Source organism: Erythrolamprus reginae, chromosome Z (assembly GCF_031021105.1).
Source record: "Erythrolamprus reginae isolate rEryReg1 chromosome Z, rEryReg1.hap1, whole genome shotgun sequence".
NCBI lineage: Eukaryota > Metazoa > Chordata > Lepidosauria > Squamata > Dipsadidae > Erythrolamprus > Erythrolamprus reginae.
Window position 1 is genome coordinate 44624191 of NC_091963.1, and position 288358 is coordinate 44912548.

A 288358-nucleotide genomic window follows, 5' to 3' on the forward strand; every position below is an offset into this window, starting at 1 on the left:
TCACTGAAATTTTGGGCTCAATTGTGATTGTACGTAGAGGACTACCTATACTTTTATATAAAAAGACTACCTGTTTGCTTACCTGATTGTAGTCTTCAACAATATAACTAAATTGATTGGGGAGGAATAATAATTCAATCAGTTACATAGTCTAAGATGTAAACTATAATTTTATCTAAAGCCTTTAGCTATAAATCTACTTGAAGACAATTCTCACTAATCACAATATGATTGTTTTGAGCTTAGTGTAACATAAACCATGGATAAGAGATTTACCCATGGCTGCTGTAATTGCTGTCTTGTAGTTGTTCAGATATAAAAGCAGCTATAGATTGCCATTCCTGTAAACCACTATGGTTCCAACTTGTGACTACTTCGGTAACACTTTCTGGATTTCTTTTTCCAAATTTAAAGAAAATCTCCTCATACTGGCCCAGTTGGTCACAATTACTGAATAAGAAAAATCTGATCCTCTCAAGAGCCTTAAAGCTTCTACATTAATACCTGTTATATACTGTGTCTAGAACACTCTTTTTATAACTCTTTGGAGTTATAACTCTCTCTACATTTTCCAACAACTGAACTTAAAATAAATCATTCTTCACTAAAAGCAAAATTTAAATGATAAGTTTGAATGTTATGATAGACCTAACAAAATACCAGGTTAATGGATAATAAATGAATTAAAGGGAATCCTCTTAATTTTTTTAAAAATCAAGAGTGAAAAGAGTAAACAGCCTCAATCCAGTTTTATCTCTTTTATGCCTCTCTAATTTCATTAATTTGTGCAATCCATAAAATCAGATTATACTTTGTACTTGTTGTGTATCCTTTTAAAGTAAAAAAATATGTTGTAATACCTTGAATCATATTCTTCAGTTTGAGTTTCAACTGTTCTGCGGGGTGGAATGAAACGTAGTTATTTCTGACTACAACTATTATCCATTTATGATCAGAATACTGTATCACCTATGGCAGGGGTCACCAACCTAAATTTCCACTACCGCAGTGTGGGTATGGCTTATGCAGGACACCCTGCATTTTCTTTCAACATATTTTAGTGCAAATTGGGTGCTCTGGGGTAGAGTTCCATTTTTGCTACCCCACTGCGTCCCTCCCTTCTGGGCAGCAGCCCACCCCTGCGTATGTGGCTCTTTCATCCTTCCGCTGTGACTCCCTCTCACTCAAAATATGCATCACAACTGCCAATGCGCAGCATCCACTGATGCGCAATTTGTGAAGCTTTTTGACATGGTAGGCTAACCATAGATAAATAAAAAAAAAGAAAAGTTTCAGAAGAAAACAATCTTTAATTCAACTAGGTTTGTGGCCATGCAGGAAATAGGCAGGCAGGCACAGGAAGAGTTTTGGAGCTCCCAGTGTTTTCTATGGAAAAATGGTCCAAATGACTCTCTGAATGTTTAAGGTTGCCGACCCATGACTTATACTCTGGGCTACACATTTCGATTGCAACAGTCTGTATGATCATTAGATGGCAGCAAAAAGATATAGAAAATTGTTACTGCTGTACTTGTTAGGATTGTGCAATCCAGATTTCCTAGAGCAGTGGTGGCAAATCTATGGCAGGTGGCTCATGAAGCCGTATCTGAAAGCACACGAGGCTTTGCCCTATGTCAGCTCCAGTGCACAGGTGCATGCTGGCCAGTTGGGTTTTTGCCTTCTTTTTTGCCTGTTTTTTGCCATTCCCAGGGTTCAGAAAAGCCTCCTGAAGCCTGGAGACAGTGAAAAATGGCACAATATGACCCAACCGGAAGTTCATTTCTAAACGTCCGGTTGGCCCATTTGGTCATTTTTTCCTCTCTCAGGCTTCAGGCGGCTTTCCTGGGGAATTATGTCCATGCAGGGAGGCAGCACACATGCACATGGGGAGGGCATTGCATTATGGGTATGAGCACACGTGCACATGCTATCTCGCATGTGTGCACCCTTTTGGCACCTGAGCAAAAAAAGGTTTGCCATCACTGTCCTAGGGGCTTACTATACATCCTGGTCTTAGGTAGGAAAGGGCGTGGGCATAACTCTGTAACACAATTATTGTAAAGTCAATGTGCAGTCCACATTCAATACAATAATGGTTTGGAATATGATATTGGAGTTTAATATGCTGTGAATAATATCCAAATATTTGTTTGTTTGTTTGTTTGTTTGTTTGTGTGTGTGTGTGTGTATGTATTTATTTATTTATTAGATTTGTATGCCACCCCTCTCCGCAAAGTAATTCTATTTAACTCTCCCTTCAGTCTTCTCTATATTTACATAAGAGAAAAGTACTGTATAAAGCAGGAGTGTCAAACTCAAGGCCTGTGGGCCACATCTTGTCCCATGGGCTGCTTAGATCTGGCCTGTGGGACTGGCCAGGAAATAGCAAAGGGCCAGCCCATATGCAACTGTTTTCAGCCACCATGGCCTCCTGCACCATTCTGCTGGAACAAAAACAGGCTGTGGACTCGCATAATATGATGAATGATTATTTGGTCAGATGTATGATTTACCTTTGGAATTGTATCACCAACCATTGGTGTTTACTGTTTCCCTAAAATAAAGTCATTATTCTTCATTGCTCCAGTGAGTTGTGAGAAGACAGCCCATGCACTCAAAACCTTAAGAAAGGTTGAGTTAGAAGGACTAACTGAAGCTATAAGGAGGTTTTTAAAAAGTAAACATTAATTTACTACAGTAATACCCTACCATTCTCCCCATGAAGCTTTATTACTTCCCTTAAGGAAAGGAATCTGATAATTTTTTAATAAATGAACAATATTTGAGAATGAAATGTAGCAGTTACTATCCCAAACAGAAAACTCTCTTTGGAATTTTTAAAAGATTTAGTTGGAAAATCTATTTAAGCATTTCATTCATTTTCACCTGAAAATGTCTCTAAACAGCTGTGTGAGTCAAAGGATAATGAGTGTATGTTAGAACTCAAAAATAATGGGAGTCCCTGACTTACAACCATTGGTTTAATGTCTATTCGAGCCCATCATGGCCATGGCCACCTCCGAGATGCTAGCGAACTTTAAATTTAAAAACAATTATTACACAGCAGAGCATTATGTGAATGGGATTTTCTACAATGTGAAAATTATTTTGAATAATGTTTAGACAGAAGCAGGTAATTTACAATTTTTAAAAAGTTTAGTATTTTTATTTCTTCAAGCATTTTTAATTTAATAATTTCATATACCGTATATACTCGAGTATAAGCCGAGTTTTTCAGCCCAAAAAATGGGCTGAAAAACACAGCCTCGGCTTATACTCGGGTCATTGACAAAGTCACCACACGAGGGCGCCATTGCTTGAGCCAGAGCGAGGAGGCACCAGCTTTTGTCCCCTCTCGCACGCCGTAGTTCCTCTCCCTAGCTCAAGCAGAGGCAGCCATTTGCTCCAACCAAGAGGGGAAAAAAGCAATGGTGAGTAACTATTCCTTGCTCTCTCTGCATTGGTATTTTGTGGTAGTTGCTGTCCTTGCTTGGATAGGATCTAATAATGTGTTATGAGGCAGAGCTAGACAGGAATTCTTTTTCTATCTGTCTATCTTTCTATCTATCTGTTTTTCTATCTAACTATTTTTCTATCTATCTATCTATCTATCTATCTATCTATCTATCTATCTGTATCTATTTCTATCTATCTATCTATCTATCTATTTTTCTATCTGTCTGTCTGTCTATCTATCTTTCTATCTATATCTATCTGTATCTATCTATCTATCTATCTATCATCTATCTATCTATCTGTATCTATTTCTATCTATCTATTTTTCTATCTTTCTATCTATCTATTTTTCTATCTATCTATTTTTCTTTCTATCTATCTATCTGTATCTATTTCTATCTATCTATCTATCTATCTATTTTTCTGTCTGTCTGTCTGTCTGTCTATCTATCTTTCTATCTATATCTATCTAGCTATATAGCTATCTAGCTATCTATCTATTTGGTTTTTTATGCTGATAATCTCACAGCAGCTAATGCTGAAGCTCTTCTTTGGATACACTTATTTATTTGTTTGTTTGTTTGTTTATTTATTTAATTGGATTTGTATGCAATCCCTCTCCAAGGACTCAGGGTGGCTCACAGCATATATAAAAACAGAACAATAATGTAAATCCAATTAATGATGAGAAGGAATCCAGTTTTGAAGGATTTTAACTCTTAGGTTTTAGCTTTGTTCCTGATCGAGCTACTTTTTTTACTTTTTAATTTATTGTTAATATTGTTAATTTGTTTACCCTCTTTTAAATTTACAGAGCTAGTTTACTGGTTTTCTTTAAAATAAATATTCTAAAACATGTCTCAATTAATGTAATTTTATTGTTTTCCATTTTTATAAGTTACCAGTAGCCACTGCATTTTCTAACCTCGGCTTATACTCGGGTCAATACGTTTTCCCAGGTTTTTGTGGCAAAAATTGGTGCCTCGGCTTATACTCGGGTCGGCTTATACTCGAGTATATACGGTACTTCAATTGGATATAAAAGTGTTTTTGTTCAAATATAATCTCTTTGTGGCACATACATATCAAATTTAATTTATTTAATTTATTTAAAATTATTTTTTTTAAAATACTTTTAAGCATAAAAGCAATTTCAAAACAAAAAATGATATAAAGTTGTCCTTACCTCTTCTCCAGTTCATCTGTTTGAGTGCTGTGGATTTTGAAATGGAAGCTTATCATTTTAGAAGTAAAAGCTATTGATTGATATACATACCTTTTATTAAATGTATAACTAAAAGATTTTGAGACACGATTTTTAGAATTGTATTCATACTTTTAAATAAACCAAGTAAAATGCAACAATGTTATCGATCTGGAATGTTAACTATAAACTAACTTACTACAAATACCCAGGGGTGGACTGCTCCCGGGTTGGACCAGTTCGCCTGGACCGGGAGCGACCTGCTGGTGACATCATGATGACATCAGCAAACCAGATCTGTCGGTGCCAACCCGTGGGCACCACCATCTCCGAGACCGCCTGCTGCCGCACGAATCCCAGCGACCGATTAGGTCCCACAGAGTGGGCCTTCTCCGGGTCCCGTCAACTAAACAATGTCGGTTGGCGGGCCCCAGGGGAAGAGCCTTCTCTGTGGCGGCCCCGGCCCTCTGGAACCAACTCCCCCGGAGATTAGAACTGCCCCTACTCTCCTTGCCTTTCGTAAACTTCTTAAGACCCACCTGTGTCGTCAGGCATGGGGGAACTGAGATATCTCCCCCGGGCATATACAATTTATGAATGGTATGTGTGTATGTATGTGTGTTTAGAAAATGGGGTTTTTAAAATGTTTTTAGTAGAAATTTAAATTTGTTATAAACTGTTTTTCCACTTTGTTGTGAGCCGCCCCGAGTCTGCGGAGAGGGGCGGCATACAAATCTAAATAAAGATAAAGATCATTCTTTTTTAATAGTTTTTTTCTTTCTTTCTGAGCATGCCCAGAAGCTGAGTTCTGGCACTGTACCTGTTTTTCAGCTTTGGGGTTTTTTTGCCATGGAGTGCAGGAGGAAACGAACTGTCAGCAAGGTAAATTAGAACCCACCTCTGCTTCCAGGGTTCCCTGCATCTCTTTTGGATCCTAGGGGGGTGTAGGAAGGCTCTAAGAGCAATGTGCAAGCTAAGGAAGCTAAGGAAGAACTTCTGAAGGCATGTGTAATGTTCTAATGTATAGAAGTTGTTGTGGTTAGCTCTGGCCCAGCTCCTGCCCCAAGGAATGTGGAGGTGGATGAGGGGGAAACATCCACAAGTCACAGGCCTGTTTTGCTCCCGACAGAGTCAGCTAGTGAATTATCCGATGACGAAGGAAGTGTGGGTGAGATGGAAGAGGGGGGCTTGGCTGACAGCCCAGGAGGAGATCAATCTTCCTTATCTTCGTTGGATTCCGAAGGGGAACTTATGGCAGACCCACACATGCGTAGAGCTATGCATAGGAGAGAACAACTTAAGACATATTATAGGAGATAAGAGAGGCCACCTGTGGTTGGGCCTGCTGATAAAAGAGCAGCATGCTGGCTTAGCCATTGTGGAAGATTATCTGATCGTAGTTCGTCAAGACCGTGTCTTGCTGTACTCAAGACTTTGTTAGGATTTCCAGACTCTGGACTAAAATTCATTGTGAGTGTTTATCAGCGTTTGGACAACAGTAGCTGTGAGCCAATTCCCAGTTACTGGGTTAGTAATTGGATTTATTACGGGACATCATTCTTGGATTGTATTCCAAGTGTGCCTGGTTTGTACAAGAAATCCCTTTGAAGTTTAAAAGGGAGTTTTTTCTTCTCTTCTGTTGATAAAGAACATTTATTTGCATTATATTCTCTGTGTGTGTCTGCTTGGATTAATTAACCTGTAATTAAAGGCATGTGGCACACGCCGGCAGAACAGAAGTTGTGGTTAAATGTGTGGCAGAAAGCGGACTCTAGGTGTGTTTTTCCAAATGTAGTATGTGACATCAAATGTGTAGTTTTAGAAGAGCTCTATGTGTGATTGTGTGTTTGTGTGTGTATGTGGGCATGCACACATACAATATATGTATTACATAATCAGCTGTCTGGTGCTACCGATGTGCCATCCGAGACTGTTGCAGGGATGAGCGCATCCGCCAGGCGCCTGTGCACCCGTCAGCATGAGATTTGTCTTCAGCGCATGTGCAGCAAACAAATTCTCATGTGAAGACATGCACGCAAAGGAGATTTTGGCAATTTTCACTGATATTTTTGTTTCCGCGCATGCACAGAAGCAAAAAATCAGCAAAAATCAATGAAATCTCGCTCCGCAAGCATCTTCACACAAGATTGCACTTGCAGCACATGCACAGAAGCCAAATCTCATGCATGCGCACTTGTGTGTGCATCAGGGATGCCGGGATGCAGGCGCATCCTGAAAATCGCTACCGGAACGTAGCACCTTGCTGTTCTAGTAGCAGGCCATCACTGTATCTTTTTGTCTGCATGTGTGCAATATGTATGTATACACGTGGCATATATACACAGAATTAAATAGTATATTTTGAATGTTCAGTAGTAGTAAATAGAGAGGGAAATTCTATCTTGTTGAGGCCTTTGAGGTGAGGAGAGGCCAGGTACCCTAACCTTAACCCTAGACATGAATGGCCATGCCCACTCAACCACATGACCACCCTGCAACCCCCACCCAGTCACATGACTGCAAAACCACTCCTACTTTATTATTATTATTATTATTATTATTATTATTATTATTATTATTATTTATTAGATTTGTATGCCGCCCCTCTCCGTAGACTCGGGGCGGCTCACAACAGTGATAAAGAACAATATGTATTGACAAATATAATAATTTAAAATCTAAAATAGCAATTACCCAGTCACATGACTACCAAACCACTCCCACCAAATCACATGACCATGAAGGCACACCCATCATTACATAACCATCAAAACCTGGAACCCACTCCTGAAACTATCTATAGAAGAAAAACACATTCTATTAAGACAATCATGCATAAGAATGGAATGTAAGGATGTAAGAATTTAACTTCAAGTGCATCCTGAAGTTTGAAATGATATATAAATAAAAATTGTAGCACGAATCTTAAATAGGTATAAAAGAGTTTTTGAAATGTGAAAACATGGATTTTTGGATTCCAAACTGGAAGTTACTGACTGATCCATGCAAAAATGGTGGCACCCACCTTTTGTCATTGTTGCCACTTTAGGTACTGAATCCAAAACAGTGGGTGCCAACCATCAAATATCTGCACAGCCCTCATACAGGGCACACCTTTAAATGGAAACATCTATGATTTTATAAATATATCTAGTTAATTACTCTGAGTATCTCTGCATTAACTATTGACTGGAACAAAATCTACCCTTACCTGACATGCTTCTTTGGTTCACTTAATATTCTTTTTGCTGTAAAATTAAAATTGACATCACATTCATTTATATTTGGATTTTTTATATATATATATACTCTTTGAGCTACCATATTTTTTGTAGTATAAGACACACTGGAGTATAAGATGCACCTAGATTTTAGAGATGGAAAACAAGGACAAAAGTATTCTGAACCAAATGGTGTAGTAATATGTACACTTTACAAACTTCATACTTGACAGTTTTAAGACTACTGGACTTCAACTCCCAGAATTCCTTCTCTAGTCATGCTAGTTCAGGAATGGGAATTGAAGTTCACAAGTCTTAAACTTGCCAAGTTTTAAGACCCTTGCATTTCTAACTACTAACCCCGGGAGCTTCAAACTTGACAGTTTAAGACTAGTGTAATTCGACTCTCAGAATTCCTCCTCCAGTCATGCTAGATGGGATTATTAAAAGACAAAAACAGCCCAATTTTTTGCAAAAAAATGGGATGTTTTTTTTTCATTTTTTCGCAAACATTGGATGGACAAAGGGTCTGGGAAGCCTGCAGGGAGCTCCTGGGCGCTGGGGGATGGCAAAAATGCTCCCATTTTTGTGAAAAATGGGCCATTTTTTGTCTGTTTTTTCCCCACAAAAATTGGGGCATTTTTGCCTCCCCCCAGGCACTCTCTGCAGGCTCCCCAGACCCTTTGTCCAAAAATGGGATGTTGGGGCAGGGTTTCTGGACAGCAAAAATGGCTGAATTCGGTATATAAGATGCACTGACATTTCCAGCCTCTTTTAGGGGGGGAAAGGTGTGTTTTATACTCTGAAAAATATGGTAATCACTTTAACAAAAAATGTTTCATATACTCAGCATTCAGGTTTAAGGCAGAATTTTCTAACGTTAGAAAATAAAATTTTAAATATGTTTATTTAAACTATGGAATTAATATATCAAATAATAACTTATGAAAATATACTGTTGCTATTCATAGTAAAATTACTGTGACATACAAACTGATATGAAACTAGCATTAAAAAATTGAATCTTTTAAACTATTTAAATATTAGTAACATACCTTGGCCACTGAGAAGTTCAGACTCTTCATACTGAAAGAGAAACCCAATCTAACATTAATTTAATTATATCAAACCAAAAGTCTTTAGAAGTTCAAAAGCTATGATAGATAGATAGAGCCTCAATGGCACAGTGGTCAGAGTGCAGTACTGCAAGCTACTGCTGATCATCGGCTGCCATCAGTATGGCAGATCGAATCTCAGTAGGCTCAAGGTTGACTCAGCCTTCCATCCTTCCAAAGTTGGTAAAATGAAGACCCAAATTGTTGGGGGCAATATGCTTATTCTCTGTAACGACTTAGAGAGGACTGTACAGCACTGGGAAGCAATATATACAGTGATACCTCTACTTACGAATGCCTCTACTGGCGAACTTTTCGCATACGAGCCTGATGTTTAAGATTTTTTTGCTTCTACTTGTGAACCATTTTCCACTTACGAACCTGAGCCCAGGTACGTGTGCTCTCTTATTGCGCATGTGCTCTCTTACTTCCGCAGGGATTCCCCTGCCTTGTAACTGCTACCGCCAGGATTTTCCCTTTGCTTGCCACCCCCCTGGGATTTCCCGCCTCCGGACTGCCAACACCGACTGCCTTTTCACTTTTTTTCACCTCTTGTTTGTTCCGTGGGGAGCGGGATCAATGGGAAAAGGAGGAGGAGGGCATGCGTCTCTCCTCCTCGCTTCCGCTTCTCCTTCCACCGCCCCTTCCAATTAAGACAGATCTCGAGCTTGCGGGGGTAGTGGGGAGTTAAAGCCAGCTGCTTTGGCTGCCTTGAAGGGACTCCCCCGAAGGAAGCGGGTGCCAGACTTGGAGTGAGAGCCAGGGAACCTTCTCTGAGGCCGAAACACTGGTCCTTGCCACCGCTGGGATTCCCCTTTGCCTGACACTGCCACCGAAAACACTTTCAAGGAAGGTGGAAGCCCCATCGGCTGACAAGCCGCCACGCAGCTTCCTGTATATGTTAATCCACCCACAAGGCTCCCTCTGGGCAGCCTCCGCTATCTTTCCTCCCCCACCCACCTCCTCCACCCGCCCTCGAATAAGGATCTGAATGCCGACAGTAATAAGGCAAAAGGGGTGAGTTTTGGGTTGGGTTTGCATGCATTATTCACTTTTAACATTGATTCCTATGGGAAAAATTGCTTCTACTTACGAACATTTCTACTTACAAACCTCATCATGGAACGAATTAAATTCATAAGTAGAGGTACCACTGTAATTCTAAATACAGTGGTACCTCGGTACTCGAACGCTTCCTTTCTCGTACATTTCGGATACAGAACAAAATTTTCGGCAAAAATTTGCTTCGGTATCTGAACAAAAATTCGGATACCGAACAGCCACAGAAAATTTTGTTTATTATCAGAAATGAGGGGACGGGGTGAGAAGGAATGGGAGTCGGAATCCAACACGCCCATTCTGGCCACCCACTAAATAGCCTCCCAGTCATGCTCCAAGCTGTAGGGAGTGGGGGGGGGCGGCTGCAATACCGGCAGTTTCGGGGGAGCTCCTTTCCTTTAAGCAGTTACACCAACTTTCTCTTTCCCGAGAGTAGCGATGGCAGCAGAGGCTTTCCTTAGAGCAGCAGCAGCGCCGGGAACGTGAGATGAGAAAGGGAAGCCTCTGATGTTCCCGGCGCTGCTGCTGCTCTAAGGAAAGCCTCTGCTGCCGTCGCTACTCTCGGGAAAGAGAAAGTTGGTGTAACTGCTTAAAGGAAAGGAACCCCCCCGAAACTGCCGGCATTGCAGCGCCCCCCCCCCCACTCCCTACCGCTTGGAGCGGAAGGGTGTAGGAAGGGTGGGGCGGCTGCAATTCCGGCAGTTTCGGGGGGGCTCCTTTCCTTTAAGCAGTTACACCAACTTTCTCTTTCCCGAGAGTAGCGACGGCAGCAGAGGCTTTCCTTAGAGCAGCAGCAGCGCCGGGAACGTTAGAGGCTTCCCTTTCTCATCTCACGTTCCCGGCGCTGCTGCTGCTCTAAGGAAAGCCTCTGCTGCCGTCGCTACTCTCGGGAAAGAGAAAGTTGGTGTAACTGCTTAAAGGGAAGACTGAGGAAAGGAGCCCCCCCCCCCGAAACTGCCCCAACCCTAACTACAGCTTGGAGTGCTTAGACCTCATATCTTTATCCCATAGGAAATAAAGGAAATAGGGGCTGGAAACCAATTAAACCCATTTCCATTATTTCCTATGGGATAAATTAATTCGGTACTCGACCAAATCGGTTCTCGACCACACTTTTGGAATGGATTATGGTCGAATACCGAGGTACCACTGTACTATTACTATTGCTATGATATTGTTTACATATAAAGGACTGCCTTTGAATCAATATTCTGGTGATATACTGTATATCTGGGCTGCAAAAATCTGTAAGAGCTAAAATTTGCTAATAAAAGAGTATTGATGTTTGGATTTGCATATCACATGCTGCGACTCTTTAATACAGTTCCTCATGTTGTGGTGATCCCCAACCAAAAAATTATTTTCATTGCTTCTTCATAACTGTAATCGCATTTTAGTTTGTTCGGCTTCATAGATTCAGCTGATAGAACTTCACAACAAATAACACATTGAGGCTACTCAATTCCTGCTGTAATTATTGAGGTAAAACTATGCTGTAAAAAATTCTCACTATATTTTCTTTTCTTAACATTTTTCTCTATGCGATCCATTGTCATGGAATGGTTTGCTAATGAAAATAATATATAACAATAGGTTCAGTTAATACAGTTCATTAACGTTCCCTATAATTTACCATTCTCTGTGTTGTTTTTTTACATACCTGTTACTATCACAAGTGGGCAGTATTCACATCAACCACAGATGAATATAAAAAGACCGATCAGCATCTAGATCAAGTTCCCATGGTACAGATATTTTTGTGTGTGCAATAGTTAATGATTTTACTGTACATGATTTTACATTTATTCAGTAATTATAATTCATGAAGTGTAATTTTACCTCCAATACTACTGCTTTCAACACAGTAGCTGCTCTCTACACATGTGTGACTGGTCCGCATAAGTTCATTATGGCATCAACCCTGTCATATACACCTGTATTTATACAGAATATATGTGATGCGGTTGGCACAATGAGGTCATCACACTAGGTACTCATATCTGCATATGGATGGACCCACCTGGAGACGAATAGAGGAGCGGTGTCTCGGTTTCTAAGATCATCGGAAATATGTGTTTACTGATGGTCTTAGGCAACCCACTAAGACATCATGTGTTCTTTAAATAACATTTAGGGTTGTCAAAAATCTAGAAGAAAGAAAACTTTTCTATCTGCTGCCATCTAATCCATATCCAAATTTGTGCATCTCAGATCTGGCAATCCTAGCCTTTGTGATTGGTAAATAATGTAAGTATTATGTGCTGAATAATGTCTGCCAGTTACGATTGTAGAATAAATCACTGTTAAGATAGTTGAACTTAGCATGTAAATCGGATGGAGTCTCCTTCAATTTCTAGTATAACCAAAGCTAGTCCTAATCAAATAGTATTGATTTTACAATTTTCAAAGTAATTCAAACTGCATTATCACTTAATACAATATGAAACCTCAATCTATTCTTCTTTGTGCAAAAAAATAAGTGACATTAACGATTGTTTCTAAAACAAAATCAACTCACCCAGAAATTGGTAACATTCAAGTAATTTGATATTTCACCAGAAAGTCTCTCAATTTCACTTTGAAAACAAAGCAGAATATAGATTCACATATGTTTAAACTGAAAGCTACTAATGTGTCAATAAAAAGCATAACATTAAATGGCATCCAGTTTTGTCTCTAGGTTAACATTGCCTATCATTTTTTTATTAGAACAATTCTACTTTTTATTCCATTTTTAGTAAGAAAAGATAAGAGCCTTATAGGTTAGTAATGGAATTTAATTGATAAAATTTAATGGATTAATTTGATAAAAATAGAGTCCTAATTTTAAAATATATATTTTAAATCATTAAAAGATCTAGGTACAGTATATTTTAGTTGAGCATTAACTAAATTATGAATTCATCAGCAAGGCAAACAAAAAGAATGGAGAAACATATGGTCATGATATGAATAATCAATACAGGTAATCCTCAACTTATAATCATAATTGAGCCAAAATTTCCATTGCTTAAAAACTGTTAAATGAGTTTTGTCCCATTTTACAATCTTTCTTGCCACAGTTGTTAAGTGAATCGCTGCAGTTGTTAAGTTAGTAACACTGTGGTTAAGTGAATCTGGCTATCTCATTGATTTTGCTTATCAATAAGCTGTAAAATATGATATGACCCCCGGATACTGCAATCATTATGAATATATGTCAGATACCAAGAATCCAAATTTTGATTATGTGACCATGGAGATTCAGCAGTGGTCATAAGTGTTGAAACAGTTATAAATCACTTTTTCACTGTTGTAATTTCAATTGGTCACTAAACAAATGGATGTAAATTGAGGTCTCCCTGTATTGCAGAAGTGTCATAAAAAGAATTGTATTGTACATGTCATTTAATCACAAATACAGTTGAGGAATGAAACTCGCAGTGGCAAGACAAAACTATGTAATATTAGGATTTTTAAAAAATTCTTAATTCTTGAATTAAACTAGCAGACCACCTAACGTTTGTAGTACAGTATTATCTAAAATGGAAATATTAACTCAAAAATCCAAATTAACCAAGCTAAATCATACAGATGTGTTTAAAAGTGTGTGAACCCTTTTGAATGTTCAGTGTTTTTGCATAAATATGACCTGTAACATGTTAAGTTTTAAACAAGTCCTAAATATTCAGATATCATAGATCAAAATGATATACTGTATGTGGCTACCACATGCAGAAGAGAAGATGATTGTGCTTAATTAGAAAACCCAATTAGACAAATGAGTATGAGTAAAAAATATAGCTTTTTCTGCTTCCTGAAATCAGTTTATTATTTCATTTCCAGGAGTTCCTATGAAAATCAAGAGGCTCTCAGGCTTTGTGGAAAGAACAATCTATACAGATATAATCTGATCTAAGGCTGATCATCACCACTGATTTAGGAAGCAATTAAAGCCTTAGTCAAATGGCATCAGTGTCAGGAACAACTGCCAGATTCCCCCTAATTGGCTAAACATGCATATCACAACTCATCTTTACTTCACACTCCTCTTATCAGAGAAGTTGGGGCATTATACCACGTTTTCAGTCCTTCAAAACCTAACAAATTTGGCATCACCACAAACCACCTTACGCCTCTCAGCCAGAAGGAGAACATGCATCTTCATTTCAGTTGCCATTAGTCTCATATACCAACTGCTAAGTCTAGTCTACTACTCAAATGTTTGTTTCATTCTAAAGTCCAAATATTCAGATATCATAGATCAAAATGATATACTGTATGTGGCTACCACATGCAGAAGAGAAGATGATTGTGCTTAACAAGACAATTTTTATAGCAGCTACAGAACTAGTCAGGCCTTGCTGTATATGTAATGGTATTGACAAAGACCTTAAGAAATGGGGAAGAGACGCTGCCTAGTTGACAGAAAATGGTAGATTTTGTAGCTTCATAATGTAGGAAGGAAGAAGCCCAGATGGGAAACACCCCTTCCCCTCCACTTCTCACACTACAAAGGAAATGGCAGAAGATTTGAACTTAGATTGATATCAGCCTTCTCTTGTATACAGTGATCCCCCGATTATCGCAAGGGTTCCGTTCCAAGACCCCTCGCGATAATCTATTTTTCGGGATGTAGTGGTGTGGAAGTAAAAACACCATCTGCGCATGCGCGCCCCTTTTTCCATGGCCGCACATGCGCAGATGGTGGAGTTTGCGTGTGGGCGGCGGGGAAGACCCAGGGAAGGTTCCTTCGGCCGCCCAACAGCTGATCTGCTCCGCAGCGCGGCAGCAGCGAGGAGCCGAAGATGGGGTTTCCCCGTTGCCCAGGCAACGGGGAAACCCCATCTTCAGCTTCTCGCTGCTGCCGCGCTGCGGAGCAAATCAGCTGTTGGGCGGCCGAAGGAACCTTCCCTGGGTCTTCCCGCCGCCCAGGCAAAGGGGAAACCCCAAGATCGCTTGCCGCTTGCCCGTTCGCCCGCCCGCCTGGCCGCTTCACTTGCCCGTTCACCCACCCGCCCGGCTGCTCACTTGCCCGTTCACCCGCCCGCCCGGCTGCTCGCTTGCCCGTTCACCCGCCCGCCCGGCCGCTCCGCTTGCCCGTTCGCCCGCCCGCCCGGCTGCTCGCTTGCCGCTCGAGAGCAAGAGGGGGAGAGATAGAGAAAGAGAGAGAAGGAAAGAAAGAGATGAGAGAGGGAGGAAGAGAGTGTGAGAGAGGAAGAAGCAAGATAGAGAAAGAGAGAGAGAAAGAAAGATGAGAAAGGAAGGGGGTGACGTCATCGGGTGGAAAAATCGCGATATAGCGTTTCGCAAAGATCGAGATCGCGAAACTCGAGGGATCACTGTACAAGACAGAAAACAGGCAGAGATAATTCTATATTACTGTGTGGCTACATTAACAGAATCTTGCAAGTCTGAAAGTACAATTTTCCCATTTCTTTTAAAATTTGATGTTAGGCAGAGTTCCTTTTCAGCCTCTTTCTCTGTTCCTTATGCAGCTGTGATCTGTATTCTCCCTTATCTGATGCACTGATAGTTGCATATACCCTTTCTACATTATAGGCATCATCTCTTTGCCCCATTTCTCAAGGCCTTCAACATTCATAATTGCATATACCCACTAGTTGCTCAACTGCTACTTTGGCGTCCATTCTGATAATCAAGGTCAGGCTTCCCTTGGTCAGTATCACTGGGAGATCAATGTCTGCGTATTACACTGTTGCTGCCATCTGCCTATTGCTGATTATACTGTACTCCCACCTGCCAATTCTCTTACTGCCACTATGCTACTAGATAGTCAACAGCTGATTAGTGGAGCTTGCAGGTTAACACCAAGCACTACTAAACAGTTAAATGTTTCAAGTTTCAAGTTTCAAGTTTTATTGAATTTATATGCCGCCCCTCTCCGAAAACTCGGGGTGGCTAACAACAATCACGAACAATATACAATAAAATCCAATACTAAAAGCAAATTAAAACCGCTTAATATATAAAAACCAAACATACATACAAACATACCATGTATACAGTTGTAACGGCCTAGGGGGAGAAGAAGTCTTAATTCCCCCATGCCTGGTGGCAGAGGTGGGTTTTAAGTAGCTTACGAAAGGCAAGGAGGGTGGGGGCAATTCTAATCTCTGGGGGGAGTTGGTTCCAGAGGGCCGGGGCCGCCACAGAGAAGGCTCTTCCCCTGGGTCCCGCCAAGTGGCATTGTTTAGTTGACGGGACCCGGAGAAGACCCACTCTGTGGGACCTAACTGGCCGCTGGGATTCATGCGGCAGAAGGCGGTCCCTGAGGTAAACTGGTCCGGTGCCATGAAGGGCTTTATAGGTCATAACCAACACTTTGAATTGTGACCGGAAACTGATCGGCAACCAATGCAGACTGCGGAGTGTTGGTGTGACATGGGCATATTTAGGGAAGCCCATGATTGCTCTCGCAGCTGCATTCTGCACGATCTGAAGTTTCTGAACACTTTTCAAAGGTAGCCCCATGTAGAGAGCGTTACAGTAGTCGAGCCTCGAGGTGATGAGGGCATGAGTGACTGTGAGCAGTGAGTCCCGGTCCAGATAGCATCGCAACTGATGCACCAGGCAAACCTGGGCAAACGCCCCCCTCGCCACAGCTGAAAGATGTTTCTCTAATGTGAGCTGTGGATCGAGGAGGACGCCCAAGTTGCGAACTCTCTCTGAGGGGGTCAATGATTCTCCCCCCAGGGTAATGGACGGACAGATGGAATTGTCCTTGGGAGGCAAGACCCACAGCCACTCCGTCTTGTCTGGGTTGAGTTTGAGTTTGTTGACACCCATCCAGGCCCCAACAGCCTCCAGGCACCGGCACATCACTTCCACTGCTTCGCTGACTGGACATGGGGTGGAGATGTATAGCTGGGTATCATCGGCATATTGATGATACCTCACCCCATGCCCTTGGATGATTTCACCCAGCGGTTTCATGTAGATGTTAAATAGCAGAGGGAGAGGACCGACCCCTGAGGCACCCCACAAGGGAGAAACCTGGAGGTTGACCTCTGACCCCCCACTAACACCGACTGCGACCGACCGGAGAGGTAGGAGGAGAACCACTGAAGGACAGTGCCTTTCACTCCCAGCCCCTCCAGCCAGCGCAGAAGGATACCATGGTCGATGGTATCGAAAGCCGCTGAGAGGTCAAGAAGCACCAGGACAGAGGACAAGCCCCTGTCCTGGGCCCGCCAGAGATCATCCATCAACGCGACCAAAGCAGTTTCCGTGCCTGAATCCAGACTGCTGAGGACCTCGAAATGGTGATGCTATTGCCAGCTTTCCAAATAATCTGTTAAGATGTGCTATGACCACTGCTTCTCAATTTACTACAGGCTACCAAGTGCCTTCTGCTCATTCACCCACAAGGTCACAATGGAAGCTTTTCTGTCACTATCTGCCACTGCGAACCTTCACAGCCTATAGTACAGGGGAATCTGAAGACTCCAAATCTTCTTCAGCACCTCTCAACGTATATACTGTATCTTCAATACATTTCATCAATAAATTCCTGTATCCAATCTATAGCTTTCATCTAGATTGAAACCATTAAAATAAATATGTAAAAAAGTACTTCGGTATGCCGGAAACCTTTCAACAAACATGTTAAAAATGCCTTTCAACAAATATATTAAAAATGTCATCAACATATAATAACTTACTTCTCATATTCTTCTTTCTTCAGGGCCCAGTCTGAGGGGAAAAAAACTTTTGCTTTTTGAAAAAGTAACTTTTCTCTCAGATGTGAGTAAAGTTTTATTTTGTTAGAGTACATTTTCTTATTTAAGAATAATTATTACTAATGCTGTCTATTATTGCAATCTTCACTTAGTCAAACCTTTTAAGTAAGCAAGAAATGTTAGACTGGGCCAAGGACATCTACTTTGGAACTGGGTTAAATGTCCATTTAGAAACCTAACAGGTTAGAGATGAAAACCATTCTCTCACTGATGTTTTACTGCAATTAATATTTGGAGGCAAATTAACTTCAGTCCAGATAACACTGAGCAAGTATCACTTGCTCTTAATAGAGTTTTTCTCCCTGGTTACCCAATCTCCTTTTAAAGCCATACAAATGAATGGCCATTATTACATATTCAGGGTTCTGGAGTGCACTGGTTAATTATACACTCTATAAGGTAGTTCCTTTTATTTGTTTCATATTTTCTAATAGTTTTATTAGATGAGTTCTAATTTTAGTATTTTGAGCCAAGGGAGAAAAATGTCCACAGTCTACAGGCCATCTATGATTTTATACATTTCAATAATGTCTCTTCTTAATAGGCCTTTTCACATGGAAATTATTTGAATGTATTTGGTTAGCTTTAGAAAGAAATAATGGAAAGTTATCTAGGGTAAAATATGATAAAATAAAACATTTCTTCATATCTTAAGGTTATATTTGGACTGTGTAAGAATACACAGATTAAAATTAATTTCACTCATGAACTAGGAAATGAGTATAATATTATCTGATTATAGCAGAAAAAAATAATAAGGCATGCTCATATCATAGTTAGGTGCAAGTAGAGAAATGCTCCAAGTTTGTAGTGGGATAGAAAATAACTGAGGACATCACATAATTTTGACCTAGTCAGAATATGGGGTTTTTTAAATTAATCACAGGGACAAATAGACTTAGCCCTTCTGGACCTACATTTCATCTCCAAACTTCTCCAAAATTACAACCTCTTCATAGATTTTGTTTGTTAATTCATACCTTTTGTCTTATAACGCAGCCTTGAGTTCTAATTAAAAAAAAAATCAATCACATTAGGCTTTATGATAAACTACATTTTGAATAATTGACAAAATTACTATTACTATGAAGCGTTATGATTACATTCCAAAGTCTGCAATAGAGAGAAGCTAAATATTTTATTAGGGTGCAATGGAGAAAGGGTGATTTGTGAAGCATGCGACCATCAAATAGCATTTGACAATTCCTCCTTAAATCAAACATTAATCTATGTGGCTGGAATCGGCTAATAGGGAAATGTAGCTCAACCAAAATCTTTTTCATTTCAAGTTTTATATTTACAATATTTATATCATACTCTTTTATCATGTGGTAATAAATATCAAGATTTTATGTCATGTGTGGCATGTATCATCTCAGTTTTTGGATTTAAATATGTATTTCTGTTAACCTAACCCTTTCTACAAGGATTTGCTGTGCTCAATCATTCACTCCCTGGTCATGTCACAGTTGAACTATTATAATGCTCTCCACATGAGACTATCCTTGAATGGCATTTGGAAACTACCACTAGTGCAGTGTATAGCAACATGGTCTTCGGAGAGGGGCGGCATACAAATCTAAATAATAAATAAATAAATAAATAAAATGGGCAGTTTTGCTTTTTGTAAAGTGTTTTAAAACATACATACACTTTTAATTTTTCCCCCACTTCAAAATGGAGTATAGACCTCTGACACTGAGTTTGAAGCAAAAAAGTGTTATGAAGTAATTCAGATGTGCTAATTAAAAAGAAAGGAAGGAAGGCACTTAGAAATGTTTGCCTAGAGCTAAACAAAGCACTAAATATTACAGACTCTCATGTACTGTTTTTGAAATGCAAAGCAGTTGTGTAATATCCACTGACCCTAACCATGCATGGTAGATTTACTTAATTTAATAATTAATTTAATTAATTAATAATAATAATAATAATAATAATAATTTATTATATTTGTATGCCGCCCCTCTCCCGAGAGTCGGGGTGGCTCACAACAACAATAATAACAATGTGACAATGTAAACAAATCTAATATTAAAAAAGCATCTAAAAACCCATCATTTAAAAACTATGCAACACAAGCATACCATACATAAATGGTATGTCTACGGAGAGGGGCAGCATACAAATCTAATTAATAATAATAATAATAATAATAATAATAATAAAAAAACTAAAAAAAACTATATAAGCCTGGGGGAGATGTCTCAATTCCCCAATGTCTGGCAATACAGGTGGGTCTTTAGTAATTTGCGAAAGACAAGGAGGGTGGGGGCAGTTCGGATCTCTGGGAGGGAGTTGATTCCAGAGGGTCAGGGCCACCACAGAGGAGGCTCTTCCCCTGGGGCCCGCCAGACATCATTGTTTAGTCGACGGCACCTGGAGAAGGCCAACTCTGTGGGACTTTATTGGCTGCTGGGATTTGTGCGGGTAATGACGGTTCCAGAGGTATTCTGGTCCGATGCCATGTAGGGCTTTGAAGGTCATTACCAACACTTTGAATTGCGACCGGAAACTGATTGGCAGCCAGTGCAAGCCACAGAGTGTTGGAGAGACATGAGCGAATCTAGGTAACACCACGCTAGCTCTCGCGGCCACATTCTGCATGATCTGAAGTTTCCAAACACTTTTCAAAGGTAGCCCCATGTAGAGAGTGTTGCAGTAGTCGAACCTTGAGGTGATGAGGGCATGAGCGACTGTGAGCAATGACTCCCTGTCCAAATGGGGCCACAACTGGTGCACCAGGCAAACCTGGGCAAACGCCCTTCTCGCCACAGCCAAAAGATGTTCCAATGTTAGCTGTGGATTGAGGAGGATGCCCAAGTTGCGGACCCTCTCCGAGGGGGGCAATAATCCCCCCCAGGGTAATGGATGGACAGATGGCATTTTCCTTGGTAGGCACAACCCACAGCTACTCCATCTTGTCAGGGTTGAGTTTGAGCTTGTTGACACCCATCCAGACCCCAACAGCCTCCAGGCACCGTGATGTGAAAAACATGAATACAGTGGTACCTCTACCTACTAACGCCTCTATTTACGAACTTTTATAGATTAGACCGGGTGTTCAAAAGTTTTTTGCATCTTCTCAAGAACCATTTTCCACTTACAAACCCGATTCTCCGAAACTGTAACCGGAAAAGGCAGGGAGAAGCCTCCGTGGGGCCTCTCTAGGAATCTCCTGGGAGGAAATAGGACCAGAAAAGGCAGGGAGAAGCCTCTGTGGGGCTTCTCCAGGAATCTCCTGAGGGGAAACAGGGCTGGAAAAGGCAGGGAGAAGCCTTTGTGGGACCTCTCTAGGAATCTCCTGGGAGGAAACAGGGCCTCCACCGTCCCTGTGGTTTTCCCAATTGCACACATTATTTGCTTTTACATTGATTCCTATGGGGAAAATTGCTTCTTCTTACAACTTAAGAACCTTGTCATGGAATGAATTAAGTTTGTGAGTAAAGGTACCACTGTATTATTATTATTATTATTATTATTATTATTATTATTATTATTATTATTTAGATTTGTATGCTGCCCCTCTCCGAAGACTCGGAGCGGCTCACAACAACAAAACACAGTACAAATCCAATGATTTAAAACCCTTAATATAAAAACATTCATACTTCCCAGACAAACCATACATAAAGTGGAAACGGACTGGGGGAATCAATTTCCCCATGTCTGACGGCAGAGGTGGGTTTTAAGGAGTTTGCAAAAGGCATGGAGAAATTGATCCATGTGTATAAATATATTTATCTTAGAAAAGGGGGGGGGAGAGAAACGTGTGCTTACAAAACAAATTAAGGAAATCATTCTCAGAAAACTCTAAATATAACTTTAAGTTTTATCATAAAAACCCAACTATCTATGATAGTGCAGTCTGAATTGCCCACATTACATAATTTGACATTATCCTCATCCTACTTACTATAGTCCACATTCCCTCTTCAAAATTATATGTCATATTTGGTGTCTAAAGATTTTTCAGCCCAACCTTATTGAGTTCAGGCAAAGTTTATTATATGCATTCAGTGTATCACAATTACATTTACAAAAATTGAAAAAATGATCCACTAGGCCAAGGGGAGGCAAAGTTGGCTCTTCTATGACATGTGGACCTCAAGTCCCAGAATTGCTGAGCTAGCATAATTGGCTCAGGAATTCTGGGATTTGAAGTCCACAAGTCATAGAAGAGTCAACTTTGCCTACCCCTGCACTAGGCGGACCAAGCATTTTTCCCTTTCTGTTTTTTTCATAAGCCCATAGCATTCTAGATAGTTATTTTATTTCTAAGCATTCTCTGTTACTCTATTACATTTTTAAAGTTTAAGGCATAAATATGGGCATAACATTTCCTATGTAAACCTTCCTAAACTCTCAAGGTGAAAATGCAATTAATGCAAATTATTTAAAAATCCATTAGATGGTATGAATAATATACATCAGAATTAATCTGATCAAATCATTCTATTAGATAAAGTAAATTTCCATTGAAACAATAGCTATTATATTGAATTCTGAAACACAGAATGAGGTTGTAAGTCAGTCATACACTTAAATAAATTGTCAAATGGATACCGCATTTTTTAGCTTCCTATTTTCTGTTCTGAGAGCATCAATTTCCTGTACCTAAATAAAAACACACAAAAAAGTCTAATTATTTTTGCTACATAAGTAACATATTGTAAAACAAAGCTTAATTATTGAGTGTGCAAAAAGACTATGATAGACATCTTCTTGTGGATGGGATAGAGGCGATAATATGGTAGCTTGCAAATAAATTTTTTAATCTTTAAATTAGAGACTTCAGCTAGCATGGAATAGCATAGGCATGCTTGGATTAAAATGGACTACATAGCATACTGAAAAAATATGCCAAATTAACTGCTACTATTCTTAACACAAAATGCTGCATGTGATACAAATATGAATAAAGGTGATAACTACAGCTTCTCTATTTTATCACAAAATCATTATGTAAACATCTCAATTGATCAAAGTCTAGATGGGTATTGGAGTTCAGTATCTATAGGCTCTTTTGGTGACAACCCAATATGACTTACAATGTAAAAAGAATAAATGATAATGTGAATTAACAAATGGAATGAACAAAGAAAAAAAGTAAAATGTGGACAAAGAGAAAAGACTTAATGCATAAAACAGCAAATAAATATATGAAGAAAAGACATATTTGTCAAAAGTAAGAGAATGAATTTTAACTGTTGTTTTCAAATTCCTTGAAAGAATGTTGCTCCCAATGGAAAATGAAAAATGAAGTGAGGATTTCTTTAAATACACATACACGAACACACAATGACGTGAAGCCCACAGAGATCTAATATTATTTCCAAATTGAAATTTTTTAATGTGGCAAAATTAAAGGTAGAGAGGGATTATATTAATTATATTTAAATTTAAATGGAAATGAAATACCATTTTTGTATAGATCTAATCCACTAGTTTTTTTAGTAGAGTTCCTGGTTTATAGGACAAAATTACAGATGGTTTTGGGCCTGGAAATATTTTACACAGTGATCTTCTTTTGTTTAAAACACTTCTATTTTTTCACAAAATAAAATTTGTTTTATGAATTACTTACAGACTGACTGCTATCCAGAAAGCTGCAGATTTCATGTACAAGTCTCTTTCTCTGATCTTTGTTTTTTCTTAAAATACAAAAATGTTATTTTTTTAGACTGGATCTTAATTTATAGAAAATTAATTCTTTTAAGTCTTATCAATCTTTTAAAAAATTAAATGGATGCTTACAAAATCTGCAGATAGGTTTCACTTTTCATCAGCAACTGCTCACCATTTTCTATGAAATAACATTTATGGATATTAAATCACACTTCTCACAATTAGACTTGTGCCATCGCTATTTGCTGACATAGAGTCCTTGTGAATTTATCACTGTTGCATTTCTTTTTCATAATTCTTTATAAAAGCCACTCAGGTATAAAAATTATTCAATTTTTAAAACAAAAATTAGAATATAAATGTAATAAAATGGAATTATATGTGACAATAATTGCAAAATTGTAACATTTTGTCTACAAATTATTGCAACATTAAACATCTATTAAGATCAAAGTAAAAATTATAAATTTTAAAAAGTAATAAATATATTACATAGATAATTTAGTTTGTTAACTTGTCATTTCTATTATTAAGACCTTTGTTTTTCTCAAAAGAGAAATGGTATGTATGGGGATCCATGCACATATCCTATTAGATCAGCCAGCATTTGATGCTACATTTGTTGGTTTGAAAAATTGACATTTCAGCATTGTTTATAATATAAGTAAAAACTTCTTGCAAATACTAATGTCTGATGCACAAAGTATTTTCAAACAGAATGTTAACTGTCAGTATTGTAAGCATACTTCACTGTCAATCTCAAACCTAATGAACCTATTTGTATGAAACAGTGGCTATTTTCTGGCAGGATAACATGTGTCCTGTAATAAATCCCTCTAAATTCAAATGTAACAGACCTAAATTGGGAAAGTTTGCCAGTTATTTACCAGTTATTTGCAACTTGTGTTATTTATTCTATCCAGCAGGTAATATTTAAATACAGTACTGTATATGTTATAAGAACTTTTCCTCACCATGTTTCTCAAGTAATGGCATTTTTAGAGCAAAACCTGAAACAAGAATAAAATTAGAATGATTTATCCTTTATTTTATGACTTGTCTTCCATTGGTCAAACTTGTTGGAGAGATCAAGTCGAAGCCCAAAGGCTCCAAAGCTACATACCGTAATCTAAATAATAATTTATTCTTAGATATAAGGTGAGAACATTTCTATGTGCCTCATATCCTAAAGTGGAATAGCAGCCATGACTGTAAATTGACAACCTGACAAAGATAGCAGGAAAGGAATAGCAAATTCCTTTTACCATTTATATACACCTGACCTATCTATTCATACATACAAAGTGAATCGTTGAGATATTGGCAATCTCCAGTATTTTCTTTTGTATTGTTCCTGGTTGTTAAATAACAGTGAGAATAATTGATCAATGGACTGGCTTGCTTCTAGAAGTTGTGAGTGCTCCATCTCTGAAGATTTTTAAGAAAGACTGGACAGCCAGTTGTCTGAAATAATAGCACAGGGTCTCCTGTTTGAATAGAAGAGCGGATTAGAAGACTTTAACGTCCTTTCCAACTTTATTATTTATTTATTTATTTATTTAGTCAAGTACGTATGGTAGTATACTGTACAAAGATATAATATTGTTTATATACATGATATTGGTACTAATAAGAGAGAAACATTAGGTCAGGGACGGTAGGTACGCAGTGTACTTATACACACCCCTTATTATTCAGAATTCAAAAATGTTTATAATGATTGAAAGCAGCCCACCAGCTAGGAATCAAGTGATGTAGAAATAAAATAAAATAAAAATATTTTCGACCCATGTGCTTTTATTATTTTCAAGGATGTTCTAGATACCGAGTGCATTTCCCAATGGAAATGGACCAACAATTATAAAGCAAAATTTCATTGAAGCTAAGCTTGATTCCTGTAGTCTAGGAACATCCACTTAGTTTTTATAATACCGTAACACATTTCTTAATAATGTCACTTTCTATTTCGCAGATGAGCTCAGACTTTTCCAACGCCCAGTGATTTCCTCGTGGCCTTCCATCCAAGCCCTATATTACAGCTGTAGTGCTGATCGCAAACATATTACATGCTGCCACCTGCTGGGGCCTCATAGCAGTAATAAAATTCTCTCCCCGCCCCATCTCCTATGCACCCGCCTTTCGTTATTGAGAGACAGCGAGAGAAAAGGACCCAATCAGTAGGCGAGAATTGGAGAATGTTATTCGCATGCGCTGTTCCTTTATCTTGCTCCCAACCTCGCGGTCTTTCTGTGTCTGTTTCCAGGTTTTTCTAAGCTTTAGGACAACGCACTGAAAGACGACAAAGAACACTGAGGACAAGTAGCGATCGACATCAACGGTCCGCTGTGGAGGGGGGGACGGGGACTCTGGAACGCGAATTCTGGAATTACTCTCTCCCCATTGGCGGATAGCAAACGAAGACACGCCTCCTGCCCTCCCTTCGACGTGATGCGTGGCTGAGATCGCCCAGTGACAGATCGTTGGACGTTTATTAAGATACTTGCTGTCTTCTCCGTTGCTGATGCTGATGGCAATGAGTTCCGTTTTTAAATTAAGTAAACCAACGGAGAGGATTTATTACCAAAGGAAAAAGATGGACTTGAACAAACGAATAGCTTTGGCTGCTTTGTGGGGATGCAAATCGCTCTGAGTAATTCTTTGTAGGTTTAGTCGGAAACAAACTCCGAATTTCTCCATAGAAGTTAGTGGTAAACGTGTACAATATTTTAAAAACAGACTTAAGCTGGTACATTACATTTTTAGCACGAGTGACTTGCTTAACAAGTTTCATGGCGCTTCGTATATTTATAATACCTGCTTTTGTTTCCAGCGGCTTCTTCAAAGAGGCTTTTGGAAATTACTAATTCGCCACAGTAATATAGGAGTATTTTCGGTTGCAGATCTTAAACTCAGTTAAGATCTCCATTATAACACAGACAAAAATAATCAAGCAGATAATCATACTTATAAGCATTCATCCTACTCTTCTTTTTGGAAGGTGAAGGACCACAAAAGGAAAAAAAAGTTAATAAGAGAGGACACCAATATCATTCTTCACACCTGTGATCATTGCACCCCCTCCAAAGCCATGTCTATCCTGTTGTTTACCTTTTCAGATAATATTACAAGGTACAACTAATGAAATATCAATCCTTTCTGAAAATGGTAATATATTAAATAGAATTAGCAATCTTAAATCCCTTGTTGCATCTTCCATTCATAAAATTTTAAAAATAATTATTTTCTACAAAGTGAGTCTCTTTGAATGTTTATATAGAAAGCAGGTTAATCTTCCATTTGAAATAAATAACCAACTTTTGATTAATAAATCAGAATATTGAAAAACCCAGGAAGACAATTAGTCCAATATTGATATGTAATCTGTTGTTCTTTTTAAATGTCCACTTTTTAAAAGAAAATAATACCAACAGCTTTTTTGCAATGCATTTTCAGTTTTTATTGTTCTATGCTGGGTAGCTATATAGGTAGTCCTTTCCTTAGAACCATTTGTTTAATGACCATTTGAATTAGCAACAATGGCACTGAAAAAAGTGACATGACTTCATATTCCTGTTACAGAAAGCGCAGGGTCATATGTTAGAAAAAACAAGAAGCAGTATGACAATGACATCTGATAACATATTGAAAGTAGAAACCAAAGAATTTACCTGGAGAACTTGAAATTCAGGAGTTTCCAACCTTAAGCTGGTCTACTAAAATATCAATGGATTGATAGCAACTGATTAAAAGAAATACTGGTGAGCAATACTTAAAAAAAAAATCTCTCAGACCTCATTCCTACATATGGGGGAACCTAAAAGAATTTTGTTTATCTAAGTTATCTTTATTATTTACTGAATTATGAAGAGTCACTTACCACTGAAATTCTCAAAATTGTTTGATAGGATTTTAATATTATGTTTAAATGCAGGCTATGAAATAATTTGATTTTGTGAACCGTTGAAAGGCTGTTTGTGGACCACAGGGTTGCACAAGCTACACTTTTAAAAAACATTGCCATCAAAGATGATGTTCCTTACAAGAACCTGTAGTACTAATAGATCAAGGTAGATCAAATTGGAAGTTTAAAAGAATGGTTATAATATATATATATATATATAAATGTGCCAATTAGCAAAAGAATCTTACAGTTCTAACCAATCTTTGCCAGCAAATCTGGAAAATGATACAGTTGTCAACAGATGAAGTTCCAACAATATGAAATAAAGGAACAGTACAAACCCTCACATAGTATCCTTAATGTCAAGTGTACCAAAATAATGTTTTTAAATGTTAATGTTTAGAAAGGGAGATGGTAGCGGTTCAAATTGGTTGAGAAATGAGAAGTGATTGCTAATGTATCATAGATAGTTGAGAAAGCCAAAAGTCACTTTGTGTTTCATTGATTCATTCATTCATTGGCCTCTGATTGTGTCAATCACATTAAGTTGTGGCTTGTGCTTAGGGCTATGGAATTCTAAAATGTAGGTATCTCTCAGTCCTCGTGAAAAACCTATAGACCAGAATAGAGTTCAAAGAATACAGAAATATAAACCTATACTGCCACATAAAATGGTAAACACATAAAAATGTACTAGAAGACATAAGGCATAATTTTGTATTCATAATGGATGTGTAAATAGTCTAGTAGCTCATGCTGAGATCTGTCATTCATTCAGTATGTGTCAGCTTTAGTTGTTAGCATATATTTGCTTATTTAGTTAATTATATTTGCCCACTTTTTAAGACCATGAAGCAAAATTTGAAATAATTATCTAACAGACACTGTTGTTTAGGTATTTCATCAAATACAAGAATCAAACAAAACATTGTTGAACTGTTAGGACATGGAAGTTCTGTTTCTAAGAAATTAGTCTATTACTTTTTTATGATTCTATCTTTATTACCTTATCAAAGTCTTGCTTATCTTACCTAAACAAGATAACTCTATTTGAGTTTTTACTCGGAGTTATGTTCCAGTTTAATTATGCTTGCTGGTAAGATTACAAAGCTCTGCGCATTCCTACACTTACTTACTTACTTACTTAATTTGTGTGTGTGTGTGTGTGTACTGTATTCATTCATTCATTCATTCATTCATTCCACTTCTATGCTACCCAGTCTCAAAGGACTCAGAGATATATGAGATATGCCAATGTTCAATTTGTATTATAACATGGTATTTCTTTCATTTGTTTTATTCATTTGTGGAATGAGCAGATATTATATACACTTCAAAGCATTTTTTTGTTGGGAACACAAAGATATGTGCATATTATATCAGGCCTCCAACAGTCTTGTTCACTTGAAAATATACCTCCAAGAATGTTCTTTAAAAAAAACCCCAGATGCAACACAATATTTGAGATGTTAAATGTTTATTAATAATCAACATGGTTACAAAGATAAAATCTATTGTCAGATCAGGATTTCTTTCATTGTATAGTAAGAAAACCTGGAAAACAACTGCAACTTTTCTTTTAAAAAATCACATGATACAGCAATTAATGAGATTATTTTTAATTGCAAGATAGTCCATCAGCAGGGTTAATATCCCCCAAATATAAAATCAACAAGCATGATATTAATTTGAACAATTAATATTGGAGAAGTAGAATGGATAAGTGTGCATGCATATGAGAATTAAGATATATGGGATAAATACTTCACGCTAACAAGATTTTGACACATTTAAAAACAGAACTCGACATAAGTATTAATGTAATTATAGAGAAAGAAGAACAATAGATTTGTTGCTCTTTGATTGAGAACTTGAAAATATTTTTTAAGAAACAAAGTTGGTGGTTTACTGAAAAATCCAGAGTTAATTTATATTCTTTTTCTGCTTGATCTATAATGTCTTAAAATGGATGCAGATTTTATCACACACTTTCTTCTTCACACAAGCCTAGCTGTCCATATGTCAAAAAAAGAAAGAAAAAATTCCAAGTACAAGAATGCCATTACTATATTACCCAAATTAGAAAATCTCATTTCATTTGTTTACATTGTGTAACTTAATTTTTTACAATATAAATATTTAAGTAAAAATATCAGGGCCTTTTACATATCCAATATATATAAAATTCCATCATTTCCAAATATGAAAGTTTTTAGTTTGTATGCAAAACATAGATGGTTCAGAATAGTGCTGTTTGAGAGTTCCTATCAAGATACATTCAAACTTACACTGCTGATTTTATGAAATCAAAAGAATTGAGTTATGACTAATCTAATTTTAACATTAAAGATTTGTTCAACTATGAATAAAATCAAGGTGCAGCCCAATGAGTTTGGTGCATGTTAAAATTATTTCATCCAAATGATTCTATTTTAAAAGAAATACAATATTCTTATTGCAGTCCAAAGAATTTAAAGTGTAAACCATTTAAAACAATTTAAAATAATTCCATCCATAAAATAATGCAAGTGCTCAGATTTGAAAATTCCACCATGTAGAATTTGATATTTAGAAAACGTTGAGTATTGATTTTATAGTGGAGTGCTGTACTGTTAACTTTGAAAGGAAACAACTTTGCTGTTACTCAAGCATTCCTAATCATATTTAGTTCAAAATACAGTATATTGTTTCATTGCAGTTTATTTTCCGAAAGTAAATATCTTAATATGAAATAGGCTTGAAACAAAATAACAAGGTTGATGAAATTTTGGAAAAAAAAGAATTGCACACAACTGCATGTATACCACAGAAAAATGATTAATAAATGAAACAAGTACAGTATCTGCCAATACTCTATATTACTAGTGCATGCAAGTGTTGGTTATGACCTTTAAAGCCCTTCATGGCACTGGACCAGAATATCTCCGTGACCGCCTCCTGCCGCACGAATCCCAGCGACCTATTAGGTCCCACAGAGTGGGCCTTCTCCGGATCCCGTCAACTAAACAATGTCGGTTGGCGGGCCCCAGGGGAAGAGCCTTCTCTGTGGCGGCACTGGCTCTCTGGAACCAACTCCCCCGAGAGATTAGAACTGCCCCTACTCTTCCTGCCTTCCGTAAACTCCTTAAAACCCACCTTTGCCGTCAGGCATGGGGGAATTGAAACACCTCCCCCGGGCATGTTCAATTTATACATGGTATGCTTGTGTGTGTGTCTGTTAGTATATGGGGTTCTTTTAAATCTTTAAATATTTTAAAGTTATTTGGATTATTTATGATTTGTTCTATCTTGTTGTGAGCCGCCCCGAGTCTTCGGAGAGGGGCGGCATACAAATCTAAATAATAAATAAATAATAAATAATAAATGTATAATTTGCAGGACTGGTTTTGAATTTAGGATTCAAAGTTGGATTTTGTGATATAAATGTGGGAGACTGCAATCACTTGAGAAAAAAGTCTGAACTGTGTAACATCACACATGTGCAAGCTTCAAAATAATTCCTATGGAATTGTATATCTAATCTGCTTTTATTCCACCTGTTTAAATAAGTGATGTTTTCAGTAATGGAATTAATGCTAGCTAAACAATAAGCAGGAAGACAGGAAGCACACAGTCATCCTTTGTAATAAAAAAATCAAAATTTAGGGTAGAGAATGCATAAAAATCTGAATTTACTCTCAATGTGAATGTGCAATTGGAGGAAATGCTACATTCCAATGGCTGCAGAGGAACTGAACTTTTTCTCTGCTTGGTGTATGCAAGCATCATATGATTGGTAGTGACATAAAGGTCAGGCGGGTGGGTTCTCACTGCCGCAAACATAGGAATGTCACTATGTGTTCTAGAATAGATTTCAAGAGAGTATTGGCTAAAAGAACAAGCATAAAAAGGAAAGGCACATTTAGATAAGGGCATGCTATTTGGCATGATCTGAGGGTAGGATCAAGCTTGGGTTACCACCATATAGGTCCTTATTTTGTTTTTGCAAGATTGTGCTATTCTGGGTTTTTCATCCAGCCCCTCAGTTTAAACAATTATTTAATAGCATTCATTTTAGATAATGTCTAGAATATTTATTAAAGATTGGAATAACCACTATAAACTCAATCACAAGTAATTGGCAACAATATCAAATGTAGGAATTATTGGTATGAGTTGATACAAAGTACATCCAATAAATGCTACAATGGTTAAAATGTTAAAAATGGATGGAGTATTGGAATGTATTTCTAAATTTCAAATTTGCAATTTTGTACATTTAAATATGTCAACAAGATGCCTCTAAGCATAGAGTCTGCGGAGAGGGGCGGCATACAAATCCAATAAATAAATAGACAATAATTTTATTCTCCCAGATGAGGTTCAATGAACATACAGACATCTGAAGTGCTGCTTGCAGATTTGGTTAAGAAAATACAGTTATGCCTTTTAAGATTTTCTTTTTCTTAGTGGTCCCAGTAATATGAAATGCTCCACTACCAATTTCTTGGAATTTTAATTTACTGTACCAAAATGCATATCTCAAATGTCATACTTCAAGATTTCTAAAGTTCAAAAAATAGAGAATCTAATTTCTCCTATTTCTGAGAATGCAATGAATTTCATATTGTAATGTCTCATAATTTTAAGATCAAATCAAAATATTTTTTGTGTATTAGAACTAATTTTTCTTTTTCAAAATTTCTATTTGCGAATGTTTCAAGTATATTTATGATATATATTATATTTTCACATTTTAATTTTAGATAGTTGCATACTCAAAACCAAATCACTACTTAAGCACTACTTATAATTGCAACATGGACAGGTAACCTGTGTCCTCAAACAATATATGTGTGTGACCTATAGGCCCTTAAGAAATTATAGAGGCATGGATTTTCCATTGCTGTAACTTATAGCCAGTAAAGCAGCTGAATACTTTTTGTTTGAAACTGAATTTGTACATGAGTTATTTCTGTACCAATGATATAAAATTATCTGGATTACTGCTATCAAAAAGAGAATTGCTGATGATCAGTGCGGAATTGTCAGGTGTTAGACAAACCTGCCACCTGTTTATTTACTCAGTAATATTTTTAATATACATGTGAAATATTTTCAATTCTCAGAGAACTTTCCTCCCTTTTGTTGCCTATAAATGACATATATTAGAAACTGATATTAAAATCCTGATTATTCAAAACACAGAACTGGACCATTTGAAATTTAGGAATATGAGCAGAAGCAGTATACGCCACAATGTTTTAAGCATGTCTTGCAAAACCTGAAGGGCTAGTAGGGTATTAAGGTGGTGATGTAACACATTTTTAACTATTATCTGCATTAGTTAGGTTCTTTTTACCACTATAAATACTTTAAAAGATTACCAATGCGAATGACCCTTACAGGTAGTCCTTCATTTATATCTGTTCATTAAATAATAGTTCAAAGATATAATAGCCTTGGAAAAATGATTTATAACCAATGTTCGCATTTATGATTATCATATTCCTGCTCAAGCAGGGGGTTGAACTTGATGACCTGTAAGGTCCCTTTCAACTCTAATAATAATAATATCTCCTCTGCGGTCACATAATTGCACTTTAGGCACTTGGTAGCCAGCTCACATTTATAACAGGTTGCTAGATTGAGCAGTCGTGCATTTTTGCTTTACATTTTTGCTGATTTCTGGCAAAAAAAAAAAAACTATTTGGGAAGCTGGATTTTTTAAAATAACCAAGTGATTCTTATTGACTGGACTGTCACAAAAATTGTGACAGAATTGGCTCCGATCTGATACTTTCCATTGTAAGCACAATATATACAATATATTCTGTGTCTGTGTTAAACTAAATTACTGGGGAAATGCATATCAGAAGAAACCAGAATTTCTGACAATTAAATTTTATTGTAAATGAGCTGCTGGATTGGTTCTGCTTAGGCAGTGGATGTATCTAAATAAAATGCCCTAAGACCCTTTCATATTTTATCTTTATTTTTGTTTAAAATCTGTCTTTTCTCATAAATTGAGCTTGGAAATCAAAAGGAAAGAGGACTGCTTCTGACTCTAGCTAACTATAGCATAAATTTCCCCATTCATTTAAAAAAGCCCTATGTAAATAGTGAAATTCATAGCTGAATAGAATACAAAGATGTAAATTAAGATATGTTACAAATGTATTAAGCTTGTCCAAATACAGGAGAATGTTGTTTGGAAACTTTAAAAAATATAAATTAATGAATTCATAAGAATTAATATATTTTAGAAGTACTAATCCTAAAGAATGCTGCAGGGAACTTTAATCACTTTTTAAAAAGCATCATAATCACATAATATAAAATTACACAACTGAAAGTCAAATATAGTTACAAGTAAAACACTTTATGAGTTAATGTAAAAAGATGAATGAATGTGTGAAGGCAGGCAGAGTATGTGTATGGATAGGCAGAACAATCCTATCTTAGCTTCTTGAATAGATATTTAAGAGAAGCTTCGTTGGTTACAAATACTTTATTGGTAGGAAGAAGAGAGAGAGAGATGCTTGCTCTAAAAGTCAGGTGATCAGTGTATGTCAAGGTTCTAAATTTCTCAGGTTACAGCAGGTGCTTAACACTGCACTCCTCCTGTACTTCTTGAACATTCCATTTTAAGAATCTAAAATAAAGTTGTTGCAAATGTGGCAAAAGAGAAATAAACCCCTGCTTTACCATTTCAGGATGAAAATGATTTGATGAAATTGTTGCAATGCTGTATCATGTGGGATTAATGGAATTTTTAGAATGAGCTCTTTGTTTTCAGATGATGATCCATATTGATTTAGGATTAGAATCGAGCCATAATTTCTGTTGCTAAGTAAGACATTGATTAAGTGAATGTTGCCCCATTTTACGACCTTTCTTGCCACAGTTAAGCGAATCACTGCACTTGTTCAGTTAGTAATGACTGCAGCATCCCCATAGTCACATAACCAAATTCAGACACTTGATAACTGGCTCACATGTATTGACAGTCGCAATATCCTGGAGTATCCTACCTTTTGTGACTTTTGACAAGCAGTCAATGGGGAAATCAGATTCACTTAACAACTATCTCAGCAACTGCAGTGATTCATTTAACTCTGGGAAGAAAGATCATAAAACAGGGCAAAATTAACTTAGCAACTTCTGACTGAGCAACAGAAATTTTAGGCTCAAAACACTAATGCAAGAAACTCTCCTAATGTCTTCATTCATGCCAAGTAATTTATTTGTTTCTCCAAATATTAAGGCTAAGACAATTGCCCCAAGCTAGATATTCCATAGAAATGGTTTGGAGCTGTGCATTAATTTTCTGTGTACAGTGATACCCCTACCGACGAACGCTTTTACTTACAAACTTTTCTAGATAAGGCCAGGTGTTCAAGATTTTTTTGCCTCTTTTCAAGAACCATTTTCCACTTACAAACCCGAGCCTCCGAAACTGTAACTGGAAAAGGCAGGGAGAAGCCTCCGTGGGGCCTCTCTAGGAATCTCCTGAAACGGGGCCAGAAAAGGGTGGGAGAAGTCTCCATGGGGCCTCTCTAGGAATCTCCTGGGAGGAAACAGGGATGGAAAAAGTGGGGAGAAGCCTCCGTAGGGCCTCTCTAGGAATCTCCTGGGAGGAAACAGGGATGGAAAAGGTGAGGAGAAGCCTCCGTGGGGCCTCTCTAGGAATCTCCTGGGAGGAAACAGGGCTTCTACCCTCCCTGTGGTTTCCCCAATCGCAAGCATTATTTGCTTTTACATTGATTCCTATGGGAAAATTGCTTCTTTTTACAAACTTTCCTACTTAAGAACCTGGTAACAGAATGAATTAAGTTTGTAAGTAGAGGTACCACTGTATTATTAAAAATCAATGGATTTATCCTCCATATTTATAAATGGTAACAAATATTTTGCCAATAAAAATATTCAACACCGTATGCCAACATTATTCCTTGGTTTACAGGTTACAAAATGTATTATACATTTTGCTTATACAAAAAGTCAGGGTTGAGACAGTAATTTTTAAAATATCATGTATGATACTAAAATAAAATTAATTTAATAAAAAGGTTGTCAATTTTATTCCAAAATATTGTTTTTTTTTTATTTCTGATACTGGCTAAGTTTGCCAATGAACATATTACAATATAAACTAAGATACTAATGTAGAAAACATGTAACCATTTAGTACAAGATAAATAATCACCCAATACTAGATTTAAAGCAAGGTCATATATTTTCAAATGTTTATCTAAGGCAGATGGTCTTTTTTTTAAAGTACAAGATATTAAACAAGTTGTTTAGAAGAGGTAGAAAATACCAAAATATTGTATTAGAAAAACATTTGTCTTTTAATTAATAATTGCTTTGCAAATTGTTCAAATGAAGGATTTTTATATTGTTTTGATTACTTCTTAAAGAAGACAGTCTACAGAGTGAAACTAAAATGTTCTATCAGTACTTAGGTCAGATCCTTTCATTTGGTCATTTTTACCCATGTTCTCTAGATTAGATAGGAGTATCGTTTGAAATTTGAAAGATCGGGGTTATATATTTCATCTCCCAAGCTTCTGGAAAGCCACAGGTGTCTGCCTAGTAGCATAGTGAGACCATCAAGGAATAGGATTGAATGGAGGAGGTATTTTTCTGTGTGTAGAGTTTTAAGACTTTCAGAAGAGAGAGAGAGTGTATGTGTATATAGAAAGTTCTGATGAATCATTAAAGAAGCCATGCCTTTTTCCAGATTTATATGGGTCTCTTCATACAAAGTATAATGTGTGTGCATTAATCCACATAGGAAGGCAACTTGAAACAACTTCCCAAAGCAGTCACACAAGCCGAGAAGAAGAAAAAAAGACACTACTACTCTAAAGAGGTGCTTTGTATGCTTTTTAAAATATCTCTTTCAAAGAGTTGCAGCGGCTTTCTATACAGCATTATCAATATACATCCCATGATGAAAATTTGATATACAATTTCCTTGGAATCTCTTCTGTTAAAGATCTGGTAAACTCTTCAATTCTTCAACAGTTTTCAGTTCACTTCACCAAGCAGTAAGAGAACTTTTCAAAGTTCTTTATCTTTTTTATAAGGCAATAGAATTACCAATAGTACCGTCACATATTATTTCTTGAATATATTTAATTAAATACTGAAGATAGTGAATCTGTTGAAAAATAGTCCAGTGTTTAAATTCAAACAACAGACATAATAAATAAACAGCAGCTTTGGTACTGCCCAGCTGAGGGAACGTCAGCTATTTGCTTGTGTTTGTGCGGCTAAATGCTGCTGACTCATCATATTTGTCCCACAACTTTATAAGGCATTAAATCTTACTTGCATCATCCTTTGGAAAAATAGTGTTAACCTCTCTTTTGTCTCCATTTAAAAATAACATTCAGTAATCATCGATTTATATATAAAGAAAATTAGTTTTCATAACTTTGAAAAAATATTAATTTTGAAATAGAAGAGAAACAGAATGAAGTAAATATACATGCATGCCAAAGTCTTAAGTAATAGTCTATAAGATCAAAATTATATGCAGCATTTTCTTCCTTATAAACAAAAGGATTATTAAAGGTCCTCTTCACTTGATTCTTTTTCACCACAACACAGGATTATCCAGCATGGAAAATCCAGGGTTTTTTCTAAGTTCCAGGTAAGTTCCATTGCTTACCCAAGAGTCATCTGCAGATTTCCTGTAAAACAGTAAAGAAAGCAATTTTGTTTTGTGGCTAACACATCTGCTTTTATTCTCTTCTCTAATAGACAGAGGTAATGGAGTGTCTAGACGGAGCTGAACCTCCCTTCAAATCGTCTACAATGCTGTAAGATATTAGCAATTGCAGTTCAGTAATATCTGGTAAGTTACATGTTTTTAATATCCAGACTACCGGAAAGAAGATGCTAAAAATTTCATTATTTTTGTTGCACTTCATTCTATTTTAACCTCTTCTTATAACTGTCACACAGTGGAAAAGAATTAAGAGTAAACAATGCCGTTTGGCAGGACCCAGGGGAAGAGCCTTCTCTGTGGTGGGCCCGACCCTCTGGAACCAACTCCCCCCGGATATCAGAGTTGCCCCCACCCTCCTTGCCTTTCGTAAGCTTCTTAAAACCCACCTCTGTCATCAGGCATGGGGAAATTGAGATATTCCCTTCCCTCTAGGCTTATAAAATTTATGCATGGTATGTCTGTATGTATGATTGGTTCTTTAAATTGCTGAAAATTGCTGAAATCTCATGCGTGCGAACATCCTTGCGCAAGATTTTGGCAATTTTACTGATTTCCTTGTTTCTGCACATGCTCAGAAACAAATTCTTGTGTGGGGGTGCACGCGCCTCCAGGACTGATCCGTTAGGGGAAGCAAGTGTGGCCCTTCAGTGGTCACATGATCAAAATTCAGATGCTTGGCTCATATTTATAAGGGTTGCAATGTCTCAGAGTCATGTGATCACCTTTTGCAATCTTCTGATAGCAAAGTAAATGGGGGTGCCAGATTCACTTAAGAACCATGTTACTAGCTTAACAACTTCAGTAATTCACTTTATAAATGTGGCAAGAAAGATCATTAAATCGGGTAAAATTCACTTAACATCTATGCTGCTTAGCAACAAATCTGAGCTCAATTTTAGTTGTAAGTTAAGAACTATCTATCTCATGTTATTTATTCATTCATTCATTCATTCATTCATTCATTCAGTTATTTATTGAGTTGGAAGATACTGTGCAGGTCATCTAGTCCAACCCCCTGCTGGTGCAGGAGACCCTACATCACACTAGTCCAACAGTTCAGTCTTTTCTTGAAGGTCAGTATTGTTGGAGCGTTCACCACCTCTCTGGGAAAGACGTTCCACGGGTTGATCGCTCTCACAGTCAGAAAGTTCCTCCTTATTTCCAGATTGAATTTCTCCTTGGACAGCTTCCAACCATTGCTCCTTGTCTGGCTCTCTGGTCCTTTGGAAAATAATGTGTTCCCATCCTCTCTGTGGCAGCCTCTCAAGTATTGGTAGACTGCTATCCTGTCTCCCCTGGACCTCCTCTTTGCTATACTATCCATGCCCAACTCCTGCAACCTTCCCTCGTATGTTTTAGTTTCTAGTCCCTTTATCATTCTGGTTGTTCTCTCCTGCACGTTTTCTAGAGTATCAATCTCTCTTTTGTGGTGTGGTGACCAAAACTGAATATAGTACTCTAACTAGGGCATTATAGAGTGGTATTAGCACTACCTGTTTCTGACATCTGTTTCAATTTTTGCCATTTTATTATGAGATAAAACATTGCTTTATTTATTTGATTTCTATAGCCTGTTCTAACCAGAAAATAAAGAAGCCATCAATAAAGATGGCTGACCATGAAGCAGAATCACAAGAACTTTTATTTTATTTATCTGTTACTCAATTAAAAAAAGTAACCTGTCACGTTATAAATTACCTGAAAAATCTAGGATGATGTTCTATATTGCTTTCTTCTAGAATTTTCCTCCGTGCTCTTTGCAGCTCTTCAATTCTTTGTTTTTGTATTTCTGCCCCTTCAGTATTTCCTTCTTCTAAGAACCTGTTATAATTACGGGAGCAACAATATTGATATATACTAAGGTTGTGTAATTCTTCTATCATATTGTCTTGCTTCAGTCTGTGTATTTAGGCACAAATAGCTATCTACGAGAAAATTCAGTAGAATGATTCTAGAAGTGAAGAGTAATTAAAACATTAACTGCTAATTATTTTTGAGATAGGTAATCATCAATCCTTTTCCCATCATTAGAATGAACTATCTTTTCTTTGATGGAACAAAAAGTCTTGACTATAATAATATTTTGTTTATATAATATTTTTTGTTTTGAAAATTACCTTTGATCTGGCCTAAATCGGGTATCAGTAGGTGGTAACAGTGGTCTACTAATGGGTTCAAATTCATTTAACTCTAATGCAAACTGTGTGAAACCATACCATTGTTCATAATCTTTAGGCATTGGATCTGCAAATGAAAAACATAATTAATTCTTAAGTAAAAATATACCTTTTTCCCATGACCATTAAAATATTATAGCCTTAGTTTTTTGGGGTTTTTTTGGTTTTTTTCAGCTTTCAAATTTTAAAACTCTGTCTGAAATTAGTTGCAATAATTCTAAAATTGTCTTATGCTCAGCAACAGTTAAAACAGCAACATAAATTTTATGTGCATTTTTATGCTTTTCGTGTGCTTTGAAAATAGTGGTACTATTTTTCATGTTTAAGATTTCTTGAATGTTTGTGTGAGGTTTAATCCATATAAATGTAAAAATATGCAGTAATGTTTGTTTTAATTGTTTAATGTAATTGTAGTGTGCACTTCTGTACCTATGCTTGTACACAAAAAACACTTATACAAATTGAATGTCATGTAGATCAGTGATTTTCAACCTTTTTTGAGCCGTGGCACATTTTTTACATTTACAAAATCCCGGGGCACACCACCAAACAAAATGACACTCTAAGACACTCTCCTCTCTTTTTCCATCCCTGTCTCCTCCCCCCCTTGTGTGTGTGTGTGTGTGTGTGTGTGTGTGTGTGTATACACACTCTTGAATCATTTCCAAAAACATGTGAGGCCTGGGGTTTTTTTCTCTCTTGTTCTTTCCAAAAACAGGTGAGGGCTTTGTATTTTCTCTCTCTTATTCTTTGGATGCTTTTTATCATATGCTTTAAATTAAGAGTCACTTCTCTCTCTCTTTTGTTTCTCTCTTTCCTCTCATTCTCTGCCTCAATCAATTTCTCGTTTCTCTTTTTTCTCCTCTTTTTTCTCTCATTTCTCTCTCTCTCCCTTCTTCCCCTTTTCTCTCTCTCTCTTTCTCTCTTGCTTTCATTCTCTCTTGCTTTCTTTCTCTCTCTTGCTTTCTTTCTCTATTTCTCTCTCTCTTGCTTTCTTTCTCTTTCTCTTTCTCTCTTTATTTCTCTCTCACACGCACTCTCTCTCTCTTGCTTTCTTTCTATCTCTCCCTTTCTTTCTTTCTCTCTCTCTCCCTTTCTCTCCCCCTCTCTCTTTCTCTCTCTCTTGCTTTCTTTCTCTCTCTTTCTCCCCCTCTCTTTTTCTCTCTTTCTCTTTCTCTCTCTCTCTCTCTCGTACACCACGCCGGCAGCAGCAGCATTGGGCAGTTGCCGCAGGGCAACGGCAAGGTGGTCAGCTGTGAGCGGGAGCTCCAGGGTGGAGGCACTGACGGCGGTGGCTGGACATGTTGCTGGACGCCATACATGCTGGCGCTGGGCATGGGCATGTAGTTGGCACCTCTGTCTCCGGCCCAGTCAGCAGGCCAGTGCCAGTCCCACGCCCATGCCCAGCGCAGCACCAGTATGTATGGCATCCAGCAATACGTCCAGCCACCACCGTCGGTGCCTCACTCTCACAGCCGCCACCCCATGGCTACTGCCTGGTGCCGCTGCTGCCGGCTCCCTCCTGCTGGGCCCCAAAGCTCACCTGCTGCCGCTGCCAGGGAAGCTCCAGCCGGGCGGGGCGCTGCAGCTGCTAGTGCCTCCACCCTGGAGCTTCTGCTTGCAGCTGCTGTCCTCCCACCGGGCCCCAAAGCTCACCTGCCGCAAAGAAGGAAGGCGCAAAGAAGGAAGGTGCGAAGAAGGAAGCTCAGCTTTCGGTCTTGCAACTTTTTTCTCTTCACGCCCTCAGCTGTGCTTCCTTCTTTGCGGCACACTTGACCATGTCTTGCGGCACACTGGTTGAAAAGCACTGACCTAGATAGTCATAATTTTGAGTGTGCACAAAATGGAGTCTTGTGTGAATATCTGGCTGCCATGTATACACATGAAAAACATAGCAGGGATTGTCAAATACTGTACATTCAAAACAAGTATGGGAAATCATATATAATCACAGATCATTTGGACAGTTGAATATCCAAATCTACTAAGTATACTATACACTGACTGGAATCATGCAACATTGAGAAGAAAAAAACCCTATATCCTATGATAATGTTTAATTTTGGATATAGTTAATATTAGTGTTCTTTCCTTGATAAAATTAACATTTACAATTTTAAATTTATTAAACCTGAATATCCTGACTGCAAAAAAACAAAAATAAACCACCCTACTTGGAACTGCATATACACTCAGATGCTACCTTAACAGCTCTTAGGTCCTTGGTTAGGACTTGAATTGTTAATTTTTCATCAATTCCAGAATGTGAATCAAATTGAAAATTAACAACAACAACAACAACAACAACAACAACAACAAATGCCTAATTATAAACTAACCCTATTAGAGACAGAGGGGCTAATTCTGGCTACACAAGACTAAGCCTTAAGAACAAATACGTACATACAAAGCCAAAATTGAGAAGATAGCATCAGATAGCAAATGCTGTCTCTGCAAATAAGCTGAAGAAACAGCAGAATACCTGATTAAATGTTGTCAGATCACTCAGACTGACTACAAGCAACAGCATGACATATAGCAACAATAGTGCATTGGAAGACCGGCAAGAAATATCATTTGCCTGCAAGCAAGTACTGTTGAGACTATAAAATAGAGAAAGTGCTAGAAAATGAAAAAGCTAAATTGCTTTAGAACTTTAGAATTCAAACAAAAGATAAAAAAGTCTGACTAGTGGACGTGACAGTATCTAGACCAGACCTGGGCAACGGGCATTGTCTGTGACTGGCCTGCCCGATATCTGGAGGAGTCCGTGAGCTCTTTCATCCTCGCACTGGAGCAGACCCTGACCTCCTACTGAGAACGGCCCAGCACAGAAACCATGCAAACACTCCAGCACAGTGACTGTGGTGCACCATGTTACCAGAAAGCAAACAATTAGGGGTCTGTACAGTGAGTCTGGGTGTTTAGGTCAGGCCAGGGTCTGGGTCTTTAGAGTGGTCAGCGCCAAACCCCTCCCCCTAACAGTATTGGGTAGAACTGAGTTAATTATATTAGTCCGGCCCTCTAAAACCATCCCAATTTCTCAGGCGGCCCCATGGCAAAATTAATTGCCCACCCCTGATCTAGACAGCAGAGTAGAAGAAAAAGAACTGGAGAAGATAACAAAAATACAAAGACCTACAAACGACTGAAAATAGAACGACTGTGGCAAACACGCAATAATACTAAGTGCATTGCATGAAATCCCAAAACAACTGAAGCACCACTTGAACACCAATGGCATTCACAAATTCACCATCAGTCAATTGCAAAAGGTAGATTTATTCTGATCCGCTCACATCCTGCAATGATAGCTGTAATACCATCATCCACATCTGCCTATCCCGTGCCCTTGGAAAGGACTAATTGCCAAATTCAGTCTGAACTTCTGACAGTTCAACTATAATAAACAACAGCAGCCACACATCAAACTTAAAAATTAAATGGCTGATCAATCACTAACTTGCTCTCCAGATGCAATTTGGTGAAGATGGTGTTCCGCAATAAATGTTTTCATGCCATTTTCCAAAAAGTCGATGTACTACTTTTCCATTTTTGTCCAAAACACTGCCTTCAATATCATGAACACTGCGATTCCAATATTTAGTCTGGAGAAAAATTACAAAAATCTGTATCATGTTAAAAGTTCAAAATGAGATAAAAGAGAAGATTAAAAATAAATAAGTCTCAATTACCTTTACAAAAGTCAGTTTACAGTGACAGGTATCATCATTCAGATTTTTGATTATAATCTCTCCATAGTGTTCTATCCATCGTTGTCCATTTAAAATATTATGAATACAAGATGTTACTTTATTCCATTCATAATGGTCCTTAAAACTGGAGTAAAATGAAGAATTATTAGCACATCATGAAAGAAAAATATACCTAATAAAGTATTTTTTCTAAAATATTGAGTAGAATATTGTGATTTGATCCTTTGAGAGAAACAGTCTAAACTGAGATAATACTTGTTTGACATATTCTGGTGCTTTGTAGCATTATGGCTTAACATATCGTACTGTATGTGAATTCAACTACTGTGTTTTATAAAATATGCATTTATCACTTAGACAGCATAAATTCATCCAGTCACAGTTTACTCTATAAATTAATAAATAGTCATAATAAATATAGCAAATCATGGCTTTGCACAATGTGACCATCCATTTAATATTCCTGAGAAAAATATTGATTTAAAAAATGATTTACTGAACTAAAAAAGCAGCTAAACCAGTTATTTGATAAAAATACTGCTCTTTCAATAATTCTCCATAAAGCAATTACAATAATCCTATGTAATCAAGAATTTAATTTAATTTATAAGCCACCCAACTTCTTGTTGATTCTATGTAGAGTATAGGTTTTTAAGCAAATGTTAACATAGAAAAAATGAACTTAATATTTAAATGTCACAAAATTAGAAAAGCTATATGGAAAATTCAGTTCCTATAATTTATGTTTTATTAGGACAAAGGAATGAAAATGATGCTTAAGAACTATTGAGTTGCAAAATGTGATCTTGCTATAATCTAACTATCATGCTTGCTACTGAAAAACTTACCCTGGCAAAATTAGATGTGTTGTGCCAATTGGTACTATTTCCATGGATTTTCCCCAGAATTTATTTTTCCATCTGATATCTAAAATAAGGCAAAAAAAATCAACCACAAAATTTAACAAATCCTTAATTTTTGATGGAGCTCTGTCTATAGTTAAGCTTTTTTATGTTTATAAGCCCTAAACTATCAAAATAATATCATAACATCCAATCTTTAAGGGCTATTAAACATACAAAACTATAATAATTTAACATCAAAATTTTATATTTTCAGCGGGGCTGAACATAGATGTAACTATTATGGAAATATGATAGGATTCATCCTATTGACAATAACATTTCTTTATTATGTTCTAAGCTGTATATTATTAAATTAGTCACAGTATTTTACAATGCAAGTAAAAACTGAAAATGCAAATCTCGTTCAAACTTAATATTAATAAAATAAGCAACATCATTAATAAAGATTAAAAAATACATGTGACAACTAGGGCAAATGTATTTACTTAAGATACTTCTCTAAACTAATCTGACTTCAAAGTAACTCTGCTGAATACAGCGGGACCCCTTGGACATTCTCTTTGTGGAGGATGTGCATGGCAGCCAATGTTATTTTCTCAGAAATTTCCATCCTGCTTCTGAAGGTTTCATGTTGATTCCAAAACATGTTCCACAGTTATGAGAAAAAATTGCATTCTAAAGCCTCAATAGAACTTTGGGTTCTATCCAAATTATTATATGCTGCAACCCAACAGGACCGACACAGACTTCAGAGGACAATCAGAACTGCAGAAAAAGCAATTGCTGCCAACCTGCCTTCCATTGAGGACCTGTATACTGCACGAGTCAAAAAGAGGGCAGGGAAAATATTTACTGACCCCTCACATCCTGGACACAAACTGTTTCAACTCCTACCCTCAAAACGTCGCTACAGAGCATTGCACACCAAGACAACTAGACACAAGAACAGGTTTTTTTCCAAACGCCATCACTCTACTAAACAAATAATTCCCTCAACACTGCCAGACTTTCTACTAAATCTGCACTTCTATCCTACTAGTTTTTCTCATCATTCCTATCACCCATTTCCTCCCATGTTGACTGTATGACTGTAACTTGTTGCTTATATCCTAAGATTTTTATTAATATTGCTTCTTCATTGCTTATTTGACCCCTATGACAATCATTAAGTGTCGTACCATATGATTCTTGACAAATGTATATTTTATTTTATGTACGCTGAGAGCATATGCACCAAGACAAATTCCTTGTGTGTCCAATCACACTTGGCCAATAAAATTCTATTCTATTCTATTCTATAATGCCACCCAAGCATCTTCCTCTTTTGTTCTTGCATTCCCAAAAATAATGATATAAATTAATGAGTTACCTTGCCAAAATATAAAGTTATCAGATTCAGCATGACATGCAGATATAGCTGGGTGATGACTGACCTAACAGGAAAGGAAGGTAAAGTTACAATTACAGTTAGAACGTTACCTTCTGTTCTTATATTTATTTTTGAAATGGCTTCATTTTTTTTTGAAGAAAACATATCCCACAAGAGGGAGCTATTAAAATAAAAACCAACCATTAATAAAGTAGTGCAAAAAAAATCAAAACAAATAATGGAAATTACATTAAGTTAGATATGTTTTCTTCTCAATAAAATAGAATTCAGTGAAATGGTAGAAAAAAGGCCATGGAAACAAAAGAAGACTATAATGAATTTTGATTTGACTTGCTAAAAAACATGTTTGAATCCTTTATATAAATTCTATATTAGGTGAACTGTGAATTAAAACGAAACTGTGAAACACAGAAAACTGTGAATTTAAATAAAATCCAAGCTACAGGAAAATGTAAATGGAAAAATAAAACAAATAGAAAAAAGCAGCTAAGATTCATATTAAAGTCTTCTAAGATTGGTATAAATCCAGGTTACAAGGTGCCAGATAAGTCATGGACTTTGGACAAGAGTCTGTTTTTTGTTAAAACGAAATACATGTTCTCAAACTTATTTTTACAAACTTCTCCAGCAATAAGATTTTGCTAGTTCCTTTTATTGCCGAGTTTCATGTAAACAATTTCCTCTTAGCGACTGAGTTATGGAGTCTGATTGGATATGTTGCATCCTTTATATACATTCTTTAAAATGCCAGAAAGTGTCGTCATAAAACTTCCAAGTTTTTGTTTTTTCTCTTTTCCAAGCAAATGTACTGATTATTTTAAAAAAGCATTCAGTAATTACACGAGAACTTATTTTCAGGAATTAATGCTAAAATAATTATTTGAAGAAATATTGATATTATTACTGACATTTTTGCAAAAGGATTAAAAATTAATATCCTTTACCCAGAATACATGCTAAGTTCTCTATTAATTGTATTGACTGGAAAGATGCCAAAGATGCTTTTTCAAGAGACAACTGGACCTACTTGTTTTTCTTTTGTTTTACTTCTCATCCAAGATGCTTCTTCAGTTGAAAAAGCTCAGCTGAAGAAGCTTCTTGGACGAGAAGCAAAATGTCTTGAAAGAAAAAGTCCAGTTATCTCTTGAAAAAGAGCATCTTTCAGACAATCATGATCTGGAAGACTGATAAACATGTGGGTAAATCTATTGCCTTTAATGATCCCTTGAAGGAATCATTCATATCACTTGTGGACCCATTCTTCCCCGTACAGAAATCTGATTTTGCATCAGACAAGAAATGAACACTCAAACACCAAGCTGGATAATAAACAGGTCACTTTATTGAAAATTACAGAAAGAGACCTGCAGGGGCCGCTAAATGGTGCTGAATTTCCTGAACACAACATACTTGGGCAACTAATCGGCGTAACTCCTGGCTTGGTAAGGGTGAGGCGTGTCCCGCCTGCACCCAAATGTGTAAGCCACGCCCAGCGTGTGGGAGGGCTCACCCCCATGACCTGGAACCGGAAATGACGTGGATGAGCCTCAAGAGCTCCCCCTTCACACCGTTAGGCAGCATGAGTTGTGTAATGGGGGAGCCCATCATCTTTCAAAAAATGTCCAAGGGAGAACACACAGTTGCTACTGATACCCTTTCCGCCCCATTTCTGCCATATAGTGATCAAATGTAAACAGAATTGCAAAACCAAAACCTATTTATAAACAGATTCACCCCCTAACCCACTATACAATTTCACCCATCCAGGTTAGAGAAGGCAAAAAAACAATCTGGAATAAAATCTCGAGATTGCAAAAAAATTCCTACTCGGCCCCCTGCTGGGAGACCCCTAAAAGACCCTGGATTGAGTGGAGGATAGATGGGTGTCCGTTGAGGCAGAGAGCAGAGAAACGAAAGGAAGCGTGGATGGAGAGCAGCCCCTGAAATAGGCTGGTAGCCATGTCCACGCTTCTCAGCAGTCGCTATGAGCCAATAGGAGCTATTGGGAAATAGCTCCAGCTGGAAGAAGGTGATTTTGTTCCTCCTCGCCTTCTGCAAATGTCGGCCAGGTGTTAGTTTGCCTGGCCTCTCAATTGCCTTTGTATGTAATCCCAAAACATAATCTGATCTGCCAATGCTCAGATGATGGGCTTTACTTTTCATACACTACAAGCAACTGCAAGATGCTGTACATCTGTACAAATGCCATATTCCAATCATTGTTCAAAAACTGTTTAATCTAATGAAAGTTTCTCGTAACAGCTTGAACACTTTTTTAGGACTATAGAAATGTTAATACAGTATAGGTATTGAATATTAAAGTATTAAATTTAATTTAATTATAAATATTCAAAATATCCACTTATTTCTTGTTACACTAGTTTTATTAATTGCATCCTTAATAGAATGTCAATTTCACCAATTGCTGTAACAATCAGAAACTCTAAATTTCAATTCAGCAAATAATACAAAGATGCATGAAAGTTAACTCCACGAAAAACAAAAGTAACAAAAAATTTAACAGAAAAATAAAATAGGAATTTGGATAAAGAACTGGGTATCGAAGCTGTAAAAAGAGTGAAATATTTAGGCCTACGATTTCTATTCTACCCAAGACATTTTTTAGTTCAGGTTGCTCCAATAAAATTAAGAAAAAACTTTTTATTGGAGTTAAACAAAATGATACTAAAATTTATATGGTCAAAAAAGAAAGTGAGAATTAAAACCAAATTACTACAGGACAATAGAAAGAAAGGTGGATTTGGGCTTCCTGACTAGGAAACTTATTATCAAGCTGTTGCATTGAATTGGCTGAGGGATTGGATTACTCTTAAAAATAAAAGGATCTTAACATTAGATGGATTCAATCTTCAAATTGGCTTGCTTGCCTTCAAGACACTATATAAGAGGAGCCTGATTAGAAACTTGGCTTAGAATGAACATTATAGAAGAATTCCAAAATGGTTATCAATAGCAGAAGAAATCATTCATGAAATGATACTAGAGAGTTACTAGATAGTTACAGATTATAAATATTAAAGATTACAAAATGCTTCAGCAAACATGTTGATTTTAATAGAAATCGCTGTGATGCTGACACAGTCAGCTAAGCATGTATGTAATTGCAGAAGCTCCCTATGTTTCTACTAACTTTCTATTTTTCTATTATCACTTCTTCCAACAACTTTCCTCAAAATTCCCTTTGTCTTGCTGTCTTTACAACTCTCCTGACCCCCAACAACAATTTTATGAACTGCACAATCTTCACTGAGTCAAACAATGTTATGCTCCATTTTTTATATAATTAACATTGGCTCTCCAATAGATACTATAAACCGGCAAGATTTTGAGGGCCAAAAGTTTGTCTATGCTATCGTGTAATTACGCGATGTTATCTTCTTTGCAAACTTTAACTGAATTTAAGTTGTAGTAACATGAAGTGAAATGGGAAAAACTGAAAAGCCTGTATCTAGATTATTAGATGTTTTTTTCTAAACTGTATCATGATAAAATTGCATTACCTGTTCAGAAAAAAATTGGAAACCCTTATCTTCGTGGATACATTCATAGGTTTCTCCAAGCACAGGATTGAATGGCTTGCTTCCAGCTCTGTAGTAGCTAGATGCATAGGCAGAGACTGCAAAAGCAGCCACATAAACCTAAGAACACAATTAGTAACATTAAGTAGACCATTACGGAAAGGTATGCAGATTTTTAATGAGATTTTGATCTCACATTGATATCAAAATCCATACCTCCTATAAGCTAATTTCTTGAATGCAGTTATACTTTCACATTTTCTTTCTTTGAATTCCCATGACGACCCACTGTTTTGGTTGGGCCACTCAGGTGAGAAAACCGGCTGGCTTCGGACCGGAAGTGCTTGAAATGGTGCGGACTTTGCGCTTTTCTCTATGGCAGCGTGAAGTTCCCTTGCTTTCTTCTCTGGGATACGGACTCGTTCAGTTTCCCAAGCGCTGCTGCCATGGAAAGACAGCTGTGGGGGACAGGCTTATTTTCTCCTTTGCTGCCTTTCCATGGCAGGAGCCGCGGTGGTGGCACTTGGGAGCCTGAATAAGCCCACCCTCCAGGACTTGCAAGACTTTCCTCTTTGGCTGCCTTTCCCTGGCCGGAGTGGCAGGACCTGGGATAGTAGGGGCTCATTCAGTCTCCTGAGCTCCGCCGCTGCCGCCATGGAAAGGCAGCTGCGGGGGACAGGCTTATTTTCTCCTTTGCTGCCTTTCCATGACAGCAGTAGTGGCGGCGGCGCTCGGGAGACTGAACGAACCTGTATCCCAGGTCCTGCCACTCCCGCAATTGAAAGGCAGGTGAAGGAGAGTCTGGCAAGTCCTGGAGGGCGGGCTTGTTCAGGCTCCCGAGTGCTGCCTCCGCTGCTGCCGCCGTGGTAAGGCAGCGGCAGGGGACAGGCTTATTTTCCCCTTTGCTGCCTTTCCATGGCAGGAGGGGCAGGCCGTGGGGGATGGGCTCATTCAGGCTCCAGAGCGCTGTCACCGCCATGAAGAGACAGGCTCCCGCTCATCCCCGGGGCCGAGCCGCTGGCTTCCCACCGGGTGCTGCCAGGTGGCCTCGGCAAGATTTAGTGTATAAGACGCACCCAATTTTTAAAACACCTTTTTGAGGTAAAAAGGTGCATCTTACACACTGAAAAATACGGTACATTTGGATTAGGAATATTCTGGTACCTTGGTTGTTTGAAATGTTTTTATTTTTCTATGTATTACTATGTAAACTGCCCCAAAATATGTTATACCAGTAAACAAATAAGTAAAATTGTAATATAATTTATAATGCAATATAATACAAAATAAATAAATAATTTTCTCATTTTCAGTATTGTATATTTCTCCTTACCATCCTTTCAAAGGGATTAGGTGTAAATGCTGCCTTATCCAGCAATTCACTATATTCCAGTTCCTCACAAAGCTTCTGCAAAGTGTTTAAAGGTTCATTCAGCCCGACAGGCATGGACACCTTGGAGAGATCTTTTCCTATATTATTCCGTAGAATGTTCCAGAGGCTGATGTTACTTGTATTGGGGCATGGGGCTGGTAGACGTGTCCTCCGCCTTGACGTGTCCTCCACAATATCATCTGGGACACAATCTTGAAGACAGATGTCAGGTTTAAGTTTGGCAATTTAATATTTTTCAGAATTCACTGTTAGGTCAACATTCTTTTTACATGTTATTTTGGTTCTATAATTTCTTCCAAACTTCTCAGAATAGAAGACACAGTTACATATAGGTTTAAGAAGAATATTGTGCTGAAACATGGAGATTCGATCAAGGACAAAATTTAATAACTCTGGGCTTCCGGGCTTCCAAAATCAACTACTTCATTCAGAGATAGAATCTGTTTCAGACAAGCCACTTTCCAACTTTCCAAGAGTAAATGCAATTGGTGAGCAATACCAAAACTATGTTACTAATACATATTAAAATTATCTTATTCGTTGATATAGCTTTGTATATATTCAACGATTACATTCATGCATATCTTTCCCATTCATTTTACGACTATTTGTTTAAAATGTCTTATTTACATAAATGGACTTTTTTATTCCTTCCATATTGACAATACTAAGATGAGTTTAAAGAGAGAGAAGCATAAAAAACCCAAGATAATCTTTATCTCTATACCTACAATTATGTTAAATCAGTTTGCTAAAATTTGGTAAAATCTGCATTTTATTTGATATACAGTGATCCCCCGGTTATTGCGTCCCCAACCATTGCGAACAGGGTAATTTGCGATTTTTGAACCCGGAAGTCAAAACACCATCTACGCATGCGTGCCCTTTTTCTATGGGCACGCATGCGTAGATGGGGCCCGGCAGATCAGCTGCTGGGCGGCTTCCCTGGGTCTTCCCCCTCTTGCTGGCGGGAGGGCGAGCAGCGGGCATCAGCAAGGAGTTTCCCCACCGCCCACGCAAACTCCTCGCTGCCGCCCGCCCTTCGCCCGCCCACGCCGTTCATTCTCGGCGCTTTCGAGCTGAGTCCTGAAGCGAATTCGCTCCAGGACTCAGCTCGAAAGCGCCGAGAGCCAGCGTGGACAAGCCGTTCGCTGGCGCTGGCTATCGGCGCTTTTGAGCTGAGTCCGGAAGCGAATTCACTCCCGGACTCAGCTCGAAAGTGCCGAGAGCCAGCGTGGACAAGCCGTTCGTTGGCGCTGGCTATCGGCGCTTTTGAGCTGAGTCCGGAAGCGAATTCGCTCCCGGACTCAGCTCGAAAGCGCCGAGAGCCAGCGTGGACAAGCCGTTCGTTGGCGCTGGCTATCGGCGCTTTTGAGCTGAGTCCGGAAGCGAATTCGCTCCCGGACTCAGCTCGAAAGCGCCGAGAGCCAGCGTGGACAAGCCGTTCGTTGGCGCTGGCTATCGGCGCTTTTGAGCTGAGTCCGGAAGCGAATTCGCTCCCGGACTCAGCTCGAAAGCGCTGAGAGCCAGCGTGGACAAGCCGTTCGTTGGCGCTGGCTATCGGCGCTTTTGAGCTGAGTCCGGAAGCGAATTCGCTCCCGGACTCAGCTCGAAAGCGCCGAGAGCCAGCGTGGACAAGCCGTTCGTTGGCGCTGGCTATCGGCGCTTTTGAGCTGAGTCCGGAAGCGAATTCGCTCCCGGACTCAGCTCGAAAGCGCCGAGAGCCAGCGTGGACAAGCCGTTCGTTGGCGCTGGCTATCGGCGCTTTTGAGCTGAGTCCGGAAGCGAATTCGCTCCCGGACTCAGCTCGAAAGCGCCGAGAGCCAGCGTGGACAAGCCGTTCGTTGGCGCTGGCTATCGGCGCTTTTGAGCTGAGTCCGGAAGCGAATTCGCTCCCGGACTCAGCTCGAAAGTGCCGAGAGCCAGCGCCCCCCGGACCCCCAACCCGGGTTTGGGGGGCTGCTAGGAAGCCCCCCATGCCGGCGGCAAACAGCCGCGCCGCCCCCAATCTTCGGCTCCTCGCTAGCGCTGTGGGAGTAAAAACACCATCTGCACATGCGCAGATGGTGTTTTTACTTCCGCAGCGCTACTTCGCGAAAACCCGCTCGTTGCGGGGGGTCCTGGAATGGAACCCTCGCAACGAGCGGGGGATCACTGTACATCTTAACATGTTTTAATTAATTTCTGATTCCCAGACTGAAAACACCTTGGAGCGAGGCACATATAAATCCAATAAATCTACACTTTCTTCATGAAAAAATAAGATCACCTCCAATAGAAGCAAAACAAGATATATTTGCTAGAAGGAAAAAACCTGGATTGTAGATAGCAAAAGTGATGTATGGGGGCTACTGTACATAAATGTAGGATCAGGTTTCTGTTAGACATCCTTTGAGAGAATAGTAAAATCACTTTTTAAAATCATTTGCCACAACTTGGGAATGACTTGGATTGATAAGACTGCACAGGGAAGGAACTTTTTCCCCAAGTTATAAATTATATAAGACGTAACATAGTGGAAGGGTGTGTAAGAGAGAAAGAATATAGCACAAAGAAGAGGTAAAAAGAATGCTGGAATGCTACACATGTGAGGTATTCCTTTTCTGGATATCACTGTACAATATGTTATCAGAACTGCAGAAAGCAATTGTTTAAAATGGAATCTGAACTTAACTGCATATTTCTAAGTTACTAATTATTGGTAGTTCAAAATTAAAAACAAATCATAGACCAGAAATAAATAAATAAATAAATGAAGACGCCTACCAAGTGTTTGCCTTTCATTCTCTATGTCGTTACTTAGGTTGTCTTCGGAAATATTATCACTTATATCACTGGCATATGAATCATCATCAGACACCTGGGGAGGAAGGAAACATTTTTTTATTCCGATAATGAAGCAGGAAAAAAAATCCCTTTTTACCCACTGCCACATTTGTGTAAAGGAAATAAAAATACATCAATCAAGTTTGAAATGCATATTGCAACAATAAAATTCCTCTATATGCAACTGTTAGCCTGTGGAACAGACAAGACTAAATCAAGCTTGAATATAATTGCCACATTATGGAAAATCTTGCTACATGGCCAATTCCAAATGGAAATAATATTCAAATTTGGATTAATTAAATATTTCTTCCTTTAAAAAGCATAGTAAGCAGTACATTTTGTATTCATTCCTTTAGTCCCCTATTCTTTTAAAATGCTTTAGAAAGTATCAGTAAGTTTTCCATGCTGAAATAATGTGCATGATGTCACCACTGAGTCTGCAAAGATAATAAAGGTCATATGATTTTGAAACAAATCCAGTGTTTCTGAACTACTTTCCAGACCTCATTTTCTGAAGAACTAGCAGACAGCAGAACTTCCTGTGCATCAAAAAATTCAGTGAGTGAATCTGTTATTGATAGTCTGCTTTCATTGGATATTTGGTGAACCAGACTCCTGTTTTGATGCTCAGAACCTTCCTGCAAAAAACAACAACAGCAAACAAACCATTAAAAACAGTCATGAGCAATATATTATTAAAATAGGTTTAAAATAATGTCTGATTACAACTGATTTTGGGCCCTTTACAGAGTAAACTGTTGGAACAATGAAAAAGAAAAACAGAAAACTATATCAAACACAAGTTTTACAAGAGCTCATACCAGAATCTGCCCTGGCTTTCAACACTATTTGGAACAACATATTAGGTCATCTGGGATACACTATCCCAGAGGTCAGGTACTACAGCCGAGAACTTACATTCTTTAAGTACATTTGGCTATACAGGTAGCCCTTGACTTATGGCCAAAATTGAGTCCACATCCTAAACAAGACAGTTGTTAAGTGAGTTTTGTCCCATTTCTTGCCACACTTAAGGAAACCATAGAAGCTGTCATTAACATGGTTAAGTGAATCTGTCTTTCCCATTGACTTAGCTTGTCAGAAAGTTGCAAAAGGTGATCACATGATCCCAGAACACTATAGCATTATAAATCTGAACCACATACCATACATCTGAATTTTAATCTCATGACCATGGGGACTTTGCAAGTATTGTAAATCTGAAAAATGGTCACAAGTCACTTTTTAAAAATGTTGTTGCAACTTCGAAAGTTCATTAAACAAATGGTTGAAAGCCAAGGACTACCTGTATATTTTTTTAATTATTTTTTTAAAATTAATTTTAAGAAGTAGAATATAACTCACAAACAACATAGAACAAGTGCTCTATGATTGGTCTCCACCACCAGACAAACATTCACACTCACCACCAAATTGGGGGTGTTTCTTATATATACCATTTTAACTCAAGAGTAATATCTACCTGTATAAAAGCCTGCTTGATCAAGCTTTTTGAAGAATGCCTACTCAAATTGCCTTAAGAAGGAAAGTATGGAATAATAAGAATTTTATATGTCTAATACTTTTATTAATTACATCGCTTTCCAGTGGCAGTTAAAGCTGAATTTTAGGAAGTCAAGAGCTCCTTAACTAAGTCTCCTCCCCTTCACAAAATGATACTAGATAGTCATAGATTACAAAGTGCTTCAGCAAACATGCTGATTTTAATAGAGATCACTGTGAGGCTGACATAGTCAGTTTAGCATGTATGTAATTGCAGAAGCTCCCTATGTTTCTACTAAAATACTATTTTCTGAAATACCGTGGTGCTATTTCATATACATATATATATACACACACTATATATATATATATATATATAGTCTCAGAGTGATATTCCAAAGGGAAAGGTAAAAGCTAATGTGAGCTGGATAATGATAAATAGAGAGGAGATTTGCAAAGCTAGGATCTTCCATTGTTTGAGTCAGGGAAGGTAGATTTACTTTGCTTTTTAAAGGAACTAACGCTAGTTATGTGTTTTCACACAAATGGAATACATGACCTATCACCATCACTGCAAGCAGTGATGGATAGATGAGAAGTTAAGGCAAAGATGTGGCAAATTCCTAGTTGTATGGAAAGTCAAAAATCCCATCTAAGCAAATTACCAGCAAAAACAAAACAGAATTGTGAAAGTACAGTGTATTCTAAGAAGCTAACATATATAAAAGTCCAGGGGCAGCAAAGAACTGACAAGGTCAAAATAGAACTGCTGAATATAGTGACTAATTATTTTCTGTCCTTTCATCTCAATCTTTGCATTGCCTTACAAAGTCATTGCTATAATATTTATCACTTGAGTATTTGAGAAATCAATTTCTGCACACTCAAAACCTCTCAAGGTCACGAATAATTTAGCATCAGCAAGAGAAAAATAGGAGGCAGGTGTTAATTTATTTCTGTCCGATATTTTTCATTACAAAAGTTTCTCATAATACTTGAATTGATATAGTTATCGGCACAGAGAAACCTAAAAACATTTTTCATTTGATTTGTGACGTCATCTGTCCAGTTAAAAAATGTTCAATTTTTTTGTGTCAAACAGCACATCTTTAGCCATTTCTAAATTTTCTGAGTGACGCAAGGTCTCAGTGCAGTAAAAGATTGTCACCAAAAGGAATAGGAATGTAGTTGCCACCACATTTCTCCCATCACCTAATTTGTTTTTGTAAATATAAATGAATTTATATTTTTGATAAACAGGCTGCTTTTATTTGACATTTTCATATGATACGTTTCAAATTTTGGAGCATTATGTTGAAGGCTTTAGTGATCAAAAAAGCAAGGCATGCAACTTGTGAGACTTGGCTTTCTGATTCCTGCCCAACCCCCCCGCCCCCCTCCCAGCAAAACCAGTTGACATTCAAGGAAAGTGAGAGCAGGCAAATAAATAACATTTGCAGGTAGGCCCTTTTCCTGTCATGAAAATGTCTGTGGCTTTCATTTTGTAGACACTTATTTTTCCAATTAAAGATGCTTTAGAAATTTGTTGGAAATATATATATATTGTTGACTTTTTGATGAAAGAGAAAAGCATAACTAACCTGAAGCTTGATAATCATGCTCTTTTTTCTGATAATTTAGTTATTTAATATTCAGAATTTGATTAATATACATATTATTTGCAGTAAAATATTGATTTATGTGAAATCCATTAGGAATACTCTCCATGACTTTGTCACTTTGCAAAAGTAATATCTTCTAATAATTTCAATATAGTTACTATTATTATTATTATTATTATTATTATTATTATTATTATTAGACTCACTGTAAACAAATTCAGTATCAATCATATAACCAAATGGATCAAAGTAATGCCGAAACAGAAAAAAATGTTACCAAAAAGTGCTACCAAACTGTAAAATTTGGATTTAGACATTTCTAAATGTCTTACTTTTTTTTTCTCTGATAGAAAAGGAGAGATAAAATCAGAAGTCACAGGCAACAAAATTAACTACAAACTTATCTCTATTACTTATTAGTCTGTGTATTTATATCTATGAATTCTTAGAAGATATCAGTAAGATTATTATATTTAGACCTATTATGTGGTTTCAGTTTTAAAAATTTCATTTTTATAGTCAAAATGTTTTAAATATTGTGAAGACAATCAAAACATTCCTTTAACACATTGCTTCAAATAAGAGATTTCCCATTTTGGAAGATGTATGCCTTAAACCAGGGGTGTCCAACTCAATATCATAGAGGGCCGTGTCAGGGTTGTATTTGACCTTGAAGGGCTGGGATGGTCATGGCCAGCTTGACATCAATCATGTCAGGGGTACCTATGGACCAAGCACTCTGTCAGAGTCTCGCATGTTCCATATTTCGCTACAATGGCTTCCTGTAAACCTGCCAGTGAAAACAGAGATCGGAGGGGGTAGGCGCATGCAGCCCTCACAAGCTTAGTTTTGTGTCACGATGGCCTTCTGCAGCTCTCTAGCCAGTGAAGATGGAGTCCCTCCGAGCTCCGTTTTCAATGGTTGAGGCACTTCATGCCAATCTTTCACTGTTTCACTGTTTCCTGTGGGCCACATCTAAGTACCCTATGGGCCATATCTGGCCCATGGGCTTTGAGTTTGACACCCCTGCTTTAGACTCTTCAAAGCTTAAAAGCAATAACATTCCCTCAAACAAATGAAATTGCTTCCTTTCACATTCTAACATTATAACTGACTACCTTGTTTTCTGAAGATCCCTTAGCTTAAGAAAAGAACAAAGCCCCCAAAATTTTCCACTTGTAAATGACTATACAAGGTGAAAACAGAGTTCTGGTTTGTCAGATTCTATGGGAAGCCCTAGATTATTTTGGATGCAGTTTATTTCACAATGTATATAACAGAAAACACTAATGTGTGATTATCTTTTAGTGTAAATAAAATGGAATGACCACAGAAACAAAATGATATAATATAAATGTGGAAAACTGAAGTGTGTGCCTATCTTACAGCAAATGAACTAATATAGCACCATAAGCACTAAAAATCCACCAAAGTCAAAAAAGTCATTCGTCTCCAATTACGGCAATAGCTTCCATGAGACAGTAGAAGAAATTCCACTGCATGGTGACAAATGCCTTGAGAATATCTTATGCAATATAAACTATGATCCAGTAACATCTGACCTCTCCAATCGTTCAGTTCAAAGTACAGCATACTCTCAAATCATACAACTGGAACTGAATTGCATTATCTATTTGCCATGACTAAGTTAAATTTATTTTTTTTGCCTTAAAAAATCATTCAACCTCAGTTATCACAGTATTTTCTTTATATTATTTCTTGCTTAGAAAGCTCACTCACTCCATTGTTACAAAGTTATGCATTTTATCTCAGCCTTCCCTAAGCTGATGTCCTTCCAAACTTATGAACTGTAGTCCCAATGTATCTGGAGGGCAAGGTTTAGTTGACATTATATCTAAATGCATCTGCATTAATTTCTATACTGTTTCTAGGTTATGTTATGAGTGGCAGAAACATTCAGCACGAAAAGGGAAACTAGGCAATTGCTAAGAACATTATGTTAATTCAACTTTTTTTAAAAAAAACTCCTTACCTCCATCCCCTCCAAACCCCTTTTTATCAATCTGGAATGGTGTACAATAATCTTTATCTTGATGGGTTTTCTACAATGTTATTTTCACTGAGTTAAAAGGTTCTGTTTACAAAGGAAAATTACTTTCTGACAATTATTTGAAGTGCAAAAGTTGTGTAGAAGAATTTCATATATTTATTTATTTATTTATTTATTTAATATTTAGATTTGTATGCCGCCCCTCTTCGCGGACTCGGGGCGGCTCACAACAAGGTATAAACAAATTGTAACAAATCCAAATAAATTTAAATATTTAAAAAAGTTTAAAAGAGAACCCCAATATACTAACAAACACACACACAAGCATACCATACATAAATTATACATGCCCGGGAGAGATGTTTCAGTTCCCCCATGCCTGACGGCAAAGGTGGGTTTTAAGAACTTTACGGAAGGCAGGGAGAGTAGGGGCAGTTCTAATCTCCGGGGGGAGTTGGTTCCAGAGAGTCGGAGCCGCCACAGAGAAGGCTCTTCCCCTGGGGCCAAAAATAAAAACCCAAAACAGAATATACAAACTGTTCAGGAACACTACAAAGAATGGCAAAAGCTGATGTTATTGTTTGGGTGACCATACTATGTAATGAGAAAATTCATTAGGACAAGACAATGACCAACTGAATGGATGGATACAACAAGGAGCTTTGCAAAAAGACAGGAAATCTATACCTTTTTTAAAAAATAATTTTTTACTTGATTTTAAAATATAGAGTATACAACACACACAGGGGTGGGCAGCAGGCAAGACGGGGTGGAACACAGTTCCACCAGTGGAAATTTATTTATTTATTTATTGGATTTGTACGCCGCCCCTTTCCAAGGACTTGGGGCGGTTCACAACATAAATAAAGCTGTGTGCCCAGCACCAGCTGACCATCCCCCCTCCCATCCTCCTCCTCGGAAAGGGAGACCAGCACCGGCAGGAGTTGCAGGGGGCCCATTTCCTCCCCCTTCTTTTCTCAACAGCTGATTGACACCCATTCACCTAGCTACCCAGCTTGAAGCAGGGAGTGAGCCAGGAAGGAGAGCGTGGGAAACGCAAAGTAAATTGTCACACCAGAGAGCAACACTGGTGAGGTTGTAAGTTGAGGGCTTAACAGTTCACTTGAATGATGATGATCATTCAAGCCACTAATACCCAGTCATGTGACCATCAAGCCACAATCACAAAACAAGTCACACCCACAGTGTGGCAGTAAAAATTTTGGCTGCCCATTTCTGAACACACACACACACAACATACAACAAGTGCTCAATGATTTGTGCCCACCACCAGACAAGATTCATACTCCTCTACCAAAATGGGGGCATTTCTTATATATACTAGACAGAAAATCTATACCCACCTTTACAAAATCAGGGCTCGAATTTGCATTAGCAGATGAATCAAGGATCATAGATTCGGCATGTATTCTGCATAACCGTTCTTTAAGATCTGTGTTTTGTGCTATGGCCTGGAACATTTAAGAGAAAAAATAAAGTACATTTGGGCCATTATAGTGTCTCAGCTAATTACAAATAATTGTCTCTCTGGTATACATTTTAAAAAAGAGAGACAAAGTGGAATGTTAAGAGTATTTGAGGCCAAATAATTTTTCCTTTTTTCCCTCTAGAAGAAAGGGTAATATATAAATGGTAAGAGCTGTGTAGCAACTTTTACAAAACAACAGCTCAGAAAGCAAAGATGATGTTAATTCTGGGATGAACTGATGGTAAATTCATGATGGTAAATTTTCAAGTAGCATGAACTGCAGTCAGACAACTTGAGAAGGTAAGTGAAGATGATATTAAATCTGTGGCATATTACATTGCTAGCTTATTGGAAAATAATGATTTGGTACAGCGCCACAGCATCTAGTGATAAAAGGCTTAATATTTCTCTATCATGATACTGAATATATTAAAGTATTGATAGAAACTTTAAAAAAATGTAGTCAGAAGCCAGAGATGAGTTTACTTTTTAATGAACAGATGAAGGAAAAATTTAATCTTCCTTTGAGGCACTACCATCCTTGTCTTCTAAATCTGATTGTAATGAAATACACACATCTGACATCACATATTTAACATCACATGCACTTGAGAGTTATTAAGAATTTCCAAGGATACATAAGTGACAGATGAAACCAAAAATGGTTTTAAATAAGGTTATTGAGGATTTATGAAATAACTGATTCTTTCATTTGTTTTTAAAGTATATGGCAGGTTTCTTACATTCCTGACAGATTCTTGGTATTTTTTTTATTAAAAAAAAACTATATTCTGGGAATATATTTTTTAGAAAAAAGTATGACTAATGAATTAGGAAGTATATGTGCTAATTATCTTCTAAATGCCTCCGCATTCCATTTAATGAATGCTGCCCTAAACACCAACTAGTTGTGAATATCCATTTCTCTTTCCTCCAAAGACAGAAAACATTCTTCTGACTTTGATTTGTTAGAAAATCATCACTGCTACATAAAAATGCCAGCGCAAGATGGTTTTTCCCTTCTATAAGGCAAAGATTATGGAAGCCATTAGCTGATTCAAGAAAGAAGGTTCAACACATGTAAACCAAGCTTGCTTCTGTGCAATAGTACCGTAGCAGCATTATGGTGCCTTAGCCACGTCACTTAACTACAACATAAGCGAAAGACAGGAAACGCACACCCATTTGGTAATAACTGACATTAATCTGTATATGACTAAGCAGGGCAAGTTCAAACAAAACTCCTCAGCAAGTGGGTGTTGCATGATTTCTTCAAGCAGAATACAAATTTTAAGATAACTATGAGTAACTACTTGGGAACTTGTTAATTATCTTTCATGTCAAAAAAGTAATACTGCAATGTTGTATCAATTTAACTGGGAATAAGCTTCATTCAATGCATTAAATTGCATGTTACCATGAATACAGTTTTGGAAATTCAAAATGTCACTGTCAATACATGAATCAAATGTAGCATGATAGACAAGTAGATAGATGGATATATTGTTGTCTATCATTTATGTTCTTTGATTTAAAACCTGTTTGCCAGCCAGAATTACTACTGTATAAATTGATACTACTGTACTATTATTATGGTAAATAAATAAGAAAATGAAGAAAATACAGTACAAGGAATTTCAAATTTAATCCTGACAGCAGATGATACTGTATATAGATAAATAAAAGATCTAAACTGATGTAGGTACTCTGGAAATATTTCCATTGCCAATATCCAAACATATCCACTGTATTTGAGGGTCACATTTTCTCTATCTGTCATAATTATATAATATATAATTTATAATATATAATTTATAATTATAAAAATTATAAATTATATAAAGCTTACTAATAATGTTGAATAGTAGGAAACAGGAAAAAAGGTTTTATATATTAACTCTATTAAACTAATGAATTCATTTTCATATGATGTAGAGGTGGCCTCTGACTTGGAAATTTTAAAAGGATATCAGATAAATTATGAATGAGTTTATTAATACATACTTATTACAAAAAAAAAACCAATTAGAATCAGGAGCAACTTTTGAATACTCGTTTAGAACCTAGAAATCTTCTTTATATTCAGAGAGATCTATTCAACTCAACTATTCAATTATTATTTTTTAGGGAAGGCTAAGTTAACAACATTTATTTAAAAATATGAAGCATTTGTGAGCTCTGTGGAAGATAAAATCACACAAATCCATTCAGCCTTTGATCCCAGCAGAGCAGTTCTAGAGAGGTAACATGGGCTACTTTTCTGAAACTTATCTGGGATAGTTTGGAGCTGCAAAGCCTGAGAAAATGGACCAAGTTCTCCATGATATCAATTTTGCATGGGTAGCCCGGATTCATTTTCTTATTGATTAGTGAAATCCTCCAGGAAGGAGATTATCTCCCTTCCTTGCTCAACCTGGTGTTGCAGAAAAAGCAAGTTACTTATGCTCTCTAACTGTACCTTGAAAATGGCTCTGGAGGAAACAAATAATATACAGTAATACCTCGTCTTACGAAACTAATTGGTTCCAGAAGGCGGTTTGGAAGGCGAAAAGTTCGTAACATGAAACAATGTTTCCCATAGGAAACAACGTGAAAAGCGATTAATGCGTGCAAGGGGGGAAAATAATCACAAAATGGCGCTCCGCTGGGCGCTGCCGCCCAGCTGTCACCTTTTAAAACAGCCGGGGGGCTTCTCGGTATTCTCCCGAACCCGAACCCGAACTTTTTGGGTTCAGATTCGGGAGGCCGCCGAGAAGCGCCACCGCCCGCCTGTTACCTTCTGAATTCTGGCTGTTTCAGAAGGTGACAGGCGGGTGGTGGCGCTTCTCGGCGGCCGTCCGAACCCAAACCCGAAAAGTTCGGCAAAAATTTGGGTTCGGGAGAACGTCGAGAAGCCCCCTGGCTGTTTCAAAAGGTGACAGCCGGGCGGTGGTGCCCAGCGGAGCGCCATTTTGCGATTTGCGGTGGGTTCGTAAGTCGAAAAAAGTTTGTATGAAGAGGCAAAAAATTTCCGAACCCCGGGTTCATATCTCGAAATGTTCGTATCACGGGGGGTTCGTATCACGAGGTACCACTGTATACCCTTTCCAGTTAGCGCACAGGCTTGAGTAAGGGACCATGAATGAGAAGTTCCAACTGATAGTTATCAAGATCAAGAATTAGGATGCTCTGTTCGGTATGTCTCAAATGTTGCCCTGTCCTATATGGAATCTACATGAAGCATGTGGGAGATCACCTGCTGGCAGGGTACCATATATCAAGTCTAGGCTGAACATGAAAAAGATGAGAATCTATCTTGAGGCCCAGAAGTTGAATGTTAATAGGGAAGAAGAGTCTCAATCTCAGTAAACAAAGATTGCACCTTTTGAGTGTGAAGCATCTCTGACTTGATCTGTTATCTAGGGCTCCACATAGACTCACAGTATTTTTAAAAGAGCAGATAGCAATTGTGTCGGAGAATCATTGCAAAATTCTGTTTTATTTTACAATTACTGTACACACTTTTCTGGGTTGGAAGGCTTTGTATACTATCATTCATGCCTTAGTGCCCACCCATCCCCCTGGGATTTTGGATTATTGTAATATACCATATATAGTTCCAATTTTTAAGTTCAATTTGGAAACTTCAAGTAGTGATTAATACAGCAACTCAAGCAGTTTGGACTCCAGTTGATTTGCCCATGTGAAATCTCTGATAAGAGATAAGCAGTATATTTAAGCAGTATATTTCTGAGTGCAATTTAAAGTGTTACTGTGGATATCATTTTTTGAAGTCTTAATGATTCAAGGTCTGGGTATGTATAGATTGCCTAATCCAGCAATGTTTGTCTATTCATTAAGAGCTGCAGGATACCCTACTTTTATTCTACCCCTCACAGATTTTAATTGGGGGCACTGTCTTAGTCCAGCCTTCTCCAATGCTGTCTCCTCTTATCCAACAACATTTCCCACGACAGCAGACATATTCCTATTCTCCTGGTCTTTAACAAAACTGTTGAGACCTGGCTATTCCAATGATGCTTTGGGATCTGAGGAAGTGATATCCCTCTTATTTCCTTCTGACTACAAAAGTGTATCTGAACAAACTATGGAAATTCCTTATATTGTTTTAATCTTACTGGTGTTTATATGCCAATAATATATCATGAATCATCTCAAGAGTGCTTTTTCAAGAGGCAACTGGACTTTCTGGTTTTGCCTCTTGAAGAAGCCTCTTGCATAATGAAAAAAACACCTTTGGGACAACCATAACCTGGATGACTGAGAATTTCCATAAACACATGGAGAATAACTAAATGGACTAAAAAGCATGCTATACCTTTAGAATTTGAGAGGATGTTAGGGAAAATAAGGATTAGCTACCTTAAGTGCCTCTTTTGATAGCTATCAAGCCAGCATCCAAATTTATCAATATTTAAAATGACATGATTTATTTTCAACTTCAGAAGCACATGACACTGATAAAAAATATATATGTACATGTGGATCTTTATTAAACAACAATAAATTTGCACCTACCAGATCACTTCTATTCCACATGCCAGTTTCTATAAGGTTTGAAATAATAGTATTTACATTTTAAAAAAATATTTATTCTTCCTTTACCTATTAGCTGCACCAATGGACTACATCTGGTTTGTACTATTTCATTAACTTGGATGGCTATGTACCATGCTTTTAAATAAGCAGTGCAGAACTTCAGTCATATAAATATTAAAATATCATAACAAACATTGGTGGAAGCTTTAATAATGCAACATGAAATCATAGGAGGAAGTAAGGTGAGATCCCAAAAGAAAACCACATACTTCATTTCCTAACTTTTGTGAAAATTAGGCACATCACTATGCTTTTCTATAAGTTATTTTTATTATATTTTGTTTTTATTCAGGAACTTAAAAGCATTTTGGGTCAATCCACACTTGTGTCATAACTAGATATTGTGCCTCCTTTATCCCTGTCCAATCCAGAAAAATGTCCAAATTTCATAACCATGTATGAGCTATATTTGATTCCCAAAAAGAATTAGCAGGCTTGTTCCTATCTAAATTTTCTTAGCTAATTCTTTAGGATATCCTGAACTGTTTAACTTTAATCAATCAAAATGTCTGCCAAACATTAGACAATTGTTTGGTGATTTGCATCACCAACTGATGAAATGAAACATTGTGCATTCTGCAATGCAGAACAAAAAAACCAAAAATTTAATAAAAAAGGTATTGTAGTATATGAAGCACTGCCACACAAGCCCATAAAACAGCAATACATCATGAAACAATATAAATTTTATTTCCAGAACCAAAACTGAAATAGCAATTTTTTTCAAATTATATTTTTAATTTAATTTAATTTAATTTTAATTATATGATTAATTTCTGTAGTAAATTATGTCTAACAAATGATCTGGAAAAAGAACCATTCTACAATCCTCTTGGAAAAAGAACCATTCTACAATCAGTTTACTGAAGCAAGGAAGAAGCTAAGGGAAATGACGGCTACTGAAAGGAGTGCATTCACCAAAGCTGAATAAACTATTAGAATACTTTCGTTCCAGCCAGGGGTGGACTACTGCCCAGACGGGAGGGAGCGCAGTTGGGTAGCGAAAATGGAGCTCCATCCCAGAGTACCCAATTTGCATTGAAAGATGTTGAAAGAAAATGCAGGGCATCCTGCACAAGCCACGTCCACAGTGTGGTAGTAAAATTTTTGGAAGCCCTTCACTGGTTCCAGCCTATTTTTTTTCTCTGATTTACACAGAAAACAGAATAATTATTCTTTACAGAGTACAGCAAATACAAGCCAAAATCTGTAAAATATTTAAGGGTTAAATGAATGGGGAGGATGCAGTAATTATTAATACATAGATCATTTTGCACATATGTTGTAAACATTCTACAGTTGTTTACATCTTAGCACCAAAGTTGTTGATGTGCAATCTAAATATTGCTTTTTATTTTCACACGTACAAAAATCATGTTTTAAAATTATTAACATAACCTGATCTTATAATATTATGTGGCAGACTTTGCTTATGGACATGGAAGAATGAGAAAAAATAAAGGAATTCCAGACAGGTGAAAATAGAGCCTTACTTCAAAATGAATAGGGAAAATATAATTTTTCATAATATATAGTACATATTATAAAATTGAATTGAATGGAATGGAATGGAATAGAATAGAATAGAATAAAACACACAAGGAATTTATCATTGGTGCATATGCTCTCAGTGTACATAAAAGAAAAGATACATTTGTCAAGAATCATGAAGTACAACCAGGGGCGGCTGCTGCCTGGATGGGGGGGGGACGAAATGGGGTAGCAAAAATTGAGCTCCACCCCAGAGCACCCAATTTGCACTGAAAGATGTTGGAAAAAAAATGCAGGGTGTCCTGTATAAGCCACGCCCCAAGTGTGGTAGTAAAAAAATTTGATAGCACCTCACTGGATACAACTCTTAATTATTGTCATGGGGTACAAATAATAAGTAATGATATATTGTATCACAGCTTCACCAACAGCGTTTCAAAGTATCTTTCTTATTGAACTTAGCACTGCAACTTCAAGTGTTATGATTTATTCCACTACTCTATTCTACACTATGCTTCCAATATTGGAACTACAGTATATTTGGGGAAGTCTGTACTTAGGGCAATTAATCAGAGCCGGAGTGGTGCAGCAGGTAGAGTGCTGCACTGCAGGCCATTGAAGCTGACTGTAGATCTGTAGGTCAGTGGTTCAGATCTCATCACTGGTTCAAGGTTGACTCAGCCTTCCATCCTTCCGAGGTGGGTAAAATGAGGACCCGGATTGTGGGGGCAATATGCTGGCTCTGTTAAAAAGTGCTATTGCTAACATGTTGTAGGCCGCCCTGAGTCTAAGGAGAAGGGCGGTATAATAAAGAAATAAGTAAGTAAGTAAGTAAGTAAGTAAGTAAGTAAATAAATTTCCTGCATTTCCTTCCAGTTTCAGTCTCAAATATGGAACATTGTTTTTTACACCCGGAGAACAAATGATACATTTTCCCCCTTTCAAAACGGATTGCTATTGATGATTTCAATCACTAATCATCAACTATCCAAGAAGCAAATTGTCCAAAGCCAATTTTATCTTGTTTGGGATTTAGATAAGTGACCTCCCAAGGGTTCTCCTGCAAACTGACCTCTTGAAATTTGTTTATCTTAGTAGCTAGGTTTGGTTCATATATCAATAAAGTTAATGATGGGATTTTATTCCACCTTATTTAGGCAGACTGTCGGGGATTGTTTTCAAGATTAAGACTTGAAAATAATGGTGATGACAGAAAATGCCAGATTGTCCTGGGTAAAGTGATACAACCAGTTCATAATTCTATCAATTTATTACATAAATTCAAGAGCTGAGTATACAATATAAAAAAGAGGAGATACATGGGTGCATCTATTGTATGTCTATCTTTGGGAGTCAAGGTTATAGTCTGAGCAACAATAGAGAGATTAACAAGCACAGATTATCCTGGACATTGGAAAGGTATTTTTTTATTATTAACTTCATTAAATTCCGTGATGAAATATGAGAGCCCACTATTGGGAGATAAGACTATCATCGAGATAGAATCTATTCACACTAAGTGTACCACTTCACAAAAAACGAAATAGATGCCTGTGTGTTCAGCACAAGGACACACATTGTGCCTTCTCCAAAAGCTTCTACCACACTTAGGCAGCTCTTGCCAAAATCACAATTTGCAACTTGTTATAGAAATGAATGAACAAGTGGATATCGAAACTCAGTTCATTTGAAATAAGCTAAATGAAGGCAAAAATCAAACAAAAAAGAATTAGTGTAATTGATAAGATACATTTCTGAACACAAGTCCAATTAATGTGGGAACTTACAGATGATAAGGCATTCTTCAGACCAATTATCTGAGCAGATGGAGGTGCAACTGAATCATGGTCAAACATCTGCTTCAGTTTCTCTCTTTCTGTTGAAATCGTACTAAAAGCTGACTTTAAGGTAAAGTACACTACAAAAATAGTAAAAAAAAAATTGCAGAGATGACATGATTTGTAGGTCAAAATGTAGAACCATTCAATGCATCACAATGAAGAAAAATAACACTAAGGAAGCAAACAAACCAAAATCTTGTGATTAATGTCTTAAAACGTGTGCATAAAAGAAATACTTGGGAGAGGGGGAGTCCCTGAAAAAACCAATCAAATGAATGAATGTAAAGGGCACAATGTTTAACTTACTGCTTTCTTTATTTTCAAAATAAATAAATGATGAATGCCATTTTTCTCGGCTTTGGAGAAAAAGCCGAGAAAAATCTTTAGATAAAGGTTTTAACAAATGTCTGATGTGTTAAAATGTTCCAAAATGTTACATTCAGAACAGCAGTCAATATGAGACTGTCTTCCCATTTTCTGCAGGGAAAATAATGAAGATAAATATTTATAAAATACCTCTTGTGGTCTCCATAAATACTCCAACGTTCAATATTCATAAATTGCATGCAGTGTTCACCAAGCTTTATTTTCATGAATCTACAAATTATTTTCACCATCCTTCTATTGGGGAAAATTCCAATTACCTTTGTGAGCTATGTGACACAAGTCCTCTTGCAATTTAGAAAATTCTGATGTCACTTCAGAACCATTTGAATATAATTTTTCATCCCCGTAATCTAATGTAGATAAATTAGGATTTGAAGCATGTAGTCTTAGTGGAGCAGAAAGAATGGCTGGTACCTGCAAAGAATGTATATTATAATTATATATATATATATATTTCTATTCAGTTGTGCCAATTTCAGAGACTGCCTGGATATGTTTTCTTGGCAGTATTTCAATATTTGCCATTGCCTCCTTTTTAGGGTTGAGAGATAGTGACTGGCACAAGGTCCCCCAGCTTGCTTTGTGACTAAGGTGACGCTAAAATTCAAAGTTTCTCAGTTTTTAGCATGGTACCTTAATCAATGAACAAAAATAATGTATACAAATTCCCACATGACTGAAACAAAACATTAGCCTTGCTATTATATCTGAAATAATGCCAAAGATGGCCATTATACCTGTCTCTGTTGGGTCTTTCCCCCAGCAGTTTCTCTTCCCACAATAGATTATTTGGAAAACACCTACCGTAATCCCTTTCTGTTAAAAATAACACTGTGATATCTATCTAGGACACTTCTCTAAATCAATTATAATAGTTTAGTGTTTATTCTGAAGATTACAGAATATTGTAAAAGTGTTAAAATGTTTTTTTGTAAAAATTTTCAATGAAGTGGAAGATGAAACATAGCCATTTTGAGGATTTAAAAAAATATGTACTATGGAATGAATTAATAAAACTAAAAAAGGCCCTACCAATGGAATGTATGGGATTAAAAATACCAAGTTTAGAAATATAATATAATTTGGAATAGTGTAAGGCAATCCTGGGAGGAGTTTTTCTTTATTCTTTAAAGACAAAATATACATGGAAATTTTAGGATATGTTGAAAAATAGAACACTGCAATGTTAAAGTCAATAAATGTCTGAAAAGAAAGATGTTAATGTCATGGGAATGCTTAAAAAGCGGTAATGATGTATGTTTAGCAAATTAACAAATGTTAATGTGGTAATGATGTATGTTTAGCAAATTAACAAATGTTAATGTGGCTGTACAATTTGTTGCACCTGTATTCTTTATAATTCAGCAAGAATAAACACAGCACTTATAAAAAGATTAGTTTATTAAGTGGTCATGTGAAAATATTAACAATTCTAACTAATGAATAGAATAGACACATTTGGAAACTGCAGTGTGACTATGCTGGTTAGGGATGGTTGAGATCAGATTTTTCCTTTATGCAACTTAAGTAATTAAGAAACATGAGTGACAGTTTAGGACAGGATGGGAGAGAAGGGAATGGAATGGAACGGAATGGAACAGAGCAAGCTAGAAAAGTCCTTGGAGGTCTTTTAGTCCAGCTCCTTGCTCAAGCAGGAGAACCTATATACCATTTTAGATAAATTACTATCTAGACTCTTCTTTAAAACAAGTTTATTTTAAATCCATTGATCTAGACACTTTATCTATGATAAAGTGAATTGTCTTCATTTATGTAAATTATGGTAAAAAGCTAGCGAAAGCAGATGACATCTTGTAAAATGTTTAGAAGAGACAGGAAAATAGATGGAGAAATGTTTAAAACAGGCAGAGGCTGGTAGAAACTTAGTGGGCAGTATATAGTCTTTTGGAAAAAAAAAGATTGATTGAAAGAAATGAAAACAGGTATGCATAAGAACAGATTTCCCCCTACTTAGTTATGTAGAACTGGGTATGCTAGGAGAAAAATAAATGCAGGTCAGAATGTGTGCTGTTGAAAAAATATGGACGGAATATAATAGTGAAATATAAAATAGTGAGATATTCTCTTATGGTAATTGAGAAACTTTTTTTTTGAACCAAGGCCATCTGAAATCATAAGCATACAACCATATTTCACTATTGATATGTTAATACAGTATTTCTGTTTACGTTTCCTGCCCTGTCTCAGAAATTTCCACTTAATTTGAGGGATTGGTGCCTTCCTACATATTGTATAGGAAACAGTGGACAAATAAACACACACAGAATGAATATATTTCTCTCTCCCTCCCCATTTGGATTTGACATTATTCTAAAACAGTGATTTTCAACCTTTTTTGAGCCGCGGCACACTTTTTACATTTACAAAATCCTGGGGCACACCACCAACCAAAATGACACAAATCTAATAAATAAATAAATACATACATACATACATACATACATACATACATACATACATACATACATACATAAATAAATAACCCCCTCATATATATAATCCCATGTAACATCCCCTTATAAATACAGTCAATCATCAATCATCCCTCCTGAAATTTATACCGCTGTCTCATTTCTGGGTACTTCTCCTGTCTTTCCCCCTTTTCTCTCTCATGTTTCTCATTTCTCTCTCTTCCTCCCTTTTTCCCTCATTCCTTCTCCCTTTCACTTCTCCTCTTTTTCCATCCCTGTCTCTCTCCCCCCCTTATGTGTGTGTATGTATACACACTCCAACCATTTCCAAAACCAGGTGAGGGCTGGGGTTTAATTCTCTTTTATTCTTTTCAAAAACAGGTGAGGGCTGGGGGTTTTTTCTTATTATTTGGGTGCTTTTTACCATATGCTTCAAGAATCACCCCTCTCTCTCTATTGTGTTTCTCTCTCCTCTCATTCTCTGCCTCAATCATTTTCTCATTTCTCCTCCCCTTTTTGTTCTCATTTCTCTCTCTCTCCTTTCCTCTTCCTGTCTCTCTTGCTATCTTTTTTTCTCTCTCTCTCTTGCTTTCTTTCAGTATCTCTTGCTATCTCTTTTTCTCTCTTGTTTTTCTTCTCTCGTGCTTTTTGTTCTTTCTCTCTCTCTGTTGCTCTCTCTCATTCTCTTATTTTCTCTCTCTCTCTCTTTTCTTTCTCTCTTAGTCTCTCTCTCTCTTGTTCTCTCTTATTTTCTTTCTCTCTCTTTCATGCTTTCTCTCTCTTGTTCTTTCTCACTCTCTCTCTCTCTCTGTTGCTCTCTCTCGTTCTCTCTCTTCCTTTCTTCTCTGTGGAGGCCAGCGAAGGTTTCCCTTAGTTTGAATGTTCCGAGCAAGCAGCCCCTTTACTGACAGCCCGGGACGGGACTGTGAGAGGGGTGGGCGTTCCCACAGCGCTTGGAGCGGCTAGCGGCCGGATCGCCAGCGGCGCTGCAGCCACCGCTGTGGAAGAAGCCGCACCCCAAAAAAGCCGGAGGGAAGGATCGGGCGGGCGGGGACAGCCACAAGTGGAAGCCTCAGCCCTGGAGCCCCCTCGCGCCCATGGCTTCTCGTCGATGTCTCTGCCTGCCCGATCCGCTGGAGTGCTAATAGCAGCGGCGGGCAGGAGCCCCCCCCTGCTATTCCCGCCGCCGCCACCGCTATTAGCACTCCCGCGGATCGGGCAGGCAGAGGCATCGATGAGAAGCCATGGGTGCGAGGGGGCTCCAGGGCTGAGGCTTCCACTTGCAGCCCCCCCGCTATTCCCGCCGCCGCCGCTATTAGCACTCCCGATGCCATTGCCACCGTGGGGAGGCAGGGGCAGCCGCGGCTCCCTTTACTCCTACTGCCGCACCTCCCTGCCCCTGCCTCCCCACGGTGCCTCCGGCCAAACGCGCCTCTGGCTTCTCCGCCCTGCCCCATTGCCCGCCCACTCTCCTCCGCCGCCGCCTCCTGCCTTGGGGCGAGGAGTCCGGGACTGTGTGGCTTTGCGCCATGAAGAGAAAACGGCAGCAGGGAAAAGTCGGCCGTTTTCTCTTCATGGCGCAAAGCCACACAGTCCTGGACTCCCGGCCAAACGCGCCCCTGGCTTCTCCCCCCTGCCCCATTGCCCGCCCGATCCGCCCACTCTCCTCCGCCGTCTCTCGCCGCGGCACACCTGACGGTGTGTCGCGGCACACCGGTTGGGAAACGCTGTTCTAAAAGATAGAATTCTTATGAGCAGGTTTCTTTATAAAGAAATAACTGTTTATTCTTCATTAAAAGTGAATTGGCCCAAAAGCTCAACAGGCTGATTAAAATTTAGAAGCCCCACTCATTCCATGCTACCTTCACAAGTAGAATGAAATCTCTTCCTACTATAAGAATAGCAACTAAGACTATTAAGTTGTATTGGAAAAAGTAAGTTTTTGCCAGCAAATAGCATTTATCATAAACTAAAAATGTAGTTGAGATATAGAAGTGGTTTACCTGCAACATCCCTTTAGCATCTTTACCAAGTGCTCTAGAACGCCATCTTCTGGGTGTTCTTTTTTCTTTTTTCGGACTTTCAAAAAGAAGACCCTTTACAACAGCATGTGAAAAAGAGAAATGTACCACTTATCACCATTCTAGGAAGAAATGCAAGCAGAGTGACCCTCATCAGAAGGGGCCATTTCTTCAACTTACTTGCTGAATATTTATGGCAGGTGCCGAATATGTCCTATGGAGAACTTCCATGCTTTGTAAAAGCTGGCTCATCTCCAAGAGATAGTTCTGACAATGAGAGAGGTCTGTTTGGAATAAAAACAATGGCTTTCACTGCTTTGGTAGAAAAGAAGACAGAAAAAGCAAAGAAGAAAAACAGTGTACTAAATCACCAAACTTCTTACTGTATTTAATTGCTGAGTAAGATACTGACAGAATGCAAAAGTTCTTATTCAATATTTCAGTACCTGCTATTAACTATTCTACCATTTCTACCATTAGAATTAATGATTTAATAGTTGAATTAACTATTTAAAAGAAAACTTGGAATACAGTGATCCCTCGAGTTTCGCGATCTCGATCTTTGCGAAACGCTATATCGCGATTTTTCCACCCGATGACGTCACTCTCTTCCTTCCTTTCTCATTTTTCTTTCTCTCTCTCTTTCTCTCTCTTGCTTCTTCCTCTCTCACACTCTCTTCCTCCCTCTCTCATCTCTTTCTTTCCTTCTCTCTCTTTCTCTATCTCTCCCCCTCTTGCTGGCGGGCGGCGGGCGGCGGGCGGGCGAGCGGGGGCATCAGCAAGGAGCCGGGGTTTCCCCTTTGCGTGGGCGGCTGGGAAACCCCGATCTTCGTCTGCTCGCTGCTGCTGCGCCGAGCAGATCAGCTGCTGGGCGGCCGAAGGAACCTTCCCTGGGTCTTCCCCCTCTTGCTGGCGGGCGGGCGAACGGCGGGCATCAGCGAGGAGCCGGGGTTTCCCCTTTGCGTGGGCGGCTGGGAAACCCCGATCTTCGTCTGCTCGCTGCTGCTGCGCCGAGCAGATCAGCTGCTGGGCGGCCGAAGGAACCTTCCCTGGGTCTTCCCCCTCTTGCTGGCGGGCGGGCGAACGGCGGGCATCAGCGAGGAGCCGGGGTTTCCCCTTTGCGTGGGCGGCCGGGAAGACCCAGGGAAGGTTCCTTCGGCCGCCCAGCAGCTGATCTGCTTGGTAGCGCAGCAGCAGCGAGGAGCCGAATCGGGATTTCCCCTTTGCGTGCGGGGAAATCCCGATTCGGCTCCTCGCTGCTGCTGCGCTACCAAGCAGATCAGCTGCTGGGCGGCCGAAGGAACCTTCCCTGGGTCTTCCCGGCCGCCCACGCAAAGGGGAAACCCCGGCTCCTCGCTGATGCCCGCCGCTCGCCCGCCCGCCAGCAAGAGGGGGAAGACCCAGGGAAGGTTCCTTCGGCCGCCCAGCAGCTGATCTGCTCGGTAGCGCAGCAGCAGCGAGGAGCCGAATCGGGTTTCCCCTTTGCGTGGGCGGCGGGGAACGCAAACTCCACCATCTACGCATGCGCGGCCATAAAAAAAAGGGTGCGCATGCGCAGATGGTGTTTTTACTTCCGCAACCCTACATCCCGAAAAATCGATTATCGCGAGGGGTCTTGGAACGGAACCCTCGCGATAATAGAGGGATCACTGTATATATATATATTATTCTAAATTTTAAAATATAAATGTTCTATGAACTAGAATACAAAGAGTTATTTATTATTTATTTATTATTTGGATTTGTATGCCGCCCCTCTCCGAAAACTCGGGGCGGCATACTATTGGACAATAGCATCTAAAATAATGCTTTCCTAAAATATATGTGTTAAAACTATTAATTTTTTTTAAAAAAAAATTAATGCCATCTTTGCACATATTTTTTATTTCCTTGGGAATTATGTAATGAGAACAAAGACTTTTCCAATATTTTAGAGCTTTAGCAGATATAATTTACTAAATCTTCAAGGGTGTCCCACAGTTCTGTTACTTTTATTGTTAACAGACAGTTCTGGTTCTTAAAACTGTTAAAGTACATTAGAATACTTAGTTGACATGAATGCATTATTATTTTTAGCACAATGATGCCACTTAATCAATGATGCAGATTATCTTCACTGTACAAATTGTTCTCAAGTTATAACTGTAATTTAACATGCAATTGTGGCTGTAAAGCCATGATGGTCACAAAGTGGATTTACCTATCAGTTACAAGCAACCTGATCCCCAAGTGTAAAATTCAAACTCACGATTTTGTTATACAGTATATAATAATCTTTCCTGTTTTCTCCTGATTAAATATAGAGGAGGCTCATTGGAGCTTGAGAGAGAGGGGCTCTGTTGTGGATCTCTTGTAATGCAAGGATTTGAGATTAATTTCCAAACTTGAGACTTCCCTCCTGCCTGGCTGGTTGGTTCCCAAAAGGATCTGATTTTCCCCCCTGGTAGTTAGGTGGCAGTTGTAAAGTGAACATGCCAGTTGTAAAGCAAATGTGCAAGTTGCAAAGTGAACCACTGTTCATTATTGTGTATAACTAGAATTAAATTGTTTCTGAGGAAAAATTGTAAATCACTGTAATAGTGTGGGCCAAATAAAGTTAGATACATGTGGGAGAACTAGATGTCAAAACGTCTAAAATGGATTGTTAAGTAGCTCTTTCTGGACTTGCTATAACTTGAAATACATGTTGCAAAGCCATTGGTACATTCTGAGGTGGCATAGCTTTGATAGCCATTTATCAAATTCCCTAGAAAAAAAGAGATGCTATGTTGTGGTTAGCTCTGGCCCAGCTCCTGCCCCAAGGACTGTGGGTGTGGGGGAGACATCCACATGCTGCAGGCCTGTTTTGCCCCCGGTGGAATCTGATGATGAAGGCTCCTCTGACCAAGAAGACATGAGTGACAGGGAAGAGGAGAGTGTGGCAGACAGCTCAGGAGGAGATCAATTATCTAGCTCCTCCTTGGATTCGGAACAAGAGTTAATGATACAGCCACGCATGCGGAGAGCGATGCATAGGCAACAACAACTGAGAGATTATTAACAAAGAAAATGAGGCCACCTGTGGTTGGGTGGGGCTGTGGTAATTAGTGAGGCTGCTATAAATAGCAGCCCGTGGGTTTGGCCATTGTGGAGGATTATCTGATCATTTGTTGTGTTTCATGACTGCTTTATTGACTTTGACTTTTTATGTGCTGATTTTTCCCTGCTTTGAAACTAAACCAGAGCAAAGTGTGTTTCACTTTGTGAAAGAAGGACTTTGAATTGCCTCACAGCTGCAAGCTAAGTATCACAGGACTGATAAGGGACTTGTATAAATTACCAGTTTATTTGGAGACGAGTGCTCTTTGCTATAACAAAAGAGAGCTTAGTTTAAGTGAATTTTCATTATAAAGAACATTGTTTTGAATTTTCAAATGTGTGTGTGTGTGTGTCTGAAATTTGTACTTGTGAATTTTTGGGAGGATTCTACCAGAGAGCCCGACAGAACATGCTAGAAAAAATTGTTACTAAATCCCAACAGAAATTAACAACATGGTTCCACCAGCTTTCTCTCAATCAGAATTATCAGTAAAAATATGTTTATTAATATTCTATTTACATATAATATTTAATTAAATATATGCTATAATCTCCCTAAGTAATAAATATTGAATAACTCTGATATTTGGACATAACTGAACAAATTAAAAAAGATCGATACATAAAACAAGAAGTTTATTTGAGCTGTAACAGCTAATCTTTCATTCCATATTTCCTAAATAATTAAGCCCCCATTCTCTGTATCCCCATTTAATATGCAAAAAAGACAATTTCCTAGTCAAAACTGCTAATGAGAAAAGAGAGTTCAAGTTAGCCTGCACATGTGACTGATCAACACCTGGGGAAAAGGTAATAGGGTTATTATATATATTGTTAGGGACAGAAAAGTTTAATAAAGGATGATCCTATTCCAATAGAACACTTTCATTTCCTATGTAAGAACATTTTGTTTGAAAAGCAGTAAGGACTGTATTTTTTTCCAAGGAAATAAATTATATTTACAAGTCTGATTTCCTGTGAACCAATTACAGTGGCTCCAAGCTAGGCAGAATAGAGTTATTTTACAAAGGAATGGTATTTCATTAATAATTTTCAGAAAGTCCAATTTACACCAAGAACTCTTGTACTTTCATATAGAAAGAACACAAAGAAATATATGTTTCTTCTGAAAGTCTCCTTGTCTTGCACAACTGCTCCATTTTTCTTTCAGATAATTATTCAAGTTCTTCAAGCAGGTACTGTACCAGCAGTATTTGTTTCAATATCACATGGACTAAATTTTTGATTTAAAGATTAGAAAAGTGTTGTGATTCAGCCTGAGGCTCCTCAGGGACCGGCTGGATCTCTGCCGGATCCATGCCCAGAGGAGGAGGACAGTGAACAGGAGGGGGAGGATCAGGCAGATGGGGGAGAGGAACGTCAGGAAGAGGAGGAGGGAGAGCAGCCTGAGACCCCCGGGGGGGGGGACTCTCCCCAGCTAGTAGCCTGGATTCATTGGATGAAGACGCACAGGCTATAATAGACATGAGGCAGCGCCGTGCAGCTCAAAGAAGGGACCAATTAGAAAGGTATTTACATCCCTGAATTGGCAACAGTTGGGTTTGGGTGTGGTTCTCCTCAGCAGGGTTGAAAAGGCAGGCCCGCCCTTACAGTCTTGTGGAGAGTTATCAACTGGGAGTCCTGTGACCTTGCTTCGATTCTTGGCGTCTCTGATCTTGGCTTGTGGCCTAGAAGTCTGGAAGACTTGGGGGAGGCGTGGGTTTTATTATCTCCAGCGTTGTTTTTGCCAGCAAGAATCCTGTTTTATTGCCTGGCCTTCGTGAAACCTCTGTGAAGCTTCAGAGTGTTCCTGTCTGTAAGAACAGTTTTTGTTACCTGTGTTTGCTTGGACTTATATAAACTGCTTTTGCTTTTTACCAGTGTGTCTGGATACTCTTTTTGGTTGGTGTTGGCTTCTGGGGGGACCCAGACAGAACAGAAAGTAGACATTGTAAGATAACAGGCATATGTCATAAATCTTTCAAATCATTCTACATTCTTTTTACCTTTTGAACATCTTTCCATATCTTCAGATGACTGCAAACAAGTTGGAATTCTTGATTCGTTTAAACAAGGGAATGGCATAGGATTTCCCACCTGCACTGAATTTTGTTGTGTCATGCTGCCTCTCTGTTATAAGATTTCATAAATAATAATAAATAAATAAATAATAAATAAATACACAGCTTTCCAATGATTGACAATGAGTGACTTATGATTAAGGAACACTTCAAAATCAACGATCAAGCCCACATTCATATTCAAAAAGTTGATTAAAAAAAAGCTTGCCCAAAATTAAGATTATATATATATGACACTATCTATACTGTATTAATCTGCTGACTGGATGAATGAAGATTTACACCAAAAAGACAATTGCTCACTAGATATTGCCTTCAATTCTTAGAAGTTATCAAAAAACAAACAAAAAATCTGCAATATTTTTGCATGCTCAAAATACAAATGTTACCCAATTTGCTATACTGTATACCATATACTGTATACCAAATGAGCTGAGCAGTTTTCATCTATGTCAGCAGGTTAGTTCAAGAGGAGACTGAAGTCCTCTGGAGTACAGAAGAGAAGATTCTGGAAAAGACTGCTTTAGACTGAGACCCAACATGGGGCATAATCTACTTGGTGGCAGAGGCAGAAGAATGAAACGGAGGACATCAAGTACTAAAAGCCACAAACTGAGCCAGTATCTCTGGCCCTTTCCCTAACTCTAACTAACAGAGGTAGTTAGAGTACTTCAAAATATATCAATAAACATACCTGTTAAATCAACAATGTAGAGTTCACACCTATGCCATCACAGAACATTCAAGAGGGAAAGAGTTCCTACTACAATGCATCTTAAATGCTGGGTCATTACCTTATTCTCACCCTGCCAATTATTAGTTAAAATGGGCAAGAGAACATAGAAGAGTCCAGGCTTGCTTATCTTGACATAGACGACCTTGTAAAAGAATGCTGATTAAAAACAAAAACCTGCTTTTTCCATAATTTCTGTGCTAATTAAAACAAAATTAAAAATGCCAGGAGGAAATGACATTTTGTCTTTCATCAAATTCTGAAATGAGAACCCACAAAAAGCCAATAATATTTTGGTAATGGTTTATGCATTACATGTTACATATCATATTTTTCTGAGTATAATTTAATTTAATTTATTAGACTTGTATGCTGCCCCTCTCCAAACATGCACCTAGATTTTAGAGGTGGAAAACAAGGAAAAAGTATTCTGAACCAAATGGTGTAATAATATATTATTTAATAAAATATCATAGTAGAATACTTTTTACAACCATGTACACTTTTTACAAACTTCAAACTTGACAGTTTTTAGTCTTGTGGACTTCAACTCCCAGAATTCCTCCTCCAGTCGTGCTAGTTCAGGAGTGGGAGTTGAAGTCCACAAGTCTTAAACTTGCCAAGTATGAATACCCTTGCAACCTTAACCAGAGGTCTTCAAACTTGACAGCTTTAAGACTAGTGGACTTCAACTCCGAGAAGTCCTCTCCCAGTCATGCAAAAACAGCCCTGTTTTTGCAAAACATTGGAAGTGTTTTGCCTGGTTTTTTTGCCAAAATTGGGTGGGCAAAGGACTTGGGAAGCCTGCAGGGAGTTCCTGGATGCTGGGGGATGGCAAAAATGGCCCCCCTTTTGTGAAAAATGGGCCATTTTTAACCCATTTTTTTCATAAGAATTTAGGCATTTTTGCCTTCCCCCAATCCCCAGGGGCTCTCTGCAGGCCCTCAGATCTTTTGCCCACTCCATGTTTGTGAAAAATTGGCTGGGCAAAAGGTCTAGGGAGCCTGCAGAGAAAAACAGAGCCATTTTTGCCATCCCCCAGCACCCGAGAGCTCTCTGCAAACTTCCCTATCCAAAAATGGGGGGGGGCCCCCCTTCGGGACAGCAAAAATGGTTATTTGGTGTATAAGACGCACTGACATTTCCACCCTCTTTTAGGGGGAAAAGGGTGCATGTTATACCCTGAAAAATATGGTACGTTCCCCAAATCCTACCGTCAACGTTTGTTGTACTCCATATAATTATTAAGCTAATAATTAAATGGATGCCCCTTAATCTACAGATAAAATAAAACCTACCTTTTTGTTTGCTGTTGATTCCAAAAGACCAGTTACTGAATCTGCAATAGATGTTGAAGCTGAGAAGAAATGATTGTTGATATCATAGGGAAACATGGAAATTTCATTTTGACGATACATTCTATGGTGACGCAGTTTTGCTACCCATTCATCAAATACTTCCTGAGATTTTGCCTAGTAGAAAATTTAAGATGATAAAAACAATAATTACTAAATCCCAACATAAATATATAGTTATGTGGTGGTACAGTGGTTAGAATGCAATATTGCAGGAGTTTAAACCTTTCAAGAATTGGTAAAATGAAGACTCTGCTTAAAGAGGGCTATAAATCATTATGAAGCGGTACGTAAGTATAAGGGCTATTGCTATTGATTTAATATATGGTCTTAACAATAAAGCAATATGCCGATCGGTTTCTGGTTACAATTCAAAGTGTTGGTTATGACCTATAAAGCCCTTCATGGCACCGGACCAGATTATCTCCGGGACCACCTTCTGCTGCACGAATCCCAGCGACCAGTTAGGTCCCACAGAGTGGGTCTTCTCTGGGTCCCATCAACTAAACAATGCCGCTTGGTGGGACCCAGGGGAAGAGCCTTCTCTGTGGCGGCCTCGGCCCTCTGGAACCAACTCCCCCCAGAGATTAGAATTGTCCCCACCCTCCTTGCCTTTCGTAAGCTACTTAAAACCCACCTCTGCCGCCAGGCATGGGGGAATTGAGATACTCTTTCCCCCTAGGCCTTTACAATTTTATGCATGGTATGTCTGTATGTCTGTTTGGTTTTTATAATGGGTGTTTAATTGTTTTTAGTATTGGATTATTATTATATGCTGTCTTATTATTGCTGTTAGCCGCCCCGAGTCTCCGGAGAGGGGCGGCATATAAATCCAATAGATTAGATAGATAGATAGATAGATAGATAGATAGATAGATAGATAGATAGATAGATAAATAATTTATCCCTAGGTACTTTATTTGCTCACAGATTGGGCTGCTTTCATGAAGATAGCATAATGTTTCTCCTTAGAGAAAACAGAAGTTTTACTACAGCAGTTGAAATAGATTTCCTTTCTTAATGAAGTTCTTGTAATCAGTTCTGTTTTTCAAGCTAAGGAATAGGAAATAAAGGACACTTGGAAGCAGAAATGGACAGTATTTATAAAAGCAAACAATTCCGGGAACATGTAAACAACAGCAAAAAAACACAGAAGATATTGATTGTATCAATCATGAAGAAAAGGAAGTTGCTCAAAGGTTTGGTCTCTTGCTAGCTTTCAATTGCAGAACGTTTTTCTTTAAAAAAAATAATTGAGTAACCAATCAGGTCAGCAAAACAAAAAAAAAAAAGGCACAATTTCCAGTGATGGGTTTTTTTCCTCCAATGTGGGGTGGGGGAGGGATTGGATCATACACATACAGAAATTTGCCAAAGATTTCAGTGCAGATGCATTGAATGCAGATGCACTGAATCCTCAATGCAGAAGATTAAAAAATCTTTTCAAATATACCCACATTGGGGATAGTTAGAGTCTGTTTTGTCTACGAAGGTTATCAAATGCCATCTATGGTTTCATCAAATATCAGTCTGAGAACCACAGGAAAAACAGTTAACTGTTCAACTAGTCTCCCAATCTATAAATAAAAACAAAGACCCACAAAATATAAAACTAAGCATTTAAAACCACATCAGGCCTTTTAAAACCACTATCAGCAGTAGAAGCTTAATTTATCTTATTTGTGCACATACTGTTGAAAAGGAAAGGGTTTTCTGGTTCATTCTGTCCAACAGGATTAAAAATAGATTCAATATAGTTCTCATTTGCTGATACACTGCACAAAAAGTACATTTCACCTAAAGCAACTTAGTAAACTAACAGTGATGTATCTACATTAGACTTCATTCTAAGTATATTAATTAACTATGCTCACTTCTTCCAGACCTGCTTTTCTCAACCATCTTCCAGAGGAACAAATAAAATTAGTATATATGGAGAATGTTTGGTTTTTAATAAGGGTTTTTAGTTATTTTAAATATTAGATTTGTTATGTGCTGTTTTTATTATTGTTGTTAACCACCCCAAGTCTACGGAGAGGGGGCGACATACAAATCAAATCAAATCAAATCAAATCAAATCAATCAATGCCACAATTCATTATTATTAACAACCAATTTTGCTTGTTTTGTTTTGTTACAATGAAGGCTAAATTTAATGCAGTGTCTTTAGCAAAATATGAATGTATATGGAGGAAAAAGACTATTAAAGATTAAATAGTGAACCTGGATTTTAAGCAAACTACAAAGAAATATATTACTATATCAAGTAACTTCAAGAGGATTCTAAGCTTGCATATAATGGTAGTTAAGAACTGCACAATATTTTTAGCTTCAGAATATATTCCTATTATTTAACTAGGATTACCTTCAGATGATAAATGTGTTCCTCAGTATCCAAATCTATACATTTAGTCGATTTCTTCACAGACATCACTGAAAGGCCAACATCTATACATCCATGCAACTTCCCTTTCTCTATCTGGCAAAACAAAAACATTTAAAATTATTTAGTTTGGCTTTGGAGAAAATAACATAAGACATTGATTTTCAGAATTATTTCTTTCTTCCTATTGATGCCTACTAGAAACAGTAACTTATTTCTTTTCCCAAACTGTGATGTTACTGATATTATCATATTATTTTATATGGTAACATCTGCATATTGAAACACTTACATCGGCTGGGTTCTTAGCATATTTCAAAATCCCTTTGTCCAGAAAGAACCATCTCTGTAATAGAAAAAACAGATTTTTTAAAATCAGATGGGACAACATACTGCAGTTATACGATTGTAATACAGCGATACCTTGTCTTACAAACGCCTCGTCATACAAACTTTTTGAGATACAAACCCGATTTTTTTGCCTCTTCTTACAAACTATTTTCACCTTACAAACCACCGCCGCCACTGGGATGCCCCGCCTCCAGACTTCTGTTGCCAGCGAAGTGCCCGTTTTTGCGCTGCTGGGATTCCCCTGAGGATCCCCTCCATGGGAAACCCCACCTCCGGACTTCTGTGTTTTTGCGATGCTGCAGGGGAATCCCAGCAGGGGAATCCCAGCAGCGCAAAAATGAGTGCTTTGCTGGCAACGGAAGTCTGGAGGTGGGGTTTCCCAGCGAGGGGAGCCTCAGTGAAATTGCAGCATCACAAAAACACAGAGGTCCGGAGGTGGTGTTTCGAGGACTTTGGTGTTTTTGCGATGCTGCAGTTTCACTGATGCTCCCTTTGCTGGGAAACCCCACCTCCAGACTTCCGTTGCCAATGAAGCGCTCATTTTTGCGATGCTGGGATTCCGGAGGTGGGGTTTCCCATGGAGGGGAGCCTCAGGGGAATCCCAGCAGCACAAAAACGGGCGCTTCGGCTGGCAAAATGGGTGAATTTTGGGCTTGCACACATTAATTGCTTTTCCATTGATTCCTATGGGAAACATTGTTTCGTCTTACAAACTTTTCACCTTAAGAACCTCATCCCAGAACCAATTAAGTTTGTAAGACAAGGTATCACTGTATTCTCCCTGCCAACTTTAAAAAGCACAGCAAGCAAATGTTTTAAATGGCATTGGCAACAAATACCAGGGGTGGGGGCCGATTCTCACCTTATGCCAACCTTTCAGAGGCCATTTCCTTTTTTTCAGCAAGTATCCTTCCTGCTTCTGGGGTTCCTGGCTACAACTCATGACACCGCGAAGTCCTTCGATGATTTCCCAGCTGTCCTGTTCAGAAACAGAATCCAAAATACCTGATGAGGTGTTTTTTCTTCTTAAGTAAAAGGAATATTATGTATGCTTGTTGCCTTTTTTTTTTCCTTTTTTTTTAAAAATAATTTTTATTAGTTTACAAAAAGAGAAGTATGTACAAAGGGAGGAAGAGTAAATATCTCTTAATTGCCATCATTATGATAACATATACTCGCAAGTGTAATATGATTATTCTGTTCAATTGCACTTTATCCAGTCAGTATACATATCAAACCCAGAACCAATTATGGAAAATTCGTTATCTTTTAAGTCCTCTGACTCTTCCTTCCCTCCCCCTCCCCCCCCAGTGAACTGTAACAGTTCTGAAAGCTTTAAATTACTAATTGGGCGGCATATGGGTGCCGCGGTTTTTGTTGTCTTTTGTTTTTCTGTTGTTGTTTTATTTTTATCAATACATTTCTAGATTACACTTGAGATAAAGTCATATTGGGTTGATCAAGGTGTTCATAATAATCCGATAAAACCGTTCAGAGTTTTATGTTATGTCGCTATAAAGGTTTCTCCACTATCCGTTAATGTCTTTTTGATCTACAATTTGTGTTGTTTCCTTGTCTTTTTTTTCTTTCTCCATTTGTTTTTTGATTTTTACCCAGTCGTAAAATTTTTCCCAATTCTTATAGAATCTCGAATCTTCTTTATTTTTAAGTTTTTGGCTTGTTGCCTTTTTATTTATAAAAATAATAACATTTTATTTATTGATTACATCATTTTTTCAAAGCCATTCATTTGAATACAAGGTAGCAATTTTAACTGGTTTTTTTTTTAAATTACTTATTGACCTTAAGTCTTTCCCCACTATTGAGATGAAATGTTACTCATACATTCTTGAATCAGCAGGAAACTTTACTAGCATGACATTTTCTGTTCAAACTTTCCTGCCACCCACACCTCTCCCCCACAACAATCCTCTGATTTGGCTTGGGATTAAAGAGAACGAGTAGCTCAATGTCACCCAGCCGGTTTCCAGGCTTAAAGAAGAACTGGAATTCACTGTTTTCCATTTTTTTCCTCCCTTGTTTCAGTTTCAAGTTTTCAGTCATCCAACCTTGTTTAAAAAGGACAAGATTTAGGAAAAAATTTATACATTCTTAGTTTGCTCTTGGATGGCATCATAACACTAATGCTACTCTAGCCAAGGACAACTTATGCCTGTAATCATTCGTGATCTGAATACAAATTGACTAAAGCATCATGGAGATCCACCAGGAAATAAAAAGAGATGTTTCTGAGTCCTGATTATGCTGTACAGATATGGTAATCACTGTTTATCTGTAAGGCATATAAATGCGAGACTGGAATTTTAATTGCTAAGTGATGTGATGTCTCAAGGACCATTACCTTTCTTAAGCAAAGATTGTGGGCCATTAAGTGAGAACCTTCTGCCAGCTTCTCACAAGCAAAGTCAATGGGGAAGCTGGCAGAAATCTTCAAGTCGCAGGCACCTCAGAAACAGGCTGGTGGGCAGATAAATGACTTGCTGCCTGGCAGTGAGAGTGCAGAAGTGGCATACTGAGTATACCAGGCATCAGTGTACCCAGGGTTCGCTGCTACCACATGGGGGAGATTAGAAGTGATTTACCAAGTGACCTGACTTTGCTTATGGGAGCCCACAAATCAAAAATGTTAATCAAATGGCCCTCCAACTTTTCTAAGTGTAATTTGGTTGCCAAATGCCCAAATTACAATCATGTGACTTGGGTGTTGTTCTGCTGGGCTCTCTGGTAGGAGCCTCCCAAAAATTCAAGGGTACAAACTTCAGACACACACACACGTTCGAAAATTCAAAACAATATTCTTTATCCCAAAATTCAAAATAAACTAAGCACTCTTTTTGTATTGCAAAGACTCGTCCCAAAACAACCCGGTAGTCTGTACAATTAACCTTAAGCAGTCATTAAGTACTTAGCTAGCAGCTGTGAAGAAACTTCACACCCCTTCTTCTTCCAATGAAGTGAGACACACACATACACACACACACACACACACACACACACACGTTGCTCTGCTTTGTTTTCAAAGGCGTGAAAAATCAACAAGCAAAGTCCAGAAACCAGCAACCCAGGATTCCTGATGAACTGCGATCAGATACTCTTCCACAACGGCCAAACCCACATGCTGCTATTTATAGCAGCAGCCCTAATTACTGGAGACCCACCCAACCACAGGTGGCCGCTCTTATCTCCTGTAATATGTCCTTACTTGGTCTCTTCTATGTATAATTCTGCGCTTGCGTGGATCCAAAACATCTTCATCTGAATCCATGGAAGATAAAGGAGATTGACTGCCTGGTGCCAAGCCCCCCTCTTCCAAGTCACTCCCACCTTCTTCTTTGTCCGAGTAAACTAAACTCTGAACTGACTCTGTCGGCAATAACACAGGCCTGTGACATGTTGAAGTTTCCCCTGCATCCAACTCCACATTCCCTGGGGCAGGACTGGGCCACAGCCAACTACAACAGGTGTGCTGGGACTTTGAGGCCTGGTTACATGTACCCTCATTCAGAGCCATTGTAACATTGCATAGCCACTTGTTCAATTATTTCTAACCAAGGTCTATCTGTATTTACCTGCAAGCAGGAATAGGCTTTTGATGAGTTGCAAATCAAATCATTGCAATAGGCAGAAGAGCAAATAAAAAATTAAAACCCATTTTGATATTGTGTTAGAAAGACAGCCTAGTGTGGTTGTTAAAGCAGTGCTTTCCCAAGATGGATATTACCCAAAATTGAGTGTTTTTCCCAAGATGGATATTACCCAAAATTGAGTGTTTTTTCTTTCTCACACAAACTCAGCAGGGATAAAATAGGGGCCTTTCTTGGGTAACGAAGGAAAATCTTCTGGGAAGCACTTAGTCAAGCATTAGTCGAGAAACCAGGAGAATATGAGTTCTGTCCTGCTTTCGGTACAAAGCCAGTTATGTGACTTTGGTCCAGTCACTCTCTCCCTCATCCTTGGGAAGCAGGCAGTGGCAAGCCACTTCTGAAATCTTGCAAAAACAACTTTAGGGACTTGCCCAAGCAATTGCCAGGAATCAACTCTGACTTGAAAGCACCAGACAACAACAATCTCCCTGTGTTAGTCACAAGAGGGAAAAATCATACAAAGATTTTCAAAGAAGTTTTCATCACACAAGAGAAATAAGGGAGGGAAACTTACTAATGTTTGCCTTTTTTTTCTCCCTACATTATTCTGAAAAAATGTAACTGATGGTATACATAAGAAATCAATAATATAGAAAGAAACACAGGCAGGCAAGCAAAAAATTTGAAACCTCATATAACTAATATATACTACTACAGCCTTAGAAACTTTCAGTATTTCCAGATATTTCATTACCATTTTATAGTCCAAATCCATGTTTCTTGCTTATTAAGAAAATAACATTTAGTTAACATTACTCATAACACTGAAAGAAAACTACAGTGAATAATGCAGTCCATCAATACAATTAATTACACAAAAAGAAAAGAAAATGAAGTGTCCAACATTCAAATTTTGCATGTGATACAATTTCATGGTCCAAGAATAACAATAGCTATAGCAACAGCACTTAGACTTATATACCACTTCATGATGCTTTACAGCTCTCTCCCTAATTTGTTTACAGAGTCAGCATGTTGCCCCCAATAACCTGGGTCCTCTTTTTACCCACCTTGGAAGGATGGAAGGCTGAGTCAACCTTGAGCCGGTGGAACTTGAACTGTCAAACTGCTGGCAATCAGCAGTCAGAACAAGAACCTGCAGTACTGCACTCTAACCACTGTGCCACTAGGGCTCTTAGAATGATTTCCAATTAAAATTAAATTCAGCATCAGATTTACTTTTTAAATTCAAGTTATTCTAGATATCAAGGCATACATCCTCAATTTTTCCAGAGAGGAAATCAAACACATTGTCCTATAAGAGGCATATAAAATGCTTATTGCCCTTATTGCCAATCAGTATAAAAGCTAAGGTATGGTTTACTAAAATTCAATAAAAACCTTTCAAAGTGCAATGGGATTTCAGCTTTAAAATTTATTCTAGTCTACATTTTATTATTTTGTAATACAGGTAGTCCTCTACTTGCAACAGTTTGTTTAATGCCCATCTAAAGTTAAAATAGCAGTGAAGAAGTGACTTATGACCATTTTCATACTTATGACCATTGCAGCATCCCCGTGGTCATGTAATCAAAATTCAGGCACTTGGCAATTGGCTCATATTTATGATGGTGGCAGTGTGCCATTGTCACGTGATCACTTTCTCCCAAACAAAGTCAATGGGGAAGCCAGATTCATTTAACAATTATGTTGCTAACTTAACAACTGTAATTATTCACTTAGCAACTGTAGCAAGAAAGGCCTAAAATGGGGCAAAATTCTTTTAACAACTGTCTCACTTATCAGTAGAAATTTTGGGCTCAATTGGAGTCATAATTCGAGAACTATTTATGTTGGAATTTATAGCACTGCCATCACACATAAAAGTTCTTGTTACAGTACAAAGGGCTTGTTACAGTTCCAGCAGCTCTTAGAAAATGAATTATTTATTTTAGCAATCAAGACCTGAATAATAAGTGATAAAACAAATTACCAGTATACTATTTCTCTGTGTTTAATAGTCAAAGTAAATTTGACATTCTTGTGTTGACATTTCTAGTGTAGTGTGATGACCCTGCACAAGGCATGGAGGCAACACAGTCAACTGATAGTTCAAACTATCCCTTTATGGCTACAGCTTTCCCCCAAATGCCAGAGCAAAGTGCTTTCACACATACACACACAAACCTCCAGCACTATCCGGCTGCAAGTAGGCCAACAAAACGCTGTTAGCACAATAGTTTCAAGGCAAGAAGTCCAGCAGGGTAAGGGAATACGTCAACGAGTCCAAGAAGCAAAGGCCCACGGCAAATAGTTCAGGAAACAAGAAATAAGGCAAGAAGTCCAGTAAACTCTAAACATTGGCAATGGCACACAAAACTCCACTAATTCAGCATTTGTTCCCGACAAATTCACCTCCCCACAGCATCTCCTTAAGTCTTAGTCTCCAGGTGTGCTTTGTTGAGTCATCAGGCCAAGTTATCGGGCCTGCGCTGTTCCCACCTCTTCTCTACTCTCTATGCTCAGGGATCAGGAAAGGGTGGTCCTTGCTTATCGCCTGAGGTCTGTCACTCTTTATCTTCATTGTCTGCCATCTCTCAGTTATACTGTCCCTGTTTCTTCTTGCTGTCGCAAGCCCGAGGGGCTCAAGGCTGCCTCATCTTGCTCCTCCTGCTGTTCCTCCAAAGCCGGCCCCTAAGTCTCCCTCAGTTTGCGCTCATCCTCCGCATGGGTTCAGGCTCCGTGATATGTTGCATCTTCCTATTCTGCAACCATTTAATTATAAAATTTGATTTCTTTGGATCCTGCATCACTCTCCACTAGTAAATTACTAATCAAGCTGAATAAACAAGATTTTCAAATTTAATCAAATGTCTTAATACTCCTTGTCAGAAACAATTATTTTATTGCTGCACTTTTTATTTAAAAACAGAAAATGATTAAATGTAGAACATATATTGTAAGAGGCTAAAGCATTTTCTTCAGAACTTCAAACATGAAAGGCCATTCCAAATTGTTAAAGGCATCAAGAAAAATAATGCATAATTTTTATTCTGGTTTATCTCATTAATATTATTTCTTATATATTTTTTCCAATATCCTTTTAATAAGGATATACAGTGGAACCCCGACATAAGAGCTGCTCTACTTAAGAGCAACTCGAGATAAGAGCTGGGAGGGGAGAGATATTTTTGTTCTACTTACAAGCCCAAATTCGAGATACAAGCGCCAAGGAGCTGTCTCCTGAAGCCAAACGCTAACTTCCGCGTTCGGCTTCAGGAGACAGCTGCGAAGCGGCGCGCGTGTTTTAAAAGGTTGCAGCCGGCCTGGGGGGCTCGGGGGGGTGCTTGCAGCTTTCTTTCTTGCTCTTTTTCTTTCTCTCTTTTACCTTCCCTTCCTCTATTTCTTCTTTTCTTTCTCCTTCCCACCTTCTTCCCTCCCTCCCTCCCTTCACTCATTCCTCTCTTACTCTCCCCTTTCATAAGTTTCCTTGCTTCCTTCCTCTGTTCCTGTCCCTTCCCTCTTTCCTTCCTTCCTTCCCACCCTCCGTCCATTCATTCACCCATTCTTCTCTTGATCGCTTAAAGCCGGTCCCTGGTGCAAAAAGGGTTGGGGACCTCTGTCCTACAGGATTGGGTGGCAGAGAAGTTGAACATATGTAAATTTAAAAGTTTACAAGTTTAAAAGAAAGTTTACAAGTTAAGTGAAAGAAACTTCATTATTCATTTATATGTACATGTACATTTCTTCATTAAAAACATGTCTTTCTGCATAATTTAGACTAACTTTGTGAGTTTTTTGAGGGCTGGAACCAATTAAAATTATTTACATTAATTCCTATGGGGAAAAGTCGTTCGAGATAAGAGCTGCTCGACTTAAGAGCCCAGGTCCGGAACGAATTAAACTCGTATCTCGAGGTACCACTGTATTAGTATATCAATTCAAAATCTATTTAGTATATTTTTACGTATTAAAGAAGAAACATCTGTATGCTTCAGAATGAATTTAATTATTATTTTTCTTTATAAATAAAATATTTTATAAAATAAAATAAACTACTTTTCATATGGAGGAAATACAGTAATGTTTTTGTTGAGTATGAGAGAGATAGTTTAGAATTTCTGACAAAAGAGAAGAGAATTCTGGTGAAATTCTAATGAATGGAATGATTTTGCCCTTATTTAATTACTAACTAGATGGCCATATATGTGAATGTTCTGTTTTTCACTGCACCATTATCTCAATAATTTATCAGCTGCCTATCTGACTTCCATGCTTTCATTAAATCTAAAACATTGAAAAGGGTTTCCATAAAGCCCGCATAAAGATACATCATTAGATTTTTTTTTTCTCCTGCAAAGAACATTCAGTCAGTTGCATTGGTCACATATATTACTAAGAATTTTAAAAGATTGTAGGTGTCAGGGAGGACATGTGGTCAGCAAATGCTCAACACTGCTCAGATGTCCCAAACACTAGCCTGCCTGAATAAGGATTACAAGTTTATAAAAATGTAGTTTGTGCCCAGTTTCAAATTTTTTTATTATGTGTGTAGGCTAGGTTGCCTCATAATTCCTATGTCAATTTTAACATATCTTCATTATGTCAATCTTTACACTTAGAACAAAATTGCCATTGGAAAAAAATTGGCCTGAAAACCATACCATTTAGTTTAGATTATATAATCCAGAATTTATTTATTTTGCAATTGAAAAAGGGACCCTTTCTTTCAATTTTGAGACTCATATTATACCGTTTATTGGAAAATCAGAATTACAATTCTTGTAAGTGGTGGGATTGAATTTTTTTTACTACTAGTTTTGTGGGCTTGGTGTTCATCTGACTGGATGGGTTTGGCATGGTGGGCATGGCCAGGGAGTGTGACAGGCAGCTCTTGGCCTCCTGAACCCCCCCAAGAACAAAAACAGACCATGGGGGGCAACATGTTGACCCCCCGGACCACATTTTGGGCCTAGGAGGCATCTTTAAAGCCTCCTTGGAGCAAAAACGAGCCTAAGAGCCTCCCTAAAACCTTTTGGGGGGTGAAAACAGGCTGAGGGGGGGGAGCTGCCCCCCTGCACGACCCACCCCCCCAGGCCCCAGGCTGTGCCTATGAGACCCTTCTGCACATACCTGGGAGCCAAAATGGAGCATGTTATGACTCCTGGAAGGGACAGGACAGGAAGGGACAGGGCTACCCAGCAATTTAATTACCACTTCGCTCAAAAAAGCTGAATCCCATCACTGGGATCATGCCCTATTTATTCACTCTTACCAATTTATTTTTCTCCTTGCAAAACAGAGAATTAAGGAATGCATGGTTAGAAGGAAAGCCATAGGACAGACCAGTTTCAGAGACATTTTAGAAAAACTATTATATTTCTTGAAAAGGTTCAAGAACAAAGGTGATTCTAAAATCAGGTTAGCAAGTTTTGACACTTCTGATGGAAATGTTTTTCTTGGCAATTAATAATCAGAAATAATTATTGGGATAAAAAATAGAATGTATTCTCATCAAAATCAAAATTATACTTTCTTGTATAATTTTATCTCTTTTTGTATTTATAGTCTAACAAATCTGACAATAGCATATGCATATTTCAATTTCCGCTTTCAATAAAGCATTAGAAAAATACATACATACGTATGTACCTGTGTGTGTTTCTAGTGTTCTAGTGTTTTACTGAAGAAAATTAACATATGAATATGATATGTATATAGCATTTGATTTTATTGTATTAAATATATTAAAATTGACATATTTACCTATCCCAAAATGGTGAAATAGTGGCATATGAGTCTGAAAAATAAATGATTGGTCATCATTTACATAGATATTAAAATTTATGTTTCCTTCGACTACCTAAACATGAGAGAAATGAGGATAAAAACAGAGTGCAATTTAAGCTTTTATGAATACTGACGTTTCATGTTCCTCCGCATTTCTTATGAAGGGAACTTCAAATTGAATCTAAAAATACTTGATTTCAATGGGACTCAGGTGCCACATTATCAACAATCTTCAGCAAAACGTTTCATGTGTATTACACAAAATCAAGAATGCCAAGTACCACATGGGCAAGATAGGGAAGATTTTTTTTTAAAGGAGGAAAAAAACCCACAGGCAGTTAGATCTGTTCATTTCTCCCAAAATATGTTGCAAACTGAATTATTTGGGTTTCGTTATTTATTTATTTATTTATTTATTTATTTTATTTGTATGCCGCCCCTCTCCGGAGACTCGGGGCGGCTAACAGCAATAATAAGACAGCGTACAATAATAATGCAATACTAAAAATGATTAAAAACCCATTAATATAAAAACCAAACATACATACAGACATACCATGCATAAAATTGTAAAGGCCTAGGGGGAAAGAGTATCTCAATTCCCCCATGCCTGGTGGCAGAGATGGATTTTAAGTAGCTTACGAAAGGCAAGGAGGGTGGGGGCAATTCTAATTTCTGGGGGGAGTTGGTTCCAGAGGGCCAGGCCGCCACCGAGAAGGCTCTTCCCCTGGGTCCCGCCAAGCGGCATTGTTTAGTTGACGGGACCCGGAGAAGACCCACTCTGTGGGACCTAACTGGTCTCTGGGATTTGTGCAGCAGAAGGCGGTCCCTGAGATAATCCACATAAATCCCTTTTGAAATTAATCCAGATTATGATCACTTATTAGGCACTCTATTAGTACCACTACAGGTTATAACCCTAGAGCGGTGATTTTCAACCTTTTTTGACCCGCGGCACATTTTTTACATTTTAAAATCCTGGGGCACACCACCAACCAAAATGACACAAAATGACACCCTAAGACACTTTCCTCTCTTTTTCCATCCCTGTCTCCTCCCCACCCTTGTGTGTGTGTGTGTGTGTGTGTGTGTGTGTACACACTCTTGAACAATTTCCAGAAACAGGTGAGGACTGGGGTTTTTTTCTCTCTTATTTTTTAGGTGCTTTTTATCATATGCTTTAAATCAAGAGTCACTTCTCTCTCTCTTTTGTTTCTCTCTCTTTCCTCTTATTCTCTGTCTCAATCATTTTCTCATTTCTCTTTTTTTCCTCCCCTTTTTGCTCTCTCTCTCTCTTGCTTTCTCTCTCTCTCTTGCTTTCTCTCTCTCTCTCTCACTCTTTCTCTCTCACTTTCTCCCTCTCTCTTGCTTTCTTTCTCTCTGTCTCTCTCTCAGCAAAAAGTTGCAAGACTGGAACCTGAGCTTCCTTTTTCGCGGCACACCTGACCATGTCTCGCGGCACACTAGTGTGCCACGGCACACTGGTTGAAAAACACTGCCTAGAGAACAGAGAGGAGCTATTACTGTCTTAAGAGGGACACTTGGGCCCCTCATACTTACATAACCATCTACAAAAGTAACCTTGTATTTCTGCTTCAGATCTATGAACCTGCACTCCATAATGACAATAATGACAATTGCCAACCAATTATAGACGTAACAGCTATTTTAAAGAGAGGTATTGTTGTTTTAATTGCTGGGAAATTGATTTCCCAGGAAATCTAATGCTGAAAATGAGTCATTTACTAGTAAAATCTCTGGGAAGCATCATTTTGTTCTATCACCTTATGAGGGAAGTGTGTCCTGTAAGACAGGCTAAACAGTCTGGGACTCTGGTACTTAATGAAATACCTCTTCCAGTATATGCCTACCCAAAAGATCTTCAAGGGGACCTTCCCCAGCTTTTGAAGCATGGGTAAAATCCAGCAGGTTCTAATATACTGCTCAAAAAAATAAAGGGAACACTTAAACAACACAATATAACTCCAAGTAAATCAAACTTCTGTGAAATCAAACTGTCCACTTAGGAAGCAACTCTGACAATCAATTTCACATGCTGTTGTGCAAATGGAATAGACAGCAGATGGAAATTATTGGCAATTATCAAAACACACTCAAAAAACAAGTGGTTCAGCAAGTGGGGACTAAATACCACATTTCAGTACCAACGTTTTCTGGCTGATGTTTTGGTGACTTTTGAATATTGACTCTACAACACACACAAGTGGCTCAGGAAGGCAGATCAATGGGAGCTGTGGCAAGAAAGTTTGCTGTGTCTGTCAGAACTTTTATGTCATCATAGCATTCTGGCTCTACAACTTGTTACTCTTCCGAGACCTGCTTTTACCAACATTACTGCTCCTTCAGTACTATTTGAAGCCTCAGTTTTAACCTTGTACTTCTGCATCTTAATCAACCATCAGCCTTTAGATGCTTTTCTGTTAATGATATTGTTTGCTATTGTATGTTTAAATTAATTCAGCATTAATTTTATTTGGTGTTATTGTTTTAGTCTGCTCTCTATATTGTAACTCCCCATGAAATTCTCCGAATGGTAGCTGGACTATAAATACTTTAAATAAGAAAACACTAGAAAGGGGGGGCATACAAATTTTTTGCCTCTTCTTACGAACTTCTTCCTTCTTACGAACCCGCTGCTGCCGCTGCCGAAAACACCACCACCCGGCTGTCATCTTTTAAAACAGCTGGGGGGCTTCCCAGCATCCTCCTGAACCCGAACGCCAAACCTGAACTTCCAGGTTCGGCATTCGGGGGGCCACCAAGAAGCCCCCCGGCTGTTTTAAAAGGTGACAGTCAGCGGCGGGGCTTCCCAGCGGCCTCCCGAACGCCGAACCCGGAAGTTCGGCAAAAGTTCGGGTTCGGGAGGCCACTGGGAAGCCCCGCTGCCCAGCTGTCACCTTTTAAAACAGCTGGGGGGCTTCCCAGTGTCCTCCTGAACCCAAATGCCAAACCCGAACTTCCAGGTTTGGCGTTCGGGAGGCCGCCGAGAAGCCCCCAGGCTGTTTTAAAAGCTGACAGCCAGGCGGCGGGGCTTCCCAGCGGTCTCCTGAACCCGAACTTTTGCCGAATTTCTGGGTAATGACTTCCTAATGTATGTCTTTTAAAATATGAATGGATTTTATGCTTATCATACCATACAACAGACACGATTCTTTTACTTGTTATGCTGCTTAGATATGTTTCTTTTTCCATCACAAGATGGTAAAATATATATTTCATATTGGAGGCATGTAAATTCACTACAATCAGAATGTTTCTCTGAATATGACTGAAGTTTGTCCCTTCTTTTTCTGCTTCTCAGTTGGACATCTATAGACAAGTCTGAGCAGATCATGGTTTGATTTATGCAGACTAGAATATCTATAAGGAGTATCAGGCAGCTGGAGATGTTAATATCTCCAAGGGTCCTGTTAGAATGACTTCTATTCTAAGCTATAATGTCCATTCCCCCTCCCCACTCCAAAAGGAGATAGGAGATATGAAGTCTAAATCATCAGAAAACCAGTAGCATCTCTGTAACCAAATTGCCTATGAACATAAAACCTTTGTGCCTTTTTTATTAATCATTCTAATATGGTACTGGTATTATATCATTCTTTGAATCAGTAAAGCCATGTGTCCTCTCAAGAGAAATAATTCAAACAGTGAAAATGAATCCACAATTTGAAACGTTATGTTTCTAAACTATAATATATGGTCTCAGATTAATGCATGAAACCTATGATTATCCAAGCAGTAGCTGAATATATTAAAAAGAACACAATTATACTAAATTACAGTTTGTTTGTAGGATAAAATATATTCTTTATTTGGAAAGAATTTTCTATTAAAATTAGTTAATATGTTATGTTGAAAACTGCTGATAGAATTATCTCAACCCAAAATGAAGTTAATAACATTCCTGCTGTTAACTAGAATACTCTGCATGGTAACCTAGTCCTTTCAGCTCTTTATACACTCAAAACATATGCATATACAGTGCAATGGTTAAATTTCTTTTAAAAAATTAGTCCAAATGATTATTCACAGTATTTTTCTAGTCCAATTATAATTACAAACATGGGAAATTAAAAGCAAAATGCACAAGCTCAAACTGTGGATTTTGACAAATGCAAGAGGAATGATCTTCTAAAGAAAGCATTTCCCCTCCAAAATAATTACCTATGAATTCAGATGATATTTTAACTCAGAGAAGCCATAGTTTATAGTTACTGCAGTTGCTAGAAAGCAGATTTTAATTTTATTCCAATATTGTTTTTCTTTTGGACAGAGTCACCAAATATGGTAATTGTTCCTTTGATTGCATTTCCAATAATTTGATATTATGTTTGGGAACATCTTAGCCAACCGCGCAGGTGGAAGATGTCATCTGTAAAACATTTTGTACATGTTTTCCTTACAGGCTAGAGACACCATTAGCTTATAATTTTTATTCCATAATTTCTCCCATTTATCATATTTTAAAATTATCATATTTTCTTTAACTACTTCCTCTTCCAATTTGCATATTTTTCAGAGTATAAGATGCACCAGAGTAGAAAATGCACCTTAGTTTTTGGTGGGAGGAAAATAGAGAGAAAAATCTGCTACCAGATATTAATCTTGTTAGCGTCCTTATTTTATCCCTTGATTAAGCCTTAAAAAAAACTTATTCGGAGAGAGTAACAATGAAAGAGTTGCAAGCTGGCAAGAGCTGGGAACATTGTTAGCACCTGGTTAGGGCTGGAAAGAAACATTAGGAGCAAGTAGAGCAATGAAACAAAAATTTGCAGAGAGAAACAAGGAAAGAGCAAGATAAGAGCTGGGAAGATCATTAGCACCAAGTTAGGGATGAAAAAAAACTTTGAAAAAAGCTTCATTCAGAGTATAAGATGCACCCAAATTTTCAGGCTCTTTTAGGGAAGAAAAAGTGTGTCTTATATTCCAAAAAACCCAATAAATCATTTTTTTAAAAAAATCCATATTTTTCCAAATCCATTTTATATCTAGACTGTGTATGCATGGCCACCAATCAATGGCTGCACCCTTTTCTTTGAGCTCTTGTCTTGTTTTCAGATCCCCTTGACCATCTAATAAAACTTTGTATCTCGATTTTATCAATATTCAATGCATTTAGACACATTTGTGCATCCATGGGTGATAACCATTCTGGGATTTTTCTATAATGATTATTCTTTATTAACCATGTTGTAAAGGGCATCTCCAATTAGGTGTCTCCAAAAATAACTATGTTGTTTTTTGACTCATAGAAAAGCATGCCACTCTATTTAGAGATCATGCTCCTCTAATATTAAGGTTCTTTTATTACTTAAATCTATCCAATCCTTAATCCAAATTAATGCCTAGTAATTGTTGTGATTCAGACTGAGGCTCCTCAGGGACCGGCTGGAGCTCTGCCAGATCCATGCCCAGAGGAGGAGGACAGTGACCAGGAGGGGGAGGACCAGGCAGACGGGGGAGAGGAACATCAGGAGGAGGGAGAGCAGCCTGAGACCCCCCCGGGGGGGGGGGGGGGGGCTCTCCCCAGCTAGTAGCCTGGATTCATTGGATGAAGACGCACAGGCTATAATAGACATGAGGCAGAGACGTGCAGCTCAAAGAAGGGGCCAATTAGAAAGATATTTCCATCCCTGAATTGGCAACAGCTGGGTTTGGGTGTGGTTCTCCTCAGCAGGGTTGAAAAGGCAGGCCCGCCCTTACAGTCTCGTGGAGAGTTATCAACTGGGAGTCCTGTGACCTTGCTTCGATTCTTGGCGTCTCTGATCTTGCCTTGTGGCCTAGAAGCCTGGAAGATTTGGGGGAGGCGTGGGTTTTATTATCTCCAGAGTTGTTTTTACCAGCAAGAATCCTGTTTTATTGCCTGGCCTTCGTGAAACCTCTGTGAAACTGCATCGTGTTCCTGTCTGTAAGAACAGTTTTTGTTACCTGTGTTTGCTTTCCAGTATATAAACTGCCTTTGCTTTTTACCAGTGTGTCTGGATACTCTTTTTGGTTGGTGGTTGGCGTTTGGGGGGACCCAGACAGAACAGTAATATAACTCCCTGTCTGGAAGTCTAAGTCCTCCTCTAACTCTGCTATGTTGTAGTACTTTTAATTTAATTCTAGATTTCTTTGCCACATATAATTTAGTATCATTTTATTTAAGTCTGTAAAAAAATTCTTAGTTTTACTGAAATTACTTGGAAGAGAAACAATACCTGTGTTAACATATTCATTTTTATCATTGATATTCTTCCTAAAAATAACAGTTGTATATTTTTCCAATTTCTAGATCTTTTTTATTTAAATTATTAATTTATTATAATTATCTTCTTTGATCAACGAACTATGGGCATTAACCAGATTCCTAAATATTCTATTTTTATTTATTTATTTTTATTTGAGTGCCCAACCTGCTATTTTCCATATTCTTCTATTTGATATATAAATTTAGGCCAGATTGAGTGCAAACACTTGGACTCTATATTCTTATTTTATTTTCAGATCTTTTATTTCCTTTTATTTCTAATTTTATCTAACAGTATATCTAATGTTAGTATGAACAATAAGGGAAATAAAGGACATCCTTGCTTTACTCCTTTTGCTATCTCAAATTTTTTAGCAGTATCTTTGCTTATTAATATTTTCTCCCTTTGGATTGAATATATTTCTCTCCAGATTCCATTTGTTCCAATTGTAATATAATACATTTCCAATTCAGATCATCAAAAGCCTTTGGGGCTTCTATAAATATTAATGCCGCTTGTTTATCCAGGCTTGCCTCGCAGTATTCTAATATATATTTTTATTGTTCCCAAATTATTCTTTATTTGCCTTTTTGGAAGAAAACATTTTGATATGAATGAATATACTTATCATATTTTTTCATCTTTCTGCAGTGATTGAAGCAAATAATTTTCAATAATTAAATTGATCTATAGCTCTTAATTTGTTGTGGTTCTGAATCTTCTTTTGGAATAATCAAAGCTTCTGTCCCAGAATTTGGTATTTAGGTTTCCATTAGTTCCTCATTAAAAATTTCTAACAGGGTTTCATCTAATGGTTCTTGAAATGTCTTTATATAATTCTGTCAGAAGTCTGTCTTGGCCTGGTGTTTTATTATTGTTTTTTCTTACCTCTATTAGGTATGTTTTAGTAATTACTCCATTTAATATCTCTTTTGGGGTCTCTTCTAATTTTGTTAGATTCATCTTATTCAAATAATATTTAATATCTAACATATTTTCTTGGGCATATAAATGAGAGTTGGTTGCCAAGCACATCTTACAGTTGTAAAAGTAATCTTATGGAACCAGAAGAAGAACCAGAACAAACACAACAATGAAATAAAACAAAATTAAGCACAAAGCAGAAATGCAATTTGAGGAAACCTTTCAGATTTGTCACGCTCTAATTCTCACGAGGAAAAGAAGTAGAAGAAAGGAAGTGCATTCAGACTTACAAGGTTGTGTTATTATAACCATCTAATAAAAGTCATATTAGCATTCATAACTTCGGTTTTGTAGTTTGGTTTGCCTTGAAAGACTAATAATTGTGGAGCACTATCTACCGTGCTGGTACAGTGTAGATTGGAGAAGTTCCTGAGGATTGGAGAATGGCCAGTGTTGTGCCTATTCACAAGAAGGGCAGTAGAGAAGAAGCTGGTAACTACAGGCCAGTTAGCTTGACATCAGTTGTAGTTAAAATGATGGAGACTCTACTCAAAAAGAGGATAAATCAGCACCTAAAAAACAATAACTTATTAGACCCAAATCAGCATGGCTTTACTGAAGGCAAATCATGTCAGACTAATCTCATTGATTTCTTTGACTATGTCACAAAGGTGTTGGATGAAGGTGGTGCCGTGGATATTGCCTACCTGGACTTCAGCAAAGCCTTTGATACGGTTCCACATAAAGAGCTGATAGATAAATTAGTGAAGATTGGACTTAATCCCTGGATAGTTCAATGGATTTGCAGCTGGCTGAAGCGTAGACATCAGAGAGTTATTGTTAATGGCGAGTATTCTGAGCAGAGTCAGGTTACAAGCGGTGTGCCACAAGGATCTGTTCTGGGTCCTATTCTTTTTAATATATTTGTGAGTGACATAGGGGAAGGTTTGGTAGGGAAGGTTTGCCTATTTGCCGATGACTCTAAAGTGTGCAATAGGGTTGATATTCCTGGAGGGGTCTGTAATATGGTAAATGATTTAGCTTTACTAGATAAATGGTCAAAACAATGGAAACTGCAGTTTAATGTTTCCAAATGTAAAATAATGCACTTGGGGAAAAGGAATCCTCAATCTGAGTATTGCATTGGCAGTTCTGTGTTAGCAAAAACTTCAGAAGAGAAGGATTTAGGGGTAGTGATTTCTGACAGTCTCAAAATGGGTGAACAGTGCAGTCAGGCGGTAGGGAAAGCAAGTAGGATGCTTGGCTGCATAGCTAGAGGTATAACAAGCAGGAAGAGGGAGATTATGATCCCACTATATAGAATGCTGGTGAGACCACATTTGGAATACTGTGTTCAGTTCTGGAGACCTCACCTACAAAAAGATATTGACAAAATTGAACGGGTCCAAAGACGGGCTACAAGAATGGTGGAAGGTCTTAAGCATAAAACGTATCAGGAAAGACTTAATGAACTCAATTTGTATAGTCTGGAGGACAGAAGGAAAAGGGGGGACATGATCGAAACATTTAAATATATTAAAGGGTTAAATAAGGTCCAGGAGGGAAGTGTTTTTAATAGGAAAGTGAACACAAGAACAAGGGGACACAATCTGAAGTTAGTTGGGGGAAAGATCAAAAGGAACATGATAAAATATTATTTTACTGAAAGAGTAGTAGATCCTTGGAACAAACTTCCAGCAGATGTGGTAGATAAATCCACAGTAACTGAATTTAAACATGCCTGGGATAAACATATATCCATCCTAAGATAAAATACAGAAAATAGTATAAGGGCAGACTAGATGGGCCATGAGGTCTTTTTCTGCCGTCAGACTTCTATGTTTCTATGTTTCTATGTTTAACTACGACACAATACTTGTTCTCCTTTTATAATTTTTATTGTCAATTATATCATCTAGAGATTCCTACAAATTAGGGGTCTCCAACTTTTTCTGTTCTCTGGACCAGTGGCAATTGAAGGCAGTGGACTTCTTCGCTGCCAAAGTTGCTGATGGAGCCGGAAGAGAGGGCTCCATCACGTGGTGGGACGATCACGCAGAGAAGTGTGTGATTGCCCCCAAACAACTGTTCGTTGATGGAGGAAACTGCGTATGAGCAGGCAAGGAGGTGGGGCAGAGCAGCACTGGGTATTTAAAGGCCGCTCTGACCCTGGATTGCCCTCTTTTCTGGAAGCTCCCTTTATCTATTGGTGTGTTAGGGTTGCCAATCAGGGCCGAGTAGGAATTTTTTGCGGCATGAGCACTTTTGTCGACAGCCATTATTTTGCCTACTCCACACCAAAAATGAGGAGAGGGGACATGCAAGGGGAGATTCAATTGATTGTTTCATGCCCAGTTATCATTAATTTTCCCCCTTGGTCACTGGGGGCCAGGTGGGGGCGGAAATGGGTGTTAGCAGCAGCTGCGTGTTCCGCTTTAGGGAGCCTTTTGGAAGGTGATTGGCAGTCCCTTGCCAGAAGCTCCGGGCATGTCGGGCCTGAGTTATGGAGAGGGGGTGCCAGTGGGGCTCAACTATGTCAAGACCCCCGATGGTGAGCCTGGCAACATGCCAAGTGGTATGGCAGAGAGCAAAGGAAAGGCCTGGGGGAACCTTCCTTTGCTCAGCAAGAAGCTTCACCCATAGATGCTCAGGAATGTTTTGATAGGGATTCTGCCCCCATTCTGTCTTTCATAATATTTTACAAATTATATCAATAACGTGACCCATTTTAAAAACCAGTTTTGTGTCCGTGCATTATTTAGCTTCCAAAGCAATGGTAGCTTTGATAGTTTTGGTGATGGGGAGGAATCAATTTTACATGTACAAATGCCACACATGCACAAATGAAGTTTTGTGTGCTCACCTGTTGCTTTGGTGACCTAGTTGCCAATAGGCCACAGTGCCATAGCAGGCCATGGACAGAAAATTTTAATTTCTTGGAAAATACTAAAGTGGAATAGAATTTTCATGAAGACTAAATAAATTGGTACAACCATTAACATTACAAGAAATCAGAGACAATCATCCATGCAATTGGGGAAAGGCTTTGAACCAGAACAGACTTTAAAGGAAAAATACAGAACTTTTACAGACTTATTAGCACATATTGCTAGAGTCAATTATCATTATTTTTTTCTATTTCCTTCATAATTTAATAAGGCCTGTATCACAAAAATATTGGTACTTGAAAAATATATAATAAAGAGAACTAATTATAGACCATTATTTTTGTACAAATGAATGCTAAAAATTAACTATAATATTGACCAGAAAGCTACAGAACGGATTACCTTCCATAATTCACTCATCATTTTTTTAAAAAATAGACAAGTATTTAATAATGCTCACCTAGCTATTACTATAATGATATCGCAGCAGATACATTGGAATAAGCTCATCTAATTTTATTAGATGCTTCTGATATAGTATATTCCAAAAGATACAGGATTCAACTATCTTTTATTCATTCAGCCATAATCTGGCATCTTTGTGTAATGGCAATTTATATTCTGTAAGATATTAAATTGAGGATCTAATTTATAGGATAATCCATTTTTGAAAAGGCTATCACATATCTTTAAGATGTACATTATCAGAAGTACTCCCTGGTCCACATGTGAGGTGAACGTAAAGGTCTATAAGGAAGAACCTTCCAATTATTCACCAACAAATACTTTTGCCTAGTCCATAAAATTATATTACATAATTGAGAGTGTTTACATCTATATATTTATTTAAACATATTCGAAGATATATTGTTTGTTTGTTTAAGGAGATGTACAAGTCTCATGATCCCAAATGTCATCTATCTCTGACTTCAACTAAGTAGAAAGTCAAAACTAAAAATATGTTTTCTGAGACAGCATAAAAGAGGCCAGTCAGTCCTTAATGCATGTTTTAAACTTAATGGTTTTATTTATGTCTAAATAATTATAAATACTTCTGACCGTGCACTAAATAAATTATGTGCTCTTTGTGTCTTATAAAAATCGTAACATGAGGATTGAAGTCCAAGCCTTAAGGACAATGGAAGGTGGCAGACAGTATTCCAATGTGATGCTATTTTTTTAAAAAAATACAGACATGTCAACATCATAAATTCCCTGGAAATGTCACACTGAAGTCTGATGGTATTCGTTTTAATATTTTCCACTCAATTTTATAAACGTTATTTTTTAAACTCTAAAATCATTCTGGCTTCCCCACAATAATGAGGACTTGATTCATGAAAAGAGAAATCCTGCGAGAAGGGCAGCATATAAATTCAATCAATCAGTCAATCAATCAATCAATCAATCAACCATTTGAGTCTAGGAAAGCAACAATCAATCATTCAAATATCAGAAATGTGTGGTCATGTACTCTAAAAACATACCCTATAATCAGAGGAGGGCTGCTGCCTGAACGGGGGGGGGGGGGGGAGACGCAGTGGGGTAGCAAAAATGGAGCTTCACCCCAGAGCACCCAATTTGCATTGAAAGATGTTGAAAGAAACTGTAGGACCTTCCTGCCTAAGCAACACTCACAGTGTGGTAGTAAAAACTTTGGTAGCCCTTCACTGCCTATAATCAATAACTTCTGGAATTGTCGGCAGAATTGCTTATATAACAAGATTTATATAAATCAAAAGAACAAGAATGGAAATTGTCCAGTAAGGCCCATATGACTCATCTGTTCAGCATTTCCTTACATAAAATAAGCATGAAGCTTATCTGAAGAATTTAATAATCCACTTTTTGTACAGAATATAGGGCATGGCAGACCTTTGGAATGACACAGTTACAATCTTGCTGAAATCTGTGCTGAAATGTGATCAAATAGAACTCCTAATTTTCTGTTATGGGTAGAAGCTGCATGTTATTTTAGGGCAAAATAATGGAACACTTGAGCTAGCATAAATTCAAACTACTCTTTGTTCTTAAAGCTCCATCAACATGCCAAGATGACAGTGCCAGACTTGTGCCTAGAATAAAATACAGTCAGTTGTAGTACATATTTTTCAACTGCTCAAAATAGAAAGAGAGTTTTGTGGGGGAGTACAAGATTTTGCATCAGTAGCATCAACGGAAGCATTTGTTACAGTTCACAAAATTGGCACAATTGTTCCCAACTTTGCTTTTTATTAGGTACCATGAGAGCTTTTTATGATACTGTTCTTTCATCCCAATTTATTTGCTGAAATTGTCAATAATAAGCTCTTCTTCTTTTTTAACATACATTAAGCTGGGAAAGTTTAGAAGTTTTGTTATATTGTGCTTGGAGGAGTTGTGATACATGCTATTAAATGACTATCTTTGCTATCCTAAAAACAATGGCTACATCCTAGTGGAACCCCTGCAGAAACGTGAATATAATTGTACTGACATTCTTTATTTTCCTCTTTTTTCTAAATCTCAGACCATAGTTACAGCACAATGGGAGTGCCAGAGCATTCTATGGAAAGCAGAGATTTAAAGAAGTCAATTCATCAAAATCATAAGTCCTAAGCAGTGCAGGGCTACCAAAATTTTTACTACCACACTGTGGGCATGGCTTGTGCAGGTCGCCCTGCATTTTCTTTCAACATCTTTCAGTGCAAATGGGGTGCTCTGTGGTGGAGCTCCATTTTCGCTAACCCACTGCGTTCCACCCCATGAAGGCAGCAGCCCACCACTGGTCCTAAGGATTGAAAGCAGCCATGTATGGATTCCAAGTTAAAATCCCATAAGCAATATCTTTTTTAGCAATAAAAAGGCAAAATTTATAAAAGTTCACAAGTAATTATTTGCTCTTCTTCTGTAGCACTAAATTTGTTCCCTACGACATCCACCATATCTTCTTGAGTTGTGTGGCTAATTTTGGAGGAGTAAAAATGTAATTTGAGGTCATAATTATTTCTTTTTAAATACAATGGTACCTCTACTTAAGAACTTAATTTGTTCCGTGACCAGGTTCTTAAGTAGAAATGTTCTTAAGTAGAAGCGATTTTTACCATGGGAATCAATGTAAAAGCAAATAATGTGTGCAAACCCATTAGGAAAGAAATAAAAGCTCGGAATTTGGGTGGGAGGAGGAGGAGGACAATTGCTACTGGAGGAAGGTGGTGAGGTGAGGGGAATCAAAAAAATCCAAAACTTTAAGGTTTAAAAAAAAAGAGAGGGACTCTAAGGCAGTGCCCAGAGAAAGGAAAATGTTCCGTTCACTCTGAACTGCCCAGAGCAAAGGGAGTGTTTTCCTTTCCCTGGGCGCTGGCAAAGGTTTATTCCCTCTCCAAGAGGCCAGAGAAATGAAAATGCATTGTTTGCTCTAGACTGCCACCAAAAGGCTCCTCTGCCAGCCCAGAAAAGCCCAATATGTCTGGGATTAAAGGGGAAACGGCTTTGGTGCCGCTCTCAAATTTCGAGGGAAATTTTTCTGGGCTTGGGTTCTTAAGTAGAAAATGATTCTTGAGAAGAGGCAAAAAAATATTGAACACCCGGTTCTTATCTAGAAAAGTTCTTAAGTAGAGGTGTTCTTAAGTAGAGGTACCAATGTATAATGTTACAGAAACATAGGATTAAAGTTTTCTTAATGTGGAAAAGTAAAAAAGAAAATAAAAAGCATCATATCCACATTATTAACATAGGAAGTCCTTGGCTTACAACCATTCATTTACTAACCATTCAAAATTACAATAGCACTAAAACCAGATTTTTTAAAATACTTACAACCATTGCAGTATCTGCATGGTATGTGATTTTCATTCAGCTGCTTGACAACTGGTTTTGCAACCTTTTGAGTAGCGTCAATGGGGAAGCCAAATTCACTTAACAACTATGTTATTAACTTAACAACTGTAGTCATTCACTTAACAAATGTGAGAAGAAATGTTATAAAATGGTGAAAAACTCACTTAATTACTGTCTTACTAGCAGCAGAAATTGCGGTCATAAATTGAGGACTACCTGTAATGCAATCCTAAAATCAACACTTTTCTAACATATTTTGGTAATTTTTCCATTTAACCAACATGTTTATGGAATATAGTAAATTAGCTACCACTGCCCTAGTGAACCCAAGGATCCAATAAAGTTTTATTGAAAGCAGTAGCGTTTATTGGAAAAGCAGGATCAATTTTTTGTGTGGGATTGCTAAAGGAGTGATCAATACCTTTGTCAGTTATAGTTGAAGGTGTTGATTGAAAGTCACTTGGGAAGAACTTCTTTCAAGCAACATGTAAATGCTTTCTGAGACCTTATAAAGGTTTGTTAATTTACCTATGTTTTTGTCTAATCAGCAGAATAGAAAAGAAACAATTCTTGCTCTTCACCTGCATATGATTTAAAATGGAACATTTATTTTTATTTATTTATTGAATTTTTATATTGCCTATCTCACCTCAGTGACACTGGGCAGCTGACAACTGAGCATTTACAACAAATGCTATTTCTCTGATAATTGAGGTTCATAAAAACATAGCAAAATATGAAACTGAGTTGCATTGTCTATAAAACTTTTGTGCTTCCAGATTCTTTCAAGATAAGTTACCGAAGAGTGAAAAGAGGGTTTCCCCTCCCACCCACATATTCATGACCTGGAAAAAACCTTCCAGAAACACTGGATTTGCCTCCTTTGAAAACAGACTGGTAGGCAAATAGATCTGTAATCCAACAAATCTTTTCTTATTCTTTTATTTGTTTCAAACGATATGTCGTAGAGACTTTGAAAATATTTGAGCAAGTCTGACTTTCAAATGTATATGTGGGTGTCTGAGAGAGACAGAGACAGACAAATCGACTCAGTGAGACATGAGATGAAATCAAAATCTCATCTTAATACTGATTTTTTTTCTTACTACTGAAGTAACTTATGAAACACATGAGCGTTATAATCAACCTGGTCTAAAATCTTAGAATGTTTATTTTCAATTGTGTCGTGAATATACAAAGGATGATTATAAATATGAAGCTGGTACCAGGATTAACAGTTGATATCATCATGAGAAATAATACATTTAATTTATATTCTTGAAAAAGGGAAGTAAGTCAATGATTTTTTTTACAAGAACTACAGAGAACTTCTAGTTCTTGGATTGCATCTAATGTTCTTAATTGTTTGGTTTATTAATTCAAATATATATTTTTCCTACTGAAATAAATATTTAGATTACAAAAACACTCTCCAGTATTGTTGGAAACTGTTACTAGGGAAAAATTGTTACTGAAAAGAAAAGGAAGGATGAAAATAAGTACATTATTTAATTTAAATAAATTATTAAATAAATTTATTAAATAAATAAATATATTATTTAATCCAAATAAAAGTGCTAATATTGCTTCTGAGATCTATTACACATAACCAAAAATACTATAATGATTCTCTAATTATACATTGGAAAACATTTTCCATTATTCATAAACGACATGGCCAATGCTTAGTTTATTGAAGTTTTCATATAACACCATTACAAAAAAGCAAAACCTTTATGACCTTTATGACCTTTAAAGCCCTTCATGGCACTGGACCAGAATATCTCCGAGACCGCCTTCTGCCGCACGAATCCCAGCGACCGATTAGGTCCCACAGAGTGGGCCTCCTCCGGGTCCCGTCAACTAAACAATGTCGGTTGGCGGGCCCCAGGGGGAGAGCCTTCTCTGTGACGGCACCGGCTCTCTGGAACCAACTCCCCCCGGAGATCAGAACTGCCCCTACTCTTCCTGCCTTCCGTAAACTCCTCAAAACCCACCTTTGCCGTCAGGCATGGGGAAACTAAACATCTTCCCCTGGGCACGTTGAATTTATATATGGTATGCTTGTGTGTGTGCATGTTAGTATAGGGTTTTTTCTTAAATTTATAATATTTTAATTAATTGGATCATGTATTGGATTGTCTTTTCACTTGTTGTGAGCCGCCCCGAGTTTTCGGAGAGGGGCGGCATACAAATCCAAATAATAAATAAATAAATAAAACAACCCAAAGCTCACAGGAGCTGATAGGAAAGTGTCCATGAGCTGATGATTGAGTTGAACAATTGAAGATGATGTCATCAGAGAGGGAGATCCTCAGAAAATTCAACCCAGCCTATAGAGCTATGGGGCTAGAATAATCCATCTTGGACTCTTCCCTCCAATATGAGGGAAAATCTATTTTTTCATTAACTTCAAAACATGCAATTTCTTAATAACTTCACAATAAAAAAATGATTGTCTTCAAATTATTAAAAATGATCTTAGCCTTATATAATAAATGAAATGGCTAACTAGTTAAATCCTGGAGTCTTGCTTGGTAGCTTTCCAAAATTAGAAGCCATTTCAAAAACCAAGTAATAATTTCTAATGATGGGGCTATTCAAATAATCTGTTTGTCTAACATATACATTTTAGAAATATGGATCCATATCATTTTAGATGAGGCAGGATATTTATAAATACATAAATAAAATAACATAATGCAATATATAAAATTATATATTTTCTATACTTAAAGTTAATAGTTATAATGATTATTTTAATAATAAACCTATTTCTTCATATGCTGAGCCTAATTTTACAAACTGGTTTTCTCAAGGATTACTATCATATATAATCATTTATATACATGTACCCATTTTTTCTGTAAAAAAAAGTTTTTTAAAAAATGTATGACATTATTGTTGTTTCAAATAAACAAATTCTCCAGAAAATGCTCTGCTAAGAATGAAATATCAATACAGTACTATGATTTATAAGAGAATGATATCTGTGCCAATTGCTAAGGTGCGTGCCTACCGTCCCTGTCCTATTGTCTTCTTTTATCATTATTTACTAATGTTATGCTTATACAAACTAAAATCCTATACTTGTTCAACAAAATAAATAAATCTTAAATTTGGTATATGATGCCTTATCTAAAAATTCATAATGGACTTTGATATTATGTGCTCAATACACCAGATTGGTTCTCTGAAATAGTCACATGGCTAGAGTTAATATACTATATATTCCGTTCATGTTCTTCACAAATCTAGAAGGTTATAAACAAAGATTAATATAAATTTGTATTTACCTGTCGACTTCCTTGTTTAGAAGAACAGCTGCTAGTACTTCTTGAAGGTGACAAGGCAGTCTGAGATACCCCCAGATTCTTTTCTTCAGTCATGATTGTAGAACAAAATTCTTGTGAATCAAATCACTTAGAAAAGCATCAAAAGAATAGGAAGAAACAGAAGAGAAAGAGCAGAGTCATTTCTTTCCCACATACATTCCAATGGCGTTATCATCATTCAGCAGAAAATCCTAAGAAGGGGGGGGGGGGGAGACCCAATGTATACATGTCACTTGATAGTCCTACAAACACCAGGCAAGAACTACCGTATGTTTTTTCCAGTGAAAAAACCCCCAATAGTTTTCATGAAATAGCAAGTTAATATGTGATACAATAGAGGTAATCCTCGATTTATGACCACAACTGAGACTAAAAGTTCTGTTGCTAAGTGAGATTCTGTGACTAAGTGAATTTAGCCCCATTTTATTATTTTTCTAGCAGAGTTGTTAAATGAATTATTGATATTGTTAAGTTAGTAACACAGCTGTTAGGTGAATCTGGATTTCTCACTACTGTAACTTCTATTTTCAGAAGGTAACAAAAGATGATCCCATGAGTCTGGGATATTGCAACCATCCTAAGTATGAATGAGTTGCCAAATATTCAAATTTTGATCCTGTGACCATGGAGATTGTGCAATAAATGTTGATGATAATAAGTCACTTTTTTTAATGCTGTTAAACGATAATTAAATGAACTCTTTTCAAATTTTATTTTTCAAATTTTGAAAAATAATGACAAAATAAATTTGAAAAAGCTGTAAAATTATATTTCATTATATGTTGTTATAATTTTATTTATTTCTTTGAAGACATTAAAATAAAAACTGTTGGAACCAGGACATATAAAATTAGGCAGAGGATTTTCCTAAAATTAGAAACATTATTATGCCATATTTCACAAGAACCTTCGTTCACTCCTCCTCTCGCAACAAAACACCTTACTCCATCAGACTTGAAATACTGCGATTAGACAATTTACAACTACATTGCCTCCAATGTGATCCAACAGTAATTCATAAAATCATATACCAATATGTCCTCCCTGTTAGTGATTACTTTACTTTCAACTGCAACAACATATGAGCACATAATAGATTCAAACGTAAACCGCTCCAAACTAGATTGCAGAAAATATGACTTCAGCAATAGAGTGATCAATGCCTGGAAGGCATTACTTGACTCTGTGCTTTCTTCCCCAAACCCCAAAATCTTTAACCTCAGATTGCCTAGTTGAAGTTTGTAAGGGGTGTGCATAAGCACACCATTGTGCTACTATCCTATTATCTTCTTTTATCATTATTTACTACTTATGTTATGCTTATACAAACTACAATCCTATACTTGCTCGACAAAATAAATAAATAAAATAAATCAGAAATAGCCTTCCTGAAGATATTTCCCCTCAGATTGTTTTATTAATAAGTACTCTAGTTTTCTATGAATGTTCTGTGGTTTAACTAATTAGATGCAATCTAGTCAAGTCAGATTTTGTGACTACAGGGATAATTAAGGTCAAACTATCAACAGCAATAAGCCTAGGTCCCTTATTCATTCCCTATTTGTTTTCCTTCTCTCTCATTTTTTTCTAATCTAACATCATCTCATTAAATTACAGTATATCAGTTTCTATTTTCTGAACATTGCCTCATGTCAGTCTTTATTCTTCCACAAAAGAGTGATAGGTTCTTCTTAGAATCTGCTGTACTTTCACCACAGTTCAAAGCATTAGCTCCGTTATGGTGAACCTATGGCATTTGTGCAACAGGTGGCATGGATTGACATGTGGGCATGCAAGCTGTCGCCCCAGTTCAGCTATGCCGCACATGCGCTCCCACCTCCCACAAGTCAGCTAGTTGTTAGATCTCTGCTACACATTGTTGTGGTTGGCTCTGGCCCAGCTCCTGCCCCAGGGAATATGGAGGTGGAGGCAGGGGAAACGTCAACATGTCCTAGGCCTGTTTTTGTTGCCAGCAGAGTCAGGGAGTGCAGTTTCCTCAGACGAAGAAGAAGGTGGGGGTGACTTGGAAGAGGGGGGCTTGGCACACAGCCCAGAAAGCCAATCACCATTATCTTCGGTCAATTCGGATGACGAAGTGTTAGACCCACGCAGTCGCAGACTTATGCATCGAAGAGACCAATTGAGGAAATATTACAGGAGATAAGAGAGGCCACCTGTGTTTGGGTGGGGCTCCAGTAATTAGAGCTGCTGCTATAAATAGCAGCGTGCTAGTTTGGCCGTTGTGGAAGATTATCTGATTGCAGTTCTTCAGGATCGTGCCTCACTGTTTCTGAACTTTGTTTGTGGATTTTTCACACCTTTGACACCAAAGCAGAGTAAAGTGTGTGTGTGTTTCACTTTGTGGGAAGAAGGAGGGCTGTGACGGTTCTTCACAGCTGCTAGCTAAGTACTTAAGTACTTATTAAGGGACTTGTACAGCCTACAAGGTTGTTTTGGGGAAGAGTGCTCTTTGCAATACAAAAAGGGTGCTTTGTTTCTTTTGAATTTTGTGATAAAGGACATTGTTTTGAATTTTCAGACGTGTGTGTGTCTGAAATTTGTACCCGTGAATTTTCGGGAGGCTTCTACCAGAGAGCCCGGCAGAACACACATGTGCCTTTTGGGGGTTCAGGTGTGCATGTCCTTTGGGCACTTGGTCCGGAAAAGATTAGCCATCACCGATCTATCTTCTTTGTCACATCTTTTATGCTATTAAACTCTTACAGTTATATATTGACATTGAAAATATCTTTGCTATGACTACCTTCAATTCTAATACTAATCTCTTTACTTTTCCACTGTCATCCCTACCCTACACAAAATTTAAGAAAGCAAATCTACTACTACTTTCATTTCTTTGCCACCATTTATACTTTTATTCAGTATGGAGACTGAAATTACTTTTGACTTAAAATTTAACATTCACCTGGAATTTTCTCTTTCCATTCTTACCTTTATAATCAGATATTCTAAGTTGTAATTAGTTTCAGCTAACAGAATGATTATCTGTTTTGGCTTTCAATTATGGTTCCATTTGTCAACTCTTCCGATTCTGCCAGCCTTATATTGGTTTCCAAAGAGTTATAGAAACAATACTGTAATCAGCCATCTCTGGCTGTTCATTTGGCTTTTGTTTCTTAATGTATAGATATACAGTGGTCCCTCGATCATCGCGAGGGTTCCGTTCCAGGACCCCAAGCGATGATCGATTTTTCGCGAAGTAGCGGTGCGGAAGTAAAAACACCATCTGCGCATGCGCAGATGGTGTTTTTACTTCCACCGCCGCCCGTCCTTCGCCCGCCCACCCCGTTGCTCGTGCCTGGGGTTTCCCCGCGCGCGTGCCGCCCGCCCGCCCACGCTGTTGCTGGGGCCGCTTCCCAGCTGGGGAGCGGAGCTGGGGTTTCCCCAAGCACGCGCGCGTTGCTGGGGCCGCTTCCCAGCTGGGGAGCGGAGCTGGGGTTTCCCCAAGCGCGCGCGCACCGCCCGCCCGCCCACGCTGTTGCTGGGGCCGCTTCCCAGCTGGGGAGCGGAGCTGGGGTGTCCCCGCGCGTGCCGCCCGCCCGCCCACGCCATTGCTCGCGCTGCCGCTGGGGTCTTACCGGGGCAAGAGGGGGAAGACCCAGGGAAGCCGCCCAGCTTCCCAGCTGGGGAACTCCACCATCTACGCATGCGTGGCCATAGAAAAAAAGGCACGCATGCGCAGATGGTGGAGTTTACTTCCGGGTTGAAAACTCGCGAAATAGCCCTTTCGCGATGCTCGAGGACGCGAAACTCGAGGGTTCACTGTATTCTTTTTGTAACAGTTTAAAGAAAACTTTGCAGAAGGAATCAGCACAATAATTTAATTATTTGCATATCGTCATGTCTTTCCTTTGATGTATACAGTACTGTATATATCAATCCTTTTCTATCTTTGGGTCATACAGTCTTATTTTATATTGATTATAGTTATTAGCATTTTGTTTCTTCTTATGCAACTTTTTCATTAAAATAGTAATTAACTTTTCATGCATGTACATTTACTGAATATTATGGAAGCCTATGGAATAATATGAAAGAATTAAAGCATCATAGTGGATGATAAAACATTCATTCAGATAAACCTCATACATAAATTTGCACATAAATGCATGTGGGCACATACATACAGTCATAAAATATCACATAAACACACACACACACCAGGAGTGGGTTACTACCAGTGCCGTCCGGTGCAGGGGAACTCTGGTAGCAGCCTAATGACACAATTTAGGCATGATGCCTCCAGTGTCGTCTTTCCTGGTCCATGCATGCCATCATCTTTTTTCAGCTTGAAATGTTCTTCTGTGCATGCATGGAGGTGGAATCAGCACTTTTTTCCTGATTTGGATGGCTTCTCAGCTTTGTTTAGGCTTGAAATTTCCATCTGCGCATGCAAAGTTATGCTCACGCGTGCAAAACATCACAATGCACACCGATAGAAAAGGGTAAGAGGAACACCTCCCCCCCGCCCGATAGAGTCATAAAGTATCAGACTTGATGTCTAATAAGATTGAATGTTTCAGTTTACATTTACTACTGAGTCTGGTAGGAAAACAGTAACAGAAGCCAAGAATGGTAGCCTATACGTGAAGCAGAAACTTTGCTAGCAAACCCCTCTGAGAATTATGTGAACTATAGTACCGTAACCTTGGAAACAGCTTATGGTTATTGTATGAAGACAGTATTTTAAAAAGCAATATCTTTCACCACTCAAACAGGAAAGAAAGTGTTTTGATAATATACTATATCAATATCTCAGGCAGAGTGGGAATTTCCAAATGGATGTTTTGAAACATTTTGGATTTTGAGCCTATTAGTCTAATTTGTTTGAGGGAACAGAATAAAAGCTGTCATTTGATTATTTTATTTCCTGTGATTTATTGGATAGCACAACAAAACCAGTTTCAAGTTTTAGAATTTTCTTTTAAATTATAACATTCTAGGAAGCTCCTGCTGTGGTTCAGCTGTAGTTATCCACAAAAGGGAGTTCTTATCTTACCTCTTTCTTGTTATATAAAATAGTAATTCAAATTCTCACATTTTTCTATAGATTCTATAGATCTATTCTGCAAGCACAGAGTAAGTATCCAAGATTAAATGGGATTAATTTAAAGAAATTGTCTTCCAAATATAGGTAGTCCTCAAGTTACAACCACAATTGAACCCAAAATTTATGTTGCTAAGTAAAACATTTGTTAAGTGAGTTTGCCCCATTTTACAACTGTTATTGCCGCAGTTGTTAAATGAAGTCACTGCATTTGTTAATAACACTATTGTTATGTGAATCTGGATTCTCCATTGACTTTGCTTGTTAGAAGATCACAAAAGGGGATCACATGACCCCAGGACACTGCAGCCATTATAAATATGAACCAGTTGCCCGGCACCTGAATTTTGATGCTGCAAAAGTTTTAAGTTGAAAAATGGTGACAACCATTGTAATTCTGAACAGTTACTAAACTGTTGTAAGTCAAGGATCACCTGTGAACTTTCAGTTGTGATAGGAGATATGTTTTATATTTTAGTTTATTATTAGCTTGATTTAGAATGCTCTCAGTTTCCCGGATGAAATTATGACTGAGTCTGTAAGAAGTTTCCGTCACATTTTCGGACTCCTAGTTTTCTGTCTTTCCTACATAATGGCTATTATAGTCCTTACACTGAATATTATAGATGTTGAGTATATATCAGTGTTTAGACCAACTAAATCTAAAAAGAGGGGGGGGGGAAAGAGGTCCAGTTTGGCATAATAGTTAAAGTATCAAACTAGAAACTGGGAACTGGGAGTTCTTTTAGAAACATAGAAACATAGAAGACTGACAGCAGAAAAAGACCTCATGGTCCATCTAGTCTACCCTTATACTATTTCCTGTGTTTTATCTTAGGATGGATATATGTTTATCCCAGGCATGTTTAAATTCAGTTACTGTGGATTTACCAACCACGTCTGCTGGAAGTTTGTTCCAAGGATCTACTACTCTTTCAGTGAAATAATATTTCCTCACGTTGCTTTTGATCTTTCCCCCAACTAACTTCAGATTGTGTCCCCTTGTTCTTGTGTTCACTTTCCTATTAAAAACACTTCCCTCCTGAACCTTATTTAACCCTTTAACATATTTAAATGTATCGATCATGTCCCCCCTTTTCCTTCTGTCCTCCAGACTATACAGATTGAGTTCATTAAGTCTTTCCTGATACGTTTTATGCTTAAGACCTTCCACCATTCTTGTAGCCCGTCTTTGGACCCATTCAATTTTGTCAATATCTTTTTGTAGGTGAGGTCTCCAGAACTGAACACAGTATTCCAAATGTGATCTCACCAGCGCTCTATATAAGGGGATCACAATCTCCCTCTTCCTGCTTGTTATACCTCTAGCTATGCAGCCAAGCATCCTACTTGCTTTTCCTACTGATCGACCACACTGCTCACCCATTTTGAGACTGTCAGAAATCACTACCCCTAAATCCTTCTCTTCTAAAGTTTTTGCTAACACAGAACTGCCAATGCAATACTCAGATTGAGGATTCCTTTTCCCCAAGTGCATTATTGTACATTTGGAAACATTAAACTGCAGTTTCCATTGTTTTGACCATTTATCTAGTAAAGCTAAATCATTTACCATATTACAGACCCCTCCAGGAATATCAACCCTATTGCACACTTTAGAGTCATCGGCAAATAGGCAAACCTTCCCTAACAAACCTTCCCCTATGTCACTCACAAACATATGAGCCGGGGTGGCGCAGCAGGTAGAGTGCTGTACTGCAGGCCACTGAAGCTGACTTGTAGATCTGAAGGTCAGCGGCTCAAATCTCATCACCGGCTGAAGGTTGACTCAGCCTTCCATCCTTCCGAGGTGGGTAAAATGAGGACCCGGATTGTGGGGGCAATAGCCTAGCTCTGTTAAAAAAGTGCTATTGCTAACATGTTGTAAGCCGCCCTGAGTCTAAGGAGAAGGGCGGCATAAAAATCAAATCAAATCAAATCAAATCAAAAAATAAATAAATAAATAATAAAAAGAATAGGACCCAGAACAGACCCTTGTGGCACACCGCTTGTAACCTGTCTCTGCTCAGAATACTCGCCATTAACAATAACTCTCTGATGTTTATGCTTCAGCCAGCTTGAAATCCACTGAACTATCCAGGGATTAAGTCCAATCTTCACTAATTTATCTATCAGCTCTTTATGTGGAACCGTATCAAAGGCTTTGCTCTTTTACTGGAGAGTGTAATTTGTCAATAATTTCAACAAGACACTACAGTATTCTGGAATCTCTTTGCTGTCACTATAACAGTATCTGATTTCTACAATCTGTTACACTATTTTTATATAGCAATGATGTGATTTTACTCCAATCCACATTTATCCTCTTGGAATGAAATATTAGAAAAAGTGGGCAGCAGAGTTGCTATGGAGCATTTATACATTTTTGCTGTTGCTTAGCATTTCCTATGGTTCTTTATAAATTATGGCTCATCTCTAACCTAGTAGTTATCCATTTTATTTTTAGAATATACAAAACAGTGCCTATAAATACTACCCACTTTATCATTCAAGCAATGCTTCCCTAACCACTACGAAAAAGAAAAAAATAGAAAAAGAAAACAAGCTCATTTTCTATTATTGTCCTTAGCACCAAAATGTTCATTATATTGAAACAATACATTTCTGATGTGATCCACATAACAATCATAAAACTATTTTATTCAAAGATTTTGACTCAAGATCCAATCAGGAAAAGGTAACAAAAAAAATCTGTGACTTTTGCCCCCATTTAAAATAAGAGAAATTGAATAAAGTATATAAGCATAATTTTTTAAAAAAATAATATAAATCCTTAAGATTTTACATTACCCTAATCCAAGATCAATTCAGTATTCTGTTTTCACATAGCAAATTAATGAGCTGCAGCATTATAACATCTTATGATTGGAAGAAAGGACGCTAGTTCCTACATCATTCAAGATTACTTATGCTCTTTTTTAAAAAAAACACATTTTTAGCTTCTTGGACCACCTTTGGTATTAATTTGCAATTAGAATCATTTTTGAACACTTCCAAAAATTGGTTAGAAACTATGTCTTGTTCTGAATAGCTCTAAATTACTAATAAAAACTGTGAAATGTGAAATATTATAATCGTATTACAACAATTCAACTGTATCTCATTTGGCTCCTTGGTACAATTCTAAGCGCTCTTCTTTATTTTTCAAGCTGTTTATTAGTCTGCACTGGGCTACATTCTCCTTTATATGTATCTGACATATAAGAGAGACAACAATCAAAAGCAGGATTTTCTCATCAGTGGTGGAATCTGAAGTTTAGAAGGGCATCCTTAATCGGCTTCATTCTTTAGCAAGGAAAGGCTGCTTGAAATAATTTAATATAAACTTTATGTATTAAAATGTTTAAATTATGAGTTTAAAGTTCTGAAAGTGAAGTAATGTATATTGCCAGTTTATCAACCATGATCTATGAGTATATGTCAAAGGTGCTGTGAGATAAGATCCTTCCCCAGAAACCTATCACTTTCTAGACTCATAAAAAAGAGTATTTTTCAAAGGGTAATTAAATTGAACTGAGTGCCTCAAGAATATCTCAATTATTGCATATTTATTATTAAAGCTTGAATGTTCTCTTGACTGAGAACAAAAGTGACATGGAGAATTTTCTCACAAGACCAAGTATTAGCACCATTTGTTTGTCAAAATAATGAGTCTCTCCTGTATACACCATAGACCTTTAATCAAGTACTGTTTCCTCAAAATATATCAATAACTGCCGCTAATTTCTTGCATTAAAAACTTCCTTTCAAAAATATTTTGTACCCTTTACTGCTCATGAATAAAGCAATCAGCTCTTTCTTTTATTCAGTATTTACGGTTAGTCTATTGCTGCAGCTTTTGAATATTTTATAGCCTGCTGTCCTTCCTCATTAGTCTGAAAGGGACGAAAACTCAGGTAGCATTACTTCTCAAAAATAATTAGATTTGTGAAATCCCTACAGGGACAAGATGATAGACTGATTTATTTACAAATCAATTAATCTTGTTATTCTCAGCAAGTTGCATACATGGGGGAAGAGAAGCAATGCAACGATTTTGAGCCATGGAATCAAAAATATAGCAAAGGTAAACTAATTTGAGGGTGAGATGAATAAGAACAAGAGTTGGATAAGGGATTAAGTACTGCTTCTGTTGAGGAAGCTGCTATACACTTTAAAAAAAAAAACCAAGGCAGCAATTTTTGGAAAAATGTTCCCTTCCCCACAGCTGTGCACAAGCTTGTAAGGAGAGGAGACAGGACAATAAATTCTCAAAGGTATCTATGGACAAGCAGCATAAAAGAGACACTGAAGGTTATCTCTTCTCCCCTCTCTCTTCCACTCCCTCCCTTCCTTTGTATTCGAATCCCTACACTTACCGTATCACAAAACAAGAAGAAATTATATTGGTAGTTATTCCTCCTAAACAGGAAACTTGAGGAATGCCCTAAATTTCCAATTACCTATATTTCCCTATTTATTTCTTAACTACAAAACTATGGTTGACAGGTGGGCACACACACTCTCTTTGCCCGTGTGACAAAAACACACAATTCCGTAGTGATGCAAATGGTAGGGAAAAGAAATGAAATCCATCTGTTATTGATATAGGGACGATAATTGTTATATTTAATTTAAAGCTGTTAGAATAAAAGTGGATGCAAAAACTTTTGTTTTTATATTTATATAGACATAAATCTTCTTTGTATCTTACTTAACTGAGGTATGAATCACATGATTACAGCTCTTCCCTTTGAATTTCATTTCCCCCCTTCTATAGTACTACAGATTAAGAGTAATATTGTAGATGGATCAGTGATTCTCAATCTATGGTCTTTGGACCATTGGGAGGCACAATGTCATCACAGAGAGTTCATGAAAGCTTGAAGAAATCTTATTTTAAAAATCTTGAGTTAAAGGGGATCCATGGTTACAAAAGTTAGGAGGTCTGTGATGAAGGAATAGTTGAGAACTATTTTTGTTACTGTTATTAACAGTAATGGTGTACTGTTAATAAACAGCATACTGTGACACTAAAATACACCTTTCATAGCATTTTACAAAGAAAAGACTAATTGAAAAATATGAAACAAAAGAATAACAGGAGAATGAAAGGAGTGTTGGTCTTCCTGATATTTTCTCGTAAGGTGGAGCTAACCTCCAAGAATAGGATGACACCGTCCCTTCAGCCAATGAGGACTGAGTTTGACAATGAATACAGTATATGTTTACCCTCCTGCTTCTATTCCCTCTCGTTTGACAAAGGACAATGTCAAACTCTGCTTGTAGCTCCCAAAGTCAACCAAACTAGGAGGTAGAGTGCCAGGCCAGACTAATTTTGGGTGGGATTGGAGATTAGTTCCACTTTATGGGACAGGGAGTATTAAGTAAGACCAAAGCCCATTCTCCATAGTAGGTAAAGCTAACTTCCAAGAATAGGACATATCAAAGCATTAGGATAGGCAGAATCATCATCAAATGTAATTTAGTGCAGTTTATATTTAGAATTCATTGGAAATCAGTGAATGCATGCATTTACCCCTTACTGGATGTACAAAAGGGAAAATGTAAGGTTTGCAGCGTTACAGAATTCTATGACTAAATAATGATTTTTCCAAAAAATACAGTGGTACCTCTACTTACGAACTTAATTTGTTCCATGACCAGGTTCCTAAGTAGAAAACTTCATAAGTAGAAGCAATTTTTCCCATAGGAATCAATGTAAAAGCAAATAACACATGCAAACGCATTAGGAAAATCCAAACTTTAAGGCTTAAAAAAAAAGCGGCGGGCAGACAAAGTGAAGGCTAATGGAGTGGAGACGACAGCAAGGAGAAGCCAGGAATTGAGTTTAAAAAGGGAGAATAGAGGCAGGACAAACATATATTAATTGTCAGTCCTCATTGGGTGAAGGGATCGTATCATCCCAGTCTGGGAGGTCAACTCCATCTACTATGGAGAATGAAAAACAAAATGAAAATAATTTATGTTTACGGGGTGATATGGGGTGATGCGGGGGGGGGGATAGGAAGACAAAAGAATATTGTGATATATTCCCTAGTGAGATATAAATAAATTAACAAACTCCTTTGGAGAAAAGATTTTCGGTTACCATTCTGCCCCTGAGTCTCTCTCTCAAAGTGGGGGGATTCAGTGCTTCTTTATCATCACCCCCCATGGAAAAGCATTAGCAATACAGTGCAATTTTTACATTCACTTTCCAGTAATTATAATCAAGTAACAAGCCACAACACTACCTATCCTTACAAAAGACCTAAAAGGTATGTTTTCGGTAATTTACAGACATAAAACTGTCAGCTCCAAAGTGTTCAGAGCTGATCCTCAAAGAAAACATTCAAAGTTATTTTGACTGATAGCTCTTTACTCTCAAATACAGGAATTCTATTGTGCAACTACTTGTCCTGTGGAACTCAGTCCTTTTAAAGCAACTTACACAAGCAGTAATGAAATTATTTTCTCTATGTAATTCAACAGCAGAATACGAGTTAACCAAAGGAAAAGATTAATGGCTCATGAGCATAAAATGTAAATGAAGGTTATGTTTAATTTTACTTTTGTATAAAGAGGGGTGGCATACAAATCCAATAAAATAGATAGATAGATAGATAGATAGATAGATAGATAGATAGATAGATAGATAGATAGCAAATATGGTGACTCCACTGTCAGTAGCTGTTTTGAGTTTAAAACTAGTTTCCAAAACTTTATTGTTATATCAGGTTTGTATTCACTAATTTTTGAAGAAAAAATAAGAGCCAGTTTTGCCTGTGTTTTAACATATCAGATTAGAAATCAGGAGATGGGGATTCTAGTCTCACCTAATCCATAAAAACCAGCTGGATGATCTTGAGCCAGTCATTCTTTCTCAGCCCAAGAAATAATTTTCATGAATTGCCCACACAACCTAGTGATTTCCCAATAATCATTTGAAGAACAAGTTAAAAAACCCACCCTTCAAATCCTCTATATATTAAGAAAAATAGTTTTGTACACTGCAGTACTTGCCTTCCTCCTTAATTGTAGTTTTCGCCATTAAAAATTGGCCAACTCTCAGCTTTTCTCCCCTTACCTTCCTCTGACCACATGCAAATGTGTCAGCCCTTTGAATAGTCCAAACCATGAAAAAAGAGTTTATTATTTATTTATTTATTTTATTACAGTGATCTCTCGATTAGCGCGGGGGTTACGTTCCAAGACCTCCCGCGCTAACCGATTTCCGCGTTATACTGGATGCGGAAGTAAAAACCACCATCTGCGCATGTGCGCCATTTTTTCATGGCCGCACATGCGCAGATGGTGGAGTTTGCGTGTGGGCGGCGGGGAAGACCAAGGGAAGGTTCCTTCAGCCGCCCAACAGCTGATCTGCTCCGCAGCGCGGAAGCAGCGAGGATCCGAAGATGGGGTTTCCCCGTTGCCGCGCTGCGGAGCGGATCAGGTGTTGGGCGGCTGAAGGAACCTTCCCTTGGTTTTCCCGCCACCCAGGCAAAGGGGAAACCCCTGGGCGGCGCTGGGGCCATGCGGAGCCGCTCATCTAGGGGGGCGTGGACCGGCAAGGTGCCCTCCGCTCTCTCTCTTTCTCTCCCTGTTACCGGTGTGGTATAAGAGAGAGAAAGAAAGAGAAAGGAGGGCGACTTGCCAGTCCACGCCCCCCTGGATGAGCGGCCCCGCATGGCCCCAGCGCCGGACTCCGTTGCCGAATGCCGAAACCGGAAGGGGCGAGGTGTGGGGGGGGAGAACGGGAGGCTCAGCATTCCGTCAGTCGCAGCGCTGGCTGTCAACTTTTCTTTTTAGCACTGGGGAGGCAAGTCAGCTCCTGCCCAGTTTTAAAAAGAAAAGTTGACAGCCAGCGCTGCGGCTGACGGAATGCTGAGCTTCCCGTTCTCTCTCCGCCCCCTCGCCCCTTCGCCCCCCTGTGTTCCTAGGAGAAGTGCTGGTGAGGAGCAGAAGGTCTGTCTTGCCTCAATCCCCAGCACTTCTCCTAGGAACACAGGGAGGCGAAGGGGCGAGGGGGGGGAGAGAAAACGGGAGGCTCAGGAAGGGAGCTCGGGAAGGAGCCCACGGTCAGTCGGCTGCGGGCGGGAGGAAGGCGATTGTTCCACTGCCGCCAGCATGGCCTGGCTGGCAGCGGAAGATGTAACGGAGCCCACGGGGGATTCGCCTTCCTCCCACCCGCAGCCGAGACTGATCGTGGGCTCCTTCGCAACCTCGGAGAGCTTCCAGGGCATGAAAGCTCACGAAAACCAGGAAGCTCTCCGAGGTTGCGAAGGAGCCCACGATCAGTCGGCTGCGGGCGGGAGGAAAGCGAATGCCACGGGGCTGGGCTCGGCTCCCCCCTCGGCTCCCCCCCCTTACCAGCCCCGCCGCGGAAGGCTCCATTCTGTTCCCTGCCGGCCCGATTGAGCGGCCGGCGCCCCCTCCTCGGTGTCCCCGGCACCCAGCGTCCCCACGCCGCCTCCACCTCCCGGTAATGCGCCCGACCTCTGCCTCTCTCTTTCTCTCTCATATACCACGCCGGCAACAGGGAGAGAAAGAGAGAGAGAACTAGCGTGGACTTATTTTTTATTTTTTAATATTTTATTTTAATATTTTATTTTTTTAATTAATATTTTTTGAAAAACCGCGTTGCAGCGTTTCGCGCTAATCGAGGGATCACTGTATTTAGATTTGTATGCCGCCCCTCTCCGCGGACTCGGGGCGGCTAAGAATGTTAAGAATGCTAATACAGTATTACCTCTACTTAAAAACTTAATTAGTTCCGTGACCAGGTTCTTAAGTCATTTTCCCCATAGGAATCAATGTAAAAGCAAATAATGCGTGCAAACCCATTAGGAAAGAAATAAAAGCTTGGAATTTGGGTGGGGGGAAGAGGAGGAGGACAGTTGCTGCCGAAGAAAGAAGGTGAGGTAAGGTTGCTGCCTCCCATGCACTGCGCCAGAGAGAGAAACCCAGGCGGGCGAGAGGGGGGAACCTCCCGCTCCTTTGACCGAGGGGTGGCTGCTGCTGCTACCTGCTGCCTCTTCCTTCCCATGCGGAAAGGCTCCCCTCTCCTCTCGCTCATTTGCTTTGTAGCCTGCACCTTTCCTTCACTGTGGTGACTCCTCTGTTTGGCTGAAGCCGAGTTGATCTCACCAGGGCCCCCTTTTGCCTTTCCGTGCCCAGATGCTCTGGGAGGCAACCTTGCGCCGGGTGTATGGGAGGCAGCGCAAGGGAATCACCACAGCGAAGTGGTTTATTCCCTCTCTAAGCGCCCAGAGAAAGGAAACGGCTCTGTTCACTCTGGGCTGCCAAAGCCTCCTTAAACACTACTGAAAGGCTCATCTGGCAGCCCAGAAAAGCCTGAGATGGCCGGGATTAAAGGGGGAATGGCAGGAAACTGGCCAGGCCTTCATGCCACTCTCAAATTTCCTAGGAAATGTTTCTGGACTCGGGTTCTTAAGTAGAAAATGGTTCTTATATAGAAACAAAAAAATCTTGAACACCTGGCTCTTATCTAGAAAATTTCTTAAATAGAGGCGTTGTTAAGTAGAGGTACACTGTACTTGTATTTAAGTTACAGTAACAGAATAAAGCAAGTCTGAATGCCGCTTTCCTTTTTCTCCACTTAACTTTAAAAATGCCCTCAAAGTATGCTTTCTCAAAGTACATTCAAAGCCCTGCTTTGGGCTCTGATTCTATTATTTAATTATTCTCTTGGCTGTGTATGAATCTATCTCCTGTTTTTCAAAATTATACTTATAGCTTATTACAGTGATGACAAACCATTTTCCCCTCAGGTACAGAAAGCGCACACACAGGTGTTATTGTGCATGTGTGCATGTCCACACTCATAATTCAATCACCTACGCACCATGCCCCCTGTGTATGCGTGTGCAACCCGCCTTGCTCTCCCATTTCCTGACTTCCAGTGGGCCCAGTAGGCCCCTTTTTTGCCCACCCCAGGCTCCTGATGCACATCCTCCACTTTCCCCCTGGAGGCCCTCCGGAAGCTGAAAATGCCCTCCCAGACCTTCAGCTGTTTGACACACACGTGCATGCTGGAGCTGACTAGGGCAAAGGCTTGCATACCGGCAGATATGGCTCCACGTGCATCAGCTTATTATATCCAGGTACCAGAATATTTTATAATGTAACATATGGGATGTGCATAAGTGCAACAGTGTGCCTACTGTCCCTGTCCTAATTTTCCCTTATTCGTATCCATTTCATGCACTCATAATTACATTTATATCTGTTATCTAAGACCTGCCTGACAAAATAAATCAATAAAATAAAATAATTCAGATATAGTAAAGATCATGGAAGAAATTAAAAGTTTGTTCTCCAATTTATTAGTGCTAAATCATTTCAAAATAAATGCTAGAAAGTTACATGTAAGAAATAAAGCAAGTTTAGTAATGGAAAAATGTGCTGCATCTCCAATTGCAATAGCCATCTTATTACAAAATTATCTAGCCACTAAGATATACATGGGAGACATAGGGGTGGGTTTTTGTTTTGGGGGGGGGGTTGGGGGGGTTAATTTTTTTTGGATTTATCTATGTTTGGGTGATGAATTTTGTCTGCCCTCTTTTGGGCCTTAAAAATAGGTCTCTGGGGAGCTTTCAAAAGGAAAATAAGTGTCAGTTTGGCTTTGTGGTTAAAATACCAGATTAGAAACTAGGAGATGAGTTCTAGTCTGGATGATTTTGGGCCAGTAATTCCTTTTCAGCCCATTCCATCTCATAGGGTGGTGGTTGTGTGGAAAAATAGGAGGAAGATGGAGTAATATGTATATCTGCCACCTTGAGTTAGGTAAAAAGAATAAAGGTGGGATAAAAAAATCTAATAAATAAGTAAATATGATAGGGGATCCACCAATCAGGAATAACAATATCATCCAATAAGCCACTTCCAGTGAGAATTGAGCTGTTTTTATTATCATATAATATTGAATGATATGTATATAATATAGAGTGAAAGTGGAGCAGTGGTTAGAGTGCAGTACTGCAGGCTGCTTCTGCTGACTGCTAGCTGCAATTCAACAGTTCAAATCTCACTAGCTCAAGGTTGACTCATCTTTCCGAGGTAGATAAAATGAGGACCAAAATTGTTGGCAGCAATATGCTGATTCTCTAAACCGCTTAGAGACAGCTGAAAAAGCACTATGAAATGATATATAAGTCTAAGTGATATTGCTATTGCTAATTACTGGATAATATGTTACTATGTATTTCTATTTTAGCAGTTTCCTGATGGTTTTTCCTAGCAATGAGAAGGATTGAAAAAGAAAGAAAGAAAGCCCAACATTTAATTAACCCCACTGGAGGGTTAATTAAATGTTGGGCTTTCTTTCTTTCTTTCTTTTTCTTTCTTTCTCTCTCTCCCCCTTCCTTCCTTCTTTCAAAAACTCTTGGCCTTGGCACATTCACATATACACAGAAAGAAATGAGTTGTTGGCAAGTGTTTTGAATATGAAATGAACATATATTTAATTGAGTGGGAGTTGAAGGGAAAACTGGGATCAGATTCTTTGCAACATTTAGTTCTTTGTCCTAGGCCTTCATATTTATGAAAATATGAAAGATATTTGAGCCCCTTTCCCTTCTCATGCCCAATATTTTGCTGATGTAAAATGGTGTTGCCACTCAACATATAACACTGGACATATAGCAAGCAATGAACTAGTTTGCACAACAAAATGGTTTGGAATATCCAAAGGAAATGCAATCAAAATTACTTAACCCCAAATTCATCTTCCAGCAGAGGTGACTCACACACTTGAGAAAATGTGGCAATGTGCTGCTGTCTGGAACAAATGTGTATGCTCTGATTATGAGTGCTGGGAAACAACTCAAATTCAAAATACCAGAATAAAGCACATTCTTCCAAAAGGAATGATAGCTGAAAATGACAGAAAGAAGCAATGGAGAATTATCTTATTTTGATTCTGCTCTTTGTACTGCCTTTCTCTCCCCTCCCCCTGCATTTTAACTCTTAGTTAGACTATAGGAATGCCATCAGTGAGATGTATCTCCTTCAGTCTGAAATGAGAACTACCGTTTTAAAATTGAATGTGAATGTTTTCAATTAAAATTAGTATGATGGTATCTACTGTTACTATCCTTTTCATGAGTAAGATATCCCCTCACCTGCAGTAGTTTTTGGGAAGTTGGGCATTATCTTCATCAAGCAGTAAGCAATTTGGCTTTGCACTGCAACTTTTCTAACTCATCGTCAATTTATCTGGGATATTTTTGGACTTAAAAGGATATAATATTGCATCTAATGAGGATAAAACCCTCCTCCATAGATGTAGGTGTGGGGTGCTAGGTGTTTATCTTCAGAGTTTTTAATATTATGGTGGAATAAATCTATTTTACAAAATGGCTTTTATCCTACAGTTGTTTTTAAGCAGACAAAAACAAGAAGTTCCGGTTACATTATAGAATACTTCCCATAAACCTCTGCACAAAGTAGTTTATTCACCAGATATGCTATATAAATCAAATTACAGTAGTACCTCAAGATACGAACTTAATTGGTTCCAAGGGGAGGTTCGTAAGATGAAATGTTCGTAAGACGAAACATTGTTTCCCATAGGAAACAATGTAAAGTCAGTTAATCCGTGCAACAACAAAAAAAAACCCGCAAAAAAACGCTGCCGCCCGGCTGTCACCTTTTAAAACAGCCAGGGGGGGGGGCTTCCCAGCAGCCTCCCGAACCCGGGGTTCGGGAGGTTGCTGGGAAGCCCCGCAGCCCGGCTGTCACCTTTTAAAACAGCCGGGCATGGCGCTGACGGCGGCGGTGCTGCTGCTCCGGTCGCCCGATTGTCTCCTGCCTCCTGCGCCCTTCGCTTTGGAAATGGACCCCGGCGGGACTCGGGAGGAAAAGTGGGAAGGGGCGCCAGGGAGGCGACATTTCTCCGTGGGGATGCTGGTCCCAAGCGGGTTGCGGTTTTCCCCGCACACCGATGAAGGTTGGGGAGAGCGGGAACCCCGCAGGCGAAAGGAGCTCGGGCATCGGAGCGTGGCGCCAGGCATTGTTCTCCAGACCCCGCCCGCTCAGCCCCGCGGCGGCCCTTTCCCTCTCCAGGCTGCGGGAGAAGAAGAAGGGGACGTCCCTTCCCTGGCATTGTTTAAAAAGTGAAATGGGTTGGGGAGGGGAAGAGAAAACCTCGTGCCGGTAAGTGGAAAATGAAGGGGGAGGGTCGCGGGAAAATCGCCGGCGGGAGCCTCAGTTTCCCGAAGAGAGCGGGAGAGGAGGAGTGAGGAGTGGGAAGGGTCGCGGGAAGTCTGGAAGCGCAAAGCGGCTTCACTCCGGGCGGGGAGCGCCGCCTTCTTTCTTTCCTCCACCAACTAACTTTTCATAATCTGTTTTAATTTTCTTCACTCCCCCCCCCAACATTCCCCGCCAAGCCCCACCTTGCCTCGCTTGACTGGTCGGAGGACAGGACATTCACCGCCTCCCATGCCTCCTTCGGCTTTGCGATTGGGCAGAGCGGTGGGAGGCGCATCCATAGGCTTGGCCGGGTCGCCGCAGCACCCTCCCTTCACCAACCCTCTGGCGGTCACCGGTGGGCTTAGGGTGCCTCGGCACCAACTTAGCCCTTCCCCGTCAGCCAACATGAGCCGTAAGGAAGGGACCATCGTGGCTGGGCGGGAAGCGCTGCCTTCTTTCTCTTTTTCCCTCCCCTCCCAGCCCAGCCCCCCGGCCAAGCCTATGGACGCGCCTCCCGCCGCTCTGCCCAATCGCAAAGCCGAAGAAAGCACGGGAGGCGGTGAATGTCATGTCCTCCGACCAGTCAAGCGAAGCAAGGCGGGGAATGTTGGGGGGGGGAGTGAAGAAAATTAAAACAGATTATGAAAAGCTCGGTGGTGGATGGCACTCCTTCCAGGAAAACCCCCAGCCCAGCCCCCACAGAGGCGTTTTCCTGGAAGGAGTGCCATCCACCAACTAACTTTTCATAATCTGTTTTAATTTTCTTCACTCCCCCCCCCAACATTCCCCGCCAAGCCCCGCCTTGCCTCGCTTGACTGGTCGGAGGACAGGACATTCACCGCCTCCCGTGCCTCCTTCGGCTTTGCGATTGGGCAGAGCGGTGGGAGGCGCGTCCATAGGCTTGGCCGGGTCACCGCAGCACCCTCCCTTCGCCAACCCTCTGGCGGTCACCGGTGGGCTTAGGGTGCCTCGGCACCAACTTCGCTGCCCCTTCCCCGTAAGCCAACATGAGCCGTAAGACAGAGGGACGGGGTTAAGCCTCCTTCGGCGATGCGGAGCTGCTTGCTGTCAACTTTGCACCAGACCTCCTGCCTTCCCCCCCCCCCCCAGCCAAAACCCCAAATGTCTCCACTGTAGCAGCTGCTACAATAGGCTTCCACGCCTTTCGCCCGTGCCTGGCGGGAGGTGAAGAGTGCTTTGCCCAGTGCAAAGTTGACAGCAAGCAGCTCCACAGTCGCCAAAGGAGGCTTAACCCCGCCCCTCTGTCTCACCCCTCGCCCGTATCCGGCATAAGTTCCTCCTGCCTATCCCCGCTCTCCTGCCGGCCACGGGAGAGGGGTGGGGTTAAGCCTCCTTTGGCGACTGCGGAGCTGCTTGCTGTCAACTTTGCACTGGGCAAAGCACTCTTCACCTCCCGCCAGGCACGGGCGAAAGGCGTGGAAGCCTATTGTAGCAGCTGCTACAACGGAGACATTTCGGTTCTGGCTGGGCAAAAGGCAGGAGATCCGGCGCTTCACTTGCCCTCCCAGCAAAAGGTAAAGCCGCGCAGCTCCGCATCGCCGAAGGAGGCTTAACCCCACCCCTCTGTCTCACATATCGCCCGTATCCGGCATAACTTCCTCCTGCCTATCCCCGCTCTTCTGCCGGCCACGGGCGAGGGGTGGGGTTAAGCCTCCTTCGGCAATGCGGAGCTGCGCGGCTTTGCCTTTTGCTGGGAGGGCAAATGAAGGGCCGGACCTCCTGCCTCCCCCCCCCCCAGCCAAAACCCCAAATGTCTCCGTTGTAGCAGCTGCTACAATAGGCTTCCACGCCTTTCGCCCGTGCCTGGCGGGAGGTGAAGAGTGCTTTGCCCAGTGCAAAGTTGACAGCAAGCAGCTCCGCAGTCGCCAAAGGAGGCTTAACCCCGCCCCTCTGTCTCACCCCTCGCCCGTATCCAGCATAAGTTCCTCCTGCCTATCCCCGCTCTCCTGCCGGCCACGGGATAGGGGTGGGGTGAAGCCTCCTTTGGCGACTGCGGAGCTGCTTGCTGTCAACTTTGCACTGGGCAAAGCACTCTTCACCTCCCGCCAGGCACGGGCGAAAGGTGTGGAAGCCTATTGTAGCAGCTGCTACAACGGAGACATTTGGGGTTTTGGCTGGGCAAAAGGCAGGAGATCCGGCGCTTCACTTGCCCTCCCAGCAAAAGGCAAAGCCGCGCAGCTTCGCATCGCCGAAGGAGGCTTAACCCCACCCCTCTGTCTCACCCATCGCCCGTATCCGGCATAAGTTCCTCCTGCCTATCCCCGCTCTCCTGCCGGCCACGGGAGAGGGGTGGGGTTAAGCCTCCTTTGGCGACTGCGGAGCTGCTTGCTGTCAACTTTGCACTGGGCAAAGCACTCTTCACCTCCCGCCAGGCACGGGCGAAAGGCGTGGAAGCCTATTGTAGTAGCTGCTACAGCGGAGACATTTGGGGTTTTGGCTGGGGGGGGGGGAAGGCAGGAGGTCCGGCCCTTCACTTGCCCTCCCAGCAAAAGGCAAAGCCGCGCAGCTCCGCAGTCGCCAAAGGAGGCTTAACCCCACCCCTCGCCCGTGGCCGGCAGAAGAGCGGGGATAGGCAGGAGGAAGTTATGCTGGCCACGGGCGAGGGGTGAGACAGAGGGGCGGGGTTAAGCCTCCTTTGGCGACTGCGGAGCTGCTTGCTGTCAACTTTGCACTGGGCAAAGCACTCTTCACCTCCCGCCAGGCACGGGCGAAGGGCGTGGAAGCCTATTGTAGCTCGCCCATGGCCGGCAGAAGATCGCTCTTGCCTGGCTTCCCCGCGAGGCATCAGGTCAGCATTCTGGGCGGGCGGGCGGCGGATGAGGAGGGGGAAAGCCTCCTGCAGCAGCTGCCACAGCCGCTGGCTTCCCCGCCGCCCGCCCGCACAGAATGCTGACCTGATGCCTCGCGGGGAAGCCGGGCAAGAGCGATCTTCTGCCGGCCATGGGCGAGCGGCGGGGAGTTGGGGCTGCTGGCAAGCGCCCCAGCCCGGCTGTGACCTTTTAAAACAGCCGGGCGGCTTCCCAGGAGCCTCTCGAAGCCAAACGCCAAACCCGAACTTCCGGGTTCGGCGTTGGGAGGCTCCTGGGAAGCTGCCCGGCTGTTTTAAAAGGTGACCGCCGGGCTGGGGGGCTTCCCAGCAACCTCCCGAACCCCGAACTTTTGCCGAACTTCCGGGTTCGGGGTTGGGGGGATGCTGGGAAGCCCCCCAGCCCGGCGGTCACCTTTTAAAACAGCCGGGCAGCTTCCCAGGAGCCTCCCAACGCCGAACCCGGAAGTTCGGGTTTGGGTTCGTAACTCGAAAAAAGTTCGTAAGAAGAGGCAATTTTTTTCTGAACCCCGGGTTCGTATCACGAGTTGTTCGTAAGACGAGGGGTTCGTATCTTGAGGTACCACTGTATATCTGGCTTCAGATTGGCAGCACAAATATATTCAACCATCTGGTTGAAGTGTAGCAAACATGAAGGGAAGAAAATGTGCAGCTTTATTATTTAATCTAGTTTGCCCCAAGTATAATAAACAGCACTCTGCTTTATCAATCTATTTATATGTCAGATGAGTGATGTGGAAAAATAAAAACTGGATCCAACTTCATGTCCTCTTAACAATGAGGAATAATTTTGATTGTTATGCTGTCTCTTGTGAAAATGACTTACTGAAGAGAGTAAAGTAGACATATGTATATTAAAAAAGATTATTCATCTTTAATTACCTTTAGGATTGATACACAATAGTATTGTGTCTTAAAGGAAAGAATACATTGATGACAAAACCTAGAATTTTTAATTTCAGTTGCAATGCTAAATACTTAATTCATATTAATTCATTCATTCATATTGCATCTGGCATATTCCAATACAATTTATTTGCATCAATACTTTCAACCTTCCATTCTGTGGTTTTTATGGGCTTTGGGTATCACACTGTGGGGCAAAGGGATTCTTTTTTGTATAATATGCAACTTGCTACAATGGAATTTGTAGCAGTGTGAGAAGGGTTTGTTCATTTATTTCAAGTGAAGCATTTGTCTGAATCTTTACAAAGGGTCAATTAAAATACACTCATGTGGATAATAAAAAATGCTGTATTTTTATTTCTACTTATATGTAATGTACTCTTTAAGACTGTGAAAAGTTTTAGCGGGCACTTTGCAAGCTGATCTCCTTTCATTTGGAGTGAAATGACTCAGCTTCTTTACCTCACTCTACTTCAAAATTCATCTCAGTCTCTTCCTGTAACATTTTAGCTAAAGAGGAGGGGTTTTTGACAAGTGTGAGAGATGATATAGATAAATCTTCTCTCATATTAGCTGTAGTATTTTTACACTGGGCAGCTATGGTTTATGCTGAGTACTGTATATGTCTTCCATAAGTTTCAAAAGCAGCCATCTTGGGAGTCTTCTCTGGATTCACCCAAAGAAATCTCATAGCAACCTCAAACTGCCCAGTTTGAAGTATTTCAGGCTAAACTTGTGCACTGAGAAATCCCAATGCCACAGAGTCTACAAGCACTTCAATTTGAATTATGGGGGGTAGTGAGAAGTTTCTCAACAGGCCTAGTGGCCTAGTGGTGAAGATGCTTGCCTCTCACTTGGAAAATTGATAGTTCAATGCTAGGTAGCAGATGTTTCTCTCCTAGAGTCCAAAGGGGTGGGGGGGGGAATCTCCTGTGAACTCTGGGAAGGCATCAGGAAGGGCATCCGGCCAATAAATGTCAGCTTTATTCAGTTGCCCTGATTCTACCCTGAATAGGAATCACAGCATCATTAAAAAAGGAAACTGAGGGGTTTCTCTTAATCACTGGACCAAAATTATGCAGGTACTGCTTGCTTTATCTAAGGCAGTGTTTCCCAACCTTGGCCACGTGAAGATATTTGGACTTCAACTCCCAGAATTCCCCTGGGGAATTCTGGGAGTTGAAGTCCAGATATCTTCACGTGGCCAAGGTTGGGAAACACTGATCTAAGGCAACTGGGTAGCCTCTTTGCTTCAGAAAAAGAAATTATGGACATTGCTTTGCTGAAGTGAGTCCATCGTACCTTTCCAGACTTGTGCAAACTAATTTTTACCTAGATTTAGAATATGTTTTTTAAGGTAAATTTAGATAGTGATGTTGAAGGCAGTACATAAAAGATAGAAATAAATGCAAATTACCATTAAGAAATAATCATAATTGGCTTTCTTTCTTCCAGACTCACAAATGCAGTGCTTAACTTAAATCTAAAGGAGATTTCTGAGGAAGACAGAAATAATTATATCTTAACTGCTGATTATAATAAAACATATTTTACTTGTGATTTTGTTTCTAAAAGATACATCTTTTTATATATTTATGAAATGAAAACCAACTTTCATAAGCTATACACCTAATGAAATAATCAATGATGCAATACTGGCATAGTCAAGATCTAGCAGATACTCCCAGGGAAAAGATGAAAAGGTTTCTTCATTGCTCTTCATGATTTCCACTAAATGTTTAACTATGTATGTTGGCCCAGATGAGTTCTATTGTGCAACAAATAGGACGTAACAGAAATCTGTTCATGTAAGTTGCTTATAATCTTTGTTTTGATGAGATATTTTATAAACCGTTGAATTAGGACTACTCTATCAGCCATTCTACCAAACTAACAACTATCTGTACCTGCGTTGTCGGTACACAGAAATTTTAATTGTTGAATGAAGCAGTGTGGTATAGCTATTCCACTTTAAGGAAGATTCTTCAAATATCTACATGGCTATATTAAGCAACTACAACCAGTCCATGTTACAGCTTTACACTGAATTTTCTTTTGATTCACTGCATTTTTCATAATGGATCTTAATCAAATACACTTACAAAAAGCACATTTATTTTTCATATTCTACTTTCCTAACATAAACATTTTTATTTGAATTCTTTTCTGATGCATTTTTGTTGCAATTTTTCAATAAAAGGTTACTCTACAAAGTTTAGAGAAGTGTTTATGAGGAAGAAAGAAGCAATCCAGGAAATGTGTGTGCTTAAAATTGTAGATCCGTCCCTATGCACTATCATAGCTGGCTGCAAAACCTCCACCCCTTTTTAGCTTACTTTTTCTGCTTATCCCCTTTCATTTTGCCTGAAAGTTGAATCAAGAAGCAGGGAAAAAGATAAAATTAAAGGTCTTGTGTCTTGCCGAGTTTCAGAAAAAAGCTGATGCAAATACTGTATTGAAAAGTAAAACATGCAAATCACCACTTAAAATTAGAAAGGTGTGCTGCCTCCTAGAAATCAACATCACTTGAATAGAAATACTCCAATCTGATTCTTCAGATGTTCTACATGGGCCACCCAGAAAGTAATGCACCTCGTTTTTTCTACAACAATTATTTACTGAACACAATGAAACGAACACACAAGAAATATCTGCACGAAAGAATAAAGAAAGAATGGTATTTTTTCTACACACTTTATTTTTCCACGTAATCTCCATCCTGTTCTATAGCCTTCCTCAAGCAAGACACAAGGCCCTGGTCCTGGCGGTATCACTTCTTGTTCTGGTCATGAAGCCATTTCTGCATTGTGCAAATCACCTCTTCATCATCTTCAAAATATCTTCTGTGACTAACTGTACAGTGGTACCTCTACTTAAGAAATTTTCTAGATAAGAACCAGGTCTTCAAAAAAAAATTGCCTCTTCTTAAGAACTATTTTCTACTTAAGAACCCGAGCCCAGAAAAATTTCCCAGGAAATTTGAGAGCAGCACAAAGGCCCAGCCAGTTTCCTGCCATTCCCCCTTCAATCCCAGCCATTTCGGGCTTTTCTGGGATGCCAGAGGAGCACTTGTGGCGCTTAAGGAGGCTTTTCCAGAGTGAACAAAGCATTTTCCTTTCTCTGGGCGCTTGGAAAAGGAATAAACCTTTGCCAGTGCCCAGAGAAAAGAAATGCTACCTTCGCTCTAGGCAGCCCAGAGTGAACGAAGCGTTTTCCTTTCTCTGGGCGCTTGGAGAGGGAATAAACCACTTTGCTGTGGTGACTCGCTTGCACTGCCTTCCATACACCCGGCGTGAGATTGCCTCCCAGAGCATCTGGGTGTGGAAAGACAAAAGGGGGTGTTTCACCCTGGCCGGATCAACTCGGGTTCAGCCAAACCGAGGAGTCACCACAGTGAAGGAAAGGCGCTGGCTACAAAGCGAGCGAGCAAGAGGAGAGGGGAGCCCTTCAGCATGGGAAGGAAGAGGAAGCAGGTAGCAGCAGCAGCAGCCCCCGCCTTTCGGTCAAAGGAGAGAGAGAGAGGTTCCCCCCTCTCACCCGCCTGGGTTTCTCTATCTGGTGCAATGTATGGAAGGCAGCCTGGTTGCCGGGTACATGGGAGGCGCGGGCTCCTCCTCACGGCCTCAGAGTCCCTCTTTTTTTTTTAGCATTAAAGTTTTGGATTTTTTTGATTCCCCACACCTCACCTTCTTCCTTCAGCAGTGACTGTCCTATTCTTCCTCCTCCTCCTCCCACCCAAATTCTGAGCTTTTATTTTTTTCCTAATGGTTTGCATGCATTATTTGCTTTTACATTGATTTCTATGGGAAAAACTGCTTCAACCTACAAACTTTTCTATTTAAGAATCTGATCATGAACGAATTAAGTTCTTAAGTTGAGGTACCACTGTACTTCTATTGACTGCAGATTCTCCATAAACTGTACATAATGTTTGTGAATGTTCCCAACAGTTTTTCTCCGCAGAGAGAATTCAATGACAACACACTGCTTGTACATCACTTACAGATGCCATTTCAAAACACTGCTACAGTTACGCTACCTGTCTGAAGAAACACAAAATTTACACATGCACTCCTGACATTACAAATAATGTATGTCTAAAGTTTCGCATTCATACCATTACTATAGGCTGAGAAAAAAAATGTGGTGCCTTGCTTTCTGGATAACCCTTGTATTAAAAGTAAGTTAAACAAAATTCCCCCAAAATTTGCAGGGTGACATGCCATTCACCTCATTCAAAAGATTCCCTAAGGTTAGACAGCATCCCTTGAAGTTAACGTCTGGTATTTATTCATTTATTTACTAGTAGCTATTTATTTTTAACTAGCTGTACCCGAACCTGCATTGCTGTGGCTCAGCCTGTTTAAGTGGAAACGAAAGAAATGAGAAAGTGCACATTTACATGTTTGAATACCCTGCTCAATTGATTCAATAATATAATCAACCAATTGTGTGTTGTTTACTATCTCATGAAGGCAAGTAGCATCTCAGATGAGGCTCTGCAGAAAACCCGCCAAGTAGCGAAAATCTGTGATATATTTTTTCCATTAATATTTTATAAAAACCCGCAATGCACCGAGTCCACGAAAGGTGAACCGTGAAGTGGTGAGGGATCACTGTATATCTCTCCCCTGTCCCTCCCTAGTTTAAGAGACTGGCATGACTCATTTTCCAAAATACGATAAGACTGGCGTACCTCACAGGGTTCTTGGTCCACCAAGCATGCAATACGTAGGAGACAAACCCTATAGTTTGTAACCAAATCTATTTTCAGAGCAATTTTCAAGGCAATCGGAGATTTTAGATCATGAGCAAACAAACATTTACATTTGTATTTATATAGATTGCAATATCTACATAATTATTCAGTCAATAGATGGCAGTGTCCAGTTTGTATCTATGGTTATAATCTATGGTTTCATTTATGTTCTGAGATGATTTTTCTGTGGTAGTTAAAAACATAAACAGACTTGGAAGGGACCTTGGAGGTCTTCCAGTAAAACCCCTGCTCAATTTATTCAGAATAACAGCGTTTGAAGGGATTAACATTAGAGAGCAGGTTGACATTTGTACATCTCACTCTCTCCCTCCCTGTCCCCCCCTGCTTTAAGAGACTGCCCTGACCCATCTGCCAAAATACAATTAGACTGGCCTATTGGTTCCACTCAAGCATGGGTGGCAAACCCCATGGTTTGAAGCCAAATCTGGTTCCTTTATGTTCTGAGGAGACTTTCCTGTGGCAGTTGATCAGCAGCCAATCAAAACGTGCCTATATTTGTTACCAATCTCCATGTAAAGCAACTACCTGTCTTTTTACCAGTCAATCAAAATGTGCCTATGTTTTTCACCTGGGAATCATATGTTTTGACCAGGTTTTACCTGTCACAGGTGTGATATCTATATAATCTAGGTATATCAAAAGGGCTGTTTTCGAATAGAATGCTGTGTCAAAATTTCAAAGCAATTGGTGAAGTACTTTTCAAGATTTGATGTCACTAACAAAGATACATTACATTTTTATTAATATAGAGGATAATTGAAGAAGTTTCTTGGAAAAAACCATCCAATTACCTTTTGAAAAAACATCCTTGGGACAAAAAATTTCTAATATTTCCATTAAAATTACTGCAAGTCTTTGTGGCATGATGCAAACAAGGCACCATATTTTTCAGACTATAAGACGTACCTAGATTTTAGAGGAGGAAAATAAGGAAAAAAGTATTCTGAACTAAATGATGTACTTAAGAACTTTTCTAGATAAGAACCGGATGCTCAAAATTTTTTTGCCTCTACTTAAGAACTATTTTCTACTTAAGAACCCGAGCCCGGAAAAATTTCCCAGGAAATTTGAGAGTGGCACGAAGGCCCGGCCAGTTTCCTGTCATTCTCCCTTTAATTTCGGCCATCTCGGGCTTTTCTGGGCTGCTAGAGGAGCCGTGGCGCTTGGTGGCGCTTAAGGAGGATTTGGCAGCCCAGTGTGAACAGAGAGTTTTCATTTCTCTGGAGCTTGGAGAGGGAATACAGTGATCCCCCGTTTATTGCGTCCCCAACCATTGCGAACAGGGTACTTCGCGATTTTTCAACCCGGAAGTCAAAATACCATCTACGCATGCGTGCGTTTTTTCTATGGGCACGCATGCGTAGATGGCAACCGGGAGATCAGCTGCTGGGTGGCTTTCCTGGGTCTTCCCCCTCTTGCTGGCGTCAGCGAGGAGTTTCCCCTCCGCCCACGCAAACTCCTCGCTGCCGCCCGCCCTTCGCCCGCCCACGCCGTTCATTCTCGCCGCTTTCGAGCTGAGTCCTGAAGCGAATTCGCTCCCGGACTCAGCTCGAAAGCGCCGAGAGACAGCGCCAAGGAACGGCCTGTCCACGCTGTCTCTCTAACGGGCCTGTCCACGCTGTCTCTCGGCGCTTTCGAGCTGAGTCCGGGAGCGAGTTCACTCCCGGACTCAGCTCGAAAGCGCCGAGAGACAGCGCCAAGGAACGGGCCTGTCCACGCTGTCTCTCGGCGCTTTCGAGCTGAGTCCGGGAGCGAGTTCGCTCCCGGACTCAGCTCGAAAGCGGTGAGAGACAGCGCCAAGGAACGGGCCTGTCCACGCTGTCTCTCGGCGCTTTCGAGCTGAGTCCGGGAGCGAGTTCGCTCCCGGACTCAGCTCGAAAGCGCCGAGAGACAGCGCCAAGGAACGGGCCTGTCCACGCTGTCTCTCGGCGCTTTCGAGCTGAGTCCGGGAGCGAGTTCGCTCCCGGACTCAGCTCGAAAGCGCCGAGAGACAGCGCCAAGGAACGGGCCTGTCCACGCTGTCTCTCGGCGCTTTCGAGCTGAGTCCGGGAGCGAGTTCGCTCCCGGACTCAGCTCGAAAGCGCCGAGAGACAGCGCCCCCCGGACCCCCAACCCGGGTTTGGGGGGCTGCTAGGAAGCCCCCCATGCCGGCGGCAAACAGCCGCGCCGCCCCCAATCTTCGGCTCCTCGCTAGCGCTGTGGGAATAAAAACACCATCTGCACATGCGCAGAAGGTGTTTTTACTTCCGCATCGCTACTTCGTGAAAACCCGCTCGTTGCGGGGGCTCCTGGAACGGAACCCTCGCAACGAGCGGGGGATCACTGTAAACCACTTTGCTGTGGTGACTCCCTCACGCTGCCTCCCATGCACCTCGTGCAAAGTTGCATCCCGGAGCTTGGAAAGGCAAAAGGGGGCACTCACCCCACCTTATTCCTTCAGCGACTGTCCTCCTCCTCTTCTTCTTCCTCCTCCTCCCCCCACCCAAATTCCAAGCTTTTATTTCTCTCCCACCCAAATTCCAAGCTTGTATTTCTTTCCTAATGGGTTGGCACACATTATTTGCTTTTACATTGATTCCTATGGGAAAAATTGCTTTTACCTAAGAACGTTTCTACTTAAGAACCTGGTCACAGAATGAATTAAGTTGTTAAGCAGAGGTACCACTATATATTATTTAATAAAATTCCAGTGCAGCAGAATACTTTTTAGAACCATGTAAACATTGTTTACAACCAAGTACACTTTTTACAAATTTCAAACTTTGCAACTTTAAGACTTGAGAAAAATTCCCCCTCCAGTCATGCTAGCTCAGGAATGGGAGTTGAATCCACAAGTCTTAAACTTGCAAAGTTTGAAGACTCTTGCACCCCTAAGCCCTAATCCAGGGGTCTTCAAACTTGACAGCTTTAAGACTAGTGGACTTCAACTCCCAGAATTCCTCCTCCAGTCATGGTAGATGGGGTAATTAGAAGGCAAAACACCCCTATTTTTGTGAAAAGTGAGCTGTTTTTCAGCCACCCATCCCTAAAATGGGGTGGGCAAAAGTTTTAGAAAGCCTGCAGCAATCCTGGGTACTAGGGATGGCAAAAATGCTGTTTTTGCGAAAAATTGGACATTTTTTACCAATTGTTTTGCAAAAACTGAGTGGTCTGTGGAGACTGTAGAAAGCTCCTGGGTGCTGAGGGATGGCAAAAATGCCATTTGTGTGAAAAACAGACCGTTTTTCACCCATTATTTCCACAAAAATGGGAGCATTTTTGCCTTCCTCCACTCCCCAGGAGTGCTCTGCAGGCTTCCTAATCCCTCTGTTCACCCCATTTTTGCAAAAAACGGGCCCCATTTTTCACAAAAATGGGATGGGGCTTTAGGAGGCTAAAAATGGCTGTTATTTCCACTCTCTTTTGCACGGGGGGTGGGGTGGGGGGGGGGTGAGGTGAATTTTATACTCCAAAAAATACAGTACAATATATTACTTATCTTCTTGCCTCCATAGTGAAAGGACTTTAATGAAAGCAAATGATGCCATTCCAGAAAAAACATTCTGCCATGCATTCTTAACTTGGGATTACCTCACTGTTAAATATAATTATTAATATTTCATAAGTATTAAAGTAGCTTATTTCCATATGTTGTGATATAATATATATCATGACTAACTTTTGAAATCCGCACTTGTAAGTAAGGGCGTGCAATCAACTCTAAACAACTTGCCCAACTCTGCTTATTGCTTCCTTCTTGCACCTTCCTACTTTTCACACTATAACACTTGCCAATTTGACAGCTTTCATAACACATTGCTAATGATTATGAGTGAATAAATAGGAATTACTATCTTCAGTCCAGCAGTCAAAATGGGCCCAAGTAGAAGCGAGATGACCGAATTGAAACTAACCTTTATGAAAAATATAATTCTGAACCCCGTCACTGAAGGCTGTACATTATTTGTTTCAGGTGAGCAGTGATGCATTTTGCTGCTTCCAATTTTGAAAGGAAGGGATACAGATTTATTTTTATTTAAACCATTCTCCATTAAACATACAGTAATACCTCATCTTACAAACGCCTTGTCATACAAACTTTTCAAGATACAAACCCGGGGTTTAAGATTCTTTTGCCTCTTCTTACAAACTATTTTCACCTTACAAACCCACCGCCGCTGCTGGGATGCCCTGCATCCAGACTTCTATTGCCAGCAAAGCACGTATTTTTGCGCTGCTGGGATTCCCCTGAGGCTCCCCTCCATGGGAAAACCCACCTCTGGACTTCCGTGTTTTTGTGATGCTGCACGGGAATCCCAGCAGCGCAAAAACAGGCGCTTCACTGGCAACGGAAGTCCGGAGGTGGGGTTTCCCAGCGAGGGGAGCTTCAGTGAAATCGCAGCATCGCAAAAACACAGAGGTACGGAGGTGGGGGTTTGAGCATTTCGGTGTTTTTGCAATGCTGTGATTTCACTGATGCTCCCTTTTCCCTGCTGAGATTCCCCTGCAGCATCACAAAAACACAGAAGTCGTGAGGTGGTTTTTCCCATGGAGGGGAGCCTCGGGGGAATCCCAACAGCACAAAAACGGCCTCTTTGGCTGGCAAAAGGGGTAAATTTTGGGCTTGCACGCATTAATCGCTTTTCCATTGATTCCTATGGGAAACATTGTTTCATCTTACAAACTTTTCACCTTAAGAACCTCGTCTCGGAACCAATTAAGTTTGTAAGACAAGGTATCACTGTATATGCATTTTTTAAAGATTACCTTCCTACAGAAAGTTAAGGCAATCCCATAGGTAGCTCTTCAGGTCTGTAGGAATGTACACTCTTAACTTTTATAGAAAGGGCTTTGCACGTATCTGAAGCATTTTCCCTGTGTTTTCTGGCATCTGCTGTATTGCATTGTTGTGATGAATTATTTTGGACTCAACTGTGATATCTGAACCACCGTAAAATTTTGTCTGTTGAAAGGGGTTGCAGCTTCATTTCTGTATAGAAGGAAATTTCTATCTCAAGTTTCTTTCTTTAAGATCTAAAAAAAAAAGCCAGTTTGGTGAGAGCTTAAGGTACCAGCCCAGAAATCAGATGTCTGTGAGTTCTAATCCTGCTTTAGCATGAAAGTCTGATGGGTGACTTTAAGCCAGTCATTTTTTCTCATCCCAGCCCACCTGACAGGTTTATTGTTGTGGGGAAAAGAAAGAGGAGGAGAAGGGAGTGTGTTCACCACCTTGAGTTAGTTTTAAGACAATAAAGATGGAATAGAAATGAAATAAATAATAAAGGAAACAGCAGATTTATTGTTTTGCTGATCCTTCGCAACAGTTCATACAAAACAAGAATTTTGTCAATTTCTTCATGTTTCTTCAGCAGTGGAATAGCTCCATTAACTATTCCTCTTTTCTCCCTCTCCCGCTTTTCTTTTGCACAGAGTAACAAGGAGGTTTTCTGCTGCAAGAATCTGAGTTACCAAGGAAAATGTGTCATTTGGAGCACCTATATCTAAGAATTGGATATGGCTTCTCTTATATTGATTTATAAGCCTTTTAAATTACTGTTGTGCTTTTGAGTCAGTCTTGACTCCTGGAGACTGACTGAACTACTCAATGATATTTTATAGGCAAGATTTGTGAATGTGGTTTGTAATTGGTTTCTTCCTTTTCCCAGGGCTGAGAGAAAGAGAGAGGGAGGAAGAGATGGAAAGAGGGAAAGGGAGAGGGAAAAGGAGAAGGGGTGAGAGAGAGGGGGAGAAAGAGGTCAACTATACTGGGACTGAAACTCTCAAAATTTATAACAAACAGGGTTATTTTAATGGTGAGAAATTCTAGGAAACACAACTCCAAAACAACTGGAGGAACCAAAGTAGAGAAGTTGAGGAAAAACACAATGAAGAGATGCTAATGGATTTTAACTTGCTTCGAGAGGTAATTTTCATCAGTACAATTCTATTCCTAAGTAAAATCAGAAACACAGAAAGGCGCCTGTAATTTGGCAAATGATTTAGCTTTACTAGATAAGTGGTCAAAGCAATGGAAATTGCAGTTTAATGTTTCCTAATGTAAAATAATGCACTTGGGGAAAAGGAATCCTCAATCTGAGTATTGTATTGGCAGTTCTGTGTTAGCAAAAACTTCAGAAGAGAAAGATTTAGGGGTAGTGATTTCTGACAGTCTCAAAATGGGTAAACAGTGCAGACAGGCAAACTGATAAATAGCCTGCCAATTGAACTAAACCCTTTTCATTGCCAATTTTAGAGAATGTCCTACAAGTAAATTTGGGCCTATGCTGCAGCCTACCAAGCAGGTATATATGAGCTGTAAAGTCACTGAACCAACAGAAATTGCTGAACTTCAACTCCCTTCTGGCTGGCTGGCTGGCTTGTAGGCTGGGCAGGCGGCGAGCTAGGAAAAAAGCCTTTAATGGGGAAGCGGGTGGAGACCTTTTTTCTGCTGCTTCTTCTCCACTAAAGCACCCTGAGAAGTAGCTTGGTTGCCTTCCCAAGTTTTTGCAAATGCTTCTCTTGCAGTTTGCAGCTTCTCACCACTTCTATATAACATAACTGTAACCAGGTAAGCCCAGTGAGAGAGCTGTGGCTCCAGCGAAAGGTTGTGGAGTGTTTTGCAAGCCTAAGGAAGAAGCAATACCGTGGATTTTTTTTTTAAAAAAAAGAGGACAACTAATTTGTCTGCAGTGGTACAATAGGGGCTCCTGCCTGAATGGGATAGGTGGAGGTAGACCAGAAGACCTGAAGCTAACTAGCCAATCAGCCTCCCTCCCATTTGCTCCACTACAGCTCCCAGCTCACAGACGAAGTTCCCAGTCTCAGGCCCGCTCAGACCAATTATTATTTATTTATTTATTTATTTATTTATTTATTTATTCCAATACACAATGAGGGCTTTAGTGGATATACAGTATATCTATATACACATAGTAAAATACATGATGAAGGTTATAGAAGAGATACTCATAGTAAAATATATCTAAGAAATAATAGAAAAGAAGGTATAGTAATAGAACATATCAATGAAAGAATAGAAGAAGACATATAGGAACAGAAGAAAAGTAGGGAGATATAGGACAGCAATAGGACAGGGGACGGAAGGCACTCTAGTTCACTTGTACTCGCACATTACCAAATGTGACGCTGTTTGCTCCATTTTCCTTTTGCCCATCCTGGCTCCGCTTTCCTTTTGCCCATTGAATGCTACTTCTTACTGGCTATATGTAGGGCTAGACAGCTGTAATCTATTATATGAGGTTGCAGAAGAAGTATTTTGCACTCTGGAGCTTCACAAAACTTCCCTGAACTCTCCAGAGTGCAAAAACACAGCACAACAGCAAACTGGAAGTCTGTTCCAAACTTCCGGTTTGTCCATTCGGAGATTTTTTTGCCTCTGGACTTCAGGAAGCTCTCTGAAGCATCCAGAGGATGAAATGGCCTTTCCCAGGACAAAAAATGAGCTGGCGTGCTGGAGCTGAAACATAGTAAAGTCTGGCATGCCCTTCGATATGGCTCCGCGTGCCACCTGTGGCATGCCTGCCATAGGTTCACCATCACGATTAAAAGCTGACCTGGATCAACAAATAATATTTTAACCTATTTTCTTGATTATTACTGCATCTTGTTTTGAAAACAAACAATAACAGTATAATTACCATCACTAGGGCTACCAGATCTAAACTGCAAAAATCCAGATGTCTAGAAAGATGCACAATACTTTTGTGCATAATATAACACAATACAGTAGTTCTAATAGTTGTCTGGATTTTATCAGCCCAGATATAACAGCTATCTATCTGTCCATCTATCCATCCATTCATCCATCCATCTCATTAATTTCTATTGCTACTCAGTACTATATGACTCTGGGTACCTATTTTGAGAACAACAAAGCAATGGTTTGAGAAGACAGTTTAATGAAGTTTAGATTTAGAGTTCATTGGAAATAAGTGAATGCACGCATTTCCCCCTTACTGCGTGTATAAAAGAGAAAATGTAAGGTTTGCAGAGTTACAGAATTTTTTGATTAAATGTCAATTTTCCAAACAAATACTAGAGTCCCAAAATTATCCTCTTACTTTTTTCTACCACATTTTGTCTGAAAGAAAAGCAACAGAAAACAAACTTTATCCCTCCATCCGAGTGCAGGCTGAAATCTTATGGACATTTGTATTGAAATAGATCCCACTTATAAGTCAAGAGTGGGCAACAAGTCATTCTCCAGATGCTGCTTGACTGGGACTCCCATTACTATTCACCACTGATGAGTTGATTAGAATTAAGAGGAGTGATATTTAGAAGTATCTTAAGAAACAGATATTGGCTAATCCTATTGAATATATACATAGAAAGGACTGTACTGTACTGTACATGTCCTAACACCAAGGTCTTGTGACCAGAGCAAGAGAAGACAGTTTTTACAATCCTTTTTAATCACACAATTGCAGAAAATTGAAATTGCAGGATCCTTCTATTTTACTTATTGAAAACACAGTAAACAGTTATTCAGGTTCTTCCTACATGACCATCAATAGTGTCATCCATGTCCACGCTATTTTTTCCAATATCATGAACAGGAACACTGTTTTGGAACATGACAGGTGTAGGAGTTTGTGAAAAGCATTCCATGAAGATAAATAATGCCACACATCTCATGTTAGATAACTGCATCTCTTTCTAGTAACATCCAATAAATGATCAAAATAAGCCATAATCCAATATGTAAATATATTCTTACTCAAATACCTTTGTAAATCAGTGAGTAATTAGGAAATTTAATGGATATATATACAAATATGTGCATACACACACACACAAATATACACATACTAGGTATCTAGATGAAATCACTGGATTGTTCAGGTTTAATTCTCATTATCACAGTTATTACATTAATTAGAGTCCTATTGAGACTGGACTCAGGGGTTCACGTGGGCTTGCTGCTAACATACCTGCCTCCCAGCTATGTTGCAAAAGCCCTGTCTGTGTTGCTCGAGGCAGTAGCTGGACTGGCAGTGGAGTTCTCCAGGCTTATGGTCCTATCATTGCTCGGCAAAACCTCTGATGCAGTACAGGAGTTCATGACTTCCATGGCAAACATAGACCTGACCCAAGTAATTCAGGTTCTAACTCACTTGATATCGTGTTTCTCTAGGGGTAGTGGAAAAATGATCCAGTTTTAAAGGATATAAACCTTTTTCATGGTCAGATCACTCTCTGCTGAGGCTGGACTTTGATGGGCCAATCCCCCACCACAGGGAGGCGGAACTGATTAGGCAGTTGCATCCCAGATAACTAATGGACCCGAAAGGGTTTCAGAGGGAGTTTGAGGTAGTATCTGACTCATTTGTCTGCAACTTGGCAGAGTCCCTGGTGACCGCCTGGAATAAGGCTGTATCGGGGGTTCTGGACCAGATTGTGTCTTTGCAGCCTCTCTGAAACAGAGAGAGCTCCTTGCTCACCGAGGAACTCCAGGAGATGAAATGCTGAAAGAGACGCCTGGAGTGACGATGGATAGCCAATAATTCTGAATATGACCTAATACAGGTAAGAGCTTTTATTAAAACTTGCCTTGTGGCAATAGAGGCGGCAAAGTGTGTGCATTTTAGGGGCGGCATACAAATCTAAGTAATAAATAAATAAATAAAATCTGCAGTTTCTCGCCTAGCTGCCGTGTTTAGGGTGACCCGTTTCCTTCCGAAGGGGGGGAACGGTGGAGCCGTTACAGGGTAGAGCTGAGGAATTTGTTCAATTTCTTGCAGATAAAGTCGCTCAGATTCAGAAGGACTTGGACTCCAATTGGGCAATTCAGACTGAGGTGAGAGGAACAGGTTTTAGTCCTGTTGTGTGGGATGAGTTTGACCTGGTAACTCCTGATGAAGTGATCAAGGCAGTGGGAGTTGTGAGTTCCTCCACCTGTTGTTGGACCCGTACCACTCCTGGCTGGTTTCGGCCAGCAGGGAGGTGACACACAGATGGATCAAGGCATTGATCAATGTTTCCTTGAGTGAGGGGTCATTTCCACAGTTGCTAAAAGAAGAAACCATCCCTGGATCCATCCAAGCTGAAGAACTTTAGGCCAGTCTCCAACCTGTCCTTTTTGGGTAAGGTTGTAGAGAAGGTGGTAGCGCTCCAGCTCCTGAAGTCCTCGGATGAAGCTGATTATCTTGACTCTTTTCAGTCTGGTTTCAGGCCCACGTCACAACAAGGAAACCAATGCTCCACATGCTGCACTGGCTGCTAATTAGTCCCTGGTCACAATTCAAGGTATTGGTTATCACCTATAAAGCCCTACATGGCTTAGGACCAAATTATTTACAGAACCGCTTCCTGCCACATCCCTTCCAGAGACCTACTAGATCACACAGTGTTGGCCTTCTCCAGGTCCTGTCAACTAAGCAATGCAGGTTGGCGGGCCCAGGGGAAGGGCCTTCTCTGTGGATGCCCCGCTCCTATGGAACCAACTACCCCCTCAATATCCATACTGCTCCCACCCTACTGGCCTTCCGAAAGGCCATGATGTCCTGGCTTTCCCAGCAGGCCTGAGGGTTGTGTTACATCTAGGCACGGCCAAACTGTGAGTGATTGGTATACAGTAGTCCCTCGCTATATCGCGCTTCACCTGCCGTGGCTTCACTTCATCGCGGGTTTTGAAGTCAGCTTCATTTGAATGATTTTACCACACAAACAAGCGCTAGAATCCCCCAGCGGGACTCCCAAATGATGAGCGGGGCGGGGACTGAGCTCCGGCAGAGGCCCGTTCCCTCGTTCAATCCCCCTCGCCAGTGCCGAAAAGAAAAAAAAGAAAGGAACGCGACGCGGCGGGGATTTCCAGACTGGGCTCCAGGGCGGAAGAGGAAGTGCTCGAGGGCGGAAGAGAGAGAGAGAGAAAAAAAGAAACAGCCGGGGCAGCTCACCAGGGACTTTACAGCTGGGGCAAGGCAAAAAACACAACATTTGGCCGAACTGCTGCAAAGAACAGAGTAAGTAGTAGTGGGGGGGAAAGGTTAGCCGGCCGTTGCTCGCCTCCAGGCATCCGGAGCTGGTGGGAAGGAGGATAAATTCCCCATCGCGGATTTCACCTATCGCGGCAAGGTCTGGAACGTAACTCCCGCGATAGGTGAGGGATTACTGTATATGTGTGTCTTATTTGACTATTTCTCAAGGGATTTTATTGTTAATATAATGGTTTTTTACTGTTTTTACTATTTATATTTGACTTTTTAACGCTGTATCATATTATTGTTGTAAGCCTTATGAATCCTATGGAATTGGACGGCATAGAAGTATGTATAAATGAATGAATGAATGAATGAATGAATGAATGAATGAATGAATGAATGAATTTATCTGGTTCCAGAAAATGTTATACAAGCCTAATTATTTGCAAGAAGGGTGTTCCAATAACAATATATAAATCTGTAATTCACATCCTCATACCTCCAACGAAGATAGTGGTTCAGTTTCTTTGTTGACATCAAATAACATACTTTAACAAGGATTCGTGAAGGCTGGATTACATGTACCATGTTTCATTAACAAAATATCCATACATTGACCACAAAATCATTTCCCTCGAAATATTAATATTATGCTCCTGACACAAATGAAAGGCATACTTTCCCGGAAAGAGAAGAAACAATATCAATCCCCTTTACTTCCACACCTTGAAAGTTTGTCAAACAAGTTCTACTGTGGTGGTTTCATAGAAACCATATGCTCTATATATTCTAGGATGTTCTAAATAAATTGAAATGCAGATAATCTGCTCTTTATATCCCTACTCCCTACTTGCAATATCAAAGGGAAGCCCAAATAAACAAACAAACATGGCTCAGAAGGGAGATTTTGTATACAAGGAGGTTGTCCTGTTGTAATATGAGCATTTCATGTGCTGTCAGCCCTTTAAGGCAGCGATTTTCAACCTTTTTTGAGCTGCGGCACATTTTTTACATATACAAAATTATGGGGCACATTGAGCGGGGGGCGGAAGTGGGGGGGCTAAAAAAAGTTTGGACGAAAAAATTATATCTCTCTCTTCCTCCCTTTCGCTCTATTTCTCTCCCTCTTTCTTTCTTTCTCTTCCTTCCTTCCCCTCTCTGTCCATCCCTCTTCCTTCCTTCCTTCCTCTCTTTTTTTCTCTCTTTCTATCTCTCCCTCCTTCCCTGCCTCTCTTTCTCTTTCTTTCTCTCTCTTTCTCTCTTGCTTTCTCTCTCTCTCTCTTTCTCTCTCTCTTGCTTTATTTTTCTCTCTCTTTCTCTCTCTTGCTGAGCTTCGCGGCACACCTGACCATGTCTCGCGGCACACTAGTGTGCCACGGCACACTGGTTGAAAAACACTGCTTTAAGGTAACCAAAATCAGAAAATAAGAGTCACTAAGAATCCTGGGATGTACTGTTAAGTGGTTATCATATTGTAACAGAAACTTTGAATTCCCCTCTCTCTTTCAACTTATACCTAACACAATCAAAATAGAGTTATTCCAAGTTTCTTTTTCATGCTTTCTAGTTTCACAAGACTCAAATGTCCTTACTGTAACAGCTTGGTATTCTCTTCCTCCTTCCCTGAGTAAATCCAACATTTCTTCATTCTTTCCTTGCAATAATCCTCCTGCCCACCTGGCTATTTTTATATGTATTTAATTTTAAAAGTAGGAAGTTGGCAAAGAGCTGACCTCAATATATTAGTGAATCCAACACAAGCATTCTTTAAAAAATGAAAATAATAAGCTGCCGGAGCACCTCAGTTTGTTTGATAAAGACATTCACAAAGAGTTATATAAACCATAGAGACTTTCTTAGGAGAATAAGTGGGTGGAAGGAAACACCATCTGTAGTTTCTCTTCTGGTAAGTTAGTAGATTTAAATTAGTACTCATCTTATGCATTAACAAGTCTGCCCTGTGGCATTCTGTAATGCACTCTCCATTCAAAAAAGATCAGAAGGTAACTTTTCACTAGGTAGTGGTCCAATGTGGATGTACAGTGTTCCCTCGATTTCCACGGGGGATGCGTTCCGAGACCGCCCGCGAAAGTCGAATTTCCGCGAAGTAGAGATGCGGAAGTAAATACACTATTTTTGGCTATGAACAGTATCACAAGCCATCCCTTAACACTTTAAACCCCTAAATTACCATTTCCCATTCCCTTAACAACCATTTACTCACCATTATTACTGGTACTCACCATTGAATAAGACACTTTTAGTGATCCTGATATTTATAAACATAAATATTTATTAACAATATTTTTTTTTTAAATTTGCAAAAATTCTTAGTTTGGCGATGACGTATGACATCATCGGGCGGGAGAAACCGTTGTATAGGAAAAAACCCGCAAAGTATTTTTTAATTAATATTTTTTGAAAAACCGTGGTATAGGCTATTCGTGAAGTTCGAACCCGCGAAAATCGAGGGAGCACTGTACAGTACTGCTTTACCTTCTTAAGAAATACCCTGGTTAAGATATTTATAAACTCTCCCCCTCTGTATTTTCTGTCTTCTGGAATTTCTAAATGTCAAAAAAGTTCATAGGGATATAATGTGCTGATTTATTTAGTGCATTATGTTTGAAGAACTAACACAAATTGCCATTCAGTTGTTTGCTCTTTTGGATCTTTAATTTTTTTGCACTTAGCATTGAAGATCAGCTTGACATTTCACAAGGCTGGTATGAATGTAATAAAAGAGAAATAGTTCAAAGGAGAAGGATCAATAAATGTGGTGGTATATTTCCATTCCAGGCTACTTAATAGTAGTTCGGAATGAGAGAATCACTGTTTGTGTAAAACCCTGCCAGATGCTAGGAAGAACAGAAGCAACCCTATTTGAGTCTTTGAGGCAGTCTAGGCCAGTGATGGTGAACTTGTGGCACACACAGCCATATCTGAGGGCACATGAGACGTTGCTTTATGTCATCTACAGAGGCTTTCAGAAAAGCTTTGCCGGCTGCAGAACTAATGGGACAAGGTGTGCGAGGCCTGCTTGCAACTATCTGAAGGTAAGTAGTAGGACAGTTCCACTTCCACTTCCTTGTTGTGAGCCGCCTCGAGTCTTCGGAGAGGGGCGGCATAGAAATCTAATAAATTGAATTGAATTGAATTGAATTTCATTTCCAAACTTCTGATTGGCCCATTGAACCATTTTTCACTTTCTCCAGACTTCAGGAGGCTTTCCTGAATCCTGTGGAGAACGAAGAACAACCCAATGGGCCTAATGGAAGTCCAGAGCATCCAGTGAGATCTGTGCATATGCATGGGAGCAATGCAGGGCTTGTGTGAGTTTCTTAGCACTACTATATTTCATGATATGTGGGATTTACAAAACAGTAGAGGTTTAAAAAATTGACTATGCATTTCATATAGTGTCCAGCAATAAAAGTCCTATTCAGAACTTTAACATCTACATTTATAAAGGGAAGAGGGAATGGTCTTGAGCAATAGAAGGAATTGCTACTACCAAGAGAATTGTTGATTAAAATATATCTGGTTCTGGATCAAGAATGTAATCAGAGTAAATGTTCTCAGGCAACACCATAATTAATTCTCATAAAAGGAAGGAAGGGGGAAAGTCATAATGTATACAGTATTATTTTATTAACAATTATTTGCATCAAACTACAAGTAGGATCAAAAGAATATTATAATATCAGAAACTAGACAGCATGTTAACAATAACAGCAAAATGCCATTTTTCCTTAGAAAATTCTTATTAAAATAAAATGTCTTATAGATGCAAGAAAGAACCAACACAGCTAAAAGCATATGCTAGACAAGCTCTTTCACTTCCTTAGAACAGCAGCAACTTCAAACAAAGCGATGAAAAATGGAGAAACACATATAAAAGTTCCAGCAAAAGATTTTCTAGTAGTTCCTTGTAAGTAAAACACCAGAACCCCTTTGGTTGTCATAGTTCCGAGTAATGATCTTGAGGAAATCAGGATCATGCAGTTTATTAGGTATGCTTCATTATGGTAATAAGCCTGCAGCCCTATCTTCATTTTCAATATTTTGTTTGAAAGCTACATATTTAATTATTTGTATCCCTGCACCATTCCCTACGATCAAGCGATTCATCCACTATTAACAAAGTGATCTTAAATTAATAGTGTATACTGAAGTTTTATGTTTCCCAATAAAAGAACTTATACTTCTTTTCAATGTCAAGTATTCCAGAAACTTACTGCTCTGTTCCACCTGCTTATGAAATTGGTCCACTGCTTAATTCATGCAGTGGTCCTGAAAATCTGGGCTGTAATCCACAATCCATTTACTCCAGATCAGCCTAATTAAAATCACAGGAACTGCACTTGGGTCAAGTAGTACAAATGGCTTTTTAAGTATGTGTCATTTATGGCATGTAATATTTCTGGTCTAATTGAGCTTCCCATTCATTAGTTGGTTTATGTTACTTTTTAAAAGATACAGTCAGAAATTAAGAAGAACATCATAAATTATCTACTGACTGTTAATAGCGACTTTTAAAGATATAATCAGAAGTAAAGTAGTACACCATAAATTATATACTGTTACTTGCCTACATCAACTAAATAACTGTCTTTTTTAAAAAAATATACAGTATATATATTACTTTTTAACAAGTTTAATATACACACAACATAAAACAGTGCATAGTGCAATGTGCCCACCACCCCGACACATACACATACCCCTCCACCAATTGGCGGTGTTTCTTATATAATCCACTTTGACCCAAGAGCAATATATCTATTTACATATTATAGAGTGATTCCAATTTTTTTGTTATAGCTTGGTCTGGATTGTACTCATCATATATCATCTTACCTTGTCCCACCGTCCCATCAATTGTCTCAATTCAGTTTCATTATCCAAATTTATCCTTTTATCAATAATTTCAAATTGAATACGGTCCACCATGTACCTATATCAATTTTGCATTGTCCATTTTGTCGCATCCTTCCATCCCAAAACTATTACCGCCTGAGCGCTTTCTATTTATGAATGGTATGTGTGTATGTATGTGTGTTTAGAAAATGGGTTTTTTTAAATGTTTTTAGTAGAAATTTAGATTTGTTGTAAACTGTTTTTTCACTTTGTTGTGAGCCGCCCCGAGTCTGCGGAGAGGGGCGGCATACAAATCTAAATAAACATAAACATATTTGCTCTATAACTGTCACTGCTACGATCAAAGGTTTTTCCAAACCTGGAATTTGCTTGGAAAACTAGACAGAAATATCGAAGAACTAAACACAAAAGCTTTTTAATGGAGTTCAAAATAACAACTTAAATGTAAAATCTGTACATTATAAAGAGACTGCCTTCAGTTACATGGGAGCCACTTTTAGTACTTGTAGTGCATTCCCATACAGGTAAACATATGGGAGTGCATCATGGGAAAATGTCTCTGGCACAGCCAAGAGCTGCAGCTGAAGGGCACCTGAAAAACTAGAGTCATTTGCAAATTAAACATTGAAAAAATAAAGCTGGAAGACAATTCTAGTCGATTTTTCCAGCTACACAAAAAGATCTATACATTTATGTGTTTTTCTAATATGATAAAATGATGTAATGTTCAACATTATTTTGGACTGGCTGTTGTTTTGATTTGGATTATGACATTTTATTTTAAAATAAGTTCATTAATAGTTCACTATTTGTTATACATAAAAAGTAAGTAGATTCAGCATTCACTTTTGGTGGTTTAGTGCACAGATCACCAACTGGTGGTCCACAGACCACTGATGGTCCGTGAGAAAATGTTGGCGGTTCCGCGGTGCACCTGGGTAGATCTGCTCTGGGATGACTAAGGGCCAGTCCTGTGACTAGAACTGTGGAATATGGGACTGGCTAGGCAGCTGGTGGTGGGGAAATCTCTGTTGTAGAGGGAGCTACACTTGCAACTTTGCAGCATAGCCCTCACCAGCCAGAACGAGGTAATGGAGCAAGGGGGGGGAGTGCAGGAAGGCTGAAGCAATGGATGTGTCTCCTTCTTCCCCTTGCTGTGGCTTCCTTTTGGCTGAACCCAGCAATGGCTGGCCACCTCTTGCCCTCTCCTGCCAGTTACTCCTTGCCCGGCCTGAGACGGAAAGGGCGGGATAGGGAGATTTGCTCTAAATTCCAGAGCAGGAGTGAAGCTTCGTCTCTTGCTGGGTCTCACGGGCATTTCTTCTGGGCCTTGTTGATGCTCTGCACACCTTGGTCTGATGGACTTTCTCTCAGCTCCGAGACACTGGCCCGGTCTGATTGTTTGCCTCTGCACCTGCTGTTGGTGCTTCCATGGCCTTCCCAATGCTTTTGCAATGCAATTAAATTAAGCTTGTTTCACAATGGGGAGAAGTCATCCCCTTCTCCTCCTGGAGCTCATTAAGATGCAGAGCACCAGCTACAGCTGGGCTGGGTGAGTGTCAGGATGGAGAGCAGGTTGCAAGTCTCCCCAAGCAACCAAGGTGGATCCAGCACCAACAAAGGTCGAAGGAGGGCCCGCAAGACCCAAAGAGAGGGGAGAAAGAGAAAAAGAGAGAGGGCAGGTATCAGAGAGAGAGAGAGAGAGATGAGAGACAGACAAAGAGAGCAGGAGAGAGATGAGAAAGAAAGGAGGAGAAAGAGGGCAAGAAATGTCAGAGAGAAAGAAAAAGAGATGAAAGGGGAAGAGAGAAGAGAGAGGAGAGATGAGAAAGATAGAGGGGGAGAGAAAGATGAAAGATGAGAGAAAGACAGAGAGAAGAGGGATAGTTAAGAGAAAGAAATGAGAGAGAGAGAGAACAAGGGGGAGAGAGACAGATAGGAGAGAAAGAGAGAGGGGGAGGAATGCCTGAAGGATCCCATTCCGTCATTGGGAGTCCAGGCACTTCAACAAGCAGCAAGCTAGATTCTTATTACGGTCCGTGGGACACAAAATTATGAATGTAGTGGTCCCTGGATTGGGACCCCTGATTTAATGAATAATTAATAAATGGCAACAAATTACTATGCAAGCTACGTTATACTCAAGCATATCATACCCGGGCATGCATTCATTATATTCCATGTCTATTCTCCCTTTTATTGAGTTCAACTCACAAATCTGCTATTTAAATTCAATAGAATTATTTTTATGACACAACACTCGCAGGGAGCCAAGGATGGCATGTTGTTGCATGAATCACTGGCTGTTTGCACATCTGAATCAGGGTGTTCATTATGTTGAGGGCCCCAACACAGAGAAGGGGTAAGAAATTGGGGCTTGTTGGTACTTTATTAAGACCAATCCTCACTCTTTGGAACACCTGGATTTCAGAGACACATATAACCTCTTTGCCTTTAAGAGAGCTTTGGAAATACGTTTCACAGAAATAGCTGTCTTTGTTGTTACTCCAACTGAACATTGTCTCAAATTTATAAATGTAGATAGTGTGAAAAGAAATATATTTGTATACATTGGCAAACTGAAAATGATGCAATTTATATGCTTGCATCAGATGTTGTAATGCAAGTACAGTACTAAGATAGTTTCAATGATGTCACAATGCACATGTTGCCATTTTGGTTTCACTGAGATTTGTTATGGATACTGTTGTGGCCTCCATGAGGAAAGATGGATTATAAATGCTAGAAGTAACATTGCCTCAATTCCCTTTACAAATGGATTTTGAAGGCAGGATGACTATATAACAAACTGTCATTCATTATGGTGGCTGTTCATAAAATTTTCTTCCACATCACAGCTTTGCAGACCTATTGCACTGCAACATAATCTCAGCAAGGACATATCTGCAGGGCCTAGGATCAAGGGGGACTGTTACATGTTATGAAATTTGCTTTTAAGTTGACAGAAAAAGCTATCAATATGTATGACCATCTCTCCCTCCACAGCTTGGGATATTAAGTTATTGAAAATAAATTACATGATTGGAATACTGTAATAATTTCATCTAAATCAGGTAAACAAGTTTAATAAGTACACATTAGTAATGCATAATTTTTATGTTTTATATGCAGGCTCACAGCTTTATGTATATACTTTTTTAAAAAAACAAACAAATTCTGTCTTACAAATGGTACTATAATTTGCAAATGTTTTGTCAGTTTCTTGAACAGAATATGTGAGGTTTTGGGGGTTTTTAAATATGTTTCATTACAGATATCTATATTTCCTGTGCAAGCAGTTAATATGTGAGTTTACCACAGTTTCAACTGTTTTTCTTGCCCTTCCTTAGATTATTTTATTCTCAGAGCAAGGCTTTTATTGAGCAATTTGTCACTTACAACACAGGCAATAATGCTATACAAATCTATGAAACCTAATCTGGCATTGTGAAAGCAGAAGATAATCATTAAAGTTAGACACAAAAGTATAACAAGTACAAACTAGACATATTTCAGGTCAAACTATATAATCCTGTTGTGCATATATCCTACAATACTAGCCATACCAATAGGAAGAGTACAGACTGCATTCCTCAGACAGCTGGTTTCTGATATTCAAAAAAAGGGAATCAAATTCTGTCATACTTTTATGACAGGAAGGATGGGAAATATTTGTGATCTGTTTTGTTAATAAAGCAAATTCCTTGCTGTTCAAGGATCTTGGTGTGTCAAATGTGACTATCGTATTAGTTTTTGTTGCTCATTCATGTCTTAGGCTAGGTTTGCAAATCACTGTAGTCTGAGTACTGTGAAGACTGTTGAGCATTCATTAGTTGGCTACAGTCTGCAATCTAAACATATCTGAAAGGCAGCAGGCTGAGGAAGAATGGGTTTTAGAATACTGTACCTTTAAAGAGTACAGCTGTGATGGGCAACGGCCATAAAATATTAAATCTAAAAATGCAGGCCACATAAAATGCACAATGTTTAGATTTCCTTCCCTTACAATTTAAGGTGTAAATGTATTTGGAGGGGAGGAGTTATTACATAGAATGTTGATCAAAATAAATGAGGCCTTGGAGCTCTTGAGAAATATAACAGGGAGAAATTAAGTTGGATAATATGGTAATTAAATTACTTGAAGCACAACTAGAAATCAACTCAAGATCACCACTTCATTTATTCGCCCCTTTGGCAATAAACACCCAATTTATAAGCTATTCTGAAACAGCAATTAGAATAATTGTTTTGGGAATCTGCAGCTATCAAGTGAAAAGGTAAGTATTTCCTCCTACAATTTTCACACTTAAGAAAAGCACATACCACAATATTGCAATAATCTGAAACATATGCTAATAATACAGAAATAAGTAAACTTTGTTGCCTGGTATTTGTCATTTGATCCAACCATACATGAAAACTGGAAACTGTTGCACACTGTGTTCATTGTTCTATTTCCCTTTAAGAATTAGCAGAAACTTTTCAAAGTTTTGGCATATTTTATTTTCTACCTGAAAAGGCTGGGCTCTTTAACATTCAAAACAAAATTTTAGAATTCCTTGTTCCTTTTTTTTAAAAAAAAGTTCCATTGCTGTCACTGTCATAGTTGTATTTAAAATTACTTCGATTTCTGAACTATGTTGTTCAAAGGAGGCATCCAATACCAGTCAGCCTGAAATATTTCAAGCAGGGATGCCAGAATTTAAGAGTGATTGGGAAATTATTCTAAATTGCTTTGTGAACAGTATCAAAATAACTGAATTTAATTACCAGTACCCCTTAATCCTTTTTCATAATATAGTTTCCCAAAAGGAGAGGGAATAATGCATCAAATCCCCAAAGTATCTAATCCACCAGCACTTTCTGCAAGCAGGGAAAATACAATTATTCTCAAAGCCTCTGAAGTTGGAATCAATAGCCAGCTGGCTGCCCATTGTTATTTCCATGGTACACAGTTAGAGGCCAAAATCGGAAGTTGCTCCCTGCTGAATTATTCCAAGGAAAGTTACCTTTTCACAAAAATCCCCCCTGCCAACATATCCGGCAATATAAGATTAATTCTTAGAAACAGAGGATTAATAAAGCAATTAATCTCATATCAGCTGCATTTCAATAGAAAGAAATACTTATGGTACAATTCAAAAACCTTCAAAATGATTGAAAATCTATATGACCTCGCAGATGAAACAAAGTAATGTCAGAAACTATTCTCCTTACTAATCTTACTATGAGCTTCATAGATAAGGTTCAAAATTTAAATCTGTTTAAAAATGCAAATGCAAAAGCACTGGTCATATTTATTGAAACTTGCAAGTTTCAATTCTAGGTAAAAGCTAATATTATAAGCAAATCAGGAAAACAACATATCCTTATATTGCATCTTGTTGCTTTAAGTTAAAAACAAAATTAACCTCCCCTGTGAATGCTCTCAGGAGTATGATATCTTTGAGGAACTGGACATTTAAAGAAGAATTCTTGAAGGAAAGACTGTGTATTAAGCCTAAGAAAACACATTGGTTTTTCTTATTTAGATAATCTTGATTCTAAAAATACTGCTGTAAAATTTTGGTTATAGAGATATTGGGATGGATTAATGATTAGCCTCATACTTTAGTAAATAAACTCCATTTTTGTTATACAGAACTACAATAAACTTAAGAAAAATTTAGACTCAATCAGAATGGCAATTTAAAAGTTTGTTTGAAAGTATATTCTGAATTTGTGGAGTAATGTAAGAGGCATACAAATTTCTCAGTGTAAGGGCCAACATGAAAAATATTCCCCCTTCTTGTAATTCCCATTCTTACCTCAGGCCACTATTTGCATTAAAGAGAATGTCAATAAAAATGCCTCTATTAAGTTACAGATACATAAATCTGTATAGTCTGGAGGACAGAAGGAAAAGGGGGCACATGATCAAAACATTTAAATATGTTAAAGGGTTAAATAAGGTTCAGGAGGGAAGTGTTTTTAATAGGAAAGTGAACACAAGAACAAGGGGACACAATATGAAGTTAGTTGGGGGAAAGATCAAAAGCAATGTGAGAAAATATTATTTCACTGAAAGAGTAGTAGATCCTTGGAACAAACTTCCAGCAGACGTGGTTGGTAAATCCACAGTAACTGAATTTAAACATGCCTGGGATAAACATATATCCATTGTAAGATAAAATACAGGAAATAGTATAAGGGCAGACTAGATGGACCATGAGGTCTTTTTCTGCCGTCAGTCTTCTATGTTTAAATCAGTTGGTTTGATGCTTTAAAACTCACTTTTCAGAAGTGCTGTGACTTAGAACTCCTGAAATTTCAAAAATTTCTGGGTTTTCTGATATCAACTATTTTCTACAATCTTCCTAATCATAGTCTTTGTAAAGAAAAAGTTCTATTTTTCATTTTAATTATGTTTTTGTTATAACAATTTGATGTAAACTGGCCTAAAAAAATGGGGAACCTAAAATAATTTCTATCTTTTGATGGATCAGCTGCAAAACAAGAAATGATAAATACTGCTTTATAGAACTCTTTGGCAGGTAAAAACACAGATATGTTTTGGTGCATGTGAGCCATTTCTAGATTCTAGGGGATACATATACTGAAGTTCACAAGCGGCTTTGTCAGGCATTTATGCCATATATCCAATTTTGTCTAGTCTTTTTGCACCCAAGAAATAGGAAACCACCGAGGTAAAACAACTGCCTATCAATAAGGTATTTTGAGAATACATTGTTGTATTTGAGATATTAGGTGGGCTTTATTTCCAAGAAATAAGCATACATTTTCAGGAAAAGATAATGTATTTACGGTAGTTTAAAAAAACTACTATAAAGACTTTTAAAATTACTGCTTGAAGGGTGGATGGTCCTAAAACAGCTGTCTTATTAGCTGCTAACCTGGTTGACAATCAGTGTCTTCATGGCTATTAGGGTAAATGGGGTGATTTTCAGCAGAGATTCTTAACCACTCTATTAATTTATTAAGCCAATTTTCTCCTACAGCAGCTTACTGTTTTTCAGAGATATTATAGCTTCCATTAGCCTCTGCCCTGAAGTTTCATAATCTGCAGTATGACTTCCCTAAACATGTAATAAACCAAGTTAAATCAGAAGAAAAACATCAATTTATTGGCTCTAACCTCACCATTTAGACCAGCAATCTTCCTCTCAGAAGGAAAAAACTAAAAGCCTTCAAAACCTGATTAAATCATGGATGTAATCTACTTTTTGCATTTAGAGGTATCCTGTTATCAGTCTAAAGGAATTCACTTTAATTTTTTTGGTCTTATTTATCTATATAGGTAGAATTCTCTGTGCATGAGCAAAATTATTTATAAAACTACTTTTGCAAAACGAAATGAACAGAGAGAAGCAAAAAAAAAGCAACTGAACAGGAAAGAAACATGTTAAAGTTGTACAAAATTCAGCCTAAGTTTTTTTCCTGGTCTCTATAACATTTAAAAACAAAATCTATCAGAAATAACAAGCTTTCCTGAAATTTATTCTTACCTGAGATCTAGCAGCAACTTGAAACATAGGTTAGACAAGTATAAGCTTTCTCAAAGCTGTTGTATCTTTAGCGTGGAGACAGTAACACCCAAGAGGCTTTTCACCTCCTGAGTAAGCTGCCAAAGCTAAAATACAAAGAACAGGGCGGACGGGAGCGAGAAACGGAAATATATTCATTTTAAGCATTGCTACCTGTGGAAACAGGGTGGAGCCTCTTAAGCTCGTCCCATTTCGTTCCAAGGGGTCTTCAGAAGGGGCAGAGAATCGTTTCCATTTGATTGACAGTTGCTTTGACCAAATGAAATCGTTAGAGCGAATAGCGTTCGAATGCGCTTTCCTGGGCGGCGGGGTGTTTCCATGATGTCAGTAAGCAGCGTTTCTAGGGCAGGTGGCAAGGGGCGATATGATGCGGGCGGGAGAAATAATCAAGAACCTGTCAGCCTGCCGGCGGGGTAAGTCTTCTCTGTGCAAGGATGGTTTACCCTAACTGTGCTGTCTTTTCCAAAGTTACGAAGAAAAGATGCTTAGCCTGGAACGTAGGTGGGTTTAAATTTAAATCCAAAGAGATCCAGATATTTTAAATATAGAAAAGGTTGCGCTTTGTGCAAACTCAAAATTTTAGTTCAATGAACTAATCCCTCCACCTCTTCCTAATCATATGATCTAATTGGGAACTACTTTCCATAATTTATTGGGATTTACACCACAAACAAAGGTCAGGTTTTAAGGGGAAAATTTTTCCAAAATACCTCACGCTCGCCCAGGATCCTTCCCGAACGGCATCCAAAGTATTTATTACAAGAAAGGAATCTCAGTTCCACTAAACAGCAGTAGTCTCCAGCAAGAGGCAATGTTTTTTTTAAAAAATGAACGCGTTTTATTGGAGGAATATTTGCAACAGAGAACTTAAAAGAATCGTAACCCAGCTGGGGGGCGGGGGGAACCAATCCCTTCCTTAGCTTTCATACCCCTTCAAGGAAACTGTATTATAGCGACGATTCAAGCATGGCTAATTCAAGCACTTCGCTAAACCATTTCGCAGAGAAACCGAGGGAAAGAACAAAAAAAATGCAAGAAAGGTTTCAGGAGATGTACCTTATTTTTTTAATTAAGAAGCAGGAAACAGACCCCGACATGTTCAGACCGCTTCGGGCTCATTTCAAAGTTCTGAATACTTGCTTCGCTCTTCCCCTTCTCTTTCTATGGATTCTCAATGCAGTAACAAAAGGAAGGTTCCGCCAGCGCCGCCCAGATTCTTCTAAGGCTGCGGTTGCTATTGGCTAGTCTCAAAGAGGCGGGGTTTCGCCTTGCTTTCTTCCAGTAATCGCATCAATTATTTGGCACGCCATTCGACTTCTCCTGGCCAGCGAAGCGAGATCTGGGTAGTCAGAATTCCTCGGGCGGCTCTTCACTCCCCCGCAGAAATACAGAGCATAATGCATGGTTCTTGGTCATTACTCTACACAAAATTGTTTTTATTTTGATTACTGACTTTTTATTTATTTATGTATTTATTTTACTTATTTACTTATTTATTTATTTATTTATTCCAATACACAATAATCTACAATGAAGCTTATAGAGCAGTGGTTCTCAACCTAGGGGTCGGGACCTCTTTGGGGGTCAAACGACCATATCACAGGGGTTGCCTAAGTCCCTGGGAAAAGACAAATTTCCCCTGGTGTTAGGCACTAAAGCTTCTCTTCTGGTGTCTTGGAATATATTTTTACAATCCGACCATTCAGGCCTTTACAGTGGGGGTGTCCCTCTGACCTTCCTGCCAATCAGCTTAAAGCTCCGTTGGGAGAATTAGTGCTAGACTTATGTTTGGGGGTCACCACAACAAGAGGAACTGTATTAAGGGGTTGCAGAATTAGAAAGGTTGAGAACCACTGTTATAGTTATATACCTCTGGAACCGCCTGCTACCGCACGAATCTCAGCGACCGATAAGGTCCCACAGAGTTGGCCTTCTCCGGGTCCCATCGACTAAACAATGTCGTTTGGCGGGCCCCAGGGGAAGAGCCTTCTCTGTGGCGGCCCCGGCCCTCTGTAACCAACTCCCCCCGGAGCTTAGAATTGCCCCCACCCTCCCTGTCTTTCGTAAACTACTCAAGACTCATTTATACCGCCAGGCATGGGGGAGGTGAGATATTCCTTCCCCCTAGACCATTACAAGTTATGCATAGTATGTCTGTGTGTATGTTTGGTTTTATAATAAGGGTTTTTAGTTGTTTTATTATTGGATTGTCACATGCTGTTTTTATCATTGTTGTTAGCCGCCCCGAGTCTACGGAGAGGGGCGGCATACAAATCCAACAAATAATAATAATAATAATAATAATAATAATAATAATTATTATTATTATTATTATTATTATAGAGATATAGTAGAGAAGATATAGGAGAGACTATAGGACGGGACGGAAGGCACTCTAGTGCGCTTATGTACTCCTCTTTTTCCCCATATAAAACAACGCTTATGGAAATTGAGTTTGCACATATAACTCAAGGTAGCAAACATACTTCATACTCCTGTCACCTATTTCGCAAAACAACCCTGTAAGGTGAGTTGACTAAGTAACACTAATACTCCGCAGTCTGCATTGGTTGCCGATCAGTTTCAGGTCACAATTCAAAGTGTTGGTTATGACCTATAAAGCCCTTCATGGCATCGGACTAGAATATCTCCGGGACTGCCTTCTGCCTCACAAATCCCAGCAACCAATTAGGTCCCAGAGTGGGCCTTCTCCAGGTTCCATCGACTAAACAATGTTGTTTGGCGGGACCCAGGGGAAGAGCCTTCTCTGTGGCGGCCCCAACTCTCTGGAACCAACTCCCCCCAGAGATCAGAATTGCCCCCACCCTCCTCGCCTTTCATAAGCTCCTTAAAACCCACCTCTGTCATCAGGCATGGGGGAACTGAGATAACTTCCCCAGGCCTATATTGTTTATGTATGGTATGTTGTGTGCATGTTTTTTAAATTATGGGTTTTTAGTTTTAATTATTAGATTTGTATTGTATATTGTTTTTCTACTACTGCTGTGAGCCGCCCCGAGTCTACGGAGAGGGGCTGCATACAAATTTAATAAATAAAATAAACAGGGACTGGCTCAAAATCACCTGGTTAGCTTGCATGCCTAAAATTGTAGAGATGTCCTCAGAGTTTTAGACAGGTGTAAAGCATATATGAAAGGAATGTAACTTTGTGTGGATTCTTTTAAAATCCTTTTACAGACTGCTGCTCCAATGCCCCTGTTTCCAATCACTGTCCTCCTACCTTCATGTCAGACAGGTGGATAATGAACCGTAAGATTTGGAGGCTTCCCCTGGATACTGATTGAATCTGGGAGAAACTTTTTCTTTTAGTATGAATTTATTATTTTATTTTATTTATTTATTTTGTCCAATACACAATACACATTGAACAGAACAGACATGTAGTAATATATGTAAAGAAAAGGATAGAAGAAAAGATATAAAAATAGAGGAGAAGATATATGAAAGGAAGAAAAGATATATGAGATAAAGGAGAGACCATTGGACAGGGAACGAAAGGCACCCTGGTGCACTTATGTATGTACTTATTGTGAAGATGTATTGACAAATTACTAATAGATTAGGGCAGGTCTTCTCAAATAGTGGTGTATGCCCCGGGAGGGGGGGTACAGAGCAATGCCAGGGGTCATGTGTGACCCTGAGGACCCTCTAAATCAGGGGTAGGCAAAGTTGGCTCTTCTATGACATTTGGACTTCAACTCCCAGAATTCCTGAGCTAGCATGATTGGCTCAGGAATTCTGGGAGTTGAAATCCACAAGTCATAGAAGAGCCAATTTTGCCTACCCCTTGCTCTAGATCGATTCCCTGGACAGGAGTGTTTTCCCAGTTGCCCACTGTTCCAAGCCCAGAACAGAAGGCGGCCAGGCGGGGTGAGGTGGCTTTGTGGGCTCTTATTGCTCTTGGCGGGTGCTGCAGTAGCCATGAATGATGTGGTGAACCTGCTGCTGGACAAGAAGGAGCATTTTCTGCAGCTGGGTGAAAGCTTTTAACAGCACCCTAAAGCCTCCTTCCACACCATTCACTGTGAGTGCCCCACAAAGGTGGAGCTTATAGGCCACGCCGACGACCCCGGATTATGAGCTTGATTAAACTGGCCTGGACCCGTGTCAAAAGAGAGCCCTAACCACAGTAGCCTATGCCTGCCTAACTGAAAACTGGCTCCACTGAGTTCAGTGCGACTGATTCCCAGGCAAGTGGGTAGAGCAGCCTTCCTCAGCCAATAGTTTTCTTGCAACTTATAACAATAACCCACCTCTGTTGTCAGGCATGGGGGAACTGAGATATTCCCTTTCCCCTTGGCTTATAAAATTTATGCATGGTATGTCTGTATGTATGATTGATCTCTTAAATTAGGTTTTTTTAAATTAATTTAGATATTAGATTTGTTTATATTGTCTTATTATTGTTGTTAGCCGCCCCGAGTCTACGGAGAGGGGCAGCATACAAATCTAATAAATAAATAAATAAATAAACAAATAAACAAACAAATAAATAAATAAATAAATAAATAGACAAATAAACAAACAAACAAACAAACAAACAAATATGATAGCAATGTTCCGAAATCTAAGAGACTGCCACAAAGAAGAGGGGGTCCAGCTGTTCTCCAAAGCATCTGAAGGCAGGACAAGAATGGGTAAAAACTAACCAAGGAGAGAACTACCTAGAACCCTAGGAGAAATTTCCTGCCAGGACAGTTGATCAGCCTTGTCTTTAGAGACGTTGTGAGTGCTCCAACACTTGACATTTTAAAGAAGAAACTGGACAGTCATTTGTTGAAACGATATAGGATTTCCTGCTTGAGCAAGGGGGTTGGACATTAGAAGACTTCCAAGGACCTTTCCAATTCAGTTATTCTGTTATGATGCGTTGTAGTCTAGTAGTATATCAAGAATACATATTTATTCAGGGGATTCTTATAAGATATCTCCCATCAAGCTAGTTAAACATGGATTTGATGGCATAACAAATAATATGTAGCTAGTTCAAAATAAAATACAAAGAGAGTTTTTCATTCAGTTTAATGATGTCACAGGATTTAATTCTAGGCCTTGTGCTGTTCCACATCTTTAGACTTGGATAAAAAAATATAGCATAAATGCTTTTCAAATTTGCATTATCAAGTCATCATTCACAGTTGACTCAAAATTGGGTGCACATATAAAGGTTAAGGCATCAGGCTATAAACTGGAGTACCACCTTGAGAATAGAATAGAATAGGAATAGAATATAATTCTTTATTGGCCAAGTGTGATTGGACACACAAGAATTTGTCTTTGGTGTATATGCTCTCAGTTTACATAAAATAAAAGATACATTTTTCAAGAATCATGAGGTACAACAACACTTTATTATTGTCATAAGCAATAAATGACAAATAAGCAATCAGGAAGAAACAATATTAATATAAATTGTAAGGATACAAGCAACATTACAATCATATAGTCATAAGTGGGAGGAAATGGGTGATTGGAACGATGAAAAGACTATATTAATAATGCAGCCAGTGAATAGTTTGACAGTGGTGAGGGAATTATTTGTTTAGCAGAATGATGGCATTTGGAAAAAAAACCCTTGTTCTTGTGTCTAGTTGTCTTGGTGTACAGTGCACTGTAGTGACGTTTTAAGTGTAGGAGTTGGAACAGATTATGTCCAGGATGCAAGGGGTCAGTAAACATTTTCACGACTTCTTTTTGACTGTGTGGTATACAGGTCCTCAATGGAAGGCAGGTTGGCAGTAATTGTTTTTTTCTGCAGTTCTGATTATTCTCTAAGTCTGTGTCTGTCTTGTGGGGTTGCAGAACCAAACCAGACAGTTATAGAGGTGCAGATGACAGACTCAACGATTCCTCTGTAGAACTGTATCAGCAGCTCCTTGGGCAGTTTGAGCTCCTGAATTGGCGCAGAAAGAACATTCTTTCAGTGGTAACTTGGGCCAATCATTTTCAGCCTAAGCAGTAACCAATAGGAAACAAGAATAGAAAAACATGAGCAAAACATCTAAAATAAAGTTCTGTATTGTACCAGAGAGAAAATCATGGAATAATAAATTAAACATGACTCATAATTCTAGCCTTGCTTTAGGCATGAAAATTGGGAGGGTGACCTTGGATTATAGTGAGTCTCTCTCTCTCTCAGCCACCCACCACACACAATTGTTATGAGAAAAATAGGAAGTGGGAAGAACATAGATGAGTTACTTATAAACAATAATTGGAATAGAAATATAAATAAATAAATAAATGATTGAACTTTAGTTAAATTTTTCCTAACAGAAAGAACAGATTGATAGTAGTGGGCTCCTTTGCACTAAATATAATCAAGGAGAGATAGACAGGGATGTTTAATTTCAGTTTCAGTGGGGTTGTCTGCTGGGCAAGGTCCAAAAAATCAGGATAATGGATGCAATCAAAGCTTAACCTATTCTTATGTGTGTTGCACACAAAATACATGATAAAATGGGTGGAATACCATCCCGGTGACCTTTTTAACAACATTCTTCAGATATCCCTGAATTGCCAACAATGGCTAAATTAAAGATCTTACGACAAAAAAGTCACTGAATAAATTTATGTACAATTGGTACTTTTATACCATTATGATATATAAAAGCTATACTTTATGTTATGTTACACCAATACAATATAAAATATAAGGAATTGAAATATGTCGCATGAATTATATGATTGTCAAAAAAATGTAAACGTTTTTTTTTTCTTTTTCGGGGGAAATAAACACTATATTATAATATTAATCTAAGAATTAAACGTGTTTCTTATATCCTTGCAAGAAGTAAGAAATCATTTTTTAATATATTTTTATTTTCTTCTCTTTTTTTACATGTTTCTGTACCTCTATTTTTTATCCTTCTTGTTCTTCTTCATCTTTTCTTCTGAGTGTGAATTTATGTTATTTTTTAAGTGTACAGTTTGTAAAATTTAACAAAATTAATATGACACAGGATACCCCTGAATTTCAGCCTTAAGCAGAGGCTGGATTTGATCTAAATAACCCTGTTAACATAACTCTATGATTATGCCGCAACTTAAAAAATCCAATTCTACATTCTGTTTCAACTTTTTAAACGGTTAATTATTTGGTTTGGTTTATATTAAGGCCTCCTTTCTCATATATTCCTTTCTAACATTCTAATGCACATTAGATGCTGTGGTTCAGATTTGATGGAATAGGATGAACAGTTAGTACACCCTTTTCATCTGAAATTCCATTTTGAAAAATTCTTTATGCTGATCCATTGGAGAATATTTCCCTGGTTTCTGCAAAATAATTCCATTCTTGTATTTTTTATGAAACATATTTTTAGTTATTGTTTTTATATTACACATATGCTTATGTTTTATAAGGTATATAAGGAGCCCTGTATCTTTTATATAAAAGATACAAAATATATCTTTTTATATAAAAAGATGTCTTTGACACTCCTTAGACTTCATGCTCAGCAATAAGTGGATGTAAAATTATTTCTTGTTTTCAATATATGTTTTATTTGTAGTTTTCCTTTAACAGCCATACTCATTTTGTGGACAGTGTATTTACTGGGTCATTATATTTTTATGCAATGCCAGCAATAATAACACAATTAAATATATATAATCCTAATCTTCCAACTTCTAATCTTAACATGTACATTATAATTATAATAAATGCTTTCATAATTTTATAAATTATTTCTGTATGTTTTGCCTTCATCTCTTTTTTGTTCCTCACTGTATTTCAAATTATAAATTAATAATTATAAGTTGTAAATAGAATACTTGATGTCCAATTCAAACTGCTTAATCTAGTAGAATAAAGTATATTTTTGGAAGCCTTAAAAAATGTTAATGTGCAATGTTTTTAGTATACAGTTTTAAAGAATGGAATGAAATGTGGAAAACATGTGGACAATATATTCCCTGAAAAAATAGTGTTCAGAACATGAGCTGAATGTAAACCTAAGCATAGTTTTTACTCCAAAGTGCTGAAGATGAGTGGGATGGTTGATGAACAACAGGGACACAAGAACAATCAAACCGACTGGCTTAATTATTGCTAATTTCACGGCATTTTCACAATGTCTTTTTATAGCCTTGCTTGGGGAGATGGAATTTCACTGCAGCAAATGGACTCTGACCTAAGCCACAAAACAAAAGCTTTTAAAAAACAGCATTTTTGACCATGTAGAAGTAAAAGTGTTCAACTAGCAATACAAATTAATTAAGCTTCAATACAGAGTTTAATCAGAATAGAAATAAATATCCCGCTCCAAACTCAGGAGAATCAGTTTACCTCAGGACAAATGAAGCCTAAGCTGTATAGAACTTAACAGATCACCACCAGGTTTTTTATTTGGGCCTGGAAACTTACCCAATAAAAGGTTGTCTCTTATGGTATCATGTGTAAGTACAGTGGTACCTCATCATACGAACTTAATTGGTTCCAGGCGGAGGTTCGTAATGTGAAAAGTTCGTAAGATGAAACAATGTTTCCCATAGGAATCAATGTAAAAGCAAATAATGCGTGCAAATCCTTCAGGAAAATTCCAAACTTTAGAAGGGAGGCGAACAGAGGGCAGGGAGGAGCAGCTAAAGGGGGCAGGTGGAAGAAGCAAGGCTAGGCTAAAGGGTGAGTGGGAAGGAAGAAAGGCAAGGGGGGCGCCCCTCCCTTTTCTTTCTTCAAAAGACACCGTTTGAGTGCCTTTGCAAGCATGCAAAATCTTTACTCCAGCAAGCTGCCCCTCCCTTTTCTTTCTTAAAAAGACACCGTTTGAGTGCCTTTGCAAGCATGCAAAATCTTTACTCCTCCAAGCTGCCCCTCCCTTTTCTTTCTTCAAAAGACACCATTTGAGTGCCTTTGCAAGCATGCAAAATCTTTACTCCTCCAAGCTGCCTCTCCCTTTTCTTTCTTAAAAAGACACAGTTTCGGTGCCTTTGCAAGCATGCAAAATCTTTACTCCTCCAAGCTGCCCCTCCCTTTTCTTTCTTCAAAAGACACCATTTGAGTGCCTTTGCAAGCATGCAAAATCTTTACTCCTCCAAGCTGCCTCTCCCTTTTCTTTCTTCAAAAGACACCGTTTGAGTGCCTTTGCAAGCATGCAAAATCTTTACTCCTCCAAGCTGCCCCTCCCTTTTCTTTCTTAAAAAGACACCGTTTGAGTGCCTTTGCAAGCATGCAAAATCTTTACTCCTCCAAGCTGCCCCTCCCTTTTCTTTCTTCAAAAAAGGGGGGGGGGAAAGAAACCCCTTCATCCCAGCAGCACCTGCTTGGGTTCGTAAGGTGAAAATAGTTCGGAAGAAGAGGCAAAAAAATCTTAAACACCGGGTTCGTATCTTGAAAAGTTCATTAGAAGAGGCGTTCGTAAGATGAGGTACCACTGTATATCAATAGGAGGCTGTCAGGAAATCCAGATGTGTGATCGTCACAAAATGAAGACAGTTGTAGTATAGTGGAATAAATAAAATGGACAATAGTCTGCAAAGTTTATAACCAATTTCAAGTGGCTCCTTCTTATGAGAAAATTGAAGACAGGAAGATTTGGAGAAGTACAGTGATAGAAGAGTTGCTTAGCGCTTCTGCTTCTGACCATTTTTATTTTAGTTTTTTTGAGTTGTTTTGTTTGAGGTTTCCTTCCTTCCTTTCTGAAAAATGATCATTTAAATGGTGAGATTTTACCAACCTGGCTTAGTTGTTCTAGAAATTATAATACTGTAAGAAAGAGGTTCAAAATAGGTTTAGATATGATAGAAAGGTTGTTTGGGGTGTGGGATGTAAAAGTAGACTGATGCCACCCTCTTCTAATCCTTAGGGGTGCTGAAGACAATTCTTTAGTTTGCATACCCTGTCTGGGAAGGGATATAGGTGCACACCTTTCCAGAAGATGCCCAGCTAGATGAAGAAACAGTCTGGTTTTACATACCGTACTTTGCATGTATTATGTGGCAAAATTTAGATCTTTTAATGACTACAGGTTACTATGTGAATTTTACAAATCAGCAAGAATTACCAGGGCTCCATGGACAGCCAGGCCTGGGAACACAACCAGATATTCAGAGATATAAAGAACATTTGAAGGATGAAAAACATTTGTACCTTGGGAAGGTAATATTGCATAGGATGACTCTATGACAGAGAAGGTATACTTCCTTGGTTCTTACAAATGACAATCTTTAACTGATGACAGCCTGAGCACACCATCTCTTCTGTTTGATCATACCTGAAAGGCAGAAATTATTAGACACAAGGACTCCTTCAAATAACCAGGCTCTATGGCATGAAGGGCTTTATAGGATGACAACCAACAACCTAAATTGCAATTGAAAGCCAACCGGTAACAGTGCAGTTCACCAAGCAGAAGTTACATGATGGATGACATGCCCACTACAGGTTGAACTGATGCATTTGGAATGACTGTAGCTACCACATCTTTTTTAATGACAGTCCAGGTAGAGTGCCTTATCAGTGCATGAATAACCATCTAAATAGGTTTCTTTGTTGGTGTTGTAATTCAGCCTGAGACTCCTCAGGGACCGGCTGGAGCTCTGCCAGATCCATGCCCAGAGGAGGAGGACAGTGACCAGGAGGGGGAGGACCAGGCAGACAGGGGAGAGGAACGTCAGGAGGAGGAGGAGGGAGAGCAGCCTGAGACCCCCGGGGGGGGCCTCTCCCCAGCTAGTAGCCTGGATTCATTGGATGAAGACGCACAGGCTATAATAGACATGCGGCAGAGACGTGCAGCTCAAAGAAGGGGCCAATTAGAAAGATATTTCCATCCCTGAATTGGCAACAGCTGGGTTTGGGCGTGGTTCTCCTCAGCAGGGTTGAAAAGGCAGGCCCGCCCTTACAGTCTCGTGGAGAGTTATCAACTGGGAGTCCTGTGACCTTGCTTTGATTCTTGGCGTCTCTGATCTTGGCTTGTGGCCTAGAAGTCTGGAAGACTTGGGGGAGGCGTGGGTTTTATTATCTCCAGAGTTGTTTTTGCCACCAAGAATCCTGTTTTATTGCCTGGCCTTCATGAAACCTCTGTGAAACTGCATCGTGTTCCTGTCTGTAAGAACAGTTTTTGTTACCTGTGTTTGCTTTCCAGTATATAAACTGCCTTTGCTTTTTACCAGTGTGTCTGGCTACTCTTTTTGGTTGGTGTTGGCGTCTGGGGGGACCCAGACAGAACAATTGGTCAGTTAAACAATGGAATTAGTGAACTAGATGAACCTATGGACAAAAGTCCTCCTTTCTACAGCTTTCTGCCATACTTCAACAGTATCTGAAAATGTAGGAGGGAAGTGCAATCCCTCCCAGGTCAATAAGTAAAAACCATCCCAAATCAAGATATTTGAAACAGTTCCACTCCCACTCCCACTCAATGTGGTCAGAATTAAGCTTGAGACTTGTTTTTTCCTGTCTAGACCTGAACAATTTGCAGACATTGGGACAGGACATTTTTACCTTTGCATTCAGGAATGAAATATACAATTCAACATCACCACTGGTGCTACCAGTTCTAAGAATCAGTCCGAACCAGAAGCCAACTCACCACTGACTGTAACATTACATTGCAAGTTACAAAAACTAAAACATCAACAACATAACTTGAAAGTAGACCTATACATGGTCTTATATAAAATCCTTTGTTTCCTTTTCTGAAATATTCACCTATAGTCATAAAAATAGAAGCAGATATATCTTCTTTGTGGCAGCTCCATCTGGATAGGCCATTAGAAATAATATTGTAAGTGATTTGTGCCAGAATCTAAGAGATTCAATTTGATGTTCTTAACAAGAAAAGGGCAGAGAGACCTTCTAACACATTTCTGCCACTAACACAGTATGTGGGGAGGAAAACAAAGAAGCTAAGAGAAAGTGAAAACTAATCCACACTAAAATCTATTCCACTTCAAATAACACACTTACAAAGGAATAGGCTGTCCACTAACCAGAACAGAAGAGCTGAATTTGTACTTCTGGCAGTGTTATCAACCCTCACTGAAAGACATCATTGGATAATATCTTGAGAAAATATCATATTTGTGCACATACTCTACCTGCAAATGAGATTCACAGAACAGCATGTCCTGTTAATTATGATGCTACTTACTGCCAGGAATGGAAGCAGCTTCTTTATGTACTTCTTTCCTTCCTCTTTCCCCTCTCAAGAAAACGACATAATAGAGCAATAATGTAGTAGCTGGAAAGAAGAAGTCACTTATGAACAAGAAATACTGTATAAGCTCCTTAGAAAAAAATTGTAATTGTAATTAATCAAAGATGCATATAAATCAGCAGGTAATCTGGCTGTTAAAAATAAATAAATACAAATAATTGAAAGCTAATTTTTTTCTGCTATAAGATTATTTCTTACCAAATTTTCCTTCTCATTCCATACTAAAACAATAACCCAGTTGTAACTGGAAGATTTTAGCCAACAAAGAAATAATAGAAATAGAACAGGAAGCATAGCAAAATTAATAAGGAGAATATGGTTAAGGTTCTAGAGGCTATATGTAGACAGAAGTAGATAGAAGAAACATTACAACTTGGGATACAATAACTCATTAATTTAAAGCTAGCAAGGAGATAAAGGACAAAGAGGAGAAATAAAGTATCTATTTTCTGTGTGGAGGAAGGTAATGGGGAATTGTTCCAACACCGGAACCAATGTTCCATAGTAATAGTCAATTATTATTGCTAGCTCAGAATGAATTTAATGAATATACAGCAGTAAAGAGCTCCCCTCCCCCATGGAATACAGTGATCTAGCAGAGAAGATGATATGAAATTTTAAAAGCATTATAAGCTTTTATTGTTTCTTTTTTTGTTTGTTTTTTACATCCCCAGAGGTCTCTTACACCACATCTTGAAATCCAATATTTTACAGGCAAAAATCAATGGGACAATTTTTGACTATTTTTAGATGGGAAGTATCTTACTACAATTTGACCCTATGACACTATTTCATGAAATGGGAGAGAGGAATCCAACTTTACCTTATCCCTCCAGTCTTTGTAAAACATCATTTCTGTGAGTTACTAATCTACTATTCCAGTTCTTTGCAAAAAGAAAAAAAATGATTTTTTTAGCCACTCCCCATGATGATTTCTGGCTTCTGAAACTTTACCTGGTATAGATTAAGTGCTGCATGTTAGTAGCCAGTCAGCATATTGACCATTTAATTAATTCAGCTTTCCCAACTGCCGTTCTTTTTATATGTTGGTTTTCAAGTCTCACCAGTCCTTTGAATTAATCAATTCTCATTATTCACATTCAATTCTGCAATCCAAAAGAACTGAAAGGTACCAGAAAGATAAAATATAATCAGGTCATGTTTCACAAGTCAGTGTGAAAACAATTTCAGCAAATAACTAGATTCCTGGCACTTTCTCACCATGGTTTTAAATACAAAGGAAGGATATTGGCACAGTCCCCAAGGGTCTGAAACAATTTACAATGGTAAAATCCTGAACTAAATATCGTAAACATTTTGGGGTTCCTTATAAGACTGAAAATTCCCGACAGGTGTTTGAGGTATATAGAATCCATCTGGGAATTATGGTGTAAACCGGCAGTTTATTATTTTATTTCAATTATGAATAATTTCTTCTGTTGTACTTGGCTTATCTTGGAGTTCCCCAAGCAACACACCAGCTTAACAATGCTATACCTTTTCTGCATTTTTTAAACTTTTCATTGCCATTTCTTCATAACATTTGTCATCTCTTTGTTCCTCTTTTTATGCTAAATAAAATTAAGATTTTATGAAATTCCATGTAGCTGATTCAGGAAATCTTTTGCTGTCGTGATAAACAGCTTGCCTTCAGAAATTCTGAGTACTCCATCCCTGGAGGTTTTAAGAAGAGATTAGACAGCCATTTGTCCAGAGTTGTTACAGTTTTCTGCTTGACCAGGGGCTTGGACTATATAAGCCCTCCAATTTCTTTTCCAACTCTGATATTCTGTTATTCTTTAACACTCTAAAACAGTGGTTCTCACCCTGGGTGTTGGGACCCCTTTGGGGGTCAAACAAACATTTCACAGGGGTCACCTAAGACCATGGGAAAAGACAAATTTTCCATGTTGTTAAGAACTGAAGATTCTATTCTGGTGCCTTGGAACATATTTTTACAATCCGACCAATCAGGTGTTTACAATCCGACCAATTAGTGGGAGTGTCCCTCTGACCAGCCTGCCAATCAGTATAAAACTCTATTGGGAGAATTGGTGCTACACTTTTGGTTGGGGGTCACTACAACATGAAGAACTATATTAAGGGGTCACAGCATTAGAAAGGTTGAGAATCACTGCTCTAAAGCATAGTGACAAAAACATTTCATAATGAAGTAGTGTTTTGTCAAATGTTTTGTATTAGACAACTTTCATCATACATTTTTTTAAAAACCCATCAATACTCAGGATTCCATAATTTCCCATATGGTCAGAGGACAGGAATTCAAAATGTTTGCAGCAGTAATTTATAATTTAGATTATAAATTACTGCTGCAAACATTTTGAATTCCTGTCCTCTGGCCATATGGGAAATTATGGAGTCCTGAGTATTGATGTTTTTTTAAAAAAATATATCATGAATCTCTAGAATTGTATAAGGCCTTGGAATTAGAAACTGTGTCCAAACTAGTTTAACTTGATGAAAGAAAAATTATTTAAAGATAGGTAGATAATAAAAATCATACAATGTACATCATTTAAATAATTTTCAAATTAAACCAAATTTAGCTGTCCCTAACTATTGGAGAGCAATGTTACTTTCTTAGCCATGTCTTTAATGCAAAATACCTCCCCACTGCAGAAAACTTTACACAGGATTTATGACTTTGCAAACCTGATGTTATAAAGCTTGGTCACACAGAAAAATATTGTCCATCCTAACCTGTCCTCACTAATAGTTTGCCACTGTTCTAGATGCAAACCTGATCTGTCAGGGATCTATAGTTCATCCATCCCTGATCAATTGACTTTCCTTCAATCTTGCCAAGCATTTTTCTCTTTTAGTTTGCATCACATGTCTGAATTCTGCTAGCTAATGATCACCTCAAGGGAACAGTCAATCTTTATTTCTTCTAGTACCAACTGCTTGATAATGTTTGAAGTCCATTATGTAACTATTGCCAAAACTAAAATGCAAAGAAATTTCTTCCCTGTCTCATTTTTTTTCTCAGGGAACAGCTTCCACTGGCATATATTATATTAATGCTGGAAAAACCATTTATCTATTGCAATCTTTGTCTTAATTTGTTTTATATTAGTTTTTCTTTAAATAAAATATTTACGTTATTTTCTATCATAGTGTCTGGTACATATTGACCACATCATTAAAATTTTACAAATGGATTCAAATGTACTTTCTAAAAGATTATGATCGATCTCATTTCATCTTTAACAGGACATAATTATACTCTATTTCACTATTTTCACTGTAAATTGTAGTTCAAAGGACCATTATGTGATCTACATTTTTTTCTTTTTCTTTCCTCCCTCCCTCCCTTTTTTCTGCCTGCTGAGCTTGACTCTCAGTTTATTTTTTTATAGGAAATCTATTACTTCAGAGGATACAAGGTGTTATACAAAGCAAAACCATTTGAGTTTTTGATTGAAACCCTGAACAGGAGAAGGAAATTCTTTCACCCCAGACCCCATTCACAGCAGGAAATTTATTTATTTTTTGAATTGCCAAATGGAAGTCTTTACATAAGAAAAGGCAATACAGGCTAGAAAAGTTCATAGCAACATAGAAACAATCTAAATAAATTAGATATTTTTAGTCTAAGTTTAAATGCTATTTGTGCATTTAGTCCTTTTTCTAGTTATACAATATAGAACAGTTGGAAGTTAAAACCCATTCCTCTCCTAGAAAAACGTAATATTTTAGGATATACAGTGATACCTCGCCTTACAAATGCCTCGTCATACAAACTTTTCGAGATACAAACCAGGGGTTTAAGAATTTTTTGCCTCTTCTTACAAACTCTTTTCACCTTACAAACCCACCGCCGCCGCTGGGATGCCCCGCCTCCAGACTTCCGTTGCCAGCGAAGCACCCGTTTTTTCACTGCTGGGATTCCTCTGAGGCTCCCCTCCATGAGAAACCCCACCTCTGGACTTCTGTGTTTTTGTGATGATGCAGGGGAATCCCAGCAGTGCAAAAACGGGTGCTTTGCTGGCAACGGAAGTCCAGAGGTGGGGTTTCCCAGTGAAGGGAGCATCAGTGAAATCGCAGCATCGCAAAAACATCAAAGTCCTCAAAACCCCACCTCCGGACCTCTGTGTTTTTGTGATGCTGTGATCAGGGGAATCCCAGCAGCGCAAAAACGGGCGCTTCAGCTGGCAAAAGGGGTGAATTTTGGGCTTGCACGCATTAATCGCTTTTCCATTGATTCCTATGGGAAACATTGTTTCGTCTTACAAACTTTTCACCTTAAGAACCTCGTCCCGGAACCAATTAAGTTTGTAAGACAAGGTATCACTGTACTAAAAAGGCAGAACATTTCCCCTAAAAGAGAAGTAAAACTCAGAGAAGCAGAAACTCAGGACCCTTGCCCCATCTTTGTCAACGGGCCAATAAATCCTGTCTGTTTTACATAACAAAGATCTAGCCTCTTCAGGCAGAGGCATCTAGCAAACAGAAATTCAGCAATGTCACCTGAAAAGATTACATCAACCAAGTCTGGGACACAGGCAAAAGCCTAGCTAAGACCCCCGCCTCTAGGGAGTGTAACAGCCAATGGGATACATGTCTTATACATGAACAGGAAACTCAAGATGGGGTCCAACAGAGTGTAAAGAAACTCAGGGACTCTCAGCAGCACTCTTTTTTTTTCTTCAACGTCATTGAGGCATTTTCCTCAGGACCTCAAACCATGTGGTCCTACTGTCCATCATTAAATCATCTTTCCAAGCACTCTCCATGTTTCCAATGTCTTTTTCCTCACTTGGAACTGAACCCAGAATGACATTTCTTCCAACAGAACCTTGCCTAAGTATTTTTCTTCCAACAGAACCTTGCCTAAGTATTTTTCTATGAGAGTTATTTTGCAAATTAGTTGTACCCAGCCACGCGTTGCTGTGGCTCAGTCTGATTAAGTGAAAAAGAAAGAAATGAAAAAGTGCATGTTTAAATTTTTGAACCCTCTGCTCAATTTATTCACAATAACAGAATTTGAAGTGGCCTTGGATGTTCTAGTCCAAACCCCTGCTCAATTATATCATAGAGTTTAAAGGGATTAACATAAGAGACCAGGGTGACATTTGTACTCTCTCCCTCCCTGTCCCCAACGGTTTAAGAGACTGGCCCAACCCATCTTCCAAAATACGATAAGACCGGTCTATCTCGGAGGGTTCTTGGTTCAATCCAAGCTGACATTTGTACATCTCTTTCTCTCTCTGCCACCCTGCTCCCCCCGTGTGGTACATACTCCTGATCAGTTTGTGGATGATGAAGATATTGAGGACTCAGATTCACATAGTGTTTATGAAATAGTGGGGGGGCCGGGGTTACAGGTAGTAGAACAGGTGGGAGGCCAGCCACAGGATGGGGCTATGAGTTCAGGATCTAGTGAGGGAGAATCAGATGCTCGCTGGGTTAATCCTAAATTCAGAAGAATTCAGAAACGTAGAGAGCAAAGGTCTGGAAGAAGATATTAAGGAGAGGAATGGGTTAAATATTGTAGTGAGGTAATTGGCACATCAGGGGGCTAGTGGAGAAGGGTGGAGTTTCAACATTGATGAAAGGAAATATGGAGGTGTTTTCACCACGCTAAAGTAAGCCAAAGTATTTTGTATTGTATTTAGTCATTGCTGCTGTCTTTTTTAAAGCTATGTATTTAGGAAATAAATCTTGTCTAAGTGAAGCAGGAAAAGGAATGTGAGAAATGCGGCTAGAAGAGAGATAACAGACTGATTGATGTCTGGAATGTGTTGAAGTACAAAAGAGCAGAGAAATAAACGGAGTTACTTTATTCATGAAACGATGCATTTAATGAGAGTTATTTGTAATTACTGAACTTCTACCAGAAACCAGAACATCCTGGTTTAACATACTGGCCCGACCCATCTGCCAAAATATGGTAAGACCGGCCTATCTCTCAGGGTTCTTGATTCCACCCAAGCTTGGGTGGTAAACTCCATGGTTTGCAGCCAAACCTGGTTCCCTTATTTTCTGAGGATACTTTCCTGTGGCAATTGATCAGCATGGCAGTTGATCAGCAGCCTGTGGCAGTTGATCAGCTTGGCAGTCAATCAAAACATGCCTGCTATGTTTGCCACCAGTCTCCATGCAAAACAACTACTTGTCTTTTCACCAGCCAATCAAAAAGCATCACCTATGTTTTCACCAGGGAATTCTATGTTTTTGGCCAATTTTTATATGTCACAGGTGTGATATCTATATAACATAGGTATATCATACGGACTGTGTTCTAATGGAATGCTGTATCCAAATTTCAAAGCAATCAGTGAAGTACTTTTTGAGATTAGCCCCACCTAACGAAGATACATCTCCATTTTTATTAATATAGATAACAAGCAGTCCTAAATAAGTTGCTAAATAACAATGGGTTTGGTTGATTAATTTCTAGACCTAAGCAAAAAGTTCTTTTATTGGATGGAAGAGAAAGTTGCCAATTGTTGATTTTCTAAAATTTGCCTTTTCTGAAGAACTAATTGTGAATAGAAAAACAAAATCTTTCTTGATTAAGTACTTTATCTTATATCATTCGTCTAATAGAAATGTTTTGTAACATTGCATTTTGCAATACTTTCTGAAATTTCATTACTGATTTGTAGGGTTTTATTGGGATGGTATATCTCATTTACAACTACTGTTTTTGCACAGTCTCACGTTATTGCTGTCATTTCTCATTTGAAAACTATATTCATTGTATAACTTTGGCATTATTCTCTCTCAGTGAGCATTTTATCATATCACTTCTCTTTTTCACTATAACATTCTATTGCTTGAGGAATATTAACAAGATCACAGATCTAGTCCGCACATTATTACTATATTCCAAAAATCATCTCTTTTCATTACCAATTCCCTTGAAGGGATAGAGTATTAAAAAAATTAAAAGAAATCTTAGATATTTCTTGAGTTTAATGAAAATATTATTAAAACCTGAGTCAGGCAGCAAAAGTCTACAGTTTGATCTAAATAATACGCTCTGTGACACAGTTACATTTTCCAAATAAAAAATGGAAGCTAAAGAATTAAATGAAATTAAAAGCTAAAGAATGATACATTTAACACAATCGGACTCACACATTTGATTATCTTTGACTATATTATTATTATTATTATTATTATTATTATTATATTATTATTATTATTATTATTATTATTATTATTTATTAGACTTGTATGCTGCCCCTCTCCTGGGACCTGGGGCAGCTCACAAAATATTACTTCTTTTTTGAAATCCAAAGATTATTTTCTGAAAACACAATATTCACAATACAGTAATAGGAATCAAGGGCAACTCTAATTATATTAGATTAAAACAAAAGGCGAGCGAGCGGGTGCTGGGGGGGGCTTCTCGCCCTCCCGCCAGCAAGAGGAGACCCAGGGAAGCCGCCTAGCAGCTGATCTGCCCGGCGCCATCTACGCATGCGTGCCCATAGAAAAAAAGGGCGCGCATGCGCAGATGGTGTTTGTACTTCCGGGTTTAAAAATCGCCATATAGCCGTTTCGCAATGGTCGGGATCGCAATACCCGGGGGATCACTGTATATATGTACTGGAATAAATTGAGACTAAATTTATAAAATAAAAACATCTCAGAACCTATTGCATTTTATTTCCTCATTTTGTAATTTATTTCGTCATTTTCAGACTATAGTAAACTCTTGATTCTTTTCCCTTTAAAATTTGTTCTTCGTAATGAGGGAAGGAGCATGAGACAGTGGTGGTAGCAGTGCAGGAATGATGGCAATGTGGGGAGGGCAGTGGAAGTCCTATTGATTCGGCCTCCACAACTAACCTTAGGAAAATTAAATGCCCATCCTGACCTAGACTCATAATTCCTGCTTGAGGGACAGTTGGCAGATGTGATTATAAGTACTGTACTTTGCTTTATAAGTACTGTACAGTTTTAAATTGGACATCAGCTGTGTACAGATAAAAGGATCAAGGGAATCTACTCATGACCACTCTGTACTAATATCTGCCACTTGGCAGATGTTTCTGAAATGTAATCTACATGGGGCTGCCCTTGAAGATTATCTAGAAGCAGTACTGGCTATGATGTGTGCATGCATAGGAACATACAGTATATCTCTGCTCCTGAATTGCATTGGTTACCAGTTTGTAGATCAAATTCAAGGTGCTGTATTTAATCTTTACAGTGCTACATGACATGGGGCCGGTTATTGGAAAGGACTGGATTTTCCTTATGATCTACCTACTCCCACATCTTCAGATCCAGGAGAAAGGAGATAACAGGCCCTATTGGCTAAGAAACTTTGGTGGCTGGTAGGTGGTGGGATTCTTTCAGCTATGACCCCACTTTATGGAACATTTTTCTGTTTAATTTGACACTAGCTTCCTTTTTAACTTACCAGAAGTACCTGAAGATCTGATTGTGATTGTGTTTTCAGTTTTGAGGACCCAGGAGACCCATTGAGATGACTCTAATATGATTAACATCTGGCTATTCACCTAATCCTCTTATTTGGTTTTAGTACTGTGCTTTAGAATTTTGAAGTTTTAAATATTCGTAACATTAATATTAGTTTGCATGCTGTAATTGTTTTTAACTTTGTTGTTAAAAATCACTTGTGACAAATGATAAATATGATAACTAAATAAATAAACAAGGAAGATAAACAATTGGCAGGGGTGGCCAAAAGAAATGTTACACAGATTCATCCAATTCCTAATTATATTCATTCTGATGAGAAAGCCCTTCAGTCAGTCAATTGTGCTCTAATTATCTCACAAATGTAGTGAGCCCTACATAGAGCTGCCATTAAAGATAAACTAGTCCAGATTGCAGTGAAATGGATGGTTATGGGCATGCTGCAATTTGCCTATGTGTTAAAATTGCTCTGCAAGTTGCATTCATTACCAGTCAACTTCTGAATGCAATTCAGAATACAGGTTGCTGCCTACAAAGCCTTTCAATAAATAAGGTTGATTATTTGAGGGACTGAATATTTCCAACAGGCTCTGTTCATCTGTGACATCAGGCACAGTAAGCGGGACTTCAGATCTTTTTGATTAAACAATATCATCTTCCAGGCCTTAGGAAGCATGCCTTCTCTATTACAGCACCTGCCCTTGGAACAGACTCCCCTCCACTCCCTATAAGATATTTTATTTTTGTTCAGGAAAGTTTTTGCCTTCTGGATAGATATGATTTCTTTATTTTTTATTTTATTTTTTGTGCAAATTGCCAAGAATTGGCGTTGAATAGCATCAAAATTGTTTAACTGCATAAGCAAACAACAAATGAAAGCCAATGAAGCCAGAGAAACATCAGAAAAGCTGCCTTTCTCTGATTTAAGTTAGAATTTGTATTTATCTTGAATTTGAAATTACTATAATCTTCTAAGATCCATCACTTAAAAAAATTTATTGACAGTTATAAGTTATAAAGAAATCAAACTGAACATTCCTCCACAAGCCTTTATTATATATTTTCTTTTCCATATGATTGTCAATATTTCATGGATCCTGAGCATCCTCTGATTGAATTTTGGTTTTTTCGGGGAAAGGGATGAGAGCACCATCTTTCAGCTGGGGCGAGGAGGGCGTTTGCCCAGGTTCGCCTGGTGCACCAGATCCGGCCTGATTTGGACCGGGAGTCACTGCTCACAGTCACTCATGCCCTCATCACCTCGAGGTTCAACTACTGCACGCTCTCTACATGGGGCTACCTTTGAAGAGTGTTCGGAAACTTCAGATCATGCAGAACACGGCCGCGAGAGCTATCGTGGGGCTTCCAACATCTGCCCATGTTTCACCAACACTCCACAGCCTGCACTGGCTGCCAATCAGTTTCTGGTCACAATTCAAAGTGTTGGTTATGACCTATAAAGCCCTACATGGCATTGGACCAGAATATCTCCGAGACCGCCTCCTGCCGCACGAATCCCAGCGGCCGATTAGGTCCCAAAGAGTTGGCCTTCTCCAGGTCCCATCGACCAAACAATGGTAAAATGCTGAAGACTCACCTTTGTCACCAGGCGTGGGGATAATTACCATCTTTCCTGGTTTTTTATTATGATTAGGTTGAATGTGTATGGCTGCATAGTTAGGGGTTTTATTATGTTATTAATGCCTTTTAAATGGATTTAATTTTTCATTATTATTAGATTTGTAATATATTGTATTACTGTTTTGCTGTGAGCCGCCCCGAGTCTTTGGAGAGGGGCGGCGTACAAATCTAATAAACTATAAACTATAAACTAAACTATAAGTGATAAACCATAGAAATCATGATAGACATCAATCTGTTTTATGGCAACTGTCCAAGACTAAGCAGAATTAATAGAATTGCCTGTGAGAGTTAATAAAACCTGCTGAATAATTGTGTTCCTCATGCATTCCTATAAATGAGTGCAGACTCATATATTCTCAGTGCTTGGAATTACTTTAGTCGTTACTAAATAAGAGACAAGAAATCTCATTCTCGGAACCAACTCATAAAACATCACATACAGAATGTCAAATCCTAATTTTATTGTATAATTTAGCAGTCTCACCAACAGTGTGCATTTTAATATAGCTTTTATCTATATATATAAAAGCAAAAACCATTCCCGAAATCTATTAATCATGAAATCTCAGAACTGTAAAGCCTACAAACTTGAAATTTGCCATGTATGTTCCTCTTGCCTTGTAAGTGGTCACTAAGAAAGGATTTTTCAAAATGACCATCAGATCATTAGTATTTCTTATACAGTATTATGTTAACACACTAATGCTAAGGAGTTAGACATTCTACTCCCCCTCCCCATCTGAAAAGAACTCTGGTTCAACTGCTAGTTGCCTTATATTAACATGCTCTGATGCCACCCCTTTGCTAAATTGAGCATGGCCATGGCCAGCACGTGATTCATCTGGCCTGTGGGCCTGGACATTCGTCTCCCCCTCTCCACATGAAAAGAACTCTGTTCCAATTGCCAGTTACCTTATATTAACACGCTTTGATCCTAAGGAATTAGATATTGTATTCTAAATAGTTTCAAGCTTTAAGTATCAATGTATCAAGCCCGATCATAACTTCTCATTACTTTTCAAGCTTTAACTGTCAATTTATTAAGCCTGATCACAGTGTCATAGCAAAACACGGGTTCCAGCTACTAGTTTGTGATATTTCTGTCTGCAAATTTTCAGTACGAAGCATGAAAATAAATGAAGCATAAAGTTTAATGCAGATTAAGCCTTGCTCATCAGAAAATTCTGCTCTGCTAGAATTGGAAAATATTTTCCCTCTAGACTTCACTAAGATTATTTGACGTTTTGTTCCCAGTCAATCCAGTGAAGTGAATATGAACAAGAATAAAATAGGCAGAGAAATTAGATTTTGGATCAGTTCCTCTTTCTCAACCCATTTCATCGTCACAGGATTCAGGGGGGGGGGGTGTTAGGGAAAAAAGTGTTATATAAGTCATCTTGAATGATAAAAATAGAGACAGCTATTAATTAATGTTATTTTTTCTGGAAAAGAATAGAAAATCTAAGTCTTGAAAATGTATAAAGTGGTCAAAAATTCTGTTTCCCTGCTTTGTTTTTCCAAAGAAATGTCCCATTTGCTCAGCCTAAGAAGCAATATATTGTGAGAGATTTGGACTTTCGTGAGTGTAGAGGACCTGAAAAATAAAAATTATAAATCCTGATAATTTCAAGTAGGTTTAGAAGAAAATAATGCTGTCCTCCTTGACAGCTAATGCTTGGGTTTTATTTTTAGTAAAAATCTAAAGAGAAATATATTAGAGTGGAAATTTCCCTGGTACTAGCTGATAAACTAAATGATTTTTAAATTGACTTACAATTCTTAATCTAAAGCAGGAGCAAGACCAATGGTTTATTTGAACAATTGTAGGTTGCAGATTATATGGAAGTCTCCAACATGAACTTTTAATGAAATCAGTGATCTTCATTGACAAGCACTTATTTACTTTAAAACCTTGACTTTCTAACTGATTCCCCAGAAGGTCAAGGTGTTGAGTGTTTGTTAATGAAAGTTTTATTTTCAGTCCTATATTTTAGATGTTTTAATATTTTTTAAGAAAGCCATCATCATAACATTTGGATGGATACAGGGAGGGAAGAGCTCCGGTTCGGAGCAGCCTGGGCTGCACAAGGGGAAACCCTGGCTGCACAGGAAGGAGCCAGAGTTCTTCCCTCCCTGCATCCAGTGGTGGCAGCTGGTTCTGCCCATTTCCTTCCTTCCTGAACTGTCACGACGGGGACCCCAGCTGGTGCTGAGCTGCTTGCAAAAAACATTGCACAGCCCAGGCTCTGCACAGCATGGCCCGCTACTCACCTCACTGCGCAGTGGTGGCAGCAGGAGGAAGAGTCGCCATCCCCACCACCATCATTATCCTGGCACAGGAGGGTATCTTGCTTGAATGTGCACACACACCCAAGAGAGAAATGATAGGATCAGCTCTCTTTAGGATTTCCGCCCTTTATTTCAGAATTGACAGAGTTGGTACTATCTGGTTCCGATTGCTTCAGCAAAGCAACTAGTAGAACTCAGATAGCAGCATTTATTTATTTAACAAAAAACGGAAGGAAGAGAGAGAAAAGGGAGGGAGGGAGGAAGCAAGGAATGAAAGGGGAGGGAGGTAACATCAAAGGAGGGGAAAGGAAGGAAGGAAGGTGATAGGATGGAAGAAGGAAGGAAGGTAAAATCAGGAGGAGGAAGGAAGGTGAAAGGGGAAGGAAGGTAAAATCAGAGGAGGGAGGGAGGAAAGAAGATAAAATCAGGAGAGAGGATGGAAGGAAAGAAGAAATTAGAAAGTGAAGGGGGCTCATGTGACTGGGTAGGAATGCATGTTGGGTTGGCTGTGTCTGCCTAGGTTTTGTGGCCCTTGATGTTTTGTTTCCTGTGGAAAATGGGTTCAAATGGCTCTTTGAGTGTTTAAGGTTGCTGACAACTGACCTAAATTAATAAATAAAATCACAAATGATTTAATGTAACTCCTGCTTCATTTTTATTACCTCCATGATATTAACTATTCAATTGTTAAGGTATCCAAGACTTCTAAATCCTTTGCTGGCATACTTTTTATAGCAGAGATAGCAGATCACATGAAGATACAAATAAAATCCACATATATCAATCAGTAGGGTTCATATATGGTTTTAAGAAAAAGAAAGAAAAAAAGAAAGTAACCCACCTAGCCACATGACCACAAAGCCATGCCCACCATTGCATGACCATCAAACCACACCCACAAAATAAGCCATGCCCACAGAACCAGTAATAAAAATATTTAGAACCCAACCCTGGTCTGTATTATACACAGTATTTAATCTCCCCAAATTAGATTTTTGATAGTACTTTAGTCTAAAAAATTTACATTTACATTGTTTTGGAGAGGGGGAGAAAGACGTCAACTCTGGATTTAGAAAAAGGTAAAAAAAAAAACCACATATATACCCCCCAAAAGCAAACAGATTCAAATCAGCTAACAAAGAGTAATCCAGCAAATATGACTTTTTCTGCCAATGTTTCCTTGCAGGCAAATTTATCAGATGAAACATAGACCACTCTTCTCATATTGCTCTGTTAGGATTTGCAAAGTTGATAAAATTCACCACTTCCACTCACCCAGTTTTATCCATAAATGGAAGGCAATCTCCAGTCATCTTACAACTATTTTCCAGGGGTTATTTTAGGTCCTCTGGCATGTTTTCAGTACTGCATTTAAAATTGCATTTGCCCATTGATTAATTATCCAAATATTTGGCTACAATTACTCAGGGGAGTACCACCTTCCTCCATGAACATTCCTGTGATACGTTATCTCTGAAAGTTTGTACAAAATGGCTTTTTATACATACTTCCAAATATTACAATATCATTAAATATTTTAGTGATTTCATTTAGGAAGGAAACTGATATTTTCTATGTTATGGTCTTATCCGTGGTGTTTATTTTACTTATAATTCTGATGTGTAGGGTCCACTGTAATTCTAATTCACGTTTCAGATAATCAGATCAATTTGCGCTTTGATACCCATAGCGCAAAACGCCAAGGTTAACCAGCCTGGTGTAATATTTGTTTTAACCTGATAATGGAACTCAGGTGGAAAACAAACAAATCAAAGAGGAGAAAAACTGAGGGACAACAAGTCCTTGAGGTCATGCTTTCAAAACCTAGGCACAATCTTCTCAGCACAGACCCCATGGGCTACTTTGGAATATCAAACTGAGTTACAGTCCAATGCATCTGGGACAAACTGCTTTATTTTGAAGAATGCAGCTGCTTCTGTCTTCACATAAGATTGTCTTATCTGAAGCTGGGATGATGGCTAAAAGCTGCACAGTTGACTTGGCATTTGCTAAACATGACAGCAGATGGGACTTGAGATTTATTTTTTATCTAGACTGAAAATGAACAGGGTAATGAATGAGAACAAATGGCTACAATATTTTGATACACCAGATTGTAGTATTTGTGCGCTGGAAGGATTTGTCTCTAACAGCAATGATAGGAAAAGATCTAAATTTACAAACCATTCCAAATGGCCATCTCTTCCCATTGCAAGCAATGTTACTGAAATTGTCACGGACGGGGGTGGGGGGAAAAGGGGAGACATGAATGCCTTTATATGCCTCTGACATATCTGACAATATGCAGGATTTCCTCTGATTATGGAAAAGGAAATAAATCATAACCCATAGTGTATTTCAAGACACTTCTACAAAGTTGGTCTATAATAATAATAATAATAATAATAATAATAATAATAATAATAATAATAATAATAATGATAATAATAATAATAATTTATTAGATTTGTATGCTGCCTCTCTCCGAAGACTCGGATTTGTTGTTAATTGTGCAGGATAATGACAGTTTGAGCTCGAGCTCAAGAACCAGAAAATTTAAAGTTCCCTACATACACATATACAATGAAGAAAAAGAATTGCGCTTCCATGGAGTCATTGAAAATTCAGTGGGATACATGTGTAATTTATTACTTAAAAACATGCAAAGACATTTTTCTAATCGCATTACGGAAGATTTTGAATTAGAATATGATTGTGATGGAATGTTGTTTGAATTACCAGGAGAAAGGGAATGCATTCCAGAGGGGCAAGGGACAATGCAGTTTGCAGTAATACCTTGGTATTCATCATTAATTGGTTCTAGGAAAAGTGATATGCACCAAAAACATTTTTTCCCATAAGGAATAATATAAATAAATTTAATGCATTCCCAGACCAAGACAATGCACATTTTATGGCAATGTCTAAAATGATAGGATTGTATATCATTACTTTATATGAGAAATCAACTTAAAAATTAATAAATAACTAAAGAAAACCACAACTTTACTATAATTCTACTGATGAGAAAAAAGGTGCAAAAATAGACAATAGGACCATAGAAGCTAAGAGTGCAAGGGGATGTACATGTGGAAAGAGCTACTGCATGACTAATGCATCACACTTTGTTTCAGCTGGAAAGAATGGTGAGTCATGAAGCAACTGACACCAACAAGTCCTAGCTCGTGTGTTGAGTACAGAACAAACAACAAGTACTGAAACAAAATTTTCTCATCAAAATGCACTGAGTACCAAACTGGATGAATTTCAAAGCAGTTGAGTACCAAGGTACCATTGTTGTTAAGTTTCTGTGAGAGAAAGAGAATGAAGAAGGTGCCTTCTTAATAGTTCCCAGAGTACAGGTAGTGCTTAATTTATTATCACTATAGAGTCAAAATTTATATTGCAAAGTGAAACATTAAGTGAGTTTTGCCCTATTTTATGACCTTTGTTGCCGGTTGTTAAGTGAATCACTGCAGTTAAGTTAGTAACACGATTTTAAAATCTGATTTCCCCATTGACTTTGCTTGTTAGAAGGTTCAAGTGATGATCACATGATCCTGTGATCCACCTACAACCACAATAAATATGAGTCAGTTGCCAAGCATCTGAATTTTGATCATGCGACTGGGAATGCTGCAATGGTTATAAGTGTGAAAAATGAACATAAATTACTTTTTTCAGAGCCGTTGTAACTTCAAACTGTCATTAAATAAACTGTTGTAAATTGAGGACTACCTGTATATATTTCATGTGTAGGTAATCTACTTTACATTGGCAAGATCTCTGTCTAGAGAGGTAAGAAATAATAAAGAAGCATACTTAGAAGAATCACAATACAGTGATCCCTCGAGTTTCGCGATCTCGATCTTCGCGAAACGCTGTATCGCGATTTTTCCCACCCGAAGACGTCACTCTCTTCCTTCCTTTCTCATCTTTCTTTCTCTCTCTCTTTCTCTATCTTGCTTCTTCCTCTCTCACACTCTCTTCCTCCCTCTCTCATCTCTTTCTTTCCTTCTCTCTCTTTCTCTATCTCTCCCCCTCTTGCTGGCGGGCGGCGGGCGGTGGGCAGGTGGGCGAGCGGGGTCATCAGCGAGGAGCCGGGGTTTCCCCTTTGCGTGGGCAGCGGGGAAACCCCGATCTTCGTCTGCTCGCTGCTGCCGCGGCCGCCCAGCAGCTGATCTGCTCGGCGGCAGCAGCGAGGAGCCGAATCGGGCTTTCCCCTTTGCGTGGGCGGCGGGGAAACCCGGATCTTCGTCTGCTCGCTGCTGAAGCAGCAGCGAGCAGATGAAGATCGGGGTTTCCCCGCCGCCCACGCAAAGGGGAAAGCCCGATTCGGCTCCTCGCTGCTGCCGCCGAGCAGATCAGCTGTTTCCCCGCCGCCCACGCAAAGGGGAAAGCCCGATTCGGCTCCTCGCTGCTGCCGCCGAGCAGATCAGCTGCTGGGCGGCGGAAGGAACCTTCCCTGGGTCTTCCCAGGTGCGGAAGTAAAAACACCATCTGCGCATGCGCGGCCATGGAAAAAGGGCGCGCATGCGCAGATGGTATTTTTACTTCCGCACCACTATATTGCAAAAAATCGAGTATCGCGAGGGGTCTTGGAACGTAACCCTCGCGATACTCGAGGGATCACTGTATACCTTTTTTATTTTTGGAGCCTAATACTTTTAGTTACCTATACCAGTGTTTTTCAACCAGTGTGCCGGGAAGCTCAGCTTCCGAGACCGGAAGCTGAGCTTCATTCTTCGCGCCTCCTTTTTCCCGCCTTCCTTCTTTGGGGCCCAGCAGGAGAGCACCGGCACCAGCAACATCGGGCAATAGCCGGGGGGCAGCTGCGAGTGAGAGCTCCAGGTCAGAGGCACCAGCACCGGCAGTGCCCCGCCCAGCTGGAGCTTCCCTGGCGTCGGCGGCAAGTGTCCTTTGGGGCCCGGTGGGAGGGCACCGGCAGTGGGAGCAGGAGGGCGCCATCAGCAGCGGCACCAGGTAGTAGCCAGGGGATGGCGGCGGTGAGCAAGACCTCCAGGGTGGAAGCACCGGCAGTGCCCCGCCCAGCTGGAGCTTCCCTGGCAAGGGCGGCAACCAATGTCCTTTGGAGCCCAGCGGGAGGGCACTGGCAGTGGGAGCGGGAGGGTGCCGGCTGCAGCAGCCTCAGGCAGTCGCCAGGGGATTATTATTATTATTATTATTATTATTATTATTATTATTATTATTTATTGGATTTGTATGCCGCCCCTCTCCGCAGACTCGGATGGTGGTGGTGAGAGGGAGCTCCAGGGTGGAGGCACCGACGGTGGCAGTTGGACGTGTTGCTGGATACCGTACATGCTGGCGCTGCGGGGCTGGCACTGGCCCACTGGCTGGGCCAGAGGTGCCAGCCCCACGCCCATGACCAGAGAAGCGCCAGCATATACGGCATCCAGCAGCACATCCAGCACGTCCAGCTGCCACCCTCAGGGCTCCCGCTCGCAGTCAACCGCTCGGCCGCCACCCCTGGCTACTGCCCGATGCCGCTGTTGTCGGCGTGGTGTAACGAGAGGGAAAGAGAGAGAGAGAAAGAGAGAGAGAAAGAAAGAGAGCGAGAGAAAGAGAAAGAAAGAGAAAGCAAGAGAGAGAGAGATAGCAAGAGAGAGAGAGCGAAAGAAAGAGATAGCAAAAGAGACAGAGAAAGAGAGAGAGAAAGAGAGGCAGAGAGAGAGAGAAAGAGAGAGATAGCAAGAGAGAGAAAAAGAAAGAGAGAGAAAGCAAGCAAGCAAGAGAGAGAGAGCAAGAGGGGGGGAGGAGGGAGAGAGAAAGGCATAGAGGGAGGGAAGGAGGGAGAAAGTGAGCAAAAAAGAGAGGAAGGAAGAGAGAAAGAAAAAGGGATGGAGAGAGAAAAATAGAGCGAAAGGGAGGAAGAGAAAGATTTTTTTTGTCCAAACTTTTTTTAACACCCCGCCCCTGCTCAATGTTCCCCAGGATTTTGAAAATATGAATAATGTGCCGCGGCTCAAAAAAGGTTGGGAAACACTGACCTATACTACTATTTCCATCTAGTTACATTGAACAAGAAAAATTGGAGGAAAGGGGTATATTATCATGCATCAACATCACAACTATCCTATTTATCTTTCAATAACATTTCTTTTTTTCTTTTTTAACTGCGTGTACTGTACTAGGTTTTATTGGCTCATATTCAAATGAATCAAGGCCTTTATTAATATAAAAACTATATACTACTTCTGACCTTTGAATGCTGCATACTTCAGAATTAAATTTATTTTTTCTCAAAATTGATTTTAGGTTTTTTTTAAAAAAAGCCTCATTTATGTAAAATGTTGGAAGAAACTTAACGTGGGGAAGATATCTAATATTCCTTCTTCTTGCTATTTCCCACCACAACAGACCTGTGGGGTGATTTGGACTGAGGGGGAATGTCTAAAGTCACCCAGCTGCCTTTCATGCTTAAAGTGGGCCTGAAACTCATAATCTCCTGATTTTGTTTCCTTTTTTTTAATATTTTATTTGTGTTTTTTTACAAATATGACATACAAGACAAAAGAAAAAACATACATAAAAACATATACATACAACATTTGGGAAATGAAAGTGTCCCCACTTTTTGGATTTTGATCAGAGAATTTCACCTCTTTTACATAATAATAATTTTTGAATTCTTCTATTTGACGTGTTGCTTTGCATAAATTTTTATTTATTTCTTTATTGTTCTTTTCTTTAGCCAATCATAGAATTTTGTCCATGTTTTATAGTAATCTGATTTTTCTTTTCTCTCTAATCTTTCGGCTAGCCTGTCCATCTCCGCACAGTCTAGTATTTTTTAAATTATTTTTTAACATAATTTCCTGATTTTTACCCAGGTTCCTCAACCACGAGATCAAAATGTCTCTTATAAATAGATACAAATGTGAATTTCATGATTTACATAAACTGTGGAATCAGATATTCCATTATTATTTTTCTCAACAATTGTATAAATAAGTTTACGTAATTCAATGCTTTAATATGTAATTTTTCATCTACTCAGTTTTAATATTGTGCGTCCGTTTCCATAGAACTGTTGATCAGCTGTCTTAAATACTTTGGTAGATTTCTTTGTAATCCCTCAGTAAACCAAATTGAATTTAATATCTCATTTAAGAATAAAATGCCAAGAGTTTGTCTCTCCATGGTTTGTTTGCATTGGCAAAGGCACCGCTATACAATTTTGATGCCTGTACAATATTGTGTTGTGGTGTTAGAAGCTTAGAGAGATCCATCAATAATTTAATATCATCTGATGTTGTTTGTCCTGAATATTTGAAAGCAAGAAACATTTAGAGAAAATGGGGTTATAATTTCCCTAACAATAAAATTATTTGAGTGCAGACAGCATTATCTTTTCCTCAGGTATTATTACCGGAGGAAAGAATTTGGATCTCAGCATACATTTCTGCATAAAAAACAATCTGGTACAAATTAAATCGGGAAACTGAATTTATTTCTGAAAGATATCACGTATAAACAATTTCAGAAAAGAAAAGAGATACTGCACTATTTCATTGATACATCTAACTACACTCCAACTATTATGAGTGTTGTGTATGGACAGTTGAACATGGTTTCACCCAGGTCCAGCATTTGAGTGGCAAGAATGCTCAAAAGCTATTGGTTAACCGTTAAAGCATCTGACAGCTCCCTATAAAAGGGCTAACTGTCAGACTGCAAGTTGCTGGTTGTACAGAGAGTTGGGCAAGTATGTGGGCACTCCTATCTCCTTTAATCTGGACCCAAATGTTGTCCCTAACAGGCTAAACCTAGGTGGGTTCCATGGGCTTTTCACTCTAAAATTGACCTTAAACTTGATAAACTAATCCATCAGAAGGTCCTTGAGCCGGTCGACCACGCCACGTGGGAAACCTGTTAAAGGGGATGGCACCATGAGGATATGCACTAATTACAAGTGCACATTGAATAAGGATCTGCAGCAGAGTGCCTATCTGGTGCTGATTGTTCACCATCTTCTACATTCCCTGGGCCCTGGCTGCCTTTTTCCAAAACTCGACTTGGTGCAAGTGTGCCAGCAGCTGCAGTAGGTGGTGCTACCACTGAGGCACAGACTATTGTGACTCATAGGTGTAGCTTTAAAGTTTCATAGGCTGCAATTTAGAGTCCGAACGGCCCTGGGGTAATTCCAGAGTGTAATGGAATACCTATTGCAAAACATTCCCGGGATTGTGCCATATTTTGATAATATCCTGATCTCAGCCTATGATGAGGAGCAGTTCCACTCCTGAGCCAGAATAGTCATTTCAAAATTGCATGCTCCTCTGCTCAAAGTTAAGTGCAGCAAATGCTTGCTGGAAGTGACCGAGGTCGAGTCTACAGAGAGGGGCGGCATACAAATCTAATAAATGAATGAATGAATGAATGAATGAATTAATTAATTAATTAATTAATTAAAAGTAAGTAAGTAAGTAAGTAAGTAAGTAAGTAAGTAAGTAAGTAAGTAAGTAAGTAAGTTCCCAGACTACTGAATTGATGGCAGAGGCATCTATCCAACAGAGAGCAAGCTCCAGCCATTAACAAGGCGCCCGCCCTGAGGAACCAAAGCAACCTCCAAGCTTTCCTCAGCCTTCTGAAGAAAAAAAGCTATGATTGCCAACCCATTGCACAGGCTTTTGGCAATGAATGCCACTAGGGTTTGAGGGTCATTGCTGTTCGGCCCATCAAAAAAGTATTTGACTATGGACAGTTTCCTTATCCAATACAACAACACCTTGCCCCTGGTCCTAGTTTACGACACTTTCCCTTTCGGTGTCGGGGCAGTGTTGAGCCACAGAGTCCCAAATGGGACCCAGTAGCCTATTACTCCAGGATCCTGTACAGTGCCAAGAGAAATTACAGTTAGCTGGACAGGGAGTTTTTGGCTGATATTGCCTGGGTCAAAAGATTCCATTTGGGAGGGATTTTGAGTTGGTGACTGACCACAAGCCATTGGTGGGGATACGTACTGAGGACTACCTCATCCTGGCTGCATTTTCCCATTATCTTCCTATAGACTAGTGCACTGCCCAGAGAAGGATATAGGCAATGTTGATGTACTGAACAGATATTCTCTGCCAGACCTGCTAATGAACATTTCCCCAGATGTCCCTGTCTTGCTTATGGACCTTTTGGACTCAGGACATGTCACTTCAGCCAAAGTGGTTAGACATATGGGCCGAAACCCCTCATTCAAAACCATTTTGAACTGGGCGTGGAGGGGATGGCCTAAGGACCCAGTAAGTGCTGAATTAAAACCACTTGCACAGAGGTAGCATGAACTATCTGAACAAGGGGGTTGCCTCCTGTGAGGAGATAGAGTGGTCAATCCGCCCAGCCTGCACCCCGGAATTTTTAGGACTCTGCATGAGGGCCATCTAGGGATTGTCCAGATGAAAGCCCTCACTAGAAGTAATGTTTGGTGACCAAATAGGGTCTTAGAAATCCAGGACTAGGTAGCAAGATGTAAGCTGTGCCAGGAGTTAAGGCTGACTCTGCCAAGGACACCAGTTCAAGACTGAGAAAAACCAAAAGCTCCATGGTCAAAGTTGCATATAGATTTTGCAGGTCCCTTTCATGGCCAGAGATTCATGATTCTGGTTGATGCCTACTCCAAATAGACTGAAATATTTCTCATGGCTTCCACTTCAGCCAAGGTGGTTATTAAGGTCTTCTGGCAGTTGTTTGCCACCCAAGGCATCCCCAATGTATTGGTGTCCAATAGAAGTCCACAGTTTACTGCTACCCAATTCGAGGGGTTTTTAGAGGAAGTAGGGATCCAACATGCTCTCTTCATACCATTCCATCCTGCCACGAATGGCCTTGTTGAAATATCTGTTGGATCGGTAAAGGAAACCCTGGGGAAGCTAGACCCCAGAGGTTGGCAAGCCAGGTAGACAAATCTCTCCTTTCCCAACATATCACCCCTTGCTCAGCCACCGGTCGCAGCCCAGCCAAGCTGCTAATGGGTTGCAAGATTCAGTTGGTTTTAGACTGACAGCACCCAAATTATATGCCAAAAAACAACAGTGCATCAGGCCAAACCACCAGGTCATTCAACACAGGAGACCTTGCCTTTGCAAGGCATTATGCCAAGAGGTACCTGTGGCTACCTGGGAAAGTAGAGCAGATTACCAGCCCAAAGTCATATGTAATTAGACTTGATGATGGGAGATAATGGAGGAAACACTTAGACCAAATTAGAAACCAAGCAACTGAAAGTTTTCAAATGCCACAAACTGAAAAAAATTATACTACTTCCCTAGCTAACGTAAGCCTGATGGAGCTGGAAGACTTACCTGAAGAATCAGGAGTTCAGCGATGATCACACACAGCGAATCAGTTCCAATGTCCAAGAAGGCACTGCCAAAAAGCTTCCAGGAGCTTCCAGGCTCAGGATTCAGAGTAGCAGCAGGGCCATCCGCATAGGCTGCTGCTTCACCAACGACTGAGCTGCTCAGGTCAGGGAAGATTGCCAAACATCCTGCCTACCTGAATGTTTATGTCTGCCAGATAAAAAGCTCCATTGAGGAGGGGAAGGGTGTTGTGAATTGACAGTTGAACATGGTTTCACCCAGACCCAGCATTTGAGTGGGAAGAATGCTCAAACGCTATTGGTTAAAGCATCTGACGCCTCCCTATAAAAGGACTAGCTCTCAGACTTCAAGTTACTGGCTGTCCAGAGTTGCCAAATATACAGTGTTCAGAAAGCCAGTCTCCAGAGTCATGATCCCCACAACTTAACAATGAGATAAGATAAAACTCTATTTGTATCACATAATTCTTTTAAAACTACAAGGTTTTTTTATCATGGCTCTCCAGTACACCTTAATGTAGTTGATAAATTTCTGAAATGAACCATTTAATCTGATTTATTTAAAAACAGAATAGCAGTGTATTAATGCTTTTTATTAGCTCGTAAACTATATTATGAATATAAATTCAGAAATTCGTTCTTCTGTCTGAAGTTTTATTAAAATAAAACAAATCAATTTATTATTTCTTTCCCATAAATCTATTACTTCTTTACTTCTCTCTTTTTGCCAGTATGAGATGACCTACTTATTTATCTATTGTTTATTTACTAATTAAATTTATATAACCCCCATTCCACATACACAACTGAGTAACTCATACAATTAAAACAATAACAAAAAACAACAAAGGACAGATAACAGTAAAATAACCCCCATAAAAACCTAATTAAAACTGTAAAACATAAGGACAGATGGGGCAGAAAAGTCTCCTTCTGGGTCCAATCAAATGGCCCTCCTTAACAGAAGGGATCTGTTATATGCCGCTTCTGCCATCCTGATGGGGCAGGGAGATGTAACTAAGGAAACCAGGCTTTTTATCCCAATATCCAAGTAAATAAAGTGGGAGATGATGTTTCCACTTAAATTTACTCTGAGTGAATTGAGTGCTACTTTATAAAATGATTTTTAAAGAGTCCTGTGTTGCCCAAATATTGAGAAGCATAATGGTGAAGGTGCTGGCCTAACTGACAATTTCAAGTTCACTTTTAGTCACAATAAACTCATCAGGTGTTATAGATTATATCGAAGTGTTTCATAATGAGTCCGTTAGCCTAAACAATTTCACAATTCTATTCTCCTATTACAGCTTTTTTTTAAAAAATGACATTCACATTTTTTAAATGAGTGCTGATGGGGAACAAATTTAGGCCAATATGCAGAATGAGCATCCTTTTAATTTATTGCAGAAAGTAAACTATAGACAGCCAGTATCATATAGTCATTATATATGCACCAGGATAGAAACCAGGAGTTCTAGTACAGCCTAAGGTATAAAACTAACTTGATGACATTGGGCCAATCGTTTCAATAATAACAACAACAATAATAACAGAGTTAGATGGGACCTGGGGGCGGGGGTCTTCTACTCCAACCCCCTGCTTAGGCAGGAAACCCTACAGACAGATGGTTATCCAGCATCTTCTTAAAATCTTCCAGTGTTGGAGCATTCACCCTAGGAAGTAGGCATTGACAAACCACTTCCAAAATTTTGCCAAGAAGAATTCAAGAGCTGGTTCAGGCAGTCCCTAGGAGTCAAGGTTGACTGAAACTCGTCCCTTCAAAAAATAAGCTACATATATATAAATTGAAGATGAAGTTACATTCACACGACACATAAAATGAAAAATGTCATGTTCTACATTGATTTGCAGCACTGGTCAAAAACTAATGTTTGCTTTCCACAAATTAAATCCTATTAGGCCTCATGGAAAAATACCATGATAACTAATTTTCAAAGTAAATAGCAAAGTAGTTCACACTGCTTTGGGATGGAGATGTTCAAATCAAGACAAGCCATGATTTTTGTCCTAAGCATAGGAAAGAGATTGGGGTCAGAAAAAAGGAATTGAGGGACAGCAGAAGGAGGGAGGATCAAGATAAAGAAGACTTCTTAATTAATTTGATTTCAGTGTACCTAAATTAATTTTACCTTGTGTTTATTTGAATGCAGTCTTTCTACTCTCTTTATCATTTCATTCCGTGTTGTTTTTAAAGTTTAAATTTTTTAGTACTGTAATTTTCTCATTTATGTTATTAATTATAAACAACCCTCAACAAATCTATCTATTCTCGAAATAGTCTTAATGAGAAAAAGATGAAAGGGGACAATGGGTTTTGTCCTCTTGTTTTTGCCATAAATAATATCTAAATAATTGAAAACTCATTCACATTTGCCAATCTAGGTTTTTTTCTTTCCCCAAACACCAACTTTTTAATGCCTTAAAATCAACTAATGGCTTGCTTGCTAATGCATTTTAAATTTGATCTTGCAGCAACCACTATTCTTACAATGGAATCTATATCTTTCTGCTCCTACATGATGTTTAAATTTTAAATTAAATCTCAATGCCAGAAATTGTCCTAGGAGAATGGTAGGAGTGTATAATTGTGAAAGCCATTATTACTGGGGGGGGGGGGGAACCCCTGGCAGAGGAGTAGAATGCATTAAGCATCACTTTGGTCCAAGTTATTTTTCAAATGACTTTGAAAGGAAGGATGTTGGATAATTGGACATCCAGACAGTGCAGCAAAGATAAGTAATCAAGTGATTCATGCAGTATAACTACTACTTTCCTAATCTGTAGCATTTTAACAATAGGAATTTTGAACTAATAGTACCAACAAATGTTGTTCAGATCTTTAAAAAAGAGGGACAGGCAAAAATTCATTACTAATGTTGACCCTTTCTTCTTCCATTCTTTGAATTAAAAAAAGGAAAGAATAATATAGTTATTTTTAAGGGTACCTCAATGTAATGGCTAATACTGTATTAAGTATGATACTTATACTTATACAGCCTCCGTGTCGCAATGGTTACAGTGCAGTATTGCAAGCTACTTCTGCTGATCACCAGCTGCCAGCAGCTTGGCTAATCAAATCTCAGTAGGCTCGGGCTTGACTCAGCCTTCCATCTTCCAAGGTCAGTAAAATGAGGTTGTTGGGGTCAGGGCCGCCGATAGACCGGTACTACTGGGAGTGGTGTGACGGGCCCGGCGAAATTGAACAATTGGGGGGCCCCGCTGTCGCATGACCCCCCTCGTCTCAGTGGGAAGGGGCTGACTGAGTGGAAAAGCAGTGAGCCATTCCCTCCCGACATTCCCTTCCCTCACTCACTCGCCTTTATTTTGCCGACTTGGCTGCTACTATTCCCACGACCAACTCCGCGGGCGCCCGCCCCCTTCGCCCACACTTCCCTCCCGGTGCCTCTTGGGAGTTGTAGCCTTTTCGAGGAGGCGGGCTCAGCCTAGTAAAAATCACAATTTCTTTCGTTGCTTTTTCTTTCTTTCTCTATTTCTCTCTTGCTCTTTCATTCTTTTTTCTTTCTCTTGCTTTCTCTCCTTCCTTCCCTCTTTCCATTTCTTTCATTCCCCCTCTCTTTTTATTTCTCTTTCATTCTCTTTCATTCCTTTCTTTCTTTCGTTGCTTTTTCTTTCTTTCTCTCTTTCTCTCTTGCTCTTTCATTCTTTTTTCTTTCTCTTGCTTTCTTTCTTCCTCTTTCTTTCTCTCCTTCCTTACCTTCTTCCATTTCTTTCATTCCCCCTCTCTCTTTTTATTTCTTTCATTCTCTTTCATTCTCTTTCTTGCTCTTTTTCTTTCTCTCTTTTATCTTCCCTTCCTCTATTTCTTCTTTTCTTTCTCCTTCCTACCTTCTTTCCCTCCCTCCCTTCCTTCAGTCCTTCCTCTCTTACTCTCCCCTTTCATAAGTTTCCTTGCTTCCTTCCTCTGTTCCTGTCCCTTCCCCCTTTCTTTCTTTCTTTCTTTCTTTCTTTCCTTCCTTCCCTCCCTCTATTTCTTGCTTTCCTTCTCCTTCCTCCCTTCTTTCCTCCATCATTCCCTTCTTTCACTTCTTCCTCTCTTCCTCTCCCCTTTCACACCTTTCCTTGCTTTCTTTGCACCCTTCCTCTGTTCCTGTCCCTTCCCTCTTTCCTTCCTTCCTTCCCACCCTCCGTCCATTCATTCACCCATTCCTCTCTTGATCGCCCCTTTTACCATTCCTCCCTCCCTCCCTCCTTCCTTCATAGCTCGCCCTCGCCTTTCTTCCCTTCCTTCCAGATGGGAGTGCCCCCTCAAGACACCCGCCTGACTGCTGGTACCCTGCTTTTTCTCTCCCCTTGTCCTTTCCAGCTCCTTGCCGGTGGCTGCCGGGTGTGGGATCCCCCTCCCCTCTCCCCTTGCTAGAAAGCACATGGTTTTGTCAACAAGGCCTCTTCCAAGAAGGGAGAAGTGCCAAGGAGCCGTAAATAAGCCTCGCTCCGCCTGACCGATGCCAGGAGGATCTTTCTTTCCCTCGTCGCTCCTGCTTCTTTCTTTCTCCTGGACGAGTCCACACAATCGGCTTAACTCAGTTCCTGAAATAGCCTATGGCAGTGCTTCCCAACCTTGACAACTTGAAGATATCTGGACTTCAACTCCCAGAATTCCCCAGCCAGCATTTGCTGGCTGGGGAATTCTGGGAGTTGAAGTCCAGATATCTTCAAGTTGCCAAGGTTGGGAAACACTGGCCTATGGGACCGCCTCGCTTGGCGTGAAGCGGGAAATGATCCCCGGGGGATGGAGTGGCTTGGTGACTTAAAATAGTTTTAAAATGGCGGGGGGGGGCAGACACTTAGGCTGTATGGGGCCCCAAAATTCCTGATGGTGGCCCTGGTTGGGGTAATATGCTTTCTTTCTGTAAACTGCTAAGAGGGGGCTGTAAAGCACTGTGAAATGGTATACAAGTCTAAATGCAAGTGCTTGCTATTGCTATACTCAAGTAAATGTTGTCAAGAAGATAATTACTATTACTATTGTGAAATTAAACTGAGCAAAGAATGGGTCTAGTCCAAGATATTAACTGAGGGTTATGGATGAATCTCTTCTTTTGCATCAAAACAGAAAATTACAAATTATCTTTAAGCAATGCATAATAAAAGAATATCTTTGCCCCAATTTTAAAATAAATGTATAGTTACATCAAGGTACATTACATGTAGTATAGCATACTTTAGACATAAAATTCTGTGAGTCATTTGATGTCTAAAAATGATTATTTTTTTCCAGCATTGAAGCAATGTACTTTGCTCTTTTGAAATTTGACCCAAATTACATCCCTCCAAGGGGCCAATGCTTTTAAAACATCTTGCTACACAAATTGCTCACCAGTTTCTTTTTCTTTTGTACATTTCACAATAGTCAATTGGATCCTTGTCCTGCTGCTCAGCAGGCCAAGCTATTTTTGTTTCTCAACCTTGGTAGTTTTAAGATGTGTGGACTTCAACTCCCAGAATTCCCTAGCAAATTCTAGGAGTAAGTCAATCCTTCTTAAAGCTACCAAACTGAAAAATATTATATTAAAGCAGTTGTTAACACAGCCAGATTATTGTACATTTTTGTGCCATCATTCAGATCAGAGTTCAACTATTTAAAACCAGTAAAAAAATTAACTCTTTGTTGGATGGCAGTTGCTAGTTTGTCCTAGGAACACATTAAAATTAATTGTCTGCAAAATGTTAAACAATTGCCCATAAATTATCAAAAAGCATGCAAAGCTTGCAATTTCATGTTCTATCTATCATGTTTATCATGTTCTACAATGGCCACTATTTTTTTTAAAATTCTTCACAAAGATTTAAATATTCTTTCTTTCTTTATTTTTTCTTTAAAAAATATACTTTATTAATTTATACAAAAAGAAATAAAACAGGGGGAAGGGGGATGGAATTACAGAAAAGAAAAGTGGGAGGGCAGTGGGATAAACAGTATTGTTACATCGCAGCTTATATATATTGTTATACAGTGATCCCTCTATTATCGCGAGGGTTCCGTTCCAAGACCCCTCGCGATAATCGATTTTTCGCGATGTAGGGTTGCGGAAGTAAAAACACCCTTGCGTGCGGGGAAACTCGATTCGGCTCCTCACTGCTGCTGCGCTACCGAGCAGATCAGCTGCTGGGCGGCCGAAGGAACCTTCCCTGGGTCTTCCCGGCCGCCCACGCAAAGGGGAAACCCCGGCTCCTCGCTGATGCCCGCCGCTCGCCCGCCCGCCAGCAAGAGGGGGAAGACCCAGGGAAGGTTCCTTCGGCCACCCAGCAGCTGATCTGCTTGGCGCAGCAGCAGCGAGCAGACGAAGATCGGGGTTTCCCAGCCGCCCACGCAAAGGGGAAACCCCGGCTCCTCGCTGATGCCCCCGCTCGCCCACCCACCGCCCGCCGCCCGCCAGCAAGAGGGGGAGAGATAGAGAAAGAGAGAGAAGGAAAGAAAGAGATGAGAGAGGGAGGAAGAGAGTGTAAGAGAGGAAGAAGCAAGATAGAGAAAGAGAGAGAGAAAGAAAGATGAGAAAGGAAGGAAGAGAGTGACGTCATCGGGTGGGAAAATCGCGATATAGCATTTCGCGAAGATCGAGATCGCGAAACTCGAGGGATCACTGTATATACATTTCAGGTATTTGTCCATAGATAGATATTTCATATTCAGAGTTCTTATTTAAATATCTTATAGCTGTGATATTTAATAATCCAACAGTAATATGGGAAAAGAAAGGGTAGAGAGGGAGAAAAGGAGGAGAGAAAGGGAAAAAAAGAGAGAAAGAAGAGAAAAAGAAGAGAGAGATAACAAGATGAGAAGTAGTACCTGCAAGCAAGCAGGTGTTTGAATTGTGACGACTTAGGTGGGTTATATTTATTGTTTTTGTTAACGAGATTTAATCGTAGGTTGTAATATTAATAGATTTCTAATAACTATCAAATGAGTTGAACTCAGACAGGGATTAAATTATTCTTTAAATATTTATTTATTTATTTATTTATTCATTCATTCATTCATTCATTCATTCAATTTTTATGCCGCCCTTTTCCTTAGACTCAGGGCGGCTTACAACATGTTAGCAATAGCACTTTTTTAACAGAGCTAGGCTATTGCCCCCACAATCCGGGTCCTCATTTTACCCACCTCGTAAGAATGGAAGGCTGAGTCAACCTTGAGCCGGTGATGAGATTTGAACCGCTGACCTTCAGATCTACAAGTCAGCTTCAGTGGCCTGCAGTACAGCACTCTACCTGCTGCGCCACCCCGGCTTGTATTCCCTTTGAAGAAGCCAATCTATTTCAACTGTAAATGAATAACAAAATGAAAAAGGTTCACCTCAATGAGCGTACTGAACAGACTCGAATAAGAAACATGAACATACCCTACATTTGTTTTATTGTGGCATAAGGCACAGACGGAGCAGAAGAGTTTTGTTCTGAACAGAATAATATTCCATATAATAAAATTCATTCTAAGACAATGCTTCTCAAATAGAGGGGCATACCCCTCTGGGAAAAATGCACGGTCTCTCTTGATCAACTACCCCAGACGGGAAGTATTTTCCCAGTTCTACACTGCTTCGAGCCTGGAAGAGAAGGCGGCCAGGCGGGGTAGAGCGGGAAGGCTGCATCAGTTCTTGTTATTGGCAGGCGCCACAGTAGCCATGAACTTAAGCTGGCCTAGCCCTGTGTCAAAAGAGGGCCCTAACCATGATAGCCTATGCCGTTCTAACTGAAAACAGGCTCCACTGAGTTCAGTATGACTTATTCCCAGATAAGCAGATAGAGCAGCCTTCCCCAGCCAATAATTTGCTTACAGTTTATACTAAATAAAATAATAAACATTACAGTGTTCCCTCAATTTTCGCGGGTTCGAACTTCGCGAATAGCCTATACCACAGTTTTTAAACAAATATTAATTAAAAAATACTTTGCGGCTTTTTTTCCTATACCACGGTTTTTCCCACCCAATGATGTCATATGTCATCACCAAACTAATAATTTTTGCAAATAAATAACAAAAAATAATAATTATTTTTAATAAATAATTATGTTTATAAATATCAGGATCACTAAGTGTCTTATTCAATGGTGAGTACCAGTAATAATGGTGAGTAAATGGTTGTTAATGGAATGGGAAATGGTAATTTAGGGGTTTAAAGGGTTAAGGGATGGCTTGTGATACTGTCCATAGCCAAAAATGGTGTATTTACTTCCACATCTCTATTTTGCGGAAATTCGACTTTCACGGGCGATCTCGGAACGCATCCCCCACGGAAATCGAGGGAACACTGTAACACTAAAATTCCACTAGGGCCCAGATCAGGGGGACTGTGAAATGTTTACTTCTTCCTAAGTGGGGTGTAGCAGAAAATAATTGAGAAGTACTTTTCTAAGGGATGAATTGGTCTTCCCTAATTTAATGGCACAAGTCTGAGAGGACACACCCCAATACACCAAACAATAGTAATGTTTAGCACACAGTTCAGTTTGGAAATGCACAAAAGAATACTTGTCAGATGACATTCTCTATGGTTCTTGGCTATGGCCTCTTGTAATGACCAAAACATTGCCTGCATGTCTTTCTGGATTGTATTCATTTTCTCCTGCTGAATCAAACTTTCTATGGACCTTTGGCTTGAGGGACTTGATGTTGCTGATGCTAGTGCAGATGATGGTACCGGTGGGATTTACCCCTGTAGTTTAGATAAATTTGAGTTTGGCATTTAAAACTATATAAATATATCAATAACTACCAAATCTTCCAATCCCCTTTTTAGCATTAACCAATAGCTCGCTTCCCATTTTTCTTTCCTGTAAGTCATCAACCAACTTCACTGTTCTTTAATTTTAAATTCCACGCAGTCTATGTCTGATATTAATCCAGTGGGTTTCTTCAATATTCTTTTTAATCCACTTATTTTTCTTATAGCAAATCCACAAGGCCCACAAAACCCCCAATAGTTTTAAATCACCCTCTCTAGCCATTCAAAAAAACATCCATTTAGCTTCAAAATAAATACGAGTTTCGCATTGCCTGGCATATTTGGAATCCACACAGATTCAGTCACAAATTTTCTGTCGGTCAAATGTAAAAAGTAAATAATTTGCAGGTGTTAATTCGACAAGTTAGTAACAAGTTGGGCGTATCAGTTTTGCTCTAGGCAAACCCAGACAATTCACATTTGACAAGGTCATTCAACATCTTTTTCCGCCTGGCATCAAATTCCACCCATAGATAGTGCTCTTATTCCCTTTTCCCTCTGTCACACATCTTTCAGTTCAATAACTTTCATGAGTTTTCAAAATGTCCAAGATTCACTTTTCAAAGTTTTCAATACTCAGAAAAATGTCTTAAAATGCACTCTGAAAATCAGGCAAAATGTCCACACACAGCCAGCCATTTAAAAGTCTGTTTCTTAAAAGTGCTCTCTTCCCGTTACTTTAGATCGGTCAGAGCTCATGAGACTTAGTTGCTGCCATTCTTGAGGAGTGATTGAAGACCATCTCCTCCGTCTTAGTGTCTTTTTTAAACACATTAAAAGATCTATCTAACAGGGAAGACACATCAGGAGTTGGGGAAAATACTGTCTTGGAACCAGTGAAGGGCTACTAAAAATTTTTACTACCACACTGTGGGTGTGACATGCATAACATCTTTCAGTGCAAATTGAGTGCTCTGGGGTGGTGTTCAATTTTCACTACCCCACTGCGTTCCCCCACATCCGGGCAGTAGCCCACCCCTGCTCGGGACTCTCAGGCATGAAGGGAGGTGGTCGACCAGATGGAGAGCTGCCTGCCTGCACATACACAGGGAAGGATCAGCTGCTGACCAGTGGTGGTGCTGATAGGCAGCCAATTTCCTTTGATGAGGAACAGCTGTCGAGTCTAATTGATCTAAGAGCAAGGAGAGTGGAGCATAGGCCAGCCCAAGGAACTGCAAGGCCATTCAAGAGGAGGTCTCCCCACCTCTCCTCACAAGGAATACCTGGAGGGGAGTAACTTAAGGATAAGCTAGGGGGAGTTAGTCTTTGCCAGGAAAAGTTGTTTGCTTTAGCTTACATCTCCCAGCTTTGACTCCTGCCTATTGCTGTTTGCCTTGCCTCAGTTGGAAGCGTGTAACTTTGTCTTTTGTTTTGGACCTAGCCCTTCTCATTGGTCATTGGTCATTGCTTCACTCTGCTTTGGAAACTGTTTCTTGCCTGACTGAGACTTGCTCCTTGTTCTGTGGACTGCACTTGTCTTGTGCCTGGACTCTGCCTTGTGGCTTGGACTTGGAACCCAGGACTTTTCCCTGTGAGTATTCTCCTACTCAGTGGGCTTTATTTGTATTCCTTGTGCTGTGTTTGGGAGACTGAGAGAGGATGCCTTCAGAGTAGCTTGGAGGTGGAGCCTTACCAGTTGCTGTAGAACCCTTAAGAGAAATAAATAATGCTCCAGAGGCCTGCCTTGAATACCTGGGGGGTCATAACAAGACAGTTTCAAAATAGGAGAAACTCAAAGACAAACTCTTGACAAGACTGGAAACCACAATTTGAGTAAGATGGCCAACTAAAATACATACATGGGGAGAGATATCTGAAGAATTTTTCCCTGGGGTGTCGCCAGTGGAGGAATTCAAATAATTTAACAACTGGCTCCCTGGTTTGATTGACCGAGGTGGTATGGACTGTGTGGGTGTGACCAACTCACTGTCACTCATGTCAAGGGCACCTCACCTGTCCTATTCCCTCCCAGCTCACCAACCTCTGTGTGTATGGAGAGGGAGGGGGAAGGCAGCAGTGGTGTGTGAACAGCACAATCACCCCCTCCCCATTCAACCAGCTCCACCTGATCTACTCCCTGAGTCTCACCATTCTTCTCGCCCTCCCACTCAAGCTGTTTGCAGGCTCTGCAGTAGATCAGGGTCTCTCATTTTTTTCACGGCGGGCATACACATTGCTACCTCTGCTTGTCTGCTTGCAAGCAGCGATCTTCTTTGCTTTTCTCGGGATGCTGGTGCAGACACCATGCATTGCTTGTCAGGGATACCGTAAGCAGGGAAGCTGCTATCATGCCCTCCCCCTCACATCCCAGAGTGCTTCCCCAAGGTGGTGTGCTTGTCTGGCCATTGGCAAAGAACCATGTGGCTGACAGCTATTCAATGCCTTGCGCAGCATCACCCAGCCACTGGTAGGGACAGAACTGCCAGTCCAGCTTGGTCTGGCTGGTTGGAACAACATTACAGCTGAGGGCACTGCACTGCAGCTGAAAGAGAAGGCACCACGTAAGAAGATCCTCATGTTGGAATCTATGAACTGATAGATCAAGGCAATGGAGTATGCAGTGTGGGGGCCAATTGTACCACAACACTCTGCATCAGTTGAAACTTTGAATGTTCTTCAAGGATAACTTTATGTAGCTGCACTGCTGTAGTCCAAGCATGAGATGACTGGGGCTTGAACGACTGACCACAGGGATCCCTTCTCCAGATAAAGACTGCCACTGGCATACAACCTGAAGTTGTTCAAAAGTTCTCCTAACCACAACTGCCCCCCCCTGCTCTTTGAGCAGGAATTGCAAGTCCAGGAAAATCCCTAAGTTGCCGTTTGGGTTGGTCTGGGGTAGTGTCCCCCTTCCAGATCTAATGATGTCAGAGTCCTGAATCTTGATGCTCTGTGTACAGTACCTGCAGCCATTCAGTCTTGCCAAAGCCTATTGTCATCCACCCAGACTCCAGACACCACAAGAGGGCAGCAACAGCATCACTTGATTCACCAGGGTTGGTGAGCCAAAGGTAAGTATCATCTGCGTATTAATGATGCCCATGGTTTCCCTACCTGGTTTCATGTACATGTCAAAAAGGAGTGGAAAGAGAGATGAACCCTGTGGCACACCACAGAAGAACAACTGTGGGCTGGATCTCTCACTCTGTATCAACATTGATTGGGATCGGCCTTGGGGAAAGGAACCAAACCAGTGCAAGGCTGTGCCATCCAGCCCCAGACCCTACAACTGGCCCAATACCATGTGTGATGGTATTGAAGACTGTTGAGACATCGAAGAGCCCAAGTATGGTTGCACTACTGTTTCAATATCAGAAGTCTGCAATTTCTTCCTTTCTGCTTTCTTTCTGATGTACTATGTTGAAAAACTGTTCCTTGCAAGTAAACTAGAATCTCAGTTTTGCATAACATTTTGTTAGCAGTAAACAGTTCTTTTCTCAGGAAGATCCAGAAAACATTTTTTTCAGGAATCCTTGAGTGACTGCTTCCTCTATTTATGGTTGCTACTTCTTCTGAAAGTGATCCCACATCACCATCATCATCTCCTTTAGATTTTCTTGCTTATTTGGATATTTTTTCAATATCTGGGGCTTTGCTGATAAAAGCACCTTTACGATTCTTAATAGCAAACAGAATTCGCAACTAGGTGAAGTAGCAAAGAATGATATCATAGTAACATCTGAGAAAACCTTCATATTGGAAGCTTTTCAATTCTCCTTTTATAATAGAAAATATACTTTGCAAAAATTCTTCTAATGATCTCCAACAAAATTAGAGCAGGGGAAATTTTAATTGTATATTAGAAGAAACGAAGGTATGACATTATGAATATTTCTCAATGAGAAATGAGAAAAATACCATTATTTTGACCACCAAAAAAGAGAGTTTTAATCTTCATGTGTTTTCCTTTTAAGGAGAAGATTGCAAACCAATTTTCCTTCAAAATATCTATATTTGGATACAATAACATTGAATTAAAAAACAGATTGCTCAGGATTTTGTGGCTTATCTGACCAGTAGCAGTTAATCAATCAATCTTATGTCCCTCTTATTCATTTGTTTAATGAAATTGATACATCATCAACATTTGTATTTTGTTCCCACCCATTTCTCTCCTTTTAGACTTGCTAGTTTTTCATGGCTGCACTCATTTTTTTAAAAATCAAAAGATTAATTAAAACAAAAATTGTTGCTTTTATCTACCAATGTATTTAACAGGGTAGCATTCTGGAACTATACTCTGGAACATGATTTCCTACTTTTTCAAAGGTATTTCATAGTGCTTCTTGGAAAGAACTTGGAGCCACTGATGTCCAGAGCCGAAAATACTATTGCACAAATAGCTCAGGGTCTGCCAAGTAAAGTTTGTTTATGTTCTGAAAGTTATACTTTACAGTTCAAACTCTGGCAGTCACTCAAGCTAAGAATTCCAGAAAGGGAAAATACCACTGATTCCCAAGCTTGCTTTCCTGGTACCTAAGCTGTGGGCTGTAGATAAGATACAGCTGACATGAATGGTATTGGCTGCTTAAACAACTATTCACAAAGGGCATGAACAACCTAACATCACACCACCTGGAATCCGGAATAATACCAATCTGTTAAAAAATCTCTGCACTGCAGTCTGACCCCAAACCTATTTATTCCAAATTAAATCCTGTATTCAATAGGATCTAGTTTATGAAAGTATGTTGTCAAAATTGGATAGAAAAATAACTCTATCATCTATAACATCTAGCCATTTGGAAGGAAAGGATCCATAGCAGCATTTGCTACTTTTTTTAAAAGAAAGAAAGAAAGAAAGAAAGAAAGAAAGAAAGAAAGTCATTCAATTGTCAAAGAAATCAAACATTGTTCTTAATTTAGATTTTTGTTTCTGTTGAAATTAAAAAAGGCTTTCAAAGATTAATAACCAATGTTTTAAAATATTTTAAAATTAAATAGCCTTTTGTGGTATGCACTATATTAAAACATAAATAATGAACACAACTGTGCATTTTTGCCTACCCTTTTGTATATTTGACTAAAAAGTATACTAAAGAATAGCAAAATTATTCTCCTTTTGTGGTATGTACTGTATTAAATCATAAATAATGAACACAACTGTGTATTTTTTCCTGACCTTTTTATATTTGACTAAAAATGATACTAAAAAATTGCAGTTATTCTCCCACCCTGAGATCTGTGAATTGTATGTTAACCTAGAAATAGTGAAACCCTGGTGGAACATATTTATGTACCGTTCTTTATCAAAACTCCAAAATAGCCCAAAGTTTTAAATATTACATGAATCATATATAAACCTATAGAAAACATCATCCAAAACACTATAATGGATTATCTTTACAACTTGAATCATTAAACTATTATTTTATATGCTAGACATGCAAGAGTACAATCTTATATGTGATCCCCTAATTACTCCTATTGAATAAATTGATTTATTCTGGGTAATGTGATTGTGTACTGGTAATGGTACAACCATTTGTTTGGTGATTGTTTAAAGTTAGAGACAATGAAAAAAGTGACATGGCCATTTTTCACACTTACAACCATTGCAGCATCCCTATGACTACATGATCAAACTTTGTATGTTTTTTAACTGATTCATATTTATGATGGCTGCAATGTCCTGTGATTATGTGGTCACCTTTTGCAACGTTTTGACAAGAAAGTCAATGGAAAATCCAGATTCATGTAACCATATTACTAACTTAACAATTAGAATAACTGTTATACTTAACAATTGTGGTAAGAAACATCATAAAATGGGCAAAACTCACTTAACAATTGTCTCACTTAGCAACAGAAATGTTGGGCTTGAGTAAGTCAAGAACTATTTGTACTAAAGAAAGGAAGATGCATTTCCAATAATGAATACAAAGAACAGGGGGTTTAAGGAAAGAAAGAGAAGGAATACAGTGTTCCCTCGATTTTCACGGGTTCAAACTTCGCGAAAAGTCTATACCATGGTTTTTCAAAAATATTAATTAAAAAATACTTCATGGGTTTTTTCCCTATACCACGGTTTTTCCCGCCTGATGATGTCATACGTCATTGCCAAACTTTTGTTTGCCTTTAATAAATATTTTTTTAATAAACTTTAATAAATAAACAGGGTGAGTAATAATCTAAATAGTTGCTAAGGGAATGGGAAATTGTAATTTAGGGATTTAAAGTTTTAAGGGAAGGCTTGTGATACTGTTCATAGCCAAAAATAGTGTATTTACTTCCGCATCTCTACTTCGCGGAAATTCGATTTTCGTGGGCAGTCTCGGAACGCATCCCCCATGAAAATTGAGGGAACACTGTATCTCTGTCTTAGAAAATAGATTTTAAAAATATATTTGTGAGCTCAGCATGTTTAAACCCTACATGAATAGGTATACTAATATATAGTAGGGTGAGCTGAAAATCAGCAAAAAAAAGGCTGTACAGTAATCAAAATATTAATATCAAACATTTTTGCCTCAATTTTTAACATTCAGATGTAACTTGATAGTAGAGTTCTACTGAAGCTAATGAATTTGATGTTTTGAACTGTTGATGACCCTCCCAAGCAAGAGTCATAAGGGATTAGACTTATTTATCCCTTTTCAATTAATGGTGAAGCAGATGCTTCTAAGAAACCCACAAGCAGCATATGAAGGTCAGTGTTTCTTCCATCCTATTTCCCAGTAAGCCAACACTGTGAAATTGAAGCTGATTTGTAACTATTACTAGAAATTTTCTGTATGCATTTTTGATGCATTTTTGATGTTTTCTGGTTTGAGCAATAAAACATCTGCAACAAAACAACCAAGCTCAGAGAGCAATGAGACACCCTGAGCTAGAAATATTCTGCTTTATTGATGCATTTTTCAATTTAAAACTACCTTTTGGTAATGATTCCTACAAGCTCTCTGCAAACTCTGTACCTTTTTGTTTGTTAGTTTTTGAAATGACTTTTATTGAAAGTTTTTAAAAAAGCTAAAGCTTGACATATACACACACAAAAATAAAACAATACATAGAAAACAAAGGCAGAATAAAAAAGCACAAACATATAAACATATATAACTACAACATCTTACAACTCTGCCAGAAAGAGAAAACATCACAGTTCTATCATGTCTTCCTTTCATACGTCAATACTAATTGTCTATTTTATGCAGCTATATGTATTGTTTTCTTTTTTATACTTCAAAAATTTAACGTCCCATTCATAATAGTAATGTTAACTGTAGTAGTAATAATCCCCCCCTTCACTTCTTATTGCTGTTTTTCATCCAATATATTACCATTGTCTCTAAGTTCTCATTTGGAATACAGTGGTACATCTACCTACAAACACCTCTACTTACAAACTTTTCTAGATAAGAACCAGGTGTTCAAGATTTTTTTGCCTCTTCTCAAGAACCATTTTCTACTTACAAACCTGAACCTCCGAAACTGTAACCAGAAAAAGCAGGGGGAAGCTTCTGTGGGGCGTCTCTAGGAATCTCCTGGGAGGAAACAGGGCTGGAAAAGGCGGGGGGAAGCCTCTGTGGGGGCTCTCTAAGAATCTCCTGGGAAGAAACAGGGCCTCCACCCTCCCTGTGGTTTCCCCAATTGCATGCATTATTTGCTTTTACATTGATTCCTATGGGGAAAATTGCTTCTTCTTACAAACTTTTCTATTTAAAAACCTGGTCATGGAATGAATTAAATGCATAAGTACCTACCACTGTACCTCTACACTACATATCTTGTTTTATTTTATTTTACTTTTCCAACCAATTGTAGAGTTTCCCCCAGATTTTATACAAATCTGTTTCTTCCTTCTCCTTTATTTGAATAATTAACCTATTCATCTCTGCTATTCCAGTATCTTGTTTATGACCATTACGTTGGTGGGGGCTGTTTTGTTTTTTCCATAGTTGCGCATATGAAATTCTTGCTACTGTCTTTAAGTGTATCATCAGATATTGATTATTTTTGTTTATGTTTTGGTCCATGATGCCTAGGAGGAACATTTCAGGTTTTAGGTCTAATTTAACTAATGTAATTTCGGTTAGCCATCTTTGTATTCGCTTCCATTGGGCCCTGGCTACCAGGAACGTCTACCACATGTGGTAATACGTACCTAGTTCTGTTTTACATTTCCAACACTTTGTGGATAATTTAGGAGAGACTTTTGCCAACCTTGTCGGAGAGAGATGCCAATGATAGAACATTTTATATATGTTCTCTTTGTATGGCGCAGACATCATTAACTTGAGGTTCCATTCCCATACTCCTCAATCATCTTGGAATCTAAGTCAACCGTGTGCCCAATATTCCGGGCCCATGTTATCATTATCTCCTTGACTCTTTCATCCTCCATTTTGTAATTTAATTTCAAAATCACTTTCTTGTCTAAGCCTAATAAAATTTTATCCAATTCCTGGTAATTTTTCTGAAAACCAAATTGAGCTAAGTCTGATTTATATTTGTTTTGTATCTGAAAATAAGACTACTATTTAATGTTCATGCCAATTAATGCCAAATTTTCTCTTGTTTTTAATTTATTTTGGTCGTCTAGAAATTGTATATATATGTGACTTTTTAAGTTAAATGTAATAGATTAGGATAGATCATGGCTTCCATCGGAGATAACCACTTTGGAATTTGAGCGTAAAATTTCCTTCTAATTTCTGACCAATAAGTATATCTTTTTGATGGATGTTTGAATCTTCCTACACATCCAATTCATTTGATATCCATGGGTTATATTAGTAATATTGTCACCAACAGAAAAGCTAATAGGGACTAATGGAGGACATTAAACTCATTTAGGGGAAAATACTTAAAAACAACTGCTTAAAATCACTGAATTTCAATTAGTGCAAATTTGCATTTATGGCAAATTGTAATCTATGCCAGAAGCCAAAAGAGAAGCAGCAAGGTGCAAGCATGATCTTCCAGCAGAAAACCCATCATTAGTTGACTTAGAAAGATAAAATAATCTCATGTACTGTACAAAACATTTCTTACTTTTTTTTGCTTCTAAAATGGAACATAGAACTAGGTTTCCATTGTTACAATATAATCCCCAAATGGAATAGTGTATTGACATTTTTTTGTTACCTGGTTATCTTATCTTACTGGAAAAATACAGTAATATGCTTTATATCTTTGAAGGACTGAAGCTTTTCAATGTCTTTGCTCCCTCTTCTGGCTTTACTGAGCAATTTCATCATTTGAACATGAAAAACACTACTGCCTACTGTCCTCTTATGTCTATAGAAAGTAATCTAGGAGTGAGTTTTGTTTAATTTTTTTTTAATTGTCAGACAGTGCTATGCCACTCTTGTCAGCAGGGATGTATCTGTAAAGGATAAAAAAGGGCAAGCTGTACGGTATGCACTTAGTAGGACCTTTCTTTCAAAACCATAATCCATGATAATTGAGGAAAATATGTTTTTTTTAAAAAAAAATAAATTTTTAAAAACTTTTTTGCAGTTAGAAATATAAATGGGCCTATTTTGAGAATTTTAAAAGAGTTTTAAAGAACAATATTCCTATAAACTGTAGGACTTAATTTTGATTTTTTTTCATTAAACAATATACATTTACTGTATTTTTCAGAGTATGACACACCTTTCTCCTCCCTAAGGCTGAAAATTTGGGTGTGTTTTATACTCCAAATGTAGCTTTTTTGAAACTTTCCCCCCAGCTCTAACTAGATGCTAAAAACCTTCCTGGCTTCCTACTCCCTCTGAAGGCTTTTTCCAATACTAAGAAATTTGTTTTCATTCCTACTCCCTCTGAAAAAGGCTTTTACAGCCCTAATATGGGGCTAATGATCTTCCTGGCTTGCAGCATTTATTTTTATTCCGTTTTTCCTGCCCTAAGTCTTTGCAGGTTTGTTTTCCTTCCTACTCCCTCTGAAAAAGGTTTTTTCAGCCCTAACCAGGGGATAAAATAATGTGCAGAAGCTAAAAAGATTAAGGGTGCTAGCCAGATGAATATCTGATAGGTAGATCCCCCCCCTATTTTCCTCCCCCCAAAGTAAAGTGCGTCTTATACTTTGAAGAATACAGTCCATAATACAGCTAGTCCTCCCCTTAAGTTCATTTAGTGATCATTTGAAGTTACATCACAATGAAAACACACTTGTGATGATTGCAGAATCTCCATAGTCATGTGATCAAAATCAAACCCTTGGCAATTGACTTAAAATTTGAGTTGCAGTGTACTGGGGTTATGTGATCACCCTTTGCAATGTTCTGACAAGCAAAGCCAATGGGGAAGCCAGATTCATTTACAATGGTAAATTGATTTTAGCACTTACTTACTTACTTAACAACAGCAGTGATTCACTTAACAACAGTGGCAAAAACGATAGTAAAATGCCTTGCTTAGCGAAAGAAACGTTGGGATCAATTATGGTTGTAGGTCAAGGACTACCTGTATATATATTTCCCAACTTCCAAACACTCAAGTCTCATACAGAAGCATTACAATAAGACAGGTCTGTGACTGGCACATGAAACAACCAGAGATTGGGAGCTCTAGTTTAAGAGGCAAGAGATTGTACAACCGTGGGTTCTAACTCTTTGCTACCATTTCCTGTATGTGCTCACAATGCTTCTCCACATGACAGAAGTGTCCCACGTGGGTGTGCTGCTGGCGCTACTGGTTCTTAGAACTGGGACAAACTAGGAGCAGCCCACTGCTGTTGTACAGTATGGAGGTGCCCATTGCTTTCACGTTCCATGGGGTAATAATCCTCAGCAATGGCTTTTGAGATAAATCCAAAGATAATTGTTATCAAGAAACATGACTCTAGAGCAGACCTGGGCAAGATGCGGCCCAGGAGCCGGATACGGCCCGGCCGCTGTCTGTGACCGGCTGCGGAGGTCAGTCTAACCTGTGAGCGCAGGCAAAAACCAAAAGCCACACAGCGTTTCAAAAAGCCGCATGGCGGAGTCAGACAGCCTCGCCACCTGTGCGCAGAAGCAAAAGGCAAAAAACGGCAGTCGCGTCGTGCCAGTTGTTCGGCTGACGGCATTGCCTACACCGTAGCTCTCGCCTCGCCCTCTCCACCTTTCCCATAAGTTGACTTAACCTTCTTTGGGAATTCGCGGCGGAGCCTCTCCCACCCTCAGTGGGGGGGAAATCAGGTTGAGGAGCAGGGAGAGAATTGGAAGACTGAGAATGGAGGGAAGGAAGAAGGGAAGAAAGGAAGGAAGGAGAGAAGGGAAGGAAGGAAGGAAGGGAGGAAGGAGAAATGGATGGAGGAAGGAAAGAAGGAAGGAAGGAAGGAAGGAAGGAAGGAGAAATGGTATTACTCTGGAAATATAAAACTATTAAATATGAATCTCTCTCCCCTTTTATGGAAAGCAAACAATTTCCTTGATAGATAAAAATAGAAGTAGAAAGAAAGTAGACAACTTTAGGATTTTAAAAAAAATGAAATAATCAGGTAGCATTATACGAATTGGATGAATTATTAACTTAAAATTGGATAAAGGAACTTTCCAGGATCATGTTTCATAATTTGGAATTATAGGGAAGTGATAATGACCAAATGATTTCAGCTTTTTTCATTTAGCATCTGTTACCAGCATATGTATGCTAAACCCACCTCTGCCATCAGGCATGGGGGAATTGAGACATCTCCCCCAGGCCTATATAGTTTATGCATGGTATGTTTGTGTGTATGTCTTGCTTCTTAAATAAGGAGTTTTAGATATTTTTAAATATTAGATTTGTTTTACGTTTTTTTTTTATTACTGTGAGCCCCCCCCCCCCGAGTCTATGGAGAGGGGCGGCATACAAATCTAATAAATAATAATAATAATAATAATAATAATAATAATAATAATAATAATATACCAGGGGTGGGCAATTAATTTATAATTATAATATAATATATAATATAATATATAACTTTTCTAGATAAGATATAAGATATAATTATAATTTATAATTATAGTATAATTAACTCAGTTCTACCCAGTAATATACCATATAGGGTAGAGCTGAGTTAACTATTTTAGTCCGGCCGTCTAAAACCATCCCAATTTCTCATGTGGCCCTATGGCAAAATTAATTGCCCACCCCTGCTCTAGAGGTACAGGGCTAAAGAATTACCGAATTTTAGAGTATAAGACGCACCAGAGTATAAGATGCACTTTAGGTTTTGGAGAGAAAAATAGGGAACAGAATCATCTGGCTAACATCCTTAGCCTGGTAAGCTTCAGCACATTATTTTATCCTCTTGTTAGGGCTTTTAAAAAACCTTATTCAGAGAGAGTAACAATGAAAGAGCTTGCAAGCCAGTAAGAACTGGAAAAATCATTAGCACCGGGTTAGGACTGGAAAAAAATTCAGAGCAAGTAGAACAATGAAAAAAACCCTGCAAAGACTTGGAGCTTGGAAAATATTCTTCGTAAAGAGTAATAATGAAAGAACCTGCAAGCACCTACCGTGTTTCCCCGATAGTAAGACCCCCCCGATTGTAAGACATATGGGGTGTTTCAGGGGGGTCGGCTAATATAAGCCATACCCCGAAAGTAAGACATATGTCTTACTTTCGGGGAAACACGGTACTAAAAGCGAGGGAGGCGTCCGCTACTCCCGCCGCCGCCTTTGCTCTCCCCGCCGCGCCTGGGGCTGCCTGCCTGCCTGCTGCCGTAGCCGGGCTGGGCGCGGGGCATCCTCGGTGTTGGGCAGCAGCGGGAGGAGCCGCAGCCTCTGGAGCCGGCCAGCCGGGCGCCCCCAGGACACGCATCGCAGACCGGCCCCGCCGCGGCGAAGGAGGGATGGAGGCCGGGCCTGACGGGCAGCCGCGCCTGCCGCACAACGCCGCCTAACGCCGCCCGCCCGGAGGAGAAGAGGCCTCGCCCGGGCCGAAGCCGCCTTTGGTCTCCCCGCCGCGCCTGGGGCTGCCTGCCTGCCTTCCTTTTCCCTCCCCATTGCTTTTCTATTTACTTTGTATTTTACATTATTTTAACTCAATAAAATGTTAGTGACAAAAAAGGAAAGCACATTGCAATATTTTAAGTACAGATGTTATTAAGTCACTGTTGTAATTCACTTGCCACTGTTCAAAAGTTGGGAACCACCACCTAAAACTGAGTAAAGCCCTCTTAGACATGTCTCCATCTGTTGTTCTATTGTTCTTCTTTTTATCTACTTTCATTCTTCTTTTTCTCATGAGATCCAATGTTCTCTAGTGGTTAGCGGTTATGAAAAACTAATTGATTTGTGATGGAATATTTTGGATAACTCCAGAATGCTTCATTCTCCTCCCAGACCATGCTGAACCTTGTCTGTTCTATGCTATTCTGAAATCACTTTGGCAGCTTCCAACAAAAAAAATCTATTGAACTATAAACAGTCTATTGTGTAAATGGCTGAGACACTTGTTATTTCACCAAAATGCAATTATATACTGTAAAGAGAAGGAATATTAGTTAACTTTAACACCTTATTTATAAAAATAATACAGGCGGTGGATAAATAATAAATTTACTTCTCATCAAAGTTTTGGTCAATTCAAAATGGACTACATATTGATGGGGTTAGAATGAGAATGTGTTTCATTTTTCTCAGCACTTCCCATATACAGAACCCAGGCATAAGTGCCAAAGAGCTGAGTGTGACCCATGGCGAATCAGATCAATGCAGTGGCAAAATGCTTGGTTGAAAACTGACCATACAGTTCTCATAAACTCCAGATTATGTGCCCTGTTGGAGAGCAGATAGCTTTGTACAGTAGAAAAGAATGGAGAGAATCACTTATAAATACCAATTTGTAACAAACCATGGGGCTCTCAATTGTAGAGAAGAAAACACAATAAAGCTAAATTTTATTTAGGAAGTAATAGTGATAGGAAAGCCTATTATTCAAATCTGCCTATAACTAAGTCTGCAATATACTGTCCTCCATTATGGAGATTTATTATTTATTACCTAAATTACACAGAGTAGGGGTTTCTTTGAGTAAGAAAGTGATGGCCTTGAGAGTATAAATGTAACCAATAGGGAACGTGCTATGCAGATATGGAAAGACTTTGACTGTTGAATGAATTAAAATACAAAATCCCTCTACTATCTCCATATATCTAGTGCTCCTAGTGGTCAACAGATTAGAAAGCATAAAAAGCCGAATTCCAACCAGTTCAAAACACATGGGAAAAAGCTAGCCATTGTTTATTGACATAAACTGTACTTTTCAGATTGTAATCTAATGGAATGGAATAGTTTTGGTTTGAAGAAAGCCAGCACTAGGATTATATCAGCACACAATGGAAATTGTGTTATTGATAGACAAGCGGTAATTCTGACCAAAATTGTGAAGAAAAGGGATTGGTCTCAAGTTGAGTACTTTCTCCCGACACCTAATTTCTCAAAATGTTACCCCATGGACTCTTCTTCTGCCTCTAAGACAACAACTCACCCAGGTACACACTGTAAGGCTGTTAGCAATGCTTCACACTTCTAGGAGCAAAAACTCATGGCTGAAATAGTTCTCTGTACAGTACTTGCATTTTTGGAATAGTGTAGGCAGTCATGCTGAGCTGGCTTTGTCCTTTGTTGAACTCCAAAGAGAAGCTGGGCTCTAAGAATTAATCTTGGTGGCCTAATTTCACACTTCAATCAAGCAACACTTATGCACTTGGGTCCCAACTGGGCATTTGACAGTCCTATGACCAAAGATAAAGGGAATAATTCCCCATACTGACAATTGCCTCCAGTAGAGATAACTCCTGATTGCAGAAGCCGGGGTGATTAGGATAATAGTTGCTTGGCAACATCACTTCCTCATTAATTTACTTGATCCTGGGCAGATGATATAATACATAATCAGTTACACTTGGATGGCAACTTGGTGGTACCACCAGCCTTGAAAATGAATCTTCTCTTGCCAGATTTCCTTAACCTGCCATTATTTATTTATTTATTTGTTTGTATTTATATGCCGCCCCTGTACCCACTTGGCTCATCTTGTGGCCCTTCAGCAAGCACTTGCACTGGATGCAACTCCAGCAAGGCTGTCCCTTTTGACTCTGAATAAAAGAATGGATGAAACTCATACTGGAAGAAAATCCCAAATGGGGATGATCTTTTTTTTTTTGCACATCTGAGTTGCAGCAGGATTTATTCACCATCCCATTCCTACATTTCCTCAGTTCCAATGAAACAGTCCACTTACCTTCATACTGGATAGTAAAGGTATTTAGGGCCCTAATTCCTGATCTACCTGGATTAAATACCGGTAAGTGCACATCTGGAAGGCCACATATATAAATTCAAAGTATGCATACACACAGCATGATTTATGTGATGGTTAATATTCTGGCAAGCAACAAACCATTTAGCCAAGACAAAAGAAAAAGATGAGCCTCTTTTCTTTCTTTCTCCTTCTTTATGCCATCGCCCAACTGCCTAAAAGGAAAATAATTGTGTCTCCCCCACCCCCCCAAAAAAGATTCCTGTCGAAAAACTTAACTGATGTTAAGATAGGGTGATATCTGAGATGAAACACGGTTAGTAATACCAAATATTAGTATGTGTGCATGAATATGCACTTCTGTTCAGTTTTCCATAAATGTAATTGAAATGCAAAAAAAAAAAAAGTTATATGCTAGTTTGGTTGGTCCACTGCTTAGAGGTATCTGGATATTCTGCGGTTGTTTTTAGTTTCTGCAAATGATGAGTCATCTTTGTCTATATAAGACAGGCTCTTATAAGCAGTTCTACTTTGACAGTGAGGTGCATTGTTCCATAGAGGTCACCTCAGTGATAACATGATTTGCATTTTTGTACCACTTAATATAGTTTTTAATCTCCCCGTTCCCCTTCTCCCCCATGGCCAAAAGGACACACAGAAGCTCTTCTAGTTACCAGATATATCAGAGAAGATCTCAGAAGCCACATGAGTGTTTTAAGATAAGCATTCCTCAAAGCCCTTTTTTCCTTCCAAAGGTAGTAATTCATTTATAAAAATAATCAAATCCAAACAAAACAAAGACATTGATAGGATTTTAATTACATGATTCAGGTTGCAATGTAGTTGTCCTAACAATATTCCTTCAAGCCTGATTGCACAATTCTATAAATTATGACAACAAATATGTATTTTTAACCATCCATGATCAAAGTTCTCTTGTTGATGAGTAATATTTTTAAGTGTTAGGTACAATGTATGTAAAAATAGAAAGTTTAAGATCTAATCTCATCACAGAGAATGCTTCTGTTCGATAAAATAAATAAGGCAATGCACAGTCATTATTTAGTGGCTTCCTTAAGATATGCTATTATAGCTGTCCTCTCTTTCTTATTCTTAAGGCCAGCAAAGACCATCTTAGTTCCTGGAATATACTTCTTCGGATTTTCCAGGTACTCCATCAATGTCTCTTCTCCCCAGATTATACCTATGAGAGAATATTATTACAACAACATTGTAGAATTAAATTCAAAATAATTTATATTGTTTATCAGAATCTCTGTATTATTCTTTTCCAAGGTGTCCATATTTTCTAAAAAAAATTATATTCAATATAGTAGTTAAGGCACTGAACTACAACTCAGAAGACCCTGAATATCCTATACCTTGAACCTGGCTGGAAGACACTGACCAATCACATTCGCTTAGTCCAATTTCCTCATTGCTTTGAGGAAAATAGGACATATTACATATTGTGGCTTTGGTTCTACAAAATTAAGTGCAGATATGAATCTAATAAAAGACAGGAATGACATATTACAAGTTATACATAATAATTATTAAAATAAAGAAAACAACCAAGCCTTTTATTGCCCAAATATTTGACATTAAAACCTGCAGACATAGACAGAACATCAGAGTAGTATAAAGCAGTGTTTTTCAACCAGTGAGACATGGTCAGGTGTGCCGTTCAGCTCAGCTTCCGAGACCGTAAGCTGAACGTCATTCTTCGTGCCTTTTTCCCGCCTTCCTTCTTTGGGGCCCAGCAGGAGAGCGCCGGCAACAGCGACATCGGGCAGTAGCCAGGGGGCAGCTGCAAGTGGGAGTTCCAGGTTGGAGGCACCGGCAGCACCCCGCCCAACTGGAGCTTCCCTGGCGTCAGCGGCAAGTGTCCTTTGGGGCCCGGCGGGAGGTCACCGGCAGCGGGAGCAGGAGGGTGCCATCAGCAGCGGCACCAGGTAGTAGCCAGGGGATGGCGGCGGCGAGCAAGAGCTCCAGGGTGGAGGCACCGGCAGCGCCCCGCCCAGCTGGAGCTTCCCTGGCGGGGGCGGCAACCAATATCCTTTGGAGCCCGGCAGGAGAGCACTGGCAGTGGGAGCGGGAGGGTGCCGGCTGCAGCGGCCCCAGGCAGTCGCTGGGGGATGGTGGCGGTGAGAGGGAGCTCCAGGGTGGAGGCACCGACGGTGGCGGTTGGACGTGTTGCTGGACACCGTACATGCTGGCACTCGGGGCTGGCACTGGCCCGCTGGCTGGGCCGGAGGTGCCAGCCCCATGCCCATGACCAGCACAGCACCAGCATATACAGCGTCCAGCAGCCGCTGTCAGGGCTTCCGCTCGCAGTCAACCGCTCTGCCGCCACCCCTGGCTACTGCCCGATGCCGCTGTTGTCAGCGTGGTGTAACGAGAGGGAAAGAGAGAGAGAAAGAGATAGCAAGAGAGAGAGAGAAAGAGATAGCAAGAGAGGCACAGAGAGAGAGAGAGAGAAAGAAAGAGATAGCAAGAGAGACAAAGAGAGACAGAAAGAGAGGCAGAGAGAAAAAGATAGCAAGAGACAGAGAAAAAGAGAGAGAGAAAGAGAAAGAAAGAAAGCAAGAGAGAGAGAGCAAGAGAGGGGAAAAGGAGGGAGAAAGACATAGAGGGAGAGAAGGAGGGAGAGAGAAAGAGCAACAAAAAAGAGAGGAAGGAAGAGAGAAAGAGGGATGGAGAGAAATAGAGCGAAAGGGAGGAAGATATATATATTTTTTGTCCAAACTTTTTTTTAAACCCCCCCCCCCCCCCGGCTCAATGTTCCCCAGGATTTTGAAAATATGAATAATGTGCCGCGGCTCAAAAAAGGTTGGGAAACACTGGTTTAAAGAGATAGAAACACAGAATTGCTTGTTTCCCACCAATTTAATTCTTTGCAAAAAACACTAGTTAGAGATTTAAGAGTTACAAAAAATAAAGATTATTCTAGGATTATTTTAGAAGATTGACAGATATGCTGAAATGTTAGACCAGTCATTTGGTATTGTTTCTGTAGTTCAAATGAATGCAGTAAGGAAGTCTAAACATGCTTAAACTCTGAAGAAATATTTAGGTTTTTTGACCCATGTATCAATGCTGATGTAATATGTTGGTTTATATAAAATTCACATTGTGCCATAGCAAACCAAACCAATGAAGAAAAAATGAACTGCCTCACAGTACCCAACAAATTATAATTAGAACTAACAATTTAAGAAACCTGGTTACAATTTGCTTTTTAAAAAATTCTTCTCCCAACCTTTTTTCCTTGTTTTGTATGCCATTTTGAAGATAGGGATAATTTAGAATACTTTATTTACCATTCTGAGTGAAATTAAAGGTTCTAAAACTTTACAATAGGACTTTATTATTATTCTGTTAAAATATTTTCCTAGTAAAATTCCACCAGCTACTTATATCAGTGAAAGATGCTCCTGTACTAACAATTATCTTACTTAATACATATTTTTGTCATACACCTCCTAGTATTAATTCATAAGGTCAGGAAACAGTGATCTGCAATTTAGAAGGATCAGATTATGTGATTGCTCAGTTGCTAAGGAAATATGGGAAGTGGGACACCTAAGGGACAGGAATTAGGATTCATTACATTGTAAAAAATGTATTAAATCTGAAAGTGATAACATATACTAAAATTCCACCAACATACAGTGATCCCTCGGTTTTCGTGGGTTCAAACTTCGCGAAACGGCTATACCACGGTTTTTCAAAAAATATTAATTAAAAAATACGCGGGTTTTTTTCTATACCACGGTTTTCCCCACCCGATGACATCATACGTCATCACCAAGAGTCACTTCTCTCTCTGTCTCTCTTTCCTGTCATTCTCTGCTTCAATCATTTTCTCATTTCTCTTTTTTCTCCCTTTTTCTATCATTTTTTTTTCTCTCTCTCTACATTCCACTCTCCCCCCTCTTGCTCTCTCTCTCTTTCTCCCTCTCCCTCTCTGTGAGAACGCCTGCCCCACCTCTCCTGCAGCCCCCTCGCTGATAGCTGGGATGAAAGTGCTCTCAGCTAAGGGACTGTGAGAGGGGCGAGGCAGGCATTCTCAAAGCGCTTAGAGCGGCTACCGGCCGAATGAGGAGGATGAGAAGCCGTAGCCGCCAACGCTGCTGCAGGAGGACCCGTGTCCGAAGAAAGCCGGTGAGAGGTGGATCGGGCGGGGCGATAGCGGCGAGGGGGCTGGAGGCGCTGGGGGGGCGGGGGCAGCCGACATTCAAAGCAATCTTTGCCGGCCTCCGCACTTTTGTCGCTCCCTGCCCTAATTTCAAGCCCGGCTCCTTGCGCTGCCTTGAAAAAGGGTGCGTGGGGGTAGTTTTTGGCTGTCCATAGCCAAAAATGGTGTTTTTACTTCCGCACCGCTACTTTGCGGAAAATCGACTTTCGTGGGAGGTCTTGGAACGTAACCCCCGCGAAAATCGAGGGAACACTGTATACTGAAACACTTATTCACTGTAGCAAGAATCCATTTTTTAAAAATGGATGTTTTTAAGCATACAATAATCCTTTGATAATACGTTCTCTTCTTCCCATTACTATTGCATTTGCTTTGTAAGGCAACACTTCCATTTTACCTTTGTTTTTGTTGGCTTCTGTGTAGGAGTAACCAACAGCTTGACCAGTCTTCCGCCCAAACAGACCATGCAGATTCGGACCAGTCTTGTGTTTGCCTCCTGCCTCCACAGTATGGCAGGTTCCGCATTTCTTGGTAAAGATGTCCTTTCCCTTTTCAACGTTTTCCATTGTAAATGCTGAAAAGACATAAACATCAGCAGGGTTAATTAAAGTAATATGCAAAAGTGGATAGAAACTGCAAAAGACAAGGCATTCCAAAACATATATTGAAGCACAAATGCTAAAACTAGAAGCAAACTGTCAAAATGTATATTTTTGTAATGGATGACATGCTTGAGTACAATAAATGTATTTAAAGCATTTCATACTTCATGTTATCAACTGCATGGAGATTGTAATGAAGTTTACAAAAAATTCACCATTGTCTGAATTATTAGGATTAGGGTCAATATTCTTTTCCAGCCCAGTCTTAGTTCCCAGTTCTAAATATAGGCTTTGGATGTGATAACAATCAAACAGCATATCACAATCAAAATAACATAATCGGAATAATTAAATGATCAATAACTGTAATGCTAAAATTGTGCGTCTAGAAATTTTTTGTGATGTACTTATATACACTTTTGCTGAAAATATTTTCATATGCACTTAGGATTTCCTGCAGAAGTGTGCCAAATATATAAGATCAATGCATATACATTATTATGGAAAATATTATTACACTGATTAGGGCATGAGCACATTAATTGATTTGAGGTCAAAACGAGGTCCTTGCCATCTGGCAAAACTAGATTCAATTCAATAAATTATTCAATGACTCTATGACCTCTAATCGACACATAAACCATTACTTCTGCTACCAGGAAGCAGCCAAGGTTAAATCTGCTTACTCCGTCCATCTTCTTATTTCCAAGGGAATCGAGCTTCCTTCTCTCCTTTAACGAATCCCAAATACGGGGCAACCGTTAAAAAACGGCAGAGGCGGACCTAAGGCTCCCTCTGCCTTAAAGACTCCCTGACCTCTGGCCTCGCTGGACTGAAGTGCATCCATCGAGGACGTGTTAAAAGCCGCGTTTTAAACATTTGTAATCTGATTAAAGCCGCGTTGAGCCGCCGCCCTGACATCATTCCTTTGTCCCATATAAGGTTAGATGCCCCAACAAGAAGCGTGGGAGCGTCCGCTTCCTCTCTTTCGGAAAGAAGGCCTGACTCTTTCAGTATTCCCAAGCAGGGAGTTTCCCCCCCCCCCCCACTTGCGAATGGATCCTGCTTCCTCCCTCGGGCACTTTCCAGGTGGATAGTACCACAACCCCTCATTTGGAGGGGGCGCTCATTCCACAGCCACGTGGAGCCGCAAGCTGCCTCTCGTGGGATCTGCGCAAGCGTCGCCGGCGAGCCTGCAGCTGACCTCGCGAGCCCTCTGCCCCTGACCCGCCAATACGCATTCTCAGCTCAGAGCTGTTCTCCAGCTTTTCCCACCAAGCCTCTTTTTCCCAATTTCGGGAAGCTCGGTTCACTCGCGCAATCTTAGGATGGGGAAGGTTCTTTTAATTACCAGGCCAAGTTGAGGACTACGTGCAAGAAATCCGCGGTGTCGCACTCGCGCCGATGTTCCTTTCTCAGCCGCACCGTTTCTACCCAAGGGCACGGAGTACGCAAGACTTTGTAACCGGTGTCTCTGCAACCAAACTCCCTTGCTCGTCTAATGTACGTCGGCGAATCAGGTACTAGATAGAAGCAAGACTATTGGTCAGACTTGGTGCCTATCATCAACTAGCAAAGTAGATTGAGTCCCGAGGCTTGCTGATAAGCCGGCCTGCCTTTGCGCATGGGTAAGGACATAGGATGGGAGGAAGCTACGCATGCGCATTAGGTCGTTGTAACAAGGTCAAGAATACCTGAAGCCGCTGTGCCTTTCATGACCCCCCCTTAAGGGTCATGAGCTCTTTTGCCGGCACAAAAGTGACGTAAACGGGGATTCCGCCCCCAAGGCGAGAAACTTGCTGTACTTTTGGCGGCAAAAAGGCTGATAGTTTAGTGGGTGGGCGAGCGGAAAATAATGCAATCATCAAGCTGCTGAGATGGGAAAACTCTTAGCTTGCAGAGTCAGTTATTAAGTTCAGTGCACTGGAGAGATACATTTAGTTTGTAATACTAGATTGTGTTCGTGTTCTATTTTATTCTGTCCAAATTAGTAACCTTGGGTGTCTTTTAAAGCTAAGATAACCTTGGATGTTTTAAAGCTAAGCAAAATTGAATATGATCGTATTTGGATAGGAGAATAATACTAGCAGATAGCCAGGAAAACAATATGGATTTTGTTATATACTTGAGTCTATGAGGAGAGTTTATAAATACATACATACATACAGAGACTCTACAAAAGTTGAGTTTGACTCGCAGCAGACTTTCTGTCTCTTCTGTTAAATCTGGAGAGCCCAGAAATCATGGGTCCTGCCCAATGTGAAAATGGGCAGTGGGAAACTTTGCAATGACTGGACACATCCACAATAGCCAGTAAGAGTGGACAAGTCTTATCCAGTATGTCACCATCACGGTCAACGTGAAATACTACAAACAGCATACAGAGTTGCTTAATTATCACTTCTTCACCAACTGTTCAAACTTACAAGTGTGTTGAATGAATACAAATTACAACCAATCTTCATATTTATATCTGTTACAAATTTCCTGTTGTCATGTTGCAATCCAGATACCTGGTGCTGGGTTCACAGTTATGATTTCACAGCAACCTGCCATGATTTGATTGTTATTTATGATCTTTGCTGGATTTCTACAAGCAAAGACATGGTGAAGCCAGCAGGGGGTTACAAATGATGTATATATATTCTCGCTTAATGACCTGCAGTGATTCATTTAACAATGGTAACAGGAGTACTGGAATTTCTATTGCTTAGCCCTATGTGATATCACTTTTCATAACTGTGTCACTTAGTGATGGACATTCCAGTCTCAATTATGTTGTTAAGTGAGAACTATCAGTATAGCCACTAAAACACTCTAGATTGTGAAAAATAAATAAAATGTAATTAAATAACAAGCTACAAAACTTCTATTTATTTTTTGATATAATTATAAAGTTAGGTAACAGCTATTTGAGATTGAATGATATGATGAGATAAAAGCAATAGTGACTAATGCAACATCCAGTTATTGGTAGAAATGTAGAACAGCTTTATTTAAACATTTATTGAAACCAATGAGTGAGCTTCATTTCCATATGTGTGTACACTGTATACAGGGCTGCCATCAGGAATTTTGGGGCCCCATACAGCATAAGTGGCTGCCCCCCCCCGCCATTTTAAAACTACTTTAAGTCGCCGAGCCACTCCATCCCCCGGGGATCATTTCCCGCTTTACGCCAAGCAAGGCGGTCCCATAGGCCAGTGTTTCCCAACGTTGGCAACCTGAAGATATCTGGACTTCAACTCCCAGAATTTCCCAGCCAGATATCTTCAAGCAGTGTTCCCTCTAATTTTTTTTCGGTGTGAGCAGAAAAGTATAATGTCTGAGCAGCACATTTCCATGCCTGGGCGTGGATCGGTTAGAAACAAAAGGCGGTCACGTGACCTCAGGACACACAGCAACGGTCATAAAAATGAAACGGCAGCAAAGTTTTGATCCTCCGATCATCGGGCTGCTGCAAAGGTGCTAAGTGTTAAAAAGGGCCATGTCACTTTATTCAGGGCCGTTGCGACTTTGAACCATCAGTAAATGAACCAATGAGGCCAATGTTTCTATCTCCTGAGTAAGACAGTTATTAAGTGAGTTCTGCCTCACTTTACCACCTTTCTTGCCACAGTCGTTAAGTAAATCCTTGCAGCTGCTTGAACATCCCAAAAGATGTTCACATAACCCTGGGACATGGTCACCATCATAACTAACTTGTCAAGTGTCCAAAGTTTGATCCAATAACCCCTTTATTTTTCTAACAAAATCCTTTCTTCCTAGAAGGAAGAATAGAAAGAATAAAATGGAAAAGGGGATTAAAAGGGGATACAAAAAATAAAAAAAGGGTTTGGTTCAAAGTTCTGCTCAGATTGAAGAAATTGGAGTTTGAGAAGGGTTGATTAAGCTTAGAGTATTGTTTTGTTTGCTCTTTTTTAACTTCTATTTTTCTATTTAGATATATGAATTTAGGAATTGCTGATCTGTTTTAATAAAGTTAGAAGTATTGATTATAATACGATATGCAGTAGGTGATACTGATTTGGATTAATGCACAAATGGAATTGAATTTAACACTTTGGCATACTGGCTAATAAGTTAGAATTTTTTTTTGAAGGAACATTAAGGAGGGAATTTAACTAAAAGAAAATGTATGTAACTGGATGACAAAATTAGAAAAAAACCTTTTGCAACTTTTGGGATGATTGATATTAGTTACTAAGAAAATACAGCATTTTATTCATGGAAAATTAGATGGTGCATTGTATTATTTGAATGTTGAGAGAGAAAGAAATTACCCCCCAAAGGTTCTTCCACCCTCTTTCTCTCCATTCACTTCCTTCTTCCTTCTTCCTCCCTCCATTTCTCTCCTTTCTTTCTCTCTCATTCTCTCCTTCCAGGTCTCTCTCATTCCTGCATCCTCTCCCTCTGTCTCCCCTTCACTCTCTCATATGTTTATCTCTCCTCCCTTGTGTATCCAATCATTCTTGGCCAATAAAGAAATAAAGGAAGGATCGTCCCGGAACAGATCCCAATGGCTCCAAAACTGGGGGAGGGGGAGGGACCCGGTTATGTTGGAGGGAAACAGAGTGGGGAAGAGATGTGCTGCCAGGCACTCGACTCCAGCCCCTCCTGCCTTTTCATCCTCCCTCTCCGAAGCTTCGTCGTCCCTCTACCAAACCCCCACCCATCTCTCCGAAGTTTTACAACTCCTCCCATTGTCTCAGCACTCACAATGATCAGGTCTCATCTCTTTTGACTGCTGGATTCTCCCTTTCAAAATGCAGGGGGGGGGGGGGGGGGGGCAATCTTCCAGGCCCTGCTTTAAACCCTCTGAGGAGGCTTTTGAGACGGCTTCCCAGCAATTGAGTGGTTGCTGTCAGCAGCTTTGCTGGCCGTCGCAGGTCTTGACGTTAGGGCCCCCCTGCTGCCTGACCGGCTCTGTCGTTGCGTGCTGCTTCCCCGGGCATCCTTGAGGTCAGCGGGCCCCTGTGCCGCGGGGGGGGGGGGAGCGTGCAAGCCTCTTGCCTCCACCGCCTCCTTTTCCACCGCCCTGCTGCCTGAACCTGTTTACAAGGGGCTGGTGGAAGACTCGATGTTGCTTTTGCTAAAGGTAGGGGGGAAAAAGAGTAACAGCGGCATCGGATCTTCCATGTACAAATTACTGCAGGCGCCAGGAGGCGCTCATTTTTCAATTTGGCCGGGCCCCTGACGCCACTCCCAGTAGTACCGGCCTATCGGCGGCCCTGACTGTATATACACACACGGGGGAGGGGGTGGAGAGAAGGAGATTGAGAGTGACAAACTGCTCTAATAAAAAGTGTGGTTATAAATGTAGGAAAAACAAAAGAGATCATTGTCAATTTCAGAAAAAGCAGGCATAGCCATACACCTCTGTGTATTAACAAATCAACTGCGGAAATGATTCTGGATATGCAGCTGAGAAGCAGGTTAACTTGGTCACTCAGTAGTAGGACACTTTTGAAGGAAGTGGTCAGCGCAGCACCTTCATTTCCTGCAACATATGAAAGGAGCATAGCTTTCTTCTCTTATCACAGTGGTTCTCAGTCTGGGGGTAGGGACCTCTTTGGGGTCAAACGACCGTTTCAAAGGGGGCACCTAAGACCATAGGAAAAGACAAATTTCCCATGGTGTTAGGAACTAAAGCTTCTATTTTGGCGCTCTTAATTGGTCGGATTTTTACAATCTGACCAATTAGGCGTTTATAGTGGGGGTGTCCTTCTGACCTTCCTGCCAATCAACATAAAGTTCTATTTGGAGAATTGGTGCTAGACATAAGGTCGGGGCCACCACACAACATGAGGAACTATATTAAGAGGTCCCGGCATTAGAAACATTGAGAATCACTGTCCTATTAGTATCACTTTCTATAGAGCAGGGCTCCTCAAACGTTGTAAATGGGACCAATTCACACTCCCTCAGACTATTGGGGGGCAGGTCAGTTGGGTGGCATGGTTAAATCATGTGACTAATTTGGTGTGTCAAATTTAACAGTCCATTAAATACTGCACACAAATTAAACTTTAATTTGTTTTTCTCCTGGGGGTGTTTTATTTGCTTTTGTTTGCATGTTGCTCTTTTGGTTGACTTTTTTTTACTACTTTTCTCAGTTGTTTAGGAATCTTGTGGTCCACTTCAGAAAACTCATGTTTTGCAGCAATTCTTCTCAGGCCCAAGGAGCTTGGAAATCTCTCTCTCTCTCTTTCTGTCTCTCTCCATTCTCTCTCCCTCTTTCTGTCTCTTTCTCTTTGTCTCTGCTTCTCTTTCTCTCTCACTTTCTCTCTCTCTCTGTCTTTCTCTGTCTTTCTCTTTCCCACTTTCTCTCTTTCTGTTTCTCCCACTCTTTCTCTCCATCTCTCTCTCTGTTTCTTGTCTCTCCCTCTCTTTCTCCTCCCTTTTTTCTGTCTCTCTTTGTCTCTCCCTCTTTTTCTTTCTCTCTGTCTCTCTTTTCTGGAGGTGGGAGAGGTGAAAAACAGGCCATTTTCATAGGGTTTTTTTGGCCTCCTGGGGCATCTGTGCATCCTATTTTTCACCTCCCTCACCTTCACATTCTGCAGCCCAAAAACTAGCAAAAATGACTATTTTTTTGGTGTCCTGGGGCATCTAGAGCCGGGGTGACGCAGCAGGTAGAGTGCTGTACTGCAGGCCACTGAAGCTGACTGTAGATCTTGTAGGTCAGTGGTTCAAATCTCATCACTAGCTCAAGGTTGACTCAGCCTTCCATCCTTCCGAGGTGGGTAAAATGAGGACCCAGATTGTGGGGGCAATATGCTGGCTCTGTTAAAAAGTGCTATTGCTAACATGTTGTAAGCCACCCTGAGTCTAAGGAGAAGGGTGGCATAAAAATTGAATAAATAAATAAATAAATCTGTGCACCCCATTTTCACCTCCCTCATCTCTAGTACATCTCTGCGGGCCCTGTGGGGCTTGCAAAGGCAGGTCCTGCACTCAGCCGAAGGGTGGGTGGGGTGATATGGACGGGGAAGCCTCATGGTCCTGAGTGGGTTGGATTAATGTTTAATGATTAATACATGCAACCCACGGGCCCTAGTTTGAAGATCCATGCTATAGAGGGTTTATTGAAAGCATCCTGCCATTGTATTGCTGTGTGGTTTGGAAGTATTACTGTTTTGAACAGAAAGGCTGTGCAGAGAGTGGTAAGGATAGCAAAGAAGATTATTGAAAGCTCACTTCTGTCTATCCAGGACATCGCATATAAGCAATGCTTGACCAGGACCTGCAGTATTGTTAGGCATGCTGCCCCGAGTCTGCGGAGAGGGGCAGCATACAAATCCAATAAATGATGATGATGATGATGATGATGATGATGATACACCTCCTCTCCATGAATGGTTTTCATGACCTTCTAAGAGGAGGTTTTGTGGTATGTGAAGCAGAAGATATTCTGTATGGGGTAAGCATGTCTTGGGCAATTCCTTTTGGAAAACTTTCATATTTGAGCAAGAAAAAGCTATCTTCTGCATCTGTGAAATTCTGAAACGTACTTGATCTTTGTGCTACTTAGCAGTTTATTTCTGGAGTATCAAATATGCTGTTTTACAATATTTTCAATTCCATTTTACAACTTAGTGGATTTTTCTCTTCAAGATAACTCATATGGACCAGTATATGGACTCAAACCTATACCAGTGGAAAATTTATTTTCATCTAGATGATCTATTTCAGAAATGTGCACCTTGGAGCCTTCTGGAATTATAGATGGCAATTTTTATATGTCCAATCAGTAAGAACCATAAGGATCATTGTTCAAAATGTATGGAGGGCATTTCCATTTTCAAATCCTCTGGAACATATGGAGTTTGCCAGATACAGTCAAGTTTATTAGCAGCTTATGAACAAAATATTAGTTCTGCTGCTTTCCTAGCATAAGATGGAGAGTCAACAATTTTAAAACATTGTAAGACTAGAGTGCTGTCAGTTCTGTGGCTAAGATTGTTAAATAGGGTGAATGGAAGAGGCAGGAAGAAGTGGCTTCAAAACAACAGCTCTTTATTTGATAACTATTTACAAGCCAGCAAAGGCTCAGTCTGATAGCCAGCCCTTTTATAAGGAACTGTCAGACAGTCTAGCCAATCAGTAACCAGTTTTTTCCCTCCAGAATGGAGCACCTGTACTTCAGTCTGAGAATGTAATACCCTTCTTCTCTTAGTTGGCTAACCCAACTATGATGCAGGCACACAGATAGGCAGGGCATTTAGTTGGTCTTGCAGAGCTGCATAACTCAGATAGAGATGGGTGAGCAATCAGGTCAGATGAGCTTCTGTTGCTCCCAGCCTGACCAATGGAAGCTCCTGGATTTTGGCCCTGGACATGGCTGGAACTTTGAGGACCAGTTTGCTTGGAGATCGTCCCATGGTAAGTCTTCCGGACTTGGTTGGATTGAGTTCCCTCTGTTAGGAGTGAGTGATTGCTCCTGTTGGTTGTTTGCTCAGAAGTTAGTTCTGGTAGCCTAAGAGTGTGCTTGGTGTTGATCAACAGGCCACCTCCAGCTTCTATCGTCCTTGAGCTCTACTTGGTAAGAGTGAGGGCTGGTGATCTCTGACCACAGCAGGAACCACAGTATAGCTGTGGTTGTATACTAGATATCCTATGCTAATGTGTCAGAGCTGACTTGGGAGTCTACTGGGGCTTTGTCAGAGTAGTTAGGTTATAATCAATTTAGGTGGGATCATAGTTGATGACCCATTAGAAGTTTGGAATGATTTCTACCAGTGGTGGGGCTAGGAGTGATATGCTGCACTAATAAAATGTATCGATTTGACTTTGCCAATTGCCTTGGCCGATGAAGGAAAGGCCTTCTTTTGCTGATCTCACCATTCTTTCTGCTTAACCATTGCTGGAGGGACAAAATGGTAAACAAAGGATGTGTCTGATCCCCTGTTCTGCTAAATAGTTTTCAAATTGTAAGGCCATGAATTGGGGTCCACTTTCTGAAACCAGGATATTGGGCACATTGTGTGTGAGAAAAGTTTCCATAACACCTTGATGACCACCTCCACCATGGTGGTGGTCATGAGGTCTATCTTTAACTACTTTGAGTATGCGTCCATGACCATGAGGAAAGTTTGCTCATGAATAGGGCAGAAAAGTCAATGTGCACTTGAACCAGGTTGCCTTCAGCTGTTCCCATTCATGTGTAGGCACTTCTGGGGGAGCTCGTCTGGATTCCTGACATGGAGAACGGGTGGCTACCCATTCAGTAATGTCCTGGTCCATGTTAGGCCATCGGACATAGCTTCTAGCCAAGGCTTTCATTCTGACAATCCCCGGATGGCCTATATTCAATGCTTCCAATACTGCAACATGTAGTTTTACACACTTCTCCCAGATAAGGTAATACTGGCAGTTCATTTTGCTTGGTCATATGGTCCCAACAGACCCTTTCTCCTATCCCATCAACACCCAGTGCAAGACTTGTGTTATTATTTTGTCCTTGGTAGAGTGACGTGCTACCTAAAATGAGGTTATCAGGCCATAGTCCAAACAGTCAGTCAGAAACCCAGGTGTGGGGTCTGCCAGTAGCTCAAGCGAGGTACAGCGGCTGAAGGTGTTGGGATGCCCCAAAGTCTGTCCAGGTCTGTGGATTAGCCGGTAGGTATAGGTGGCCAGGAAAATTGCCTACCTAATCATCCTGGGCGATAGCAAAGCAGGTGTGGGGCAATTACCTGTGATGGGTCCCAAAAGCAGCTTGTGGTCAGTGATCAAGTCAAATTGCCACCCATACAAATAGTCATGAAAGTGCTTGACTCTGGCTACTGCAGCCAGTGCTTCTCTGTCCAGCTAACTGCAATTCCACTCCATTGTGGACAGAGTCCTAGAATAGAAGGCGATGGATATGTAATTGCTGATGACAGCCCTGATGCCAAAGGGTAAAGTGTTGCAGAGCAACATAAGTGGCAAGGTCTGATTATACTGGATCAGGAAGCTACCCACAGAAAGTATGCATTTGATAGTTGTGAAAATGGCTTCCTCAGTCCTTCCCCAGGTCCATTTCACCCTTTTCCCTAGCAGCTTGTGGAATGGCTAGCCACCATTGCCTTCTATTTGAGGAAAATGCTACAGAAGTTAAGGAAGCTGAGGAACACTTGTAGTTCAATCTGGTTCCAAGGGGTAGGGGCATCCTGAATTGCTTTAATTTTTGAATTTGATGGGTGGATCCCAGAGCTATCAAACATGTACTTTATGAACTCAACCCTGTGTACTCCAATTTGGTATTTCCCCCTTTTAAGCCACAGACCCTTGTCAGGTCAGCACTGTCCATAGTCAATGAAATAATTGAAATATTTGGGTTTTTTGTCTTTCTGAAATTAAAGTATTATCAAAAAAGATATGATCCCCAGAATACCTTATGTTTATGTTTATGTTTATTTAGATTTGTATGCCGCCCCTCTCCGCAGACTCGGGGCGGCTCACAACAAAGTGCAAAAGACAATTTACAACAAATCTAAATTTCTACTAAAAACATTTTAAAAACCCCATTTCTAAACACACATACACACATACATACCATTCATAAATTGTATATGCCCGGGGGAGATATCTCAGTTCCCCCATGCCTGACGACACAGGTGGGTCTTAAGAAGCTTGCGAAAGGCAAGGAGAGTAGGGGCAGTTCTAATCTCCGGGGGGAGTTGGTTCCAGAGGGTCGGGGCCGCCACAGAGAAGGCTCTTCCCCTGGGGCCCGCCAACCGACATTGTTTAGTTGACGGGACCCAGAGAAGGCCCACTCTGTGGGACCTAATCGGTCACTGGGATTCGTGCGGCAGGAGGCGGTCTCGGAGGCATTCTGGTCCAATGCCATGAAGGGCTTTAAAGGTCATAACCAACACTTTGAATTGTGACCGGAAATTGATCGGCAACCAATGCAGACTGCGGAGTGATGGCGAAACATGGGCATACCTAGGTAAGCCCATGACTGCTCTCGCAGCTGCATTCTGCACGATCTGAAGTTTCCGAACACTTTTCAAAGGTAGCCCCATGTAGAGAGCGTTACAGTAGTCGAACCTCGAGGTGATGAGGGCATGAGTGACTGTGAGCAATGAGTCCCGGTCCAGATAGGGCCGCAACTGGTGCACCAGGCGAACCTGGGCAAACGCCCCCCTCGCCACAGCTGAGAGATGGTTTTCTAATGTAAGCTGTGGATCGAGGAGGACGCCCAAGTTGCGGACCCTCTCCGAGGGGGTCAATAATTCCCCCCCAGGGTAATGGACGGACAGATGGAATTGTCCTTGGGAGGCAGAACCCACAGCCACTCCGTCTTATCCGGGTTGAGCTTGAGTCTGTTGACACCCATCCAGGCCCCAACAGCCTCCAGACACCGGCACATCACTTCCACTGCTTCGTTGACTGGACATGGGGTGGAGATGTAAAGCTGGGTATCATCAGCGTACTGATGATACCTCACCCCATGCCCTCGGATGATCTCACCCAGCGGTTTCATGTAGATATTAAATAGCAGGGGGGAGAGGACCGACCCCTGAGGCACCCCACAAGGGAGAGACCTCGGGGTCGACCTCTGACCCCCCAGCCTTGGGTCTAAACTAACTCCGAACTGGAGCTACGTACATTTATACGAGTGCATCATAACAGTTTGGGACTCTGCAGTGGTGCTATCTACAGGCTACTGGCACAAGATTGAGTTTTGCAAAAATCTTTCCTGGGCCCAGGGAGTACAACAAATGCTGGACCGTAGGAACTGGATAGGCGCTCAGCTGAAGTGCCTTATTAAGCATGCACTTATAGTGAACGCAGAGACAAATTGACTCATCCAGCTTGACCGGGGTTTCCCAACATGCATGGTCAATGGCCTCTAGGATCGCTCGGCCAATTAGCTTTTCAAAATCCTTACCTATTTTTGGTCAGAGGTCAAAAGGAGGCCTCCGGGGTTTAAGCCAAATTGGCGCTATGTTTTGGTCCAAATTGAACAAAATTGGAGTCCCCTTATATGTACCCAGACTGCTGCTAAAGTCAAACTCCCTCAGAAGGTCTTCTATGGCGCTGTCAGTGATGGTGTTGATTTCAATCATCTTCATGCTGAGGGCCTTGAACCAGTCCAAGGTAAACAGGCTTAGAAGGGAGCCGCTGACCACTGTAAGTGTGAGGGAGCTGTTGAAATTCTTGAATTGCACCTGGAAGGTGCCACAACTGATGACTGGACTACAGTTGCCTTCATAGTCAGTCAGGCTCAGCTCTTGGAACTGCTGTTGTTTCTTCTGGATCCTTGGATTGTTTATTGAAATGTGGCCCAGGATACAATGTGTTGTGGTTAGCTCTGGCCCAGCTCCTGCCCCAAGGATTGTGTGTGTGGGGGAGACATCCACATGCTGCAGGCCTGTTTTGCCCCTGGTGGAATCTGATGATGAAGGCTTCTCTGACCAAGAAGACATGAGTGACAGGGAGGAGGAGAGTATGGCAGACAGCTCAGAAGGAGATCAATTAGCTAGCTCCTCCTTGAATTCAGAGTTAATGATACAGCCACGCATGCGGAGAGCGATGCATAGGCAACAACAGCTGAGAGATTATTATCAAAGAAAATGAGGCCACCTGTGGTTGGGTGGGGCTGTGGTCATTAGTGAGGCTGCTATAAATAGCAGCCCGTGGGTTTGGCCATTGTGGAGGATTATTTGATCGTTGTGTTTCGTGACTGCGTTACTGACTTTAACTTTTTGTGTGCTGATTTTTCCCTGCTTTGAAACTAAACCAGAGCAAAGTGTGTTTCACTTTGTGAAAGAAGGACTGTGAATTGCCTCACAGCTGCAAGCTAAGTATATCAGAACTGATAAGGGACTTGTATAAATTACCAGCTTGTTTGGAGACTAGTGCTCTTTGCTATACCAAAAGAGGGCTTGGTTTAAGTGAATTTTCATTATACAGAACATTGTTTTGAATTTTCAAATGTGTGTGTGTCTGAAATTTGTACCTGTGAATTTTTGGGAGGATTCTACCAGAGAGCCCGACAGAACACAATGAGAGACAACCAGATGTATCTGCATGGTGCTGCATGGTGACCCCTCAAACAGGATGGTGACACAAAGCTTCTTTTGGTGTAGTGTGGTTGCTTGCCAGATTGTTGTTTGGCAGGTTGTTTGGCAGGTTGTTGGCTTTTAGTCTTTGCTGCCACCCCCTGTGTTGAAACTGCTTGGCATAGCCAGGCTTGCTCAGTGCTCGTGTTGCCTGTAGCGAAGGCAGCTTGGTGGCAGACTCTTGCTAGATGACTGCAACGGTTGCATCATTGACGGATGGCTTCACAGTATTGGTAGTCAATGTGGTGGTGATGCCATCTGCAGTTGGCAAATGGTGGAAGTCTGTCATCGGGTGCGTTTGCCGCTTTGTCTTTCTGAGTGAAAGACGGCAAATTTCCTCATTGCTTTCAGGTGAGAAGTCTGGTGCTGAACTCTCGTGATGTAGGCTGACTATCTTTCACACACTTTTTGGGCTGCTTGGTTGCTATAGTGTCTCACTCAACCTACTGGATGCCTCACTTGCCCTGGCCTCGTCGAGCACAATCTTGAGAGTAAGGGTGGTCTTTGAAAGTAACCTCCTGTGGATTCTGCAGATCACTTGGTCGAGCAGTAGCTCATCTAGATCATGGAACTCACAATTGGCATCACCTTGCACAGCGTGGCAGTGTATTCCATTGTGGACTCCCTCTCCTTCTGTTTCTGCAGATTGAAAGCGTGCCACCGCATGAATTTGGAGAGTTTCAGGGCATAATGGGTCTTGAGCATAGTCTGTAGGGTAGGGTGGACCAAGTGATTGTTTGGACCAGCATTGGTTTGGCAAATGCCTGGCCTGTCTAAAACATGTCTGTGCCACAATAGCACAGGAAGACTTCTCGTTTGAGGTTGTCCGATAGCTGAAGGAGGTCATTTGCCTCCATGAAGCATTCAAAGTGAGTCAAGAAAGTGTCCCAGTGCTCCCGAGCCGGGTTGAAATGACTTGGTGGGACATGTATCATCATTTTGGCTGAGTTGGTGCTTTGCAAAGGTCGTTTGTCGAAGACTTACTGCCCCGGGCTGTATTGCAAGGTTGTCAGCTCTTTTCTGGCTTATCTGCCTTCTAATGCCACCTTTGTCGCCAGTGTTAAATAGGGTGAATGGAAGAGGCAACAGAAGTGGCTTCAAAACCACAGCTTTTTATTTGACAACTATTTATGACAGCCAGCCTTTTTATAGGAAGCTGTTAGAGGTGGCATGCGGAGCCATATCTGCTGGCATGCAAACTGTTGTCCTAGCTCAGCTCCAACATGCATGTGTGTGCCGGCCAGCTGGTTTTTGTCTTGCACAGAGGCTCTGGGAGGGCATTTTTGGCTTCCAGAGAGCCTCCAGGGGGATGGGGGAGGGAATTTTTATCTTTCCCCCGGCTCCAGGGAAACCTTTGGAGATGGGAAAGGTGAAATTGGAAAGGTCTACTGGGCCCACCAGAAGTTGGGAAAGAGTCCATTTCTGCCCTCCAGAGTGCCACCGGGGGGCAGGGGAAGCTGTTTTTGCCTTCCCCAAGCATTGAATTATGTGTATGTGCAATAGCGTGCGCATGCACTCTTTTGGTACCTGAGGGAAAAGAAGTTCACCATCACTGGCCTAGCCAATCAGCAGCATTTTCCCTCTAGAATGGAGAATTTGACTGAAGCATATGATCTTCAGTCTGAGAATGTAACAATGTGGCGAGGGGGGCGTTTGCCCAGGTTCGCCTGGTGCGCCAGTTGCGGCCCTATTTGGACCGGGAGTCATTGCTCACAGTCACTCATGCCCTCATCACCTCAAGGCTCGACTACTGTAACGCTCTCTACATGGGGCTACCTTTGAAAAGTGTTCGGAAACTTCAGATCGTGCAGAATGCAGCTGCGAGAGCAATTATGGGCTTCTCCAAGTATGCCCATATCACTCCAACACTCCACAGTCTGCATTGGTTGCCGATCAGTTTCCGGTCACAATTCAAAGTGTTGGTTATGACCTATAAAGCCCTTCATGGCACCGGACCAGAATATCTTCGGGACCGCCTCCTGCCGCACGAATCCCAGCGACCGGTTAGGTCCCACAGAGTTGGCCTTCTCCGAGTCCCGTCGACTAAACAATGCCATCTGGTGGGACCCAGGGGAAGAGCCTTCTCTGTGGGGGCCCCAACCCTCTGGAACCAGCTCCCCCCTGAGATTAGGATTGCCCCCACCCTCCCTGCCTTTCGAAAACCCCTTAAGACCCACCTCTGCCGTCAGGCATGGGGGAACTAAAACACCTCCCCCTTGCCCATGTTGTTTTATGATTGATTGACTGTGTGCCTGTTTTTATATATACTGTTTTTATGAGATTAAATTTTAAATTGTAATTAGATTGGTGGGCTTTGGATTTGGTATTATGTACTGTGCTGTTTTTTTATTATTGTTGTGAGCCGCCCCGAGTTTGCGGAGAGGGGCGGCATATAAATCCAATAAATCTAATCTAATCTAAAGATCATTTATGCTAACCAGCAAATTGATATGACCAAATGCAGAAGGTGAAATTTCCCCCCCAATATACAGTGTATATTTGAAGCAGCTTTAATTACTTTGAACTGGCAATTTCCTGTTCATGGGTGTGGTATGTCAAATTAAGTTTGCTACATGGTGATAATGCCACTAGGGCAGGGATATTTAAATGCTCACAATTGCAAGTCTTGACTAGCGTGTCATATGATCAGGGTAGGGACTAGGGAGGGTTTGTTTCCCACGGCATTGGAACAATACATGTGTCTGGAAAACTCAATTATTTACATTTTACTATTACAGAACAAGGATTCTGATGCAATATTTGAAAAGTGGATAGCATGATTAAAGACAGCTAAGTAATATTCCTATTTTACAGAATAGGAACACTGAGGGTGAAAGACACAAAAAGTTAAGCACAGAAATTTCTTTACTTATAGTTTATAAAATATTGGGAATATGCAATTTTGGCAGACTATTACACATCACAGAGGCCTGCTAGTGTATTCTAAACCACCCCTACATTAGAGGATATTGAAACAATTCAATAATAATAAATAATTAAACTAAGATAGAAAAATACAAAAAAATACAAAAAATAAAATAGAAAGACCAATTCAGCAGTGGAGTCTGTGGCTGAGGTGTTTATAAGTTCTACTGTTTTTGAAGATGAATTGTTACAAAAAGAAAGCATGGATGCCCTGGAATTTATGCTTTCTACCATACCTGTCATGATCCCTCAGGTCTCTTAGTCCCTGCCTAGTCAGATCATTCAAGTACTTGATGGCTTCTCCCTTTGAAAAAGAATCCTGGATATCAAGTAATTTTGTCTGAGGTCGAACCATCCCACAATTTGGCATCCAGTCTGAGGCTGGATTGCAGCTTGTTACAATCTCCCCAATGTTAGGAGGACATTCTGAATCTAGTTTACAAGCACACCTTTCACACTTCGGCTGTGTTGAGATTGGGGTTGGCTTACTAAGAATGGCAGGAGTATGCCACATAATATATCTGTTAAAAGGGGGAGGTTTCAAATCTTCATAGTAAATAGATTCGGCAGGCTTAAGGAGAGGCTCTGGTTCAGGTGGCACTGTAAGTTGCCTGCGGTACAATTTCTCTGTTTTCCAGGTATCTGTAATTTTCTGCAATCTGTTTGAAGGCAGTTTCTTATCTTGACTGTTTTCCTCCTGGCAAGCTGATTCAGGTCGAATCCAATTGTTGAGAAGGTAGTTGTGCCTTTGACTTGCTTTGTTTTCTGTATCCTGCTGAAGGGGACTGAGGGATCTTTTCCTACTATTCTGCATTCCCTCTGGATGCCAGTTTATGTTGCAATGCTCTCTCAAATGAGGTGGTGACTCATAGTTCTCTGTAGCGTGCTCCTGCTCCTCCTGCGAGATCTTGCCTTGAAGGAGACGGGCCAGGCGCCCTTCCAAGGGTCTTACTTGAGACATTGATGAATGAAGGGATTCTCTCTGAAGAACAGATGGAATAGAACAGATTCCCAGGACTTATATGTTGCACATCTGAATATAATTTTTTTTGGAACCACATAGACCTATATATTTATTTAATATGAGAATCCATCTCAGTCTAGTGATTCTTAGTGGTTAAGCAATACATAAAACATAAAAGTAATACAATATAAAATAAATCAATAATACAATGTAATTAGGAGTTGTAATAAGTTATACTTCACTGCAATAAAGCTGAACTAGCATCCTGGCAGCACCGCTTGAAGGGAAAACCAGGTCTTTAAGGATTTTGGGAGATTAATAGGGTCGCATTCATCAAAACCTGGGTGATGCTATTCCACAGTGCATATGCCTCAATAAAGAAGACAGGCCTTTTGAATCCCCACTAGATGACAGTGTTTAACAGGACCCAGAGCATATTCATTTTGCCATGAACATGGCAAAACAAGTGGTCCAGCAATGCAAATGGTTATCAACGTCATCCATGATATATCCACATAACATTGCTGCTTTGCCATCAAAGGAACTAGCTTCTAATAGATCTCTACATGCAATTCAAGATGATATTATCTTGAATTGCACATGGAAATCTCTTGGGAGGGAGTTCCTTTGATGGCAAAGCAGTGATGTTGAATGCTCTCTGAAGAACAGATGGATAGCTCCATATAGAGCCGGGGTAGTGCAGCAGGTAGAGTGCTGTACTGCAGGCCACTGAAGCTGACTGTAGATCTGAAGGTCAGCGGTCCAGATCTCATCACCGGCTCAAGGTTAACTCAGCCTTCCATCCTTCCAAGGTGGGTAAAATGAGGACCCGGATTGTGGGGGCAATATGCTGGCTCTGTTTAAAAAGTGCTATTGCTAACATGTTGTAAGCCGCCCTGAGTCTAAGGAGAAGGGCAGCATAAAAATTGAATAGATAGATAGATAGATAGATAGATAGATAGATAGATAGATAGATAGATAGATAGATAGATAAATGTCAATGGTCCAACCAAGTAATAACTAAGCATGGCTGATTAGAAACAGGCCGCCTCATTCAGGAAAGAGTACAAGATGGATTGATACAAAGGTCCTGCTAACCACTCATATTAAGTACTGACTAAGCCCATCTTGCAAAAGAACTTCAAAAATAACCCCACGTTTCCTCTGAAATCCAACCAGTCCATTAGGTGCTTGTGGTGTACTGTTCACGTAATCCTTTTACTCTGCAAAGAAGAGCAGTTGCAGACAATTCCAAAGCTAATGCGTGATTTTTGCCATGACAAGAGACTAAATCCAGATCCATGATACTACTTTCTATACTTACAAGATCCACATTTTTGCCCAGTTCTCCGGTTGCTCTGCCAATTAACTTATTATTATAGTCATCCAGCTGCAATGGGTTCATAGACCCTCTACCTAAAAAAAAAAAAAAAAAGCAACAAAAATATTGTTACCTACAGATCTATGTCTAGTTGATTTGCATATTAGCTGTTGATTTGTGAATTAGGCAGCAGGAACTTTGAACGACTGTTAGTGGCCAATAGGCTTCAGGGAAAACCTTAAAAGCGCTTTCCTTGAAGGCTGCTGGCAGTTCTGATCTGGCTGCAGCTTGGAGATTAAAGTGCTGAACAGTCACTGCAGCTTGTGTCTTCAATTATGCACAAATCTAGCAAATATTTATTATTATTATTTTTAAACAATAATATTACATTTGTCTACTTTTTTAAAATTCTCTGTATTCTTTTTACGAAGACATAAAGAACCAGATGATTATTTGAAAGTGTTGGTGATTTATCTGCTAACTTGAACTATAATACTTTGATAAAAATGCATACCTGTGTAGTCTCGTTTGTATGTGGATACCCAAAGAGCCTTCTTTATGTTTTCCAGTATATTGGCAGCGCGAGGTGGAAGATCAAGTTCTGGATGCTGGTATATTGATTTATAAATTTCATCTTGGTGACCAATTCCGTCAATAATCTGAGATTTGGCATAAAGATATAAATAAAACACGTTGACAAATGACTTCACTTGAAGACATGTTGGGAATGCATACTGCTTCTTCATTGGTTTGAGAAGTAGCAGTTTTTTAAAATCAAACCTAAAATATTTAAAAATCTAACAGGATGCTGCATATATTTCCCATCTCACATGTTCTTCTCTCCTTTTTTATTCTAGAATAATTTCAGTATAATTGAGGTGTAATGTTTAACGAAAAGTGTATTCATTTTTTCTCCTTGCTGTTCTGAATAAATTGGGCTTTTAATATACAGTACATTGTTCCCTCGATTTTCGCGGGGGATGCATTCCAGGACCGCCCGCAAAAGTCGAACTTCCGCGAAGTAGAGATGCGGAAGTAAATACACTATTTTTGGCTATGAACAGTATCACAAGCCTTCCCTTAACACTTTAAACCCCTAAATTGCAATTCCCCATTCCCTTAGCAACCATTTAGATTATTACTTACCATGTTTATTTATTAAAGTTTATTAAAAAAAATATTTATTAAAGGTGGATGAAAGTTTGGCGATGACGTATGACATCATCGGGCGGGAAAAACCGTGGTATAGGGAAAAAAACCACAAAGTATTTTTTAATTAATATTTTTGAAAAACCGTGGTATAGCCATTTCGCAAAGTTCGAACCCGCAAAAAATCGAGGGACCACTGTACAGTATATGTTGACATTTTGGAAAAGGCCAGTCCCACACATACAGAAACTGATTTGGATTGAGACTGCAGACCTTACCAACTAGAAGGCTTTCCTTCTAGTTCCTGTTGCAGATCAAAACTAGAAATGAAGAGGGAATAGGGGAGGGGAAAGGGAGTAGTTTTAAAAGTGATATGACAAATCTGTTTACTGTAGAGTGAAATTGAGTGAAATACCCATTAGATCGAAGGTAAACAACCTCCATGTCCTACAGACCACAACATTCATTGTCCCTGGACTAGATTGGCTGAGATTGATGGAAATTGGAGTCCTCAATGCTTGAATTTTCCAAGTTGAATGCTAGAAACGTGGGGAGAGTATGATTTAATGCTGAGTAGTGATGGGCGAACCCAACGGTGTTCGGGTTCGGCGAGTTTGGCCAAACGTGCCGTGAATTTCGGGTGAGTTTGCCAAACCCGAACCCGAACACTCCATGATGTCAAAGCTCCGCCCCTGGAATCCCATTGTGTTAGGAACTAAAGCTTCTATTCTGGCACCTTGGGACACCTAAGACCAGGAGAAAAGACAAATTTCCCATGGTGTTAGGAACTAAAGCTTCTATTCTGGCACCTTGGGACATATTTTTACAATCTGACCGATCAGGTGTTTACAGTGGGGGTGTCCCTCTGACCTTTCTGCCAATCAGCGTAAAGCTCTCTTGGGAGAATTGGTGCTAAACCTGTGGATGGGGGTCACCACAACATGAAGAACTGTATTAAGGGATCATGGCATTAGAAAGGGTAAGAACCACTTGTCCCAAAGAAATTGCCATCCATGTAAGTATTCAATTGCATAGAAGACATTTTTCCAAATAAAGTGAGCTGACTATTTACTAGACATCATAGTACTTTCTGAAATTAGTAGCTGGTGGTTGATTTTATTATGATTCATTGCATAGTCAGATACTGCATTTGGCATTTTTATCATCCTATCGAGTCCTTCCAAAGAACCTGGGCTAGGCAGATGTTGATGTTCGATGGCGTTAAGAACAGTGATGGCAAACCTTTTTTGCCTTGGGTGACGAAAGTATGCACGGCCCACTGTTGTACATGCGTGAGTGCCCACACACATGATGCAATGCCCCTCGCACACCTCCCACCCCCTGCACATGCACATACAACCCACCCTGTTTTGGCCTCATGTCCAATAATTGCTTGCTGCCCCCATGGGGAAGGGGGGAAACACAGTGGGAGTAGTAAGTTTATGCCCTATTTATTGAATACTTAATAGTTTTTTTATTGTCCTTCCTTCTCTACTACCTTACTATGATCCTTATTTACTTTTAAAATAAGAAATAATTAAATAGTATGTTTTAACCCATAAAGGCTTTAATCATTTTAATCATTATCTAGAACTGAACTTTTATAGCAATTAAAGAAAATTGAATTCCGTGCCTAATCTGTTATCATACTGAACCTTGTGTGTTCAGTACAAAACCTTAAAATGTTACAGTGCTCCTCAACAAATAATGCTGTCTATCATTTGTCCTTTTTGTGGCTATTCAAATAATGTGACTTAAATCAATTGAAAAAGAATCCAAGGACCTTTTTGAAAACTTATCTTGATTATTAAGCCACTCCCACCCAGTCACATGGCTGGTAAGCCACTCCTACGCAATCACATGACCATCAAGCCACACCCACAAAATAAGCCACGCCCGCAGTGTGGCATTAAAAATTCTGGCAGCCAATCACTACTCACATTCCAAAACAGTGGTGAGAGAGGGGGAAAGTCTCTCATCTCAAAACAGAACTGAGAGGGAGTAAAAGCCTCTTTTCCCAAACGGAGCTAGGGAGGAGGGAAAGCCTCTTCTCCAAATGGAGTTGGGAAAGAGAAAAAGCCTCTTTCCCCAAATGGAGCTGGGCAGGGGGGAAGACTTGCATGCCCTAAAGTGCCGGGGTGAAATCTCCAGAGATCTGAGAAGGCATGGGCCACAGAAAGCGAGGAGAAAGCATGAGCTTGTCTGACCCAACAATCAGCTGGCAGGGGGGAGACACTTGCACATGTGCAGTGGAGCTGAGTTGGTCAACGGTTTGCATACCTACAGAGAGGGCTCCGCCTGCCACTTGTAGCATCCATGCCATGGGTTCACAATTATACAGGTATCATTGCAGGATGAAGGCTGCTCCAAGTAAAGCTGCCTTTTACCCTTGACAAATAGTGAATTGGTCAATACTAAATGTTTTGAGATTGTTTTGAGATTGCAACCAATGCACCTTTTATTATTGGTATTTCTTTTGCCTTCTTCTGCTACGGTTCTATTTCTATTGGCAGGTATGTGGGCAATGGCAGTGCAGTGTTTAGAATGCAATACTACAGGCTACTTCTGCTGACTTCTATCGGACTGCAATTTGGCAAATTGAATTTCACCAGGCTCAAGGTTATTTAGCCTTCCATCCTTCCAAGTGAAATGAGGACCCAGATTGTTGGGGGCAAAATGCTGACTCTGTAAACTGCTTATAGAGGGCTGTTTAGCACTGTGAAGCAGTACAGTGTTCCCTTGATTTTCACGGGGGATGCGTTTCGAGACCGCCTGCGAAAGTCGAATTTCCGCGAAGTAGAGATGCGGAAGTAAATACACCATTTTTGGCTATGAACAGTGTCACAAGCCATCCCTTAACACTTTAAACCCCTAAATTACCATTTTCCATTCCCTTAACAACCATTTACTCACCATTATTACTGGTACTCACCATTGAATAAGGCACTTAGTGATCCTGATATTTATAAACATAATTATTTTTTTAACAATAATAATTATTATTTTGTTATTTGTTTGCAAAAATTATTAGTTTGGTGATGACGTATGATGTCACCATGCAGGGAAAACCGTGGTATAGAAAAAAAACCGTGAAGTATTTTTTAATTAATATTTAAACAAAAACCTGGCATAGCCTATTCGCGAAGTTTGAACCTGCGAAAATTGAGGGAACACTGTATATAAGTCTGCTATTGCTATCGGTATTTTATTATCTTCTCTAATTCTTTCTATTCTAAGTTGCTTCTTTGTCATGCCATTGTTTGTAATTGATCTTTCAAATCTTTTTGCCGCAGCTAACCAGGTGTCTTTCTTTTTTTTCAGCTTCTTTCCTGAAGTGGCACTTACTATCTGTTGTTGTCTTCTCAATTCTGGCTTCATATGCTTTTATTCTTAAGATCTGATCTTGTGTAGCCAGAAATAGCCCCCATTCCACTCTTGAACTTTCCTACTCTTAGCCATTGCTGGGTTTTGTTATTATCTGCTTTACCTGTTGTTATTTTTAAAAATGGTCTGTATTATTATTATTTTTAGAATTTTGGTGACTTTGGGTCAGTTCTTGTGACTACATCGGCAAGTCCATGCAATTTTTTTGGGTAATATTTCAGAGTTGGCTTTCCACTAACCTCTTTCCAGGACTCAGAAGGAGAAAAAGAAACTGCAGAAGTCACCCCAAGAAATTCTATGTCTCCAAGAGATAGTAGTTTTTTGAGATTTCAGGTTAGGCATAATGGAAGATGTCAGATATTGAACTTGAGATCATAAACATGCATGCTATGTGTTCTGCCACCAAGTTTATGCTACTTATCAAATACTAATAATAATTACTTACATGACGTGAACACGTCACAGCATCTCTATAGATAGGTTCATTAGCATCTTCTTTTTTATTGGGGTCAACTGCAATGTCAGATGAAAACATTCCATTATAACATGTCATTCATGAAATTTAGCTTAGAATCTCTATGAACTTTGCCCAGATTAGCAGAATGGACTTTGCTTGTGATATTCTTCCATTATATTGTACATAGTTTTTAATTGTACCATGAAAATTAAAACAAAAGTATTTCCACTGAAGGGCTGCATTTACCTTTCCCTACCAGGTTGATCTTGGAGGCCGGCGCAGGCCTCGCGTGGGCGGTGGCAGGCATGCATGCCCCTGTGTGAGAATTTGCTTCATTGCATGCACAGAAGCAAAAAAATCACTGAAATCTCATGCGACGACGTTCACACGAATGAGAATTTGGCGATTTTTGACGATTTCTTTGCTTTTGTGCATGCATGAAAGCAAAAAAAGAGGCAAAACCGCCAAAATCTCACATGTGTGAGTATCCTCGTGCGAGATTTTCACCAATTTCTTTGCTACCATGCTTGTGCGGAAGCAAATTCTTGTACAGGGCTGGGGAGGGCTGCATGTGCATGTGGCAGGAACGTGCCATTGCACATGCATCGCTGTTTCTGCTTCCGGATCAGTGATACCAGGCAATGTTCTCTCTAATTTTTTTTCGGTGTGGGCGGAAAAGTATAGGGTCTGAACGGCAGTCCCCTTGGGACTGGGCGGCATAGAAGTATAAATAAATAAATAGATAAATAGATAGATAGATAGATAGATAGATAAATTCCTTCTTTTTTTATTAAAATAAATTAATAATAAAACAAAACAAAAATCTATTACTATTAAAACTAAAACAACCAGCAAAATCAAAAACACAACTATTAATAAAAACAGGTGAGGGCTGGGTTTTTTTTCTCTGTTATTATTTAAGTGCTTTTACCATATGCTTTAAATCAAGAGTCACTTCTCTCTCTGTTTCTCTCTCTCCTTCCTGTCATTCTCTGCCTCAATCATTTTCTCATTTCTCTTTTTTCTTCCCTTTTTTCTATTATTTCTCTCTCTCTTCCTTCTCTTTCTTGCTCTCTCTCTTCCTTCTGCTCTTCTCTCTCTCTCTTTCTTTCTTTCTTTCTCTCTCTCTCTTCCCCCTCTTGCTCTCTCTTTTTCTCACTTTCTGTCTCCCTCTCTCCTTTCTATCTCGCTCTGTCTGTTGCTCTCTCTCTTTCTATCTATCTATCTCTCTTGTTCTCTTTCTCTCTCTGGTTTTCTTTCTCTCTCTCTCTTACTTTCTCTCTCTCTCACTCTTTCTTGTTTTTTCTCTCTCTCTCTCTCTTGCTTTCTTTCTCTCACACACACTTTCTCTCTCTTGTTCTCTCTTGCTATCTCTCTTTCTTCCCCCTCTTTCTTTCTCTCTCTTTCTCATTTTCTCTCTATCTTGCTCTGTCTGTTGCTCTCTCTCTCTCTCTCTTGTTCTCTCTTTCTCTCTCTTCCTTTCTTCTCTGCAGAGGCCGGCAAAGGTTTTTTTTAGTTTGAATGTTCCGGCAGGGAGATGGGGAGCGTGCGTGCGCCCGACATTCAAACTAACCTTCACCGGCCTCTGCTGCGAGAAGAACGCCTGCCCTGCCTCTCCTGCAGCCCCTTTGCTGACAGCCGGGACGAAAGTACTCTCGGCAAAGGGACTATGAGAGGGGAAGGGCGGGCGTTCCCAAAGTGCTCGGAGTTGTTAGCAGCCAGATCAGGAGGACGAGAAGCCGCAGCTGCCAGCGCTGCTGCAGCCACTGCTGCGGGAGGAGCCATGCCCCAAGGCGGTAAGCGGGGGAAGAGAAAGAGGGGCAGATCAGGCAGGCTTGCAGGGGAGTGGTGAGAAGCCAGGGATGCGAGTGGGCTAGAGGCGCTGGGGGGGCGGGGGGGGCCATGGCTCCTTGTGCGGCCTTGGAAAAGGGTGCGCACGGGGAGTGTTGGGGTGCGCGCCCGCACAGCCACGCACCTTAGAGGGTACATTGATCCCAGGCATACTAGGGACAGTCTCCGAACTGATTTAACTCTTGTTCATAAAATCATACATCATAATGTACTCCCTGTCAGTGACTACTTCACCTTTAACAACAACAACACAAGAGCACATAATAGATACAAACTAAATGTAAATCGCTCCAAACTTGACTGCAGAAAATACGATTTCAGCAATAGAGTGGTCACTGCCTGGAACTCATTACCTGACTCTGTTGTTGCCTCCCCCAACCCCAAAATCTTCAACCTTACATTATCAACAATCGACCTCTCCGCTTTTCTAAGAGGTCTGTAAGGGGTGTGCATAAGTGCACTTTTGTGTCTAATGTCCCTGTCCTATTGTCTTATTATCCTTTCTATTACTATGTTCTACTTATGGTATGTTATGTTAATATGTACTATAATACTATACTTGTTTGACAAATAAATAAATAAAATAAAATAAATAAAATAAATAAAATAAATAAAATAAATAAAATAAATAAAATAAATAAAATAAATAAAATAAATAAAATAAATAAAATAAATAAAATAAATAAAATAAATAAAATAAATAAAATAAATAAAATAAATAAAATAAATAAAATAAATAAAATAAATAAAATAAATAAAATAAATAAAATAAATAAAATAAATAAAATAAATAAAATAAATAAAATAAATAAAATAAATAAAATAAATAAAATAAATAAAATAAATAAAATAAATAAATAAATAAATAAAATAAATAAAATAAATAAATAAATAAATTAAATAAATAAATAAATAAATAAAATAAATAAATAAAATAAATAAAATAAATAAAATAAATAAAATAAATAAAATAAATAAAATAAATAAAATAAATAAAATAAATAAAATAAATAAAATAAATAAAATAAATAAAATAAATAAAATAAATAAAATAAATAAAATAAATAAAATAAATATTAGCTTCACCTTTTAAGTCGCATTACTGAAATTAATGAACTTTTTGCATAATATTCTATTTTTTTGAGTTTCACCCGTATTATTAAGTTATTCGGTGAATGAAAATACTTCATGTCTCCATCCCTTTAAAAAAATAAAGTCTTACATTTTAAAAAATATGGTAATAGAGGGAGATTGGAGGATGATTTCCTTTTAATAAAATAGGACCTTTTGCTATAAACTAAACCCAAGAAATAGTTCATGGTATTTTTTCTGGTTGGCAAGCTTTGCACATTATTTTTTTAGATTTTCCAGCAGTATTACTATAGCTAATTAACGTGAACCAAACTAGTCTATAATGCAAATGTTAATTTTTCCATATAACACTCTTTTAAGCTACAATCAAAACATGGGGGGAGGGAAACCACGCTACAGCAAAATCAACCAACACTAAATGCATAGGTTATTCAAAACTTTCTTTGTAGGAATAAATCCCTAAAAGCTAGTCTTATAAATAGCTGCATCATACATACAGTACACAGTCCCCAAGCATTTTTAAAAATGAATCATGTTCATATTTCATGGGGTAGTAAAGATAACTAGTAAATGAGCCTTATAGAATAATGTATGATGTTGTTTACTAAGGCATTTAAAAGAGTCACTTTTCGAAGTACATGGCTTGAGCAAAGTATTCCTCCATAAAATGCCAAAGCAAGAATGCTCTCTGGAATGTTTGCATAGCTGTTTTGAAAAAATTCCATTTTTTTTTGCACATATGCATGGATAGAACTGCTAGAATTTCCAGTGGAGCCTTTTGCTTGTTCTTCACTGAATATTTAAATAGTGAATATTTAAAACACTATGCTATAAAAAGAGATGCTTGCTTTACCTTGGATATCATTGTTGACATGGATATAAGGATGAAAAGGACGATATCGGCTCTCCGTAAGTTGAGCGCCTGGTGCTTTATATTTCAGATAGTTTGCACACCTTAACAATAGAGCAAATACTTTATAAATATTTGGCAAGAAAATAAAGCACATAATGTTACTTAACAACATCTTATTGGTTTCCATAAATCCTGTATGGATCCTTCTTCCTCCTCCTCCTCCGCTTCCTTCAATTCTTCTGCTTCATCATCATTCTAAAACCATATGATCAACTTTGCTTTGGCTAAGAGTAGCAAAAGATTTGCACTTTTTCATAGCATGTTTTTGAGTTCTTCATAGGTCAACATATACACTTCCTATTTGGAAGGCACTGCTATAGGTTTCTGTAAACCAAAAAAGCTCATATCTGGAAATGCAGGGAACGCTGAACTCCTTGCTGTGGCTTCTCCCTTGTTTACCCACTGTTTAGTAACCTCATTACTCATAGTACATAAACTAAGAATCAAGAGTGGACAAGCAGGAATTTCCGTTTCTATTAATTAACCTATATATTATGAACTCAGTATTGTTCACCTTGCAATAACTTTTGTAAAGCTGGCTGCCAATCAGTTTCCAGTCACAATTCAAAGTGTTGGTTATGACCTATAAAGCCCTACATGGCATCGGACCAGAATATCTCCGAGACCACCTTCTGCCGCACGAATCCCAGCGACCGATTAGGTCCCACAAAGTTGGCCTTCTCTGGGTCCCGTCAACCAAACAATGTTGGCTGGTGGGACCCAGGGGAAGAGCCTTCTCTGTGGCGGCCCTGGCCCTCTGGAATCAACTCCCTCCAGAGACTCGAAAAGCCTCCACCCTCCTCGCCTTCCGTAAAATGTTGAAGACCCACCTTTGTCTCCAGGCATGGGGATAATTACCACCTTCTCCCCTTTTTATTATATTTTTGGCCTTACTGTATGATGGATTAGGTTGAATGTGTATGATTGTATAGTTAGGGATTTTACTATGTTATTAATGTTTTTTAAATTGATTTAATTTTTCTACTATTGAATTTGTAATGTAGTGTATTACTGTTATGTTGTGAGCCGCCCCGAGTTTTCGGAGAGGGGCGGCATACAAATCTAATAAACTATATAACTATAAAAACCCACCTCTGCCGGAGGGCATGGGGGCCATGAGTGATGAGACTGTCTTTGGCCATTACTAGATATGATTGGATTGGACTGGATGAATGTGTGTAAGTGTACATGGGATCTTTTAAAATGTGGTTTTTTAGTAAATTTTCATAATTTTTATAGTCGTTTAGATTTCTTGTATATTGTTATATTTAATGTTGTACACTGCCCGGAGTCATCTCAAGAAGGGCGACATAGAAATCTAATAAATAAATAAACTGAATAAATATATTTTTTTAACGTGGCTGTTCCTGTTCTATGCCTATTTTACTTACCCGTATATCATTTTTGACAGTTTAAATTGCTTTTTCTTTTAAAAGAATCTGCTCTAGCACATTCTGTTCACACAGATTCAGTTTTTAGTACTACCCACAGATATTGTATACTTTTAAAGCAGGGATTAGCAGCATATTAATCTCCAGATGTTGCTGATCTACCACACGTTCACCACTGGCCATGATAAGAGTAGCTGTTAGAAGATGGAGTTCAACGACATTTGTTGGATATAGATTCCTCTTGCTGATCTGAGGGAATTGGCTTCCAGTACATCTTATATTTAAAGTGGCTTTGAAGAACTGAAGAGTTCAAAAAGCCCAGATTACAGCTTCACCTGCCAACACTCAGTTGGTACCCATGAATAGAATTTAAGATAATGATCTAAATGGGCAGAAAAAATAGAAGATATATTCTTACTTGTTTGAATTTGAATTATCTGGCAACTCAGGTAATCTGTAATTAGAATAAAAACATTCTGTATTTATTTATTAATCCAGTTTATATATGTGTTCATACCATGAATATGATTATAGGTGCGATACAATAAAACAAATACAATGAAACAAAAACAGGCTTTTCTCCAAAACACCTGAGGGTAGAACAAGAAGTAATGTGCAGTCAGGCGGTAGGGAAAGCAAGTAGGATGCTTGGCTGCATAGCTAGAGGTATAACAAGCAGGAAGAGGGAGATTATGATTCCGCTATATAGAATGCTGGTGAGACCACATTTGGAATACTGTGTTCAGTTCTGGAGACCTCAGCTACAAAAAGATATTGACAAAATTGAACGGGTCCAAAGACGGGCTACAAGAATGGTGGAAGGTCTTAAGCATAAAACGTATCAGGAAAGACTTCATGAACTCAATCTGTATAGTCTGGAGGACAGAAGGAAAAGGGGGGACATGGTCGAAACGTTTAAATATATTAAAGGGTTAAATAAGGTCCAGGAGGGAAGTGTTTTTAAAAGGAAAGTGAACACAAGAACAAGGGGACACAATCTGAAGTTATTTGGGGGAAAGATCAAAAGCAACATGAGAAAATATTATTTTACTGAAAGAGTAGTAGATCCTTGGAACAAACTTCCAGCAGACGTGGTAGATAAATCCACAGTAACTGAATTTAAACATGCCTGGGATAAACATATATTCATCCTAAGATAAAATACAGAAAATAGTATAAGGGCAGACTAGATGGACCATGAGGTCTTTTTCTGCCGTCAGACTTTCTATGTTTCTATGTAATGGGGGAAAGTAATCAAGAAGAGAAATCAGGAGAAATTTCCTAATAGTTGGAGATTGTTGGCGATACTGTAAGAATGCTTTATTATTAAATATTGTGTTGTCCTAAAGTTGTCATGCTTGGGGAACAAGAAATTACATATAAAATTTTGATTTTGCAATAAGGTTTAATTCTTTCAAATTTCATATTTTCCATTTGGTACATATTACATAGAAATGAAAGGAAGAAAATGGAAGTAGGATATTTTTTAGTGTAAGGAGACAATTCACTCAATATTGGAAAAATAATATATCCCCAATTATTCAGTGGATTGGGGACCTTATATTTGTCATTTATCAATCTATATTTGTAGGCATAGATTATACATGGATAATTCAGTGAAAAGTGAGCACCCTTTATTATGATTACGTTTTATCGTGATATTTTTTTAAAACAAAAACCAGCTGAAGATGGCAAACATACTTCTGGTCTGCTTTGTTCACCAGCACAATCATGTTGTGAACTGTGTTGGGCTGAGAGAATGTGATTGGTTCAAAGGCACCCAGCAAGTTTCCATGCCTTAAAGCAGGATTAGAATGCATGATCTGCTGGTTTCTACCTGGTGCCTTAATTATTACACCAAATTGTCTTAAGATTCTTTTGTAACACTTCATGCATGTGCTTGTGTGTGTGTATGCATGGTTGCTCAGTGGTTAGGGTGCTGGGTTTGTTGGCTGGAAAGAGAACAATCACGGGTTTAAGATCTAAGAACCACACAAGTGGGTAAGCGCCCATCTTTGCCCCAATTCCTGCTAATCTAACAGTTCAAAAGATACAATTGCAAGTAGATAAATAGGTACCACTGGTGGGAACAGTACTCTGCGACATCATTTTGGCCACATCACTACTGAAATGTCTTTGGACAATGCTGGCTCACTTGAAATGGAGATGAGCACAGCCTGCTATAGTCAGCCACAGCTAACAAAGTAAGATCCACAGGGGACACAAGTTATAAAACACTTTAATAAACATCCATCTCTACCTCTACCTCTATCACTAGATCTAATTTGTATCTCTCTATCAATGTATAATTTTTATTTTTGCTTTTTATTATTATTTCTATATTTTCTATTTTCTGTTTAATAGAAACAGCCCCTCGCAAGTCTCTCTTTTTCTCTCTATATACTATATCTACTTCGGATGTGTGGGTATGTTATGCATGTCTGTTTATAGAAAATTAGTTTGAATTGTCCACTAGGTGGCAGAAAAGAAACTCTCTCTTTTGCTGTTTGATTTATTCATTTGAGGTTTTTAAATCTCATCTTTATTATAGGTCAATGGTGAACATCATAATATTCTTTCCTATTTCTCCTGCACCTAACACCCTGTGATGTGATTAGACTGAGAGAGAGGGACTGGGCCATTTCAAGTTATGGTAGGACTAGAAGTCACAATCTCCTGGCTTCTAGACTGACACCTTAGGCATTATAATAACAAATTATATGCTTAAAGTGGGAATTGCTATTTTTAAAGCCTAAGAGTTTTCATTTTATTAGACTTTTGGCAGTGTTTGGTTATAAACTGATGCTTTTAATTGCTACATCAAACTGATTGTTTTAATAGACCGTCTTTAAAGTTCAAAGTAACAGAGCTGTGATTTATTATTTATTTGTTCAATTTTTTAAAAAAATATTTTTTATTATTTTTCACAAACAAACATAACAAACACAACATATAACATTTAGTGGAGCTACAGTCGCTCCGCTCAAAATTGAAGTCTTCATTGTATAAAAAGAAAACAGATCTTATTATTGTTTAACACCATTTAAAGAATATATAAAAATATCTATTATAACACACTACGTGAAAGCACATCTAGAAATTTATAAAAACGTGTAAAAATTCTTAATTGTAGAACTAAATCAAACAAAGATAAAGAAGGTAAGAGAGAAAGAAATTACATTTATGTTGTTGATAATCACAATCTAATATTTTTTTTATATTAAATTCAATTTTCAGAATAATATCATAACAAACTTATGTCTTTTTCTTTTTATACCACCAAGTACAGTGATACCTCATCTTACGAACTTAATTGATTCCGGGACGAGGTTTGTAAGGTGAAAAGTTTGTAAGACGAAACAATATTTCCCATAGGAATCAATGGAAAAGCGATTAATGCGTGCAAGCCCAAAACTCACCCCTTTTGCCACTTTTTGCACTGCTGGGATTCCCCTGCAGCATCGCAAAAACACGGAAGTCCGGAGGTGGTGTTTCCCATGGAGGGGAGCCTCAGGGGAATCCCAGCAGCGCAAAAATGGGCGCTTTGCTGGCAAGAGAAGTCCGGAGGTGGGGCATCTCAGTGGTGGTGGCTTGGGTTTGTAAGGTGAAAATAGTTTGGAAGAAGAGGCAAAAAAATCTTAAACCCTGGGCTTGTATCTCAAAAAGTTTGTATGACGAAGGGGTTTGTAAGACGAGGTATCACTGTATATATTTTCTGCCAAATATCGTAAAATTCTGAATCTTCTTGATTATTTAATTGCAGTGATGGCAAATTGTTTAGATACCGAGTGCCCAAACTGCATGCGTACATGTCCAAACTGAAAGGTGTACGTGTAACATGCATGAATGCACACAAACATGTGCACGTGTGATTATGCGTGGATGTGCATAACTCACAAGCTCACAAAAGAAAAAGATCCTATCTTGCCACACTGCCAGTATTGAGATGCGACACCTCCTGCCAGCCAGCTGATATCTGGGTCTCTGTGCGAATGTGTGCATGTCCATGCATGCATGCATACTGGTGTGTGTCCACATCCACGCATAACCATGCATGTACTTGTTTGTGTGCATTCATGCATGTTACACGTACACCTTTCAGTTTGGACATGTATGAATGCAGTTTGGGCACTCGGTGTCTAAACGATTTGCCATCACTGCAATAGAGTATATTCATGGAAATAATAACCAGATTAATATGGTAGGGAGAACATTTTAAAATAAGTGACCTACAAAATCTATCACAGTAATTGATAGAGGGGCGGCATACAAATCCAATAAATAAAATAAAATAAAATAAAATGATAAATAAAATAAATAAAATAAAATAAAATAAAATAAAATAAAATAAAATAAAATAAAATAAAATAAAATAAAATAAAATAAAATAAAATAAAATAAAATAAAATAAAATAAAATAAAATAAAATAAAATAAAATAAAATAAAATAAAATAAAATAAAATAAAATAAAATAAAATAAAATAAAATAAAATAAAATAAAATAAAATAAAATAAAATAAAATAAAATAAAATAAAATAAAATAAAATAAAATAAAATAAAATAAAATAAATAAAATAAAATAAAATAATTGATGGTTTTGTACATGTAAATAATACATCAACAATATTTGGTGTAACTTTGAAGACTTAATCTGAGCAAATGAAAAATTGTTTCTGATGCTGTCAGGTGATTAAATTCTGAAACACAATCTTGCAGTCCTCAACATGCAATCAATTAAAATTTAAAATGCAGAATCTTTGTGGCGCCAGATTTTCAAAAAGCCACTTGACATTGCAGGAAGCAGTCCTTTTTATAATAACCATTCTATCTAAAAGATTGTCCTTAAAATCACCTGCAAATGCAACCTGGCATGTAGATTTTTTAAAAAAGTAAAACAGAGTTCCAGAGCAGTAGGGAAAAATCCTCCCTCCTCCCATGATTCCAGAATTAAAGCTGTCTTGACAAGATAAGAAATGGAAGCAGCAGCTGAGAAATTTGGTGAAATGATTAAGGTGTGCTGGCTTAGAAAGCAGGAGATTGTAGTTTGAGTCTCACTTTAAGTATGAAAACTAGTTGGGAGTCTTTGGGTCAGCTGCACTCTCTTAGCCCAACTCATCCCACAGGGTGGTTGTTGTGAGTAAAATAGGAGGACAAGGAATATTGAGTATGTTTGCAACCTTGACTTATTTATAAAGAAATGTGAGATAAATATATAATAAATAAAAATAAATAACTGATCCTCAATCAGGAATACGAGGAAGGCTCAAGCTGATGATACCAAAGAAGGAATATGTGAGAGTCAATAAAAAACAGAACAGAGTTCTACAACCTTAATGGAACATTTTTACTGTCCTCCTCAGGGCAAGTTCCATGAGTAAACTTGTAAGGTGGTTCATAGATTCTGTGAGATTCAGGTAGGGTGATAGGCTCAGTTTCTCTTGGTTCTTGATTTCCTCTTATGATTGATTTGCACAGCTGAAATGTTTTCCTTAGTTCGTTGAATCTGAAAAGAACAATTGCAATTTGATCCAGAATTGCAAAGTAAGAGAAGCATTTAAATATCTTGTATATCTTTGGCTTTCCAGATAGTGAGTTGATATCTCTTTGTTTTGCATCATTTAAAAATGATATAATTGATTTGAGGTTGATGGAGAATCATGCCACACAAATCCCAGTGGCTGATTAGGTCCCACAGAGTTGGCTTCTCCATGTCCCGTCGACCAGACAATGTCGTCTGGCGGGACCTAGGGGAAGAGCCTTCTCTGTGGCGGCCCTGGCCCTCTGGAATCAGCTCCCTCCAGAGATTTGCACTGGCCCCACCCTCTTTGTCTTTCGCAAAAGCCTTAAGACCCATCTATGTCGCCAGGCCTGGGAAAGTTAGATGCGTCCTCTTCTTTCTGACCATTAAATGTTATGTGTGGATGTGATTGAGTTAGTTGGCTGTTTTTTAAATGTAAGGGGATTTTAGCTTAGAGTTTTTAACTATTAGATTTGTACATATGTTATTGTATTGTATTTTGTGAGCCCCCCAAGTCCTCGGAGGAGGGCGGCATACAAGTCTAATAAATAACAACAACAAGAACAACAACAACAACAACAATAATGTACAGAACATGATTTTCTCTTTAGTTCTAATTAATGTTTCAAATGCATTTTTACAAAGAAATAATACAATCTATATAAAGCTAAATCTTTTTTTTTTCAAATACAGAGAATTAAACAAAGAACATACCAAGTAAGCGTTGACCTTATTGATATACATATCCTTGATGCAGATACATCCCATTTTATAACTATTTAAAGCAGCGGTCCCCAAACTACGGCCCGGGGGCCGGATGCGGCCCGCTGAGGCAATTTATCCGGCCCGCAGCACCCCACGAGATTTTATCAATAGATATAATAAGCTCCCGAATCTCCTGTCAACTCACCGCGTTCTGCTGCTGAACGAGGAGGCGGTACAGAGGCAAGGGGCGGGAATGATAGGAGGGAGAGAGAGAGGGAGAGAGAGAGAAACAAAGAGGGAGGGAGAAAGAGAATGAGTGAGAGAAAGAGAGAGAGAGACAAAGAAAAAGAGAGAGAGATAGAGAGGAAGAGAGAAAGGGGGATAGATGGAAAGAGAGAGAGAGAGAAAAAGAGAAAAATGAGAAAATGATGGAGAGAAAACGAGGGAGAGGAAAATGAAACAAATGAGAGAGAAGGAAGAAAAGAGGGAGGGAAGAGAGAAATGGAGAGGAAGAAGGGAGGGAGGGAAGGAAGGAGAAATGGAGGGAGTTTGTTGATTTAAGTTTAAATTATTTTATTACTTTATTTACTGCTTTATTTTAAATATTGTATTTGTTCCCATTTTGTTTTTTACTTTAAATAAGATTTGTGCAGTGTGCATAGGGATTTGTTCATGGGGTTTTTTTATAGTCCGGCCCTCCAACAGTCTGAGGGACAGTGAACTGGCCCCCTGTGTAAAAAGTTTGGGGACCCCTGATTTAAAGTGTAGATTAAAGCTGTTGATGATAGAGTTGAAAGCAGTTAAAGGTGAATTTTTACCTTTCTGGGAATATAGGTGGGCCTGGAGGGATATGCAGTGGAGTAAAGTGATCAGTGGATTCCAAAGTTTTTATTACTACATTTGCTCCATCTTGTTCATCGTTGTAATAGGTCATTCTTGGACACACCTCCATCTTAAACTGCTAAAGAGAGGATCTGAAAACAGATAATTTAAATGGTCTAGTTTTGAAACCAACCAACCAAATATATTTGAATACATTTTAAGATTTTACTGGAATGCTAAATATATTAGAGCAAAAATAGTTAAGAACTTTTAGCATTTAACATAAATAAGGGAGGGAAAATAGAGACACAGTCATTTTGCATTTTTAATAGATCAAAGTTTCTAATTAAAATAAGAATTTTATTTATCAAAAGTCAAATAAAGCAATCACAATCACAGAAAATGAATGTGGGGTAATGATTTACTTTAATAGCATGTTGGATTGAGTGAAATATGCATATTATGAATTTAAATATTTCTGTACATAGCGATATAACAAGACAGTTTGATTTCATGACAAAAAGGCACAACACATTCCCTCTTGCAAACTTTGTTCAAATGATTAAATATGCATTTGCTAAACAATGTATCTTGCAATTATAATTATTTTAGCCTTCTCAAACTAGGCGTTCTTCAAATGTATTTGCAATAGCAAGAGCCCTTAGACTTATATACTGCTTCATGGTGGTTTACAACTCTCTCTAAGCAGTATATAGAGTCAGCATATTGCCCTCAACAATCTGGGCCCTCATTTTTACCAAACTCTGAAGGATGGAAGGCTGAGTCAACCTTGAATCAGTTAGAATTGAACTGCCACTGCAGGCAGCTAACAATCAGAGAAGATGCCTGCAATACTATACATTGATGCCAGCAGGGAACAAATGCCATGATAATCAGCTACCATAGAAAAGAAACTTACTCTCTAGAAATTATGGGAGTAGCTTCAATACAGTGAGAAGGTGTTTAGTTGAGGAAATGTCTTTGAACTTTGAAGCCTAGGGACAGAAAAATCTATAGTCTCCCAACTATGACTAAAGTAAATTATTAATTATTACATTGGTTGCTGAGAGGTATAATTCAATGTATGATTCACTTTTTCCTTGCAGCCTCAAATTCACCTACCTTTCTATTTAAGTGTTGTGCAGGATACTGAATTACTTTCTTAGCTAGCCCCCCAAGTTTTTATCTGACATCACAATGACTTGGTCATCAACTCCTTGTGAAATAGAGGAGATTGTCCTCACTCTTGTTTCTAGAGTAAAAAGAAATGTCTGAATTTGCATAATGGGTTTTAATCAAATGATGCTAAACAACGAAGATTAGATTAGATTAGATTTATTGGATTTATATGCCGCCCCTCTCCGAAAACTCGGGGCGGCTCACAACAATAATAAAAAACAGTACACAATAACAAATCCAATGCCCACCAATCTAATTACAATTTAAAATTAGTAATTTCATAAAACAATCCCAATATATATAAAAAACAGGCACACAGTCAATCAATCAACAAAACAGCATGGGCAAGGGGGAGGTGTTTTAGTTCCCCCATGCCTGACGGCAGAGGTGGGTCTTAAGGAGTTTACAAAAGGCAGAGAGGGTGGGGGCAATCCTAATCTCAGGGGGGAGCTGGTTCCAGAGGGTCGGCCCCCCCACAGAGAAGGCTCTTCCCCTGGGTCCTGCCAGACGACATTGTTTAGTCGACGGGACCCGAAGAAGGCCGACTCTGTGGGACCTAACCGCAGACTTGTAATACTATAAGGAAAAAGATATTAGTGACTGATTTACTCAGGCAGGAATGAAAGTTAATTAAGATATGGAAAAACCTTCTGCAGCCAAAATTATAAACTATAATCTTGCTGGAAATGATAAAACAGAAGAGTCGTTATCTTTCAATGAAACTAGATTTCGATTCCACTCCTACACAGAGAAAATAATCTGCTTTATCTTGCGTTTTAAATATAATTTTTAAGCTTTGATGGACAACTTCTGCACTCTAGTGGCCAAATGATAATTCTGAAAAGATCCCACTTTAGTTTTTCACTCATAACTTTGAAATTATTTAATATTAGAAAAGGAATAAAGAAATATACTTCTCTTGGTAATATCTCTACCTTTTTCATGTTGACAAGAGTTGAAAGTGTGGTTTAGATATAGTTATGATTTCCTCAAGACCATAAAATGATGCCATTTTGATCATATTGATTCTTTATGGCTCAGCTCAATTTATCTGATTAATTTATGAAGGGAGATTATGAAGAGAAACAATTGTCACCATTTAAATCAACATTAAGAATTCAGCAGGATATAAGCTACATGCATTCCTGACATTTCCTCACTTTACCATTAAAATACAAAATTAAAATTGTTACATTTCAGAGGCACAATTTCAGATCATTTGAGGGGAAATTTGAGGTAGGCAGATATTAAGAGTAAAATGGGTTCCCAGAACTGTTCCATTCCTAGTATAGCTTCCAAAAGACAAAAGTACCAACATCTTTGGCCCTGTTCTCTCAGTGACATAATAGCATTCGGAGAAAGTAAGTACCTGTGATTATCCAGAAGATTTGGGAGTTGGACTGCGGCTCTAAATCCACAGAAATGAGCTGTCAGTGGTTTAAATTAAAATATACCCTATTTATTTATTATTTATTTATTTATTTAGATTTGTATGCCGCCCCTCTCCGCAGACTCTTCTTTATCACTGCAATGAGGTGTTGGAGGTTCCGAAGACCCCGGCTGAACCACTGCCTCTGCCACTGAGTCCTTGCTAGCCTCTGCACTGTCTGACTTGGATGCCAGCTGCACAAGTTCCTTGCACATCACCTTGTTGGTTTCATCTCTGCACGGGCTGCTAGTGGATAACTGTTGTGGTTGGGTCTGGCCCAGCTCCTGCCCCAAGGAATGTGGAGGTGGATGTGAGGGAAACATCCACGTGCCACAGACCTGTTTTGCTCCTGATAGAATCTCCCGACAAAGGCTCCTCTGATGAAAGAAGCGTGAGTAGCAGGGAAGAGGGGAGTTTGGCAGACAGCCCAGGAGGAGATCAATCATCCTTATCATCCCTGGATTCTGAACAAGAACTTATGACGGACCCACGCATGCGTAGAGTGATGCATAGGAGAGAACAACTGAAGAATTATTACAGGAGATAAGTGAGGCCACCTGTGGTTGGGTGGGGCTGCTGTAATTAGTGCTACAGATAAAAAGAGCAGCGTGCTGGTTTAGCCTTGTGGAAGTTTATCTGATTCATAGTTTCATCAAAACCGTGGTTTTGCTGTTTCCTTGTTCAAGACTGTGTGTGGACTTTCTGGACTTTGGAATTGGACTCAATTTCCCAGTTACTGGGTGAGAAATTGGATCGCATTTAACCTGTGCCTTGTGTGTACCAGAAAATCCCTTTGACATTTAAAAAGGGAGTTTTTTCTGCTTTTCTGTTGATAAAGACTTTTGGTTTTCCTTCTATCATGTGGTGTGTGTCTTTTTGGACTAATTACCCTGTAATTACGGGCGGTTGGGACACGTGGGCAGAACAATAACAAAAGTGGGTTCCTCCCAGTTCAGACCAGTTCTATAGAACTAGTAGTAATTTGGGGCCTGAATCACTGGAACTGGTAGCGACCCAGGCATGTCATGCCCCCGACTATTTCTCTTGGCAATGGCAATCTTGTTTATAGTACTATGCATGAACAGAAGGTTATTTCCAGGAAATGACACCTGTGTGTGCAAAACATGCACTTCCATCACCATGCAAACCAGTGGGGAAAGTAAATAGAACCCACTCCTGGTGTGGAGGTCAGGATTCTGGCTGTGATTGTCCTGCCCTCTTTGTGTTATTATTATTATTTGATTTGTTTGCTGCCCCTCTCCACAGACTCGGGGTGGCTCACAGCAGTGATAAAACAGTATACAATGGCAAATCTAATATTAAATCTAAAATAATAATTTTACATTAAAAACCTAATGAGCGTTGCAGTAGTCGAGCCTCAAGGTGATGAGGGCATGAGTGACTGTGAGCAGTGACTCCCGGTCCAAGTAGGGCCGCAACTGGTGCACCAGGTGAACCTGGGCAAATGCCCCCCTCGCCAGAGCTGAAAGATGTTTCTCTGTGAGCTGTGGATCGAGGAGGATGCCCAAGTTGCAATTCTATTTGTCCGTGATGGACGGACAGATAGAATTGTCCTTGGGAGGCAAAACCCACAGCCACTCCGTCTTATCAGGGTTGAGTTTGAGTCTGTTGACACCCATCCAGACCCCAACAGCCTCCAGAGATCAGCACATCACTTCCACTGCTGTTACCTCATGTAAGAAAGAAGAGAACTTCAATACAATAGTTACAAATGCCATATTGACATATTTTTTGACACACCCACCCACCGCCCAATGCCCCTACTTTTCGAAACATATGAGATAATATAGGTAGTTATATTCATCTTTATTTTGCTTATAATGATAATATTTTTCAACTGACTGGATATTAGTTTATCGAGTACAGAAGAATTAGTATTGGCAGCATAGCTATGAGAATAAACTATTACCAACGTTATCATGATAACTTATATATATGTATCTTTAGCTAAGGACAAATGCTCTGGATTGAATCACAATTTGACAGCAGACATTTTTCTTTTTCCATTTTTTTCTTTCTACCACATTGGCATTTCAGAAAGAAAATTGGTCCTGCATATTCTGATGGCTTGCCTCTTCATTTCCAGAATTCTTTTTAAAAAGTTTGCTCAAACGGCCAAGTCTGAAAGAAAGAAAAAGGAAAGAAGGAAAGAAAGAAGGAAGGAAGGAGAGGGAGGGAGGGAAAGAAAAATATATTATTAATTTTATTTTGATCATTAATTAGTCTTCACCTTTTAATTCACTATGTAAAACAATTGGGTTTTAAAATGTTGGGTGTTTCACTGTTCTAAATAAAAAACTCCACCTCAAAAGTTTTTGTCCAACAGCTTGATGATTTAAGTTCAATGTTTAAATTGATAATGCATTTCCTACTTTTTGCTAATTTCTTCTCCCTCAGTAGCTCTCAGAGCCTTTCGAAATATAGCCACTTAATTGTATTTTTTAACACGACAGGATGGAAAATGCCAATGTGGTAGAAAGCCGGGGTGGCGCAGCAGGTAGAGTGCTGTACTGCAGGCCACTGAAGCTGACTTGTAGATCTGAAGGTCAGCGGTTCAAATCTCATCACCGGCTCAAGGTTGACTCAGCCTTCCATCCTTCCAAGGTCGGTAAAATGAGGACCCGGATTGTGGGGGCAATAGCCTAGCTCTGTTAAAAAAGTGCTATTGCTAACAGTGTTCTCTCTAATTTTTTTGGGGGGGGGGCAGAAAAGTATAGTGTCTGAGCGGCAGTCCCTTCAGGACTGGGCGGCACAGAAATAATAAACAAACAAACAAACAAACAAACAAACAAATAAAAAACCCACCCTGTTTTGCCTCAGAGAATTTCAAAATAAAATACTGTACTGTGTGTCTATAACAGTGAGCTCATAATAAGGCAACTCTATCAATATCAAAATGCCACTTAAATAGTTGAGCTAGTTTCAAACTAGATTTTGATTTTCTTTCTCTCTTCCTTACTCCCATTCTTTTTCTTTCTCTTTTCCTTCCTCTCTTTTTTCTATCTGTTTCTCTCTCTTCCTCTCTTCCTCTCTCTCTCCTTCCCTCTCACTCTTTCCCTCTCGGCTTCTGGGCAGGTTTGAAAAACTCTGAGTTGATGATGATTTTTAAGTGAGCGATTGCTCACTGCTCAGCTTAGAGGGAACTATGATTGCTAACATGTTGTAAGCCGTCCTGAGTCTAAGGAGAAGGGCGGCATAAAAATCGAATAAATAAATAAAATAAATAAATAAATAAAATATGATTACATGTGCGGCAGTGATTATATGAATTGATAGCCAAAGCTACCTTTACATTTAACTGACAAATTTAGAAATATAAGTTGTGCCAACTCGACTAATTGTACAGTATTTTTTCCTGTTGGACACTAGAATAACATTAAAACTTGCAGGTTTTAAACTGACTGAGATGATAATTCCATCAAGCATGCTTTAAACTATTCACCTAGTTTTGATTTGGTCACAATCCTGGGTGCCTTGAATCACATTGAAAAGAAAGGATCTCCCAAATTTCTCTGGTAGGTTGGCCAGCGAATGGAAGAAACTCTCAACTGAAGGAGTTTTCTCAAAACTGTGTGAGAAATATCTAAAAGCCCTTCCAAACCTGAGGGGCAGATTGGCTGTAGGTTTGATATTTCTTCTTTCCAGGAAGTTTCGGCCAAATCTCAGTGGCAAATTAGCCATTGAACTTGGCACTACCTTCACAGCTGGTCCACTCATTTTAACTATGTTCTTCAGTTCCCAGTCTTTCAGTTCTTCAAGATTCACACTTCTCTGCTTTTCTGCTACAGGGTCTTCATTAGACTGGAAAGGGGAAAATAACATGATTTAATGTTATTAAAAATATAGCAAATAAATTAGATTAACATGTGGCATGGAAGGGTTTCAAATGATCTTTGGCACCAATGCTTTGAGGAGGTATGTGAAAATGAAAGGATTTGTGCTGATAGATAAAATCTAATTCAAAACAAGTAGAATAGTTTCACTACACTGAAGTTAATGCTCTACTGCTACAGAGTGAAAGGGTGAACTAAGAAAATATAGCATGTATAAGGTAGAGTATCTTGCAGGAGTTTGTCATACACTGTTAGGTTATTTTATTGGATTATTTTCTTTTTGGATTAATTGAAAGATTTTCTTTTTCTTCAGCCAGTCATACCATTTGCCCCAGACTTGGTAAAATACCGCATCTTGTCTATTTTGTAATTTCATGGTTAATTTAGACATTTCTGCGTAGTCCATGATTTTAATTACAATGTTTAATATGGTAGGTGTTTGCTTCTGTTTCCAAATCTGGGCATATAAGATTCGTGCTGCAGTTAAAATTTGAATTGCTTATATAACACTGGAAAAACTTTATAACTACAACCCTAATCAAATTAATAGAAATTTATAAGTACTCTTAAAAAAAGGAATGACACTCCAACGATAAATATGGACTTTATGTCGTAAGGAAACGATACACCAGCGTATTGCTGGTTTTATCTTCCATCTTTTTTTCAATCTATTCTCTTTTTCTTCCTTTCTCACTTTGCAGTTTTATTCCTTTTCTTTCTTCATCTTCTCTTTTTTCACTTTTCTTCTCCTTTTTGCTCCTTTTCTCTCTTCCTCTCTAACTTTTCCTCTTTATTCTTTTCCCCTATGTAAGTATGTATACTGTTTTAAAATTGCATATTCTAAAATTACACAAATTTGTAATAATGTTAAAATAGTCCTTTTGTTATCTGTATTCCCTTCCCCCATTTATTTGTAATAAAGATTATATTTTTTAAAAATAAAATAAAATATAGCATGAACATTCTAGTAACATAAGTACAATTAGTCGCACAAGAAAAACAATTCCTTTAAATTTTGGAAGAAAGGATAAAAAAGATAACTTTGTAGAGTTTAAAGTGAACCTACCCAACTTGTTTTCCCCAATCAATATATAAAATGAAGTGCAACAAAAGCCATTCTTACAGCAGTGTGCATAGAAGAGAAATGCAGACAATACAAGAGAGCACTTAGAGTTATTATTACTATTACTTGGGGTGGAGGCAAGGAGATAAATTTAACTAATACAGTATATCTAATAGAGATAGAAAACCTGTAGGAAAAAAAACCACAGGTGTATTTAGAAATGATTCCTGTTTTCCAAAAGTGAAATATAATAAAAAATTCATTTTATTGAACATTTTATTGAATTTTGAAAAAAAATAAAATTCAAAGGGACACTCAGATCATTAGGCTTTACTGCATGAAGCTAAGCAATTTGTACAATGAAATAGATTCTTTATATCTTTGCATAGGGAAGGAATATTTTTTTAAAAAAATATTGGGAGAACATTAAATTTTTTAAATTTTGATTCAATGTTTTTGGTTGTTTACAAAAAAGAATATCTGAAGTTAGTTGGGGAAAGATCAAAAGCAACATGAGAAAATATTATTTTACTGAAAGAGTAGTAGATCCTTGTAACAAACTTCCAGCAGACGTGGTTGGTAAATCCACAGTAACGGAATTTAAACATGCCTGGGATAAACATACAGTATATCTATCCTAAGATAAAATACAGAAAATAGTATAAGGGCAGACTAGATGGACCATGAGGTCTTTTTCTGCCGTCAGTCTTCTATGTTTCTATGACTAAAATCAACATAGATGGGAGTAAAATTCTAGTCTTTATCTGACAAAAGAATTTGCCACAGAATATATGTAAAGTCCTGTTCTTTCTTTGATCAGTCCTTTCTTAATAGATGGAGAAATACAATATTATTTAATATTAATATTTCCTCTCTAAGGCTATACATTGTAGGGTTTCGTAAAGTTTTGACTCAAGCAACCTTTCTCTCCTGTTCTATGAAGCTATATAATAGCTTTATTTCTAATGGTGAAACAAGCGTATAGTTTCACTTTGCTGTGATCCGGATCCCCTTTCTGCTGCTTTTGTGACAATTCAAAATCTTGGTCATGACCTTTAAAGCCCTACATGGCAATGGACCAGATTACCTCCGGAACCGCCTGCTACCACACGAATCCCAGCGACCGATAAGGTCCCACAGAGTTGGCCTTCTCCGGGTCCCGTCGACTAAACAATGTCGTTTGGCGGGCCCCAGGGGAAGAGCCTTCTCTGTGGTGGCCCCGGCCCTCTGGAACCAACTCCCCCCGGAGATTAGAACTGCCCCCACCCTCCCTGTCTTCGTAAACTACTCAATACTCATTTATACCGCCAGGCATGGGAGAGTTGAGATAGCTCTTCCCCCTAGGCCATTACAAGTTATGCATGGTATGTTTGTGTGTATGTTTGGTTTTATAATAAGGGTTTTTAGTTGTTTTTTATTATTGGATTGTACATGTTGTGTTTATTATTGTTGTTAGCCACCCCGAGTCTGCAGAGAGGGGCGGCATACAAATCCAATAAATAATAATAATAATAATAATAATAATAATAATAATAATAATTATTATTATTATTATTATTATTAGGCATTCTGAGATTTCTTCAATGAGCTTTTAGCCAGGAGGAACCTTCTCTGCTGGACAATGATGTCCGGCTTATGCTAAAGATTGTCCAAGCTAGATACCTCACATTGTGAGCGAAGACTGAAAGTTATGCTTTGTTGGAGCACCCTCTTCTCATCAGCAAAAACAAAACAATCTTAATTGCTTCCATGGCCTGCAGTGTTTCATTGAGGTGAATTTTGTTGCTTTTTATGAGCCTGAGGAATTTCAAAAGCAATTAGAGAGACTGCAGAGTGGATCAAGCGAACCAAAACCAGCAGCCTTTTCCACTGCAGGAGAATAACAAAGCTAAAAAAGGCAGAAAATCGAAGCCTCTATTTCAAGAGAAAAAAAAAACTTCCAGCAAATTAGGAACATACATTAAATATAATAATGACAATTCAATCTTCATGGAAAAAGTAATGCCAGTTAAGATCTTACCTCAGAAGAGTTTTTCTCACTGTTTTCTTCTCTGGTCCTCAAACTGGTCATTAATGATTCATCGTGGCAGGTGGTTTTGGAAGCTAAAAGCAGACATATAGCTAAAGTAACTATGATCACTCTGTTCATTTCTCTTAAATTGAACTTACATAAGAGATCAAAATCTCAAAACATAGAAATTAACATCATTTTATACTAGCAGACGACAACAGAATCTTTTATCGTGACGTCAATATTACATACTTTAATTTTAATATCAAAAGACAGTGTTAATTATATATGACAATAATGCAGAGAATTTGTTTTGATAACTTCTGTAAACAAAAGAGCTTCCTGTCAAAAATGCAGATGACTTTCCAAAAATGTCTTGCCTGTTAATTAGGGTTACTAATATTGACCAGTTAGGTTTAATTACATTTTAAACAAAAGCCTCTTATTATATTGTTTGTATCAGTCTTAGTCATTAGCACCTTTAAACAAAAAGTCAGTGTCTAGGCCATTGTCACTAAATCCTGAAGTGTAACATTGTCCAAAATGTCAGTGTATTTTCAGCATAAACATATAATTATAGAAATTAACTGTCAAGGAATCAATTTTTGCTCCAAGCAACCATAGAGTCAAATACTTATACTTCCTCTGACATTTCTGAAATTTCTTCTCTTCATCGTGTTTAACAGTATTCATCATCTCTTACAGTAGTTTCCAGAGATCTGTCAAACATAATTTTAATAGATGAGAATATAGTAATAGGAGAGAACATACTAATTTCCTTAGAGTCCATATTTCACTTGCCTAAAGTATGCGATTTTCAACTTTCAAGTGAGCCATCAGCTTTTTTCTGATTCCAGAATGATTGATATATTCATTTTACTGTGTATAGTATTTTTAATACTATACACGAAATCTGAAGATGACAAAACTTTTCCTATTCTTTCTCAAAGTCAAGCTTCCACAGCCACAGCTTATTGCTAGATACACTAGTGAGAGAATGCAGAAAATTATGAACAACTCACTCATATAAGTACACGTCAACCTTCCTCATTTATCAATAAGAAGACTCAAACCTAGTCAGTCTCCACTGGCACTTGCACTCAGCCTAACAACTTTAACATCAATTCCCAACAGAAAACTAAATGGGTTGCTGAATGCTCAGTCATAGTTAGACATATAAATGACCTCAAAAAAGATGCCAGGCTTTGAACTACCATGTCAGCAATGAACCAAGTGCATAAGTGCACTAACGTGCCTTCCGTCCCCTGTCCTATTGTCTCTCCTATATCTCCTCTTCCTTATTTACTTACTTACTTACTTACTTACTTACTTACTTACTTACTTACTTACTTACTTACTTACTTACTTACTTACTTACAGACTCGGGGCGGCTAACAACAATAGTAAAACAGCATATAACAAATATAATGTTTAATAATTAAAAAACCCTTATTAAAACCAAACATACACACAAACATACCATGCATAAATTGTATAGGCCTAGGGGGAAAGGAATATCTTAATTCCCCCATGCCTGACGACAGAGGAGCTTACGAAAGGCAAGGAGGGTGGGGGCAGTCCTGATCTCTGGAGGGAGCTGGTTCCAGAGGATCGGGGCCGCCACAGAGAAGGCTCTTCCCCTGGGTCCCGCCAAATGACATTGTTTAGTCGACGGGACCTGGAGCAGGCCAACTCTGTGGGACCTAACTGGTCGCTGGGATTTGTGTGGCAGAAGGCAGTCCCGGAGATATTCTATCCCTTTATCTTTTCTTCTATTCTCTCATTGATATATATTTATTCCTATATTTTCTCTTCTATTCTTTCTTTGATATATTTTACTTCGAGTGTATCCTCTATAACCTTCATTGTGTATTACTGTATTGTGTATTGGAACAAACAAACAAACAAACAAACAAACAAACAAACAAACAAACAAACAGGAATTGCACCTCATGGCATCTGCCGAAATTCTCTGTATGAATGGTGCATAATATCCTCTCCTCAGCATGACTGAGGAATCCCATGTCAAACTTTACATTACATTATAACCAGTTGTAAATTGAGTACATATACCAATCCATTATCAATTTTTTTAAAATATAAACACTTATGCACTTCAGTGGTTAGATGGCCTAGGTGTTGGTACTTGAACATAGATTTTTTAATGTTTATATTTTATTGTGTTCTACTAATTTAGATTTTATTTTATTTATTTGTTTTGTCAAGTATGTATTGGTGGTATACAAAGATATAACAATGTTTATATACATGATACTAGTAAGAGAGAAACAGGAAATTTTATGAATGGATGGAAAATTAAAAGCTAAATATATATTATACTTAGTTATTCTGGGGAAAGATGAGATAGAAAATTGAATCAAATATTGTTAGCAGATGGCAAGATAAGATTTGGTGGTAGCACTATATAATAATACGACACAAATTCATTTATTAATAAAAATTTAAACATATAGAATTTTCTAATATAGTTTATGTGATATATAATAAGATGTATGTTTGTTCTATTTTAGATATATACAGAACCTCTAGTAATTACTGAATAAGTTGATATTGAATTAATTAATCTAATATAGAAATGAAAGCTTGAATTAAGATGGGCATAATATAGAGTTTGATATTGTTTATACTGATGTAATGATTTTTTTAAAAATGTAAGGTGGGAAAAAGATTGTTGTTTTTATTTTTTTTATTTTGATAATATTACATAAGTTCTATAGAATGTTTTTTACAATGGAAGAAAATAAGCCTCCACTGAATGATTAATAGAAAAAGAAAAAATGTATATATGTTTTACTTTAAGCATGATTTCAGTGTTTGTACTTATGTATTGTTTTTTATTTATTTATTTATTTGATTTATTTATTTGATTTTTATGCCGCCCTTCTCCTTAGACTCAGGGCAGCTTTTAATATGTTAGCGATAGCACTTTTTAACAGAGCCAGCCTATTGCCCCCACAATCCGGGTCCTCATTTTATCCACCTCGGAAGGATGGAAGGCTGAGTCAACCTTGAGCCGGTGATGAGATTTGAACCGCTGACCTTCAGATCTACAAGTCAGCTTCAGTGGCCTGCAGTACAGCACTCTACCTGCTGCGCCACCCCGGCTTTTTGTTCTATGTTGGAGAAAAATAAAATTTCTATTTGGAATTTGTTTGCATGGGTGATGTCTTAGTCTGGGGCTCTGTAACAAAGTAGTAAGAAAAGTGTGGTTTCCAGGGACAGATCACAGATGATGATTTCGGGGATGGGAAAGTCATGTGCAACTTGAATGTTTTTTAGGTTTAGTGACTTTTTGTAGAGTATAGCTTCTGCGGGATGACCGGAAGACAATGTTAATACATATTGCTAGTCCATGTATGACACGACATACAGTAAATAAATAAATTATCACTAGGAACACCATTATTTATTTTAACCTCGTTTTTACTGAAATGTCCTTACTTTATTAATGAATTCTATGTCTTCTTTAGTTTAAACTACTAAAGGAACATCATTTCAAGCAGAACTTGAAATTTTACTATTTTGACTGTTATTTCTAGTTTCAGCTTTATTAGAGATAATGCATAACACTATTTTGTTTGAAATACAATATATATAAATTCTTACTATAGTGATTGCATTGCCTAGAGTAGCAAACCTGTTTAATATCAACCCATGTCACAGTACAATGTCCAATACAAGTTCATTTGAAATGATCAGGGTCACACAGGCATCAGACAAGCTGCTGGATTAGTGCACCCAGCTGCTTGGATATTGAATGGTATGGAAATCGAATCAGGAGTAATGAAAAGAGCACCTTCATCTCCTAAGTGAATCAGCTGGTGGACTGTAAATCACTTGATGCCAGTGGAAGAGGAATTTTTAATACTTTCTGTTGCATTTCCTATAATAATATAATGATAAATTCTTATTTATTATTAACAACACATCATGCAAAAATGCAATGTATTCTATGACTCATGTCTCTGATAAGTATCAAAAGATTTCCATGCAGATGAATAATTCATAGCATATTCATTTTGCCCCAGCATATAATAACCTATTTTATAGCTCATTTTGAAATAGCATGATTTAAAAATGCATACATTTTTTAGTTGAGAAATTGCTCAGTGATTTTTAAAAACATTCTGTGAATTACACAGCATTCTGGCTCAACTCTGAGATAGTCTACAAATGCTACTATATATAAAATTACCTTTTCCAATTTGGATTTCCCCAGCCAGATTTTGCCAGATATATTGATCTACAACTCCAAGAATTTCTAGCGAGTATAGCAGGAAACTGTGAGAATTGAATTTGCAATACTGCTAATAAAAAACTAAGTTCGCAAGTCTGTAATAACAATTCATGCAGTATGTAATGTTTTCCACCCAGAAAATGTTAACCTCATAACGTAGAAGCATAGAAATTATTTTCACATTATCTGGGTTCATGCAGATGAGTGGTGGGTTATTACTGGTTCAGATCGGTTCATCGGAACCAGTGGTGGAAATTTGTTGCTGCTCGCCGAACTGGGAGTGATGGCTGGCTGGCCATTCCCCTGAACCAGTCCTCCAGTCCACACTCCTTGGAAACAGCTGGCAAAACCCCCTCTGTACATGCACAAAGGCTTCTGCGCATGCACAAAGGTCATTTCCCCAACATGACATAGGTGCATACAGGAGCGTAGTAAACGCCTGTATGCAAAATGGCACTTCCAATGCAATTTGAACCTGTAGGGAAGTTATTATTATTATTTATTAGATTTGTATGCCGCCCCTCTCCGCAGACTTGGGGCGGCTTAGTTAAGTGGAATCCATCCCTGATGCAAATCTCATACTGTCAAAATTTCTGGTGATGATAATTATTATTGTTATGTCCTGAGAAGCTGGGAAGTTTTCACTCTAGTCCAATAAAGAAGTAAAGCAGGATAATTCTGATTGGCTCCTTCCTAAAAGGGTTCCCTATTTAAATTCCTGCCAAAATTCAATTCAATTCAATTTATTAGATTTGTATGCCGCCCGTCTCCGAAGACTTGGGGCGGCTCACAACAATAATGAAAACAATATAACAGTAAACAAATTTAATATTAGATATATAAGAAAAAGTATATAAAACCACAGCAATTAAAACCATACAACACATACATACCAAACATAAAATATAGAAGCTGGGGGAGGTGTCTCAGTTCTCCCATGCCTGGTGATATAGGTGGGTCTTGAGTAATTTGCGAAAGATAGGCAAAAGACAGGCAGTGGATGATGTTTACTCATTATAACCAATAAAGAGCTGAAGTCTCATTGCCAGTCTCCTGCCTCTTCAATACCTGAACTCTACATTGGCAATGAGGGTGAGATACTGAAGAGGATTTTGAAACAAAAGGCAATCCAGCACAGCTGGAAGGAAGCATTTGACACAAGGTGCCAGATTCAAATTGATCAAAGAACAAGTAACCAACTAAAGCACCATGATGATGTCCTACCAACTGCAGACCCCGCTGATGGAGAAAATGAATTGTGAGGCAACTATATGGCAAGATTCCGCTATTTCCTGGAAACAAATCATTTGATGAATCTTACAGACAACAGAAGAGGGACATGCTCCTGGTCCAAGATTTTTGATAGAGCTGTAGTGTTAATGGAGCCCAAGACTAAAGAAACTGTTACCTGGACAAAGCTATAGGAGGCACTAAAGAAGCACAATGATCTGGCACCTTCAAAATTTGTTAGCCGATACAAATTCTGTGAATGCTTGCAGCAGCACTACATGGTTGAACTGAGAAAAGCTGCAATCAATTGCAAATTTCAGAATCTAGATCAGTGGTTCTCAACCTGGGGGTTGGGACCCCTTTGGGGGGGGTGTCAAATGACTGTTTCACAGGGGTCGCCTATTCTGACCCTTGGAACATATTTCTACAATTCAACCAATCAGGCATTTACAGTGGGGGTATCCATCTGACCTTCCTGCCAATCAGGCACTAGACTTATTTATTTATTTATTTATTTACTTACTTACTTACTTACTTACTTACTTACTTACTTACTTACTTACTTACTTATTTATTTATTAGATTTGTATGCGGCCTCTCTCCGCAGACCTACGGTTGGGGTCACCACAACCTATAAAGCCCTTCATGGCACCGGACCAGATTATCTCAGGGACCTCCTTCTGCTGCACGAATCCCAGCAAACCAGTTAGGTCCCACAGAGTGGGCCTTCTCCGGGTCCCATCAACTAAACAATGTCGTTTGGCGGGACCCAGGGGAAGAGCCTTCTCTGTGGCGGCCCCGGTCCTTTGGAACCAACTCCCCCCAGAGATTAGAATTGTCCCCAGCCTCCTTGCCTTTCGTAAGCTTTTTAAAACACACCTCTGCCATCAGGCATATGAGAATTGAGATATTCTTTCCCCCTAGGCCTTACAATTTACGCATGGTATGTTTGTATGTATGTTTGGCTTTATAATAAGGTTTTTTTTAGTTGTTTAGTATTGGATTGTTACATGCTGTTTTTTATCACTACCTGATTGAGCTGATGAGAGATGAGAGAGGCCCAAGCAGACAAGCCAGCAGCTACATTCTACAATCAGGGGTAAATTACATCAGAATGAACCAAGTGAGGGGTCAGAGCAGTGCACTGATCTGCATTACTTGTTAGTGGAAGGTTTCCCCCTGTGAAATGCAGATAGATATGGGTTCATTAATAATGATCATGTTCTGGGAAACTGCCAAGAGAACTATGTCTAACCTCGCCCAACTAAGAACTCAACTGTTGAAGATCTCAGACTTCCAAGGAAACTGAATCCCGGTGTTGAGAATCAAAAGGATAATAGTAGTCGATGCATATTCAAAATGGTTGGAAGTGGAAAGGAGGCATAGCATGACATCAGAGGTGGTCATTAGAGTTCTAAGAAAATTACTTGCCACACATGGGCCACTGGATATAATAGTTTCGGACAATGGGCCGTAGTTAATATCAATACTATTTAAAGGATTCCTAGCCAGTCTGGAAATCAAACATATGCTAATTGCTCCCTTCAAGCTGAGCAGCAACAGCCTAGCATAACACACAGTTAGTACTATGAAAAGGGCCCTAGGCCAGATCAGTCTGGGAGATTGGCAGTCCTGCATAGACAAACTCTTGACTACGCAACACATAACCCCTAGTACAGCCACAGGAAAAGCCCTGCAGAGATTCTAATGGGCTGGAAGGTCCAGGGTACACTAAGTTGACCAGACGTCCCACTTTCCACGGGACAGTCCTGCTTTTCAATCATTTGTCCCATGTCCTGCACAGTTTCCAAAATGTCTTGATTTTTGAATGGAAAATGGAGATGGCCAGCAGCGGGGGGGAGACCAGGAGAGGAGGGGCATGTTTCAATTCTACCCCTCCTTCTCATTCTAGTTGGTAGAAGGTCTTGTCCCTGCCCACCCCTGCCCTACCCAAGCCATGTTAATTGCGGCTTGGTTGGTCAAAGGTAGTGCTTGGGGGTGGGGTCTTCTGCGAGATGGTGCTTGGTGGTGAGGAGCTGGGGATGCGATGCCGCCAATCCCTGGCAGAGGCGATGAGGGGCAGTGGCAGTAGTGGGAGGGCCATGGGAATGGGATCAGGCTCCATGAGCCCCCTGCCCACTCACCCACCACCACCACCGCCACTACCACCCGCCCTGCTGCTGCTCATGGATCCAGCGAGGTCTGGCGGCCGTTTGAGGGCAGAGGAGGAAGAGGATGAGGTGGGGAGGAAAAGGAGAAGGGGCTCAGCAGCTCAGCCGACCAGAAGAACTCATACGGCAGGCAGAGGAAGAGGAGAACCTGCCAAACCCCTGGTTGGAGAGCGACATTCCAAGTGGTTCAAAGGCCGCTCCAGGGCTTGGCGGCATCGCATCCCCAGCTCCTGGAAACTCCTGGAAATAATTTTACTACTGGTCAAAGATACAAAAAATAGTCTTTAGCTTATTTAGGGAATTTATATTAGTCTTGGACCTTGTCCATATATATGTTAAACAGTTCTTATAGATTTTAGACATCCAGAAGAATCTGATTTTAGTCTCTTGGTTTTTAATCCAACACCTTAACTACACCAGCAGCAAAGATGGTAAAACTTTGAATCTTGTGAATATAAAGCCTATAACGTATATAAAGCTAATGTGTAGAAAATAGTCATAGAACAACAAAAGCTGGATGTTGCAGGTGAGACATAATTACTGCCTACTTCCCAGTTGGTGTTTAATGGCAGGCGGCCCCGTAGATGGTCCATATGGCGCCACCAGGTTCTGCCATCCCCCAGACTTATTATGTGCGATTTTCAGCCTGTTGTACCGGAAAGTATTTGTGAAATTTTTGCTTTTTGTATTTTTTACATATAAAATAGCAAACCAAGTAAATAGTGGTGACAACTTAAACATTACAATGCAGTATATGATTATTTGTGTTGCTATTATGTAGTTAACTTCTGCTAGGTTTGAGGAAATGGATTTATGCAAAGAAGAATGCAAGAAGGGATTAAGAGAATTGTGTCATTTGTAATAATCTATTAATCTTTAGTAGTTCCTCTAATGAAGTAAATATTGCAAATTCTATCTAAGAGTATTGTTTATTGAGTCATTTTCCCCATGTGGGTGAACACAGTAGAAGCAATACAGAAATTATGCTCTTTTTAAGAAGAAACCAATAATTTTAAATTAGACATGTTCTTCAATTATGCATTTCATTTTTGGCAATAAAATAACGATGCCTGGTTTATACACATAAGTTTTTACTAAATCTTTTGAAAAAAACAATGAAATGTTCTTTTAGAAATGTACTAAAGCATAGCCTGTCTCCCATTCATTATTTTTGTATTAATAATTACAAATTATTAAAAAGGTTTGAATTGGCTATAAATCTACACCCTTCATATCAGCTAATAAGATAAAAAAGAGATAATAGACATGAAATAAAATAAATCTTCCATTAATCTGTGTTTGTAAAGACTTTCTAGAATTTTAAAAGGATATTAATCATTAAACAAAATATTTTGGTATAAATGCCCATAATTTTTAAAAGGCTTTTTATTTAGGTTATTAGAATTTTTAAATTTTTTGTTTTTTAATTTTTTTAACAATTTCTATTACATCTATTTTTATTATAATTTTGATAATATAGACTAGATGATGGTTGAAGGTTCGTTCTCTGAGCTTGTGGTTGATTTCCAAATGTTTCCTTACCAGACTAGGTAGCATCTTCAGTGGGGCTTGTGGGATGTCAATGTAAGTGTTCAGTTTATAAGGACTTCAAGTATTGGTGTGTCAAGTGAGGGTCAGGAGTGAAATATCAGTAAGTCTTGTGACAGGTCTTGCCATACGGAGGTTACATCAGGCCAGGGTCTTTGGGAAGTGAAATGCTGGTGTGGGGAAATTGTATGGCTTGCATGAAGATTGGTGCTGTTCTGTGGTTGGCTGTGCAAGTGATTTGGATTCTGAGGGATTCATAGGTCAATGTGAGCCAGGGGTGGGTTCTAACTTACTTCACTGCCGGGTCGCTTCTTCCCATGCCACATGCTTTGTACACATATGCATGCACAGTGCAAAAAAGAGGGGTTTTTTTTTAAAAAAAAGATGAAAACAAGATGGCAACACACGTGCAGTGCCAGAAACTCAGCTTCTGCACATGTGCAAAAGAAAAAATATCCCCCCAATTAAAAAAAATTAAAATAAAAAAAAGATCGCGGTGCCCATGGATTGGCACCAACCAAACCGGTTTCAGTTACATCATCGTGACATCATCACTGATTTGCTACAGGTTTGTGCGAACCAGTCTGAACCAGGAGGAACTCACCTCTGATTTGAACCCCTCAGGTCAATGTGCTTGTTGATGGAATTGCCAGTCTTCGATGAACTCACAAATGTGATGGGTGGTAGCGAGGCCAATGATTTTTGTGTCACTTCAATCAAACAGGTGATGTTTTGGTGTTAGTCTGGGTAGACATTAAGGATTTGGAATCATAGTACTGTATTTGACTTCTGGCTGATGTTCATGTATCCTTTTTTTAATTGACATGATGTTTGTCCCACGTAAAATTGGTGGCAATGGTTACGGTTGATTTTGTAGATTACATTGATTCTTTCATTCTTCTGTATGTTGTCTTTGGTTCTGCATAATTCCTGACAGAGTATGGCTGTGAATTTGTGGGCTATTGCTATTCCTAGGGGTTGGAAGATTCACATGTTGGTTGGCTTTGGGTTGTGATTTGGTTGCTGTGTGTTGGAATAAGTTTTTGGAAAGTTGTTAAGGAGAAAGATGATAAGTAGCCATTTCTCTTCTGCTTTTCTTATTGTTGCGGTGCTGCAGTGAATCCTGGTCCTTCTGAAGAGGATCTGGACACAGCTTCTTTTGTGTGCAATGGGATGGTTGCTTGTGAAGCTCAGGATCTGGTCCATGTGCATGGGTTTGTGATAGATGCAGGTTTCCAGTTTTCCATTGTCTAGTCACCTTTGTCATGTTGAGGAATGTGAGTTTGTTACGTGTTTCCTCTTTGCATGTGAATTTGATCCATGGAATATGTTATTGAGTAGTTAGTGTGTTTCCCTAATTTGGGAACATTTGATGATGACGAAGGTGTTATCTACATAATTATCCAGCAGGCCTTGATGGTATTACCTCCATTGAGTTTGGCTTTGAAAATCACTTCTAACCTTTTTTTCTTCACTATCAGAGTGCTGATTGTCAACTTAATAGCCAGATATTTGTCATTTATCATCCAGACTTTGGTGTTATTTCCATAGGGCATCTTCAATTGCTGGGCCCAGGCCCAGTTGCTCAGCTATCAGTCTTGGATCCTGTAGACCAGCAGTCCCCAATTATTCTGGCTCCATGGAACAGCAGCAGCAGTGGCAGCTTTGGCATTGAAGGGTAGGAGATGATTTTACATGCACACTCGCTGCTTGCATGGACCAGTTCCCAACAGGCTGAAGACCCATACCAGCCTACGGACTGTGGGTTGGAGGTACCTATTCTAGCCATTTTCTTTCAGGTATCTGGAAACTCCAATGCCTGGCATAATCTATACTGACTCAGGAGACAACTGAGCTGGTCTATGTATCATGCCATGGTTTATACATAAAAATTGGACAAAGTTTTGATTATACAAATACAGCCACTTTTGCCACATTGAGTAGCAAGTCTGTTATTGTTCTGTCTGGGTTCCCCCAGATGCCAACACCAACTAAAAAGAGTATCCAGACACGCTGGTAAAAAGCAAAGTCATTTTATATCTTTGAAAACAAACACAGAGAACAAAAACTGTTCTTACAAACTGGAATGCTGTGAAGCTTCACAGAAGAGTCACGACAGCCAGACAATACAACAGGCTTCTTGCTGGCACACACACCACTGTAGATAATAAAACCCACGCCTCCCCCAAGTTTTCAGCCTTCGAGGCCACAAGCCAGAATCAGAGACGCCAAGGATCGAAGCAAGGTCACAGGACTCCCAAAAGATAACTCTCCACAATACAGGAAGGGCGGGCCTGCCTTTTCAACCTTTCTGAGGAGAACCACACCCAAATCCAGCTGTTGCCTATTAGGGATGGAAATACCTGGCTAATTGTCCCCTTCTTTGTGCTGCCCTTCTCTGCCTCATATCTATGATGGCTTGTGCGTTCTCATCTAATGACTCCAGGCTACTCGCTGGGGAGAGCTCCCCCCCGGGGATCTCAGGCTGTTCCCCCTCCTCCTTGTCCTGACATTCCTCTTCCCCGTCTGCCTGGTCCTCCTCCTCCTGTTCCTCCCCCTCCCCCTCTGAGCATGGAGCCGGCAGAGTTCCAGCCGTTCCCTGAGGAGCCTCAGACTGAATCACAACAGTTATACATATATGTTTGCTATTTGCTATTTGTTTTTTAAAAATCTATAAGTTTAGGACCTTCTATCACTCATTTGGAAGGAAAAGAAAGGACATCCATTGGACATTTTTCTTTGCCCGTGCATATCCTATCACACAAACAGCTGCTTTGTTTGGGCAAAGGGACCATCAATTCCATTGGGATTCTTGACTGCCATCTGCCAGTTAACTGCTTATTTGGCAGGCAAGGAACTATGCTTCTAAATCCAAATAATTTTCATTGATTTGTGGCTCACAGCCTGTCTGCTTCGTGATGAATATTAGTCACACATTTCACACACAACTGGCAATTATACTTGGATGTTGGGAAAACAGGATAAAGCTTCTTCTTTCCTGGTGAAAAAAAAGGATTGAACTGACAGATGGCCGCAAACCATTTTTCCAGCTTGCATGGTTTTGCTGGAAGCCTTTCTTCTCAAGATATTCATGCTTGTTCATTCATTTGATGTTTTCCTTTCTTCTCCAAAGGATTTCAAAGATATTGTAGTTTCTAGGGGTTTCTGGGAGCAAAATGGCAGCTGTCTAGTGCATCACAAAGCATGACTTTCTTCTCAATTCTCTTCTCAGAACTTCTTTGACCTGCTGTCTCTCCCTTTTTCCTCTTTTCAAGTGGAGAGATGTCTTGAATTAGCATCTCCATGTAGCCGTTAGCCTTCCAAGCTTTCTAAACGTGAAGGTCATAATGGAAGTAGGAGTTACAAAACCATGCTTCACTTCTTCCTGTACTTTTATGCCATAAGTAGATGCATTCAAGTTGGGTCAGATTTTAGTTCTTTGTACAAATGCATGTGTAGCATTTTTATGGTTTAACTCTTTTGCATGAAATAAGAACTTTAGCTATAATTAAAAGATTTCTCATCTGTCTTGCCTAGTTAAATCTCCTCTTCTCTAAATCAGCCTGACCTTTTTGTCAGCCATCTCCTATAACATTATATGTAGTCCTCAACTTAACTATATATATTGTGTTAGTTCGAAGTTATGATTCTAAAAAAAGTTACTTATGTAAGGTGAGCAGATGTCCCGCTTTTGGTGGGACAGTCCTGCTTTTTAGGAATTTGTCCCGTGATGTTTTTAAAAAGTCCCGATTTTTTTGGGCGGCCAGTTTGCAGAAGCACGCTTGCTCGCTCCAACTCCGCAGCGCCTCACCGCCATGATGCCCCTCACCTGCCCAGCCCTCCTGCTGCTGGGCTTGCTGCAGCTGAGCCACGGGCAATTCTGCAGAGACAAGTCACCCATCTCCATCCCCTTGGATGGTAACGAGCTCCTGGTGCAGTTTGTCTCCGATCTCAGGGCCCAGCCCGACATCCCAGTATTCCCAGGCTCCAAACCCACACAGGCCAGCAGAAAGTCTGCAGTGCCCCCTAAGCCCAAACCTCCCAGCAAGCCAGCAGGCTGACCCAAGCTGCCTCCGTGCCCCAAACCAATGGCCCAAACCCATCCTAATGCTGCAGGACTCACAACTCCCATTGCGGTTCTCCCTCTAGCCCTCCAAGCCCTCCAGCAATGCCTGCAAGACAGGTGCCCTGAGCCTCCCTGCAGAAGCCACCAAAGCTGTCAACTTCTGCTTGGACATGCCCTGCAGGCAGTGCCCCATTCTCAAGAAAGGGGCCAGCTATGGGGAAGAACAGGCAAGCTATTTTTCTCTCTTCCCTTGTCTTACTATTTTTATGCTTTCAAGAGTGCCTGTTGAGATTTGTCAGTTGTCTGTCCTGCCCCTCCCCCATTAATAATGTCCCACTTTACCAAAGTTATAATGTGGTCACTCTATACTTATGACTAGTCCTTGCACTTATGATTGTTGCAGCATCCCTAAGGTCACATGATCAAAACTCAGGCACCAAGATGTATTTATAACTATATATTGTTACCCTATTCCTATCTTAGCCTATTCTATTCTATCCTATCTATCCTATCTTATCTTAGCCTAGCCTAGCCTAGCCTAGCCTCATCTATCCTAGACATCTGATCCGATCCCATCTCATCTAATCTCATCTGAACTCATTTTCAATTTCTATACCTACCCAAGTGACTCTGGGGGGGGGGGTTTACAATTCTAAAATTATGAAACAATTAACATTTAAAACAATTTTAAAAAACACTGACAATAAAAAATATCCACAAAGGAAAAAAAATGCAAGCACCAGCTGTGACAATTAATCATCTATTACTAAAGCTGAACAAAAGAGACTTAAGCCAGTCTGAGCCCCAGGAACATAACCAAGTTTTAAAGCTTTGTGAAAACCCAGCAGGCTTGGAGGACATTCTAATATCTGAGGGGACAATATTCCATAAGGTAGGGGCTTCAGCAGAAAACAGCTTACCTTCAATCAATGCTTTTGGCTGATAGGATCTGCAGCATGCTTAGTCTATTGGATTCGATTCGATGGATAGAAATTCTTGAAAAAAAATGGTCCTTCAAGTAACCTGAACCTGAAAGTTTAGGGTGACAACCAGCACTTTATATTGTACCCAGAAATTCACCAATAGTCAATTTAATTCACAGACTAGAGATGACGTATCTACTGTGTAACTGGCACCATTGACTACCCGTGCATTTCCATTTTGCACCAATTAAAGTTTCCAAATCCTCTTCAAGAGCAGTTCTATATATAATGTGTTAAGAGGATTCTAAGAGGAAGGGCTGGCAATGGTGAGCTGGTGAGCCTCCCAATCATGCCACTTGCATACTACCTGAAGGTGTGAAGAGGCTCTTCTAATCCAGCTGCTAACTAATCTTCAAAAATGAGTTGTGAGTCTAAGAGGCCCCCCAGGTTGCACATTGGGTCTGTCTGATCTAAGTGCCAGAGCCCACTGTAACAATATTGCCAAAAAGACATTAAGGGTAATGATGGGTGAACTGAACCCGCACAATTCGGGTCCGTACCAAATTTTGTGGTGTCCAGTATGCCGAACACGAACCTGAAATTTTTTCAAACTTTGGGCAAAGTTCGGGGTCGTGTTCGGCGTTCGGAGCTTTAACGTCACCGGCAGGTTGCTACGGACGCCAAGGTGATCACTTCCTGGATTCCATGGAATCCAGGAAGTGATCACCTTGGCGTCCTTAGCAACCTGCCGGTGACGTCAAAGCTCTGCCTCTGGAATCTCTTTGTGGGAGGGATTCCCCGTTCGGGTTCGAGTTTGGGTTCGGTTCGGGTTCGGCCGAATTTTGCGTAAAGTTCGTTCGAACTTGCCGAACCCGAACACCGTTGGGTTCGCCCATCACTAATTAAGAGTTATTAAATTAATCTAATGTAGCTTCTTCTCTGGCAATATTACAGTACTAGCCAGAGCATACAAAGACTTAGACTATCTACAATCGACCTCACCCCATTCCTAAGAAGTCTGTAAGGAGCATGCATAAGTGCACCATTGTGCCTACTGTCCTATTGTCTAATTTAACTGTACCTACTTTGCTAATGTTTATGTTTATACCAAAGCCTACTTATCTTGTACATGTTTGACAAAATAAATAAATAAATAAATTATCACTCCATCTGCAACTAATGATGGAAGAATCTTGTTTCCAGTAATCTTGTTACTCACAGCCATCTGCTAGAGTTGAATCAGAGTCTGTTTCACCCAAAGACATTTCCAAAGTGTTAAGGCAACTGGAATTTCTTGGTTTTTTTCCTTGAAAACATTTCATTTCTCATCCAAGCAGCATCTTCTCTTCTGAAGAACTAAAGACCAGTTGCCTTTAGGATAATCATGACCTGAATGATTGTGAATCTCCAGAAACAGTTTGTTTTACTCCATTCAGACTTGAATAGCATCAAAACACTGGTATTTGACACCCACAGCATCATTCAAGCGATAGAGTAGAGATATAAAACTGGTTGTCATCTTGCCTGGCAACTTAAAAAGAAAGGATATTTCAGGCAACTTTTCAATTTAACCACATGGGGGCACAATATGTTTGCATAAGAACAGTTATATTTGCAGAAAAGACTCACCCAAGATTGTTGGCCTTTATGGTGAATTAGCTGCTTGGTTACCATCTAATACTTACTAATTTGCCTAAAAATAACGCAAAACTAAAATCTATCGCAAAGTAAGATTTACCTGAAATAAATCTAAACTCATTTAAACAGCATAGGTTTGTTTGGAGGAGGTTAGAAAAAAAATCTGCTTAATCCATTCGCTTTCTTAATATCAGAATGTTCTTGTAATACAGTGTCCCAAAGGATTTTAAATATTAAAAATACATCCTTGAATGTGTTTAGCCTATGCAGTTTCAGCTACATTTTAGATTAGCCCAATATAAATTTGACTTATAGATACATTGTTTAATTGAATTGTTATAAATACTGTATTCCAATATTGAAAAAATAACTTCATGTGTGGCATATATATTGCATTTTCCACATTGCAATATAATTGGATTAGAATAATTTTAGCTATGCTTTCAGAGCTGATGGCATTTAAATGATGCTATTCCTTGCATTTATTCCCTAATTAAAAGGATGGTAGGCAGGCTGTGGAATCTTGGAATTTGAATTGCAATTTTCCTTTATGATTTGTGTAAAATAAAATGCTTGTTCTGGAATTAATTCTTAGAGAACAAACATAAATCCTATTTATCTCCTGAACTTTGTCCATTTATTTTACTGATTGACTTCAACAGTTCAAAGGTGTTTTTTTTTTCTTTTACAGGTAGTCAATATGGGTAATAAAATACAAACTGTCTTTTAAAAGGATGATTATAGAAAAGTATTCATATGTATCTATCTCTGATTAAGTGATAAACTATGAATTACAAATAAATGTAGTGAGATGAATTAATGGTGCGTTTTTTTAAGGGAAAACAAGCATGGGTAACTCAGGTTTTTAAATAGCTTTTCCTTGAGACAGGAAAGCTGTGAGAATCAGAAATGAGGGGGTAAAGCAATCTCTCTCCCAGTTAAACAGATTCAACCATGAATCTGCATAAAATAATAGTTGGGAATAAAATAATGGCACACAAAAAAAGGAATCTACAGTAGAATTCAGGTTACAATCAATGCTATTTTGTTCTGAATAATTTGAACATTAACCCTGAGTCTGTTTCATTTAAAGTTCTGAACATAAGTTTAAAAGAGAAAAGAAAGAAATTGTTGGAATCTACTATAGTTTGTGATTTTATTGTGGCAAATAATATCATCATCATCCTTGATAATTGCATTCTGAATCTAAGCATTTTGTTTTAGGTTTCCCATAGAAGAATTGCATTGTGTTTTCCAAAGGATATCTTTAATTCTGCAGACTTCATTTAAATGAAATCTGTGACATTCTATCCTTACGATGTATTTCATCTTTTTTCTAGTTAAATCCTTATAGATGTTAATTTTCAACTCCCAACTAGCATGACCAACACCAAGAGGACCGGGGATTATGGGATTATGATATACAACAATTTGCAGCCTACAGGTTTGAGAAAAGCTGAAGCTAAATAAAATGGCTTTTATTTAATTTTTTCATTGAAGCTGAAGTGCATGAGTCTCTGTTACTTTGACCCCAACAAGATTGGCCCACTGAGGGATGAGTTCTACTTACCTTCCCTATCGGTTTGCATAGCATCGGAAATGTTCTGGTCTCATGTGCCCCCCATCACATTTTGCAAATACCTCTCTGCACATGCAGGGAAGCTTCTGTGCATGTGCAGAGGGTTCTTTTCAATCCTACTTCATGGAGCAGTGATCAGAGAACCAGTTCAGGGGTGTGGCTAGCCAACCATTGCTGCCAGTTTGGTAAGTGAGGGCAGTACCGGAGAACTGGTTTGAACCAGCAGCAACCTACCACTGGGCCCGCCCCATCAGAGGAAGCCAGCTCCTGGTCTGTCAGTTCAATTGGTGGGTCCAGTAGAAGGGCCTTCTCTGTTATGGTTCCTGTCTTTTGGAATATCCTCTGAGATTGGCTCCACTCTTTTGATCTTTTGATGGCCTAAAAAGCTGGCTCTGACAGTTGGCTTGAGAATTTAACAGGGGAGTATCACATTAGAGGTGATAGATGAATTAAGAAGTAACCCCACCTCCCCCCACCCATATCCTGCTCCCTCCCCATCTTTTAACTATAATTTTATCTTGATTGTAATTCTATTTTTATTGTTTTAGAAATATTTATCTTTTATGATTTTAATGCTGTAAGACACCCAGACTTGCTTCAAAATGAGATGGGCAGCAAAGCAACAAACCAGCAAACCAACAAGTGAAACAAATATTGATTCTGAACAGACAATATGAGACCTGATTTTACCATGTTTATTTCATATATATCTTGGCAATAACAATTTGTCTGTAAACCTTCATCTCATCTAGTGCATCCGAAAATATGGTGCAAAGAAAAACAGTTGAGACCCTGTTTGTGCTCTGTTAATACACTGTATTCCCTTGAATTACAAGATTTATATAATGTTTTATAGAATGCTATTAAACCAGCTTGTTACTCTTGATGACAACTGCTGTAACATTTACAATGTTCTATAGCAATAGTGAAATCGTTATTCTTTGTTATGTTTTTCAGATGCTGTATATTGGAACTGCAATGGCAATATTAAAAAGAGCTTATTTTTTCCACTGAAACTGCTTAGCAAGAGTAATTGAACTTTATATAAAAACTGATAAATATAAAGAAAAAAGCCCTGCGTGTGGTTAGTATATTGCCACCTGCAACCCAGGTTTCTGCATGTTTAGAATTCCATTCTAGAATTCTATTGTCTCCCATTCTAGAATTCTCAAAAGAATATTCTTCTGTGGAGAATAGGGAGAATTCCTCTATATGAATCAACCAATTTTTCCTGAAGATACTTTTTCATTTCTCGAATTAAAGCTCACTGAAACACAAAAGGCATTTTCTTGAGGACATCTGGTGCTTCCTTTCCAAGCTGATATAAGCTTTCATCTAGACAAGAAAGGTGATCTTAGAATTTGGAACAAACTCTATTTTGCAGTTAATTGGTGTTAGTGAGGGAGATCTGACAGACTGACACACAGATTTGAAATGTCTAATTCTATTAAGACCTGTTGCTTTGGAGCTAATAGATATAAATATATCAGCATTTGCTGTTTGACTTTTCCTTTGGAAAGTCTTTTCCAAAAGTCTTTGACTTTTCCTCTGAAGTTAGTTGGGGGAAAGATCAAAAGCAACATGAGAAAATATTATTTTACTGAAAGAGTAGTAGATCCTTGAAACTAACTTCCAGCAGACGTGGTAGATAAATCCACAGTAACTGAATTTAAACATGCCTGGGATAAACATATATCCATCCTAAGATAAAATACAGAAAATAGTATAAGGGCAGACTAGATGGACCAGGAGGTCTTTTTCTGCCGTCAGACTTCTATGTTTCTATGTTTCTAAAGAAAATCTATAAGAACTTACCAGCTTTCACTTTACACATTTTCCAAATCTATTCAATTAAGATCAAGAAATAATAGTGCATGCAAATGCATAATACATACTGAATATCTGGCTGTGTGACCAGTAACAACAATAAAAAAAATATTTGAAACTTATTACATCCATAAAGACTATCAAACAAAAACTTCTACCTATCCCAGGTCATTCTTGAAATGACAGAATACTAAATCACATCTAAACTTTTGGCTGATTGTGCAAGCAACCAAAACAATACTAATATTCCCAAAGCATCCGGAGCACAACTTAAACACCATCAGCATTGACAAAATCATCATCATTCAGCTGCAAAAGGTAGGTTTACCTGGGCAGCTGACATTCTGTAATGATACCTTTACTATAAAACAATAATACCTGCTCATTCCAGGTCCACAGAAAGTTTGTTTGTTTGTTTGATTGATTTATTGATTGATTTTGTCCAATGCACAATGAGGGTTTTAGTGGGTATATATCTATATACACATAGTAAAATACATGATGGAGGTTATAAAACACATGATGAAGGTTGTGGATAAAAATGGCAAATCCAGCCTAAACATCTTGTTGGCTATGTGATCAGTGTTTATAAAAAGTTGATGAATTGATCTGGATCAATCATCTCTGGGTGTTTTGGGTTTTGATGTTTGCAACAAACTTTAATAATACTTTGCATTTATTATTTACCTGGTGGGTAACTTGAAATTATGAAGAGATTTTGTTATGGTTCTTAGTGGTAAAGAAGAATTGGGAAGAAGCAAAAAGTTTTAAAACTAACTAAGCTGCTCTGGCTGGGGTCTCTTTGGGATCTTACTGCAGAAGTTCTAATCCCATAATTATAATTACCAAGCATCCCAATACATTAAAAAGAAATTCCTCTTTATTTCTAGAATTTATTATTTCTGTTTTACAGGTAGCAAATGAACATGTTTTGGTGGCCAAGACATTCTAAGTCATTCTGTTTATATCTACAACTTTCAATGTTTCCCCTCAATTTTAGAGATGGAAGAATTGAACATTTCTCTGAACCTGATGTCCTTTGCATTGGGTGGGGGTATCTTTTGTCTGAGGCAAATGGGTTTAATGAGATATCCAATGCAACTATATTTACATATTTATTTAAAAGTAAATTGAACTGATTTCCGTTGAACTTTTTGTAGGCAAACGGTATCTGGTTTACTGTTCAGAGTTTGAAAAACAGATATGATATGCCTAGAAGGGGTGCACAATTGCTATGTCAGCTCACTGAAAGTCACTAAAGGACAGCTTATTTATCAAATTTGCACATAAAAGGACAAAAAGAAAGTT

General features: G+C 39.4%; 4 protein-coding genes and 1 long non-coding RNA gene across 12 annotated transcripts; all 5 read right to left on the bottom strand.

The window, feature by feature from the left end:
• Positions 1-36184: 36184 nt before the first annotated feature.
• OSBPL3 (oxysterol binding protein like 3) lies at positions 36185-160327 on the bottom strand. 7 transcript variants are annotated; one of them, XM_070729011.1, is made up of 23 exons: positions 160167-160327; positions 108905-109030; positions 83197-83313; positions 82276-82329; positions 81966-82079; positions 79544-79717; positions 77438-77561; positions 72534-72637; positions 72336-72428; positions 68158-68314; positions 67460-67590; positions 59458-59565; positions 53461-53595; positions 52895-52988; positions 50069-50319; positions 48718-48855; positions 45176-45239; positions 43789-43867; positions 42920-43064; positions 42688-42832; positions 39165-39291; positions 38746-38868; positions 36185-37009 (listed from the first exon to the last, which is right to left on the bottom strand). In XM_070729011.1, the coding sequence occupies exons 2-23, from the start codon at positions 108995-108997 to the stop codon at positions 36913-36915; spliced, it is 2667 nt and encodes an 888-aa protein (XP_070585112.1). In that variant the 5' UTR covers positions 108998-109030; positions 160167-160327; the 3' UTR covers positions 36185-36912. The 7 variants fall into 7 exon arrangements, with proteins under 7 accessions (XP_070585112.1, XP_070585113.1, XP_070585116.1 ...); XM_070729012.1 differs by lacking the exon at positions 160167-160327 and adding an exon at positions 159072-159267; XM_070729015.1 differs by lacking the exon at positions 59458-59565 and having other exon boundaries at positions 160167-160298.
• Positions 160328-164463: 4136 nt separating this feature from the next.
• On the bottom strand, positions 164464-172169 carry LOC139154446 (uncharacterized). Its single transcript, XR_011556908.1, has 3 exons — positions 171224-172169; positions 169222-169345; positions 164464-165082 (listed from the first exon to the last, which is right to left on the bottom strand). It is a non-coding gene; the product is annotated as an uncharacterized lncRNA (long non-coding RNA).
• Positions 172170-218727: 46558 nt separating this feature from the next.
• CYCS (cytochrome c, somatic) lies at positions 218728-224174 on the bottom strand. Of its 2 annotated transcripts, none has more exons than XM_070729076.1 (3): positions 224083-224174; positions 222527-222703; positions 218728-219132 (listed from the first exon to the last, which is right to left on the bottom strand). In XM_070729076.1, the coding sequence occupies exons 2-3, from the start codon at positions 222693-222695 to the stop codon at positions 218987-218989; spliced, it is 315 nt and encodes a 104-aa protein (XP_070585177.1). In that variant the 5' UTR covers positions 222696-222703; positions 224083-224174; the 3' UTR covers positions 218728-218986. The 2 variants fall into 2 exon arrangements, with proteins under 2 accessions (XP_070585177.1, XP_070585178.1); XM_070729077.1 differs by lacking the exon at positions 224083-224174 and adding an exon at positions 223418-223440.
• Positions 224175-238640: 14466 nt separating this feature from the next.
• SPMIP4 (sperm microtubule inner protein 4) lies at positions 238641-250049 on the bottom strand. The gene is made up of 5 exons (XM_070767396.1): positions 249777-250049; positions 245969-246036; positions 241505-241649; positions 240994-241085; positions 238641-239687 (listed from the first exon to the last, which is right to left on the bottom strand). The coding sequence occupies exons 1-5, from the start codon at positions 249961-249963 to the stop codon at positions 238893-238895; spliced, it is 1287 nt and encodes a 428-aa protein (XP_070623497.1). The 5' UTR covers positions 249964-250049; the 3' UTR covers positions 238641-238892.
• A 14292-nt stretch (positions 250050-264341) lies between these two features.
• On the bottom strand, positions 264342-267948 carry NPVF (neuropeptide VF precursor). The gene is made up of 2 exons (XM_070728222.1): positions 267820-267948; positions 264342-264704 (listed from the first exon to the last, which is right to left on the bottom strand). The coding sequence occupies exons 1-2, from the start codon at positions 267946-267948 to the stop codon at positions 264342-264344; spliced, it is 492 nt and encodes a 163-aa protein (XP_070584323.1).
• Between the last annotated feature and the right edge of the window lie 20410 nt (positions 267949-288358).

Coding starts and splice junctions, on each gene's coding strand:
- OSBPL3 (XM_070729011.1), bottom strand. CDS start 108,997: ATGACTGAAGAAAAGAATCTGGGGGTATCTCAGACTGCCTTGTCACCT. Junction 67,591..68,157: donor GTGTCACATAGCTCACAAAG/GTAATTGGAATT, acceptor CTATTTTTGTAG/TGTACTTTACCTTAAAGTCA. Junction 48,856..50,068: donor CTAATCCCTTTGAAAGGATG/GTAAGGAGAAAT, acceptor TTGTGTTCTTAG/GTTTATGTGGCTGCTTTTGC.
- SPMIP4 (XM_070767396.1), bottom strand. CDS start 249,963: ATGGAAACCAATAAGATGTTGTTAAGTAACATTATGTGCTTTATTTTC. Junction 241,650..245,968: donor CTGTGACGTGTTCACGTCAT/GTAAGTAATTAT, acceptor GCCAAATCTCAG/ATTATTGACGGAATTGGTCA. Junction 239,688..240,993: donor TGGGCAAAAATGTGGATCTT/GTAAGTATAGAA, acceptor TCTGTTCTTCAG/AGAGAATCCCTTCATTCATC.
- NPVF (XM_070728222.1), bottom strand. CDS start 267,948: ATGAACAGAGTGATCATAGTTACTTTAGCTATATGTCTGCTTTTAGCT. Junction 264,705..267,819: donor GTGAGAAAAACTCTTCTGAG/GTAAGATCTTAA, acceptor TCCCCTTTCCAG/TCTAATGAAGACCCTGTAGC.
- CYCS (XM_070729076.1), bottom strand. CDS start 222,695: ATGGAAAACGTTGAAAAGGGAAAGGACATCTTTACCAAGAAATGCGGA. Junction 219,133..222,526: donor AGAAGCCAACAAAAACAAAG/GTAAAATGGAAG, acceptor ATTCTCTCATAG/GTATAATCTGGGGAGAAGAG.